Source organism: Mustelus asterias, chromosome 20 (assembly GCF_964213995.1).
Source record: "Mustelus asterias chromosome 20, sMusAst1.hap1.1, whole genome shotgun sequence".
NCBI lineage: Eukaryota > Metazoa > Chordata > Chondrichthyes > Carcharhiniformes > Triakidae > Mustelus > Mustelus asterias.
The window spans coordinates 79,783,061-80,071,418 of NC_135820.1; the positions used below are offsets into that span (position 1 = coordinate 79,783,061).

Here is a 288,358-nt window from a genome sequence, read left to right on the forward strand (position 1 = left end):
CAGAGCAGGAGCCATACCAAGCTGTGATACAACCAGAAAGAATGCTTTCTATGGTGCATCTGTAGAAGTTGGTGAGAGACATAGCTGACATGCAAAAGTTCCATAGTCTTCTGAAAAAGTAGAGGTGTTGGTGGACTTTCTTCACTATAGCGTCGGCATGGGGGGACCAGGATAGGTTGTTGGTGATCTGGACACCGAAAAACTTGAATCTCTCGACCATTTCTACTTCGTCCCAGTTGATGTAGACAGGGGCATGTTCTCCTTTACGCTTCCTGAAGTCAATGACTATCTCCTTCGTTTTGTTGACATTGAGGGAGAGATTATTGTTGCCGCACCAGTTCACCAGATTCTCTATCTCATTCCTGTACTCTGTCTCATCATTGTTTGAGATCCGACCCACTACGGTGGTGTTGTCAGCAAACTTGAAAATCGAGTTGGAGGGGAATTTGGTCGCACAGTCATAGGTGTATAAGGAGTATAGCAGGGGGCTGGAAACACAGCCTTGTGGGGCACCAGTGTTGAGGATGATCGTGGAGGAGGTGTTGTTGCCTATCCTTACTGATTGTGGTCTGTGAGTTAGGAAGTTCAGGATCCAGTCACAGAGGGAGGTGCCGAGGCCCAGGCCACGGAGTTTGGAGATGAGTTTCGTGGGAATAATGGTGTTGAAGGCTGAGCTGTAGTCAATAAATAGGAGTCTGACATGGGTGTCTTTGTTATCTAGGTGTTCCAGGGTTGAGTGCTGGGCCAGGGAGATGGCGTGTGCTGTGGGCCTGTTGCGGCGATAAGCAAAATGTAGTGGATCCAGGTAGTCCCGGAGGCTGGAATTGATTTGTGCCATGACTAGCTTTCGAGGCACTTCATAATGGTGGATGTCAGAGCCACCAGACGATAGTCATTAAGGCTGCTTGGTTTTTCTTAGGTACCGGGATGATGGTCATCTTCTTGAAGCAGATAGGGACCTCAGATTGTTGTAAAGAGAAGTTGAAGATGTCTGTGAATACTCCCGCCAGCTGATCCGCACAGGATTTGAGTGCACATCCGGGTACCCCATCCGGGCCAGTCGCTTTCCGTGGGTTGACCTGCGAGAAAGCTGCTTTGATGTCTGCAATGGTGACTCCAGATACAGGTTCATCCAGGGCTTCCAGGGTGGAGGGCATGCTCTCGCTGACCTCTTGCTCAAAACCGACATAGAATGCATTGAGCTCATCTGGGAGGGGGTGCGTTGGAGCCGGCGATTTTACATAGCTTCATCTTGTAGCCTGTTATGTTTTGTAGATCTTGCCATAGTGGGCGGGAGTCCGTGTGGCTAGCCTGGGACTCTAGCTTGGTCCGGTATTGTCTTTTGGCATCTTTGATGGATCCCCGTAGATTGTATCTGACTTTCTTGTATAGGTCAGGGTCGCCTGACTTGAACGCCTCAGACCTGGACTTCAGCAAGCAGTGGATATCCCTGTTCATCCATGGTTTCCGGTTGGGGAACACACAGATTTGCTTCTTTATCCCTCAACAAACATCAGTAAGGACAAATTACCTGATCATTAGCACCCAGCTAGCTGTGGAAATTTGCCGTGCTTCAACATCTAAAGTACTTCATTAGCTGTGAAGCATTTGGGATGCTCTCAGGTTGTGGAAAGCATTATAAAAGTAGAATAATTGTCATTACAGCACAGAAAGAGGCCATTAGGCCCATAAAGTCTATTCCTGCTCTATGAAGAGCAATCCAGTCCCAGTCCTCACACTAGAACTGTAGCCCTGAAGGTTTGTTTCCCTCAAGTGTCCACCCAATTCCCGTTTCACTTCATTGTCTCCACTTCCACCTCGTAGGCAGCGAGCTCCAGGTCACTACTCACTGCGTAAAAATGTTCTCCCTCCAATTCTCACATCTCTTGCCCAAAGATTTAGATCTGTGTTCCCCGTCAGTGTCGGGTATGTTAATTGAAACAGCTTTTCTTCATGTAGTTTATCCAAACCTATCATAGTCCTTTGCACCTCAATCCAATCTCCTCTCACCTTCCTTCACTCCAGGGAGGACAGTCCCAGATTCTTCAACCTCAAATTTAGAACATAGAACATAGAACAGTACAGCACAGAACAGGCTCTTCGGCCCACGATGTTGTGCCGAGCTTTATCTGAAACCAAGATCAAGCTATCCCACTCCCTATCATCCTGGTGTGCTCCATGTGCCTATCCAATAACCGCTTAAATGTTCCTAAAGTGTCTGACTCCACTATCACTGCAGGCAGTCCATTCCACACCCCAACCACTCTCTGCGTAAAGAACCTACCTCTGATATCCTTCCTGTATCTCCCCCCACAAACCCTATAGTTACGCCCCCTTGTAATAGCTCCATCCACCCGAGGAAATAACTTTGCAAGTGAAATCCCCCCGTCCCTGGAGCCATTCTGGTAAATCTTCCCCCGCAGCCTCTCAATGACCCCCACATCCTTCCTAAAGTGTGGCGACCAGAACTGGACACAACACACTAACTGTGGCCTCACCAGAGCTTTCTAAAGATTCACCACAACTTCACTGATTTTGTGCCCCATACCCCTATTTGTGAAGCCCAATACCCCACATGCATTATATTTCCTGCCACTTGCAGAGATGGATGTCAGGCCCTCTGCACATTCTTTCGAACTGTGTCGTTTGGATTACTGCCTCCCCCTATTCCTCCTGCTAAAATACATCTAACAATTACCTGTCTGTCCATTCAGCTGCCTATCTATGAGCCTGTCTGTCACATCTCCGAGTTTTCAACGATTGACATATTGAAATTATTTTGTTTTCCAATATCAAAGTAATTTTCGCCATCAAAAACTTAAAATGCTGGAAAATCTCGGCAGGTCTGACAGCATCTATCGAGAGAGAATAGAGCCAACGTTTCGACTCTGGATGACCCTTTGTCAGACCTGCTGAGATTTTCAGCGTTTTCTGTTCTTGTTTCGGATTCCAGCATCCACAGCAATTTGCTTTTCTCATTTTTGCCAAGCTCCAGCATAAAAAACAAGCAATTACCACAAGTTGCTCTTTTCTTTCCTAAACCAATTTTTTTCCGAGCTGACACTGACTTTTCTCTTCCCAGTGTCTCAGTTTTGTTAACCAGCCTTTAGTGTGATACTTTGTCAAACGCTTTCTTAAAGTCCATGTAGACAACACCCACCGCACCTCCTTCATCAACGTTCTCTGTCAATTCATCAAAAAGTTCAACTAGGTTAGTCAAGCACAATCTGCCTTCAGCAAAACTTGGTGCTTCTCCTTAATCAATCTCTCCCAAGAACCTGGTATTTTCTTTTCCTGTTTGTTCGCCGAAATCTTGTTGTTATTCGTGCCAGCGAGGACTTACGGTTCTGCTGATGGCGCACCCCGCTATGAGTTTCCTGACAGCGAGGAGTGTGTTCAACGGGAAATCCCATCAACAACAACAGGACCATAAGATCCCGCTTCCAGTGTCTAAAGTTTATTTATTAGTGTCACAAGTAGGCTTACATTAACACTGCAATGAAGTTACTGTGAAAATCCCCTAGTTGCCACACTCCGGCGCCTGTTCGGGTACACTGAGGGAGAATTTAGCACGGCCAATGCACCTAACCAGCACGTCTTTCCGACTGTGGGAGGAAATCGGATCACCCGGAGAAACCCATGCAGACACGGGGAGAATATGCAGGCTTCGCACGGACAGTGACCCAAGCCAGAAATCGAACCCGGGTCCCTGGCGCTGTGAGGCAGCAGTGCTAACCACTGTGCCACCGTACCGCCCAGTGAGTGGCGCACCTCTCCCGCCCCAAAACACCCTGCGGACTAGGAGAAAAATCACACACATAGTTTCTAAAGCCTTACCTACCACTGATGTTAAACTATCCGGCCTGGAGTTACCAGGTCTATTCAAAATCAGGGTCATATTTGCCACTCTCCAGTCCTCTAATGTCATCCCCATGTCTTGGGAAGATTATGGAAAGCCCTACCCCTCTCTACACTCACAATACCCTTGAACAACCTGGGATGCAAGCCATTCGTACAGGGCAACCTCTCCACTCTCAGCATAGCTAGTCTATCCAGCACATCCTTTATCTGCTCTCTCTCAACTGTCATAGAACATAGAACATAGAACAGTACAGCACAGAACAGGCCCTTCGGCCCACGATGTTGTGCCGACCTTCATCTGAAACCAAGATCAAGCTATCCCACTCCCTACCATCCTGGTGTGCTCCATGTGCCTATCCAATAACCGCTTAAATGTTCCTAAAGTGTCTGACTCCACTATCACTGCAGGCAGTCCATTCCACACCCCAACCACTCTCTGCGTGAAGAACCTACCTCTGATATCCTTCCTATATCTCCCACCATGAACCCTATAGTTATGCCCCCTTGTAATAGCTCCATCCACCCGAGGAAATAGTCTTTGAACGTTCACTCTATCTATCCCCTTCATCATTTTATAAACCTCTATTAAGTCTCCCCTCAATCTCCTCCGCTCCAGAGAGAACAGCCCCAGCTCCCTCAACCTTTCCTCATAAGACCGACACTCCAAACCAGGCAGCATCCTGGTAAATCTCCTCTGCACTCTTTCCAGCGCTTCCACATCCTTCTTATAGTGAGGTGACCAGAACTGCACGCAATATTCCAAATGCGGTCTCACCAAGGTCCTGTACAGTTGCAGCATAACCCCACGGCTCTTAAACTCCAACCCCGTGTTAATAAAAGCTAACACACTATATGCCTTCTTCACAGCTCTATCCACTTGAGTGGCAACCTTTAGAGATCTGTGGATATGGACCCCAAGATCTCTCTGTTCCTCCACAGTCTTCAGAACCCTACCTTTGACCCTGTAATCCACATTTAAATTTGTCCGACCAAAATGAATCACCTCACATTTATCAGGGTTAAACTCCATTTGCCATTTTTCAGCCCAGCTTTGCATCCTATCTATGTCTCTTTGCAGCCTACAACACCCCTCCACCTCATCCACTACTCCACCAATCTTGGTGTCATCAGCAAATTTACTGATCCACCCTTCAGCCCCCTCCTCTAAGTCATTAATAAAAATCACAAAGAGCAGAGGACCAAGCACCGATCCCTGCGGCACTCCGCTAGCAACCTGCCTCCAGTCCGAAAATTTTCCATCCACCACCACCCTCTGTCTTCGATCAGATAGCCAGTTACCTATCCAATCGGCCAACTTTCCCTCTATCCCACACCTCCTTACTTTCATCATAAGCCGACCATGGGGGACCTTATCAAACGCCTTACTAAAATCCATGTATATGACATCAACCGCCCTACCTTCATCAACACACCTAGTTACCTCCTCAAAAAATTCTATCAAATTTGTGAGGCACGATTTGCCCTTCACAAATCCGTGCTGACTATCCCGGATTAATCCGCATCTTTCTAAATGGTCGTAAATCCCATCCCTAAGGACCTAAGTCATCTCTGTATCTTTCACAGCTCTGAGGAGTAACTAACCCCTCTCACCTTTTTAATCGCTAAATTTACTCTGGGGAACAGGTGCCTCGGAGTAAGCTATAAGCTAGAATCTCAATGGGTAATATACAAAATGGAGAACAGTGAATTTAATTGAGTGATTAGTCAATTAAAGTAAATAAAGAATACCCAAAAGGGAGTTATAGGTTGTAATCTAAATGAACGGTTCAGGTGATTTTTATATGGAATTATTTATATTTTTATATATGGATTAATGGATATAATGTGTATATAAATAATATTTGGTTTACATATAGAATAATGGATACTCAGGAATCAGTTGATGGTGGCACAGTGGTTGGCACTGCTGCCTCACAGCGCCAGGGACCCGGCTTCGCTTCCTGGCTTGGGTGACTGTCTGTGTGGAGTCTGCACGTTCTCCCCGTGTCTGTGTGGGTTTCCTCCGGGTGCTCCGGCTTCCTCCCACAGTCCAAAGATGTGCTGGTTAGGGTGTATTGGTCGTGCTAAATTCTCCCTCAGTGTTACCCGAACAGACACCGGAGTGTGGCGACTCGGGGATTTTCACAGTAACTTCATTGCAGTGTTAATGTAAACCTACCTTTGACTAATAAATAAACTTAAACTTATAAAAAGTTACAGGCTGCAACCTAATCACATGCTTGGAGTGGCTTAGCTACAGAATAATTGATATGTGGAATAAATGGTTAACTAGAACTGAGTTAAAGCTGAGATTCTGTTGAGAGGCTCAGATGGCTGATATTCAGAATAAAACCAAGCTACAAAATGTTGTTCTTAATTCAATCATTAACGTGATTTCCTGAATAATTCAAGTTCAAATTGCACATAAAAGAACACTTTGTTTTGAGGATGCAACATTTTGGACAAAAGAAGGTGATTTTAGATTATTAGCAATCGACTGTAACAATTAATTTGACCATGCGATCGCCCACCTGATCACTGGAATGAATTGATGCTGTAATGAATTGACGCTGTAATGAATTGACGCTGTAATGAATTGACGCTGTAATGAATTGATGCTGTAATGAATTGACGCTGTAATGAATTGACGCTGTAATGAATTGATGCTGTAATGAATTGACGCTGTAATGAATTGACGCTGTAATGAATTGATGCTGTAATGAATTGACGCTGTAATGAATTGACGCTGTAATTAATTGATTATGTTTCTGGTTGTTTCCCCATTTGCCATTTTTCATTTTCCTGCTGCCTCCAAACCCATAACAAGTTAAGGGCGGCATGGTGGCACAGTGGTTAGCACTGCTGTTTCACAGCGCCAGAGACCCGGATTTGATTCCTGGCTTGGGTCACTGTCTGTGTGGAGTCTGCACATTCTCCCCGTGTCTGTGCGGGTTTCCTCCGGATGCTCCGGTTTCCTCCCGCAGTCTAAAAGACATGCTGGTTAGGTGAATTGACCCGAACAGGCGCCGGAGTGTGGCGACGAGGGGAATTTCAAAGTAACTTCATTGCGGTGTTAATGTAAGCCTTGCTTGTGACTAATAAATCATCTTTTACTTTTAAGTTGAAGGATGAAATCGATAGCAAATGGATGAACAATTGTGTTTGAAAATACACAAGCTTTGCTGAAAGTTGTATTCCATTGTCGCATCTGTTGGAAACAATTCAACCATAAGATCCAGATTCTGCATCTTAACTAAAGGGGAAGAGGAGAAAAGAATAAAAATCTCAGCTCCAAAACATCTGAACCTGGGTCAGGAATATAAATCTCCTCCCAGCAACGTTCAATTTATGAAATGATGTGGAGATGCCGGCGTTGGACTGGAGTGGGCACAATAAGGAGTCTCACAACACCAGGTTAAAGTCCAGCAGGATTATTTGGTATCACTAGCTTTCAGAGCGCTGCTCCTTGACTCACCTGATGAAGGAGCAGCGCTCCGAAAGCTCGTGATTCCAAATAAGCCTGTTGGATTTTAACCGGGTATTGTGAGACTTCTTATAATTTATGAAATACCAAGCCATGATTTTCATTTTTTCGTTATGTGATCTTGATGCAATTTTCTGGTAGGATTTCCAGGTGGGTTTAAAATCTGTGGTCAGTAACATTCCTGAAAATACTTTCAGGTATTTGGAAAGGGAGATACAGTGCAGAATTCTTGATATGACAGGCACTTAAATGTACGCTACAGTGTGACAATTAGTTCTTTGTTTGGTGCTGATGTGGGAGTACAGACACACTGTGGTATTCGGTAGTGCCTGGGGCAACAGAGATGCTCGGTAGGTCCTCAGCTCGCCCTGACTAATTACTGATTAAATTACCTGCCGAGGCAATCACTGTTGGGCTACACTCTTCAACAACCGTAGGTCTCTAATTCCGAGTCACAAGGGGGAATTTTCCCATCCTGCCCGCTACGATTCCCGTGGCGAGCGGAGGGGTGAACCATGCAAAGGTTTGTTGACCTCGGATGGGACTTTCCGGTCTTGGGGCAAGTGCGACTGGAAAATCCCACCCATAATGACCAAATCCTGAGAGCAGATCACAGGGGAGGCGATAGCCTAGTGGTATTATCACTAGACTGTTAATCCAAAAACTCAGCTAATGTTCTGGGGACCTGGGTTCAAATCCCACCATGGCAATGAAAAAAATATCAGGAATTAAAAATCTACTGAAGACCATGAAACCATTGTTGGTTGTCGTAAAAACCCATCTGGTTCACTAATGCCCTTTAGGGAAGGAAATCTGCTAATCCAGAAGTTCATCCAATTTAATTTTATGCTGCTAAAAAGTAGTCGAGTCTGCACAAAGCATTCGATTTCAAAACTATTTGTGAAAGCTGATCTATATTTTATTAGGTTTTGCATTGCCTTTCTCCCCGAGGCTTACCCTATACAACTTGGAAGCTTTTGACACTGGGATTCATTAATGAGAACATAAAATGATTGAAGAGGTGTAAAGCGTGGGACAAAAGGAAGCTCTTTAAAATTCCACCAGCTTGATCCCAGCTTCAGGGAATGCCATTCCATTCATCAAAACCATCATCTCTTCACAAACCAGCTCGCTAACTCCCCATTAATAACTGAGCCTTATCCTTCCTCAAGACCAAGTGAGAGAATTTCAATTAACTTTCAAAATCCCAAGTAAATTATATCAAGCATTGCATTTATATAACACCTTTCCACATCTGTCAGTAACCTCCAGAAGTTCTACACTCAGAATTAATTACTTTGATGGGCTGATGCGAAAAGACATGAGATAATAAATTTATAAATTAATGCGCACCAATAATCCCATGGAAAAAACTGCACTGAAGGACCAACCACACTGTCTCTTCTGGTTGTGAGTGAGGATGTCTCAAACTTGCTCTTTTTGATTTAATTTGATTTGATTTATTATTGCCACATGTATTAGTATACAGTGAAAAGTATTGTTTCTTGCGCGCTAGGCAGACAAAGCATACCGTTCATAGAGAAGGAAAGGAGAGAGTGCAGAATGTAGTGTTACAATCATAGCTAGCGTGTGGAGAAAGATCAAATTAATGCGAGGTAGGTCCATTCAAAAGTCTGATGGCAGCAGGGAAGAAGCTGTTCTTGAGTCGGTTGGTACATGACCTCAGACTTTTGTACCTTTTTCCCATCGGAAGAAGGTGGAAGAGAGAATGTCCGGGGTGAGTGGGGTCCTTAATTATGCTGGCTGCTTTGCCGAGGCAGCGGGAAGTGTAGATAGAGTCAATGGATGGGAGACTGGTTTGCGTGATGGATTGGGCTACATTCACAACCTTTTGTAGTTCCTTGCGGCCTTGGGCAGAGCAGGAGCCATACCAAGCTGTGGTACAACCAGAAGGAATAGAACATAGAACAGTACTGCACAGTACAGGCCCTTCGGCCCTCGATGTTGTGCCGAGCTTTGCCCAAAACCAAGATCAAGCTATCCCACTCCCTATCATTCTGGTGTGCTCCATGTGCCTATCCAATAACCGCTTGAAAGTTCCTAAAGTGTCCGACTCCACTATCACAGCAGGCAGTCCATTCCACACCCCAATCACTCTCTGAGTAAAGAACCTACCTCAGACATCCTCCTATATCTCCCACCATGAACCTTATAGTTATGCCCCCTAGTAACAGCTACATCCACCCGAGGTAGTAGTCTCTGAATGTCCACTCTATCTATCCCCCTCATCATCTTATAATCATACAATCTATACAACTCGGAAGCTTTTGATACTGGGATTCATTCATGAGAACATAAAATGATTGAAGAGGTGCTTTCTATGGTGCATCTGTAAAAGTTGGTGAGAGTCGTAGCTGACATGCCAAATTTCCTTAGTTTTCTGAGAAAGTAGAGGCGTTGGTGGGCTTTCTTTACTCGCTTCCAGGTATTTGATTCCCTGACCAGCAGAAACAATCTCTCAGAGCCGACCCTATCGAGGCCTATCAGAATCTTGTATTTTTCAATGCAATCATCTCTCATTCTTCTAAAAGCCAGAGAACATTGGCCCAATTTATTCAGCCTCTCATCATAGGACGACCTCCTCACCCCACGAGCCAATTTAGTGAACCTTCGCTGCACCACCTCCAATGCAAGGATAACATGCTTTCCACATCATTGCTTAATCAGCTTAACCTGAGCAGAATCAAATGAAATAGCACTAAAGCTTTATGTAGAAACGAGTTGGGCCTGTAATTGCGTTAGACTGAGGTATCTGCCATCTTTTCCGCTGGTTCAGATATCTATTTGGCCAATGTAGTCCATAGTCACAAAACTAGCCACCCCCCGAAAGGCCATAATGGTGGATATCCACCACTTGTGCCTGGTCAAGGGTCTTCATTACACTGAAAATTGAGTGCACGGCACACCCATAGACAAGTGATCCCAGCTGTACCTGCAGTGACCAGCAGCCGACTGAATATCCCAGATCTCTCTTTTCCTGTTGCTGCTGCACTTACATTAAATTCAGCCAATTGCTCTGATCTGCTCAGCTGCAGATCAATGAATCTGAAAAATGGCCAATTTCCTGGCAATCCCACCCCTCTTTATGATGTAGGAGGATGTCCTCTTCCAGCCGCACATCGATTATATCTGATCTTGCTGCTTGATTGCACTGATTCTGGTTTTATGTTGGGGCTTATGCTGATTGGTTCATGCAGAAACTTTACCTCAGCAAATCCCACACAGTGTCCTGTACATTCTGCCTTTCCGATTGCAATCTTAATGGTCTTGGTCCAGAATGACTCTTGGTTGAGATATGATCTGATTACCGCAGAATATAGAACAGTCTTCAGGACCAACTAGTGGCCTCAGGGGAGAAAGAAACCAGACAAGAACAATCAACTGTCATCAATTACTCAGTAATAACTTCGATCCAATTGTCTTAGATTGTTAATTCACCAGGGCCTGAAAAGAATTCTCGATATATTACCATTAAAATAAAGAAACTAACTTTCAATGTTACCACAATCCTCTGACATGGCAAAGTGTGTGAAAGACGATGGTGTACTTTTGAAATTTAGTCACTGCTGTCGGGTAGAAAACAAGGCAGCCAATTTATGCATAAGAACATAAGAACATAAGAAATAGGAGCAGGAGTAGGCCATCTAGCCCCTCGAGCCTGCCCCGCCATTCAATAAGATCATGGCTGATCTGACGTGGATCAGTACCACTTACCCGCCTGATCCCCATAACCCTTAATTCCCTTACCGATCAGGAATCCATCCATCCGCGCTTTAAACATATTCAGCGAGGTAGCCTCCACCACCTCAGTGGGCAGAGAATTCCAGAGATTCACCATCCTCTGGGAGAAGAAGTTCCTCCTCAACTCTGTCTTAAACCGACCCCCCTTTATTTTGAGGCTGTGTCCTCTAGTTTTAACTTCCTTACTAAGTGGCAAGCTCCAATTGTCAGAATTCAGATAATGACAAGGAAAAGCAGCCAGCATAATCAAGGACCCCACGCACCCCAGACATTCACTCTTCCACCTTCTTCTGTTGGGAAAAAGATACTAAAGTCTGAGATCACGCACCAACCAATCAAGAACGGGGTGGCACGGTGGCGCAGTGGGTTAGCACTGCTGCCTCACAGCGCCAGGGACCCGGGTTTGATTCCCAGCCTCGGGTCACTGTCTGTGTGGAGTCAACACATTCTCCCCGTGTCTGCGTGGGTTTCCTCCGGGTGCTCCGGTTTCCTCACACAGCTCGAAAGACGTGCTGGTTAGGGGCATTGTCCATGCTAAATTCTCCCTCAGTGTAACCCGAACAGGCGCCGAAGTGTGGCGACTAGGGGATTTTCACAGTAACTTCATTGCAGTGTTAATGTAAGCCTACTTGTGACACTAATAAATAAACTAAACTAAACTAACCTAAAGAACAGCTTCTTCCCTGCTGCCAACAGACTTTTGAATGGACATACCTCGTATTAATTTGATCTTTCTCTACTCCCTAGCTATGACTACGTGCTGCACCCTCTCATAGAGATATAGAAGATATGAGGAGGCCATTCGGCCCTTCGAGCCTGCTCTGCCATTCATCACGATCACGGCTGATTGTCCAACTCAATCGCCTAATCCTGCTTTCTCCCCATAATCTTTGATCCCATTCACCCCAAGTGCTGTATCCAGCTGCCTCTGGAATACATTCAATGTTTTGGCATCAAGTACTTCCTTTCCTTCTCCCCTATGTACTCTATGAATAGAATGCTTTGTCTGTATAGCGCACAAGAAACAATGCCTTTCATTGTATGTTAATACATGTGACAATAATAAATCAAAGATCATTGGTGAGATCCTCCGGCCTCCCAGCAGTGTGTTTCCCGCCAGTGGGAGGTGGCGTGTTGTTTGCTCGCGATGGGATTCTCTAGTCCCTCTGTTGTCAATGGGAATTCCCATTGACATCAGCGGGAAATCCACGGGTGGGGGTGCTCTGCCGGCAAGACCGGAGTATCCCACCAGCATGAAAGGCCGGAGGATTCCGGCCCATCTGTTTTAGTGATGTTGGATGAGGGATAAAGATTGACCAGGACATTCGAAGGACGAACTTTCTCCTGTTTGAAAGGTGTCCACACGGGTCCGTACAAAGGGGTTGTCAGGGCTCCAGTTTAATGTCTCTGCACAAGGTGATGCCTCTGACAGTGCAGCACTCACCCAGCACAGGGAATTACCTCCTCACAGCCAATTGTATAATCAAATCCTTGCAGCAGAAATTGAAGCCACAATGTTCTGACTCTGAGGCCAGCCACTGAGACACAGCCGACACACATTCACCCTGAAATACAAAGACCAGCACCTGGTCAGGCGAGATGAACACAGTTGACCTCAGTCCCGCACACGGGCTGAGTCTGGCTAGTTGCTAAACAATGTATAACAGCTGACAATAAAATACAGCGAGGAATACTATGATTTGAATTGTGTCTCATCTCCAGAACAACCCCAGTGTGAACTCAGTAGACTGGGCCAAGTGCATTGTGTCTGTCTCGAACCTAAGAAGGAAGTGTGACCACACTCTCAGTGCAATAGATCCATGAATCCACTGTGTGAGGTGTTGTACGAATGTTAACCAACTCCAGCAGATAACCTGCTGTTCTGATGATAGAGAAAAAAAAAGTCGGAGTTTTATACTTTAAAATGGACACAAACCCCGAAGATGGTTGAGAATGTGCAGTCAGCCACTGGCAGGAGTGGCTGCAGGGCATTTCTCTGATGAACAATGGAACCCTTTCCTGTGTTTCCAGGCAAAGTACTTCTAAAGCATCTGAAGACTGATTACTATCTCCGATAAATACAAAGGAACATAATGGCTATCATTTAAAAGACCCTGGGTGTAATTGCCTCGTAAGAAGTCTAACAACACCAGGTTAAACTCCAACAGGTTTATTTGGTAGCAAATGCCACTAGCTTTCGGAGCGCTGCTCCTTCATCAGGTGGAGTGGGAGATGTGCTCACAAACATAGAACATAGAACATAGAACATTACAGCGCAGAACAGGCCCTTCGGCCCACGATGTTGCACCGACCAGTTAAAAAAAAAAACTGTGACCCTCCAACCTAAACCAATTTCTTTTCGTCCATGAACCTATCTACGGATCTCTTAAACGCCCCCAAACTAGGCGCATTTACTACTGATGCTGGCAGGGCATTCCAATCCCTCACCACCCTCTGGGTAAAGAACCTACCCCTGACATCGGTTCTATAACTACCCCCCCTCAATTTAAAGCCATGCCCCCTCGTGCTGGATTTCTCCATCAGAGGAAAAAGGCTATCACTATCCACCCTATCTAAACCTCTAATCATCTTATATGTTTCAATAAGATCCCCTCTTAGCCGCCGCCTTTCCAGCGAAAACAATCCCAAATCCCTCAGCCTCTCCTCATAGGATCTCCCCTCCATACCAGGCAACATCCTGGTAAACCTCCTCTGCACCCTCTCCAAAGCCTCCACATCCTTCCTGTAATGTGGGGACCAGAACTGCACACAGTACTCCAAGTGCGGCCGCACCAGAGTTGTGTACAGTTGCAACATAACGCTACGACTCCTAAATTCAATCCCCCTACCAATAAACGCCAAGACACCATATGCCTTCTTAACAACCTTATCTACTTGATTCCCAACTTTCAGGGATCTATGCACACATACACCTAGATCCCTCTGCTCCTCCACACTATTCAAAGTCCTCCCGTTAGCCCTATACTCAACACATCTGTTATTCCTACCAAAGTGAATTACCTCACACTTCTCCGCATTAAACTCCATCCGCCACCTCTCGGCCCAACTTTGCAACCTGTCTAAGTCTTCCTGCAGACTACGACACCCTTCCTCACTGTCTACCACACCACCGACTTTGGTGTCATCAGCAAATTTGCTAATCCACCCAACTATACCCTCATCCAGATCATTAATAAATATTACAAACAGGGCATACAGAGACACAAACTCAATTTACAGAATAATGGTTGGAATGCGATTTTTTACAGCTAATCAAATCTTAAAGGTACAGACAATGTGAGTGGAGAGAGCATTAAGCACAGGTTAAAGAGATGTGTATTGTCTCCAGACAGGACAGCTAGTGAGATTTTGCAAGTCCAGGCAAGTTGTGGGGGTTACAGATAGTGTGACATGAACCCAAGATCCCGGTTGAGGCCGTCCTCATGTGTGCGGAACTTGGTTATCAGTCTCTGCTCAGCGATTCTGCGTTATCGCGTGTTGTGAAGGCCGCATTGGAGAACGCTTACCCGAAGATCAGAGGCTGAATGCCCGTGACCGCTGAAGTGCTCCCCAACAGGAAGAGAACAGTCTTGCCTGGTGATTGTCGAGCGGTGTTCATTCATCCATTGTCGTAGTGTCTGCATGATTTCCCCAATGTACCATGCCTCGGGACATCCTTTCCTGCAGCGTATCAGGTAGACAATGTTGGGCGAGTTGCAAGAGTATGTACCGTGTACCTGGTGGATGGTGTTCTCAAGTGAGATGATGGCATCCGTGTCGATGATCTGGCACGTCTTGCAGAGGTTGCTGTGGCAGGGTTGTGTGGTGTCGTGGTCACTATTCTCCTGAAGGCTGGGTAATTTGCAGTGGACAATGGTCTGTTTGAGGATGCACGGTTGTTTGAAGGCAAGAAGTGGGGGTGCGGGGGTGGCCTTGGCGAGATGTTCGTCTTCATCAATGACATGTTGAAGGCTCCGGAGGAGATGCCGTAGCTTCTCCACTCCGGGGAAGTACTGGACGACGAAGGGTACTCTGTCCACCATGTCCCATGTTTGTCTTCTGAGGAGGTTGGTGCGGTTTTTCGCTGTGGCGCGTCGGAACTGTCAATCGATGAGTCGAGCGCCATATCCTGTTCTCATGAGGGCATCTTTCAGCGTCTGGAGGTGTCTGTTGTGATCCTCCTCATCCGAGCAGATCCTGTGTATACGGAGGGCTTGTCCGTAGGGGATGGCTTCTTCAACATTTTAGGGTGGAAGCTGGAGAAGTGGAGCATCGTGAGGTTATCCGTGTGCTTGCAGTACAGTGAGGTGCTGAGGTGACCGTCCTTAATGGAGATGCGTGTGTCCAAGAATGCAACCAATTCCGGAGACTAGTCCATGGTGAGTCTGATGGTGGGATGGAACTGGTTGATGTCATCATAGAGTTGTTTCAGTGATTGTTCACCATGAGTCCAAAGGAAGAAAATGTCATCGATGTATCTAGTGTATAGCATCGGTTGAAGGTCCTGTGCGGTGAAGAAGTCTTGTTTGAACCTGTGCATGAAGATGTTGGCATATTGAGGTGTGAATTTGGTCCCCATGGCGGTTCTGTGTGTCTGGATGAAGAACTGGTTGTTGAAGGTGAAGACATTGTGGTCCAGGATGAAGCGGATGAGTTGTAAAATTGCATCTGGAAACTGGCAGTTGTCGGCGTTGAGTACTGAGGCAGTTGCAGCAATGCCATCCTCGTGGGGGATGCTGGTGTAGAGTGCTGAGACATCCATTGTGACGAGGAGTGCTCCTGATTCAATTGCTCCATGTGTGCTGAGTTTCTGTAAGAAGTCCGTAGTGTCGCGACAAAAGCTGGGGGTTCTTTGTACAATGGGTTTCAGGATGCCCTCGACATAGCCGGAGAGGTTCTCGCACAGGGTCCCATTGCCCGATACGATGGGACGGCCAGGTGTGTTTGCCTTGTGTATCTTCAGGAAGCAGTAGAGGCTCCACTTCTGTTCCTGGCTGGAGACAATACACATCTCTTTAACCTGTGCTTAATGCTCTCTCCACTCACATTGTCTGTACCTTTAAGACTTGATTAGCTGTAAAGAATCGCATTCCAATCATTATTCTGTAAATTGAGTTTGTGCCTCTGTATGCCCTGGTTGTGAGCAGACCTCCCACTCCACCTGATGAAGGAGCAGCTCCGAAAGCTAGTGCCGTTTGCTGCCAAATAAACCTGTTGGACTTTAACCTGGTGTTGTTAGACTTCTTACTGTGTTTACCCCAGTCCAACGCCGGCATCTCCACATCATGTAATTGCCTCCACAGACCAACTAGTGGATTCTGGGTCCAGTTGGAACACACAAAGAAAGATATAAAAGGCTAGCTGAGTGAGCTGACCAGGGTCGCCCTGTCTGCCTGTGTCAGTCCTGCCAGTCTTTGCCTGTCCTTGTGCCATGAGGAAAAGCCGCCAGAGGTTTTCCACACTGAAGGTGTGATACAGTATCAGAGGCAGTGCCCGGGAATGGAAACAGCCATCTTTTGCAGAAAAATTGAAAAGCTTTCCCTTTGACTGTGGAAGTAAACTCGTTAGAAAAAAAAAGATTTGCAGTTGGAAAAAAGAACAGCTGTATCTCTACCAAAACACAGAACACCTGAATCACAGACCAAAAGAGAAAATGCTGGAAAATCTCAGCACCTCTGGCAGCATCTCTAAGGATAGGGCGGCACGGTAGCACAGTGGTTAGCACTGCTGCTTCACAGCTCCAGGGTCCCGGGTTCGATTCCCGGCTCGGGTCACTGTCTGTGTGGAGTTTGCACATTCTCCTCGTGTTTGCGTGGGTTTCCTCCGGGTGCTCCGGTTTCCTCCCACAGTCCAAAGATGTGTGGGTTAGGTTGATTGGCCAGGTTAAAAATTGCCCATTAGAGTCCTGAGATGTGTAGGTTAGAGGGATTAGCGGGTAAATATGTGGGGGTAGGGCCTGGGTGGGATTGTGGTCGGTGCAGACTCGATGGGCCGAATGGCCTCCTTCTGCACTGTAGGGTTTCTATGATTCTATGAGAGAAAAGAGCTGACGTTTCAAGTCCAGACGACCCTTTGTCAGAGCTTTGTCAAAGGGTCATCTGGACTCGAAACGTCAGCTCTTTTCTCTCCTTACAGATGCTGCCAGACCTGCTGAGATTTTCCAGCATTTTCTCTTTTGGTTTCAGATTCCAGCATCCGCAGTAATTTGCTTTTAACCTGAATCACAGAATCAAATATTCGTCTGCAGAAGTCAACTATGCTGGAATCAATTAGTAACGGCCGCAACACCTCATCATCTACTCCTCGCAACTCAAGGATGGTTCACTTAACATTTTATTTATATTTACTTACTATTGGACTCGATTCTTACTTCCAATCCATATGAATGAAGATGTATGTTGTTAGGGACTAGTTCAGAAACTCCAAGGTACACAACGAAGTTAGCCTAGACACCAACTCTTTTTGATTTTGGCATTAGTGTGAGCATAAGGTGTTTCACTCCAGGCAGCTCGGTGCCTGCTTATAACTGCAGAGAACATGATTAAAAATATACTTCTCAAAGACACACAATGTCATACTAGGCTTACAGAGGTAAAAACAGACAATTTCTGTTTGGATTTGTAAACAGCAGCAGCACTTCTCTCTCTGTCTCTCTTTCTCTCTCTTTCTCTCTCTTTCTCTGGAGATTGAAGTCTGGACCTGTTAGAAAATAGGTATCTCTATCTGGAGGGGTTCTGGAGGCTGAAGGACCAGTAGCCCGCATAGCAACATGTAAGTCTATTGTGTGCTAACTGATATTGAAGAGGAGTTTATGTCTATAAGGAATACTGCTTAAATTGGAACTAATAGAGATAGGATAGCAGTTAATAGAAGCATAGAACCATAGAAAATTACAGCTCAGAAACAGGCCTTTTGGCCCTTCTTGTCTGTGCCGAACCATTTTATGCCTAGTCCCACTGACCTGCACTTGGACCATATCCCTCCACACCCCTCTCACCCATGAACCCGTCCAAGTTTTTCTTAAACGTTAAACGCATTTACCACTTTATCCGGCAGTTCATTCCACACTCCCACCACTCTCTGCGTGAAGAAGCCCCCCCTAATATTCCCTTTAAACTTTTCTCCTTTCATCCTTAACCCATGCCCTCTGGTTTTTTTCTCCCTGACCAGTCTTTGACTTGTGTGTTTTTGCCGAGTTCCCTTTTTGCCGCCTCTTTTCTGACTCGATGCTCTGCACCCGCCTGGGCACCATCCTTGGCTTTTTGGATAGCTTTCACATTGTTGGCAGCTATTTCCAGTCCCTGAGAATTTTCTGAAGCTTTTCTTGAAAATCAGTGTGGCTTCGCCGCTATACGCTGTCCTCATTAATGTCACAGACTAATCTATCCCAGCGCATGTCCTCCAACACTACCCCAATGATCAGAGAGTCTTAATTCAGCAACAAAAGTTACCTACAGACTGTCCCACTTTATGAAAATGACTATGGAACTTGAAATGCTGGGCAATCACTGAGGGTTTATGATTGTGGTGATTCTTGAACAAGCGCAACTAAATCTGCAAGTGATCCCCCGGTCTCTAGGGTGTTGCTAAATTGCTCACTGGTTTGTGAGTCTTTGCCCCACACACACTCAGGAGAACTGAGTGCTTTTTAGCCTCATTCCAAAAGAAAGTATTCCAACATTTCCGTATTCAGTCCAATCCTCATTCTCTTCCACAAAATCACTGATAGCCCTGAACATTATCATGTTGCTGCTAACGGTCTTTGATTGGAGAACCCACGAATCCGCTGGTCAGAGCCCTTGCCTCCATCACGCTGGCACTGGCTTTTTGTGATTTATGCACGAGGACCCCCAAATCCCTCTGTGCCGCAGCTTTCTGCAGCCTTTCTCCATTTAAATAATACTTTGCTCCTTTATTCTTCCCACCAAAGCATAGAACTTCACATTTTCCTACGTTATATTCCATCTACCAAATTTTTGCCCACTCACCTAACCTGTCTATATCCCTCTGTAGACTCCTCGTGTTATCCTCACCGCTTGCCTTCCCACCTATTTGTGTGTCAAACTTGATAATACAGTGGAGCCCCGATTTTACACGCCCCGATTTAGCGCAAAATCGGATATTACGCAATCGCGTGACGGACCTTTTTTTTACTATTTCCGGTTTAGTGAATTAGCTCAACCCCGATTTAGCGCCAACCCGATAACATTTGCGATCACATTTTATGGACCCCAACTATCACATTAAAATGGGACTCCACTGTAGTACGTTCATTTTCCCGGTCTAAGTCACTAATCTATATTGTAAAGAATTGTGGCCTCAGTACTGATCCCTGTGGCATTAATTCGTGACAGGATGTCATTCTGCAAATGCCCCTCTTACCCCAGCTCTCAGTCTTAAATTAATTAGTCAATGTTTTATCCATGCTAATATACTATTCCAACATCATAGGCTCTTATCTTATTAAGTAGCCTTTTGTGCGGTATCTCATCAAAAGCTTTTTGTAAATCCAAGTATATTACATCGACTGGTTCACCTTTATCGATCATGTTTGTTGGCACAGTGGTTAGCACTGCTGCTTCACAGTGCCAGGGACCCAAGTTCAATTCTGCCCTTGGGTCACTGCCTGTGTGGAGTTTGCACGTTCTCCCCGTGTCTGCGTGGGTTTCCTCCACATGCTCAGGTTTCCTCCCATAGTTCAAAGACATGCAGGTTAAGTTGATTGGCTATGTCCCTTAATGTCAGGGGGACTAGCAGAGCAAATCCTGGGTGGGATTGTTGTCAGTGTATAGATGGGCCTTCTATGGTATTCTATGAAATCAAAGAATTCTAATAACTTTGTCAGGCATGATTTCTCCTTTGTTATGATCCCAGTTGATGTTATTTAATTTGATCTGACTTATTATTGTCACATGTATTAGCATACAGTGAAAAGTATTGTTTCTTGTGTGATACACAGGCAAAGGGCCCAATTTTACCAAAGTTTCACGCCCGTTTTCGGGCACACAATCGCGGTAAAGTTGGGCGACGGGCCTATACCGCGATCTGCACCCGATTCCAAGCAGATCACGGCTTTACCGACACCCGATTCGGGCGTGGGTCCGGTCCGCGCCCGAATCGGGCAGCCCAATGATTTAAATGCATTTAAATGGGGGAGAGGGGGTGTGACTTATCATCCTCTGGGGGGAGTGGGAGGAGAGGGGGTGTGACGCATCATCCTCTTGGAGGGGGAGGGGGGGGCCGCTGCCACTCTGCGGCCGATCGATGGGGAGGGAGGGGGCAGGGGGTTCCGCTGCCATTCTACGGCTGATCCCTCCTCCCCTCAGGAGGAATGAATCCCTCCTCTCCGGAGTGGCCGCATACATCAAACACCACGACTGTCATTATTCACCTCAGCGGAACTCCCTGCCCCCTCCCTCCCCACCGATCGGCCGCAGAGTGGCAGCGGAACCCCCCCCCCCCCAAGAGGATGCTACGTCACACCCCCTCCCCTCCCACCCGCCCCCCCAGGGGATGATCGGTCACACCCCCTCTCCTCCTACCCCCCTCAGGGAATGATCAGTCACACCCCCTCCCCTCCCACCACCAACCCCCCCGCCTCCCCCCCCGTCCCCCCCACCAGATGGTCTCTGTCAGAGAGCCGCTCTCTCTGCTTTTTTCTTTCCCGCCCGGGCGCGCTGCTTCAGATTTTTTTCGAACTGCGCATGCGCAGTTCAGAGCTCCGATCGTTCCGGCAGCGCTAAGCCCCGCCCACAGCGCGGATCGGACTGGAGCCGCAAAACGCGTATGGGCGCGCTGGAAAGAGGATTCCGGGCTCGGCTCCATATTACGCCCGGATCCTGCCCTTCGGCTCCGATTGGTAAAATCGGGACCAAAGCTTACAGTTCATAGTGAAGGAGAGAGTGCAGAATATAGTATTGCAGTTATTGCTGGTGTGTCAAGAAAGATCAACTTAATGTGAGGTGGGCCCATTCAAGTCTGATGGCAGCTGTTCTTGAGTCAGTTGGTACGTGTCTTCAGACTTTTGTATCTTTTTCCCAATGGAAGAAGGTGGAAGAGAGAATGTCCGGGGTGCGTGGTGTCCTTAATTATGCTGCCTGCTTTTCCGAGGCAGCAGGAAATGTAGACGGAGTCAATGGATGGGAGGCTGGTTTGCGTGATGGACTGGGCTTCTTTCATGGCCCTTTGAAGTTTCTTGCGGTTTTAGGCAGAGCAGGAGCCATACCAAGCTGTGATACAACCAGAAAGAATGCTTTCTATGGTGCATCTGTAAAAGTTGGTGAAAGTTGTAGTGGACATACCAAATTTCTTTAGCCTCCTGAGACAGCAGGGGCATTGGTGGGCTTTCTTAATTATAGCATCGGCATGGGGGGGGCCAGGACAGGTTATTACTGATCTGGACACCTAGAAACTAGAGGCTCACGACCATTTCCACTTTGCCCCGTTGATGTAGACAGAGGCATGTTCTCCTTTACACTTCCTGAAATCGATAACAATCTCCTTCATTTTGTTGACATTGAGGGAGAGATTATTGTCAGCGCACCAGTTCACCAGATTCTCTATCTCATTCCTGTACTCTGTCTCATCATTGTTTGAGAGCCGACCCACTACGGTGGTGTCGTCAGCAAACTTGAAAATCAAATTGGAGGGGAATTTGGCCGCACAGTCATAGATGTATGAGTATAGTAGGGGGCTGAGGACACAGCCTTGTGGGGCACCGGTGTTGTGGATAATTGTGGAGGAGGTGTTGTTGCCTATCCTTACTGATTGTGGTCTATGAGTTTGGAAGTTCAGGATCCAGTCACAGAGGGAGGAGCCGAGCCCCAGGCCATGGAATTTGGAGATGAGTTTTGTAGGAATAATGGTGTTGAAGGCTAAGCTGCAGTCGATAAATAGGAGTCTGACATAGGTGTCCTTGTTATCTAGGTGTTCCAGGATTGAGTGCAGGGCCAGGGAGATGGTGTCTGCTGTGGACCTGTTGCGGCGGTAGGCAAACTGTAGTGAATCCAAGCAATCTGGGAGGCTGGAATTGATTTTTGCCATGACTCGCCTTTCAAAACACTCCATAATGATGGATGTCAGAGCCACCGGATGGTAGTCATTAAGGCACGCTGCCTTGGTACAGGGATTACGGTCATCTTCCTGAAGCAGATAGGGACCTCAGATTGGTGCAAAGAGAGGTTAAAGATGCCTGCGAAAACCTCCGCCAGCTGATCCACGCAGGGTCCAAGTGGACAGGAAGTTCTCAGCATGGACCCCTGGATCTAAAATACCCTGGGGGGGCGATCTTACCATTGCGCCCTGCTGGCCGATGGACGGGGCAAGCTGGTAAGATCGTGAGAGAGCCAAGGAATCAGATTCGTGCCTGATTTCTCACCTCTCGCGCTCTCACTGGCACCGGATATCCGGTGGGATCAGCCCCACCTTCTGCAGTACCGATGTCTGTGCCCCATGAACCGAAACCCACTTCTCCCACACCAGTCTTTGAGCCACGTTATTCATCTCTCTAATTTTATGTACCCAATGCCAAATTGCACTCGGGTCAGGTAATAATCCAGAGATTGTACCCTTGGAGGTTCTGTTGTTTAATTCAGTGCTTCGCTCCTCAAACTTTCCATGTAGAATCCCTTTCCTCATTTACCTATAACGTTGATATCTACATGGACCACGGCAATGGGATCCTCCCCCGACCACTGCTCGTTCCTCTCCAGTCCAGAGCAGATGTCCCAAACCCTGGCATCGGGCAGCAACACAGCCACCTAGATTCTGGCACCAGAATTCTACTGCCCTGCCTGGAATCAGAGCGGGCGAGGGGCAGACAGTGGAAATGTCCATTGACCTCGGGTGTGATTTTCCAGTCTCGCTCGACCCTAGGCCGGAAAATCCCATCTTGGATCCTCTTGTTCAGAGAATGTCAATCCCCCTCACTATTCTGTGCCCTACTACCTGAAATGTTAACCGTGTTTCTCTCTCTCCGAAGATTCTCCCCTACCTGCTGAGTATTTCCAGCATTCTGTTTTTGCTTTATAACCATGTATAATTTTTTGTGCTCTTTCAGGTGGCATTTCATTAAAATGATTTAAATCCCTGGGTTCTCAGACAGTCTTTGTGGAGCTGACGCCATGGCATTTTCAGAGTTACTAATGGACTTACTAATAATATTTCCCATTTACTGAAATAATTGAGGACGGGTCCCCCAGTGAAATGTGTTGGGTGATTTCGGCATTTTGTCTGGTCTTTAAATACATACAGCTGTGTTTATCCATTGTACATGGAGACACACAGACGCACACACAGGAACATACACACACAGGAACACAAACACACACACACACAACACACACACTCAGGCAAACACACAAAGACACACACAACAAAGAAATGAAAAGTTAGCACACCTCACTGGTAGGGACAGTGTGCTTGCAAATACTCCAGATGTGAAACAGCTGGCTCTGAGAGTGAGTGTCAGGAGTCAAATTAGCTGAAACAATGTTTGGAGACATGCACAACTGAGCTGACAGATTCAGGACACTTTTAGGTAGTTTTATTTTTTAAACTGTCTCTTTCATTTCTTCTCACAGAGTTTGCATTGATGAGAACTTGTCAAGTGGCAAGGAATTCTCCCAGGAAACCCCCGATGGTTTCACACATGAGGACATTTATCACAGTGAGTACTGACATCACTTTGTCAGGTAACGATTTGGAGTTGGGGTGGAACTTACAAAAAAAACCGAGTACATTTGTTAGCAAGCAGAATCTACTTACTCAACAGAATCTATTTCATACCAGTTTATTTTAACAAAGCAGCGCAGCAAACAGTGCATCAATTATACTTTAACAGAGCTTCTACCAATGACAGCAAGTACAATTCATTACTAAAACTACAGCAGCGTCCCAATAAAGGCAGCATTGATTTTCCATCCTAAACGCAGCGAATGACAGACATGGGCATAATGCAAATTAGTCAGTTAGCAATGCAGAACTTTGCTGAAAAAAAAACAAACTGTCAAAGCTTTTCATCTTGCACTTATCAGGACTGACGCAAGAATGCCAAATTTCAGATGTGATGTGAGTGCGGGAATAGCTGTGGTTACGCAAGCTCTGGCTCTACTCAGCCTGAAATCCTTTTATTTATCGCAATTATACAGCTCGTACTTACCTAACCTCAGAGCGAGAATGTATTATGTCCCTGGAGGATTTCTGGTGAAACGTTGGTGACAAAATGCTGAGAAATATTAAGAAAACCATCGACAGAAGGGAGCAATCGGAAGTAACTCCGTTGGAACTGACTCCTTGTGACGTTAGTGTACCTTTAAGAGATGGATTTTTTTTTAAAATCATGTTCTCTGTCGCTCTCAGCTCTCATCGTTGCTGAGCTGTTTATGAGGAGTCCTTTCGCTCCTCCTTCATTGGCTTAAATGGGGATTGTTTATTTTTATTTGAGAGTTAGTTGTATGGCCCTGCATTGTCAGGAGGAAGAATGTTTGCAGGTCAGGTGACAGGAGCTCCTTAATTTTCAGTTCTGAGCTGCAGGTTTTAGTTTTAGAAGGGACATCAAGCTGAAGAGAAGTGTCTCTCTCTTTCTCTCCCTCCCTGGTTTTGGGAAATTCTGCTGTTTAGCTGAAAACCTTCCTGGAGTAGAAAGTCTGCTGTTTGAGCAGGGAGTCTCCCTGGTGTTCTGGGAAGCTGTTCTGAGTGATTCAAGAGGTTTGCAGCATTCATCCAAAGACTCAGTTCCAGTGTCACATGAGCTATCATAGAATCATAGAATCCCGACAGTGCAGAAGGAGGCCCTTCGGCCCATCGAGTCTGCAGCGACCAATCTCATCCAGGCCCTATGCCCGTAACCCCATGCATTTACCCTCCTAATCCCCCTGACACTAGGGTCAATTTAGCATGGCCAATCAACCTAACCCACACATCTTTGGAGTGTGGGAGGAAGCCGGAGCATCCAGAGGAAACCCACGCAGACGGGGAATGTGCAAACTCCACACAGACAATGACGCAAGGTTGAAATTGAACCCGGGACCCTGGCGCTGTGAGGCAGCAGTGCTAACCACTGTGCCACCGAGCTGCCCTGTTAAACCTGTGGAAGGGTTTTTTGTGTTTATGGGATTGGTTTGATTGGAACAGCTCCGATATATTTGTTAAGGGTTATACATTATTGTGGTTGCTTTGTTTTGTTTGTAATTGATAACAGTTATTGCTCATTGTCTTTCCATACGTGTTAACTATATTCTTAAATGATCCTTGTTTGATGAAAGCTCCCTCGGGAGTCATTTGAATCTTACCTGAGGTGAAACTTCTCATGCTTACCCAAGCCAAATTCAAGAGGCAAAACTTCTGATCCATAAAACACTTTGGAATTTCTAACCTGAACCATAACATTATCAACATGGTGACTTAGTGAGCGAACAGGCTCTTGATCCACACTCTCAAAGGCATTATAACTGATAACTGCTAATACTGGGGACAAACCTGAGCTTACTCTGGCCATCCACAGGAATGCTGACTGGGCTCAAGTTCTGGAAAGCGCAGATCCTGTCGGTGAGATCGTAATTTCGGATCTTCCCGTCCTCTCACTGGTGATACCATAATGGGTGTGAACCTGATTTACACATATTCCAACACATTTCACTATTGGTAACACACCCGCTTGCCAGATATTCACCCACTCCCCCTCATATTTTCAAACTGTGCCAAAGTGATGTCACATCAGTGCGGTTTACAACAGGTTAACCTCGACATGAAGCTGTTGAGGGGTTTCCCCCAGGGGCGCAAAAGTGAGTATAGACCTGGTGGAGAGGCACATGTCCAGGCAGTGGCCTGGCAATGCCCCCTGGCACTGCTTCTTGGCACAGGTAGGCACTCCCAAGTTGGCACCATGCCAACTGGCACTGTCAGGCAAAGGTGGCGGGGGGGGGGGTGAGGCACAATGATTGGGGGGTAGGGGCAGATCGCAGGAGTGGGAAAGGGCTGATAATCAGAAGGGGCGTTGATGATCGAGGGGTGGTCAGAGTTTAATCCTGATTCCAATGGGGGAATGGGGGGAGGTGGGGATGTGGATGGGAGCCCCTGAGACCTCTGCTGGGAGGAGGTTTATTGCTGTTCTGATCATGGCATCCTTTATAAATGGCGCCCCGATCTCAGTGCAGCCAGACTTTGCCGGCGTTTTGTCCCCACCTCCCCTCCCCCACCCACCTCCCCGCCCCCCCCCCTCCCCCACCCACCTCCCCGCATGATAAAGTTAAACACGGGCAGCTGTTTCTCTGTGGCAGAGTGCAGTAAGATCTGAAGAGAAACTTGTCGGTTTTCTCGCTGGAAAGAACACTGCCATTTTGGTAAGATTTCCCCCAGTATTTAGATCAGACTGTTGACATAGAATATCAGTGCTCATATTGGAGAATTCTGGCAAAGGCTTGTTGCAACAGAGGAGAGAATTGTTACTGTCCAAAGTGCAGCTTCCTCTGTACAACACTAGGGCTGTGTGAAAAATATCCTTCTTCCTTTCTTTACATCAGTATTCTGATGATTGTGGTGTATGTTTTATGGTCTCCTTTGCTCTGATCATGATAAACATGAATAACGCCGCTGCTGGGAGGTGGGGCTTGGATTAAGTCTTAATAGGAAGGGTCAGAGTGCAGACAGGGCTTTCTTTACTCGTCCTTTGTGTGACATATCGTGTCTTTTTTTTGGATAAGAAAGACTCCTTGGTGTAATTATGGAAGGTTTGTAGGCGTAGTCCTACAGGGCCTCACATTTGGTGAGTAAAGCCCCCATTAGAACTAACGATTTGCATTTTTATTATTCTGGGGGTAATGAATCATTAATTGGTCCCTGAAAGGATACAGACAAGTCTCATGTCCTGGAAAAAGACTTTATAATGCATCACTGGCACTTCTGGTATAGCTGGAGGTGGGGAAGTATGTTTTGGTGCACCCCGAACGGGGTGGGAACATCTTTGGTGAGTAAGCTATTCTCTTTGTGTCAATATTGATAGTGCCCGAGACCAGAATCCCAAATTACATCAGGGAACCAGACGAGACCCCAACAATTTTATGTGTTGACATAAATGTGAGGATAGGATGCCTCAGTCCAGGAGTCATTCTGCTGACAAATTTAGCATCTTTCATTGTAAAAACAAAATTACTTAATAACACAATTTAACTATAACTCTGGCAAATGAAGCAGCTTAACTATTACCCATTGAACAATATTTACACATGAAAAGCAAACAACTCAAATTCTAACTCATCAGTGTTTCAGTTCCAAATAAACAACATTCTTCCTACAGACTCAAAAAACACTTTAAATATAGTTAGCAACCATAAGTATACTTGCTATAATGAATGTAAACAGCCTTGAAGCTTTCCGATTTTGTGGAGGGAGCAGCTTGCAGACCTCTGTCTTTAAACAAATCCCAACCAGAATTTCAAAAGCTATTTTTGTTGCTACATATCTAACCCCTCCCATTAACCACATTATCACATGACCCTGTCAATCCAAACCCCAGGGGATCTTTCTTTGTGTAAACAAAAGTCCATTAGTTCTCTCCTAAGTAAACACTACATGGCTAAAATGCATAATTATCCTGCTTTCCCAGCATCTCAGCTGTATTTCCATTAGACATACCAACCATCTGTAGAAAAATGCTAAATTCCACTTAAACATAAAATATATTAATAGGACACTATCATCACAATATCCTATACCCTCTCTGGCTGAATAAACATCCTCAACATCGATGCCCCACAAGGCTGTGTTCGCAGCCCCCTACTACACTCCTTATACACCTATGGCTGTGTGGCCAAATTCCCCTCCAATTCAATCTTCACCGTAGTGGGACAGATCTCAAACAATGATGAGACAGAGTATGGTAATGAGATAGAGAATCTGGTGAACTGGTGCGGCAACAATAATCTCTTCCTCAATGCCAACAAAATGAAGGAGATTGTCATTGACTTCAGGAAACGTAAAGGAGAACATGCCCCTGTCTACATCAATGGGGACAAAGTAGAAAGGGTTGAGAGCTTCAAGTTTTTAGATGTCCAGATCACCAACATCCTGTCCTGGTCCCCCCCGATGCCGACACTATAGTTAAGAAAGCCCACCAATGCCTCTACTTTCTCAGAAGACTAAGGAAATTTGGCATGTCAGCTACGACTCTCACCAACTTTTACAGATGCACCATAGAAAGCATTCTTTCTGGTTGTATCACAGCTTGGTATGGCTCCTGCTCTGCCCAAGACCGCAAGGAACTACAAAAGATCATGAATGCAGCCCAATCCATCATGCAAACCAGCCTCCCATCCATTGACTCTGTCTACACTTCCCGCTGCCTCAGCAAAGCAGCCAGTATAATTAAGGACCCCATGCACCCCGGACATTCTCTCTTCCACCTTCTTCCTTCGGGAAAAAGATACAAAAGTCTGAGGCCACGTACCAACCAACTCAAGAACAGCTTCTTCCCTGCTGCTATCAGACTTTTGAATGGACCTATCTTGCATTAAGTCGATCTTTCTCTACACCCTAGCTATGACTGTAACACTATGTTCTGCACTCTCTCCTTTCCTTCTCTATGAACATAGAACATAGAACATTACAGCGCAGAACAGGCCCTTCGGCCCACGATGTTGCACCGACCAGTTAAAAAAAAAACTGTGACCCTCCAACCTAAACCAATTTCTTTTCGTCCATGAACCTATCTACGGATCTCTTAAACGCCCCCAAACTAGGCGCATTTACTACTGATGCTGGCAGGGCATTCCAATCCCTCACCACCCTCTGGGTAAAGAACCTACCCCTGACATCGGTTCTATAACTACCCCCCCTCAATTTAAAGCCATGTCCCCTCGTGCTGGATTTCTCCATCAGAGGAAAAAGGCTATCACTATCCACCCTATCTAAACCTCTAATCATCTTATATGTTTCAATAAGATCCCCTCTTAGCCGCCGCCTTTCCAGCGAAAACAATCCCAAATCCCTCAGCCTCTCCTCATAGGATCTCCCCTCCATACCAGGCAACATCCTGGTAAACCTCCTCTGCACCCTCTCCAAAGCCTCCACATCCTTCCTGTAATGTGGGGACCAGAACTGCACACAGTACTCCAAGTGCGGCCGCACCAGAGTTGTGTACAGTTGCAACATAACGCTACGACTCCTAAATTCAATCCCCCTACCAATAAACGCCAAGACACCATATGCCTTCTTAACAACCTTATCTACTTGATTCCCAACTTTCAGGGATCTATGCACACATACACCTAGATCCCTCTGCTCCTCCACACTATTCAAAGTCCTCCCGTTAGCCCTATACTCAACACATCTGTTATTCCTACCAAAGTGAATTACCTCACACTTCTCCGCATTAAACTCCATCCGCCACCTCTCGGCCCAACTTTGCAACCTGTCTAAGTCTTCCTGCAAACTACGACACCCTTCCTCACTGTCTACCACACCACCGACTTTGGTGTCATCAGCAAATTTGCTAATCCACCCAACTATACCCTCATCCAGATCATTAATAAATATTACAAACAGCAGTGGCCCCAAAACAGATCCCTGAGGTACACCACTTGTAACCGCACTCCATGATGAATATTTACTATCAACCACCACCCTCTGTTTCCTATCCGCTAGCCAATTCCTGATCCAATTTCCTAGATCACCCCCAATCCCATACATCTGCATTTTCTGCAGAAGCCTACCATGGTGAACCTTATCAAACGCCTTACTAAAATCCATATATACCACGTCCACTGCCTTGCCCCCATCCACCTCCTTGGTCACTTTCTCAAAAAACTCAATAAGGTTAGTAAGGCACGACCTACCTGCCACAAAACCATGCTGACTATCACCTATCAATTCATTACTCTCCAAATAACTATAAATCCTATCCCTTATAATTTTTTCCAACATCTTGCCGACAACAGAAGTGAGACTCACCGGTCTATAATTCCCGGGGAAGTCTCTGTTCCCCTTCTTAAACAATGGGACAACATTCGCTAACCTCCAATCTTCTGGTACTATACCAGAGGCCAACGACGACCTGAAGATCAGAGCCAGAGGCTCTGCAATCACTTCTCTTGCCTCCCAGAGAATCCTTGGATAAATCCCATCCGGACCAGGGGATTTATCTATTTTCAGACCCTCCAGAATATCCTGCACATCCTCCTTATCAACTGTAATACTGTCTATTCTACTCCCTTGCAACCCAGTGTCCTCCTCAGCTATATTCATGTCATGAAGGGCATGCTTTGTCTGTATAGGGCGCAAGAAACAATACTTTTCACTGTATGTTAATACATGTGACAATAATAAATCAAATCAAATCAATAGCCGTAGCTACTTTGAAACTTTGCTACTGAGGGGATACATCATCCTATTAACAGAAAAAATATTTTGTCTTTCCTTAAGGAGAAAGTTGATAAAATTTTGTTACAGGAAACTCATTGAGATGACAAGAAGCAGCTGAAATTGCAGCGGACTAGGTGGGGCAGGTGGTTTTTGCCTCATCCTCAATGAGTAGCCAAGGGATTGTGGTTTTAGTTAACAAGAATGTGCCTTTTAGACGGGAGAACTGTGAAAGATAAAGGAGGGGGGGGGGGGGGGGTGGGGGGGGGGGGGGGGGGGGGATATGTGATAGTTAGATTGATGCTCCACAGGGAAACATTTGATAATGAATGTCTATGGCCCCAGATTATTTGTCTAGTTTTGTTATTAAAGTCTTTATAGATTAGCATCAATAAATTCCTCCGTGGATGGGTCTTCAACTGTCATCTTAATCCTTTGGTGGATAAACTTCCCAAAGCTAGAAAACTCAACAGGCTGAGGCATTAGCACCGGTATGTGAGGAAGTGGGCTACTTGGATCTCTGAAGAACGCTGCATCAAGTTCACCTTCTTCTCCACTCCCCACCAATGTAATACTGGAATTGATTATTTTTTAGCTGATAAATGGTGGGGGTTTGACGCCAGGTATAGACCGAAAACATGCATCCTGATATCGGAAAATTAGGTTGTCTTATGAACCAATTAACTTACACCAATTATGTTGTAATTGCATCTTGTCTGCTTACCTGAGAGGTCTGATCTTAACATCTCAACTGAAGACAACACCCCGATAGTGGTGCACTCTGTCAGCCTGGATTTGTGCTCAAGTCCCTGGGGTGACATGTGAAGCCATGATCCACTGATTCCAAGGTCAGAGTGAGACTGAACACCATCAACACGTGCATTAAACACGGCAACCCCAGCAGACACACAGTGCAACTCTCCCGCCAGACAACACCAAACTTCCAGCAACAGAAAATCACTGAGGAGGAATGATAGATTAGGTTACAAACTAATCACAAACACACAGGGAGTTCCACTGGGAACACACAGACACACCAGGATCAGAATCAATTTCATTCCCTTGGCTAGGTAGATTAGCCACGCCACATTGTCCCTTAGTGTCCCAAGTTGAGTAGCTCAGAGGGATTTGTGGGGTAAATGTGTGGTGTTATGGGGATCAGGTAGGGAGTGGGCCTGAGAAAGATGCAGCCTCAATGGGCTGAATCGCCATGTTCTGCACTGTTGGGATTCTATGATATACCGCGCTGCTTATTTCTGGGTCGCTGGTTCGGATAAAGCATTAGCAAAGCAACAGATGAATAATCTCGGCTAGTGGGTGGCCCTCCTTCATCTCCGTGGGCTTGTTCACTAACTGTGACCCCATGAATAAGATTCAATACATTTAATACACGCCAAATACTTCATAACGAGTTATAGAAAATGCTTCATCATTCATATATGAATAGAACTGTGATCACCTTGAGTGGTAAAAACAAAAGAAGTATTGACACGTTGGACACAGAGGGAGTGCATGCTATCAGTCAATGTTGCGGGTGATCAGCACGCGCCTCACTTCACTCGCCCTTGCTTTACGTGTGAATCACTTCAGTCAGACTGGCAGGAAAAAAACTCCACAGACGGAAATCAGCAGAATCTGACAACCCTGCGCTTGGGCAACGGTCAATAACGTCTCATGGCCACACTGAGGACCCAGGTGGGCTGCATGTGGCCCCCGGGCTGCAGGTTGTCCACCGCTGGAGTAGGTGGTATATGAGAAACCACAGAGGAAAGTTCTGAATGTGGCGTGGAGGTTGATATTTGGCGTGTTTCCAGCACAGAAAGTGTCCAAGCAGCTCATCTGTTCACACGCAGAGTGAGGAGTTTACCCCTCGGAACTGCTTTGCTTTTGTTTGGGATCGCTGTGATGTGTGTCAGCAATGTCTAAGAACATAAGAAATAGGAGCAGGAGTAGGCCATCTAGCCCCTCAAGCCTGCTCCGCCATTCAATAAGATCATGGCTGATCTGATAGTGGGTTCAGTTCCACTTACCCGCCCGCTCCCCATAACCCTTAATTCCCTTAATGGTTAGAAATCTATTTATCTGTGACTTAAACACATTGAACGAGGTAGCCTCCACTGCTTCATTGGTCTGAGAATTCCAAAGATCCACTACCCTCTGGGAGAAGAAGTTCCTCCTCAACTCTGTTCTAAATTGACTCCCCCGTATTTTGAGGCTATGCCCCCTAGTTCTTGTTTCCATTGTAAGTGGAAATAACCTCGCTGCTTCTACCCTGTCTAGCCCCTTCATTATCTTATATGTCTCTGTAAGATCTCCCCTCAACCTTCTAAACTCCAATGAGTACAGGCCCAGTCTACTCAATCTTGGTGGAGTTTTTTGAGGAAGTGACAAAAACGGTTGATGAAGGAAGGGCCGTGGATGTCGTCTATATGGATTTCAGTAAGGCATTTGACAAAGTCCCACATGGCAGGTTGGTTAAGAAGGTTAAGGCTCATGGGATACAAGGAGAAGTGGCTATATGGGTGGAGAACTGGCTTGGCCATAGGAGACAGAGGGTAGTGGTCGAAGGGTCTTTTTCCGGCTGGAGGTCTGTGACCAGTGGTGTTCCGCAGGGCTCTGTACTGGGACCTCTGCTATTTGTGATATATATAAATGATTTGGAAGAAGGTGTAACTGGTGTAATCAGCAAGTTTGCGGATGACACGAAGATGGCTGGACTTGCGGATAGCGAAGAGCATTGTCGGGCAATACAGCAGGATATAGATAGGCTGGAAAATTGGGCGGAGAGGTGGCAGATGGAGTTTAATCCGGATAAATGCGAAGTGATGCATTTTGGAAGAAATAATGTAGGGAGGAGTTATACAATAAATGGCAGAGTCATCAGGAGTATAGAAACACAGAGGGACCTAGGTGTGCAAGTCCACAAATCCTTGAAGGTGGCAACACAGGTGGAGAAGGTGGTGAAGAAGGCATATGGTATGCTTGCCTTTACAGGACGGGGTATAGAGTATAAAAGCTGGAGTCTGATGATGCAGCTGTATAGAACACTGGTTAGGCCACATTTGGAGTACTGCGTCCAGTTCTGGTCGCCACACTACCAGAAGGACGTGGAGGCATTGGAGAGAGTGCAGAGAAGGTTTACCAGGATGTTGCCTGGTATGGAGGGTCTTAGCTATGAGGAGAGATTGGGTAGACTGGGGTTGTTCTCCTTGGAAAGACGGAGAATGAGGGGAGATCTAATAGAGGTATACAAGATTATGAAGGGGATAGATAGGGTGAACAGTGGGAAGCTTTTTCCCAGGTCGGAGGTGACGATCACAAGGGGTCACAGGCTCAAGCTGAGAGGGGCGAAGTATAACTCAGACATCAGAGGGACGTTTTTTACACAGAGGGTGGTGGGGGCCTGGAATGCGCTGCCAAGTAGGGTGGTGGAGGCAGGCACGCTGACATCGTTTAAGACTTACCTGGATAGTCACATGAGCAGCCTGGGAATGGAGGGATACAAACGATTGGTCTACTTGGACCAAGGAGCGGCACAGGCTTGGAGGGCCGAAGGGCCTGTTTCCTGTGCTGTACTGTTCTTTGTTCTTTATCTCTCCTCATAAGCTAACCCCCTCATCTCTGGAATCAACCTGGTGAAACTTCTCTGTACCCCCTCCAAAGCTAATATATCCTTTCTTAAATAAGGGGACCAAAACTGCACACAGTACTCTAGGTGCGGCCTCACCAGTACCCTGTACAGTTGCAGCATGACCTCCCTGCTTTTATACTCCATCCCTCTCGCGATAAAGGCCAACATTCCATTTGCCTTCTTGATTACCTGCTGCCCCTGCAAACTGAGTTTTTGTGATTCATGCACAAGGACCCCCAGGTCCCTCTGCACAGTCGCATGTTGTAATTTTTCACCGTTTACATAATTGAACATTTTACTATTATTCCTTCCAAAGTGGATAACCTCACACTTACCAACGTTATACTCCATCTGCCAGATCCTTGCCCACTCACTTAGCCTATCCAAATCTCTCTGCAGACTCTCTGTGTCCTCCACGCAATTTGCTTTCCCATTCATCTTTGTGTCATCCGCAAACTTTGTTACCCTACACTCGGTCCCCTCCTCCAGATCGTCTATGTATATGGTAAATAGTTGAGGCCCCAGCACCGATCCCTGCGGCACGCCACGTCTAAGAGTAACATTCTCACCTCTGAGTCAGTGGCTTCAAGTTTCAGTAAAGGGATTTGAACACAAAATCTGCTTCTGAGACTCTCAGTGTAGTACCAGGGGATTGCAGCATTGTCAGAGATGGTGTCTTATGAACGAGATGTTCATAAGACCGCAATTGTTTACTATTTACATAGATGATTTGGAGTTGGGGACCAAGTGTAGTGTGTCAAAATTCGCAGATGACATCTCATAAGAACGAGATGTCCCCTCCGCTGGTTGTAAAAGATCCCATAGCAAGGTCTTCTGATTTGGTGTAGTCTTCTGTGTTGTACTGTTGGTTTGACAGGTCACATGAGAAGCTAGGAATCGTGAAGTGATAAAAGCCCAGGGTCTATGTAATTCACCTTCTAATATTTTGGTCATCACAGATCATGGGGGGGCTTGCAGAATAATCAGTGATGAATCTCTATCAACGAGTCTACAACAAAGCCAGTGAGGTAACGTCCCAGTGGTGGAGAGGTGTGAGAATCATAGATCCAAAGTCTCTGTAAATCTGAAAGAAGCTGGACTCACATCACGTGTCAAATCACAAGTAACACTGTCCTGCTCATCAACTGCCAAGTAATTGAAGCCAGAGTTACCAACCCTCCAGGATTGGCCTGGAGTCTCCAGAAAGCAAACAGCGGGGGTAAATGGGATTTTTTCTGGTTGGCGATCAGTGACTAGTGGTGTGCCTCAGGGATCAGCGTTGGGACCGCAATTGTTTACGATTTACATAGATGATTTGGAGTTGGGGACCAAGTGTAGTGTGTCAAAATTCGCAGATGACATTAAAATGAGTGGCAGAGCAAAATGCGCAGAGGACACTGAAAGTCGGCAAAGGGATATAGACAGTCTAAGTGAGTGGGCGAGGGTCTGGCAGATGGAGTACAATGTTAATAAATGTGAGGTCATCCATTTTGGTAGGAATAACAGCAAAATAGACAATTATTTAAATGGTAAAAAATTACAGCATGCTGCTGTGCAGAGGGACCTGGGTGTCCTTGTGCAGGAATCTCAAGGAGTTGGTTTGCAGGTGCAGCAGGTAATTAAGAAGGCAAATGGAATTTTGTCCTTCATTGCTAGGGGGATGGAGTTTAAAAACAGCGAGATTATGTTGCAGCTGTATAAGGTGCTGGTGAGGCCACATTTGGAGTACTGTGTACAGTTTTGGTCTCCTTACTTGAGAAAGGATATACTGGCACTGGAGGGGATGCAGAGGAGATTCACTAGCTTGATTCCAGAGTTGAAAGGGTTGACTTATGAGGAGAGACTGAGTAGACTGGGGCTACACTCATTGGAATTCAGAAGAATGAGGGGGATCTTATTGAAACATATAAAATTATGAAGGGAATAGGTAAGATAGAAGCAGGGAGGTTGTTTCCACTGGTGGGTGAAACTAGAACTAGGGGGCAGAGACTCAAAATAAGGGGGAGCAGATTTAGGACTGAGTTGAGGAGGAACTTCTTCACACAAAGGGTTGTGAATCTGTGGAATTCCCTGCCCAGTGAAGCAGTTGAGGCTACCTCATTGAATGTTTTTAAGGCAAGGATAAATTTTTGAACAGTAAAGGATTAAGGGCTATGGTGAGCGGGTGGGTAAGTGGAGCTGAGTCCACAAAAAAATCAGCCATGACTCACTTGATGAAGGAACAGTGTTCTGAAAGCTTGTGCTACCAAATAAACCTTTTGGACTTTAACCTGGTGTTGTGAGACTTCTCACCATGATTTTATTGAATGGCGGAGCAGGGTCAAGGGGCCAGATGGCCTGTTCCTGCTCCTCGTTCTGATGTTCTTATGAATTGAAGATCTATCTTTGGACATTTTTTAAAATTGTAATTTTCTTTGAACTTGTCTCTTTACCAGATTTAAAATATTGAAAACAGGGAGAAAAACGGCTGTTTGGCTGACATTCAAGCATCATCCAACTGGGTAATGAATCTTTTTGTTTTCCAGTTGGTGTTAGAAGGCCGTATGTCACAAGGATGATTTGTTGGCCGAATAACGACTGAAGTGTGAGTGCAAAACGTGATGAAATCTCCAGAGGTACATTTAATCACAGTTGGCAACGCTCGGTGATGCACTGAAGTGAATACCTGTTCTTTTAAAATACGCTTTCCATCACTACCAAGCCATTTTTGGTGATGAACACTAAAGTCCCCCTCCCAGAGTACTTCAGTGCCAAAAAGAGCTTCTGGTCAAAGGAACAAAGAACAGTAATCTGGGGAAAAGGATCTGTTCAGTGAATTGATTTGATTTATTATTGTCACATGTATTAACACACAGTGAAAAGTATTGTTTCTTGCGCGCTATACAGGCAAAGCATACCGTTCATAGAGAAGGAAACGAGAGAGTGCAGAATTTACTATTACAGTCATAGCTAGGGTGTAGGGAAAGATCAACTTAATGCGAGGTAGGTCCATTCAAAAGTCTGACAGCAGCGGGGAAGAAGCTGTTCTTGAGTCGGTTGGTACGTGACCTCAGACTTTTGTATCTTTTTCCCGACGGAAGAAGGTGGAAGAGGGGATGTCCGGGGTGCGTGGGGTCCTTAATTATGCTGGCTGCTTTGCCGAGGCAGCAGGAAATGTAGACAGAGTCAGTGGATGGGAAGCTGGTTTGTGTGATGGATTGGGCTTCATTCACAACCTTTTGTAGTTCCTTGCGGTCTTGGGCAGAGCAGGAGCCATACCAAGCTGTGATACAACCAGGAAGAATGCTTTTTATGGTGCATCTGTAAAAGTTGGTGAGAGTCATATCTGACATGCCACATTTCCTTAGTCTTCTGAGAAAGTAGAGGTGTTGGTGGGCTTTCTTAACTATAGTGTCGGCATTGGGGGGACCAGGACAGGTTATTGGTGATCTGGACGCCTAAAAGCTTGAAGCTCTCGACCCTTTCTACTTTGTCCCCGTTGATGTAGGCAGGGGCATGTTCTCCTCTACGCTTCCTGAAGTCGATGACAATCTCCTTTGTCTTGTTGACATTAAGGGAGAGATTGTCACCGCACCAGTTCACCAGGTTCTCTATCTCATTCCTGTACTCTGCCTGGTGATTTTTTGAGATCCGACCCACTACGGTGGTGTCATCAGCAACCTTGAAAATTAAATTGGAGGGGAATTTGGCCACACAGTCATAGGTGTATAAGGAGTATAGTCGGGGGCAGAGAACACAGCTTTGTGGGGCACTGGTGTTGAGGATGATCGTGGAGGAGGTGTTGTTGCCTATCCTTACTGATTGTGGTCTGTGGGTTAGGAAGTTCAGGATCCAGTCGCAGAGGGAGGTGCCGAGGCCCAGGCCACGGAGTTTGGAGATGAGTTTCGTAGAAATAATAGTGTTGAAGCTGAGCTGTAGTCAATAAATAGGAGTCTGACATAGGCGCCTTTGTTATCTAGGTGTTCCAGGGTTGACTGCAGAGCCAGGGAGATGGCGTCTGCTGTGGACCTGTTGTGGCGGGCGAGTGTGGAGCAGAGAAGAGACTCCAAAAAGACAAAGCTTCAGGAAGCAGGTGGAAAGCAAAGCGGGCTGGCAAGAAACCAGAGATCCAAGGTGACCAGAAGGTTGCTGATTCCAAAATACAAACCTGTAAAGCAGTGATGATCTGTTGGCACAGCAGGATATGAGAGATTGTGTGGCAAGAAAGCTTGAATGAATGTGGTTATCTAGAGCAGTGGAATACCAGATGGAGAGGTTGATACCCTGGAGGTGGATCCTTGATTAAGACATCCGAGAGGAAACGTCATTTGGGAGACGATTCCAAAGCATGTTCGTCGAGAGCGGAGTTGGAAACCCTCATGTGAAAGGCTACATTCTAGTGAGCCAGTTGGTTCACAGTGTGATAAGCATCTGGGGGAATTGAGAAATCCATAGAAATTGTCTTGGGTGGCATCTGCCACTTAGTTTGACAGTGTAACGCGTCTGACCACAGGTTACCTATTGGTTTACATTGTGTATTTACTGTGAACTTTAGAGTGTAAGAAAGATTTTATAACTTGTGTTGTCCTTACAAATCTGTATATAACTGTAATGGTACTTTTGGGATTTTTCTTGTTTAATAAATTTTTTTTGTTAAAAGTACATCAGCTGACTCTTGTGACTGTTCACTTTCCATGGATCTGAACAATAAGTAAACGTTAGGATCGATCAAGCTGGGTTCCACCCTGGGATCGGACTTGTCCAGTGGTAATATCAGCTGGGATAATAACACTACAAATTTTGGGTTCTGTTTTAAATATTTCTTGAGATTCATCCATGACTCCTATAAATGAACCTGTGGCCCCTACAATCAGGAGTGTACTTTTAATCCCCAATATCTAATTATGCAATATGACCTTGATACCATATCAATTAGACTTCTGGACAAATCCCACTTGTCCTCATCCACAGCTCTACAATCTTTTGGAAGGACAACTGAGAATTTGAGTTTCAAGAAAGTCAATTACATATTGACAAATTGTTTCTTTAAATGGGCAAGACATGAAAGACAAGATTATAGTTTTCACAGCAGGTTTATCTATTTCATATTGTTCCTCATAACACCAAAATAATTGTCACAGATCTTACTCTTACTCGCTGACCTTAGTCTGTAAGTTGGAACCACAGAACTGATGGCCCCTAACTCAGGAAGCAAGTTCTCCACATCACAATGTCTATTCATGACTCTAACCTTTTGCAGAAACGTAGGAACATCGAGGAGCGGTAGGTCATTCGGCCCTTCAAGCTTGCTCTGCCATTCAACGATCATGGCTGATCCTCTACCTCAATGCCATACTCAGGTGCTCTCCTCATACCCCTTGATGCTTTTAGAGTCGAGAAATCTATCTATTTTCTTCTTAGATTTGTTCAGTGACTTGACCTCTGTAACCTTCTGAGGTAGAGAATTCCACAGGTTCACCGCCTCTGACTGAAGAGGTTTCTCCTTATAAAAGCAAATTACTGCGGATGCTGGAATCTGAAACCAAAACAGAAAACGCTGGAAAATCTCAGCATGTCTTGCAGCATCTGTAAGGAGAGGAAAGAGCTGATGTTTCAAGTCCAGACGACCCTTTGTCAAAGCTTTTTCCTTATCTCAGTCCTAAATGGTCTACTCGGTATCCTGAGACTGTAACCCCTTGTTTTAGACCCCGAGCCAGCAGAAACAATACCCCTGCATCCAGTCTGTCAGAATTTTATCCGCTCCGATGAGATCCCCTCATCCATTTATACTGTTATATACTTAAGTAGCTGCATAATTGCTTCAAGAGCAGGTCACAGCTTCAGTGTGTACTCTGAAACAGATGGTGTCTGCACTGCACAATAAACCTGTTGTGTGTTACTTTGAATCTACATGTGCAAGCCACATCTTATCTTTTTGTTTAAAACCCACAACCGCTAACATAGTTAGGACATTACATAAATTCCAGTGAATACAGGCCCACTCGGCCCAATCTCTCCTCATATGACAATCCTGTCACCCAGGAATCAGTCCGGTGAACCTTCGTTGCACTACCTCCATGGCAAGTATATGGTTCCATAGAATTCCGACAGTGCAGAAGGAGGCCGTTCAGCCCATCGAGTCTGCACCGACCACAATCCCACCCAGACCCTATTCCCATAACCCTTGATATTTACTCTGCTAATCCCCCTGACACTAAGTTTAATTTAGCATGGCCAATCAACCTAACCCGCACATCTTTGGACTGTGGGAGGAAACCAGAGCACCCGGAGGAAACCCACGCAGACACGGGGTGAACGTGCAAACTCCACACAGACGGTAACCCAAGACCAGAATTGAACCCAGGTCCCTGGCGCTGTGAGGCAGCAGTGCTAACTGTGCCGCCGTGGTCTTCGATAAGGAGACCAAAACTCCTGGGTGGCACGGTGGCACAGTGGTTAGTACTGCTGCCTCACAGCGCCAGGGATCTGGGTTCGATTCCCAGCTTGGGTCACTATTTATGCAGAGTCTGTACATTCACCCCGTGTCTGCGTGGGTTTCCTCCGGGTGCTCCGGTTTCCTCCTACAGTCAGAAAGACGTGCTGGTTAGGTGTATTGGCCGTGCTAAATTCTCCCTCAGTGTACCCGAACAGGACCCGGAGTGTGGCAACTAGGGGATTTTCACAGTAACTTCATTGCAGTGTTAATGTAAGCCTGCTTGTGACACTAATAAATAAACTAAAAACTTTAAGCATCGTCCCTCTCCTCTTCCTTCCCACCTTCTCCCCACTTTTCATCCTCCCCTCATTCTCCCCCTTGTCCTAATCCTCTCCCTCTTTCCCCTCCTCCATGCTGTGTGAAACTCCCCTCCTCTCTGCCCCGCTGTCTCCCACTCTATCACCCGCTTTGTTGCCACTTCCGCTCGCGCTGCCCCGCACTAAGATGGCGGCTGGTCCTTACCGGTCCGCTCCGGTTGCCTTTCCGCGGGGGTGCGGTTCCCGGGTTGTTTGTTCCGGGCTGAGTGTTCCCCCAGGCTGCGCAATGGCCTCCGAGGCGGAGCTGGCCTGCATCTACAGCGCGCTCATCCTGTACGACGACGAGGTGGCCATCACCGTGAGTTAGTCCATCGCTGCCGCCGGGCTGTGGCGCCGGGCTGGGTACCTGAGCCTCCTGTTTGAGAGAGACTCCATGGACAGGCCCCGGGTCAGTGAGGAGACCCGGCCCCACTGTGGGCCCTGCCAGTGGAGCCCGGCCCTGCCAGTGGAGCCCGGCCCTGCCAGTGGAGCCCGGCCCTGCCAGCGGAGCCCGGCCCTGCCAGCGGAACCCGGCACTGCCAGCGGAACCCGGCACTGCCAGCGGGGTGCAGCACTGCCAGCGGAGCCCGGCCCTGCCAGCGGAGCCCGGCACTGCCAGCGGAACCTGGCACTGCCAGTGGAGCCCGGCCCTGCCAGTGGAGCCCGGCCCTGCCAGCGGAACCCGGCCCTGCCAGCGGAACCTGGCCCTGCCAGCGGAACCTGGCACTGCCAGTGGAGCCCGGCCCTGCCAGCGGAGCCCGGCACTGCCAGCGGAGCCCGGCACTGCCAGCGGAGCCCGGCACTGCCAGCAGAGTCCGGCACTGCCAGCGGAGCCCGGCCCTGCCAGCAGAGCCCGGCCCTGCCAGCGGAACCTAGCACTGCCAGTGGAACCTGGCACTGCCGGCAGTGCCAGCGGAACCCGGCGCTGCCAGCGGAGCCCAGCCCTGCCAGCGAAGCCCGGCACTGCCAGCAGAACCCGGCACTGCCAGCGGGGTGCGGCACTGCCAGCGGAGCCCGGCACTGCCAGCGGGGAGTGGCACTGCCAGCGGAGCCCGGCACTTTCAGCGGGGAGTGGCACTGTCAGGGGAGTCTGGCCTTACCAGTGCTGTCCAGAGATTTGGGGGATTGGCTGTGGTACCATGGTAAATTGTGCTTTAGTGTTCCAAGATGTGCCGGTTAAAGTAATTAGTGGATTAGGGGGATAGGGTTGGGGATGGACTTGGGTAGGATGCTCCGTTAGAGAGTCGGTGCATACTCAATGGGCTGAATGGCCTCTTCTGCACAATAGGGATTCTACGGTTCCATGTTGTCATTTCTGTGAGATGTTAAACTGAGGCTCTGCCTTCATTTAAAATTCTTTCATGGGATGTGGGTGTCGCTGGCAAGGCCAGCATTTATTACCCATCCTTGAGGGCAGAGAAGTTAAACTGAGGTGCTGTCTACTCCCTCAAGTGGACCTAAAAGATTCCATGGCACTATTTGAAAAAGACCAATGGAATTTTGAATTGTGGGATCTTGTGTAAATCTTGCTGCGTCCTCTACACCACAAACATGACTGAATTCAGAATTACTTTGAAGTTAAGAGTCAACCACATTGCTGTGGCTCTGAAGTCACATATAGGCCAGATCAGGTAAGGACGGCAGATTTCCTTCCCTAAAGGACATTAGTGAACCAGATGGGTTTTTGCAACAATTTATATTTTCGTCACCAGGGGCGACATGGTGGCACAGTGGTTAGCATTGCTGCCTCACAGCGCCAGGGACCCGGGTTTAGTTCCTGGCCTCAGCTCATTGTCTGTGTGGAGTTTGCACATTCTCTTCGTGTCTGTATAGGTTTCCTCCGGGTGCTCCAGTTTCTTTCCACAGTCCAAAGATGTGTAGCTTAGGTTGATTGGTCATGCTAAATTGCCCCTTAGTGTCACAAGATGTGTAAATTAGGGCGATTAGCGGGGTAAACACATGGGGTTATGAGTAAAACGCTCTACCAGAGTTGGTGCCGATGTGATAGGCCTCCTGCACTGTAGGGATTCGATAATTACTGAGACTAACTTTAAAGCCGAGATTTATGTTAACTGAATTGAAATCAGACCGTGGTGAGATTTGAACCTGTGGCCCCAGAACTTTGACCTGGTCTTTTGCATTATTAGTCCAGTGACATTACCACTGTACCACTATCTCCCCACCATCTGCCCCCTCAGGTTAATATTAATAATAGCATTATTTCGAAGAAGACCTTTTCCTAAACTCACCTGATGAAGGAGCAGCGCTCCGAAAGCTCGTGATACCAGATAAACCTGTTGGACTTTAACCTGGTGTTGTGAGACTTCTTACTGTGCCTACCTCAGTCCAACACCAGCAGTTCCACATCTTTCCTAAGAAGAGCAATGGAATTGTCCCCCGATGTCCCGGCCAATATTTATCCCACAACCAATGTGCTAAAAGCAGAAATAAAAGCAGAAAGTGCTGGAACGACTCAGCTGATTGGACAGAATCTCCAGCGAGAGAGAAACAGAGTTAACGTTTCATGGTGAATCTGACTTTTCTTCAGACAAGATGCTGTGAGGCCTGCAAGGTTTTTCCCGCACTCTCTTTTTATTTCAGGTTTCCAGCCTCCGTAGTGTTTTGCTTTTATCGCTGAAAACAGATTATCTGGTCTGTTGTGGGATCTTGCTGTGCATAGATTGGCAGCCATGTTTCCTCAGTTACAACAGTGGCTGCCCTTCATTGCGCTTGTGACAGGCACTACACTAATGTAATTCTTTTCAGATTCTCCATGTTGTGAGGAGGGATTTGAGATTCTCCGGATTCCTCTTTCTGGAGCAGATAAGGCCGAGGGAAGATTTAATGGAGATTTCTCATGTGATGGTGGATTAGACAGAGTGAATGGTAGAGAAAGAGCTTGTATTTCTACAGCACCTTTCACAACTTCAGCACATTCCAAAGTGATTTACAATTGACAAAGTACTTTTGAATTAACGTCACGTTTGTAGTGTTGAGAATGCAGCAACCAATTTACACAAGGTCCCACAATTGAGAATTCTACTGACCTTTTTCAAAGAGTGCCATGGAATCTTTTAGGTCCACTTGAGAGAGCAGACAGCACCTCCGTTTAACTTACCCAAAAGATGGTACCGCTTTGCTGACAATGCAGCACTTCCTCAGTACTGACCTGGATTGTGAGCTCAAATCTGGTAGAGTTATAGTGTTCTACAGCACAGAAAGAGGCCCTTTGGCCCATCGTATCTGCGCCAGCCATGAAGCACCTAGCCATCCTCATCCCATTTTCCACCACTTGACCCTTGGAGGTGGAACTCAAAACCACAACCCCCTGACTGATAGTCAAGGGTGTTACCACTCAGCCACAGCCGATTTCCCCTGGTTGCAGAGTTGGTGAAGAGCAGGTCATCAGTTTAAGATGATGACAGCGAATCAGGAGAGAATTGGGAAGACAGATCTTTGCACAGAGAGTTATTAGATTATGGAATGCTTTTCCATTGGGAATGGTTGAAGCTTTCACCACTGAAATTGATAGACTTTAGTTAGGTAAGACTGTTAATGGAGATAGAACCAAGGCAGGTGGATGGAGGTTAGAGTACAGAATGGGCATGATCTAATGAATGCTGGAACATACTGGAACAACCTGATTGGCATCCTATTGCAACAGGGAATTTAATTGTTAGTCATCTTTGGCTTTTTTTAATTCGTTCATGGTAGGTGGACGTCGCTGGCTGGACCAGCATTTAATGCCCATTGCTGAGGGCATTTAAGATGCAACTGCGTTGCTGTGGCTGTGGAGTCACATGTAGGTCAGACCAGGTAAGGACGGCAGATTTCCTTCCCTGAAGGACATTAGCACATTGATTTTTACAACAATCAGCAATGGTTTCATGTCATCACTCGACTTTTAATTCCAGATCTGTGTAGTCTCCACCTGTCTGAAGAGGCTCGCTGACTGTGGCTAGGCTTTGCAGATTTGCGCTCCCCAGTCCCGGACCTATTTTTCCGCTATTTTTTTGCTTTTTTTTTGCTGAATTGACGTAGGAAAGATTCTAACGTAATTTACATTCATTGATTTTGTGATTTGACGCAGCTGGGAGAGGAGCCGGTGAGCTCAATGCCTCAGGACTTCCTGTCACTGCTTACCCATTTTTACCCCATGGTAAACGTTGGCAAGCTCAGCCACCGAGTGCCACAGATACGGTGAAGGCACTTGCCAGCCAGCTCCGCCAATCCATGACCTGTTGTACTTTCCAAATAGCTCAAATCTCCATCCAGTTTGTGCAGGGGAATTGCTGTATTGTGCAGGCGGAGTTTCGTTGGGAGCGGGAGACACGTTGAGAGACTCAGTGATTGTTCTGAAGAGTAATTGTTTTTTTGATTTGATTTATTTTTGTCACGTGTATTAACAGACAGTGAAAAGTATTGTTTCTTGCGCGCTATACAGACAAAGCATACCGTTCATAGAGAAGGAAACAAGCGAGTGCAGAATGCAGTGTTACAGTCATAGCTAGGGTGTACAGAAAGATCAACTTAATGGAAGGTAAGTCCATTCAAAAGTCTGACGGCAGCAGGGAAGAAGCTGTTCTTGAGTCGGTCGGTACGTGATCTCAGACTTTTGTATCTTTTTCCCAACGGAAGAAGGTGGAAGAGAGAATGTCCGGGGTGCGTGGGGTCCTTAATTATGCTGGCTGCTTTGCCGAGGCAGCGGGAAGTGTAGACAGAGTCAATGGATGGGAGGCCGGCTTGTGTGATGGATTGGGCTGCATTCACGACCTTTTGTGGTTCCCTGCGGTGTTGGGCAGAGCAGGAGCCCAGACCAAGCTGTGATACAACCAGAAAGAAGGAGGCAGTGTACAAGGGCAGGGATGGAAGACAGAAAGACTTGGCATTTATGTAACACCTCTCATGACCACAGGATTTCCCCAGAAACGTCACAGCCAATGAAGTGCTTTTGAAACTTGTAGTGGATGAGGTGGAGGGCTGTTGTAGGCTGCAAAGAGACATAGATAGGATGCAAAGCTGGGCTGAAAAATGGCAAATGGAGTTTAACCCTGATAAATGTGAGGTGATTCATTTTGGTAGGACAAATTTAAATGTGGATTACAGGGTCAAAGGTAGGGTTCTGAAGACTGTGGAGGAACAGAGAGATCTTGGGGTCCATATCCACAGATCTCTAAAGGTTGCCACTCAAGTGGATAGAGCTGTGAAGAAGGCCTGTAGTGTGTTAGCTTTTATTAACAGGGGGTTGGAGTTTAAGAGCTGTGGGGTTATGCTGCAACTGTACAGGACCTTGGTGAGACCACATTTGGAATATTGTGTGCAGTTCTGGTCACCTCACTATAAGAAGGATGTGGAAGCGCTGGAAGGAGTGCAGAGGAGATTTACCAGGATGCTGCCTGGTTTGGAGGGTAGGTCATATGAGGAAAGGTTGAGGGAGCTAGGGCTATTCTCTCTGGAGCGGAGGAGGCTGAGGGGAGACTTAATAGAGGTGTATAAAATGATGAAGGGGATAGATAGAGTGAACGTTCAAAGACTATTTCCTCGGGTGGATGGAGCTATTACAAGGGGGCATAACTATAGGGTTCGTGGTGGGAGATACAGGACGGATATCAGAGGTAGGTTCTTTACGCAGAGAGTGGTTGGGGTGTGGAATGGACTGCCTGCAGTGATAGTGGAGTCAGACACTTTAGAAACATTTAAGCGGTTATTGGATAGGCACATGGAGCACACCAGGATGATAGGGAGTGGGATAGCTTGATCTTGGTTTCAGATAAAGCTCGGCACAACATCGTGGGCCGAAGGGCCTGTTCTGTGCTGTACTGTTCTATGAAACACAGCAGCCAATTTGTGCACAGCAAGCTCCCACAAACAGCAATATGGTAATGACCAGACAACAGTGCCTTGGTTCTGTACTGGATTTGTGTTCCTAAGTCTGTGGAGTGGGATTTGAATACATAACCTCCTGATTCAGAGGTAAGAGTTCCACCTCTTGAACTACAGCCGACTCTTAATGTTGCACTTCAAGTAACAAAGCACTTAGTTAAAGCAATCACACAATGCCCTGGAAACATATTACACTATTTAGTGAAAGCAGCGAGGCACGCTCACCTTCAGCAGCAGATGTGTAGGTTCCAATTAATGCTGACAGATTGGGGTTTCGAGAAATGGCTCAGAGCTTATCGCTGGGCATGGCTTTGCATTTAACATGTTTTTTTTATAAGTCATTTTGCAGTGACTTCAGCTTGTCCCTGTCTGGATCATTTAAAATATTCATAACCTGCATAATGTCTGAAGCCTTCTCTTGTTTTTTTAATCAGCCCCATCTCTAGGAGTCTTATACCTCAGTCTAAAGCATTAGACGAGGAATAAACTAATAAGGGTTTACTAATGGGACCGTCAGAACAACTCATAACCTGAGTCTGAACTGAATCGATTCAGTAACAATTCTAGTCAGCAGATTAGTTTTAACTCATGGCGGAGGACAATCTTGAGCAGTTCCCTGGCCTGATAATTTAACACAATTAACTGATGGAGTGTCCCACCTTCGAGTGCTTTTTAGAGTTATCGTCCATTAAGTTTCAAACCCCTGACTGATATCAGCAGGTTCTGCACAGATTGCTCAAGCCTGATGCCTTTCTCACCTGTATGGTGTACACATGCCTGTCAAATACTGAGCTCGTGGAGCGGGGGGGCAGGGGCAGGGTGGTTCGACCCAGAGTCAATGAGAAAACCTTTTGTTGCTGATGGGGTATCTTGGGGAAGGAGATGTCACCGTTTGATGAGAGCAAGGTTAGTGAGGAGCAGAGATAAGAAAGGGTGATAGAAGTGTGGAATTGACAAAGAGCAGCTGGTTCGAATTCAATTAACCATTTTAAAATCTGAGATACAGACTGTGGTAAGGGTGCTGGATGGAGTTGAGATACAGCTCAGCCCCAATCTCACTGAATGGCAGGACAGGCTTGAAGGGCAGAATGGCCTCTGTTCCAGACATTGAGCCCACATAAATCTCTTAACACTGCAGATGTTGGAAGTACCCTGCTCAGACAGCACCTGTGGAGAGAGACTCGAGGGTTAACACTCCAGATGGAAGGTCATTAACCTGAAATGTTAACTCTGGGTTGGATTCCTCATTCCCCTCCCTCACCTCCTTCCCCCGCGGCATGCTACCCTGTTGGCTGCCAGCGGGATCTTCCAGTCCCGCCGATCTGTTGCCTGACCTGCTGAGTACTGCCAGCATTTTCTGTTTTTGTTCCATCGACATTCCTGTTCCTCTTCCCACTCCCACGATTCACCCACTGGGTGGCAGTCTATACCACTGGATTATCAATGATTTACCCCACTGGGATAGCAGTCTATACCACTGGATCTTCAGTGCAGATTTGAAGAATTTGTTTAATATTTAGATTGTTGTTTCTAAGTGTAGAATATTGCTCTGTAACAAAATTAGGTACAAGAGGGAATTTGGAAAGTATCACAGCGAGCTCGAATTCTGTTGTTACCGATTTTCCACATTTGTAGATTTTCTGTTGAGAGAGACTGTTCAGAGGCAGAATGTGCAGTGGGGGCAATGGTTCCCTGCCGTAAATAGCCTCAGTGAACAAGATCGGGTTTTACGTCAGTTCAGTGTAACTTTAACCGATACCAGTCATCTTTTTATCCCCATTTCCTTCCAGCCAATTAGAAATTTTCCAAGATTGCGATTTGACGCCCGGGTTTCGGTCCGGTAACCTTTACACTCCCATTACTTGCAACCTCACATTGTGTATTGATCTCGTGTTTCGAGATTCATTGGCTGACAGTAGCATTCCCGACCAGTTTCACCGTTATCTTTGGGCCAAGTGGAGTTTACGGTTCTCAGAATCCAGTTCGCTCACATCGAGGTAAACTTGACTCTCAGATGTTAAAAGCCAGACACGGATTCCCTTTAGAAATGTAGCTGTTTACTCTGCAGTGTCTCACTTGCTGTCTTTCCATTGCTTTTCTTCATGTGGCTGTCACAGCCCATCGAGTCTGATCCGCCATTCACTCACGGTCACACAACCCTGATGACATGTCCTCCTAGTGTTTTTTTCCTCGTTTTTATCCACCTTCCCCTTAAATTAATTACTTCATTTTTCTAGATGGGTGTTACATAAAATCTACAGGCCATTCATCCTGGCAATTCCATGCTGGTGTTTATGCTCCACAAGAACCTCTTCCCATTCCTGTTCTTACCCACCATGTCCTCCTACTGCTTTCTCCCTCGTTTTTATTCACCTTTTTAAATACATCACTTCAACCGCTGCCTGTGGGAGCGAGTTCCACATTCTCACCACTCTCTGGGCACAGCTGTTTCTCTGGAATTGCCTATTGGGTTTGTTAGTGACTATCTTGCTTGGTTCCACGGGTGAGTGAAGTTGGGCAGGTGTCCGATTCGAAGCTCTTTGTATTTTGCAACAGGTGACCAATGGCGCCCAGGTGAAGCTATACTGAGCACCAGTAGCAATTCCTATCCTTGTTGTCGGAGGAGGCTTGGGGAGTTGCTGCAGTGCCATCTTGCAGCTGGTACACATGCTGCCACTGTGTGGAGGGAGTCAGTGTTTAAAGTGATGGATAGGGTGCCAATCAAACAGGCTGCCTTGTCCTGTACAGGGTCCAGTTCATACCCTCCACTCTGCTTGGGATTGAGCTCTGGAAGCTGCTGGAGGGAGACTCCTTCTCATTCTTCCCCCCCAACCCTGATCTTCCTCCCCCGGGAGGAAAGCCCAGTCTGGATTCAAAACCACTGCAGGCTGGTGTGACCAAACTCAGAACCCATCCCCACCAGCAATCTACCACCCATAATACTATAAGATATAGAAGCAGAATGAGGCCATTCAGCCTATCGAGTCTGCTCCACCATTCAATCACACAACCCTGATGACATGTCCTCCTATTGCTTTTTTCCTCGTTTTTATCCACCTTCTCCTTAAATACATTACTTCAACCACTCACTGTGGGAGCGAGTTCCACATTCTCACATGCGGAGTATAAACACCAGCATGGAATTGCTGGGATGAATGGCCTCTAGATTTTATGTAACACCCACCCAGAAAAATGAACTTTTACATGTGGCAGTTTCTCAACTCCATTCTCCCGCCTTCTTCCCCGTAACCCTTTGATCCCCTTACCAATCAAGAACCTATCCATCTCTGTCTTAAAGACACTCAATGACCTGGCCTCTGCAGCCTTCTGCGGCAAAGAGTTCCACAGATTCACCACCCTCTGGCTGAAGAAATTCCTCCTCATCTCGGTTCTAAAGGGTTGTCCCATTATTCTGAGCCTGTGCCCTTGGGTCCTAGTCTGTCCTACTCATGGAAACATCCTCTCCACGTCCACTCTATCCAGGCCTTTCAGTATCCTGTAAGTTTCAATAAGATCCCCCCCCCCTCATCCTTCTAAACTCCAACGAGGACAGACCCAGAGTCCTCAGACGCTCCCCGTACGTTATCCCACATGCTACAGTCAACCACGTTTGAAGTGGACAGCAACAGATCCTGGGACTGATAAACTATAACCCAATTTGCATTAGCAATTATCACAATCATGTTACATATTTCCAAAGGAAGTTAGTCTAGAAACTATTTGTTAACATATGAAAGCTGAACAAAGCTTTCAAATACCAGAGGATTTGTAGTTTCTTCCCCAATCTCTGACAATTATTGTTCTGATTTTCCCAGCATCTGATGTATTCTGAAGAAGCTAGTTTATCGGAATTGCAATTTTTGAACGTTATCTGCTAAAATTAGACTTCCTCGTGTCAGAAGGGTTGCTAAAATCTGTTTCCTCCTGTGCTGAAAGTTCTGATTCCTGTTTGAGCAGTGTTCCACCGCACTTCAACAAGTGACTCACTGTCAGCTGACAGCTCAGTGACTGAGTTTGAACCTGACATCACCCAATACCCACACATAAACACATCTTTCTGGAAGCACACGGCAAGCTAGAATAGAAATGCTGATTTTCTCGCTCTCTCTCACGCTGTCTCTCACTATTCCTTTCTGTCTGTTGGGGCGGCACGGTGGCACAGTGGTTAGCACTGCTGCCTCACAGCTCCAGGGAGCCGGGTTCAATTCCTGGCTCGGGTCGCTGTCTGTGTGGAGTTTGCACGTTCTCCCCGTGTCTGCGTAGGTTTCCTCCGGGCGCTCCGGTTTCCTCCCCCAGTCCAAAGATGTGTGGGTTAGGTGGATTGGCTATGCTAAATTGCCCCTTAGTTGCAGGGGGACTAGTGAGGGTAAATACATGGGGTTATGGGGATGGGGCCTGGGTGGGATTGTGGTCGGTGCAGACTCAGTGGGCTGAATGGCCTCCTTCTGCACTGTAGGATTCTATGTCTGTTTCCTCCCTCTCCCTCTCTCTCTGTCCCTCTCTCCTCTGTCTTCTTCTCCCTTTGGGTCAGGTTGGTAGGCCATGTTAAATTGCCCCTTAGTATCAGGGGGATTAGTGGGGTAAATATGTGGAGTTACGGGAATAGGGCCTGGGTGGGATTGTTGTTGGTGCAGGCTGGATGGGCTGAATGGCCTCCAACTGCACTGTAGGGTTTCTATTCTTTACTTCTGACTCTGCACTACCCACTCCACCACCGCCGCCCCCCCCCCCCCCCCCACCCCAACCGTCCCTCTCCCAATGCCGTCCCTAACCCCGGCCCACCCAAGATCAACTAATGGGATTGACTGAGGCTGAAACCCAGGGTTTTCTTCAGATAAAATCGATAGATTTAAATTTCAGAATGACTTTTAATATCCTCAGGATTCAGGATGCACTTTGCAACCGGTGGCACACTGAGATCCGTCACTGCCGTTACTTAGGCAAACGCAACAGCCAATCCATGCAGAATAAGACCCCTTTTGGTTTATTTTTGGCTGATTTACTCTTCAGTGAAGGATGTTGGGGCTCTTTTTGATGTTAACGGTGTTGTATAAATGCAAGGGGTTATTTTTTAAATTCAGACGAGTCAGTTGATGATAAAAGTGCTGCGTCTGATGGAAGATGGAGGAAGTGATACCCGTATAAGGAGCACACATTGGACAACACAGCTATAACCCCAAGCACATTCACTGAGATGCCTCCCACCTTGGATAATCCAATTTAGTGCTGAGGGAGTGCCACACTGTCAGAGGGTCAGTACTGAGGGGAGTGCCACACTGTCAGAGGGTCAGTACTGAGGGAGTGCCGCACTGTCAGAGGGTCAGTACTGAGGGAGTGCCGCACTGTCAGAGGGTCAGTGCTGAGGGAGTGCCACACTGTCAGAGGGTCAGTACTGAGGGGAGTGCCACACTGTCAGAGGGTCAGTACTGAGGGAGTGCCGCACTGTCAAAGGGTCAGTACTGAGGGAGTGCCGCACTGTCAGAGGGTCAGTGCTGAGGGGAGTGCCGCACTGTCAGAGGGTCAGTACTGAGGGAGTGCCGCACTGTCAGAGGGTCAGTACTGAGGGAGTGCCGCACTGTCAGAGGATCAGTACTGAGGGAGTGCTGCACTGTCAGAGGGTCAGTACTGAGGGAGTGCTGCACTGTCAGAGGGTCAGTACTGAGGGAGTGCTGCATTGTCAGAGGGTCAGTGCTGAGGGGAGTGCCGCACTGTCAGAGGGTCAGTACTGAGGGAGTGCCGCACTGTCAGAGGGTCAGTACTGAGGGAGTGCCACACTGTCAGAGGGTCAGTACTGAGGGGAGTGCCGCACTGTCAAAGGGTCAGTACTGAGGGAGTGCTGCACTGTCAGAGGGTCAGTACTGAGGGAGTGCTGCACTGTCAGAGGGTCAGTACTGAGGGAGTGCCGCACTGTCAGAGGGTCAGTACTGAGGGAATGCCGCACTGTCAGAGGGTCAGTACTGAGGGAGTGCTGCACTGTCAGAGGGTCAGTGCTGAGGGAGTGCTGCACTGTCAGAGGGTCAGTACTGAGGGAGTGCCGCACTGTCAGAGGGTCAGTACTGAGGGAGTGCCGCACTGTCAGAGGGTCAATGCTGAGGGAGTGCCGCACTGTCAGAGGGTCAGTACTGAGGGAGTGCTGCACTGTCAGAGGGTCAGTACTGAGGGAGTGCCGCACTGTCAGAGGGTCAATGCTGAGGGAGTGCCGCACTGTCAGAGGGTCAGTACTGAGGGAGTGCTGCACTGTCAGAGATGCTGTCCTTGGGATGAGGTATTAAACTGAGACCCTGTCAGGTGAACATTCGAGGTGTTTCCAGTATCCTGGCCAATATTTATCCCTCAACCAACCACAGTAAAGAGAAGATTATGTGCCATTTCTTCCTAATTCTTTCTTTTGAGATAACAGATCAATGTCGGAAGATATTCAGAAACTAGTGAGCTTCGCAAAAATAGAAAACAGATAGCTCTCGGACTACTTTTACTTCCTCTTTGAGAAGGCTCTGGTTTGGTTCTCGGAGAAATGGCCTCTGATAAATAAATGCCTAATTCTTTATTTAAATTCGGAATTCTCCATGGCAACATCTTGGTCAATCACAGTGGATGTGCCAACAAATCAACATGCATTATACTTGTATAAATTGTCGCGATTGTTTGAAATTTGGCATTCTTGTGTTTGTCCTTATGAGTCCAGAATTGAAAAGCTTCAACAATACGTCTCATTTCAATAAGTAAGGTATTTTGTTTAGTTACCCTCAGGTCAGAGGCACAGAGAGAGCAGGCATTTTGTATTGGACCCCCCCCCCCCCCCCCCCCCCCCCCCCCCGCTGCTCCAACATGGCATCATATGGTGCCTGCTGCTTCTTTTCATGAGAATCCATCATTATAGAGTCTTGTGGTTATGAAAACAGGTCCCACAGTCCCAGCACATTGCTGCAGGAGTGTCTTGGAATCTTATCCTAGTCTCCCCTCTCACTTCCCACCCTGTGTAATAGCAGCTAACCAATATCGTCACCAGGCAGAGGGACAGGCAGGATGTGTGTGTGTGTCCATGAGTGGCTCTGTTGGATCTGCACTGTAGGGATTCTATGATTCTCTGATGGCTGGGCTGACCATTATCCTGATCAATCGCCCAAACACCCCGAGGGCATGAAGATCCAGAAACGTCACACAAAGGAATCTTTCTCAGAGATTCTCAAGAGTTGCCTTTGTCCAGCGAAAATGGACACAGTGAGGATGGCTTTCAGAGATATGATACGCTTCACTTTCTCGAGATCCCTGGTCCTACCATCAAACAATGATGGAGGAAAAACATCTCCCCTGGAGGAGAAAAATCACCGTTACCGAGTTTACCTCAGTGACAAGTCATCACTATCCAAACACAACAACCAAAACACTCACAGGACTGCCCAAGGTCAGAGAGATGAATCAGAAAGCAACTGGACTTGAGTCACCCGCAGACCGCAGAGACTGGAAGAGATTCTCATTTTTAATAATGTTTTTAATGAGAATTTCCAACTTTATATTCAGTATGATGCACAACAAATTCCCAGGATTCAGCACAGTTTAGAACAATCATTTCATTCAATACATGGAGAAGGTCAGCAGAAATTAATATAAATAATTCAAAGAATCGGATATTGTAATCTCTGCCATTGTCTTCAGCGCCTCCTTTCGCTCGCATGTTGAAGGGATAACAGATAAAGAGTTATCGGGATAAAAGGCAAGATGACATGGGAACAAAGTTCCGGATTAATGATGAACTGCAGGATTATCAGCCGACCACAGAGTTAGAAAAAGCCAGAGCCATGGCCGGAACGTCGAGCATCCAGGAATCATCCAGAATTTCACCAGTCTCCGCACCGCCATCCCAGAGCCCTGGAGAGCTCCTTGATAGATTATAGAGCAATCTACAGATGCCAGTCTATTATTTCATCATCCTTGGTGCCTTTAAGTCAACACTGCAGCCAGTGAAAGCCCATTCTTCTAGACGTGAGCAGAGCACGTTTACTGCATCCTTATCTGGGCCTTCATCAATCAGTGCAGAAGCAACAACTTGCCACAGGTTCATAGAAACATAGGAAATAGGAGCAGGCCATTCAGCCCTTCGAGCCTGCTCCACCATTCATGATCATGGCTGATCATCAAACACAATAGCCTGATCCCACCTTTCCCCCTTTCTGCCATATCCTTTAGCCCCAAGAGCTGTAAGAATCCATACAGTGCAGAAGGAGGCCATTCGGTCCATCAAGTCTGCATCAGCTCTCTTATCGAGTGTCTTTCGCAGGCCCTCTCCCTGCCCTACCCCCATAATCCTGCACTTTTTACCATGGTAAGAAGTCTCACAACACCAGGTTAAAGTCCAACAGGTTTATTTTGCAGTACAAGCTTTCGGAGTCTCAGGCTCCTTCTTCAGGTGAGTGGGAGTTGTGTTCACAAACAGGGCATATACAGACACAAACTCAATTTACAAGATAATGGTTGGAATGTGAGTCTTTACAGGTAATCAAGTCTTAAAGGTACAGACAATGTGAGTGGAGAGAGGGTTAAGCACAGGTTAAAGAGGTGTGTATTGTCTCCAGCCAGGACAGTTAGAGAGATTTTGCAAGCCCAGGCAAGTGGTGGGGGTGACAGATAGTGTGACATGAACCCAAGATCCCGGTTGAGGCCATCCTCATGTGTGCGGAATTTGGCTTTTTACCATGACCAATTCACCTAACCTACACATCTTTGGGGTGTGGGAGGAACCGTTACACCCGGAGGAAACCCATGCAGACACAGGGAGAATGTGCAAACTCCATTCACACACACACACAATCACCCAAGGCCAGAATTGAACCCAGGTCCCTGATGCTGTGAGCTAGTAGTGCTAACCACTTCTTGAAAACATACAATGTTTAGGCCTCAACTACTTTGTGTGGTAGTGAATTCCACAGGCTGACCACTCTCTGGGTGAAGAAATTTATCTTCACCTCAGTTCTAAAAAGGTTTACCCTGTATCCTCAGACTATGACCCTTAGCTGTGGAGACCCCCACCATCAGGAACATCCTTCCTATATCTACCCTGTCTAGTCCTGTTAGAATTTTATAGGTTTCCATGAGACCACCCCCCCCCCCCCCTCATTCTTCTGGGAATATAATCCTAACTGACTCAATCTCTCCTCATAGTCAGTCCTGCTCTCCCAGGAATCAAAGCAAATAAAAGCGGATGCTGGAATCTGAAACCAAAAGAGAAAACGCTGGAAAATCTCAGCAGGTCTGGCAGCATCTGTAAGGAGAGAAAAGAGCTGGCGTTTCAAGACCAGATCACCCTTTGTCAAACCCCAGGAATCAGTCTGGTAAACCTTTGCTGCATTCCCTCAAGAGCAAGAACATTCTTCCTCAGATAAGGAGACCAAAACTGCACATCATATTTTGGTTTCCATCAACTGCCCTCTTGATGACCCTCCCACGCTGTTAGAAACAACTAATCCCTGTCTTACAACAAACCCGCAGGAGCTGACGGTATCCCATTGAAGTCCTCAAGACTGGACGTCAATGCCTGGTAAAGAAGCTCATTGAACTTGGTCGACGTGAGAGCAAAGAAGCAGACCTCGAGAGTACAAAAATTACAAACAGATTCAACAGTTACTTTCAAAAGGGAATTAGATGAATGTTTGAGAAGGGAAACAAAATGCAGCACTCTGGGGAAAGCACAGGGGGCGTGGGAGGCACAGGGGGCGTGGGAGGCACAGGGGGAGCGGGAGGCACAGGGGGAGCGGGAGGCACAGGGGGAGCGGGAGGCACAGGGGGAGCGGGAGGCACAGGGGGAGCGGGAGGCACAGGGGGCGTGGGAGGCACAGGGGGAGCGGGAGGCAATGGCCTCGTCATATTATCACGAGACTATTAATCCAGAAACTCAGCTAATGAGCTGGGGACCCGCATTCGAATCCCACCACAGCAGATGGTGGAATTTGAATTCAATAAAAAAAAAGCTGGAATTAAAAATCTACTGATGACCATGAAACCATTGTCAATTGTCAAAACCCATCTGGTTCATTAATGTCCTTTAGGGAAGGAAATCCTTACCTGGTCTGGCCTACATGTGACTCCAGAGCCACAGCAATGTGGTTGACTCTCAACTGTCTTCCAAGGGCAACTAGGGATGGGCAATAAATGCTGGCCAGTCAGTGACGCCCATGTCCCACGCATGAATGAAAAAAGGATAGCTCTTTTAAAGAGCCAGCACAGGCACGATGGCTGAATGACCACCTGTGTTGCATGATTCAATAACAAAATACTGAAGCTCACTGTGGTTTAATTAGGTTTTAATGTCTCTAATGGATACTTTCCAAAAGATGCACTGCATGGACAATCTGGGCAGTAGAGCCATTGGGTGGCCAAAACTACCATACAAGGATTCATACAAGTGGGACATCATTTGTTCTTTAAACTGGTATAAAACACAGGTATTAAACACTGGTTTGGCCTCAACTGCAGTATTTAGGAAGGATGTGAGGGCATTGGATAGAATGCTGAAGAGATTCATGAGACTGTTTCCTGGGATGAGGGACTTCAGTATTGTAGAAAGATTGGAGAAGTGGGGACTGTCTTCCTTGGAAAAAGGAAGGTTGAGAGGAGATTTGATCAGAATGTTCAAAATCATGAGGGGTCTGGACAGAGCAGATAGAGACAAGCAATTCCCATTGATGGAAGGATCAAGAATCAGAGGATTTAAGATAATTGGCAAAAGTAATGGCAACATGACAAAAACTTCCATCCAGCAAGTGGTTAGGATCTGGAATGCACTGTCTGAGAGTGTGGTGGAGACAGATTCACACAGTGAGTGGTTAGGATCTGGAATGTACTGTCTGAGAGTGTGGTGGAGACAGATTCACACAGTGAAGGAGCATAGCATGCAGGAATGTATTAGTGAATGATAACCCCACTGCATCTGACAATGTCTTGCTCGAATTGGACTGTACTCTGGTTAGGTGCATTGTCCATGCTAAATTCTCCTTCAGTGTACCCAAACCGGCGGTTGCAGAGTGTGTTAACTGGGGGATTTTCACAGTAACTTCATTGCAGTGTTAATGTAAGCCTACTTGTGACACGAATAAATAAACTTTAACTTTACTCTCACCTGAAGCCAGATGAGCACCAGATGTGAATTGGCTGGAGCAGGAGCCACACAACTCAGGAGGCTGGGGGGATAAATGGGTCTTGATGCCAGTTAGGATTTGAACAGCAGAATTTTGGATGAGCGTCAGTTTCTGGAGGTGGGGACCAGACAAGTGTGTGTTGGAAGAGTCGAGACTGGAGTTAACAAAGACGTGTTTGAGGGTTACAACAGCACGAAAGTGGAGTTTGGGATAGAGTTGGGGCTATTAGAATGCAGCACCTTTCAGTTCCAGGGCACTGTGCCGATTGCATTTTTTGCTGCAAACATGATGTCAGTTTTCTCTTTGTTCCTTTGACAGGAGGATAAACTCAATGCATTGATGAAAGCAGCAGGTGTGACAGTGGAGCCATTCTGGCCTGGCTTGTTTGCAAAGGTATCGCACTCAATAATTTAAAACTTATTTATCAATGTGTGGAGGTTTGCACCATTTAAACCTAACTCAGGCTGGGGAATCCATTCCCATCAACTAAATTCACTGCCAATAAATACTAAGAATTATTATGTCAGTAAAGTAGTTTGGAAGGTTCATCATTTGCCAAAGCATTTATCTGTGAACTGTTTCCTCTGCCTGTCGAAGCCTTGCTACTTCTATTAAACCTCACAATCACTAATACAACCACCACTAAATTACACACATTCTGAAAAATAAATGAGCAGCATATTTACCAAAAAACAGTCACACCCGTTTGTTTCCCTGTGAGATCACAGTTTGTATTTTTCTCAGGTTGTGGCCAGTCCTCACACTGAGACCCCGACAGCGGCCTTTGAAGCTGCTCATCACTCACTGCGCTTTCAGAAACTCAAAGTTATGGCCGTTACTTAAGTGAAAAGCAACTCCCCCAAACTTATCCCCCCCCCCCCCCCACCCCCACCCACTCGCAGAATTCCTCCACCAACTCGCCAAACTCCCCCCACTCGCCAAACTTCCCCCCCCACCCGTCAAACTCCCCCCCCACTCGCCAAACTCCCCCCCCTCGCCAAACTTCCCCCCCACCCGCAAAACTCCCCCCCCCCCACTCGCCAAACTCCCCCCACTCGCCAAACTCTCCCCACTCGCCAAACTCTCCCCACCCACCAAACTCCCCCCCACTCGTCAAACTTCCCCCCCCCCACCCGCCAAACCCCGCATTCGCCAAACTCCACCTGCTCACCCACCAAACTCCCCCTGCACCCCCCAACTCCTCCCTGCCAAACTCTCCCCCACCCCCCCAAAATCCTCCCCCACCCTCCAAATTCCCCCCACCCCCCAAAATCCCCCCCCACCCCCCCAAAATCCCCCCATCCCCCAAAGCTCCTCAAACACCCCCACTCCCACAAACGCCCCCCACCCCCCAAACGCCCCCCACCCCCCAAACGCCCCCCACCCCCCAAACGCCCCCCACCCCCCAAACTCCCCCCACCCCCCAAACTCCCCCCCCCCAGCCGCCAATCTCTTCCCCCCCCACCCGCCAATCTCTTCCCCCCCCCCACCCGCCAATCTCTTCCCCCCCCACCCGCCAATCTCTTCCCCCCCACCCGCCAATCTCTTCCCCCCCCCACACGCCAATCTCTTCCCCCCCCACACGCCAATCTCTTCCCCCCCCCCCACCCGCCAATCTCTTCCCCCCCACACGCCAATCTCTTCCCCCCCCCACCCGCCAATCTCTTCCCCCCCCCCCACACGCCAATCTCTTCCCCCCCACCCGCCAATCTCTTCCCCCCCCCACCCGCCAATCTCTTCCCCCCCCCCACCCGCCAATCTCTTCCCCCCCCCACCCGCCAATCTCTTCCCCCCCCCACCCGCCAATCTCTTCCCCCCCCCACCCGCCAATCTCTTCCCCCCCCACCCGCCAATCCCTTCCCCCCCCCACCCGCCAATCTCTTCCCCCCCCCCACCCGCCAATCTCTTCCCCCCCCCCCCACCCGCCAATCTCTTCCCCCCCCCCACCCGCCAATCTCTCGCCCCCCCCCACCCGCCAATCTCTTCCCCCCCCACCCGCCAATCTCTTCCCCCCCCCACCCGCCAATCTCTTCCCCCCCCCACCCGCCAATCTCTTCCCCCCCCCACCCGCCAATCTCTTCCCCCCCCCACCCGCCAATCTCTTCCCCCCCCCACCCGCCAATCTCTTCCCCCCCCCACCCGCCAATCTCTTCCCCCCCCCACCCGCCAATCTCTTCCCCCCCCACCCGCCAATCTCTTCCCCCCCCCCCACCCGCCAATCTCTTCCCCCCCCCACCCGCCAATCTCTTCCCCCCCCCCACCCGCCAATCTCTTCCCCCCCCCACCCGCCAATCTCTTCCCCCCCCCACCCGCCAATCTCTTCCCCCCCCACCCGCCAATCTCTTCCCCCCCCCACCCGCCAATCTCTTCCCCCCCCCCCACCCGCCAATCTCTTCCCCCCCCACCCGCCAATCTCTCCCCCCCCCACCCGCCAATCTCTTCCCCCCCCCACCCGCCAATCTCTTCCCCCCCCCACCCGCCAATCTCTTCCCCCCCCCCACCCGCCAATCTCTTCCCCCCCCCACCCGCCAATCTCTTCCCCCCCCCACCCGCCAATCTCTTCCCCCCCCCCACCCGCCAATCTCTTCCCCCCCCCCACCCGCCAATCTCTTCCCCCCCCCACCCGCCAATCTCTTCCCCCCCCACCCGCCAATCTCTTCCCCCCCCCCACCCGCCAATCTCTTCCCCCCCCCCACCCGCCAATCTCTTCCCCCCCCCCACCCGCCAATCTCTTCCCCCCCCCACCCGCCAATCTCTTCCCCCCTCCCCCCCGCCAAACTCTTTCCCCCCCCCCGCCAAACTCCCACCAACCCCCTCATCCCCTGCCAAACTCCCAAGTTCAAACCATGTGCCCAGTTGCGCTCGGCGGCGAGGCGCTGTCCGTGTGCTGAGCAATCCCACCCCTGTTTACTCTGGCTGACACTGAGACAGCTGAGTCAAATTAAATTAGCCATCTAATTAACTAACTGCAGCTGCCTCTGCGGGAGGGTGCTTGTTTATCCCTGACTAAGGCTGAAAGAGAATTAACTTTAACAGTAAATTATTCGAAATGCAAACTAGACTGGATTTCAGGAGGAGATTAAACCCTGAAAATTAACCTTTCACTCACCAGGTTCCTCAGCTCTCGCTCTGTGGCGAGGGGGTACTCGGTGACCAGCTGCTGTCTTCATGCTTGCTTACTTCACGTCAGAGTTGACCTTATAGGCGCAGGTGACATTGCCAAAGGGCCGCAGGGGGATGTGGTAGAGGAGTACAGATCCTGGAGGAGGGGGGGCCCAGACGTGTCGGGTGCAGAAAGAGGAACCATTGAAGGCAATGTTGTGGCTACGATTGGACAGGTAAGAGTAGAGTCAAGCAAGGCCAGCCCATCTGAATTGGACAACAGAAGAAGTGTCGGAGGAGGTGTTGTGGTCATCCATCTCAAGCACTGATGTTGACCAGAGGCCAAGGACAAATATTCTAAAATCCTAAAATGGTTCTTTGGAAAAAATAACTTCCAGGAGGCTGCCTCATGAGTTGTTCACAGTTTGGAGGTGGGGGTAACAGTTTCTGCCACCAAGTTCCAAACAGGATATAAAGATGCTGGAGAAGGTGCAGGATACCAGAGCCAAGAGCTTATAACTCCCGGGTAAGACTCAGTCAGCTGGGGTTCTGTTCTGTCAAAAGAGAAGTCTGGGTATTAGCCCTGATAGACATTTTTCGAGATTTGAAGAGAATGGGAGGAGACATATTGAGGATGTTTCCACTTGTGAGGGAGAAGAGAACTAGGAACTAGCAGCATAAAGTAATCGCACATAAAACCAGGAGGAATCCAGGAGTACTTTGCTCAGAGAGAGTTGAGAATGTGGAACTTACTACTACAAGGAATGGTTGAGGTGAATAGCATGAAAACCTTCAAGGTGCATAAACACAAGTGAGAAAGGAACAGAAGGATATGTGAAAGAGTGAGATGAAGAGGGGGGGAAGGAGGCTCCTCAGGAGGATGAGGGCTAGCATGGACAATTTGGGCTGAATAGCCAGCACTTGTGCTATCGATTTCTTGGAAGACTTCAAATGTTCCTGGAAGGAGTGCCACATGGGCGCTCCTTGATCCAAGGTGGAATTCCGTCTGTTCAGAATTGATTTAATTGAGTCTTATTCTTCCGTCTAACTCACAGGCCCTGAGCAATGTGAATATTGGCAGCCTGATCTGTAACATCGGTGCAGGGGGTGCTTTACCGCTGGGTGCAACCACTCCTGGTGGAACAGCTGCAGCCGGGGGAGCTGCTGCAGCTGCTGATGGTAAGTCAAGGGCAATTAGGGATGGGCAACAAATGCTGAGCTTAGCAGCAGTTGGGAGGTCAGGAGTTCAAGGCTCACTCCAGAGACGTGACCACAAAATCCAATATACACTGAGGGAGTGCCGCACAGTCAGAGGGTCAGTACTGAGGAAGCGCTGCACTGTCAGAGGGTCAGTACTGAGGGAGTGCCGCACTGTCAGAGGGTCAGTACTGAGGGAGTGCTGCACTGTCAGAGGGTCAGTACTGAGGGAGTGCTGCACTGTCAGAGGGTCAGTACTGAGGGAGTGCCGCACTGTCAGAGAGTCAGTACTGAGGGAGCGCCACACTGTCAGAGGGTCAGTACTGAGGGAGTGCCGCACTGTCAGAGGGTCAGTACTGAGGGAGTGCTGCTCTGTCAGAGGGTCAGTACTGAGGGAGTGCCGCACTGTCAGAGGGTCAGTACTGAGGGAGTGCCGCACTGTCAGAGGGTCAGTACTGAGGGAGTGCTGCTCTGTCAGAGGGTCAGTACTGAGGGAGTGCCGCACTGTCAGAGGGTCAGTACTGAGGGAGTGCTGCACTGTCAGAGGGTCAGTACTGAGGGAGTGCTGCACTGTCAGAGGGTCAGTACTGAGGGAGTGCCGCACTGTCAGAGGGTCAGTACTGAGGGAGTGCTGCACTGTCAGAGGGTCAGTACTGAGGGAGTGCTGCACTGTCAGAGGGTCAGTACTGAGGGAGTGCCGCACTGTCAGAGGGTCAGTGCTGAGGGAGTGCCGCACTGTCAGAGGGTCAGTACTGAGGGAGTGCCGCACTGTCAGAGGGTCAGGACTGAGGGAGTGCCGCACTGTCAGAGGGTCAGTACTGAGGGAGTGCTGCAATTTCAGAGGTCCCGTCTTTCAGATGAGACTGCAAATCGAGGTCCTGTCTGTCCTTTCAGGTGGATATAAAAGATCCTCAGCACTCTTCAGAGATTAGGAGAGTTCTGAACAATGTTTATCTCCAAACCAACCTCAGTAAAAAAGTTTTTCTGGTTCTTACCATATGATGTTTGTGGGAAGTGAGCGTGTACAAATTAGCTGCTGCATTTTCTGGCATTTCAGCAGTGGTGATGTTTAGAACTCCATTGGTTATAAAGTGCTTTGGGATATTCAGAATTTATGAAAGGTATAATTTCAATGCAATTTCTTTTTTTACAATAACCATTTGTTCAATCCTCCCTGTGAAACAGCGCACGTTGAAATATCCTCTTCCATCAGGCAATAAATCATGCAAATAAGGCTCCAGGTTAAAGTCCAACAGGTTTATTTTTTTATTTTTTTTATACTTTTCCAATTCAATCAAATCAAATCCAATTCAGAGTCTCAACAAGTTGAGACATTTCAGATCCAGGCTGACAAGACAGGGTGAGCGACCAAACCACCCTGTCCTGGGCCTGATTTACATGAGCCAAGCTGATTGGAGAAGGGGGAGGTTCCTCCTCCAAGACTTGAGCTCATTTGCATCTTAGCCAAAAGGCCGTTGGTAGCACGAGTTTTCGGAGCACAGCTCCTTCATCAGGTGAGCAGCGCTCCGAAAGCTCGTGCTACCAAATAAACCTGTTGGACTTAAACCTGGTGTTGTGAGACTTCTTACTGTGCCTACCCCAGTCCAACGCCGGCATCTCCACATCAATGAGATTCCAGCCGTGTTCGTTCAGTAATGGATGGGGTGCTTTTAATTTATTTACATATTTGGGTGTCGCTGGCTGGCCAGCATTTATTGAACACTAAAGCATTAAGGGATTATGCCCACAGCTTGCCTGGACTTGCAGAGTCTCACTGGGCTGTCCTGTCTGGAGACAATACACATCTCTTTAACCTGTCTTAATGTTCTCTCCACTCACATTGTTTGTACCTTTAAGACTTGATTAGCTGTAAGTATTCGCATTCCAACCATTATTCTGTAAATTGAGTTTGTGTCTTTATATGCCCTGTTTGTGAACAGAATTTCCACTCACCTGAAGAAGGAGCTTAAGGCTCCAAAAGCTTGTGGCTTTTGCTACCAAATAAACCTGTTGGACTTTAACCTGGTGTTGTTAAACTTCTTACAGCATTTATTGCCCATCCCTAGTTCCCCTTGAGAAGGTAGTGGTGAGCTGCCTTCTTGAATCGGCGCCAGGTGTAGGTACACCATGCATTCCAATTAGTTCCAGCTAATAATCCAGATGAGCAGGAACCCTGGCATCAGCAACCAACGGGCCAGGAGGAATTGAAGTGTCTCTACTAGATGCAGATGTTGCACTTGGGGTTTCCCTATCACCCCCAGACGTACCGTTTTCTGGTCAACCTAGCTGCTTTATGGTGGCTGTTTCTCCCTCTGCAACGTCTGGTGATGAGGTCGCAGCCCCTCTGCGTTATCAACATATGCTGCCAACTAGTCACAATCCAAATCTGTCCCTTGGTGAGCTTGTTCTGGAGGCAGTCAGTTCAAACATCGTCGTCACCAGTGACCAAAGGGAATAGTTAGCAGTAGAAGCAGTGGTGGCTGCTATTTCTCGGTTTTCAAAAAGGAGCTGGACTCATTCCTGACGGGAGCAGAGATTGGATCGTACATAATAAAAGGTAAAAACATATATAAAAACATGTGAATTTGGGGCTGGAAGAGGCCATTCAGCCCTTTGAACCTGTGCTGTTCAACAAGATCATAGTGAATCTACACCAACTCCAATTTCCTACACTATCCCCACATCCCTTCATGCTTTAGTGTTCAAAAATCTATCAATCTCAGTCTTAAATATATTCAACTTTTGACCATTCACAGCCCTCTGGGTTAAAAATTCCAAAGGTTCATAATCTTCTGAGTGAAAAGTTGTCCCCCTCATCTCAGTCCCACAGCATCTTTCCCGTTAGCACGTTGAATTTCCAGGACTACTTTCAGATGCCTGAGGGGGCCAGTTAGGAATTTTCTCCCTTATTAGCTCTGAGCTTTTTGCCTCTCTAAGGGAATCAGGTGTCTGACAGGAAGTGGGTGGCACAAGAGTCTAGTCGCAATGCTGCTGCATTCGAGAGACATGGAGCAGACACAATGGCCCAGCTGCCTGTCAGTTATTGCAAACTAGTGTGGAACATGACTCAGCAGCCTTGCTACTGCTGCCAAAGATAGCCTTTGTTTAATTCTTAGATAACTCTCTTTAATCTCAAAGATAAACCTGGTTATTGTAAAATTTCATTCACAGCTGAAGAGAAGAAAGCTGAGGTTAAGGAGGAATCGGATGAATCCGATGAAGACATGGGCTTTGGACTGTTCGATGATTAGTCTGTGCAGTCCTAGCAAGAAGGTTTGTTGAAGAGCTTCCTATCAACACCAAGAATGATCCCCCCAAACCCAGGCCAACACAAAGCTCACAAAATGGATGGAAAAGATGGCAGAAAACACATTCAGTTCCTTCTTGGATACCTCAATATTTGTTTGGGTTTTAATGCTTCATGTAACCACATTCCTTTGTATCAGGTTGCCTATGTTTCCAATTGTGACCCAGCGTAAATTTGACTAGACCCTGTACTGGCAACACTGAGCATGATCCCTGTGGCAATCACACCATGGACCAACACTGGCCCGAGTTAGTTTTGGCTGAGATTTGGGGGGACTGGATCTTCCTGCTCCTGCATGCATCCTTTGCACTTTTGACCTGCTGTCCTCTGTGTATCCTCTAACATGGGCTTCCTCAGAACCAGTGAGATTTTAGATTCAGGGTAGGATGGGGGGTGGAGACAGCTTCCTGCAACCTCCACCCTGAGCCCTGAAATGCACTATTCAGAAGTAGGAGACGTTAGGGCAGTATAAACTTGCACCAATTTATTATAAATTACGCTTAAATATAGTTTTATTTTTAAGATCTTAAATTAATTCAAAATATTGATATAAAATGGCTGTTAGAAAATAGTCCCCAGTGGGTCCAATAGTCCCCAGTGGGTCCATTCCGAATTGTTGCACTGATGATGCTTCTTCTGTGCATCATATTAAACTGTATACTTGCAAGTTAAGAGAGCGAGGGAGAGTGGATTGAACATGATAGAGAGATGGAGCTTTGCATTCCTTTACTGGATGTTGCACTCACTAGCATAAATTCTCTGTGTTGTGAACTTTCTTTCCAAAAGGGCATTGCCGCTTGCTTAGGCATCTTGCAGGAAACTTTGCCAGATTAGCTCCCTCTCTTTGCAACACATGCTCCAAACTTTGCTGCACTTTATCCCCAACCCAAGGTCCAAGAGTTGAGTCCTCTTAAAAAAAAACTCCATGAAATAATTAATGTCCTCTCTTTAAAGAGGGGAAATTATTATTTCCAAACATCAGGAACTAAGATTTTAATATATTGGTTAAAGAAATTACTGTAACATTTTTAGTTGTTTTTGTAGCCTCCTGCATGTAGCAGTTACGTCCAAACGATCATTCCAATAATGTGGTTGAAAATGTTTGTTGTCCTCTAATACAGCTGAGTGTGGAAATAAAGGCTGCAATGACTTCAGACGAGTCTGTTGGTCTCAGTGAAAGGTGGTTTCCCCTATCTGCCCTCTGCAATGACCTAGCAATTCACTCAGTTGTATCCAATGGACAGACCATCTGGCATCAAAATCGGCACCAGAAAGAACAACTGCAGAGCCAGCATTGGCGACCTTGCAAAGCCCCCCTTGCTAACATCTGGGGGCTAGTGCCAAAATTGGGAGAGCTTTTTCACAGACTAGTCAAACAACACCCTGACATTGACATAGTCATTCTCACGGAATCATACCTTACAGATAATGTGCCAGACACCGCCATCACCATTCCTAGGTATGTCGTATCCCACCGGCAGGACAAACCCAGCAGAGGTGACAGTGGCACAGTGGTATAGGGTAAGGAGGATTTGACCTGAGTGCTCAACATTGAGTCCGACCCCATGATATCTCATGGCACCAGATCAAACATGGACAAGGGAACCTAGAGTCATAGAGGTTTACAGCATGGAAACAGGCCCTTCGGCCCAACTTGTCCATGCCGCCCTTTTTTTGAAAAAAACCCTCAGCTAATCCCAATTGCCTGCATTTGGCCCATATCCCTCTATACCCATCGTACCCATGTAACTGTCTAAATGCTTTTTAAAAGACAAAATTGTACCCGCCTCTACTACTGCCTCTGGCAGCTTGTTCCAGACACCACCCTCTGTAGAAAAAATTGCCCCTCTGGACACTTTTGTATCTCTCCCCTCTCACCTTAAACCTATGCCCTCTAGTTTTAGACTCCCCTGCCTTTGGGAAAAGATATTGACTATCTACCTTGTCTATGCCCCTCATTATTTTATAGACCTCTATAAGGTCACCCCTCAACCTTCTACGCTCCAGAGAAAAAAGTCCCAGTCTATTCAGTCTCTTCTCATAACTCAATCCATCAAGTCCCGATAGCATCCTAGTAAATCTTTTTTGCACTCTTTCTAGTTTAATAATATCCTTTCTATAATAGGGTGACCAGAATTGCACACGGTATTCCAAGTGTGGCCTTACCAATGTCTTGCACAACTTCAACAAGACGTCCCAACTCCTGTATTCAATGTTCTGACCGATGAAACCAAGCATGCCGAATGCCTTCTTCACCACTCTGTCCACTCTGAACCTCCTGCTGATTACCACATACTGTCCCACTAAGCTGATGAATCAGTACTCCTCCATCTTGAACACCACTTGGAGGAAGCACTGAGGGGGGGCGGGCACAGAATGTACCCTGGGTGGGGACTTCAATGTCCATCACCAAGGATGGCTCGATAGCGCCAGCACAGCTCGAGCTGGCCGGATGCTAAAGGACATCGCTGCGAGACTGGGACTGTGGCAGGGGCTGAGGGAACCAAAGAGAGGAAACCAAACTGGACCCCATCCTCACCAACCTGCCGGCTGCAGATACATCTGTCCATGACAGTATCGGTAGGATCGACCACCACACTGTCCTTGAGGAGACAAAGTCCCATCTTCCATCGCGTTGTGTGGCACTACCAATGTGGGACAGGCTTCAACCAGATCTAGAAACTCAAGATTGGGCAACTATCGGTCGCCGTGGGCCATCAGCAGCAGCAGAATCAACCTCACAGCCTGGCATATCCAAGTACCATCAAGCCAGGGGATCAATCCCTGGTTGCAGAGTGCAGGAGGGCACGCCAGGAGCAGCAACAGGCATACCTGGAAATGAGGTGTCAACCTGGTGAAGCTACAACACAGGACTACTTGCTGCAAAACAGCAAAAGCAATAAGCGACAGAGCTAAGCGAATCCACAACCACCAGATCAGATCAAAGCTCTGCAGTCCTGCCACATCCAACCGTGAATGGTTGTGGACAATTGAACAACTCACTGGAGGAGGAGGCTCCACAAATATTCCCATCCTCAATGATGGAGGAGCCCAGCACGTCAGTGCAAAGCGTAAGGCTGACGTATTCAGAACAATCTTCAGCCAGAAGTGCCGAGTGGATGATCCCTCTCGGCCTCCTCCAGTGGTCCCCAGCATCTCAGATGCCAGTCTCCAGCCACTCCACATGATATCAAAACACGGTGAAAGCACTGGATATGGCAAAGGCAATGTGCCCTAAGAATATCCAGGCGAAAGTATGGAAGACTTGTGCTCCAGAACTTACCCTGCCCCTTGCCAAGCTGTTCCAGTCCAGCTACAATACTTATCTTAATGACTATTGTCCGGTGGCTCTGACATCCATCATTATGAAGTGCTTCAAAAGGCTAGACATGACACAAATCAATTCCAGCCGCCTGGACTGCCTGGATCCACTACAGTTTGCCTACCACCACAACAGGTCCACAGCAGACGCCATTTCCCTGACCCTGCACTCAACCCTGGAAGACCTGGATAACAAAGACACCTATGTCAGACTCCTATTTATTGACTACAGCTCAGCCTTCAACACCATTATTCTGATGAAACTCGTCTCCAAATTCCATGGCCTGGACCTCGGCACCTCCCTCTGCGACTGGATCACGAACTTCCTAACTCACAGACCACAATCAGTAAGGATAGGCAACAACACTGGAAGTGTTGCGTTTGATAAGGTCCCCCATGGTCGGCTTATGATGAAAGTGAGGAGGTGTGGGATAGAGGGAAAGTTGGCCGATTGGATAGGTAACTGGCTGTCTGATCGAAGACAGAGGGTGGTGGTCGATGGAAAATTTTCGGATTGGAGGCAGGTTGCTAGCGGAGTGTCGCAGGGATCAGTGCTTGGTCCTCTGCTCTTTGTGATTTTTATTAATGACTTAGAGGAGGGGACTGAAGGGTGGATCAGTAAATTTGCTGATGACACCAAGATTGGTGGAGTAGTGGATGAGGTGGAGGGCTGTTGTAGGCTGCAAAGAGACATAGATAGGATGCAAAGCTGGGCTGAAAAATGGCAAATGGAGTTTAATCCTGATAAATGTGAGGTGATTCATTTTGGTAGGACTAATTTAAATGTGGATTACAGGGTCAAAGGTAGGGTTCTGAAGACTGTGGAGGAACAGAGAGATCTTGGGGTCCATATCCACAGATCTCTAAAGGTTGCCACTCAAGTGGATAGAGCTGTGAAGAAGGCCTATAGTGCGTTAGCTTTTATTAACAGAGGGTTGGAGTTTAAGAGCCGTGGGGTTATGCTGCAACTGTACAGGACCTTGGTGAGACCACATTTGGAATATTGTGTGCAGTTCTGGACACCTCACTATAAGAAGGATGTGGAAGCGCTGGAAAGAGTGCAGAGGAGATTTACCAGGATGCTGCCTGGTTTGGAGGGTAGGTCTTATGAGGAAAGGTTGAGGGAGCTAGGGCTGTTCTCTCTGGAGCGGAGGAGGCTGAGGGGAGACTTAATAGAGGTTTATAAAATGATGAAGGGGATAGATAGAGTGAACGTTCAAAGACTATTTCCTCGGGTGGATGGAGCTATTACAAGGGGCATAACTATAGGGTTCGTGGTGGGAGATACAGGAAGGATATCAGAGGTAGGTTCTTTACGCAGAAAGTGGTTGGGGTGTGGAATGGAGTGCCTGCAGTGATAGTGGAGTCAGACACTTTAGGAACATTTAAGTGGTTATTGGATAGGCACATGGAGCACACCAGGATGATAGGGAGTGAGATAGCTTGATCTTGGTTTCAGATAAAGCTCGGCACAACATCGTGGGCCGAAGGGCCTGTTCTGTGCTGTACTGTTCTATGTTCTATAACACCTCCACGATCAGCCTCAATACCGGTGCCCCACAAGGCTGTGCTCTCAACCCCCGACTATACTCCTTATATACCTGACTGTGTGGCCAAATTCCCCTCCAATTCAATTTTCAAGTTTGCTGACGACCCACCATAATGGGTCAGATCTCAAACAATGATGAGGCAGAGTACAGGAATGAGATAGAGAATCTGGTGAACTGGTGTGGCAACAATAATCTCTCCCTCAATGTCAACAAAATGAAGGAGATTGTCATCGACTTCAGGAAGAGTAAAGGAAAACATGCCCCTGTCTACATCAACTGGGACGAAGTAGAAAGGGTCGAGAGCTTCAAGTTTTTAGGTGACAAGATCACCAACAACCTGTCCTGGTCCCCCCATGCCGAATCTATAGTTAGGAAAGCCCACCAACGCCTCTACTTTCTCAGAAGACTAAGGAAATTTGGCATGTCAGCTACAACTCTGACCAACTTTTACAGATGCACCATAGAAAGCATTCTTTCTGGTTGTATCACAGCTTGGTATTGGCTCCTGCTCTGCCCAAGACCGCAAGGAACTACGAAAGGTGGTGAATGTAGCCCAATCCATCACGCACACCAGCCTCCCATCCATTGACTCTGTCTACACTTCCCGCTGCCTTGGCAAAGCAGCCAGCATAATTAAGGACCCCACGCACCCCGGACATTCTCTCTTCCACCTTCTTCCGTCAGGAAAAAGATACAAAAGTCTGAGGTCACATACTAACAAACTCAAGAACAGCTTCTTCCCTGCTGCTGTCAGACTTTTGAATGGACTTACCTTGCATTAAGTTGATTGTTCTCTACACCCTAGCCATGACTGTAACACTACATTCTCCACTCTCTCATTTGCTTCTCTATGAACGGTATGCTTTGTATAGCATGCAACAAACAATATTTTTCACTGTATGCTAATGCATGTGACAAAAATAAATCAAATCAAATCAAATCATTGATCCGACAATGTGGAAAATTGCCCAGGTATGTCCTGTGTACGAGAAACAACAAATCCAACGTGGCCAATTATCACCCCATCAGTCTACTCTTGATCATCAGTAAAGTGATGGAAGGGGTCATCAACAGTGCTATCAAGCAGCACCTGCTCAGCAATAACCTGCTCAGTGACGCCCAGTTTGGGTTTCGCCAGGGTCACTCAGCTCCTGACCTCATTACAGCCTTGGTTCAAACATGGACAAAAGAGCTGAATTCCAGAGGTGAGGCAAGAGTGACTTCCTTGACATCAAAGCCGCATTCGACCAAGTGTGGCATCAAGGAGCCCCAGTGAAACTGGAATCAATGGGAATCAGGGGGAAACTCTCTGCTGGTTGGGCTCATATCTGGCACATAGGAAGATGGTTGTGGTTGTTGGATGTCAATCATCTCAGCTCCAGGACATCACTGCAGGAGTCCCTCAGGGTTAGTGTCCTCGGCCCAACCATCTTCAGCTGCTTCATCAGTGACTTTTCTTTCATTATATGGTCAAATGTGGGGGTGTACACTGATGATTGCACAATGTACAGCATTATTCTCAACTCCTCAGATACTGAAGCAGTCAGTTGAAAACATTATTTCCTGTTTTCGTCAATATTTTTCAACCGGGTTTTGAAAGACTGTTAATCAACTGGTTTTAGCAGTCTTTTCAACAACCACCCGCATTTATATATTTTCTTTAAACTGATAAAATGTCCCGTGGCATTTCACCAGAGCGATGATTGGACAACGATTGAAATTGAGCCACCTGTTAGATTACCAGATCAGAAACCCCAAGGTCTATTATGAAGCCAGACGAGCTCCAGGACATCTCTGCAGGAGTCCCTCAGGGTTAGTGTCCGAGACCCAACCATTTCCAGCTGCTTCATCAGTGACTTTCTTTCATTATGAAGCCAGACTAGGCCCCAGCTATTTTCTATTTTGGCATTAGCGTGAGGATAGGGTGGTTCACTCCAGCTCTTATTCTACTGACACACGAGGGAGCTTTTATCAAAACAAACTTTATTTAACAACACAATTTAACTCTTAACAAATGAATTAGCTTAACATTTAACAATTGTATGATACTTAAACATGGTAAGATACAATTCTTAACCACTAATCCGTCGCGATGAGTTCCAATTCAAGCAATAGTCCTCTTACAGACTTAAACCCATCTTCAATATCAGTTGGTAAAAGACTGGCTTACTTGCTTGTACTTAGTTTGCCAGCCCTGGAGCTCCCAGGCAATCTCCAGAGAGAGAGGGAGACGGTGACACATCTTGCTTCTTTAGAACCAGCCAGTAACTGCTTGTTTTAAAATGAAAGAGAAATTGTTTTACCCTGCAACTTATCTCTTTCCATTAAGCACATGACTGGATCCTTGTTAGTCAACCTAGTCAAAAGTCTACCCTGAAACTCCAGGGGAAACCTAAGTAAACACAAATGCATTAACTCAGTTTAAAACAAATACCCCAGGTACTTGTTCTGTTCCCCCAGCTACCAATTAAAAAGATTTCTTGGACAGGCCAGCACCCTGCAAAGCACAGCAAAATTTTAAACATACCCCGTACAAAAAACATGATGTAAATATATCTCTTCAAGGCACAGTATCGTCACACACCTTAGAAAATAATAGCCCAGATTTTGATCAGGGACAAAGAAATGAGATTTGTTGTTGTCTGCTAAGAAAGCTGTCCACAAATATGCAACAATCTCAGTGGCATGGTCCAGATACGGTTTAAATATGGCAACACGTCAAGGGAAATAGAGATTGTATTTCAGGTAACACACTGACAGAACATAAAAACATAAGAACTAGGAGCAGGAATAGGCCATCTGGCCCCTCGAGCCTGCTCCGCCATTCAATAAGATCATGGCTGATCTTTTTGTGGACTCAGCTCCACTTACCCGCCCACTCACCATAACCCTTAATTCCTTTACTGTTCAAAAATTTATCTATCCTTGCCTTAAAAACATTCAATGAGGTAGCCTCAACTGCTTCAGTGGGCAGGGAATTCCACAGATTCACAACTCTTTGTGTGAAGAAGTTCCTCTTCAACTCAGTCCTAAATCTGCTTCCCATTATTTTGAGGCTATGTCCCCTAGTTCTAGTTTCACCCGCCAGTGGAAACAACTTCCCTGCTTCTATCTTATCTATTCCCTTCATAATCTTATATGTTTCTATAAGATCTCCCCTCATTCTTCTGAATTCCAATGAGTATAGCCCCAGTCTACCCAGTCTCTCCTCATAAGCCAATCCCCTGAACTCTGGAATCAACCTACTGAATCTCCTCTGCACCCCCTCCAGTGCCAGTATATCCTTTCTCAAGTAAGGAGACCAAAACTGTACACAGTACTCCAGGTGTGGCCTCACCAGCACTTTATACAGCGGCAATATAACCTCACTGTTTTTGAACTCCATCCCTCTAGCAATGAAGGACAAAATTCTATTTGCCTTCTTAATTACCTGCTGCACCTTTCAAACCAACTCCTTGAAATTCCTGCACAAGGACATCCAGGTCCCTCTACACTGCAGCATGCTGCAAGTTTTTACCATTTAAATAATTGTCCATTTTGCTGTTATTCCTCCCAAAATGGATGACCTCACATTTACCAACATTGTACTCCATCTGCCAGACCTTCGCCCATTCACTTAGATTATCTATATCCCTTTGCAGACTTTCAGCATCCTCCGCACACTTTGCTCTGCCACCCATCTTAGTGTCATTTGCAACTTTTGACACACTACACTTGGTCCCCAACTCCAAATCATCTATGTAAATCATAAACAATTGCGGTCCCAACACTGATCCCTGAGGCACACCACTAGTCACTGATCGCCAACCGGAAAAACATCCATTTACCCCCACTCTTTGCTTTCTGTTAGTTAACCAATCCTCTATCCATACTAATACATTACCCGTAACACCGTGCACCTTTATCTTATGCAACAGTCTTTGGTGCGGCACCTTGTCAAATGCCTTCTGGAAATCCAGATACACCACATCCACAGGTTCCCCATTGTCCACTGCACATGTAATGTTCTCAAAGAATTCCACCAAATTAGTCAAACATGACCTTCCCTTCATGAACCCATGCTGCGTCTTCCCAATGGGACAATTTATATCCAGATAGGGTCTCGCTATTTCTTCCTTGGTCATAGATTCAAACATTTTCCCTACTACAGAAGTTAAGCTAACCGGCCTATAGTTACCTGCCTTTTGTCTACCTCCTTTTTTAAACAGTGGTGTCACATTTGCTGTTTTCCAATCTGCGGGAACCACCCCAGAGTCCAGCGAATTTTGGTAAATTACCACTAGTGCATTTGCTATTTCTCCCACCATCTCTTTTAGTACCCTGGGATGTATTCCATCAGGACCAGGAGACTTGTCTACCTTTAGCCCCATTAGCTTGCCCAACACTACCGCTCTCATGATAATGATAGTTTCTAGGTTCTCACCTGCCATAGCCTTCCTGTCATCAATTTTTGACATGTTATTTGTGTCTTCCACTGTGAAGACCGACACAAAATACCTGTTCAATGCCTCAGCCATTTTCTCATTTCCAGTTATTACATCCCCTTTCTCATCCTCTAAAGGATCAATGTTTTTATATTCTGAGCTAGTTTACTCTCATAATCTATCTTACTTTTCTTTATAGCTTTTTTAGTGGCTTTCTGCTGACCTTTAAAGATTTTCCAATCCTCTCGGTTCCCACTAATCTTTGCGGGAATGAAAATTGGAAAGCAATGGAATCAAGACGAGGGTGACAAGGAGCCCAACTGGGAGGGAAGACTAAGTTGTAGAGTCATTGTGGCACAGAAGGGAGGCATGTAACCCTTCAAATATTTGCCATCTCTGGGGGACAATGCTGTCAGTCCCATTTTCCCACTCTGAGTTGAGGGGGTTTTGAGCAAAAGATGCAGGTGTAACTCTAAGTTTATTTCCCTCAGGTGTCCATCCAATTTCCTGTTGAAATTATTCATATTCGTATCTTCACCACCTTCATAAACAGCGAGTTCTAGGTCACAGCAGAAAGCTCTCCCTCACAATTCCCCCCACATCCCTTCCTCAAAATTTTAAATCTGTGATTCCTCGACTGTACACAGCTCAAGGAAGCAGCTTTTCTTTATCTGAACCTGTCACCATCTTGTAAATCTCTCTCAAATCTCTTTCGTTCCTTGGAGAAGACTCCCAGCTTCTCCAACCCTAACCTTGAAGCTGAAATCCCTCCATCCCTGGAACCGTTCTGGTCAATCTCCTCTCACTCTCCCAAGGTCTCTCACAACCTGACTGAAGTTTGGTCACCAGAACTAAACATGATACTCCAGTTGTGGCCTAATCAGAGCTTTATAAAGGTTGACCATAGCTTCCCTGCTTTTGTACTCAATGCCTCTGCTTATGAAATCCAAGATAAAATTTACTTTGTAAACTAGTCCCAATATGTCCTACCATCTTCATAGATTTATGTGCATGAAGCCCAAGTCCTTATGTCCCTGTACACTTTTTACAATTATACCATTTAGTCTATATTGCCTCTTCCAATCACTTCTATCAGAATGCAACACCTCACACTTCTCTGTATCGAATTCTGTCTGCAACTTTTCTACTCATTCTACCAGTTGATCTATGTCCTGCCGCAGTTAATCACTATAATTCTCACTGTCAGACAAACAGAAGTAGAAAAGGTCGAGAGCTTCAGGTTTTTAGGTGTCCAGATCACCAACAACCTGTCCTGGTCCCCCCAAGCCGACACTATAGTTAAGAAAGCCCACCAACGCCTCTACTTTCTCAGAAGACTAAGGAAATTTGGCATGTCAGCTACGACTCTCACCAACTTTTACAGATGCACCATGGAAAGCATTCTTTCTGGTTGTATCACAGCTTGGTATTGGCTCCTGCTCTGCCCAAGACCATCAGGGACGGATGCGTTGGAGCCGGCGATTTTACATATTTTCATCTTGCAGCCTGTAATGTCTTGCAGACCTTGCCATAGCTGGCAGGGGTCGATGTGGCCAGCCTGGGACTCTAGCTTGGTCTGGTACTGTCCTTTGGCATCTTTGATGGATCTCAAGGCGGGCAGGACAGGAGAATGCCCCCCAGCATCTCTGGAGAGAGAAACACAGTTAACGTTTTGAATACGTATGACTCTTTTTCAGAGCCATTCCTATGTACCATCGGGGGCAGCATGGTGGCACAGTGGTTAGCACTGCTGCCTCATAGTGCCAGAGACCCGGGGTTCAATTCTGGTCACTGTCTGTGAGGTGTCTGCACGTTCTCCCCGGGTCTGCATGGGTTTCCTCCAGGTGCTCCGGTTTCCTCCCACACTCCAAACATGTGCAGGTTCGGTGGATTGGCCGTGCTAAATTTTCCCTTAGTGTCAGGGGGACTAACAGGGTAAATGCATGGGGTTACGGGGATAGGGCCTGGGTGGGATTGTGGTCGGTTCTGCACTGTAGGGATTCTATGATCCTCCATTCGGAAAATCATCATTTACCACAGCTTGCTGTGTCTGTGCTTCAGTCAATTTTTTTCATCCGAACTGACAATGAGCTTCCTATTCTGCAAGCCTTAAGCGTGGATGAATTGGAGAGAGTGAAAGCGGGGAGGTGAGAGCGGGGAGGCGAGAGCGGGGAGGTGAGAGCGAGGGAAGTACTTACCATTAAGAGATTGGAAAGGGATTATTTATTAGAGAGAAAGGGAGTCGATTATATTGAAGTAAAGAATGGAACTGAGTGAATGTTGCCAAGATAAAGCGATGCTGATCTTAATGGAGCATTGACAACTCCAGATTTACTGATAGCAAATAAAAACTGACATGAGAAATAGGAGGAACAGTCACAATTCAGCCTCTCAAACCACAGCCCATGTGGTGCATGTGACCATCCCAATTGCTGTTATAATTGGAGGAGAAGATTCCAGAATGGAACCCTGGCTCACCAGCCCTTGGGGGTGATTCTCCAAGCTGGGATACTCAAGCGGAGGCTGTTTATCCGGCTTTCCTCTGGGTGTCATGGCCTCCGCAAGTCTCCAGCCGGTAGATTTCTGGCACAGAGCTGCATAAAATCATCATCATAGAAACCCTACAGTACAGAAAGAGGCCATTCGGCCCATCGAGTCTGCACCGACCACAATCCCACCCAGGCCCTACCCCCATATCCCTACATATTTACCCACTAATCCCTCTAACCTACGCATCTCAGGACACTAAGGGCAATTTTTAGCATGGCCAATCAACCTAACCCGCACATCTTTGGAGTGTGGGAGAAAACCAGAGCACCCGGAGGAAACCCACGCAGACACGAGGAGAATGTGCAAACTCCACACAGACAGTGACCCAAGCCGGGAATCGAACCCAGGTCCCTGGAGCTGTGAAGCAGCAGTGCTAACCACTGTGCTACCGTGCCGCCCACCGCTACTTTGCCCCTGGCACTGCCCAAGGGGCAAAGTAATAATGCCCACCAGGTATCGGGCAGTGCAAAGAGGGTGGGGCCAGAGGGGGCAGGACCTATTGCGGAGGTGGGGCCTATGACGGGAGAATCGGTGTTGGTGAAGGGGTCCCGCTGCCACTCTGCAGAGGGGTCAGTGTCAGAGGGAGGGAGGCCAGCGATCAGGCTGGGCATCGGGCCAGAGGGGGTGGGGTTTGGGGCTGCGGTGGCGGTGGGGCGGTGGGGGCGGGTGGGTGGGTGTCGGAACTGGAGAGTGTCGGGACTGCCAGTGGCAGGGTTGGGGAGGGAGATCAGGTCTCTGGGCCAGGGGTGGGAGGTGAGAGGGGGCTTCGAGGCTGGCCCATACATCATCATGGCGGCCATACATGGGGGGCCAGCAATTGGGCCGTGGGGGGTGAGGGGGCTGGGAGGGCCGACATTGCAGGGTCGCGGGGCTTACCAGCGATCATGAGGCCAGCGGTGTGGGGCTACAGACAGATCGGCGCAGTGGCGCACTCAGCGCTATGCTGCTGCCTCTCCAGCAGGAATCGCCCCCCCCCCCCGCACTGAATTTCAGCGTGATTCACGCTGAGGAACTCTGCAGTGCACAGAGTGCGGGAGATTCATTTTGAAACTCCCGCTGAAAAACCAGCGGGATTTACTCCGGTTTTTACACAAATTCAACTCTTAGAATTGTTTGGAAGAATCGCCCCTGTTAACATTTATCTTTTCTCATAAAATGTGGAGGAACAAAATTACACTAATTCGCTTTAACAACAAGAATATTTATTAAATATGAAAAAAAAAATGTATTCATTGGACACGGGCGTCGCTGGCTGGACCGGCGTTTATTGCCCACCCCTAGTTACCCTTGGAGGGTAGTTGAGGGTTAACCACATTGCTGTGGCTCTGGAGTCACATGTGGGCCAGACCGGGTAAGGATGGCAGATTTCCTTCCCTCAAGGTCCTTGAGGGAAGGAAATTTCTGACCACTAATTTCCGACAATCGGCAATGGTTTCATGGTCATCAGGAGATTCTTAATTCCAGATATATTTTATTGAATTCAAATTCCACCATCTGCCGTGGCGGGATTTGAACCCGGGTTCCCAGAACATTAGCTGAGTTTCTGGATTAATAGTTGACTGACGATACCATTCAGCCATTGCCTCCCCAGAACCCCACCTTAGCTTAACATGTGGTGTAGGTACACCCATCATGCTGTTAGGGAGGGAGTTCCAGGATTTTGACCCAGTGACAGTGAAGGAATGGGGACATATTTCCAAAACAGGATGGTGAGGACTTGGAGGGGAACTTGCAGGTGGTGGTGTTCCCCGGTATCTGCTGCCCTTGTCCTTCTCGATGGTCGAGATCACAGGGTTTGGAAAGTGTTGCCGAAGGAGCCTCGGTGAGTCCCTGCAGTGCATCTTGGAGATCAGGGATTCTCAAACTGGATTCTGTACCAATATAAGAAGTTGGAATTCCAGCAGCTCAGACAAAGGGCCACCAAAGCCTCTACTTTCTCAGAAGACTTACAGTTACATGGGTACGATGGGTATAGAGGGATATGCGCCAAATGCGGGCAATTGGGATTAGCTTAGGGGTTTTAAAAAAAAGGGCAGCATGGACAAGTTGGGCCGAAGGGCCTACTTCCATGCTGTAAACTTCTATGACTCTATGACTAAGGAAATTTGGCATGTTAGCTACGACTTTCATTAACTTTTACAGATGAACCACAGAAAGCGTTCTTTCTGGTTGTATCACAGCTAAGTATGGCTCCTGCTCTGCCCAACACCGCAAGAAACTACAAAGGGTCGCAAACAAAGTCCAGTCCATCACGCAAATCAGCCTCCCATACATTGACACTCTCTACACTTCCCGCTGCCTCGGCAAAGCAGCCAGCATAATCAAGGACCCCACGCACCCCGGACATTCTCTCTTCCACCTTCTTCCATTGGGAAAAAGATACAAAAGTCTGAGTCATGTATTAACCGACTCAAGAACAGCTTCTTCCCTGCTGCCATCAGACTTTTGAATGGACCCACCTTGCATTAAGTTGATCTTTCTCTACACCCTAGCTATGGCTGTGACACTACATTCTGCACACTCACCTTTCCTTCTCTATGAACAGTATGCTCTGTATGGCGTGCAAGAAACAATACTTTTCACTGCATAGTAATACATGTGACAATAATAAATCAAATCAAATCAAAATTCTGACTCGAAACGTTGGCTCTATTCTCTCTCCACAGATGCTGTCAGATCTGCTGAGATTTTCCAGCATTTTCTGTTTATTTTCCAGCAGTAATCTTCCTACTGAACTAAAGGAGCTGCAAATTTCCACCCATTAAGAATAATGGAGGCAAGACTCAAGTAGATTTTTTAATTAGAGTAACGATATACATAGAAGAAATAGAAAAGACTTCCAGAAATTAGGGTTTTTGTAAGTTTGAACCCATTTTGCAAAGTCTTTTTGTGATTTAACTCTGCAACATATTAAATATGTTTTTCTGTCAATAATACTGGGAGGTCAAAAGGGTTGGGAAAGTTTGGGAAACCCTGTTGTAGATCGTACACACACTGTGTGTGTTGATGATGGAGGGAGTGAATGTTTGTGGAAGGGGCAGCAATTAAGTTGGGGCTGTTTTGTCCTGGATGGTGTCGAGCTTCTTGAGTGTTGTTGGAGCTGCACCCATCCAGGCAAGTGGAGAGTATTCCATCACACTCCTGACTTGTGCGCTGTGGATGGTGAATGGGCTTTGGGGGGGGGGGGGGGGGGTGTTCGGAAGTGAGTTACTCATTGAAGGACTTCTGGCTTCTCTATCTTTCGAACCCCAACAAAGCACCTTTTCTTTTAGCGTATCTTCACACAGACACTGCTTGCCCTTTCGGGAATGGTGGGGGGGCAGGTGGGGGTGGGAGGATGCCTGAGCTGTTTATTAGCCCATTGAACTGCGTTATGGCTGCTCCTTCCATCACCAACAAGTCCTGGCATTGGACTTGAACCTGGGGCTTCTAGTCCAGAGGTAGGAATGCTACCACTGTGCCACAAGGCCTCCTTTTTAGACACCTTAATTTGCATACCTCCAAGGTACATGTTACAATAAGACCTCATGGTGTATCTTCCTGAGCCTTTAAAATACAATCAATTTAAATTAACAGCTATCGTTATTTATTTAAAGACACTTCGCTCAGACAAGATTTCCCGACTGAACTATTCTTGAATCATTGTGTTTGTTTTATTAAGCACTGACATTCCTATATTTAATAATCTCACCAAGGTCAGTCTTCTGACACCACACCTTTAAGAGTTTTAACAACACTAGGTTAAAGTCCAACAGGTTTATTTGGTAGCAAATAAACCTGTTGGACTTTAACCTGGTGTTGTTAAAACTCTTACTGTGTTTACCCCAGTCCAATGCCGGCATCTCCACATCATGACCATAGCTTTAAACAGGGAAGGCCACAACTGCAGCTTACAGCACTCAGGTCCAAGCCCAGGGACGGGTTAAAGATGCGGGGGTTTCAAGCTCACACAGCTCGTTTTCTATTGGGTCAGTTCCCGCTCACTCAATGGGAAGCTCACACTCCACTGAACCCAGATTTATTGATGATTCCCGTGTCCTTCGTGGTCATCGTAACACCATACATCATTCATTGACCCTTCTGCCGAGGTTTATTATACTACTGTTATGGTTCAGGTCAGGAACTCCAAAGTGTTTTATGGAGCCCGCCTGGAAGTTTTGCATCTTAAATTTGGCCAGGATAAGCATGAGATGATTCACCTCAGGTATGATTCAGATGACCCACTAGGGAGCTTTTATCAAACAAAGTTTATTTAAGAATAGAATATACGGAATGAAAATTAGCAAGAACTTTTATCAGTTACAAGCAGAAACAAAACAACCACAATAATGTATAACCCTTAACCAATATGCATCAGATGTTCCAATCAACACTAATATCCAATAAACAAAACCCTTTAAACAGATTTATCACTGCACAGACCAATGCTCACATTCCAGAATCCAGTTCCCTGGGCTGAATGCTGATTTCAAATGATCTTGAAAACTCAGAGCAGTTTGTGTTCAGATCAGCTTCCCAAAGCACCAATTCTTTAATGCAGCGTGCCAACAAGCCTTTCTTTCTGCTAACTGGTTAAATTTTCAAAGCCACACAGAAAGAGGAAGAGACTTCTTTTCCAGTTGGCTTCTAAGACCTCCTCTAACCCTCCAGCCAAAATGAAACTGAAAGCTGAAAAGCTTTGGTCACCTGACCTGCCCACAGTTTATTTTTCCTCCTTCCAGCAATGGCATCACCAAGGCTGTGACCATGATTTAAAAAAACCTCTTAAAGGTACACTCACACCACACTACCCATTAAAGTTATAAGGAGATCACAGTTTAAAACTATTTAACATAGGCCAGAGAGCAGGGCAGGAAAGAGAAGGATTGTTTTCCCAGCTGCCTGGCAGCAGGTGCTGAAATGTTATTCCTGCTTTTCTCAGACTTTAATCACTCTGCTTGGGGTTCTTTCAGCTGTTTATTTCCTTGCACAGGCATGTTTTGTCGATTATACGCAGTCACTAAAAGCTGAAGACAAGCTGTGCTTTCTCAGGGCGCTCTGCTCTGACCCTGTTTTGGCAATTCTGTAGCTCTGGGAGAGAAGTTTGATTATAAATGCCTAACTCCGCAGGCTGTACAACACTCTGCACTGTTGGAGGTACCGACTTACAGATGAGACAATAAATCAAGGCTCCTGTCCCTCTGCCCTCTTAGGAGGATATAAATGATCTCATGGTCACTCTTACAAAGAGCAAAGATAGGTCCCGGCCAACACTCAATCTCTGGAGGGTAGCTTCCAAGTTTCAACAAAGAGCAAAGAACAAAGAAAAGTACAGCGCAGGAAATGTACAGCCCTCCAAGCCTGCACCAATCATGATGCCTGCCGAAACTAAAACCGTCTGCACTTACAGAGTCCGTATCCTTCCATTCCCATCCTACTCATGGATTCGTCTAGTCACTATTGTAACTATCACTATTGTACCCGCTCCCACCACCTCCCCGGGCAGCGCGTTCCAGACATTCACCACCCTCTGTGTGAATAGAAAAATTGCCTCACACATCTCCTCTAAACTTTTCCCCACGCACCTTAAACCTATGTCCCCGAGTACTTGACTTTTCTACCCTAGGAAAGAGCATCTGACTTTCCACTCTGTCCATGCCCCTCACAATCATAATAAACCTCTATCCGGTCATCCCTCAACCTCTGTCATTCCAGTGAGAACAAACCGAGTTTCTTCAACCTCTCTTCATAGCTAATACCCTCGAGACCAGGCAACATCCTGATAAACCTCTTCTGTACCCTCTTCAAAGCATCCACATCCTTCTGATAGTGTGGCGACCAGAATTGTACACATTGAACTCATGTTCCTCTTTGTCTCCTCCAGTGACTAGGATGTCATCCAGATAGCACTGGACCCATTCAGTCCACTCAGGGTCTGATCCATTGCCCTTCGAGCCAAGGCAGGGCTCGATGTGATACCAAACGGCAACCTTCAGTAGCAGAACAAGACTTCGTGTGTCACAATTGTCAGAAGTTGACAATTGATCCTAGTGTCAGGGGATTAGCAGGGTAAATGTGTGGGGTTACAAGAATATGATGCGATTAGGCAAGAATTAGGGGGCATAAGATGGGAACAGAAACTGTCAGGGAAAGGCACTAATGAAAAGCGGAACTTTTTCAAGGAACAAATACTGGGTGTCCTTGATAGGTATGTCCCTGTCAGGCAGGGAGGAAATGGCCGAGTGAGGGAACCATGGTTCACGAAAGAGGTGGAATGTCTTGTGAAAAGGAAGAGGGAAGCTTATGTAGGGATGAGGAAACAAGGTTCAGATGGCTCGATTGAGGGTTACAAGTTAGCAAGGAATGAGCTGAAAAAGGGGCTTAGGAGAGCTAGGAGGGGACATGAGAAGTCCTTGGCGGGTCGGATCAAGGAAAACCCCAAGGCTTTTTACTCTTATGTGAGGAATAAAAGAATGACCAGGGTGAGGTTAGGGCCGGTCAAGGACAGTAGTGGGAACTTGTGTATGGAGTCAGTAGAGATAGACTGGAGGAAATAGATGTTCGGAGGGAGGATGTACTGGCAGTTTTGAATAAACTGAAGGTTGATAAGTCCCCTGGGCCTGATGAAATATATCCTAGGATTCTTTGGGAGGCAAGGGATGAGATTGCAGAGCCTTTGGCTTTGATCTTTGGGTCCTCACTGTCCACGGGGATGGTGCCAGAGGACTGGAGAGTGGCGAATGTTGTTCCTCTGTTTAAGAAAGGGAATAGAAATGACCCTGGTAATTATAGACCGGTTAGTCTTACTTCGGTGGTTGGTAAATTGATGGAAAAGGTCCTGAGGGATGGGATTTACGACCATTTAGAAAGAGGCGGATTAATCCGGGATAGTCAGCACGGATTCGTGAAGGGCAAGTCGTGCCTCACAAATTTGATAGAATTTTTTGAGGAGGTAACTAAGTGTGTTGATGAAGGTAGGGCAGTTGATGTCATATACATGGATTTTAGTAAGGCGTTTGATAAGGTCCCCCATGGTCGGCTTATGATGAAAGTAAGGAGGTGTGGTATAGAGGTAAAGTTGGCCGATTGGATAGGTAACTGGCTATCTGATCGAAGACAGAGGGTGGTAGTGGATGGAAAATTTTCGGACTGGAGGCAGGTTGCTAGCGGAGTGCCACACGGATCAGTGCTTGGTCCTCTGCTCTTTGTGATTTTTATTAATGACTTAGAGGAGGGGGCTGAAGGGTGGATCAGTAAATTTGCTGATGGCACCAAGATTGGTGGAGTAGTGGATGAGGTGGAGGGCTGTTGTAGGCTGCAAAGAGACATAGATAGGATGCAAAGCTGGGCTGAAAAATGGCAAATGGAGTTTAATCCTGATAAATGTGAGGTGATTCATTTTGGTAGGACTAATTTAAATGTGGATTACAGGGTCAAAGGTAGGGTTCTGAAGACTGTGGAGGAACAGAGAGATCTTGGGGTCCATATCCACAGATCTCTAAAGGTTGCACTCAAGTGGATAGAGCTGTGAAGAAGGCCTATAGTGTGTTAGCTTTTATTAACAGGGGGTTGGAGTTTAAGAGCCGTGGGGTTATGCTGCAACTGTACAGGACCTTGGTGAGACCACATTTGGAATATTGTGTGCAGTTCTGGTCACCTCACTATAAGAAGGATGTGGAAGCGCTGGAAAGAGTGCAGAGGAGATTTACCAGGATGCTGCCTGGTTTGGAGGGTAGGTCTTATGAGGAAAGGTTGAGGGAGCTAGGGCTGTTCTCTCTGGAGCAGAGGAGGCCGAGGGGAGACTTAATAGAGGTTTATAAAATGATGAAGGGGATAGATCGAGTGAACGTTCAAAGACTATTTCCTCGGGTGGATGGAGCTATTACAAGGGGGCATAACTATAGGGTTCATGGTGGGAGATATAGGAAGGATATCAGAGGTAGGTTCTTTACGCAGAGAGTGGTTGGGGTGTGGAATGGACTGCCTGCAGTGATAGTGGAGTCAGACACTATTGGAATCCCATCCTTGGATTGCCACCTTGCCGTGGTGGAGAGGCTTGAATGTTCCGTTGATGTCATGATTCAATCATAGATGATGAAGTGTTTGAAGAAATCCCCCAACTTCCCATCAAAGATGATTTTGGTCTCCCGCCAAGCATGGACGAGGTTAAGAATGGAAAAGCCGGAGGGGTGGACTGGATTTCAGCTGAGGTTTTCAAACGTGGAGGAGAAGAAATCAACTCCATCAGCTGTTCTTGAAAATCTGGGACAGGGAAGAAATTCCTGCCAACTTCAGGGATGCCGTCATTGCCACCATCTTCAAGAAAGGTGACAAAGCAGAATGTGGGAACTAAGAACATAAGAACATAAGAAATAGGTTATTGGATAGGCACATGGAGCACACCAGGATGATAGGGAGTGGGATAGCTTGATCTTGGTTTCAGATAAAGCTCGGCACAACATCGTGGGCCAAAGGGCCTGTTCTGTGCTGTACTGTTCTATGTTCTAATAGGGTGGGATTGTGATCAGTACAAACTCGATGGGCCAAATGGCCTCCTTCTGCACTGTAGGGAGTCTATGATTCTATGTTCCTGTGACTTCTCCACATTCATGTGTAAGAAGGCCTGGCTCAGGTGGACTTTGCTGAAATGTTGACCCCACGTCTTCAATGTGAGGTAATGGGCACTGTTCAGCACATAACACTGGATTTATGGTGATGTTAAAGCCCGTGCAAACCCTTACAGATCCATCTTTCTTGATGACTGGAACAATAGGCATTGTCCATTCACTGATGTTGACAGGTTTCAGATCTCCAGCCTTCACCAGTCGCTCCAAATCAGCCTCCACCTTCAGACTAATCGCACATGATATAGACCTTGCATTCAAACATGTCACTTGGCTTCCGTTTTTTATTTTCAGTTTGACTGTAATGTCTTTTATACTCCCTAATTCTCCATCGAAAACAACAGCTTATTTCTTTAAAATTTTTATGAGACCTAATTTTCCATTGGTCATCATGTTGACTTCAGCCCTCTTACCCAAGCCCATCCCTTCCCCTATCCCCGTAACCCCTGTGAATTTAGCACGGCCAATCCACCCAACCCGCGCATCTTTGGAGTGTGGGAGGAAACCGGAGCACCCGGAGGAAACCCACACAGACATGGGGAGAACGTGTAAACCCCACACAGGCAGACACCCAAGGCCAGGATCAAACCCGGTTCCTGGCGCTGTGAGGCAGCAATACTAACAATTGTGCCACTGTACCACCCTCCTGTTCCTATTTCATACGGTCTTATGGTCTTATAGTAAGATTACTCTCAGTTAACAGATTTTTTTGTGTCGCTTCAGAGCGTAGACCACAAACAAATCTGTCCTGGATAGCGTCATTCAGCACATCTCCAAACACACAATATTCTGGAAGTCTTTTAAGCACAGCCACGAATTGTGCGATTGACTCCCCGTCCTCTTGAACTCTTTTATGGAATCTAAAGCACTCTGCAATCACCAGCGGTTTCTGTGAAAAATGTGCTTGCAGAATGTCCACAATCTGTTTGTATGTTTTAGTGCCAGGTTTGTCAGGTTGCACTAAACTACGGAGGAGATTAAACATCCCCCCCCCCCACCACTCCACCCCCCCCCCCCCACCGCCCCCTCCCCCCCCCCCCTCCTCCACACATCTCCCACCCCCCCCCACCCCCCTGCCTGCCCCCGCCCCCCCCAATCACACTCTGACACCATAATATCTTCGGCTATTTTGTTTGGCTGTGCAAAATAGTCAAACTGCTCCGAATTGGGTCCCCATTGCTCCCCGTTTCATCACAGGATCCCACGATGCCGAAAACTCCCAGCAATTTTAAGCAGGTTTACCGTACGCGCTTCGCAACTGTATTTCCAGCGGTTACCTCGATTTTCTTACACACAAGGTACTTAATCAAGTTTAGGACTCTTATTTATCACAGCCAGTTCTATAATCTGCTTGCAGAGTGTCGTTCACTTGAGTCCACCTAGCCCGTTAGTCTCCTTAACACGTGTGGAAGTTTTAACATAGAAACATAGAAGATAGGAGCAGGAGGAGGCCATTCGGCCCTTCAAGCCTGCTCCACCATTTAAATGCGATCATGGCTGATCCTGTGTTTCAGGGTAACTGATAAGCTCTTGTGGATATGTCTATCGGCTTTCTTTTTATTCCGACCTTTCCTTAGTTAATTTATTCTTTCTGGGTGGTTAGCAAATGCACGTCCCTAGTCCTTGTCGCCAGTTTTGTTGTGTAATGGAGACGTGATGTGCAGCACAGACTTTGGTTACAATTGAATGGAGCTTCATTAATGAATTGTGATCCCTTCCATGGCTGTCTGTTCCCTATACCAGGTATATTACATCATTTCTGGTGCACACATTGACACAGCATAGCTCTGCAAGCCAATAGGAATAAATACAAATACACAACAGGATGTAAAGAGAAACTAATTCTCCTGGTTAGGGAGTCAACGACTTGGCATATCGTCAGACATTCAGCAATGAAATCAGGGAACACGTCCACACTAAGGATAGTAGAAGGTTGGAACTCTTTGCAAATGGCAACTGATTCCAGATCCATCATCAACTTTGAATCCGAGATGAATAGATTTTGTGAGCCAAAGCTATTAAGGAACATGAAGGCAAAGGTGAGTATACATTAGGTCACAGGTCAGCTGTGATTTCATTGAATGGCAGAACAGGCTCAAGGGGCCAAATGGCCTCCTCTCGTTCCTGTGTTTCAGGGTAACTGATAACCTCTTGTGGATATGCCGATAGGTTTGTGTGTGATGAAAATGAAATCCGCTGGAAAATGTTACTGACCACGAATAGTCACCCAGTTAGTGAACACATGAGTCAGATACATCTGTGAGCAGAGTGTGGGATTTGAACATTAAGAGGTACATTAAAACAGTAACCACGTTTCTAAAATATGTCACTGAGTGTGAGGAACTTTGTCACAGCCTGAAGCTATGAAATGCTCTAAAAATGCAAATTCTTTCCTTTCAGATTCTGACTGAGTCGGAACACTCGATTAGCAAATTTGGGGGAAAGTTGCCTTGCTGAAAGTATTTGTTCACTGCTAACCGTGGAGTCTGAATCAGGCAGGGGAATGAACAGGGGGTTATTAAACTGTTAAACTTTGGCCAGAAAGGAAGTTCTGCGGAATGATCTGCCCAGCTGCCACTGTCTGATGTTCACAGAGGCAGGACTGGAAAGTTATGTCATTTCTTTACTCTGCTGAAAAAGGGAAGTATGATTAATTAATTAGAACTGGTGAACAGTTAGACAGGAACTGAATTCTCCAACTGTACACTGACTGACTGCCTTCCCGGAAGAGTCAGTGCTGTTGATCAGATAGCCTAAGATTAAAACACTCTTGTTACTGTCCCAGCTCTGAGGTTGTGAGCGCCCCATGGATTAACATTGGACCCAGGGTAGAAATTGATTCATGTTCCAAGCTGCCAGAAGGCTGAGTCTGACTGGAGGATCTCAGAGCTGTATGCAATGAGGATTATTGAAGATCTGTAGTCACTGGGCTGTCTCCACTATTCAGGTAATGGAAGGTTTAAAAATGAAAGTTGTTCCAGGAAAGTGAAAGTTTGGAATTTAAAGTTGGCAGAAAGCCTGTGCTCCCCCTGAGCTGTGTTTTCTCAAGATTTTTGTCAGTACGCTTCTACGTATGTATCATTGAGCAAATTGTATCAGTGTGTACACGTGTGTGTTTGTGTGTGTATTTGTGTGAGTGTGTGTATGTTGCATGTATTTGTATATATGCATGTGTTTACATGAGTATGCGTATGTGTGTGTTGTGTTTGTGTGTGTTTGTATCTGTGTGATTGTGTGTGTGTGTTTGTGAGTCTGCATGTGTCTGTGTGTTTGCATGCGTGTATGTGTGTGTGTGTGTGAGGTGATGCATTTGGTAGATCCAATTCAGGTGGGAGCTATAAAATAAATGGCAGAACCATCAGGAGCATCGACACACAGAGAGTACAGGTCCTCAGGTCCTTAAAAGTGGCAGCACAGGTGGGAAAGGTGATGAAGAAAGCAATCGGCACGCTCGCCTTCATCGGACGGAGCATCGAGTTTAAAAGTTGGCGAATTATGTTACAGTTGTATAAAACGTTTGGAATACTGGGTCCAATTCTGGTCCCCACACTACCAGAAGGACGTGGAGGCTTTGGAGGGAGTACAGAAAAGGTTTACCAGGATGTTGCCTGGGATGGAGGGTATTCGCTATGAGGAGAGATTGAATAAACTGGGATTGTTCTCCCTGGAAAGACGGAGGCTGACGGGCGACCTGATAGAAGTTTATAAAATTATGAGGGGTATGGATAGGGTGAACAGTTGGAAGCTTTTTCCCAGGACAGAAATTACAATTACAAGAGGGCACAAGTTCAAGGTAAGGGGGGAAAGGTTCAGTGGAGATGTGCAGGAGAAGTTTTTTACACAGAGGGTGGTGGGGGCCTGGAATGCACGGCCAAGTGAGGTGGTTGAGGCAGATACATTAGACACATTTAAGCCTTATCTGGATAGACACATGAACAGATGGGGAACAGAAGGATACAGGCGGTTCGTTTAGATAGGACAACATGATCGGCGAAGGGCCTGTTCCTGTGCTGTACTGTTATTTGTTGGTCAGTGCTGGACCCATTGCTGTTTGTTATCTATATCAACAATTTGGATGAGAATGTACAAGGCATGATCAGTAAGTTTGCAGATGACACTAAAATAGGTGGTATTGTAGACAGTGAGGAAGGTTATCAAACATTGCAGCAGGATCTTGATCAGCTGGGGAAGTGGGCCGAGAAATGGCAAATGGAGTTCAATTAAGATAAGTGTGAGGTGTTGCATTTTGGAAAGTCAAATCAAGGTAGGACTTTCACGCTGAATGGTAGGACCTTCGGGAGTATCGTGGAACAGAGGGACCTGAGAGTTCAGGTGCACAGTTCTCTAAAGGTGGAGTCACAGGTAGATAGGGCAGTGAAGAAGGCTTTTGGTATGCTAGCCTTCATCAGCCAGGGTATTGAGTATAGAAGTTGGGAAGTTATGTTGCAGTTATACAGGACGTTGGTGAGGCCGCACCTGGAGTATTGTGTTCAGTTTTGGTCACCTTGTTATAGGAAAGATGGAGTTAAACTGGAGAGAGTGCAGAAGAGATTTACAAAGATGTTGCCAGGACTCAAGGGACTGAATTATAGGGGGGGATTGGACAGGTTAGAACTTTTTTCTTTGGGGTGTAGGAGACTGAGGGGTGATCTTATAGAGGTGTATAAGATCATGAGAGGCATGGATAGGGTGAATGCACTCAGCCTTTTTCCCAGGGTTGGGGAATCGAGAACTAGAGGGCAGAGGTTTAAATTAAGAGAGAAAAGAATTAATGGGAACCTGAGGAGCAACTTTTACACAGAGGGTGGTGCGTGTGTGGAATGAGCTGCCGGAGGAAGTGGCTGAGGCAGGGACATTGACAACATTTAATAGGCATTTGGACAGATACATGGATAGGAAAGGTTTAGAGGGATATGGGCCGAATGGAGGTAGATGGGGTTAGTTTAGATGGGCACTTTGGTCGGCATGGACCAGTTTGGGCCGAAGGGCCTGTCTCCGTGCTGTAGATTCTATGATTTTATGATAGTCACACGTTCAATACATGCTCTGTGACGTCCATTGCTCTCAGGGAGCAGGAGCATGGATTGGCCTCAGTAACCTTGGGCCAGGATAGGGGTTCATCTCCTCCTCACTATCTCATGATTACTGTGGAGGAAGGTGTATCAGTGAGGACATGAGCCATGAATAAGTTCAGTGGTAGCCACTGAATCCAAAATTAGATGGAAACAAAATAGCCACAAGAAAGGGTTAATCAAATGGGATTGCAATTGGTTTATCTTTATATTAATTTAACAGTGCCCAGTAACTTTTCAATTGATACTGATCTGATTCCCAGCTGATCCATCCCTGTGGTACAGACATACCCTGGAATGAGGCCTGGGAAGGTTTGTCAGCGTTGCCACGGACAGAACAGTTGTGTTCTCTTTTGCTGCCCATGATCAGTAAGTTCAATTGTAATAGGTGTGTGTTTTCTTACCCCTGGAGTTTGTCCCAATTAAGTAATTCAGCAGCAAGCTTTTATGAGTTTAATAAGAAAGAAGGTAATTTGTTATCAGACATATCCCAAAATGACGCATTGCTGCACTCACTCATCTCACACTCTCACACACAATGATTAGGTACTGATTAGGGTAATATACGTTTATTTATTAGTGTCACAAGTAGGCTTACATTAACACTGCAATGAAGTTACTGTGAAAAGCTGTTACAGCTTGTTTTTATCTCAGTCAGTTTTGTGGCGGGCCTGTAGTTTCTTTGATACATTTGATGCTCCATAGTTGAAGTGAAGCTCTTGTAAAGCAAAAGATTATCGGCAGGCTGTGAGGTATATTGTAGTCGAATTTCAAGGAGGTTTGTTTTTCAGGTGAACTTTACCTGGAACTGGTTGGGGGAGTCCTCCCTCTGTTGAAATGTCCTATTTGCAAGATATTTGCAATGAATTACCTTGGCAGATTGATGGTTGACAGATAATTCAATATCTTTTGGTGGAAGTCTCTCTCTGTCAACTTCCTGCTGATTTAAGCAAACAACCAAAACGGTTTCCTCGTCATGTGACTTGCACAAGTCTAAAGTTCTTTTTCAAAACAAGAGGTGGCTTTTTGGTTACATGTCCCCTGTTCTTTTTAACACCTTGAGGCTTCGGGGCAGCTGGTATCTCTGTGTTTGAATGGCCCATTCAGTTGATAACAACCTGGCCAGCACATTGATTTAACACTAGTTTGAAAGTTACTTTAGTTCCCTCCTGAGGCGGGGGATTAGTTTCGATCCACAACAGGGGTCAGGTGTCCCTCAGAGGGTCATCCTTCACAGCCTTATGGTCAGTTTATAAATACTAAAGTATGGAGTGAAAGTCCGTAATATACTGAAAGATAACAGTGGGAACGTGTGTGAAAGCAGAGTAGTGCCCGGTTAATTATTGGTCTTATTTTCTCCATGAAGAAACAGGAAATGTGTGGCAGAACCATCATTGTGGGTTCTGTGTCTGTCACAGCTCAGGCCTGATGGGGAATGGTATTCATTGGGTGACTAGATGTCCTGTCCTGCCAGGACTGTCCCAGATTCTCATCAAAGGTTCCGATGTCTCCAAATTGTTCAAATATTCTGGATTTCAGCTTTTCCCTAAATGAAGCATTTCGGATATTTCCATCTGCACTTCACTCTTCCTTTCACATGGGGCAGCAGCGCCCCTTCACTCCCTCACAAGAATGCCCTCCCCTTTAACCTGCCCTCACGTTCCATTTACTGGTGGAAAACGCAAGGAATCCTCTCTCGCTGCCTTGTTAGAACCAGAATTCCGCCCACTCGCCATCCATTAAGCGGCTCTGCTGGGTATTCCTGCGCGCGCACAAACCCTTCCCTCCGGCATCCGGAGCTGGGAAGGAATTGGCCATTGATTGGCAGTGGTGTCCACCGACTGCAGGCCGCACTCGGAGAGGCCACTGAGTCACGACACTCGGAGAGGTCACTGAGTCACGGCGCGGAAACAGACACCAAACCAGAAACTGGAGACCTACCGATTCCCCTGGTATAAAACACGATCCACGATCACCGGGAGACCAGAGTCAGAAATTATTGACTAGAACAGAGAAGGACAGCTGAGATAGTTTAGGGAAATTTAAGGATTGAGGTGACATTCCCAATCACTCGATCGTGGCAGTTTCCGAATGACAAGTCTTGGTGGAACACTAGTTGTGGTTTTGTGATTGCCAGCTCACACCCACTCCCTCACAGAATAAAGTCACACTAACTGTTTATTGTTTTCCACTCCCTGTGCCAACCTGTCCTTTGCCAGGCCCAGATCTGGCGCACAGATCCACTGGCTCAACCTGTGCCTCCCCACGCCCGCACTTTGCTCATTGGTGTGAGATAGTGGGTGCTGGCAAGATTACTTGGCTGGTGTGAGAGACATTCTGGGAGAAGAGTGGGGCCCCTCATGAGAGCCTGGTGCTGTAATGGCCTGACCACTAATCAGATGGCAGCCTGGTGCCAGTTGGTAAACCACCAATCAGGGGACAGGTCGGTTCAGTTGAGCCAGGACACATTCACCCAAAGGTCTCAGTGAAATACTCTGTCCCTTCCCGCTCGCCGCTCTGGGGACAAACTAAAACTCGCACACTTGGGGAATGTTTGTGAATTTAAGATGCAGCCTCTGGCCGAGGGCCTCTATTGGTGGAACCCAGTGCATAAATGTAAAGAAATGAAGCTTTGAGATGGAGATTGATCTTCCTATTGTTCATTGAGAGCAAAGTTAGAGCAGAGTAGAGGATTCTGGGACCCTGTGACACAGCCTTGATTCTGTTATTTTAAGAAAATGAGACAGAAATGGGCGGCACGGTGGCACAGTGGTTAGCACTGCTGCCTCATAGCGCCAGGGACACGGGTTCAATTCTGGCCTTGGGTCACTGTCTGTGTGGAGTCTGCACGTTCTCCCCGTGTCTGCGTGGATTTCCTCCGGGTGCTCCGGTTTCCTGCCTCAGTCCAAAGATGTGCGGGTAAGGTTGAGTGACCATGCTAAATTGTCTCTTAGTGTCCCAGGTGGTGTATGTTAGAGGGATTAGCAGGGTAAATATGTGGGGTTTCGGGGATAGAGCCTGGGTGGCATTGTGATTGGTGTAGACTCGATGGACCGAATGGCCTCCTTCTGCATTGTCGGAATCTATGATTCTATTCTATGAAATGTCTCTGAAACAGAAATCTGTGTTTCGTAACTGCTGACTTCAATAACTGGGAGTCTGGCTGGACACGGTCTGGGAGATGTCATCACATGACCGCCTACTATCAACTGCCCCTCCACCAGGCTCCTGCCATTGGCCACCCAACATGTCAATCATCACAGAGCCCCACCTCCCAAAGCTTTTTCAATCTGTCCTCGTTTGGACTCAGGAAAGTTTGGTCATTCTATGCTGCAAAAGACTCCTCTTGCTGAAAGAAATCGGATGAGTGTGGTGTAAAAACACACACAGAGAGGGTTAACACATTCCTGCACACTCATCAATTTCTGTCTTCACTCAGAGAATCTGTCAAGCTCAGTGAGGATGTATCAAGTTATTGATAAGGTGGTGTGAAGGGAAGATGAAGGGTGGCACGGTGGCACAGTGGTTAGCACTGCTGCCTCACAGCGCCAGGGACCCCGGTTCAATTCCCAGTATGGGTCACTGTCTGCGTGGAGTCTGCACATTCTCCCCGTGTCTGCGTGGGTTACCCACAATGATAATGATGAAGCATATTTTAAAAATTAACAACAGCTAATGTGCTGAAATATTGATAATCCAGTGATTTCCATTGATCAGAAACTGAACTGGACTCGCCATATAAATACTGCAGCTGCCAGAACAGGTCAGAGGCTGAGAATTCTGTGGTCAGTAACTCACCTCCTGACTCCCCAAAGCCTGTTCACAAAAATACAGAAGCAGGAGTAGGCCATTTGGCCCTTCGAGCCTGCTCCGCCATTCATTACAATCCCACCTTTCCACCATATCCCTTGATCCCTTTAGCCCCATTGAGTTTCTTCTTGAAATCAGACAATGTTTTGGCCTCAATAATTTTCTGTGGTGTTGAATTCCACACATTCACCACTCTCTGGGTGAAGACATTTCTAGATGTTCGCCATCGACAAGGCACAAGTCAGGAGTGTGATAGAACAGTCTCCAGCAACACTCAAGAAGCTCAACGCCATCCAGCTTGGCACCCCATCCACCGCCGATACATATATACCATCTACAAGATTCATTGCAACAACTCACCAAAGCTCCTGTGACAGCACCTTCCAATCTCACGCCCACTACCGTCTGTGGGGAGAGAAAGAGAGTTAACATTTTATATCAATGGTCTTTCATCAGTGCTGGGAGAATGAAACAGAGTACAGAGTCAGGGAAAGAGCGCAGCGGGGAAAGAACAAAAGGGTAGGTTAGTGATAGGAGAGAAGGCAGGAGAATTTAATCATAGAATCCCTACAGTACAGGAGGTTGTTTGGCCCATCGAGTCTGCACCGACCACAATTCCACCCAGGCTTTATCCCCGTAACCCCACATATTTACCCCACTAATCCACCAACACTATGTGGCAATTCATCATGGCCAATCCATCGAACCTGCACAAAAGGGATGATGGTGCAGGGTAAAAGGGGATGAAGGATAATGTGGAGGGGGCAGGAACATGGAGATGAGGTCAAACTGAGATCAGCCATGATTGTATTGAATGGCAGAGCAGGTTTGAGGGCTGAATGGCCTACCCCTGCTCCTAATTCTTATGCTTTATAAAGGAATAAGTAAATGACCAAAGCTGAGTATAGAGGAGGAATAAATGACAACAGCAGAATTATCACCAACAACTGCTGTCCAAAAATGGGGGTGGAATTTATGATCTAACATTGTTGAATTGAGAAGTCTGCAAAGTGCCTCATTGAAAGATGCGGCACTGTTCCTCGAACTCGTTGAGGTTTTTTGATCTCAGCAGGAAGGCGAGAATTTAGTTAGAATTTAGCACGGACAATGCACCTAACCAGCACGCCTTTCAGACTGTGGGAGGAAACCGGAGCACCCGGAGGAAACCCACACAGACACGGGGAGAACATGCAGACTCTGCATGGACAGTGACCCAAGCCAGGAATCGAACCTGAGTCCCTGGCGTTGTGAGGCAGCTGTGCTAACTACTGTGCCACCGTGCCACCCTAACCTCGAGAGGACCCAATGTGCCTTACAGAGAATGAAATCCTTTTGAAATGTAATCACTGTTGTTACGTAAGAGACACAGTTGCTAATTTGTGCACAGCAAGCTCCCACAGACAGCAATGTGATCGTGATCAGATAATCTCTTGTAGTGATTGAGGGATATGTATTGGCCAGGACACAGAAGAGAACTCAATAGTTTGATGCATTCTTTCACAACCAACTGAGGGAGAAGCTGAAAGGCTGAACTCGCTGCAAACGGCACTGGGACTTTCTGGATAGACAGATAGACCCAGGTGTACAGAGTGACGAATAGGGTTCACATCCCCCGACTCAGACGCTGCTGTGCCCCCCCATTGAGCTCCAGCTGCTAGCCAATAGCGAAAGCAGTCCAAAGGGGATGTGCGATTTAAGGCCATGTTAACACACATTGCAGTGAACAGTTCCATTGAGGAGAGGGGTTCAAACCGATAATACTGGGGAGCATTGTATTGTGACATTCTGGAGCAAGCCATATCATACCCACTCAAGTACCAAGATGAAGGGCTTTCAAGAAATTACTTGGATCAAAAACTGCATTATAAAAGAGGGAATTACTACAGAGAAAACTGCACAGAACAGAAAAGATAATTGGACATTCCGTGAAAGCCTTTCCTTTTCTGTTAATTAATGAATGCTATTGACATAATTGCAGATTTGAATATTTTCTGCAACAACTCAAATGTTCACAAATACTGCTTTACAATAGGGACAATGCTCTCTGTGTCTGGAAACTACTTGAGGGATTGTCTCTGCAGCCAGGATAGAATTCAATAACCCAGTGATCATGCACCCAGCGTGTTGCAATGACATTGGCCAGAATTCTCCAGCTGTGCGCGCCCCGCTCCAGCAGCGATGAAGAACTTGGCGCTCAGCCAAATCTTCGTTCACGCAGTGGGACCGGAGAATCCGGGCTGCGAGTAAGGTCGGAGAATCTGGCCCAATGGAATTGACTGAGGAAGCCTGACTGAATAGGAACATAGTTTATTACAGAAGGCAAAGTAAAACCATCACCATGGTGTACAAACACTAGTCCCTGCCTGGGGTTCCAGTTCAGCAGGCCCAGTCCTGGGCATGCCTTATAAAAGGCTCAGGTAATGAGGTGAGGCAGGCCACTGCCTGTTACCAGGGGAACTCATACTCAATGTGCCCCACAGGGAGAACAATCAGTGATTCCCCATGGACCTCATGGGGTGTGTCACAGACATCTTAATCTTCAAATATAACCATGTGACATACTGGTATTTTCACTTTGATATCTTTCACAGTGATGTGTGAACACACTGATATCTCCACTGTGCAGTCTTTTGATTATGTCCTTTCTGGTGGGTGTAAAGAAGGAGCATGGCAGATTCCCCCAGGGCTGTGACCAGGAGTTATCGCTGAGCCAATAGCACCGAAACAGATTACCTGGTCATTTATCTCATTGTTGTTCATGGGATCTTGCTGTGCACAATTTGCACTGAGCACTTAAGGAGCTACATTTCACCCATCAGCCCGTTCTTCATGGCATTGCTGCAGATCTAGAATCGGAGAATTTGCCTGAAGATGACACACTGTCTCTTTCTCATTGAAAATGTCACACAATCAGAAACACTGACAGTACAAAGTTAGGGGAAAAAAAGGAGAAGGAATTTGAGAATAGAATCTCCCCAAAATAACCCAGATAAATGAACTGAATGAGGAACTGGACACCACAAGGAGTGTTCAAGGCAACGAGCGCTGACGTTTTAGAGGAAGATAGATTAACGCATGAGGGAAGAGGAACAGAATGAAATGTTCATCCTGGAATAAAATTAAACTGCTGGAAATACCCATCAGATCAGGTAGTTTCTGTAGAGAGAGAGATACAGAGTTCATGGCTGGAATTACAAAGACAGGCTGGATAGACTGGGACTATTATCACTGGAGCGTTGGAGGCTTAGGGGTGATCTTATAGAGGTCTATAAAATAATGAGGGGCACAGATCAGCTAGATAGTCAATATCTTTTCCCAAAGGTAGGGGAGTCTAAAACTAGAGGGCATAGGTTTAAGGTGAGAGGGGAGAGATACAAAAGGATCCAGAGGGGCAATTTTTTTACACAGAGGGTGGTGAGTGTCTGGAACGAGCTGCCAGAGATAGTAGTAGAGGCGGGTACAATTTTGTCTTTTAAAAAGCATTTAGACAGTGACATGAGTAAGATGGGTGTAGAGGGATATGGGCCAAATGCGGGCAATTAGGACTAGCTTAGTGATAAAAACTGGGTGGCATGGACAAGTTGGGCCGAAGGGTCTGGTTCCATGCTGTAAACCTCTATGACTTTAATCTTGCGGTCTGGAGTCTGAGCTTAGGCCTCGCACCAGGTTCAGTCCTGCCCACCACTGCTGGTGGGGCCAGAAGATTCTGCCACTCTGTTTCAGGCTGAGGTGAACTTTCATCAGAACATGTTCACCTTGTCTTTGTTGAATCCATTAAATCCCACCATGGACTCCCCCATCCCCCAGCCCTGGCCGGAATTTTACCGCCACGCACGCCCCGGAATCCGGGAGGGAGCGGCTCGCAGGACAGAATTCTCTGTTGGCCTCGGGCGAGATTTTACAAGCCCGAGCGAGGCTGTAGAATACCGGCCCTTATCTCTGAAACCTGATCCAAACCTTTAAAGCTATCAATGCTTATTTCACTCTGATGTTTTGAGGATTCCTGGTTTCAATCTTTCCATAGTTGAGTGGCCGTGTTTTCAAACTCGAGAGTGGAGTAAGAACAGAAAAATGCTGCAAACATTCAGCAGGTCAGTCAGCATCTGTGCAGAGAGAAACAGAGCTCTGGAATCTCAGGAATTCCCTCGCCACCTCTCCGTCTCCCAGTGCTCCCTTGAAATGTTCCTTAAAACCCAACTCTTTGACCAAGCTTTTGGTCACCTGCTCTAACGTCCCCTCACGTGACTCAGATTTTGTGTCATGGCGCCCCTGTGAAGCACAAGGTGCCATTAAGGCACTATAGAAATATATAGACCGGGATTTTCCAGCCTTGCCGTGGCAGGTTTTCCCACAGATGATCCGATGAGGCATTCAAATGTCCGCTGGGCTTTGCGGCATCCGAGATCACATGATGAAAAGCTTGATGTGTGAGGAGCGTCTGAGGAGACTGGGTCCGTACTCGATGAAGATGACACAAGAACTAGGAGCAGGAGGAGGCCGTCTGGCCCCTTGAGCCTGCTCTGCCATTCAGTAAGATCATGGCTGATCTTTTCATGGACTAAAGGATGAGGGGGGATCGCATTGAAACTTAGAGAGTACTGAAAGGCCTAGATTGAGTGGACGTCGGGAAGATGTTTCTGTTAGTAGGAGAGACTCGGATCTGAGGGCACAGCCTCAGAGTAAAGGGACGACCCCTTTGAACTGAGATGAGGAGGAGTTTCTTCAGCCAGAGGGTGGTGAATCTGGGGAATTCATTGCCACAGAAGGCTGTGGAGGCCAGGTCATTGAATGTCTTTAAGACAGAGATAGATAGGTTCTTGATTGGTAAAGGGATGAAGGGTTATGGGGAGAAAGCGGAAAAATGGGGTTGAGAAACTTATCGGCCATGATTGAATGGCAGAGCAGACTCAATGGGCCGAATGGCCCTAATTCTGTTCCTATGTCTTATGGTCTTTTGGACCTGGAGATCCCCCCAGTGGGAGGGTGCAGAAAGTTCCGACCATAAAATGTTGATGTGTCAATAGGGTAATATGGGAGGAGGCTCATGTGGAATATAAACACTGGCATGAACCGGTTGGGCCGAATGGCCTGTTTCTGCAACGTGCAAGCAGTGTCATTTCTATATAATCATCCACAGGATGGTTTCATTTCTTCGTGTCTTTTGGCAGAATTTTCAGATGTTTTCGCCCTGATCTATGAGTATCTCGGTTCAGCTCCCTTTGGGAGGAAGTTATGAGCAAGTCTGGACCAGGTTTTACAGTCAAGATTCAACATTAATTGTTGCCACAACTATTGGAATGTAAAGTGAAACCTTTGGGGCCTCCTTCACCGCACTGTTCAGCAGCAGAAAGAAAATGTTTGCAGAACAAAGCAGGGTTACGTTGAAGCAATGACAAACTTATTTCTCATTTTTGATTAAAGCTAAAACTATAACTGCGAGTTTTTAAAAACCATTATTTGTCTTGGAGGAACCTGCATCTGTCTAATTTTACCCGACAGACACAGCTGGATGGGATCTTACTGTGTGAGAAACACTCTTCTAAGGGCGTAATGCTTTGAACAGTGATGTCATCAGTGATAGGAAGGAACTTGCATTTACATGGCGCCTTTCACACTTCAGGACATTCCGAGCTCTTTGCAGCCACTGCTGTATTACTGAACTGTTGTAACATACAAACGCAGCAGCGAGACTGTGCAGCAAGATCTCAGAAAGAACATTGAGACAAACACATCAATATGAAATAGGAGCAGGAGTTAGCCAATCCGCCCCTTGGGCCTGCTCCACCATTCAATAAAATCACCAACCCCGATAACCTTTGATTCCTTTGCCTAACAAGTATCTACCAACCTCGCCCCATCGAGCCTGCTCTGCCAATCATAATGATCATGGCTGATCATCGAATTCAATATCCTGACCCCTCCTTCCCCCCATGTACCTTGATCCCTTTAGCCCCAAGAGCCAGATCTAATTTATTCTTGAAATACACAACTTTTTGGCCTCAACTATTTGCTGCGGAGTGAATTCCACACATTCGCCACCCTCTGGTGAAGAGATTTCTCCTCACCTCAGTCCTAAAAGGTTTACCTTATCTGATAGGAGTGCCATTACTGAGCAGTTATACAATGCCGATATCTGTTTGGGGCGGCACGGTGGCACAGTGGTTAGCACTGCTGTCTCACAGCGCCAGAGACCCGGGTTCAATTCCAGCCTCAGGTGACTGTCTGTGCGAAGTTTGCACGTTCCCCCCGTGTCTGCGTGGGTTTCCTCCGGGCGCTCTGGTTTCCCCCACAGTCTAAAGATGTGCGGGTTAGGTTGATTGGCCATGCAAAATTGACCCTAATGTCAGGGGGATAGCAGGGTAAATGAGGGTTACGGGAATAGGGCCTGGGTGGGTTGTGGTCAGTACAGACTCGATGGGCCGAATGGCCTCCTTCTGCACAGCAGGGATTCCATGATTTTATTCTGTGATTTTATTACTGAGCAGTTATACAATGCTGGTGTCTGATTGGGACTCCATCACTGAGCAGATAAAGACTTCAGGCATAGTTTCCTTGACCCTCTGGTGAATTCATTTACCACTCTGTATGAACTAAAGTCTGGAGGACCCCTTGTCCTATCTCAGGCACAGCGAAGAGATTCCCCCCATTTGCCTCCCCTTCCCCCCCCCCTCCCCCCCGCCACCCCACCCATTAGCCTCCACTCTGAACTAGAAACAGAGATAGATAGCGGGCATTACTGCATGAGACACCAACCCAGGAAAGGGGTAGAAAGTGCGTGACTGGACAGAGGTTCAAGATGGCACCAGACTCGCTGTGACGAGTTCTCTCACCGTCACACAGACCCGCCACAACCCGTCTCCTTCCCGTGGTCCTGGAGAGCTGATGTCTGAGTATCAGAAACCGAACAGGTTCCCATTCCCTTCAGGAGGAGAGGGAATGCAAAGAATGTTTTGATTCACAAGTGAGCCACTTTGTCGATATTGATCATACCCAAGGTTTGGGATTTTTTTTTCTTCGTTCTTGGGTGTGAGTGTCAGATTAAGTCTTGAGAACGCGATGGTGTGCGTCACTTTCTTGAACCACTGCAGCCTGTGCGAGGTAGATACAGCCACACTGCTTTATTCTGTAGTAACTTGATACAGTGGCTGACTAGGCCGTATCAGAGGGCAACTAAGAGTCAACCAGACCCAAATCTCTGCTGCCCATGTCCTAACTTACATCCATCACCCTGTGCAAACCCTTTATTCCTTTCTCATTCACGTGTTTGTCCAGTTTCCCCTCGCTAACCCATCATAGTTCCAAATCCGACAATGCCTCAATTTTAAAATTCTCATCCTTGTTTTTAAACCCTCCCATGACCTTGCCACTCCCGATCCTGGTCATTTCCTCCAGCTCCACAGTTTGCTGGGGTCTCTGCATTCCTTCAACTTTAGCCTCTTGATGGTGCCCAATTATAATTGTGCAACCATTGGCGATCATGTCTGCTGCTGTCTGGACCCCAGGCTCTGGAATTCCCTCCCTAAACCTCTCCAAACTCCCCTAATCTCTCTCCCCAGTTAAGACACTCATTCGAACCAAACTCTTTGACCAAATGTTTGATCATTTGACCAACGTATCTTATGTTGTTCAGTATCAATTTTACTTTGATTTGATTTGATTTATTATTGTCACATGTATTAACATACAGTGAAAAGTATTGTTTCTTGCGCGCTATACAGACAAAGCATACCATTCATAGAGAAGGAAACAAGAGGGTGCAGAATGTAGTGTTACAGTCATAGCTAGTGTGTACAGAAAGATCAACTTAATGCAAGGTAGGTCCATTCAAAAGTCTGACGGCAGCAGGGAAGAAGCTGTTCTTGAGTCGGTTGGTACGTGACCTCAGACTTTTGTATCTTTTTCCCGATGGAAGAAGGTAGAAGAGAGAATGTCCAGGGTGCGTGGAGTCCTTAATTATGCTGGCTGCTTTGTCGAGGCAGCGGGAAGCGTAGACAGAGTCAATGGATGGGAGGCTGGTTTGCGTGATGGATTGGGCTACATTCACGACCTTTTGTAGTTTATTGCGATGTTGGGCAGAGCAGGAGCCATACCAAGCTGTGATACAACCAGAAAGAATGCTTTCTATGGTGCATCTGTAAACGTTGGTGAGAGTAGGCTCAATGGGCCAAATGGTCTCCTTCTGCACTGGAGGGATTCTAGAGGGATTCTATGAATGAGAAAGGAATAAGGGTTTCGCTGACATAGTGAGATGGAAAGGGATGGGCGGAGGCTTGAGTGGAGGATAAAGGCTACAATGGACTGGTTGGGCCAATGGTTCATTTCATGGAAGCCTCTGAGGAAGTTTTACCCTGTTAAAGGCACTATATAAATGAAATTTAACATTGTAATTTCTGTGCTATTGCAAAACTTAATCCCATGGGATTCTAATTGGATTCCATTCGTTCCAGCTCTTGTTGATGGATTGGTTTTAACTGGCGATGGCTGTTGATTGGAGTAGGGAAAGGGTTAGATATTATAGCCTGGAGGTTTCTCCTTGGATGAAACCCAGAAATTGCTTCATAAGCTGTGCATATTTCAGTCATTCAAGTTACACCCAATCTCATCAGCAAAGCTCCAACTTCAGATGGGTATAAAGCGAGAGAGCTCACTGCAAACACAGGACTACATTGGATCTACTGAAACAGGCCATTGGACCAACCAGTCCATTGTAGCCTTTATCCTCCACTCAAGTCTCCGTCCCTCCCTCTCCATCTCACTGTGTCAGCGAAACCCTTAATCCTTTCTCATTCATAGAATCCGTCCAATGCAGGAGGAGGCCATTTGACCCATTGAGCCTGCGCCGACTCTCCAAAAGAGCATCTTACCCAGTCCCACCCCTGCCCTATCCCTGTAACCCTGCACATCTACCATGGCCAATCTGCCTAACCTACACGCCTTTGTGACTGTGAGATTCAAGTGTTTATCCAGCTTCCCCTTCAATACTATTCACCTCAACCACTCACTGTGGGAGCGAGTTCCACATTCTCACCACGTTCTGGCTAAAGTGGTTTCTCCTGAATCCCTGATTGGATTTATTAGTGGCGATCTTATATTCTTGGCCTCCAGTTATGACCTTCTCCACAAGTGGAAACACTGGGCGGGATTTTACGCTTCGCCTCCCTTGTCCCGAAACTGTAAAATCCCACCCGAGGCCAATGGACCTTCCCATGGTCCGCCCCTCACCCGCTCCGATTCCCGTGGCGGGCGGGACGGTACAATTCCAGCCATTCTCTCTGTATCCACAATATCAAAACCTTTCATTATTTTAAAGGTCTCTACTAGATCACCCTTCAACTTTCTATTTTCGAGAGAAAAGACACACAGCCTCTTCATCCTGTCCTGAGAACTCTGGCCTCATCCTTGGAAATTTTCACTGCATCCTCTCCAGTGTCGTGATCTTTTTATAGGATAAAGATCAAAACTGTCCACTGTTCCAGCTGTGATCTAACCAGTCAGTGATAGCAGCTGAACATCATTTCTCTGCTTGTCGATCATATTCCTCCAGCAACAAACCCTATTGCAGGTTCGCTTTTTAACTTAGTCACAAACATTTGGTGATTTACACTCCCAGATCCCTTTGCTCCTCCACTCCCATTAGCTCCTGATTTCCTTACCGGAATATAATTCCCCACATTTATTAGCTATGTTAAAATTGATTTACCAATTATATGTCTGGAAGATTATTAATGTCTTGTTGCAATTTGTTGCAGTTCTTCTCAGTATTAACTCCCCCACAAAAGTTGGCATTGCCTTTAATTTAGAAATTGTGTTTTTGATGCAAGTTTTAAACAGCAGTTCATAGAATCATAGAATCTGTACAGTACAGAAAGAGGCCATTTGGCCCATCAAGCCTACACTGACAACAATCCCACCCGGGTCCTATCCCCGTAACCCCTCGAATTTACCCTGCTCATCCCCCTGACACTAGGGTCAATTTAGCATGGCCAATCAACCTAACCCGCACATCTTTGGAACGTGGGAGGAAACCGGAGCGCCTGGAGGGAACCCACGCAGACACAGGGAGAAAGTGCAAACTCCACACAGTCAGCTAAGGCTGGAATTGAACCCAGGTCCCTGGCGCTGTGAGGCAGCAGTGCTAACCCACTGTGCCAGTACTGCCCCTTGTGGGACACTCATGGTACACTGCATAAATCACTGTAACCCCTGTACTTTACCACCAACTCTCCACATTCTGTCTTGCAAGCAGCTTGCAATCCATTCTGCTCATTGTCCTTTGACTCCACATTCCTCCACTTTCGTCATGAGTTGAGTGTCAGCGAGAGGCTGAGAAAATGCTGATTCACACCAGGATATTTCCACATGGAGTCTAAGGTTTCATCTCACTGGAGAATCGTTCAGCCAATCAGGAACGGCCCATTCCGCAAAACACTGCGGATGCTGTAGATTGGAGATAAAAGTGGAAAAACACAGTGGGCCTGGCTGTGTCCAAGGAGAGGGAAACAGAGTTAGCGTTTCACTCTGTATGGGTATCCTTCCAGATGTTTAAGATGCTGCTATCAGGGAAGCTTTTACATTTTAAATAAGATTTATATTGATCCCATAAAAATTCATTCAGGAAAACAGATAACACAAGATTGAGGGGCACAGATCAGCTAGATAGTCAACGTCTTTCCCCAAAGGTAGGGGAGTCTCAAACTAGAGGGTAGTTCATAGTTCCAAATCCGACAATGCCTCAATTTTAAAATTCTCATCCTTGTTTTTAAACCCTCCCATGACCTTGCCACTCCCGATCCTGGTCATTTCCTCCAGCTCCACAGTTTGCTGGGGTCTCTGCATTCCTTCAACTTTAGCCTCTTGATGGTGCCCAATTATAATTGTGCAACCATTGGCGATCATGTCTGCTGCTGTCTGGACCCCAGGCTCTGGAATTCCCTCCCTAAACCTCTCCAAACTCCCCTAATCTCTCTCCCCAGTTAAGACACTCATTCGAACCAAACTCTTTGACCAAATGTTTGATCATTTGACCAACGTATCTTATGTTGTTCAGTATCAATTTTACTTTGATTTGATTTGATTTATTATTGTCACATGTATTAACATACAGTGAAAAGTATTGTTTCTTGCGCGCTATACAGACAAAGCATACCATTCATAGAGAAGGAAACAAGAGGGTGCAGAATGTAGTGTTACAGTCATAGCTAGTGTGTACAGAAAGATCAACTTAATGCAAGGTAGGTCCATTCAAAAGTCTGACGGCAGCAGGGAAGAAGCTGTTCTTGAGTCGGTTGGTACGTGACCTCAGACTTTTGTATCTTTTTCCCGATGGAAGAAGGTAGAAGAGAGAATGTCCAGGGTGCGTGGAGTCCTTAATTATGCTGGCTGCTTTGTCGAGGCAGCGGGAAGCGTAGACAGAGTCAATGGATGGGAGGCTGGTTTGCGTGATGGATTGGGCTACATTCACGACCTTTTGTAGTTTATTGCGATGTTGGGCAGAGCAGGAGCCATACCAAGCTGTGATACAACCAGAAAGAATGCTTTCTATGGTGCATCTGTAAACGTTGGTGAGAGTAGGCTCAATGGGCCAAATGGTCTCCTTCTGCACTGGAGGGATTCTAGAGGGATTCTATGAATGAGAAAGGAATAAGGGTTTCGCTGACATAGTGAGATGGAAAGGGATGGGCGGAGGCTTGAGTGGAGGATAAAGGCTACAATGGACTGGTTGGGCCAATGGTTCATTTCATGGAAGCCTCTGAGGAAGTTTTACCCTGTTAAAGGCACTATATAAATGAAATTTAACATTGTAATTTCTGTGCTATTGCAAAACTTAATCCCATGGGATTCTAATTGGATTCCATTCGTTCCAGCTCTTGTTGATGGATTGGTTTTAACTGGCGATGGCTGTTGATTGGAGTAGGGAAAGGGTTAGATATTATAGCCTGGAGGTTTCTCCTTGGATGAAACCCAGAAATTGCTTCATAAGCTGTGCATATTTCAGTCATTCAAGTTACACCCAATCTCATCAGCAAAGCTCCAACTTCAGATGGGTATAAAGCGAGAGAGCTCACTGCAAACACAGGACTACATTGGATCTACTGAAACAGGCCATTGGACCAACCAGTCCATTGTAGCCTTTATCCTCCACTCAAGTCTCCGTCCCTCCCTCTCCATCTCACTGTGTCAGCGAAACCCTTAATCCTTTCTCATTCATAGAATCCGTCCAATGCAGGAGGAGGCCATTTGACCCATTGAGCCTGCGCCGACTCTCCAAAAGAGCATCTTACCCAGTCCCACCCCTGCCCTATCCCTGTAACCCTGCACATCTACCATGGCCAATCTGCCTAACCTACACGCCTTTGTGACTGTGAGATTCAAGTGTTTATCCAGCTTCCCCTTCAATACTATTCACCTCAACCACTCACTGTGGGAGCGAGTTCCACATTCTCACCACGTTCTGGCTAAAGTGGTTTCTCCTGAATCCCTGATTGGATTTATTAGTGGCGATCTTATATTCTTGGCCTCCAGTTATGACCTTCTCCACAAGTGGAAACACTGGGCGGGATTTTACGCTTCGCCTCCCTTGTCCCGAAACTGTAAAATCCCACCCGAGGCCAATGGACCTTCCCATGGTCCGCCCCTCACCCGCTCCGATTCCCGTGGCGGGCGGGACGGTACAATTCCAGCCATTCTCTCTGTATCCACAATATCAAAACCTTTCATTATTTTAAAGGTCTCTACTAGATCACCCTTCAACTTTCTATTTTCGAGAGAAAAGACACACAGCCTCTTCATCCTGTCCTGAGAACTCTGGCCTCATCCTTGGAAATTTTCACTGCATCCTCTCCAGTGTCGTGATCTTTTTATAGGATAAAGATCAAAACTGTCCACTGTTCCAGCTGTGATCTAACCAGTCAGTGATAGCAGCTGAACATCATTTCTCTGCTTGTCGATCATATTCCTCCAGCAACAAACCCTATTGCAGGTTCGCTTTTTAACTTAGTCACAAACATTTGGTGATTTACACTCCCAGATCCCTTTGCTCCTCCACTCCCATTAGCTCCTGATTTCCTTACCGGAATATAATTCCCCACATTTATTAGCTATGTTAAAATTGATTTACCAATTATATGTCTGGAAGATTATTAATGTCTTGTTGCAATTTGTTGCAGTTCTTCTCAGTATTAACTCCCCCACAAAAGTTGGCATTGCCTTTAATTTAGAAATTGTGTTTTTGATGCAAGTTTTAAACAGCAGTTCATAGAATCATAGAATCTGTACAGTACAGAAAGAGGCCATTTGGCCCATCAAGCCTACACTGACAACAATCCCACCCGGGTCCTATCCCCGTAACCCCTCGAATTTACCCTGCTCATCCCCCTGACACTAGGGTCAATTTAGCATGGCCAATCAACCTAACCCGCACATCTTTGGAACGTGGGAGGAAACCGGAGCGCCTGGAGGGAACCCACGCAGACACAGGGAGAAAGTGCAAACTCCACACAGTCAGCTAAGGCTGGAATTGAACCCAGGTCCCTGGCGCTGTGAGGCAGCAGTGCTAACCCACTGTGCCAGTACTGCCCCTTGTGGGACACTCATGGTACACTGCATAAATCACTGTAACCCCTGTACTTTACCACCAACTCTCCACATTCTGTCTTGCAAGCAGCTTGCAATCCATTCTGCTCATTGTCCTTTGACTCCACATTCCTCCACTTTCGTCATGAGTTGAGTGTCAGCGAGAGGCTGAGAAAATGCTGATTCACACCAGGATATTTCCACATGGAGTCTAAGGTTTCATCTCACTGGAGAATCGTTCAGCCAATCAGGAACGGCCCATTCCGCAAAACACTGCGGATGCTGTAGATTGGAGATAAAAGTGGAAAAACACAGTGGGCCTGGCTGTGTCCAAGGAGAGGGAAACAGAGTTAGCGTTTCACTCTGTATGGGTATCCTTCCAGATGTTTAAGATGCTGCTATCAGGGAAGCTTTTACATTTTAAATAAGATTTATATTGATCCCATAAAAATTCATTCAGGAAAACAGATAACACAAGATTGAGGGGCACAGATCAGCTAGATAGTCAACGTCTTTCCCCAAAGGTAGGGGAGTCTCAAACTAGAGGGTATAAGTTTAAAGTGAGAGGGGAGACTTACAAAAAGGCCCAGAGGGACAATTTTTTCACTCAGAAGGTGGTGAGTGTCTAGAACAAGCTCTGATGTGGAGATGCCGGCGTTGGACTGGGGTAAGCACAGTAAGAAGTCTCACAACACCAGGTTAAAGTCCAACAGGTTTATTTGGTAGCAAATACCATAAGCTCCATCTGACGAAGGGGCAGCGCTCCGAAAGCTTATGGTATTTGCTACCAAATAAACCTGTTGGACTTTAACCTGGTGTTGTGAGACTTCTTACTAGAACAAGCTGCCAGAGGCAGTATTAGAGGCGGGTACAATTTTGTCTTTTAAAAAGCATTTATGACACCAGGTTAAAGTCCAACAGGTTTATTTGGCACCACGAGCTTTCGGAGCTCTGCTCCTTCATCAGGTAACACTCACCCATTGAAAGAGCAGCGCTCCGAAAGCTCGTGGTGCCAAATAAACCTGTTGGACTTTAACCTGGTGTTGTGAGACTTCTTACTGTGCCCACCCCAGTCCAACACCGGCATCTCCACATCAAAAAACATTTACATGGGTAAGAAGGGTAGAGAGATTTGGGCCAAATGCAGGCAATTGGGACTAGCTTAGTGATTAAAAAATAGGGGCAGCATGGACAAGTTGGGCCGAAGGGCCTGTTTCCATGCTGTAAACCTCTATGACTCTGTGACAAGAATATCTCTCAGTGAGCTGCAGTTAAAATAAAGATGCTCAAAGCGTTGCAAGGAAAGGATGAGAATAATGATTTTGTTTTGTACTGTGTCTGAAAATCCAATTGTCTGTTTGCGACACTCTTCGAACACCCGTAACTGGAGAATATTCATGTTTGGAGTATTTCCTGTGGCATTTCACCGCAGCAGAGTTAAAACAGGATGTGACACCAAGTCAGCAGAGATGTTCAGTCAGGTGACCCAAAGCTTAGTCAAAGAGGTCAATTTTTAAAGAGGCAGAGAGAATTAGGGAGGAAATTCCAGAGCTTAGCTCGTGGCAACTGAAAGTATGGTCACCATATAAAATGAGGGACAAACAGGTTGGAATTAGAGGATGTATTGAGCCGGAGACAAGAGCAGCATCAACTGAACCATAGCATTAGATGGTGGCAGGGAGGAACAGGGCGAGGGTGAGAAATAGGAGAGAGCCAAGGATCGATTCTTTGGGGGGGGGTGCTACCAGAGATCGTGGTACGGGAGCAGGAAGAGAACCCATTGTCGGTAATTCTTTGGCTATGATTAGATAGGTAGGAATGGAACCGGGGAGATGCGCCCCATCCAGCTGGGCGGCAGTGGAGAGGGTGGGAGGAGGATGGGGTGGTCACAAAGGCTGCAAACAGCTCGAGAAGGACAGGAGGGAAAGGTCTCTCTTGTGACAGTCACACAGTATGATTTTGGTAAGAGCTGTTTTAATACTATAGTGGGGGGAGGCGGAGGGGGGATCTGATTGGAGAGATTCAAGCACAGAGGCTGGAACTTTCCGGATGTTCATGCCGGCAGCATCTTCCAGCCCCACCAACCGCACTCCCTCGTCACGGGTTTCACAGCAGCGGGGGGTGCATATCAACGGGAAACCTCGTTGACAGCAGCGGGACCAGTAGATCCTGCCGTCAGCCAATAGCGGGCCACCTCCACCACTGTGAAAGACGTGAGGGGTTAGACGGTAAATCCCGCCCAGAGTTCCCAGAAAAACGGGCACGGATTTTGGAGGTGGCCACACATTAAAGGCCCTTGGAGAGGAAAGGGTTGAAGATGGGAGTGGTTTGCAAGAATGGTGCAGGTAAAGGTTGATTTTTTTGAGGAGAGGGTTGCGGATACCAGGTGTAAAGGAGAGAGGGGCATCACCTGAACAGAGGGAATCATTTACAATATTGGCTAAAATGGGGGCAAGGGGAGAAATTGTGTGGCCAGCAGTTTAGTGAGAATAGAATTGAGGTGACAGGGGATGGGTCTGATGGACAAGATTTGGGACAGGACATGATGGAAGATAGCAGAGAAACGAGGGAAAGATATAAGTTCAGGGAAAGCGTGCATGTGGAGTCGGTGGGGTGGGGGGGGGGGAAGTTTGACCTGCTGGCCTAGGAGAGGGAGGGAAGCAGCAGAGGCAACTGATTGGATTGCCTCAATCCTAGTGTCAGAAATCCATGAGCTCCTCACATCTGTTGTTGGAGGTGAGGGTGAAAGGAACTTGGGGAGGGGTTTATGGAGGAGGGTTTGATTTGATTTATTATTGTCACATGTATTAACAAACAGTGAAAAGTATTGTTTCTTGCGCGCTGTACAGACAAAGCATATCATTCATAGAGAAGGAAAGGAGAGAGTGCAGAATGTAGTGTTACAGTCATAGCTAGGGTTTAGAGAAAGATCAACTTAGTGCGAGGTGGGTCCATTCAGAAGTCTGACAGCAGCAGGGAAGAAGCTGTTCTTGAGTTGGTTGGTACGTGACCTCAGACTTTTGTATCTTTTTCCCGACAGAAGAAGGTGGGAGAGAGAATGTCCGGGGTGTGTGGGCTCCTTAATTATGCTGGCTGCTTTTCCGAGGCAGCGGGAAGTGTAGACAGAGTCAATGGATGGGAGGCTGGTTTGCGTGATGGATTGGGCATCATTCACGACCTTTTGTAGTTCCTTGCGGTCTTGGACAGAGCAGGAGCCATACCAAGCTGTGATACAACCAGAAAGAATGCTTTCTATGGTTTTCTGAACAGGTTTGCTGTTGGGAAAAGAAGCCAGGATTATTTCTGCATTCCCGGATGAGCAACTTTAGCAGATGTGAGCAGGACCCAATGTGGTTCAGCGAGACCTGGCAGTGGATAACTAAACTGACTCTCCATCATATCCTTCCAAGTCTGTGTCCCTCGGACTTTAGGGAACAGAGATGAGGATGGTAGCAGATGGAAGAGGCAGCGTGGGAGAGAGTATTGGTTTTATTGGGGAAGAGAGCATTGTTGGCAGAGGCACGGGTGCAATTGTGCAAATCAGTAGCTAAGCAGAATGGGACCATTTATTTTGTAAGGGACAAAATATTTTTTAGCACAATTTCACAATTGCTAACTTCCACCACACAATAAGAAAACTTCAGGTGAAATAAAGGCAAAACACTGAGGATGCTGGAAATCTGAAACAAAAATAAAAATGCTGGAAAAACTCAGCAGGTCTGGCAGCATCTGTGGAGAGAAACAAAGTTAACCAGTCATTCGCGCCCCGCTGCCGCTACAAGCGAGGATGGAGAATTGGGGCACGGTGGCGCAGTGGTTAGCACTGCTGCCTCACAGCGCCAGGGACCTGGGTTCGATTCCCAGCTCGGGTCACTGTCTGTGTGGAGTTTGCACATTCTCCCCGTGTCTGCGTGGGTTTCCTCCGGGTGCTCCGGTTCCCTCCCACAGTCAGAAAGACGTGCTGGTTAGGGTGCATTGGCCGTGCTAAATTCTCCCTCAGTGTACCCGAACAGGCGCCGGAGTGTGGCGACTAGGGGATTTTCACAGTAACTTCATTGCAGTGTTAATGTAAGCCTTACTTGTGATTAATAAATAAGCTTTTAAATCTCCGTTCACTGCAGCGGGACCGGAGAATCCCACTGGCGTGAACGGTTGGAAAATCCCAGGCAACATTTCGAACCCGTCTGATTCTCCTTCAGAGCATAAACCTCCAGAACAATTCAGGCTAAAAGCAGCTGGAGAATGTTTTGATCGAAGTGTGCAACTGTAAATGTAAGTTTGTGAGGGCAGCATTCAGTGAATGGAAATCTAACAGTCAAACCACTTCCTGATCAAGCATCCATTGTTTATCTTTGGTTAGTGAGCCGCCTACACACTGGTGTGATATAAGACTGGCCAGGTGTTCTCTACTTTCCACTGGTTGTAAAGACATTCGAACTGTACCAAAGAAATCTTTATCATTTAACTGAATGCATTGTCAGATGAACTGGGATGTTAAGTTGGTAAAAATAGCATGAGTAAATGGACTCAGGAGATGCCTGACTTGAGTAAGCCACGACTGGTGTTTTCTGAGTCAATGTCCCTCCCTATCTGTCCCAAATAGATCCAGTCCTCTGGAATAATCCAGTTCCATCCCTCCTTGAACCGAAAGGTTTGGACATCATGAGCTGGACTTCACAACCCCACTCTGTTGGACGTGTTTTCAAGGTGGGCAGCCCACCAGCTCCCTGCCCACCTCCCACCCATTCCACATAAAACGGGTGGTGGGAAGGCTTTGAAACCAGCCTTCCGTTTTTAAAAAAGAACGAGCAGGCCTATTGGCCCGATTATTACCCTGTCCACGTCATCATGCGTTTGGTATGGGCAGGCAGATTGGAGTGGAATGGCCAGTTTTGATTTAAAATGGGGAAGGAAGCAGGAGGGGGAGGCGGTTACATCATTCTGGGTGTGCCCTTTGTACACAGGACATCACCCCACCCTCCCCCCTGAGTCCCAGTGCTGCTGGGATTCCTGGAGCTACAGGCCAATCAGATTGGCCAGAGCCGTTCATGGTGGGACCTCTTCCTGCTGACGGGGAGAAGACCACCCGGAATGTCTGATAGCTGCTGTCGACAGCACTTAACATCAGTCAGTGTGGGACAGACAGTTATTCCAGGCAGCGAGTGGTACAGTGCCAAGCCCATCTTTACACTAACTCTGTGATAGGTGGTAACTATTTTCGGAGTAAAATTGTTTTGGTGAAACTAAGTGAACATGAAAACAGAAACTGTGGCAAATGTAGGAATGTGGGGGGAGAGCAGGAGGTAATTCAGCCCCCGTTGTGTCTGTGCTTCCCGGAAAAGAGGTTTCAGCTGAATCAAACCTTATTCCTAGGGTCTGTATCCCTCTGGGGATCTCTGGACACACCTCCTCATCCCCCTGTTCCTCCACATTTCTCAATATCCTTCCATGTTTTGAGAATGTCCTTTGCTTCGTTTACCCTCCCTGAATACTTTATCACACATCTCTGGATCGATTTCCATTTGCCACTTTTCTGCCCACCTGCGTTATCTTCCTGTAGCCTACAGCTCACCGTCACCCACACGGCCAACCTCTGTACCATCTGCAAACTTGTTAATCATGCCCCTGGCATTGAAGTCTGATGCGCGATTAATTCACTCGAGAGGCTAGATCGTACTCGGGAAATAAAGGCTTTTATTCGCAACAAGAATAGAGCATACTGCTTAACAATACTATCCCAGACTAAAGGGTCACTAGGAAGTGCAGTGACCTTTATACTCCTATAGGAAGGCGGAGCCAAACGGAGTGTACCACAGAACAATGCTAACAGGTGGAACACCCCAACCCTAACCCCAACAGTAACAAGAGTAACATATGTACAAGTACCCATAGTGATAACCATCTATGGTTCAGTACCCATAGTGGTAACCATCTATGGTTCACCACATTCACCCCTCCTTTAAAAACAAAGGCCGGTGGGGCAAAAAAAACAGTACGAACTGTCCATATATTCACAAGTTCAGTCGTATCGGAGGTCCGCACCGTCTCTGCGACCTCCGCAGCACGGGCTCCAGTGCCGGTTCTGGTGACCATGGTGTCCCTCTCTCCAAGGTGGTGTCCAGTGACTCCTCCAGTTCCTCACGCATGGATGGACCTCGAGGTGGCGACAATCTCCTGGACTCAGGCAAGCTCTATGTCCATCATGGACTTGTCGAGTCTGTGAGGCTTGGCCTGGTCCAGGATGATTGACGCCACTGTTGGATCCCGAGTGCAACTGCAGGCAGCTGAGATGGCCGACGACGAGGACCCCTGCTGGTCGTCTGCGGCCGGTGCCGACCAAAATGGCTGCGCCCATGGATCGCACATGGTCGATGGCGTTGAAAGTGGCGGCACCCGCAGGTCACACGTGTCTTGCGTCGTCGTCATCAGGAATGGCGGCGCCCGTGAATCGCACGTGGTTGAAGACATCGACGAAGCTGGAGACGAGGAGACGGATCCTGGGGAGTCACACGCAGCACTGCTTGGCTTCGAAGGGGGCTTTGCTCGGCACACTTTTGCATAGTGCCCTTTCTTCCCACAAGCGGAGCAAAATACCGTCCTGGCCGGACATCTCTGGCGAGGGTGCTTCGCCAATCCACAGAAATAGCACCGTGGGCCTCCTGGAGCTGCCGCCGCCGTCTGGTCCGAGGTTGAAAGCACGATCGCGCAGTTCCTAGGAGCCGCCGGGTAGAGCTGAGTCGGTGGCTGTACTTGCCACGATGTTCCCACGTGGTCGGTGGGGTAAGTTTCAAGACTTCTGGAGGCCGTTTCCATCACATCAGCCAATTCTACCGTCTTAGCTAGGTCCAAGTTACCCTGCTCTAGCAGCCGCAGGCGAATATAGGATGAGCCGATTCCCGCCACGAACGCATCTCGGATCAGATCGTTAGTATATTGAGTAGCCGACACTGACTTGCAATTGCAGGCTCTGGCTAGCTGCTGAAGTTCGCGCAGGTACTGTCCCGTCGTTTCGCCGGGCTGCCGCCGTCGAGTGGCTAATAGGTGACGAGCATGGATTTCGTTTGGCGGTTTATGGTACAGCTTCTTGTGTAATTCGATGGCCTCTTTGTAGTCTTGGGAATCACGGATTGTTGCATACACAGTGTTGCTCACCCTTGCGTGGAGGACCCGCAATCTGTCGGCGTCATTTTGGACTGCTGTCGAGGCGTCGATATAATCCTGGAAACACTTCAACCAATGGTCGAAAGTGTTCGACGCTCCAGCGGCACGCGGATCCAAGGTTAGCCAATCGGGTTTCAGCATCTGCTCCATTTTTTTTTCAGAACAAAATTTGTTGCGAATAAAATTGATGCGCGATTAATTCACTCGGGAGGCTAGATCGTACCCGGGAATAAAGGCTTTTATTCGCAACAAGAATAGAGCATACTGCTTAACAATACTATCCCAGACTAAAGGGTCACTAGGAAGTGCAGTGACCTTTATACTCCTATAGGAAGGCGGAGCCAAACGGAGTGTACCACAGAACAATGCTAACAGGTGGAACACCCCAACCCTAACCCCAACAGTAACAAGAGTAACATATGTACAAGTACCCATAGTGATACCCATCTATGGTTCAGTACCCATAGTGCTAACCATCTATGGTTCACCACAAAGTCTACATCACTAATGTTCACCACCGAGTGACTCACACAGTCATCCAATCACAGAAACAACCATCCACCTTCGTTTCCTGCCATGAAAGCAATACAGAGATCACCTCAGTCCTGGGACATCTCTGCAGCAGTCCCTCAGGGTAGTGTCCTAGGCCCAACAATCTTCAGCTGCTTCATCAATGACCTTCCCTCCATCATAAGGTCAGAAGTGGGGATGTTCACCAATGATTGCGCAATGTTCAGCACCATTCGCGACTCCTCAGATACTGAAGCAGTCCATGTTCAAATGCAGCAAGATCTGGACAGTATCCAGGCTTGGGCTAACAAGTGGCAAGTAACATTCGTGCCACACAAATGCCAGGTAATGATCATCTCCCACAAGATAGGATCTAACCATCTCCCCTTGACATTCAATTTTTGCAGAAACTCCCACTCTCAATATCCTGGGGTTTACCATTGACCACAAACTGAACTGGACCAACCACACAAACACAGTGGCTACAAGAGCAGGTCAGAGGCTGGGAATACTGCGGCGAGTAACTCACCTCCTGACTCCCCAAAGCCTGTCCACCATCTACAAGGCACAAGTCAGGAGTGTGATGGAATACTCCCCACTTGCCTGGATGGGGGCAGCTCCAATAAAACTCAAGAAGCTCAACACCATCCAGGACAAAGCATCCCCGCTTGATTGGCACCCCATTCACCACCTTAAACATTCAATCCCTCCACCACCAAATGGCAGCAGTGTGTACTGCAGAAATTCACCAAGGCTCCTTCGACAGCACCTTCCAAACACACAGCCTCTACCACCCAGAAGGACAAGAGCAGCAAATACCTGGAAACATCACCACCTGGGAGCTCCCGTCCAAGTCACTCACCATTCTGACTTGAAAATATATCGCCGTTCCTTCAGTGTTACAGGGTCAAAATCCTGGAACTCCCACCCTAACAGCATGGTGGGTGTACTTAGGTGAACAGCAGGTGAAACTAGAACTAGGGGCCATGGCCTCAAAATAAGGGGGAGCAGATTTAGGACTGAGTTGAGGAGGAATTTCTTCACACAAAGGGTTTGTGAATCTGTGGCATTCCCTGCCCAGTGAAGCAGTTGAGGCTACCTCATTGAATGTTTTTAAGGCAAGGATAGATAGATTTTTGAACAGTAAAGGAATTAAGGGTTATGGTGAGCGGGCGGGTAAGTGAAGCTGAGTCCACAAAAAGATCAGCCATGATCGTATTGAATGGCGGAGCAGGCTCGAGGGGCCAGATGGCCTCCTCCTGCTCCTAGTTGTTATGTTCTTATGTTCTTACACCGCATAGACATGACCAGCAAACTGCTGTGTGCCTCCAGCTCTGTGATTTGCACTCACGCTCACTCACTCACAGACTCAGTCACACACACACTCACTCACTCAGTCACACACACACACACACTCACTCACTCAGTCACACACACACACACTCACTCACTCATTCACTCACTCACACACTCAGTCACACACTCAGTCACACACACACTCACTCACTCACAGACTCACTCACTCACTCACAGACTCAGTCACACACACACTCACTCACTCACAGACTCACTCACTCACACTCACTCACTCACAGACTCAGTCACACACACACTCACTCACTCATTCACTCACACACACACTCACTCACAGACTCAGTCACACACACACTCGCTCACTCACAGACTCACTCACTCACAGACTCAGTCACACACACACTCACTCACTCATTCACTCACACACACACTCACTCACTCAGTCACACACTCACTCACTCACAGACTCAGTCACACACTCACTCACTCATTCACTCACACACACACACACTCACTCACTCACAGACTCACTCACTCACTCACTCACACACTCACTCACTCAGTCACACACTCACTCACTCACAGACTCAGTCACACACACACTCACTCACTCATTCACTCACACACACTCACTCACTCATTCACTCACACACACACTCACTCACTCACTCACAGACTCAGTCACACACACACTCATTCACTCACACACACACTCACTCACTCATTCACTCACACACACACTCACTCACTCACAGACTCAGTCACACACACACTCACTCACTCATTCACTCACACACACACTCACTCACTCATTCACTCACTCATTCACTCACACACACACACTCACTCACTCACAGACTCAGTCACACACACACTCATTCACTCAGTCACACACTCACTCACTCACTCACAGACTCAGTCACACACACACTCACTCACTCACTCACACACACACTCACTCACTCACACACACACACACTCACTCACTCACTCACAGACTCAGTCACACACACACTCATTCACTCACACACACACTCACTCACTCAGTCACACACTCACTCACTCACTCACAGACTCAGTCACACACACACTCACTCACTCATTCACTCACTCATTCACTCACACACACACTCACTCACAGACTCAGTCACACACACACTCATTCACTCACACACACACTCACTCACAGACTCAGTCACACACACACTCATTCACTCACACACACACTCACTCACTCATTCACATCTTCACTCACACTCACTCACACTCACTCACTCACACACTCACTCACTCACTCACTCACACACTCACTCACTCACTCACTCACTCACTCACTCACTCACTCACTCACTCACTCACTCACTCACTCACTCACTCACTCACTCACTCACTCACTCACACCCTCACTCATTCACATCTTCACTCACTCACTCTCACTGATATACTCACACATTGTCCTTTGTTTCCCAGTAAAGGGTGCTGTTGGGGCTGGGGTTTGGGAGGATGACTGCGGTGATACGGTCTGTTTACAGTTGGCTGGATGGCTTTTATTTGCCAATCAGCCGAGGTCTGATTGAATGTTGGAACATTGGAGAGGTGAAGGGCTGCCCCCCTTTACCAATGACACAAAACGTACAGCTATCGCCGCACAGAATCATTCCAACTCACGCACCAAACAACATGCCAGATTTCCCACACACTGTGAGCCGTGTTTCGCACTCGCACTGGGCTGGAGTGGGATGGGGGTATGGGTGATGTCTCCCTGAGGCCCTGCCTCCCTCAGTCACAGCTCAGTGGAGTGAACTCGCTGGAACAGGATCTGTGCTGGAACAGGAGGAGGCCATTCAGCCCATCGAGCCTGCTCTGCCATTCAATTGGACCATGGCTGAGGTTCTTCATAAGCTGCTTTGTCCATAACCCTGGACACTGTCAGCAACTCAAATCTCTCAAACACAGCTTGCACGATGTCAGCTTGTCAAAGTTCCACTCCCCGCGGTGTGAAGGAAAATTCCTCAACCCTGAACCGGCACTGATTTCAATATTCACCCCTCCCCAAACCCCGCACCCCCCCCCACCCACGCAAACCCTCTCCCCACCCCCCCAAACCCTCTCCCCACCCCCCCAATGCCCCCAAACCTCCCCCCACCCCCCAAACCCTCCCCCATCCCCCCTACCCCCCAATCCCTCCCCCCACCCCCAACCCTCCCAAACCCTCCCCCATCCCTCCCCAAACCCTCTCCCCACCCCCCCAATGCCCCCAAACCTCCCCCCCACCCCCCAAACCCTCCCCATCCCCCCTACCCCCCAATCCCTCCCCCCCACCCCCAACCCTCCCAAATCCTCCCCCATCTCCCCAAACCCTCCCCCCGACCCTCCCAAACCCTCCCCCACCCCCCCAAACCTTCCCCCCACCCCACAAACCCTCCCCCCACCCCCAAACCCTCCCCCCCACCCCACAAACACTCCCCCAAACCCTCCCCCCACACCCAAACCCTCCCCCCGCTCCCCTTCCTCCAGACTCCCCCACCCCAGGGGAAATTGTTTCTCTCTCTTGACGCTATTGAATCCTTTCTGTCACTGCAGTCTCCCCCAATAATTAATTTAACCCTTTCAGAGCTTCTCGGCTTTTGGCGAAGAGGGAGTGTCAGATCGAGCGTGGGGTGGGGCGCAGTGCCTCACCCTGTCAGCTTGGATCTTGTTTGTCTCTCTGTTGGGGGACAATGAAGCGGATTCAATTGGAATTTGAATTTGGTTTTCGGAGCCAGCAAGGATTGGTTGTGGGTTTGCCCACACTCCACTCTGAGCGCTGGCTTTGGAACTTTAAGAATGGAAAAATCTAAAAATTAAAAAAATGAAACTTCAGCGCAGGTGTCAATCTGGTGAAGCTTCGCTCTCCCTCCCCGACCGACACATCCTTCCCAAGCTCCAGCGTTCCTGACCCTCGCTCACAAGCTGCTGAACTCAACTCCCCCACCCCCTCCCACCACCCCTCCCCGACACACACACACACACTCACAGATACAGAGACACACACACACTCAGAGACACACAGAGACACAGACTCACACACAGACACACAGATACACAGAGACACACACACACTCAGAGACACACAGAGACACACACTCACACACTCAAACACACACACACACACACACACACACTCACAGATACAGAGACACACACACACTCAGAGACACACAGAGACACAGACTCACACACAGACACACAGATACACAGAGACACACACACTCAGAGACACACAGAGGCACACACTCACACACACACATACAGCAAACACACACACACTCACAGACACACAGACACACACATACAGCAAACAAACATACACACACTCACAGACACACAGAGAGACACACACACTCACACTCACACACATACAGCAAACACACACACACACACTCACACAGCAAACACACACACACTCACAGATACACACACAGACACACACACATACAAACACACACACACACACTCACTGACACACAGAGACACACACACACATACTCTCTCACAAACCCACACACACACAGCACTCACTCTCAGACACACACACACAAACACATACATACACACAGACACACACACACACACATATACAGCACACACACTCACACTCACAGACACACACACCCACCAACCCCCCCACCCCCCAGCTCACTCCAAGATGCCAGCTTCAGGTCAGAGCCGTGTCATGATGCCTCTCAGATTAGTCAGTCTGCTCTCACTCACTTGTCCGAGCTCACACTTGAAGGATTTAATTTTGAACAACAAATTTGTGTCCCTCAGTGAGAGTCAGCATTTTCCGGAGGGGAGGGGGGGTAGAAAGGTTGGGACACGGTTGGGGGTGGGGGTGGGGGGGGGTGGGGGGTGGCAGCGGAGAGTGTTGTCAGGGCTGTGTGTAAGTGATACAGAGAGAAGGTTCCCGAGGACAGGATTCGCTCTGTCAATCGGAGTCATGTTACGTGAAGCTTTGTGAATGGAAACTGTCTCGACTGGCCTGAGCTACAGATTAATGTTTTATGAAAATTTGGCCTGGCAATCTAGTTCAGGAGGAACCGGGAGTGATGGAGTCGACAGCAGCCTCTCTGGCTACCTGTGGAGAAGGATAGGAGGCGGGGGTTGTAGGGGGTGGCAGGAAGGAAGGACGTTGCCTCACATCTGCCGCAGCAGACTGCAACTTTCATTTCTCCAAACGGTACAGCCACCGTGCAGTGTCCTCCCTGCGCCGGCTCTCAGTCTGCTCCCAAAGAGGGTAAGAGTGAAGCTACCAATCATTGCCTGTACCGTGCTGTCTGTACACGACCCAGCAGCGTAAGGGTTACGTGAGGAGCTGTGAGTTAGTATTTGGATCCAGCTCCTCGGGGCTTGTGTGAATTCGGAATGATTTTAATGCCGTTGTTTGATTTTTCTTTTGGTTTCTGCTTCTTTTCAATTTCCTGTTTCCCCCGCAAGGTTAACTTTTCTCTCGGACTCCATTCCTGCCTCCCCCACCCCCACCCCCACCCCCAGGGCTATTGCTCTGTCGCCTATGCCCACCTCCCACAGGAGTGTGGTGGCAGTCAGGGAGGGTATAGAGGTGGGGAGGGTATAAAATCCTGTGGGTGGCTGCTGTGCCCACCATCGACCTGTCCCCACTGATATCGAGTCAACTGTGGCCCTTAACTGGCCAATTAATGGTTACTTAAAGACCTCCTCCCACTGCAGCTGTACCCAATGGTGAGTCACCAAGTGGACGGACCGCCCCTGCCTGAACTCCCCCCTGGCCACCCAAACACAGGCCCCTTCCCGTCGCCAGGCCCTGTCCACCTGGCCCCAGCAAGGATGCCCCACTCACCTTCCAGTTTGATCTTCTCCATGCCTCCTCATTGGGGACTGACTGCAGTATCAACAATGGCCAAGGTTTTCGGTGGCACTCTAGGACATGGCGGTCTTCCAGCTCTGATTGGCTGGCAGGTCTTTGCGACAGGTCATCCTTTCCCCAGCAAGAGATATTGTTTCTCAGGTATTTCTCCAATTCCCATTTTTTGAACGATTGGTTCCACTGTTATCACCCTATCAGGCAGCGCGTTCCAGATCATAACTCATTGTCAAAACACTCTCTCATCTGCTTCTTTTGTCAATCTCCTTCTCTCTGTGCCCTCTGGTTACCTATCCTCCTGACAGTTGAGAGACTATCACCCAATCCACTTAATCAAAACCCCTCCTCATTTTGAATGCCTCGATTCATTTCCCCCCTGAGACTTCTCTGCTCCAAAGAGAAGCTGGGGTTCTGGGTGGGAATCTCAGTGTGGGGAAAGTGGGGATTAGACCAGTATTGGTGAAGCAGGCGAAGGGGAAACGGGGGAGAGAAGATCAGGGGGAGGGTGTGAAGGAGTGGGTCGGTGGAAGAGAAGCAGGATGGGGGGTGAGCGGGTGACAGAGAGTCCAGATTTGGACCAGGGGTGGGAGGAGACTGGGTGAAAAAGAAAGGGGGGATGTTGTAGGGGATGTTGGAGGGTCAGAGAGGGTGGAAAAGGGACCCCAAGGGAATGGACTGAGGGATAGAGGTGTGAAGAGTTGGAGGGGTAAGGGAGATGGGGGGGATGGGTGGGTGGGAGGTTTGGTTCTAAGTCCTCACGGTGACACAGCTGATATCTATCAGTGTGGAATCTGTCACCGTAACCCTAGCAACGGAACATCACAAATCAGATCCACTTACATTCGAATGTGGACAACACTCCTTTGCAGTTACTCCCTGACTGACTGAGGAAGGAGAGGGGAGGGGATGGGGGGGCGCCCTCTGTGGCCTCAGGACGTTTATCAAGAGAGATTTGTGATGTGAAGAGCAACTCAGAACCATCTGTCCCACAGCCCAGCAAATGCCTTCCCTGTGAGACCTGCCCAAACACTGCTGCAGGTAATCACCCAGAGGAAAGGATTATCGCCAAGTTTTGTTTCGATTTGATGAGTTCCCCAAGACAAGGATTATCATTCTCTGAGGACACACTCACCAATAACTGGTCACGTTTCCCTTTGTCTGACATGGAGTTGGGTCACAGGTCAGTTAGTGGTAGTTATTGTCGGTACAGACTCGATGGGCCAAAAGGCCTTTTCTGCGCTGTGTGACTCTATGGCCGGAGTTTTACCAGCACGTCCACCCCGATTCCGGGAGTGGGCGAGGCTCGGAGAACGGCATTCTCCGTTGGCCTCGGGTGGGATCGTATGGACCTTGGGCGGACGTGCCAGTAACAGTCCGCCCTGTGGGTGGAATTTTCCAGTCCCACTCACCGCAGGAATCGGATGGGACGGGACACGGACCATGCAAAGGTCTGTTGACCTCGGGTGGGATTTTCCGACCTTGCGGCGAGCATGGCAGGAAAATCCCGCCCTATGACTCTATCAACCATGACATCATTCTGGTACTTTTTAAAGGATGTGAGGCATCCCGCCTCCACCACCCTCCCAGGCAGCACATTCCAGACCCTCACCACCCTCTGGGTAAAGAAGTTTTTCCTCACATCCCCCTAAATCTCCTGCCCCTCAGCAGTAAGAGGGGAAAGTGTAACTTTAATAATTAAACAAAATCTCACCACATTCCTCACACCAGGACCTGAAGTGACATGTCTAAAAACATGAATAACATGTAAAACCAGCATCCCTCAACACCACCCTCTACCCATGGCTTTCACTCCACATCTCTCTACATCTCTCTCTACCAACAGAGCTTCCTCAGATCCTTTGTTTATATCTTAAAGATGTTGAATGTCCACCTTAGTCAATTGTTTGAAAATAGCCAATTAGTCTAAACTTGTCAATAATGAAATAAGAGTTAGCCAATTGGTTTTTAGCTAATTACACATGCTGTCTCAACTTTAAGACTACATGTGTGACACACTTCTTCTTGAGTGATATCTCCTATCTTGAGTTAGCCTGAGCATCGACCTATAATCTTCAATTTATTCTTTCAGTTGTGTTACTTTTTTTCCTGTCCGTCTGGGGAGGGTACATTTTAGAATTCTCACAGCATTTTAAAAATATGTTTTAATTATCAGCTGTTAATAATGTGTTTATAATTATAAACGTTATAAATGTTTTGTGTTACAGATTGAGTACGTTATCATACTCACCTTCCTACCATATCCATTAATGAATTATTCTTTAATTTAATTCGATTTAATTAATCCAGCTGGTTTCCAGGTCCCATTTTTGGCTTTTGTCTATTTAGCACAAAATATTGAATAACATGTTAATTGAGACAACAAAATGATAGTCACACTAACACTATTGATTTTGAAACTATCATTGAATCTGGAGTCTTCTTCCATCCCCTTCATAGGATCGCTACAGTGCAAAAGAGGCCATTTGGCCCATCGGGTCTGCGCCCACTCTCTGGCAGAGTATCTTAGCCAGGCCCTTTCCCCTGCCCTATCCCTGTAACCCCACACATTTCACATGGCTAATCCATCTAAACTACACATCTTTGGACTGTGGGAGGAACCCGGAGCACCCGGAGGAAACCCACGCAGACACGGGGAGAACGTGCAGATTTCACACAGACAGTGACCCGAGGCCGGAATTGAACCCGGGTCTCCGGCGCAGTGTAGCAGAAGTGCTACCCACTGTGCCACCGTGCCGCCCTTCCAGTAAACAATGTAATATCCCTTTGACATCCTTGGTTTTTTGAGTTTTTAATACAGCCCTGTCTGGGACCAGCTTTCCTTCCCTCGATCTTCCCTCTGCCTTTCGTTCTTCATTATCTTCATCCACCTCCTTGTCCCCCTGACTGCCATCGTGAGCCTTCGTCTTCATCATTCGCATCACAGCACAACATTTTCGCAGCATTGCTGAATAGTGGAGTGTAGGTTCCAGGATGATTTTACTGCGGGGACAATGAAGACTTTTCAATGAAAAGGCTTTTGATCCAAAAGAGAAAACTGAGGAGAGTCAACCATTGGACACCTTGGATCTGGGAGAGAACTCAGAATGTTCTGAGAAACTCACTGCTCCATTAAAGAACTCTGGGAAGAAGTTTCAGAAGAGGAAATGAGCAAGAACTGCAGGAAATACGATTTTCAGCTGCATCACCCATTTCAATAAACGGAGACGAAACTGGAAAAAATTACCAACTTCCTCTAAGATTGTCAGGAAAATCTAGAATCTACGGCACGGAGCAGGCCCTTCGGCCCAAACTGATCCATGCCAAACAAAGTGCCCATCTAAGCTAACCCCATTTACCTCCATTTGGCCCATATCCCTCTAAACCTTTCCTATCCATGTATCTGTCCCAATGCCTTTTAAATGTTGTCAATGTCGCTGCCTCAACCACTCCCCCCGGCAGCTCATTCCACACACGCACCGCCCTCCGTGTAAAAAAGTTGCTCCTCAGGTTCCCATCAATTCTTTCCCCTCTTCCCCAACCCTTGGAAAAAAACTGAGTGCATTCACCCTATCCATGCCTCTATAAGATCACCCCTCAGTCTCTTACGCTCCAAAGAAAAAAGTCCTAACCTGTCCAATCTCTCCCTATAACTAGTCCCTTGAGTCCTGGCAACATCCTTGTAAATCTCTTCTGCACTCTCTCCAATTTAATAACATCTTTCCCATAGCAAGGTGACCAAAACTGAACACAATACTCCAGGTGCGGCCTCACCAACATCCTGTACAGCTGCAACATAACTTCCCAACTTCTATACTCAATGCCCTGGCTGATGAAGGCCAGCATACCAAAAGCCTTCTTCACTGCCCTATCTACCTGTGACTCCATCTTTAGAGAACTGTGCACCTGAACTCTCAGGTCCCTCTGTTCCACGATACTCCCTAAGCTCCTACCATTCACCGTGAAAGTCCTACCTTGATTTGACTTTCCAAAATGCAACACCTCACACTTATCTGTATTGAACTCCATTTGCCAGTTCTCGGCCCACTTCCCCAGCTGATCAAGATCCTGCTGCAATTTTTGATAACCTTCCTCACTGTCTACAATACCACCTATTTTAGTGTCATCTGCAAACTTACGGATCATGCCTTGTCCATTCTCATCCAAATCGTTGATATAGATAACAAACAGCAACAGGCCCCGCACTGACCCCTGAGGCACACTATTAGTCACAGGCCTCCAGTCTGACAAGCATCCTTCCACCATTACCCTCTGCTTCCGACCATCAAGCCAACTGTATATCCAATTTTCCGGCTCTCCCTCGATTCCATGTGATCTAACCTTCCAGAGCAGCCTACCATGTGAAACTTTATCAAAGGCCTTACTGAAGTCCATGTCTACTGCCCTGCCCTCATCAACCTTCCTGGTCACTTCACCAAAGAACTCTAACAGATTTGTAAGGCATGATCTCCCATGCATGAAGCCATGCTGACTACTCCTAATCAAACCCTGTCTTTCCAAATGCCTATATATCTTACCCCTCAGAATTCTCTCAAGTAACTTACCCACGGATGTTAGGCTTACCAGTCTATAATTCCCAGGTTTTTCTTTGCAGCCCTTCTTAAATAAGGGCACAGCATTTGCGACCCTCGAGTTTTCTGGTACTTCATTCCTGGCTAACGATGATGCAAATATCTCAGCCAGGGCTCCCACAATTTCTTTTCTAGCCTCACGTAGTGCTTTTGGATATACCTGGTCAGGATCAGGAGATTTATCCACCTTCATACATTTTAACATGTCCATCACCTCCTCTGCTGTAATGTGAACTGTCCCCAGTATATCGCCACTAACTTTCCCAGGTTCCCAAGTCTTCATGTCTTTCTCCACAGCAAACACAGAGGAGAAATATTCATTGAGAACATAGAACATAGAACATAGAACATTACAGCGCAGAACAGGCCCTTCGGCCCACGATGTTGCACCGACCAGTTAAAAAAAAAACTGTGACCCTCCAACCTAAACCAATTTCTTTTCGTCCATGAACCTATCTACGGATCTCTTAAACGCCCCCAAACTAGGCGCATTTACTACTGATGCTGGCAGGGCATTCCAATCCCTCACCACCCTCTGGGTAAAGAACCTACCCCTGACATCGGTTCTATAACTACCCCCCCTCAATTTAAAGCCATGCCCCCTCGTGCTGGATTTCTCCATCAGAGGAAAAAGGCTATCACTATCCACCCTATCTAAACCTCTAATCATCTTATATGTTTCAATAAGATCCCCTCTTAGCCGCCGCCTTTCCAGCGAAAACAATCCCAAATCCCTCAGCCTCTCCTCATAGGATCTCCCCTCCATACCAGGCAACATCCTGGTAAACCTCCTCTGCACCCTCTCCAAAGCCTCCACATCCTTCCTGTAATGTGGGGACCAGAACTGCACACAGTACTCCAAGTGCGGCCGCACCAGAGTTGTGTACAGTTGCAACATAACGCTACGACTCCTAAATTCAATCCCCCTACCAATAAACGCCAAGACACCATATGCCTTCTTAACAACCTTATCTACTTGATTCCCAACTTTCAGGGATCTATGCACACATATACCTAGATCCCTCTGCTCCTCCACACTATTCAAAGTCCTCCCGTTAGCCCTATACTCAACACATCTGTTATTCCTACCAAAGTGAATTACCTCACACTTCTCCGCATTAAACTCCATCCGCCACCTCTCGGCCCAACTTTGCAACCTGTCTAAGTCTTCCTGCAAACTACGACACCCTTCCTCACTGTCTACCACACCACCGACTTTGGTGTCATCAGCAAATTTGCTAATCCACCCAACTATACCCTCATCCAGATCATTAATAAATATTACAAACAGCAGTGGCCCCAAAACAGATCCCTGAGGTACACCACTTGTAACCGCACTCCATGATGAATATTTACTATCAACCACCACCCTCTGTTTCCTATCCGCTAGCCAATTCCTGATCCAATTTCCTAGATCACCCCCAATCCCATACATCTGCATTTTCTGCAGAAGCCTACCATGGTGAACCTTATCAAACGCCTTACTAAAATCCATATATACCACGTCCACTGCCCTGCCCCCATCCACCTCCTTGGTCACTTTCTCAAAAAACTCAATAAGGTTAGTAAGGCACGACCTACCTGCCACAAAACCATGCTGACTATCACCTATCAATTCATTACTCTCCAAATAACTATAAATCCTATCCCTTATAATTTTTTCCAACATCTTGCCGACAACAGAAGTGAGACTCACCGGTCTATAATTCCCGGGGAAGTCTCTGTTCCCCTTCTTAAACAATGGGACAACATTCGCTAACCTCCAATCTTCTGGTACTATACCAGAGGCCAACGACGACCTGAAGATCAGAGCCAGAGGCTCTGCAATCACTTCTCTTGCCTCCCAGAGAATCCTTGGATAAATCCCATCCGGACCAGGGGATTTATCTATTTTCAGACCCTCCAGAATATCCTGCACATCCTCCTTATCAACTGTAATACTGTCTATTCTACTCCCCTGCAACCCAGTGTCCTCCTCAGCTATATTCATGTCCCCTTGCGTGAACACCGAAGAGAAATATTGGTTCAATGCTTCACCAATCTCCTCCGGTTCCACACATAACTTCCCTCTGCCATCTATAACTGGCCCTAAACTTGCCCTAACCAACCTTCTGTTCTTGACATACCTATAGAACGCCTTAGGATTCTCTTTAACCCTATCCGCCAAAGTCTTCTCATGTCCCCTTTTAGCCCTTCTAAGCTCGCTCTTCAACTCCCTCTTAGCCAATCTAAAGCTTTCTAGTGCACTACCCGAGTGCTCACGTCTCATCCGAACATAAGCCTCCTTTTTCTTTTTAACCAACAAAGAAACTTTTTTGGTGCACCACGGTTCCCTAGCCCTACCAATTCCTCCTTGCCTGACAGGGACATACCTATCACAGGCTCGCAGTAGCTGCTCCTTGAAAAAACTCCACATGTCGGACGTTCCCAGTCCCTGTAATCTCCTAGTCCAACCTATGTTTCCTAATTCTCTCCTAATAGCCTCATAATTACCCTTCCCCCAGCTAAAACCACTGGCCCGAGGTTCATGCCTATCCCTTTCCATCACTAAGGTGAACGTAACCGAATTGTGGTCACTATCACCAAAATGCACACCAACTTCCAAGTCTAGCACCTGGTCTGGCTCATTTCCCAGCACCAGATCCAATATAGCCTCACCTCTAGTTGGCCTGTCTACATACTGAGTCAAAAAACCTTCCTGCACGCTTTGAACAAAAACTGACCCCTCTAACGAGCTAGAGCTATAACAATTCCAGTCAATATTAGTCAAGTTAAAATCCCCCATAACAATTGCCCTATTACTATCACTCCTAAGCAGGATTGACTCCGCAATCCTTTCCTCAACCTCTCTAGAACTTTTAGGAGGTCTATAAAAGACTCCCAACAGGGTGACCTCTCCTCTCCTATTTCTAATCTCCGCCCATACTACCTCAACAGATAAGTCCTCATCAAACCTCCTCTCTGACACTGTGATACAATCTCTGACCAATAATGCTACCCCTCCCCCTCTTCTACCTCCTTCCCTACTTCGACTAAAACATTTGAACCCCGGGACCTGCAGCATCCATTCCTGCCCCTGCTCTATCCATGTCTCTGAAATAGCCACAACATCGAAGTCCCAGGTACTGATCCACGCTGCAAGTTCACCCACTTTATTGCGAATACTCCTGGCATTGAAGTATACACATTTCAAACCCTGCTCCACCCCACCTCTGCAATGCCGTGCATTGCAGTCCCCATCCATGCATCCCTCACTTTCAGCCCCACTACTCAGGATCCCTCCCCCCCCCCCGAATCAGTTTAAACCTCCCTGCATGGCCTTAGCAAATTTACCCCCCAGGATATTGGTCCCCTTCTGATTAAGGTGTAGACCATCCTTCTCATAGAGGTTACACCTTCCCCAGTACGAGCCCCAATTGCTTAAGTACCTGAACCCCTCCCTCCTGCACCATCCCCTCAGCCATGAATTCAAACCTTCCCTCTCCCTATTCCTCTCTAAACTATCCCGTGGTACAGGCAAGAGTCCAGAGATAACCACTCTGTCAGTCTTGGCCTTTAGTTTCCACCCCAACTCCATAAATCCCTGCCTAATATCCCCTTCCCCTATCCTCCCTATGTCGTGTGTCCCCACATGTACAATAACTTGTGGTTTATCTCCCTCCCCCCTAAGAGTCCTGAATACCCTGTCAGACACATCCCGGACCCCAGCCCCTGGTAGGCAACACACCAACCCTGAGTCCCTACCTTTAGTTCCGACCCTCCTATCTGTCCCCTTAATTGTGGAGTCCCCAATCACAAGGCCCAGTCTTTTACAGCCCCTAACCACCTGAGCTTTCTCACTCGGCTCACCCCCAGAGATCTGCTCTCTATGCTCAGTTGATTCCTCCTCAACTGTAGCCTCCAGCACCGAAAACCTATTATGGAGGGGAACCGCCCCAGGGGATTGTCTTCCCGATTGCTTCTTACCCCTCCTCCTGGCATTGACCCAAGCCTCATTTCTAGGAGTTACTATTTCTCTATAACTCCTATCAACTTCCACCTCCGCCTCCCGAATTATGCGGAGTTCCTCTACCTCCCCCTCCAGCTCCTTTACACGCTCCTCCAGAAGCTGCAATCTAATGCACTTCTTACAACTAAAACCTTTCCCATCTTGACCAATCTCCACCATGGTGAAATGATTTCCTCATGGTATTTCAGGAGTCTTCTGTAGGCTATGGTAAGAGTGCCAAACTTCACTCAGTATACCTACTCACTCCCTCCAGTTTCTCACACATGCCCTGGTCCCTCCAAACCATATCCCCAAATGTCAGACTGTCGTGGCTTTACAGAGCCATCTTCTTCCTTCAGACTGCTGATCACAGAGCTCTCACTGTGCACCTTTTGGAAGAAGAAACGTGAGCACGTCTCACCCTGCTCCTTGGAGCGGACCCTGGGCCGGAAGATGTTCTTGGAAACCTCCTTGGCAAAGAGCGAGGCTTACTGGCCCTTCACCTCTCAGAGAGCCTCATTGATATCGACTGCAGGCAGAGCAGAGTCTGCTTCTCTTCTGGAGTCACCATGTTGTGAGGTGGGTTCTTCCACCTTGAACTCTCAGCAGGGGTCTTGGTTCTCATTCAGATTGTGGACTCATTCTGGTACATGTTGAACACTGGCTCATTAGGGCTATCTCTAAACCAGGTACAGAATAGGCAGGTTGTACCTTGGAATGATTCTGAGAGAGAGAGAGAGCCTAACTGATGTCAGTTGTACATCATTTATATCATTCATTAGCATATCCCTTCTGCTAATCCTTTGTACCCCATTCTCCACCCTAAACATTCACTCCCTCTACCCCCGACGCACAGTGGCAGCCAAGTGCACCATCTGCAAATTCACTGCAGCAACTCATCAAGGCTCCTTCGACAGCACCTTCCAGACCCATGACCTCTACCATCTAGAAGGACAAGGGCAGAGGATACATGGCAACACCATCATCGGCAAGTTCTCCTCCGAGCCACACACAAAATCCTGATTGGAAATATCTCACCACTTTTTCACTGTCACTGGATGAAAGTGGTGGAACTCCCTCCCTAACAGCACTGTGGGTGTACCTACACCACATGGGCTGCAAAAGTTCAAGAAGGAGGCTCGCCACCGCCTTCTCAAGGGCAATTAGAGAAGGGCAATAAAAGCGAGCTTAGCCAGTAACATGCATATCCTGTGAATAAAAAACCTCCATCTCTCATTCTTCTAAACTCCAGTGAAAATTGACCCATTCTTCTCAGCACCAGACTGCTCTAGGCGCGACTTTAGCTCCAGGTCCCGATCTAGGATGTGAATTGGGAGCTGATTCCCTGCTCCTGCTGAAATCCCACCCCTCCAGTCCAGCAGCGTTTGGAAGTGATGAAGAATCAGGTGGCTGCTATCAGGAGCCAGGGCCTTGCTATGAGAACCTCGAGATCCTGGCCGGGAGGGGAGGGGCTCATTACTTGGGAGGAGATTGTGCTACGGTGAGAGCTGGTGTGAGATCGTCCGGAAATCTGTGGGTGGACATGTCCTGAGGGTGGACATGTCCTTATCCTGGTTCCCACAGAGGAAGCAGGGAAAGACACAATCACTGCACAACCATAGCTTTCAGCTCCCTTGCCACTTAACTCACTGAACCTATTCTCAAAGAAGCACGGGGAGGGTATCTCTAGTTTCCTGGCCAACATTCATCCCTCAATCAACATCACAAAACACAGTTTATCTGATCATTATCGCAATGTTAACCACACTGATAAATGTTGGTGGATTAGATAAAAGTCTCCGACGCCAACGCAACCCTTGAAGCAGAAATCATTTTCTTTCCAAAGAAAGAAACCAGTAACAATCACCTTTCATTCCTCAATCCTTCAGATTTGACAGGAAGCCAGTTACACGTCAAACCTGCACTCTCCCTCAGGGTAAAGACCAAAGAAGAGAGTTCACACACTCGCTCCCTCTCCACTCAAACTGATCTCTGCACCAGAAAACTGTCACTTATCATTTCTCCTCTTACACAATAGGCCAGTTGTCACGTGACACAATTAGCCAATCAGAGGGAGGCTAATCACACCGCTTTCTGTGATCAAATTGATGAAGGTGCCTCTAGACAGCTGAAAGCTGCTTTTGACAGGACTCCAAATGAAAGCAGCATTAGGCACTGCACCCATCTTCATCCCAGGGATGTGCTGAGTGAGTTATCTCAACAAATGTGGCACTCGACTGAGAAGAACAGAATCAGTCAGGGTTCCTGCCTCGGATTACTGGCCAGTGGAAAGTATGTGTATGAGGCGCCGGGTGAGAACAGGGGCACTGACTGGCTGTGCCAACCCTCTCCTCACTCTCTCTCTTCCTCCTAACCCTCGCCACACTCCCCGCCGCCCCCCTCCCCTGCCCCCCCCGCCCCCCCCACCCACCCCCCACCCCCCCCCACCCCCCACCCCCCCCACCCCCCACCCCCCCCACCCCCCACCCCCCCCACCCACCCCCCCCACCCAGCCCCCCCACCCCCCCCACCCCCCCCCACCCCCCCCCCACCCCCCCCCACCCCCCCCCCACCCCCCACCCCCCACCCCCCACCCACCACCCACCCCCCACCCCCCACCCCCCCCCCACCCCACCACCCTCTTGCCTCTCTGGATCTCCTGAATCATAGAAACCCTACAGTGCAGAAAGAGGCCATCTGGCCCATCGAGTCTGCACCGACCACAATCCCACCCAGACCCTACCCCCATATCCCTACACATTTACCCGTTAATCCCTCTAACCTACACATCTCAGGACACTAAGGGGCAATTTTAGCACGGCCAATCAACCTAACCCGCACATCTTTGGACTGTGGGAAGAAACCGGAGAACCCGGAGGAAACCCACGCAGACACGAGGAGAATGTGCAAACTCCACACAGGCAGTGACCCAAGCCGGGAATCAAACCCAGGTCCCTGGAGCTGTGAAGCAGCAGTGCTAACCACTGTGCTACCGTGCCACCCTGACTAGATGAGTAGACTGGAGCCAATGTTCTGAATCTGGATGACCCTCACAAAGGGTCAGAAACATTGGGTGCGATCTTCCCTGCCATTCACTGCACATTCCCGCTGCAGCAAGGTCGGCGAATTTGGCAGTCAGCTGAATCTCCATTCACAGCGGCAGGATGGGAAAATCCCACCGGAGCGAATGCTGATAAGATTCCAGTCTCTAGCTCTCTTCTCTCTCCACAGAGGCTGTCAGACCTGCTGAGATTTTCCAGTTTGTGTTTCAGATTCCAGCATCCGCAGTATTTTGCTTTTAGATTAATCGACTGCTTATCCGACCGACATCCAATATGAGCAGAAATATTCTCCCATTAAATATTGGGAAGATTGAAGCCATTGCTTTTAGTCGCTGCTCCAAACTCCGCTCCCTAGCGACTGACTACAGCCCTCTTGCCGGGCACAGGTCTGAGATGAAGCCAGTCTCTTCTCAAACTGAACGTCACGTTTGGCTCCGAGATGAACTTCCCACATCACGTTTATGCCATCACTGAGATTGCCACCTCTGTGACATCGCTCGATTTGCCCCCCTCAACGCCAGCTCACTCTTGTCTTTGTTACCTCCAGCTCGAGTGTTCCAATGTGTTCCTGGCTCCTCTCCAACAATGAGCACAGGATTCAGGCCCATGATTAAATCCCTGCTCTGACGCTTGGACAAAGGGCTATTCAGACTCGAAACGTTGGCTCTATTCTCTCTCCACAGATGCTGTCAGACCTGCCGAGATTTTCCAGCATTTTCTGTTTTTGTTTTGAATCTCTACAATTACTTTCTGGCCCTGTCACTAAACACTAAAACAATGTTAGTAAAGACAAAAATGACACCCTGTGCCCCAAAACTGTGGTAAGCAATTCCCTCTCACTTGACCAGCCTGCAAACTCTCACACAGTTGGCCATACTTCCCAGCTGGGTTGGGTTGTACTCAGTTGGTTCCCTCTTGTCTACCTAGAACCAGCCAGAGAGGCACCGGCAATGGCTTCTCTTCCCTCTCCCACACCGTTACCTCTGGTGTCTCCCGAGATCTATCCTTGGCTCCCTCCTCATTCTCACTTGCATGCTTCCCTGTGGTGACATCATCTGACAAAGTTGACATCAAGTTGCACAAGGGTGCTGACAGCAGTGTCCACCTTCACCTCCCCATTGCCAGACTGCGTCAACGCCCAATTCCTAGCCTCCAAATCCAACCCCGCCCTGCTCAAAGACTGATTCAAACTGCGAATAGCCGTGGCTTCCTCATTAACCTAAGCTAAGCTTCAAACCCCACATCCTCTCCATTGCTAAGACCCACTACCCAACTCCGTAATATCATCCAACTCCACCTCCACCTCCACCTCCACCCGTCCATTATTGTAGTCTTCACCCTGTTACCTGCAGACCATTCTTTTCCTCACAGACACTGAAGCTGGCCTGAAACATGTCCCATGACTGGGATGATCACATTCAGAATGATGACAACTTGTCCATCAAGCTGCTTCAAGCTTTGAGTCCCAATAACCTAATCATACAATCCCTACAGTGCAGAAGGAGGCCATTCAGCCCATCGAGTCTGCACCGACTACAATCCCAGTTAGGCCTTATCCCCATAACCCCATGCATTTACCCTAGCTAATCCCCCTGACATCAAATGGTCAAATTAGCCTGGCCAATCCACATAACCCGCACATCTTTGGACTGTGGGAGGAAACCGGAGCACTTGGAGGGAAACCCACACAGACACGGGGACAATGTACAAACTCCACACAGACAGTGACCCAAGCCAGGAATCGAACCCGGGTCCCTGTTGCTGTGAGGCAGCAGTGCTAAGCACTGCGCCACCGTGCCGCTAATGATGAGGCAGAAAACAGCACAGAAGGAAAGAACAAAAAGCAAATCCTGCACCTCAGATCCCACTTCCTCATGGGACATCCTGCCCCTTGTGTCTGATGGTCTGTGTACAGGCTGCTTCAGTCACATGAAGATCCACCACAGAAAGCCGTGATCCTGAGTAGGGTCTTGAGGAACAGTGCATGATGCCAATGACTTCTCAAATTGATTATTCCAAAGCTGCCCTGTCTACCTTCCACCTTGCACCCTCCCTAAGATTCAATTCATCCAACACTGTGCTGCCAGATCCGAACTCTCACCAAGTCCAACGCTAATCAATGTACATCAGCTCCCAGGGCCAGCAACTAAGATTCTCATCCTGGTGATCAAATTCCTCACCCTTCCCTATCTCTAAAATCTCCTCCAGCCCCACAACCCTCCGTCATCTCTGCATTCCTCCAATGCTAGCCCCCTGTGCATACCCCTTCCCCCTCTCTCCACCACTGGCGGCCGCGCCTTCAGCTGCCTGGGCCCCAAGCTCTGGAATTCCCTCCCTGGAGCTCTCACTCCTTCAGGATGTTCCTTTAAACTTCAAGTTAAAGTTTATTTATTATTGTCACAAGGCTTACATTAACACTGCAAAGAAGTTACTGTGAAAATCCCCTAGTCACCACACTCTGGTGCCTATTCGGGTACACTGAGGGAGAATTTAGCACGGCCAATAGACCTAACTTACCTCCTTCACCACGTGTTTTGATCATCCATTCTAATATTGCATCATGTGGTTCCGTATCAATGGGTGGAATTTTCCGGCCTTCCTGCCGGTGGGAACGTTCACTGCTGCTGAAGTCAGTGGAGTTTTGAAAGACTCGCCACGTTTTCCAACCCTGGTCCTCTGGGAATGTGGCAACATTTACATTGACCACAATTTATTTCTTTTCCTCCTCCAGCCGCTGGCCTTAACCTTCAGGACAATGACCGAAGCAAGCGAAATGATAGCAGGCAATGCAGAGGTTGGATTGCGGAGTCACAGGCTGCTGGAGATGTGCCTCATTGTTGCAGCCCCTCCCAAAACCCTGAGGCAAATGATACAGGTACATGTGCAGAACGATTCATTCAATCCATCCGACGGAAAGGTTCCTCTTCCCCTCATCAAGCTAGCCTGGGGCACACTGCTTCCCACATGTCCCGCTGCCTCGCAGCACTCAAACACCTTCCCATAGTAAATGGTTAGGAGAGTGGGCAAAGAAGTGGCAGATGGAATACAATGTGGAAAAGTGTGAGGTTATGCACTTTGAAAGGAGGAATGGAGGTTGTGCAGAGGGACCTGGGTGTCCTTATGCAAGAATCTCAAGGAGTTGGTTTGCAGGTGCAGCAGGTAATTAAGGCGGCAAATGGAATTTTGTCCTTCATTGCTGGGGGATGGAGTTGAAAAACAGCGAGGTTATGTTGCAGCTGTATAAGGTGCTGGTGAGGCCACACCTGGAGTACTGTGTACAGTTTTGGTCTCCTTACTTGAGAAAGGATATACTGGCACTGGAGGGGGTGCAGAGGAGATTCACTAGGTTGATTCTGGAGTTGAGAGGGTTGGCTTATGAGGAGAGACTGAGTAGACTGGGGCTATACTCATTGTAATTCAGAAGAATGAGGGGAAATCTTATAGAAACATATAAGATTATGAAGGGAATAGATAAGATAAAAGTAGGGAGGTTGTTTCCAATGGTGGGTGAAACTAGAACTAGGGGGCTTGGCCTCAAAATAAGAGGGAGCAGATTTAGGACTGAGTTGAGGAGGAACTTCTTCACATAAAGGGTTGTGAATCTGTGGAATTCCCTGCCCAGTGAAGCAGTTGAGGCTACCTCATTGAATGTTTTTAAGGCAAGGATAGATAAATTTTTGAACAGTAAAGGAATTAAGGGTTATGGTGAGCGGGCGGGTAAGTGGAGCTGAGTCCACAAAAAGATCAGCCATGATCTTATTGAATGACGGAGCAGGCTCGAGGGGCCAGATGGCCTACTCCTGCTCCTAGTTCTTATGTTCTTATGTCCTTATGTAGACTATTTTCTAAATGGGGAAATGCTTAGGAAATCAGCAGCACAAAGGGACTTGGGAGTCATTGTTCAAGATTCTCTTAAGGTTAACGTGTATATTCAGTTGGCAGTTAGGAAGGCAAATGCAATGTTAGCATTCATGTCGAAAGGGCTAGAATACAAGAGCGGGGATGTACTTCTGTGGCTGTATAAGGCTCTAGTCAGACCCCATTTGGAGTATTGTGAGCAGTTTTGGGTCCATATCTAAGGAAGGATGTGCTGGCCTTGGAAAGGGTCCAGAGAAGGTTCACAAGAATGATCCCTGGAATGAAGAGCTTGTAACATGAGGAACGGTTGAGGACTCTGGGTCTGTACTCGATGGAGTTTGGAAGGATGAGGGGGGATTTTATTGAAACTTACAGGATACTGCGAGGCCTGGATAGAGTGGATGAGGAGAGGATGTTTCCACTGGTAGGAAAAACTAGAACCAGAGGGCACAACCTCAGGCTAAAGGGACGATCCTTTAAAACAGAGATGAGCAGGAATTTCTTTAGCCAGAGAGTGGTGAATCTGTGGAACTCTTTGCCGCAGAAGGCTGTAGAGGCCAGGTTATGCTGCAGCTGTACAGAGCCTTAGTTAGGCCTCATTTAGAATATTGTGTACAATTCTGATCGCCACACTACCAGAAGGATGTGGAGGCTTTGGAGAGGGTACAGAAAAGATTTACCAGGATGTTGCCTGGTATGGAGGGCATTAGCTATGAGGAGAGGTTGGATAAACTCGGTTTGTTCTCACTGGAGCGACGGAGGTTGAGGGGAGACCTGATAGAAGTCCACAAGATTATGAGAGGCATGGACAGAGTGGATAGTCAGAAGCTTTGTCCCAGGGTGGAAGAGTCAAGTACTAGGGGACACAGGTTTAAGATGCGTTGGGGAAAAGGTTAAATAAGAACATAAGAACTAGGAGCAGGAGTAGGCCATCTGGCCCCTCGAGCCTGCTCCGCCATCCAATAAGATCATGGCTGATCTTTTTGTGGACTCAGCTCCACTTACCCGCCCGCTCACCAGAACCCTTAATTCCTTTACTGTTCAAACATTTTATCAATCCTTGCCTTAAAAACATTCAATGAGGTAGCCTCAACTGCTTCACTGGGCAGAGAATTCCACAGATTCACAACCCTTTGTGTGAAGAAGTTCCTCTTCAACTCAGTCCTAAATCTGCTTCCTCTTATTTTGAGGCCATGCCCCCTAGTTCTAGTTTCACCCGCCAGTGGAACAACTTCCCTGCTTCTATCTTATCTATTCCCTTCATAATCTTATATGTTTCTATAAGATCTCCCCTCATTCTTCGGAATTCCAATGAGTATAGCCCCAGTCTACTCAGAGGAGATGTGTGAGGCAAGTTTTTTTACACAGAGGGTGGTGAATGTCTGGAACATGCTGCCCGGGGAGGTGGTGGGAGCAGGTACGATGGTGATTTTTAAGGGCAACTAGACGAATCCATGAATAGGATGGGAATGGAAGGATACGGACTCTGTAAGTGCATATAGTTTTAGTTTAGACAGGCATCATGATGGAGGGCCGCAGGGCCTGTTCCTGTGTTGTACTGTTCTTTGTTCATTCCCATTCCACTTTCAACAAAGAGTCATATTGGACTCGACACGTTAGCTCTGTTTGTCTCACTGCCAACGCTGCCAAATCAGCTGAGCTTTTCCAGCATTTTCTTTTTTTATTTTAGAATTCCAGCATCCACAGTGTTTTGTTTTCAATCTTACTCCTTTTGCCTGCTCACATTAACTGGTGGTCGAAAGGACTAGGAGGCACAGATTTAAGGTTCTGGGTAAGTGATGCACTCACGGGCAATGGGAGGCAATGACCTGGAACTCAGTGCCCCTCAGAGTGCTGGAAGGAGGGATGAAAAATGATTTCAAAAGGAAATTGGACAAGCACAAGGTAAATAAACTTGCAGGGTTATGGGGATCATAGAATCATAGAATTCCTGCAGTGCAGAAGGAGGCCATTCGGCCCATTGAGTCTGCACTGACCCTACGACAGAGCATCCCACACAGGCTCTATCCCCGTATCTCCATGTACTTACCAGACTAATCCCCTGAACCTATACATCTTGGGACACGTAGGGGCAATTTGCCATGGCCAACCCCCCTAACCCGCACATCTTTGGAGTGTGGGAGGAAATTGGAGCACCCGGAGGAAACCCACGCAGACACGGGGAGAACATGCAGACTCCACACAGACAGTGACTCAAGGGCCGAATTGAACCTGGGTCCCTGACCACTGTGCCACCGTGCTGCCCCTAGAACAGGAAAATGGGACTGATTAGTTTGCTCTATAGAGAGTTAGCATGGATCTGATGGGCTGAATGGCCTCCTTTAGTTTTATAATGACTTTGACTCTTATCCTGCAAGCTGAATTCTTGATCATGGATAAATGCTTGAGAGAAGGAATGTGCTTTATCAAACTGAGGTTCAATTCTAGCTTTAACTGATTGAATACAAGCAGGTCAGGCCACGATAATATTTAACTAACCTGCTGGAGTTTTTGAGGAGGTAACAGAGAGGGTTGATGAGGGTAATGCAGTTGGTGTGGTGCACATGGACTTTCAGACGGTATTTTATACAGTGCCACACAATAGACTTGTGAGCAAAGTTAGAGATTGCACAACAAAAGCAACAGCAGCGACGCGGATACAGAATTGGCAGAGTGACAGGAAGCAGAGAGTAATGGTGACTGGTTATTTTTGTGCTGGGGGAAGGTTTGTCGTGGGGTTCCCCAGGGGTCTGTGATGGGACCCTTGCTTTTCCTGATATAAATGGATCTTGGTGTACAGAGCACAATTTCAAAATTTGCAGATGATACAAAACTTGGAACTTTTATAAACTGTGAGGAGGGCAGTGCAGAATTTCAAAAGGACATGGACAGGTTAGTGGATTGGGTGGACAGTCGGCAGATAACGTTCAATGCGGAGAAATGTGAGGTGATGCATTTTGGTGAGAAGAACATGGAGCCACAACACAAAATAAAGTGTCCAATTGTACAGTGGCTGCAGAAGCAGGGGGAGCTGGGGGTATACTTGCATAAGTCATTAAAGTTGGCAGGACAGGCTGAGAAAGTGGTTAATAAAACATATAATATTTAGGGCTTCATTAGTCGGGGCATACTGTGCAAAAACTTGGTCATGCTGAATTTGAATATGTCACTAATTGGACCTCAACACCACACTTTCACAAGGATTTGAAGGCATTGGAGAGAGTGCGAAAAGATTCACGAGAATGCGTTCCTGGGACGAGGATCTTCAGTTATGAAGATAGATTGGAGAGGCTGGGACTGTTCTCCTTGGAGAAGAAGAATGGTTAAGAGGAGATTTGATCAAAACATGAGTAGGCTGGACACAGTAGATAGGGAGAAATTGTTCCCACGAATCAAACTGGGCCATCGGGGCGGGCTGTAATATCTCTGGACACTGGGGACCATTCGAAATACAGATCAGCCATGGTCTAACTGAATGATGGAACAGCCTCAAGGTGCTGAATGGGCCCTTTTTGTTTCATCGTAAGTAGTCAACTCTCAGATTAGGGGACCTTCTCTGAGTGGGACAGTCTGTGCAGTGACTGCTTAACCTGGAAGACTTCTTCTTTGCAGAGTCAGAACTCACGGCAGCAAAGGTTTTAAAGACAAATAAAAGAGGGCTGCAGGACGGAGCCTGAGAGAGGGGCATGAAAGGGCTCGACAGAGACAGGATTCCCACTTGTGGGAAAGATCAGAGCTGAGGGATTATAAATATGCGATAAATCCAGTTGGGAATTCAGGAGAAACCTCCTTACCCAGAAATTGGAACTCGCTGCCACATGGAATGATTGAGGTGGACAGCATTGATACATTTAAAAGGAATCTAGATAAACGTGTTAGAGAGAAAGGGAAAGCTGAGAGGGTGGCTGAGTGAGAGGGGGTTTATGTGGGGTTTATTACACGATTGTTTTGTGTTATATTATCTTATTCAAATGAACCTACTCTGCAGTTCCGTCGACTTGTTCTGGCCCCATCTCCTCGGCACTCACAGTGTATGGTCCTCTCGCAGTGCAATGGTTCACTCACTTCCCTTTTCATCTATTGACACCCATGACCTCATTATAACCACCTCATTCTGCTCTTCCGCCTGACCTCAACTGGAACTTCCACATTTCCCCCATCACTAAAGATTCCCTGTTTTCGACCAAACACTTCTCTCCATCAGAGATGAGAATCTTTCTCCCCGATCTGGGTGTGTGGAGGGGGAGCCTCTCCCAGTGCCTGTCTCACACACTCTGAAAGCTGGCCATCCGTTCAACCCTCTCTGACCTTCGGCCTTTGAACTCTCTCAGGCGCAGGTCTCTCGAAGGATCTCAAATCTCAACCTTCCCTTCTTCACCCAGAGCTGCCGACAAGCACTCACGGGTTTTCAAAATTAATGCAGCACCAGCCTCGTCGTGACTGTCAGCTTTCCTCACCTTATCCCCTGCTGTACCCGGAGCTGTGAACAAAATGGAAACACTGCCCTGCAGGATGGGATATTCTTGAGCTCTCTATTGTGCTATATTGTTTACTTCAATGACATTCCTTCTGCAGGACCTACAGAACGGTATCGCCGATGCTACAGATTACACCCCAGAGATTTTATCCATTCACGCGCCACCATTTATTGGGCCTCAAGCAAATCCTCATGCCCATTCCCAGAGCCCATTGAGAAAGCCAGAGGAGATCACTGGCCCAACAGTCCCTGCGGGACAGCTATTTGGAAGCATGGAAATATTTAAGGAGCACATCAACGTTCCAAGAGGAATTGAGCTGTGTGGACTGCCAGAGCTGTGTTTCCCAGGTCAGATTTGATTTGATTTGATTTATTATTGTCACATGTATCAACACACAGTGAAAAGTATTGTTTCTTGCGTGCTATACAGGCAAAGCATACCATTCATAGAGAAGGAAAGGAGAGAGTGCAGAATGTAGTGTTATAGTCAGAACTAGGATGTAGAGAAAGATCAACTTAATGCAAGGTAGGTCCATTCAAAAGTCTGACGGCAGCAGGAAAGAAGCTGTTCTTGAGTCGGTTGGCACGTGACCTCAGACTTTTATATCTTTTTCCCGATGGAAGAAGGTGGAAGAGAGAATGCCCGGGGTGCGTGGGGTCCTTAATTATGCTGGCTGCTTTGCCGAGGCAACGGGAAGTGTAGACAGAGTCAATGGATGGGAGGCTAGTTTGTGTGATGGACTGGGCTTCATTCACAGTCCTTTGTAGTTCCTTGCGGTCTTGGGCAGAGCAGGAGCCATACCAAACCGTGATACAACCAGAAAGAATGCTTTCTATGGAGCATCTGTAAACGTTGGTGAGAGTCGTAGCTGACATGCCAAATTTCCTTAGCCTTCTGAGAAAGTAGAGGCGTTGGTGGGCTTTCTTAACTATAGTGTTGACATGGGGGGACCAGGACAGGTTGTTGGTGATCTGGACACCTAGAAACGTGAAGCTCTCGACCATTTCTACTTCACCCCTGTTGATGTCGACAGGGGCATGTTCTCCACGATGCTTCCTGAAGTCAATGACAATCTCCTTCGTTTTACTGACACTGAGGGAGAGATTATTGTCATCGCACCAGTTCACCAGATTCTCTATCTCATTCCTATACCCCGGCTCATCATTGTTTGAGATCATTCTGAGATCTCTACTCCAAATGAATGTGATGTGGTTATGGGGCAGCCCAGCTGTTCACCATTGAATGTGGCTGTGGTTTCTCCAGGTTGCATTGCTTCCTGCTGGCATGTCAGGTGAGTGGTTTGACCGTTGAACCATGCCTCAGTTCACAGGACTGATGAACAATCCGGAAGTTGGCTCAGTGCTGGGTTTCCCATTGGTGGTGGCGAAGGTTTAGGTGGAAACCGGGGATTGATCTCACCGCCAGCATCCCAATTCCTGCCGTAAGGCCTGGGTGAGGCCCTGAATCCACCCAGCCAGCACATTCAACAATAACTGTCAAATAAGAATTGAATAATTACTTGAAGCAGAAGCACTTACAGAGCTGGGAGAAAGAGCAGCAGGAGAGAGACTGATTGGATAGCTTATGATGAAGCATGATGGGACATGATGGGACGTGATAGAGCGTGATGGAGCATGATGGGGTGTGATGGAGCATGATGAAGCGTGATGAGGCATGATAGAGCATGATGGGGCATGATAGAACATGATAGAGCATGATGATGAATGTTGGGGCGTGATGGTTCTGTATCATTCTATGATTCTATCGAATAATATTCGGAGCCCTTGGTTTCACTTTGACTTTTATCCTGTTGATCCTGATGGAAGATGTCTCAGTGGCCGTTCCTTATTGCTGCGTGTGTTGAGACGGCTCTCTGCCAGTGGCTGTATATCGATGTCTGGCTGCTGATTGAGTCTTCATCATTCATGATGCTGATTTTAACTCCGAGTGGATTCTGGGTGCTGAGGTAACCAGATGCTGACTTGCTGCTGCAGAAACAGAGTGGCACTGAGCTCCACACTCTCACCATCTGCCCATTTATTCAATAAAATCATGGCTGATCTTCTATCTCATTCCACTTTTCCCTCCTATCTCTATATCCCTTGATTCCCGCAAAAGTCTACCTTGAATCTACTCAGCGACAGAACATCCACAGCTTTCTGGGCTGAAGATTTCCAAAGATTCACAACCCACCGACGGGAAACATTTCTCCTCATCTCTATCCAAAATGGCCGCCCCCTTATCCGGAGACTGTGACAATCTAGAATCCACAGCCAATGGGGGGGACTCTCCCGTCAGTCCCTCTCAGAATGTTATAATTTTCAAATCAGACCAGGGTCCCATTAATGTTCTTCCAATCCTCTTGCCACCCAGAGCAAGAGATGGCGAGAGGATCACTCTCAGTTACCTACTGTTATAGAGACATGTGGGGGAAATGGCATCTCCTAGGAGGAGGGTGGTGTATTCATGGGCAGGTAGAGGCACCAGGCTTTCCCTTGTGGGGCACAGAACTACTTGCCAGGACTGTCTTCATGTCCCAATCCTCTCAGACCTGCTTCAGCCAGGACCTGGACCTCTCCTCGCCCCTCTTCCTCGGTTCTCTCCCCCACCCCGCCCCTCTCTCTCTTTCTCTCCGTCTCTCCCTCTCTCTCACATGACTTTATTCCAACATTGGAAAGTATAGTAAACGTCCCATGACTCCAATGTGGAGATGATGATTTCTGCTCTTCTATCTCTCACTGAATCAGGTAAAGGAGGGCCTAGCTTGGACCTTCGTTACTTACCACCCACTAAACAACATCATTCAGCATGATGGGCACAGGATGCCCCCTGGAGCAACTGATCAATCCCAGGAGGGCCAGAGGAGCCATGGTGATCGAGCAGAATGACACTGGAACTGCAAAGGCAATGGCCCTAATAGCACTCCTGACAATAATATTAAAGACTTGTGCTCCACAAATAGCTGTGTCTCTAGCCAAGCTCTTCCATACAGTTCCAACACTCGCATTTACCCGATAATGTGGAAAATTGCCCAGGTATGTCCTGTACACAAGAACAGGACAAATCCAACCCGGCCAATTACCACCCAATCAGGGTAAAATTAGGAAGACAGATTGCGTAGACAAGGCTAGTACAGGAGACTGCGTGGTGCGCTAAAGGGATTAAAATCATTATTTTTCTTTTCATGGGATGTGGGTGTCGCTGGCTAGACCAGCATTTATTGCCCATCCCTAATTGCCCTCGAGAAGGTGGTGGTGAGCTGCCTTCTTGAACCGTTGCAGTCCCTGTGGTGTAGGTGCACCCACAGTGCTGTTAGGGAGGGAGTTCCAGGATTTTGCCCAGAGACAGTGAAGGAATGGCGATATGTTTCCAAGGCAGGATGGTGAGTGACTTAGAGGGGAACCTCCAAATGGTGGTGTTCCCAGGTATCTGCTGCCCTTGTCCTTCTAGCTAGTAGAGATCATGGTTTGGAAGGTGCTGTCGAAGGAGCCTTGGTGAACTGCTGCAGTGAATCTTGTAGATGGTACACACGGCTGCTACTGTGCGTCAGTGGTGGAGGAAGTGAATGTTGAAGATGGTGGATGTGGTGCCAATCAAGCGGGCTGTTTTGTCCTGGATCGTGTTGAGCTTCTGGAATGTTGTTGGAGTTGCACTCATCCAGGCAAGTGGAGGGTATTCCACCACACTGCTGACTTGTGCCTTGTAGATGGTGGACAGGCTTTGTGGGGGTCAGGAGGTGAGTTACTCGCTAGATTCAGAGATGGCAATGTCATTGAATGTCAAGCAGAGATGGCTGAATTCTCTCTTGTTGCAGATGGTCATTGCCGGACATTTGTGTGGTGCGAAGTCACTTGCCATTTGTCAGCCCGAGCCTGGGTATTGTCCAGATCTTTCTGCATTTGGACATGGACTGCTTCAGTATCTGAGGAGTCGCGAATGGTGCTGAACATTGTGCAATCATCGGCAAACATCTCCACTTCTGACCTTATGATGGAGGGAAGGTCATTGATGAAGCAGCTGAAGGTGGTTGAGCCTAGGACACTATCCTGAGGGACTCCTACAGAGATGTCCTGGAGCTGAGATGACTGACCCTCCACAACCACAACCATCTTCCTATGTATCAGGTATGACTCCAACCAGCGGAGAATTTGCCCCCTGATACCCATTGATTCCAGTTTCACTCGGGCTCCTTGATGCCACACTCGGTCGAATGCGGCCTTGATGTCAAGGACTGTCACTCTCACCTCACCTCTGGAATTCAGCTCTTTTGTCCATGTTTGAACCAAGGCTGTAATGAGATCAGGAGCAGAGCGACCCTGGCGGAATCCAAACTGGGCGTCACTGAGCAGGTTATTGCTGAGCAGCTGCTGCTTGATAGCACTGTCGATGACCCCTTCCATCACTTTCCTGATGATCGAGAGTAGACTGATTGGGCGGTAATTAGCCGGGTTGGATTTGTCCTGCTTTTTGTGTACAGGACACACCTGGGCAATTTTCCACATTGTTGGGTAGATGCCAGTGTTGTAACTGTACTGAAAGAGCTTGGCTAGGGGAGCGGTAAGTTCTGAAGCACAAGTCTTTAATATTATTGTAGGAATGTTATCAGAGCTCATTGCCTTTGCAGCATCCAGGGCCTTCAGCCGTTTCTTGATATCACGTGGAGTGAATCGAATTGGCTGGAGGCTAACATCTGAGATGCTGGGGACCTCCGGAGGAGGCCGAGATGGATCATCCACTTGGCACTTCTGGCTGAAGATTGCTGCGAATACTTCAGCCTTATCTTTTGCACTGTTGTGCTGGGCTCCTCCATCATTGAGGATGGGGATATTTGTGGAGCCTCCTCCTGCAGTGAGTTGGTTAATTGTCCATCACCATTCATGACTGGATGTGGCAGGACTGCAGAGCTTAGATCTGATCTGTTGGTTGTGGGATCGCTTAGCTCTGTCTATCACTTGCTGCTTTTGCCGTTTGGCATGCACATAGACCTGTTTGGTAGCTTCACCAGGTTGACACCTCATTTCCAGGTGCGCCTGGTGCTACTCCTGGCATGCCCTCCTGCACCCTCCATTGAACCAGAGTTCAATGGTGCTAATGGTAGAGTGAGGGATATGCCGGGCCATGAGGTTACAGATTGTGGCTGTGTACAATTCTGCTGCTGCTGATGGCCCACAGAGCCCAGTCATGGACACCCAGGCTTGGGTTGCTAGATCTTTTTGAATTCTGTCCCATTTGGCACAGTGATAGTGCCACACAACATGATGGAGGGTATCCTCAATGTGAAGGCTGGACTTTGTCTCCACAAAGACTGTGTGATGGTCGCTCCTGCCGGTACTGTCATGGACAGATGTATCTGCAGCCGGCAGGTTGGTGAGGATGAGGTTACATAGAACATAGAACATAGAAAGCCACAGCACAAACAGGCCCTTCGGCCCACAAGTTGCGCTGATCATATCCCTACCTCTAGGCCTATCTATAGCCCTCAATCCCATTAAATCCCATGTACTCATCCAGAAGTCTCTTAAAAGACCCCAACGAGTTTGCCTCCACCACCACCGACGTCAGCCGATTCCACTCACCCACCACCCTCTGAGTGAAAAACTTACCCCTGACATCTCCTCTGTACCTACCCCCCAGCACCTTAAACCTGTGTCCTCTCGTAGCAACCATTTCAGCCCTTGGAAATAGCCTCTGAGAGTCTACCCTATCCAGACCTCTCAACATCTTGTAAACCTCTATCAGGTCACCTCTCATCCTTCGTCTCTCCAGGGAGAAGAGACCAAGCTCCCTCAACCTATCCTCATAAGGCATGCCCCCCAATCCAGGCAACATCCTTGTAAATGTCCTCTGCACCCTTTCAATGGCTTCAACATCTTTCCTGTAATGAGGTGACCAGAACTGCGCGCAGTACTCCAAGTGGGGTCTAACCAGGGTCCTATAAAGCTGCAGCATTATCTCCCGACTCCTAAACTCAATCCCTCGATTAATGAAGGCTAGTACGCCGTATGCCTTCTTGACCGCATCCTCCACCTGCGAGGCCGATTTAAGAGTCCTATGGACCCGGACCCCAAGGTCCTTCTGATCCTCTACACTGCTAAGAATGGTACCCTTCATATTATACTGCTGCTTCATCCCATTGGATCTGCCAAAATGGATCACTACACACTTATCCGGGTTGAGGTCCATCTGCCACTTCTCCGCCCAGTCTTGCATTCTATCTATGTCTCGCTGCAACTTCTGACATCCCTCCAAACTATCCACAACACCACCTACCTTGGTGACGTCAGCAAACTTACCAACCCATCCCTCCACTTCCTCATCCAGGTCATTTATGAAAATGACAAACAGCAAGGGTCCCAGAACAGATCCCTGGGGCACTCCACTGGTCACTGACCTCCATGCAGAGAAAGACCCCTCCACAGCCACTCTCTGCCTTCTGCAGGCAAGCCAGTTCTGGATCCACAAGGCAACAGCCCCTTGGATCCCATGCCCTCTCACTTTCTCAAGAAGTCTTGCATGGGGGACCTTATCGAACGCCTTGCTGAAGTCCATATAGACCACATCCACCGCTCTTCCTTCGTCAATGTGTTTGGTCACATTTTCAAAGAACTCAACCAGGCTCGTAAGGCACGACCTGCCCTTGACAAAGCCGTGCTGACTACTTTTGATCATACTAAACTTCTCTAGATGATCATAAATCCTGTCTCTCAGGATCCTCTCCATCAACTTACCAACCACTGAGGTTAGACTCACCGGTCGGTAATTTCCCGGGCTGTCCCTGTTCCCTTTCTTGAATATAGGGACCACATCTGCAATCCTCCAATCCTCCGGCACCTCTCCCGTCTCCATTGATGATGCAAAGATCATCGCCAAAGGCTCCGCAATCTCCTCCCTCGCCTCCCACAGTAACCTGGGGTACATCCCATCCGGTCCTGGCGACTTACCAACCTTGATGCCATTCAATAGTTCCAACACATCCTCTTTCTTTATGTCCACATGCTCGATCATTTCTGTCCACCGCAAACCAGCAGTACAACCACCCAGATCCCTTTCCACCGTGAATACCGAGGTAAAGTATTCATTAAGCACCTCCGCCATTTCTAACGGTTCCGCACAAACTTTTCCCCCTTCACCTTTTAAGGGTCCTATGCCTTCACATCTCATCCTTTTACTCTTGACATATTTGTAGAAAGCCTTGGGATTCTCCTTAATCTTACCCGCCAAGGTCTTCTCATGACCCCTTCTCGCTCTCCTAATTTCCTTCTTAAGCTCCTTCCTACATCGCGTATACTCCTCTAAATCCTTAACACCTCCTAGCTCTCTGAACCTTCTGTACGCCTCTCTTTTCTTATTCACCAGGTTCATCACAACCTTCGTGCACCACGGTTCCCGTACCCTACCAACACCCCCCTGTCTCATCAGAACGTTGTCATGCAGAGCTCCAGACAAACATTCCTTGAAAATCCTCCACTTTCCTTCGGTACTTTTCCCCAAGAATGCCTCCTTCCAATTTACCCGTCTAATTTCCTCCCTGATGACACTGTATTTCCCTTTACTCCAGAGAAACACTTTCCTAGCCTGCCTGATCCTATCTCTTTCCAATGCTATCGTGAAGGTTAGGTATGTTTCTCCCTCTTGTTGGTTCCCTCACCACCTGCCGCAGTCCCAGTCTAGTAACTGTCTCGTAATCTTCAGGACACAAAAACAGAAAATGCTGGAAAACCTCAGCAGGTGCGACAGAATCTGTGGAAGGAGAACAGAACCAATGTTTCAAATCTAGATGACCCTTTGTCGGAGCTTTCTTTAGGACTTGGCCAACTCGGTCTGTGGTGATGCTACTGAGCCAATCTTGGTGATGGACATTGAAGTCCCCACCCAGAGTACATTCTCCACCTGCCCCCTCAATTGTTGTTCAACATGGAGGAGTACTAATTCATCAGCCAAAGGAGGACGGTGCATGGTACCCAACAGGAGGTTTCCTTGCCCATGTTTAATCTGAAGCCATGAGGCTTCATGGGGTACAGAGTTGGTGTTAAGGACTCCCAGGGCAATTCCCTCCTGACTGTATACCACTGTGCTGCCACCTCTGCTGGGTCTGCCATGCTGGTGAGACAGGACATATCCAGGGATGGTAATGGTGGTGTCTCGGGTGTTATCTGTAAGGTATAATTCTGCGAGTATGACTATGTCAGGCAGTTGCTTGATTAAATTGTGATACAGCTCTCCCAATCTTGGCACAAGCCCCCGGATATTAGTAACTGGGTCTTTGCAGAGTCGGCAGGGCTGAGTTTGATGTTGTTGTTTTCGATGCCTCGGTCAGTGCTGACTGATCTGTCTGGTTTCATTCCTTTTATTAGACTTCATAGCGGTTTTATACAACTGAGGAACTTGCTAGGCCATTTCAGACTCAACCACATTGCTGTGAGTCTGGAGTCACATGTAGGCCAGACCGGGTAAGGATGGCAGATTTCCTTCCAAAATAGGGATTGGTGAATCAGATGGGCTTTTACAACAATTGATGATAGTTTCATGGTCATTATAACAGACTAGCTTTCAATTCCAGATTTTATTAATTGAAGTTAAATTCCACCAGCTGCCATGGTGGGATTTGAACCCAGGTCCCCAGAGCATTAACCTGAGCCTCTGAATTATTGTGCATTGACAATACCACTATGCCACCACCATCTGATGAAAGGATTTGATCGAGTGACAGAGAGGAACCATTTCTATAGGAGGCAGGCTCCAAAACAAGGGGAAGAAGTTTAAAATTAGTGACCCAGGAGCCCTTTAAAAATCCCAATCTGGAACGCTCTCCTAACTCTGGGTGGTGGGGGGAGGTGGGAGTTGGATGAACTGGAAAGACTGGGATCGATGGACATTGAGTAAGGGATCCAGGGAAATGCAATCAAGGCAAGTAGAGAGTTAAGATAAAGATTAGCCATGCTCTAACTGAGTAATGCAACCAACTCCCCCTGCTGCTATTCTTTCAGATGCTGCTTCCCTTGTTCCATTTCCTGCACAAGCACCAAGCAGTTAAACACTTCATTTCTGGAGAGTAAAGTTCAAAACAAACAAGGACAGTTAGTGATGTAGCTACAGGCATTCCCCATAGACTTCATTCATTACAAGAACAGGAACCCCCTCCCTCGCACCCCCTCCCATCTCCCCATGCCCTTTGCCCCTGTGGAACTGATAATAATTGACGAGCGGCTGAGTCTTTGTCTAATGATAATTCCACCAACCATTAAATTTAAGATGTTACCAACATTTCTACCCCCAAGACCGTACAGTTTTGTTCTGACATGTTTATTGCTGCAGGTTTGTTCCTCTCAATTAAATTCTCAGATAATCAGATCCAGAATAATTTGATTTTGATGTTTTGACTTTTTTTTCTTATTCCCCACCGTCCTGATGTTGCTCATTCCTCTCGCTCTCTTTCTCCGTCGCTCTCTCTCCACTTGCCTCCTATGCTCTCTCTCTCTCCAATTCTATTTCTCTCTATATCTCTGAATCTCGGTGTGTATTCCTCTCTCTCCTTCTCCATCTCTCTTTCTCCCTCTCTCCTTCCTGATCTTTCTGTTGCTCTATATTTTCCGCCCTGGTCTATCTGTCTTCTTCTCTCTCTCTCTCTCTGTATCTTTCCCTCCATCTCTCCTTGTATTCTGTTATCATTCTCACTCTCTCTTCTTCCAAGCTATCGTTTGCCCTTTGTCTTTCCATTTCCATTTCTATCTGTTACTTTCGTTCTCTGTATCCCTTTCTCTCTCTCTCTCTCTATCCATTTGCACCATCAATGTGTCTGTCCTTCTATCCTTCTATTTTGCTCCCAATATCCCTTATTCCCTTGTCAATATGTTTCACCTTCTTTTCCTCCTGTTCTTTCGTTCTTCCCCTCCCTGTCCGTTTCTCACTCTCGCTGCCCCTAACCCTGTCCTCCTCCCCCTTGTCTCTCTGTCTCTGTGTGTGTCTCTCTGTCTCTGTGTGTGTCTCTCTCTCTGTGTGTCTCTCTCTCTCTGCGTTGCACTTTCCCAGATGGATATAAGCTTCAAGTGGAAGAGCAGGATGAGTCTTTCCATTTCCTGGTTCTTACGGATATCCTGGGGAATAGACAGCAGGGAGTGGTGCTTCATGTACACAGGGAGGTAAAGGTGAGGATTTGAGAGACTGTGATAAGTTTCCTGTGCAGAGTTCGAGTTGGAATTGAGTTCTTTCCTGTGGGATTAAGGGCAAGGGGTATCTGGAATAACTACAGATACTAGACAATAGTCAGAAAGATCCAAGTCAGTTCCACTGTTCCATTTATAAACCTCAATACCTCACTTAGAAATTTTAGAAACATTGAAACCCGACAGTGCAGAAGGAGGCCATTCGGCCCATCGAGTCTGCACCGACCACAATCCCACCCAAATACCAAATAATTGGTATTTTAAGCTATTAAAAAAATCCTTTTTATTCGTGTCACAAGTAGGCTTACATTAACACTGCAATGAAGTTACTGTGAAAATCCTCTAGTCGCCACACTCCGGCGCCTGTTCGGGTACACTGAGGGAGAATTTAGCATGGCCAATGCACCTAATCAGCACATCTTCCGGACTGTGGGAGGAAACCGGAGCACCCCCACGCAGACACGGGAAGAAAGTGAAAACTCCACACAGACAGTGACCCAACCTGGGAATCAAACCCAGGTTCCTGGCACTGTGAGGCAGCTTTGCTAACCACTGTGCCATCGTGCCAGCCTGTATTTGGGACTATGTAGCCAGGGAGGATAGATTGAGTTAAGATTCAGGTCAACTATAATCTAATAGCATGGTAGAACAAGCCTAAGGGGCTGAATGGCCTCCTCCTGTTCCTATGATACTGAATGAAGTAACAGGGCCAGAACAGTGGCACAGTGGTTAGCACTGCGCCAGGGACCCGGGTTCGATTCCTGGCTTGGGTCACTGTCTGTGTGGAGTTTGCACATTCTCCCCGTGTCTGTGTGGGTTTCCTCCGGGTGCTCCGGTTTCCTCCCACACTCCAAAGAGGTGCGGGTTAGGTTGATTGGCCATGCTAAATTGCCCTTTACTGTCAGGAGGGACTAGCTAGGGTAAATGCATGGGATTATGGGGATAGGGGCTGGGTGGGATTGTGGTCAGTGCTGGCTCGATGGGCTGAATGGCCTCCTGCACTGTAGGATTCTATGAACTCGAGGACTATAGCTGATGTTATTTTCCCTGGCGTAGGGCAGGGGAAAGGCACCAGGCTACCTGTGCTGGGCTGTGAGACACCGTCCCTGATGGAGGCTAGACTGAGGGTGGGATTGGATTTGACAGCAATGACCCACCCCCTTGGGGCAATTGCCTTTGATTAGCGCCCGTGGATAACCATGAAGACTGTGTGTGCGTGCTGAGGTTAATTGCACTCTCTAATTCAGCAGGAGGGGTGGGGGGGAAGTTGAAAGGTGTCTGATGTGATGGTTTTGTTTTTCTAGGAGAGCGATCTCTATCAGGCTCCCCCAGAGGGTTCCGAGTTGGCGACAGACCCCGCAGAATCGTTCCAGGTCCTCGTTCCCTACGGAATCTGTGTCATCACCAAATTTTCATATTACACTGTGCTGAAGGATTGTCTTTCCTGGTAAGAGCCTGATACGGTGAGGGGGGATTCACCGGCCCCCTTCACCAATGGCGGAATCCTGGTTGCCCGCGGATTTGGGCGTCAGGACTAAAAGCAGGAATCCCGTTGGTCACGAAGGTGGGTGGGATTTTCCCAGCCTGCCCCGCCTCCCCCACCGAGTCCTTGCCCAAAGTGGGCGGGAACTCGATGATTCTGTTATACCCCTCGCTGACATGTCATTAGGGGCTGGGCAGCCCATCCAGCTGCCTCCCACTGTTCGCCCACCTCCCCAGTGGGAGCTGCACCCAGCGGTCTTTGCTGCTAGTCAGGACCAACGTGGACCGGGCATGTTGGACCCTGAGGGGGGTGAATGTGATAGGTCCAGTGCCCATGTGCCCCTCTGCCACTGCCAGGGGGAGGGTTCCCCGAGGGTTCCCCGTGGGTTGGGTGGGCTCAGGCTGGGGGCACTGGGTTAATCTCAGCACTCTTCCCCAGGATGCGGGTCCCGCGGCTGATCTGCCCCTTCCATACCTGGGAAAGGTGTTGTTCAGCGTTAAGGCGGTGAATTCAGACACTATCCTGGGCTAAAATCCTCATTATTGTCTCTGTGCTCCAAAAGTTTGGAAGTTCCCTGGACACTTTAATCTCCATGTCCCCTGGACAGCTGGAAGGATTCCAAATCACTGGATCACTCCATTCAGCAAAAGGCATTCCCCTTTCTCTCTCTAAGAAGCTGCAGCTGTGAGAAGATCCCTTTCAAGTCCTCAGACTGTCAGGAGAATTCACTTTCACTGGGGGGACATTCCCATCTCCGCAGCTGTTCACTCAGCCCTGTTGTTTTAACACAGCGTTTATTTAATTCTCTGAGCCTTCATAGAAAACGTCAAATCCTTCAAACCCTCTCAAAAACCTTGTTTCCATTCACGTTGCTATTGGAGGAAAGGATTCTCCACCATGGCAAAGGCTGTGGAAGGTTCAGCACAGTCACAATCACAAAGGACGCCCGGAATTTTCCAGCCGGCAGGATTCCCCGGTCCCGCTGCAGTGAATGGAAATTATGCTGAGTGTCCAATTCCCCGTCCTCACTTGCAGTGGTATGAACATCTTTTATATTTGATAAAGACCTCACCGTTTCAGTGATGATGTGGAGATGCCGGCGTTGGACTGGGGTGGGCACAGTAAGAAGTCTCACAACACCAGGTTAAAGTCCAACAGGTTTATTTGTAATCACGAGCTGCCCCTTCATCAGGTGAGTCACGAAGGATGCACTCCGAAAGCTCGTGATTCCAAATAAACCTGTTGGACTTTAATCTGGTGTGAGACTTCTTACATTACTGTGACAGGCCTGCAGTCTGTCCTGGGGAAAATTAGACAGGAATCTGAGACACAAAGTCAAGGACTTTGGAAAGGAAAAGGAGGTTGGAGATGGAGTCATGGTGTGACTCCATGAACAACTGTATCAAAGAAGTTGGTTGCAAGTTGAAAGTTCTGAAGGGAGGATTGGAAATGTCAATATAAATTGCAAGATCATTGTGATATTCAAGGGCTCACAGCTCAACCCCTCAAAGTCAGGGGAACTTAAATTTGTCTCTGTTTGGGGGGTTTTCTGAATTAATCATCCCCCACAGACAGTCAGGAAACAAAATTTGTATCACAGTGAAAAACGTGGATAATTTCCTGACTGAAACATTATCATTTCAGAGTGCCAAATGTTAATTATATTAAAGTGTGAAAAAAACGTTAAAGAGGAAAAAGACCCCACGGACTCACCCTGCCTGTCCTGCACAACTGTGCTGCCTCATGCAGTCAAATAGCCACACTCCCCAAACTGCCTAGAAATCTGCTGAAACGATTGAAATGTCAGAAAACACAGGGCCGTAAGAGAGAAAAATCTGGAAAATGACACTCCAAAAGCGTTTAACTTGTTCCAAGGGAACAGTTGGCTTTTGGGGATTCAAGCCTGAATCAGAAAGTTTCAATACCCTTCCTGGAAAGAGGTGCTTTTCGACTTCAATCCTGGATATTTCCAGCTCTGAGTTTATTCCCCTTGCTCGCGATTCTCCGCATTACAGGAACTAGTTCCTCCCTAACTGCCTGCAATCAGACCTGTAACTGTTAAATAAGAACAAAGAACAAAGAAAATTACAGCACAGGAACAGGCCCTTCGGCCCTCCAAGCCTGCACCGACCATGCTGCCCGACTTAACTAAAACCCCCTACCCTTCCGGGGACCATATCCCCCTATTCCCATCCTATTTGTACTTGTCAAGATGCCCCTTAAAAGTCACTACCGTATCGGCTTCCACTACCTCCCCCGGCAACGAGTTCCAGGCACCCACTACTCTCTGTGTAAAAAGTCTGCCTCGTACATCTCCTTTAAACCTTGCCCCTCGCACCTCAAACCTGTGCCCCCGAGTAATTGACTCTTCCACCCTGGGAAAAAGCTTCTGACTATCCACTCTGTCCATGCCTCTCATCATCTTGTAGACTTCTATCAGGTCTCCCCTCAACCTCGGTCGTTCCAGTGAGAACAAACCAAGTTTCTCCAACCTCTCCTCATAGCTAATGCCCTCCATGCCAGGCAACATCCTGGTAAATCTTTTCTGTACCCTCTTCAAAGCCTCCACATCCTTCTGGTAGTGTGGCGACCAGAATTGAACGCTATATTCCAAGTGCAGCCTAACTAAGGTTCTATAAAGCTGCAACATGGTTTGCCAATTTTTAAACTCAATACCCCGGCCGATGAAGGCAAGCATGCCGTATGCCTTCTTGACTACCTTCTCCACTTGCATTGCCACTTTCAGTGACCTGTGTACCTGTACACCCAGATCCCTCTGCCTATCAATACTCTTAAGGGCCCTGCCATATACTGTATATTTCCTATCTGTATTAGACCTACCAAAATGCATTACCTCACATTTGTCCGGAGCTGGATATAAAAAATAGCTGGAAAAGATCAGCCCTCTGTGTCAGAATCTGGAGACAATAAATGGAATTCAGGACATGTGACTGACTTGAGATGATTCTCAGAAAACAAAGGGAAATATTTTTCTCAACCTTTCACCAACACGACACTTTGCAACCATTGAAAATATTGAGCAGCTCTCCAGGGGGAACTCCCCTGCTGCTCAGAAAACATCTCCTGCTCGTCCATAAAACACACAGTAAATGGGCGGTACACTTGTGTTTTTACACAATGGTGTGTTTCTGCACTAGTGTGTGTGTGTGTGTTTGTGAGTATGTGTGAGTGTGTGAGTGTGTGTGTGTTTGTGAGTGAGTGTGAGTGTGTGTTTGTGAGTGAGTGTGTGTGTTTGTATGTGTGAGTGTGTGCTTGTGAGTGAGTGTGAGTGTGTGTTTGTGAGTGAGTGTGTGTGTGTGTTTGTGAGTATGTGTGAGTGTGTGTGTGTTTGTGAGTGAGTGTGTGTGTTTGTGAGTGAGTGAGTGTGTGTGTGTGTGCGTGCATAAATATCTTTGAGGTTTATACGTAGCACAATTCACGTGGACTATGGGAGCATGAGTAGGATATTCTGTCTCCTGAGCAAGTTCCGTTGTGCTAAATCTCTATCTCTTTCTCCTGAATTTATCTCTTTGGTCAAATCTTTGGTCGCCGGTGCTAATATCTCCCTCTGTTGCTCCAGGTGCAGTGTCTGACATCACATCTGTACAATGCTTTGGGATATTTTGCTGTGTTAAAGGTGCTGTAGGTTTAACTCGTTCTGGACCTTCAGCATTACTGATGCTTGCATTGTCTTTGCCAGCTCCTGGCTGCCACTAACCCCTCCACCTTCTCCCCCTCAGCCTGCTGCTGGAGCTCAAGTCCTGCGGAGACAGAGAGTTTGAGATGAAGGTGAAAGAATTTGCTGCCCAGCTGGCTCTCGTGCCCTGTCCCCCGCCTGGCTCCCTCCAGTTGGTAAGATGTCTGTTCCAGAAATGCAGCATCGTTGGGGTTTGGGTGGTACAGAGGGTCTTAATCATTCAGGGGCTGTGACTATTGCTGGCAAGAGCCAACGTTTATTACCCAGCCATGACTTCCCTTCAGAAGCTGGTTTTGAATAAATCTGAGTGACTGACTGCTCCGCCTCAGATAGCGTCAACCAGAGGATGTGAGTCACACATCATCCAGAATGAGGAAGAACGATAGATTTCCTTCCAGATAGGGCATTAGTGAACCAGGTGGGTTTTCACACCAATCTGATAGTTTCATGGTTACTGAGGCGGCACGGTGGCACGATGGTTAGCACTGCTGCCTCACAGTGCCAGGGATCCAGGTTCAATTCCCAGCTTGGGTCACTGTCTATGCGGAGTCTGCACATTCTCCCCGTGTCTGCGTGGGTTTCCTTCGGGTGCCCTGGTTTCCTCCCACGGTCTGAAAGACGTGCTGGTTAGGGTGCATTGGCCATGCTAAATTCTCCCTCGGTGTTACCCGAACGGGTGCCGGAGTGTGGCGACTAGGGGATTTTCACAGTACCTTCATTGCAGTGTTAATGTAAGCCTACTTGTGACACTAATAAATAAACTTAAACTAGCTTTTCAACTGTCGATTTATTTAATAAATTCCCCCAGCTGTCACAGTGGGATTTGAATTCATGGTGAGAATTTTACATTCTGCCCACCACAGGAATTGGAGCGGGCGAGGGGCGGACAGTGGGAAGGTCTGTTGACCTCAGGTGGGATTTTACGGTTTTGGGACAAGCAAGGCCGTAAAACCCCACCCCATGTCTCCGGATCACTAGTCTGGGTTTCTGCATTACCAGACCCAGTAATTTAACCGTTGCTCTACCTGTGTGTACACATGTGTTCCTGTTTGTGTCACAGAATTATTTAAGACACCCTTGGATGTAGGATGGAGTCCACTGGTCAGGGTTAGCTTGCGACGTTTGACAGGGAATCTTGTCTCCTGCCTTGGATCCTCTCTCCATATCACACAGCCTCTCCGCCCAAGGGGTCAGTTTGGGTGGTTTTGGTCAGTGCAGGAGCTGGATGCTTCAGGAGAGGAATGAAGGGGCAAAAATATAAAGGCTGTCGAGATATTCGAAGGTGCAACCCTAGAAAGGTCAGTTAGCTGAATCACACCAACAGCTTGGGCTCAATCCCTGGATTGGCTGAGGCTGTTTTTGGGGTCTGCCACTTCATGCTGCCTCAGGACAAGAGTCATGATTAAAAGCTCTGAGTGAATAAGGAGTCAATGTACAGAGGAAGGATGTAGGACAAAGGCTGATGTATGAAGTAAAGTTGTATCATAAGCCACGATCTCACTAATTGGTGGAACAGGCTCAAGGAGTCCCTTTGAAGTAGGGAGCCTCGATGCTCAGAGGATTGAGAAGGCTGGAAGGGAGAAACCTCAGCCTTTGCAATTTTCCAAAAGGTTTGAGGTTCTAGCAGCTTTTATGAATGAGGGTGGGCTTCAGATTGGACATGGCACCATGGTACAGGAAACCAATGAAGCAAGGGGAATGTACTGGTAGCCGGAGTCAGTAGGATCAGGGGGATAGTTCACTGCGACCAAGAGTCCAAATGACTGTGTTGTCCGCCCGGTGCCAGGGTTCAGCATACCTGCTCCCAGTTGGAGAGGAAGTTACTGTGGGAGAGGGAGGATCCAGTTGCTGTGGTCCATGTAAGTGCCTATGACATAAGACGTCCAAAGGGGTCCAGGTTTCATTGTTCATAAGTTACTGAAAACTAACGGTGCAGCAAGCAATTAGGATGGTAAATGGAATGTTGGTTGTTCTGAAAGAGGATTTGAATGCAAGAGTTAGCAAGTCCTGTTTAGAGCCTTGGTGAGACCGCACCTGGAGGATTGTACAGTTTTAGTCTTCTAACCAAAGGAAAGATATACTTGTCATAAAGAGAGTACAGCGAAGGTTCACCAGACTGATTCCTGGGATAGTGGGATTGTCCTGTCAGGAGATATTGAGAAGAATGAGAGGTGATCTCATTCAAACATACAAAATTCTTCTTGGGTGTGACAGAGGAGATGCAGGGAGGATGATCCCCCCTGGCTGGGGGGTCTGGAACTGGAGGTCTCGGTTTCAGAATCAGTGACAGGCCATTTTGGACTGGGATGAAGAGGAATTTCCTCATTTGAGAGCTTGGTGAATTTTTGGAATTCTCTCCCTCAGAGGCTGTGGGGGGCTCAGTCACTGAATATGTTCAAGACAAATAATCTGACGATAGATTTCTGGATACAAATAACACCGGCGGAAATAAGGAGAGTGTGAGAAAGTGGGGTTGAGATAGATGGTCAACCATAATCTCGGTGAATGATGGAACAAGATCGAGGGGCCAAATGGCCTTTGTTGCTGCCACAGGGAGAATGTCCAGGATTGCAGCAGAGAACCATCCCAACACGATTCCCTACTCAGGGGCCAGGGACTCCCCGGCCAAAGTGTTTAATCTTTGTGTGTTTCATTGCTTTATCAAGTGGATCACTGATGTCTGCCTCTTTCCTCTTGTCCTGTCCCACTTGCTGGTGCTCAGTGTTTTGAGCTGGGGCCTCTCAGCATTGTGCTGTCACCTCCAGAAGACATCGACAGCCCAGTTATAGATATCGGACTGCACATTCCATTCCTCTGCTTCAAATCAGAAACTATCCTGCAGGTAAACGCTTCTTTCATTCACGAGACATGGGCGTCGCTGACTGGCCAGCGTTTATTGCCCATCGCATGCGTGCGTGCGTGTGGTGAGACAGGCTTATCGAATTTCCTGCGCAGAAACAGGCCATTTAGCTTCTCTGATCCATGATTGAGTTTGTGTTTCTGATGAGCTTGTTCCCACGCCTCTTATCGCACCCAAACAGCACATCCTTCTATTCCTCTCCCTCCCTCGTCTGGTTATCCAGGCTCCCATTAACTATGTCTATACCATCCACTTCAACCCACTCCCTGTGGGAATGTGTTCCACATTCTCACCACTCTCTGGACAAAGACGTTTCTTCCGAATTCCCGATTGAATTTATTAGTGCTGATCTTATATTTGTAACACTAAGGTCTGATCTCTATGTCTGCCTTATCAAACCCGCCATAAGACCTCAGTGCAGTCACTGCTCCATTTTCTCAGACTGTCTAGCCTTTCCTAAGAATCCCTGGCCACTCATCTTTGGTATCAACCTCGTGAACCTTGCCTGCTCCTTATAGAGTTGTCAGACGATGATAGGGATTGGCTATGGGATGTTTGGATGTGTTTTCACAATGTCCCCATCATGCTGTTAACCTGCTGTTCCAACCTCTGCTGCAGATTCTGACGTACATTCTGACAGAACGAAGAGTGGTCTTTTTCTCCACCAACTGGCCTCTGCTGACACTGGTGACCGAGTGTTTTGTACATTACCTGCACCCTCTCCAATGGCGGCACCCCTACATCCCGGTGCTGGCCAATCAGATGCTGGACTTGGTGATGGCACCCACCATCTTCCTGATGGGCTGCCACTCCAGACACTTTGAAACCATCAACGAGGTGAGTGTTGCCACTCAATGTTGTCCAATCTCAGTGACTGCAACCGGCTGAACATTACAAAGCGCTGGAGTAGAGGAGGGTATTTCAGAGTGTGCAGAATAATTTCCTGCCGAGAAACATGTTCCTAATTGCGTAGAACCAGAATTACGTCTTGGAAACCACCCCCCCCCACCCACTCGACATTAATCATTCCCAGGTGAATTCTCGAGGCAGCCAGGAGATTAACCATTACTGAGGCATTGCCAATGGCAGGAGGCTCAATACCCTGCTTTTCCTTCCGTTTGTGCCATGGAATCGTCATCTAAATCGCCAAAACAGAACAATCACAGCTCAGCTCAATACCTCTGAAGCGCAATGTTTCCAACACAGTGCAGCACTCCCTCAGTACTGACCCTCTGACAGTGCAGCACTCCCTCAGTACTGACCCTCTGACAGTGCGGCACTCCCTCAGTGCTGACCCTCTGACAGTGCGGCACTCCCTCAGTACTGACCCTCTGACAGTGCGGCACTCCCTCAGCACTGACCCTCTGACAGTGCGGCACTCCCTCAGTACTGACCCTCTGACAGTGCGGCACTCCCTCAGTACTGACCCTCTGACAGTGCGGCACTCCCTCAGCACTGACCCTCTGACAGTGCGGCACTCCCTCAGCACTAACCCTCTGACAGTGCAGCACTCCCTCAGTGCTGACCCTCTGACAGTGCGGCACTCCCTCAGCACTGACCCTCTGACAGTGCGGCACTCCCTCACTACCCACCCTCTGACAGTGCGGCACTCCCTCAGCACTGACCCTCTGACAGTGCGGCACTCCCTCACTACCCACCCTCTGACAGTGCAGCACTCCCTCACTACCCACCCGCTGACAGTCGGCACTCCCTCAGTACTGACCCTCTGACAGTGCGGCACTCCCTCAGCACTGACCCTCTGACAGTGAGGTACTCCCTCAATACTGACCCTCTGACAGTGCGGCACTCCCTCAGTACTGACCCTCTGACAGTGCGGCACTCCCTCAGCACTGACCCTCTGACTTTGCTGCACTGCCTCAGTACTGACCCTCTGACAGTGCAGCACTCCCTCAGTACTGACCCTCTGACAGTGCGGCACTCCCTCAGTACTGACCCTCTGACAGTGCGGCACTCCCTCAGTACTGACCCTCTGACAGTGCAGCACTCCCTCAATACTGACCCTCTGACAGTGCAGCACTCCCTCAGTACTGACCCTCTGACAGTGCAGCACTCCCTCAGTACTGACTCTCTGACAGTGCGGCACTCCCTCAGTACTGACCCTCTGACAGTGCAGCACTGCCTGAGTACTGACCCTCTGACAGTGCGGCACTCCCTCAGCACTGACCCTCTGACAGTGCAGCACTCCCTCAGCACTGACCCTCTGACAGTGCGGCACTCCCTCAGCACTAACCCTCTGACAGTGCAGCACTCCCTCAGTGCTGACCCTCTGACAGTGCGGCACTCCCTCAGCACTGACCCTCTGACAGTGCGGCACTCCCTCACTACCCACCCTCTGACAGTGCGGCACTCCCTCAGCACTGACCCTCTGACAGTGCGGCACTCACTCACTACCCACCCTCTGACAGTGCGGCACTCCCTCAGTACTGACCCTCTGACAGTACAGCACTCCCTCACTACCCACCCTCTGACAGTGCAGCACTCCCTCAGTACTGACCCTCTGACAGTGCAGCACTCCCTCACTACCCACCCTCTGACAGTGCGGCACTCCCTCAATACTGACCCTCTGACAGTGCGGCACTCCCTCAGTACTGACCCTCTGACAGTGCGGCACTCCCTCAGTACTGACCCTCTGACAGTGCGGCACTCCCTCAGTACTGACCCTCTGACAGTGCGGCACTCCCTCAGTACTGACCCTCTGACAGTGCGGCACTCCCTCAGTACTGACCCTCTGACAGTGCAGCACTCCCTCAGTACTGACCCTCTGACAGTGCGGCACTCCCTCAGTACTGACCCTCTGACAGTGCAGCACTCCCTCAGTACTGACCCTCTGACAGTGTAGCACTCCCTCAGTACTGACCCTCTGACAGTGCGGCACTCCCTCAGTACTGACCCTCTGACCGTGCGGCACTCCCTCAGTACTGACCCTCTGACAGTGCGGCACTCCCTCAGCACTGACCCTCTGACAGTGCGGCACTCCCTCAGCACTGACCCTCTGACAGTGCGGCACTCGCTCAGTACTGACCCTCTGACAGTGCGGCACTGCCTCAGCACTGACCCTCTGACAGTGCGGCACTCCCTCAGCACTGACCCTCTGACAGTGCGGCACTCCCTCAGTACTGACCCTCTGACAGTGCGGCACTCCCTCAGCACTGACCCTCTGACAGTGCGGCACTCCCTCAGCACTGACCCTCTGACAGTGCGGCACTCCCTCAGTACTGACCCTCTGACAGTGTGGCACTCCCTCAGTACTGACCCTCTGACAGTGCGGCACTCCCTCAGTACTGACCCTCTCACAGTGCGGCACTCCCTCAGCACTGACCCTCTGACAGTGCGGCACTCCCTCAGCGCTGACCCTCTGACAGTGCGGCACTCCCTCAGTACTGACCCTCTGACAGTGTGGCACTCCCTCAGTACTGACCCTCTGACAGTGCGGCACTCCCTCAGTACTGACCCTCTGACCGTGCGGCACTCCCTCAGTACTGACCCTCTGACAGTGCGGCACTCCCTCAGTACTGACCCTCTGACCGTGCGGCACTCCCTCAGTACTGACCCTCTGACAGTGCGGCACTCCCTCAGCACTGACCCTCTGACAGTGCGGCACTCCCTCAGCACTGACCCTCTGACAGCGCGGCACTCCCTCAGTACTGACCCTCTGACAGTGCGGCACTCCCTCAGCACTGACCCTCTGACAGTGCGGCACTCCCTCAGCACTGACCCTCTGACAGTGCGGCACTCCCTCAGTACTGACCCTCTGACAGTGCGGCACTCCCTCAGTACTGACCCTCTGACAGTGCAGCACTCCCTCAGTACTGACCCTCTGACAGTGTAGCACTCCCTCAGTACTGACCCTCTGACAGTGCGGCACTCCCTCAGTACTGACCCTCTGACCGTGCGGCACTCCCTCAGTACTGACCCTCTGACAGTGCGGCACTCCCTCAGTACTGACCCTCTGACCTTGCGGCACTCCCTCAGTACTGACCCTCTGACAGTGCGGCACTCCCTCAGCACTGACCCTCTGACAGTGCGGCACTCCCTCAGCACTGACCCTCTGACAGTGCGGCACTCCCTCAGTACTGACCCTCTGACAGTGCGGCACTCCCTCAGCATTGACCCTCTGACAGTGCGGCACTCCCTCAGCACTGACCCTCTGACAGTGCGGCACTCCCTCAGCACTGACCCTCTGACTGTGCGGCACTCCCTCAGTACTGACCCTCTGACAGTGTGGCACTCCCTCAGTACTGACCCTCTGACAGTGCGGCACTCCCTCAGTACTGACCCTCTGACTGTGCGGCACTCCCTCAGTACTGACCCTCTGACAGTGCGGCACTCCCTCAGTACTGACCCTCTGACCGTGCGGCACTCCCTCAGTACTGACCCTCTGACAGTGCGGCACTCCCTCAGCACTGACCCTCTGACAGTGCGGCACTCCCTCAGCACTGACCCTCTGACAGTGCGGCACTCGCTCAGTACTGACCCTCTGACAGTGCGGCACTGCCTCAGCACAGACCCTCTGACAGTGCGGCACTCCCTCAGCACTGACCCTCTGACTGTGCGGCTCTCCCTCAGTACTGACCCTCTGACAGTGCGGCACTCCCTCAGCACTGACCCTCTGACAGTGCGGCACTCCCTCAGCACTGACCCTCTGACAGTGCGGCACTCCCTCAGTACTGACCCTCTGACAGTGTGGCACTCCCTCAGTACTGACCCTCTGACAGTGCGGCACTCCCTCAGTACTGACCCTCTCACAGTGCGGCACTCCCTCAGCACTGACCCTCTGACAGTGCGGCACTCCCTCAGCACTGACCCTCTGACAGTGCGGCACTCCCTCAGTACTGACCCTCTGACAGTGTGGCACTCCCTCAGTACTGACCCTCTGACAGTGGCTTGTTGACCTACACTGACTTCCGGTCTGGCAAAGTGTTGAATTTAAAGCGCTCATTGTTATTTTCAGATCCTCCCGTCGTCTTGCCCCTCACTATCTCTGCAATCCCTGACAACCCCATATCTCCCTCAGATATATTCTCTCCTCCTCTCAATCCGACATCTCAATGTTCCCCAATTTTAATCACCCCACCATTGGTGTGCCTGGCTCACTGGGACTCAAACTCTGGAATTCTCTCCTTGAACTTCTCCACCTCCCTCTCCTCCCAGCCCACCCGCTTCTTCTCTGTGTTGTGCGGTGTGTTATAATTCAGGTCAGAAACGCCAAAGTATTTTATGGAGCCCGCTTGGATCGTAAATTTTGCATCTTGAATTTAGCTAGGATAAACATGAGATGTTTCACCTCAGGTAAGATTCAAATGACCCACTAGGGAGCTTTTATCAAACAAAGTTTATTATAAAATATAGTTAACATGTATGGAAAGAAAATTAGAAATAACTTTTACCAATTATAAACAAGAAAAAACACCATATTGTAAAAACCGTAACAATGATACAAAATGTTCCAACCAAACAAACTTTCCTCTAAACCTGCCACAGGTTTAACACAGAAAATACAAATGCTCACGTGATGTTGGAACTTAGTCCTTTGATTGGGTGCTGCAGTTCTCTTGATACACACACAGACAAGGATTGACGTCAGAAAAGCTTCCCAAAACAGCAGGGAGAGAGAAAGGCTCCAGGTACTAACTAGCAAACCACCAACAGCAGAATTCTCACTCCAGGAAGGCCAGGAGACCTGCTTCAAAGTAGCCAGCAGAATTTCCAATACCAGGGAGAGAGAAACACTGCTTTCAGTCTGATGTCCACATCCCTTCTAAACTAAAACCGCAGCTCAAACCGAAAATGAAAGCGTTCCTCTCACCTGACCTGTCAATCATTCTTACCCCTAACAATGCAGAGTCATAAAACATCCCAGAACGTACCTGAGGCCCCGAGTAAAAATAAACAAAACCCCATTTAAACCATTGAAGCTGCAATAAAAGGACTTCAAGCAGATAGCCCAGCAACAATGAAATAAAACCTGCTTACAAACTGCAGAGAATATGATTTTAAAAAGACACATTTCTTTAAGGTACACTAACGTCACAGGAATGCAGTGTGTATGTGTTTCTCGTGTCAACACAGCAATCACTCTGGATGTTCACCTTTACAGGTGGAAGAGTTAGTTCTCGTGGACGTTGACAATGGCACAGTCCTCACCACACAACATAAGGGGCTTGAGACCCCCCACCTGCCCACAGCCGCTGTGGAAGAATTCTTAACCAGGTAAGGAGCCCCGTGAGCTGCAGCAAAGTGGCTCCCAGAGGCGCCATTGGTGGAACCTTCACCTCCTGGAGATATATTGGTACGTTCTTTCCAAAGGGCGGCACGGTGGCACAGTGGTTAGCACTGCTGCCTCACAGCTCCAGGGACCTAGGTTTGATTCTCGGCTTGGGTCACTGTCTATGTGGAGTTTGCACATTCTCCTCGTGTCTGCGTGAGTTTCCTCCGGCTGCTCTGGTTTCCTCCCACAGTCCAAAGGTGTGCGGGTTAGGTTGATTGGCCATGCTGAATTGCCCCTTAGCATCAGTTAGAGGGATTAGCGGGGCAAATATGTGGGGTTATGGGGATAGGGCCTGGGTGGGATTGTGGTGGGTGCAGGCTCGATGGGCCAAATGGCCTCCTTTTGCACTGTAGGATTCTATGATTCTTTGATCACCCGATCAAAACCCCAAAGGGTCCTCATACAACTGGGCAGTGGAATGTATAAAAATCTCTTTAGGTATGTGAACAGGAAAAGGAGGACAAATGTGAGTCCATTCCAGGCAGAGACGGGAGAATTTACAATGCAGAATAGGAAAATGGCAGAGAAACTAAACAAATAATTGAAATCTTTGTTCAAGGAGAAAGATACAAAAAATCTCCCAGAAAAACCAGGGAACCAAGGGACCTGTGAAAATGAGGAACTGAGAGAAATCAGTATTAACAAAGAAGTAGTATTCAAAAAATTAATTAGATTGATGGTTGATAAATCCCTTGACATGATGAGTTATATCCCAGAGTACTGAAGAAGGTGTATCGATGGTTACCTTTCAGAATTGTATAGACTCTGGAATGGTTCCTGCAGACTGGAAAGTAGACAATATTAGGGTAGTGGTCGAAGGGTCTTTTTCCGGCTGGAGGTCTGTGACCAGTGGTGTTCCGCAGGGCTCTGTACTGGGACCTCTGCTATTTGTGATATATATAAATGATTTGGAAGAAGGTGTAACTGGTGTAATCAGCAAGTTTGCGGATGACACGAAGATGGCTGGACTTGCGGATAGCGAAGAGCATTGTCGGGCAATACAGCAGGATATAGATAGGCTGGAAAATTGGGCGGAGAGGTGGCAGATGGAGTTTAATCCGGATAAATGCGAAGTGATGCATTTTGGAAGAAATAATGTAGTGAGGAGTTATACAATAAATGGCAGAGTCATCAGGAGTATAGACACACAGAGGTGTGCAAGTCCACAAATCCTTGAAGGTGGCAACACAGGTGGAGAAGGTGGTGAAGAAGGCATATGGTATGCTTGCCTTTATAGGACGGGGTATAGAGTATAAAAGCTGGAGTCTGATGATGCAGCTGTATAGAACGCTGGTTAGGCCACATTTGGAGTACTGCGTCCAGTTCTGGTCGCCGCACTACCGGAAGGACGTGGAGGCATTAGAGAGAGTGCAGAGAAGGTTTACCAGGATGTTGCCTGGTATGGAGGGTCTCAGCTATGAGGAGAGATTGGGTAGACTGGGGTTGTTCTCCTTGGAAAGACGGAGAATGAGGGGAGATCTAATAGAGGTGTACAAGATTATGAAGGGGATAGATAGGGTGAACAGTGGGAAGCTTTTTCCCAGGTCGGAGGTGACGATCACGAGGGGTCACGGGCTCAAGCTGAGAGGGGCGAAGTATAACTCGGATATCAGAGGGACGTTTTTTACACAGAGGGTGGTGGGGGCCTGGAATGCGCTGCCAAGTAGGGTGGTGGAGGCAGGCACGCTGACATCGTTTAAGACTTACCTGGATAGTCACATGAGCAGCCTGGGAATGGAGGGATACAAACGATTGGTCTAGTTGGACCAAGGAGCGGCACAGGCTTGGAGGGCCGAAGGGCCTGTTTCCTGTGCTGTACTGTTCTTTGTTCTTTGTTCTAGCCCTGCTGTTTAAGAAGGGAGGGAGAGAACTACAGACCCGTTAGTTTGAAGTCAGTAGTAGGGAAAATATAAGAATCTATTATATAGATTGTGATAACTGGATCCTCCGAAATAGTGATATGATTGGGCAGTGCCAACATGGATTTATGACCGGTATATCATGTTTGCCAAACCTGTTGGAGCTTTTTGAGATTGTTAGTTGAAGCATAGATAAAGGGCAACCAGTAGATGTGGTGTATATGGCACAGGAAGTTAGTAAACAGAATTGGAGCAGATGGGGGTGGTGTAATATGGATTGAGAATTGGTTAACAGGCAGGAAGCAGAGAGTGGGAATAAACGGGTCATTCTCATGATGCCGTTCCTCGTGGGGTTCCACAAGGATCCACACTGGGCCAACAGCTGCTCAGAATCTATGCAAATGATTTGGCTGTGGGAACCAAATGTAATATGTCCAAATTTTCAGATAACACAAAAGCAGGTGGGAATATGAGTTATGAGGAGGATACGAGGAAGCTTCAATGGGGTTTGGCCAGACTAGGTGAGTAGCCAAGAACATGGCAGCTGGAATATTATGTGAATGAGGATGAAGTGATCCGTTTTGGTAGGAACAACAGAAATTCAGAGTATTTTTAAATGGGAACCAGGCTGGGAAGTGCTGATGTGCGAATAGACCTTGGTGTCATTGTTCATGAGTGATTGAAATCTCGCAGACAGGTGCAGCAAGCAGTTCCGAAGGCAAAGGGTCTGTTAGCCTCCATTGCAAGAGGAGTTGAGCACAGGATCTGAGTTCAACAACTTTAGATAGCAAACTCCCCTCCATCTTAATGTCTTGTTGCAATTGCATAGAATCTTGGAGTATTGTATACAGTTTTAATCTCCATATCTAAGGAAGGTTGTGCTTGCCTTCGAGGGAATACAATGGAAGCTCACCAAACTACTACATAGGATGGTGGGATTGTCTTGTGTGGAGAGATTGAGGAGACTGGGCCTGTATTCTCTAGAGTTGTGAAAAAAAGAGGTGATCTTATTGAAATGTGCAAAGTTCTTACAGGACGTGACAGCGTTGATGCAGGAGGCATGTTTCATAGAACTTAGAACATAGAACAGTACAGCACAGAACAGGCCCTTCGGCCCACGATGTTCTGCCGAGCTTTATCTGAAACCAAGATCGAGCTATCCCACTCCCTATCACAAACAGAATTCCCACTCACCTGAAGAAGGGGCTTAAGGCTCCGAAAGCTTGTGGCTTTTGCTACCAAATAAACCTGTTGGACTTTAACCTGGTGTTGTTAAACTTCTTACTGTGTTTACCCCAGTCCAACGCCGGCATCTCCACATCATGGGAGTCTAAAACCAGGTGGCACAGTCCCAGAGTAAAGGGTAGGCCATTTAGTTACGTAATGAATGAAAGGAAATTTACACTGCTCCCTGCCTGAACCAATAAATACACGATATAGTCACAAACAGATCCAATCAGGAATTCAGCAGAAATCACTTTACCTCGAGTGTGGAAACTCATTGGAGTTTAGAAGAATGAGAGATGGTCTTGTTGAAACAGGTACGATTCTGAGGTGGGTTGACAGGGTCGATGCTGAGAGGATGTTTCCCATGCTGAGGGAATCTAAAACTAGTTCAAAAATAATGAAGCCAAAGAGAAATTTCCACTTTTGCATCAACAATAAAGTTCTATTCCATTCTATTCTGTTATGTTGGCCAGAATTCGACCGCCCGCCCGCCATGGGAATCGGAATGGGCGAGGGGCGGACAATGGGAAGGTCTGTTGACCTCAGGCGGGATTTTACGGTCTGGGGATGAGCGAGTCCGCCCATTCTATTCTATATTCTATTCCATTCAATTCTGTTCTATTCTGTTCCATACTCTGTTCTATCTCATTCTATATTCTATTATTTATTCTATTCTATTCTATATTCACCCTAGGTCACCCTATTATAGAAAGGATATTATTAAGCTAGAAAGAGTGCAGAAAAGATTTAGTAGGATGCTACCGGGACTTGATGGATTGAGTTATAAGGAGAGGCTGGATAGACTGGGACTGTTTTCTCTGGAGCGTAGGAGGCTGAGGGGTGATCTTAGAGATGTCTATAAAATAATGAGGGGCATAGATCAGCTAGATAGTCAATATCTTTTCCCAAAGGTAGGGGAGTCTAAAACTAGACGGCATAGGTTTAAGGTGAGAGGGGAGAGATACAAAAGTGTCCAAAGCGGCATTTTTTCACACAGAGGGTGGTGAGTGTCTGGAACAAGCTGCCAGAGGTAGTAGTAGAGGCGGGTACAATTTTGTCTTTTAAAGAGCATTTAGACAGTTACATGGGTAAGATTGGTATAGAGGGATATGGGCCAAATGCGGGCAATTGGGATTAGCTTAGGGTTTTTTAAAAAAGGGTGGCATGGACAAGTTGGGCCGAAGGGCCTGTTTCCATGCTGTAAACTTCTATCACTCTATATTCTATTAATATTTTATTTTCTATTCTATTGAACTCTAAGCTTTTATTTTGTAGACAAGCAGGAAGGGTCAATTAGTTTCTGTGACAACCAGGTCACATGCACACAATTATCAATGTTGCTCCTGCGTGTAAATGGAGTTGAGCCTTCTGAAATCTGTGATCTGATGGAGTGGCACAATGTGCTTGAGGGGCTGAATGGCCTCTTCCACTCCTTTGTCATGTTCCACCGTTGTCTTAGCATTGTTTCTTGGAAGCAAAGCAAATCTTTTCATGAAGATGTTTCTTCCTTAACTGGTTAACCAATATAATCATGTACAATTAACCTCTGCTTGTTTTCTTGACGTTTGCACTCTGACATCCGGCACCTGAACCTTCCTTTTTGTCCGTTCACCTGTGATGCCACCTGTCCCCATGACCCTGCCCTCCAGTCACTCATTGCCCCCTCTGTTGTGTTCCAGTACCCAGCAGCTCAGGGCAAACACCGAGCTGGCTTCTGCCCACCTGGCTTCACATACAAACCTGGCAGCTGCTCGAGAGAAGAAGCGCTCTCAGAGGCAACAAATGAACAGACAAGTCCGACAAATCTTCCTGCAACTCATCGGGAATCTCCTCAGGTCAGCACGAACCTCTGTAAAATACACAGGACAAATGGTCTGTGGATGTGGCATGTGGGTGGGCGGAGGGGAAACTGTGGAGGGAAAACTGCGGAGGGAAAACTGCGGAGGGGAGTGTCATTTCCTTGCAGTTCAGGTCTTCAGTGGGGTCTTCACAGAGCACATCACAGCCACAGTGAGTTGGAAGAAAGACCCCATTCTGCCAAACACTGTCAACTGTAAATTGGAAAGTGAGTTCTTGCCAGGACTGATGATACAATGGTGGCAGATTCACAGAGATCGATTGTGTACTGAATTGTGTTTTTACCCAACAACTTCAACTGTACAGTAACATCTCTGCCGCACCTGTACACTAACCTCACTGCCACGCCTGTACACTAGCCTCACTGTCACACCTGTACACTAACCTCACTGTCACACCTGTACACTAACCTCACTGCCACACCTGTACACTAATCTCACTGCCACACCTGTACACTAACCTCACTGCCACACCTGTACACTAACCTCACTGCCACACCTGTACACTAACCTCACTGCCACACCTGTACACTAACCTCACTGCCACACCTGTACACTAACCTCACTGCCACACCTGTACACTAACCTCACTGCCACACCTGTACACTAACCTCACTGCCACACCTGTACACTAATCTCACTGCCACACCTGTACACTAATCTCACTGCCACACCTGTACACTAACCTCACTGCCGCACCTGTACACTAACCTCACTGCCACACCTGTACACTAACCTCACTGCCATACCTGTACACTAACCTCACTGCCACACCTGTACACTAACCTCACTGTCACACCTGTACACTAACCTCACTGCCACACCTGTACACTAACCTCACTGTCACACCTGTACACTAGCCTCACTGTCACACCTGTACACTAACCTCACTGTCACACCTGTACACTAACCTCACTGTCACACCTGTACACTAACCTCACTCACACCTGTACACTAACCTCACTGTCACACCTGTACACTAGCCTCACTGTCACACCTGTACACTAACCTCACTGTCACACCTGTACACTAACCTCACTGTCACACCTGTACACTAACCTCACTGTCACACCTGTACACTAGCCTCACTGTCACACCTGTACACTAGCCTCACTGTCACACCTGTACACTAATCTCACTGCCGCACCTGTACACTAGCCTCACTGTCACACCTGTACACTAACCTCACTGCCACACCTGTACACTAACCTCACTGTCACACCTGTACACTAACCTCACTGCCGCACCTGTACACTAGCCTCACTGCCGCACCTGTACACTAGCCTCACTGTCACACCTGTACACTAACCTCACTGTCACACCTGTACACTAACCTCACTGTCACACCTGTACACTAACCTCACTGTCACACCTGTACACTAAGCTCATTACTTCACCCGTGTACAATCTATCTTAATAACTAGGATGCAAGGGGATAGTAGGTGCCGTAACTAAGTTTGCAGATGACATTAAACTAGTTGGGATAGTGAGTTGTGATAATGAAAGCAGCAAATGGATATGGATAGATTAAGTGAATGCGGTAAAATTTGGCAGGTGAAGTTTAACATGGATAAGTGTGAGGTTATCTACTTTGGTTGGAAAAATACAAAGACTAATAATTATCTAAATGGAGAGAATCTTCGAAGTGCTTTGGTGCAGAGGGACCTGGGTGTCCTCTTGTCTGAATCACTGAAAGCTAGTACGCAGGTGCAGCAGGGAATAGGGAAGGGAACTGGAATCTTGACATCTATTGCTAAAGGAATAGAATATAAAAGTAAAGTGTTGCTGCTACTGTACAAAGCATTAGTGAGACCTCACTTAGAATATTGTGTACAGTTTTGTTCCCCTTACTTGAGGAGGGATTTGGTTGTATTGGAGATGGTTCAGAGGGGATTCACTCGATTGATTCCAGAGATGAGGGGTTTGTCTAATGAAGAGAGATTGGGCAGTTTAGGCCAATACTCTCTGGAGTTTAGAAGAATGAGAGGAGATCTGATTGAGGTATGCAAGATGATAATGGGGATTGACAAAGTAGACACGGAGAGGATGTTTCCTCTTAGACTCATAGAGGTTTACAGCATGGAAACAGGTCCTTCGCCCAACTTGTCCATGCCGCCCTTTTTTTTAAACTCCTAAGATAATCCCAATTGCCCGCATTTGGCCCATATCCCTCCATACACATCTTACCCATGTAACTATCTAAATGCTTTTTAAAAGACAAAATTGTACCTGCCTCTACTACTACCTCTGGCAGCTTGTTCCAGACACTCACCACCCTGTGTGTGAAGAAATTGCCCCTCTGGACACTTTTGTATCTCTCCCCTCTCACCTTATACCTATGCCGTCTAGTTTTAGGCTCCCCTACCTTTGGGAAAAGATGTTGACTATCCAGCTGATCTATGCCCCTCATTATTTTATAGACCTCTATAAGGTCACCCCTCAGCCTCCTACGCTCCAGAGAAAAAAGTCCCACTCTATCCAGCCTCTCCTTATAATTCAAACCATCAAGTCCCGGTAGCATCCTAGTAAATCTTTTCTGCACGCTTTCTAGTTTAATAATATCCTTTCTATAATAGGGTGACCAGAATTGCACACAGTATTCCAAGTGTGGCCTTACCAATGTCTTGTACAACTTCAACAAGACATTCCAACTCCTGTATTCAATGTTCTGACCAATGAAACCAAGCACGCTGAATGCCTTCTTCACCACTCTGTCCACCTGTGACTCCACTTTCAAGGAGCTATGAACATGTACCCCTAGATCTCTTTGTCCTGTAACTCTCCCCAATGCCCTACCATTAACTGAGTAAGTCCTGCCCTGGCTCAATCTACCAAAATGCATCACCTCGCATTTGTCTAAATTAAACTCCATCTGCCATTCGTCAGCCCACTGGCCCAATTGATCAAGATCCCGCTGCAATTGGAGATAACCTTCCTCACTGTCTACTATGCCACCAATCTTGGTGTCATCTGCAAACTTACTAACCATGCCCCCTATAATCTCATCCAAATCATTAATATAAATGACAAATAACAGTGGACCCAGCACTGATCCCTGAGGCACACCGCTGGTCACAGGTCTCCAGTTTGAAAAATAACCCTCTACAACCACCTTCTGGCCTCTGTCAAGAAGCCAATTTTGTATTCATTTAGCTGCCTCACCCTGGGGTAATGCCCCACTTGTGGGGCAAACTGGAACAAGAGGTCAGAGTTTTAGGATAAGGGGCGGCAGATTCAAAACAGAGCTGAGGGGAAATTACTTCACTCAAAGGGGGGTGAATCTGTGGAATTCACTGTCCCAGAGAGTGGTGGATGCTGGGACATTGAATAATTTTAAGGAGGAGATAGACAGATTTTTCATTAGCAATGGGGCTGAAGGGCTGTGGTAAATGGGCAGGAAAGTGGAGCTGAGGCTGAGATGAGATCAGCCAGGATTGTATTGAATCACAGAGCGGACTCGAGGGGCTGAATGGCCTCCTCCTGCTCCTAGTTCCTATGTTCTTATGGTCTTGTCTGAATGGGATGATTTTGGGTTCAAACTTCAGCCACCACTTTAAGCAGCAAGATTGAGACCGACACTCCCAGTGTAGCACTGAGGGAGTGCCTCCTGGTCAGACGTGTCACCGTTTGGATGAGAAGGTGAGATAAGGCCCTGTTATCCCCATTGTCCTGTCCAATCCCTCAATCAGCATTACAATCTGGTGGTTATCATAGAACATACATAGAACATAGAAAGCCACAGCACAAACAGGCCCTTCGGCCCACAAGTTGCGCCGATCACATCCCCACCTCTAGGCCTATCTATAGCCCTCAATCCCATTAAATCCCATGTACTCATCCAGAAGTCTCTTAAAAGACCCCAACGAGTTTGCCTCCACCACCACCGACGTCAGCCGATTCCACTCACCCACCACCCTCTGAGTGAAAAACTTACCCCTGACATCCCCCCTGTACCTACCCCCCAGCACCTTAAACCTGTGTCCTCTCGTAGCAACCATTTCAGCCCTTGGAAATAGCCTCTGAGAGTCCACCCTATCCAGACCCCTCAACATCTTGTAAACCTCTATCAGGTCACCTCTCATCCTTCGTCTCTCCAGGGAGAAGAGACCAAGCTCCCTCAACCTATCCTCATAAGGCATGCCCCCCAATCCAGGCAACATCCTTGTAAATCTCCTCTGCACCCTTTCAATGGCTTCAACATCTTTCCTGTAATGAGGTGGCTGTGGGATCTTGCTGTGCATGGATTAGCTGTTGTGATTCCTACATTGCACCATTGGCTGTACTGGGCTTTAAGGTCACTTGGCCATGAATAGGTGCCATAGAAATGCAAGCCCTTCTTTCTTTGACACTTCCAACACGCCCCAAGGTGCTGACACATTCCATGGAAGGACATGGGTTGCTTTCCTGATGTGTTTTCTCTCTACCCAGGGATGTGTCCAAACATTTGAATCTTAAGCATCGTGTGTTCATCAAGAAGGAGTTTTTGGATTCCCGCCAGCCCGCCTCACAGCCATTTTACAGCAGCGTGAGTAACTGCCTCTCTGTGTGTGTGTGTGTGTGACTCTGTTATCTAAAGCGGGCACAGCTCAGCACAGTGGAGATTTAACAATACACACCAGACTCAGAGTGTGTGTGAGTGTGTGAGTGTGAGTGTGTGTGTGTGAGTGTGTGTGTGAGTGTGTGTGTGTGTGTATGAGTGTGTGTGTGTGTGTGTGTGTGTGTGAGTGAATGTGTGTGTGTGTGTGTATGAGTGTGTGTGTGTGTGTGTGAATGTGTGTGTGAGTGTGTGTGAGTGTGTGTGAGTGTGTGTGTGTGTGTGAGTGTATGTGAGTGTGTGTGCAAGTGTGAGTGTGTGTGAGAGTGTGTGTGTGAGAGGGTGTGTGAGTGTGAGAGAGTGTGTGTGAGTGTGTGCGTGTGTGAGTGTGTGTGCAAGTGTGAGTGTGTGTGAGTGTGTGTGCAAGTGTGAGTGTGTGTGAGTGTGTGTGAGAGTGTGAGAGTGTGTGTGTGAGAGGGTGTGTGAGTGTGAGAGAGTGTGTGTGAGTGTGTGCGTGTGTGAGTGTGTGTATGAGTGTGTGTGTGAGTATGTGTGAGTGTGTCCCACCCCCCCACGGGAATTGGAGCAGGTGAGGGGCGGACAATGGGAGATCCATTGGCCTCAGGTGGGATTTTAGCGTGAGCAAGTCCGTAAAATCCCAGCCATGGTGAGGATTTGAGCTGATTAAAGCCAAGTTCTTTCTTGTTTCTTGCACAGTTCCTGAAGACCGACCTCTTCCATTGCTTCCTGAAGTCCCGACTCAATAAGAAAGTGGATGCATTCACCCGCTGGGAGAGGGCTGACTCTAACAGGTAACAGCAGCTGCTGGGATTGGTGGGGCCGCCCTGACCAACAATCTGACTCATTGGACCAGCTCCATGTCCAACAGCTGCAGGGAGATCCGTCCCTGGACAGAGCAGCTCCAAGGGGCTGCTGTGTCACACCTGGTCCCACCGCATCAAGAAATAGACCATCGTGACTACATTCCGAGAGCATCCTTCATGACTGGTTTCAATGATGTTGGTTTAGAGATAAATATTGACAAGCAGACAACTCCTCCTCATTTGTAATGGGTCAAAGGGCGATGGAGAATGGGCAGGGAAGTGGAACTGGAGTCGAGACAAGGTCGGCCATATTGTATTGAATGGTGGAGCGGGCTCGAGGGGCTGAATGGCCTCCTCCTGCTCCTATGTTCTTCAAAATATTGGCCATGGAATCTTTTACACCCACTTGGTAAGGCAGGCAGGACTTCAACTTAACATCTCATCTGACAGACAGCACCTCCAACAGTGTGGCATTCCCTCACCACAACACTGGAATGTCAGCCTGGACTAAGGGCCCAAATCTCTTAGCGTGAACTGTGACGAGGATGCAGAGATCCTTTAGAATGATCTGGACAGGTTGCGTGAGTGGGCTAATCAATGGCAGATGCAGTATAATTTGGATAAATGTGAGGTTATTCACTTTGGAAGCAAAAACAAGGCGGCAGATTACTACCTGAATGGCTGTAAATTGGGAGAGGGGAGTGTGCAGTGGGACCTGGGTGTCCTTGTGCACCAGTCGCTGAAGGTAAGCATGCAGGTGCAGCAGGCGGTAAAGAAGGCAAATGGTATGTTGGCCTTCATTACAAGAGGTTTCGAGTACAGGAGCAGGGATGTGTTGTTGCAATTATACAGGGCCTTGGTGAGGCCACACCTAGAGTATTATGTGCAGTTTTGGTCTCCTTTTCTGAGGAAATGTTCTTGCTCTCGAGGGAGTGCAGCGAAGGTTTACCAGGCTGATTCCGGGAATGGTGGGGCTGATGTATGAGGAGAGATTGACGAGGTTAGGACTGTTTTCGCTGGAGTTCAGACAAAGGAGGGGGGATTTCATAGAGACTTATAAAATTCTAACAGGATGAGACAGGGTAGATGCAGGGAGGATGTTCCCGATGGTGGGGGAGCCCAGAACCAGGGGTCACAGCCTGAGGCTCAGGGTAGATCACGGAGGTGAGGAGACATTTTAGATAGCGCTGTGACTCTGAGCGTGATCCAGTGCCCCCTTGGCTGAAAGGTGTGAGGGTGGGGTTTTCCAGCCTCGCTCACCCCAAAACCGGAAAATTCCACCCGAGGTCAATGGACCTTTCCACGGTCCGCCCCTCAGCCGCTCCGATTCCCTTGGTGGGTGGAATGGCAAAATTTGTCCCTGTGAGTGTGGAGATTGGGTGAGGACATTGTGACTGTGATATCCTCACTAACCCTCACGAAATCCGGACACCTCACTCTGCCATCCAGCATGGAAATGTGTCACAAAGGTTGGAAGATGGAGGGAGAAGAGAAGGGAAGGAACTTTATTTGGAATAAGTTAGTATTTGAATTGTTTTTTTAATACATTCATTCCCAGGAGGTGACATCACTGGCTGGGCCGGCATTTATTAGTTGTCTTGAGGAGGTAGTGATGGGCTTTCTACTTGAGCCTCACTTGGTCACTTCAGAGTCACCCACGTTGCTTTGAGACTGGAGTCACATAAAAGCAGAGAGTGTGCAGGGACTTCCTGAAAGGAGGTGAATGAAGCAGCTAGGGTTTCAATGAGAAACCAATAGCTTCACCGTCACTTACCCCACACCAGTATTTCCAGTTGTATTTTTAACTCCATTCAGATTTGCAAACGGCCACAGAGGGATTTGAACCTGCGTTCTGTGGATTATTATTCAAGTAACTAGAATCACTTCCACTAACTGTAGCCCACCTTGAATCGTTTCAGGATGAACTGGGACCAGAACATTACCACTCGCTCAGCGATCACCCTCACGTCAGACACTGCGAGGAAGAGAAAGGATGTAACTCTAAAATCTCGCCAGGCGTCGACGACAAGTACATGCATTAGCGATGATATAGCATCCCTAGAATCAGTAACACCACGAAACACAGGCAAACTCAACAAAGCGTCAGGTAACGCGCACTGTGGAGTCCAAACAAATGCTCTTCAAATGTCAATGCCAATAACAGTTGACACGCAGGACAGGTACAGCACGGGGTTAGATACAGAATAAAGCTCCCTCTACACTGTCCCCCATCAAACACTCCCAGGACAGGTACAGCACAGGGTTAGATACAGAGTAAAGCTCCCTCTACACTGTCCCCATCAAACACTCCCAGGACAGGTACCGCACGGGGTTAGATACAGAGTAAAGCTCCCTCTACACTGTCCCCATCAAACACTCCCAGGACAGGTACAGCACGGGGTTAGATACAGAGTAAAGCTCCCTCTACACTGTCCCCCATCAAACACTCCCAGGACAGGTACAGCACGGGGTTAGATACAGAGTAAAGCTCCCTCTACACTGTCCCCCATCAAACACTCCCAGGACAGGTACAGCACAGGGTTAGATACAGACTAAAGCTCCCTCTACACTGTCCCCATCAAACACTCCCAGGACAGGTACCGCACGGGGTTAGATACAGAGTAAAGCTCCCTCTACACTGTCCCCATCAAACACTCCCAGGACAGGTACAGCACGGGGTTAGATACAGAGTAAAGCTCCCTCTACACTGTCCCCATCAAACACTCCCAGGACAGGTACAGCATGGGGTTAGATACAGAGTAAAGCTCCCTCTGCACTGTCCCCCATCAAACACTCCCAGGACAGGTACAGCACGGGGTTAGATACAGAGTAAAGCTCCCTCTACACTGTCCCCATCAAACACTCCCAGGACAGGTACAGCACGGGGTTAGATACAGAGTAAAGCTCCCTCTACACTGTCCCCATCAAACATTCCCAGGACAGGTACAGCACAGGGTTAGATACAGAGTAAAGCTCCATCTACACTGTCCCCCATCAAACACTCCCAGGACACATACCGCACGGGGTTACATACAGAGTAAACCTCCCTCTACACTGTCCCCATCAAACACTCCCAGGACAGGTACCGCACGGGGTTAGATACAGAGTAAAGCTCCCTCTACACTGTCCCCAGCAAACACTCCCAGGACAGGTACAGCACGGGGTTAGATACAGAGTAAAGCTCCCTCTACACTGTCCCCATCAAACACCCCCAGGACAGGTACAGCACAGGGTTAGATACAGAGTAAAGCTCCCTCTACACTGTCCCCATCAAACACTCCCAGGACAGGTACAGCACGGGGTTAGATACAGAGTAAAGCTCCCTCTACACTGTCCCCATCAAACACCCCCAGGACAGGTACAGCACGGGGTTAGATACAGAGTAAAGCTCCATCTATACTGTCCCATCAAACACTCCCAGGACAGGTACAGCACGGGGTTAGATACAGAGTAAAGCTCCCTCTACACTGTCCCTATCAAACACTCCCAGGACAGGTACAGCACGGGGTTAGATACAGAGTAAAGCTCCCTCTACACTGTCCCCATCAAACACTCCCAGGACAGGTACAGCACGGGGTTAGATACAGAGTAAAGCTCCCTCTACACTGTCCCTATCAAACACTCCCAGGACAGGTACAGGACGGGGTTAGATACAGAGTAAAACTCCCTCTGCAGTGCACTGTACTAAATTCATGATCTTCTCTCTGCTGCCCCCGTGTGATTTTTTAAAAATCCAATTCAATCAAATCAAGTCCAATTCAGAGTCTCAACAAAATGAGACATTCCCGATCCAAGCTGACAAGACAGGGCTCTCACCTCCTGTCTTGGGCCTGATCTACATGATCCAAGCTGATTGGAGCAGGCATTGCACCTCCTCCAAGGTTTGATCTCATTTGCATCTTAACCAAAAGGCCGAGATGCCACTTTTAAAAATTGCTTCAAATGAAGCTAAAATGTAACCTAATGACTTCAACCAAGCGCAGCATGTCGATACTACACTTGATCTTAGCCAAAAGGCCGAGAAGCGATATTTTTCCATTTTGCGCACTAGCCCTCAGTCTGGTTGAGACCTGATGGAGGGGAGTCTGAGAGGCTAGCCAGCCCGAGCTTGACCCTTTAATGTGGATATTAGGGGAATTCCCCTCCGAAATCTGCTCTGACTCTGAGGGGCTCCCCACAGGAATCTGGATTCACGTGATGCAGTTTCGATTGTCCAGGACACTGAGTGTAACTTTGAAGTCATGTGATCTCGGATCTTTTACAAGCACTATCGAGGGCAGCAAAGATTAGACTTAACATCCTGTCCAAAAGACAGTCCCTCGGTGTTGGGACTGGGCACATCAGCCTGGATTATGGGGTCAAGCCTCTCAAATGGAGATTCAGGTGATTTTGTCTTGATTCTTTCAGGAGGTGTGGGTGTCACTAATCGCCCCTGAACCGATGGGTTTCTCAGACCATTTCAAATGGACAAAAAGACAGACAAAGGGAAAAGGAAAAGGTTCTGGAGTTACATTGCTGGTTAAAGAGGAAATTACTACAATTCTGAGGAAGGATATTACCTCCAACAATGTGGAGAAACGCCAAGGGGCAGGAAATGCTGGATATTGACCCCAAACTGTAGTGGTGATGTTGGGAATGGCATTAAACAGGAGATTAGAGATGCGTGTGATAAAAGAACATCTGTAATCATGGGTGACTTTAATCTGCAGATAGATTGGGCAAATCAAATGAGCCACACTATCGTAGAGGAGGAATTTTTGGAGTGTATACGGGATGATTTTCTAATTCAATACATTTAGGAATAAACTCGAGAACAGGCCATCCCAGACTGGGTATTGTGTAATGGGAAAGGGATAATTGGCAATAGGAATATAGGAATTAGGAGCAGAAGTAGGTCCTTCAGCCCTTCGAGCTGCTCCGCCATTCAATCAGATCATGGCTCATCTCTCCCTGCTCTCAAATCCATCTTCCCACCTGTTCCCCATATCCCTTCAACCTGTTTTTTATCAGAAATATATCTATCTCTTGAAACCATTCAATGTCTCAGACTCCACTGCGCGATGGGACAGCCAGTTCCACAAATCCACCACCCTCTGCGAGAAGTAGTTCCTCCTCATCTCAGTTTTAAATCTACCGCCTCTCATCCTATACCCGTGACCTCTTGTTCTCGATTGCCCCACAAGAGGAAACATTTGATCCACATTTACTTTATCAATCCCTTTGAGTATTTTAGTCGTTGAGGCCAAAATATTGTATGTTTTCAAGAAGGAGTTAGTGCAGCTGTTGGGGCTAAAGGGATCAAAGGATATGGGGGCAAAGTGGGAACAGGTTACTGAGTCGGATGATCAGCCATTGTCATAATGAATGGCAAAGTAGACTTGAAGGGCCGAATGGCCTACTCTTGCTCCTATTTTCTAAAGGCAGCTGAGAGTCAGTTACATTGCTGGGGCCAAAGTCACATGTAGGCCAGAGTAGGGAAGGACAGCAGATTTTCGTGAACAACAATGGATAATGGTGTCATGGTCATCATTACTGAGACTAGTTTTCAATTCCAGGTTTTATTAATTCAATTCCACCAGTTGCTGGGGTGGGATTTGAACCCAGTGCACAGAGCTGGATCTCAGGGTTATTGGTGCAGTGTCATTACCACTCAGCCACCATGGAGTCAGACTAACAGGGGAGGATCTGAGTGAGATTCCTACAAACAGGAGGAGTGATATGTGGCTGAGTCAGTTATAATTAGATGCTGTGAAGCTACATTAAATCCAGCCACCAATTGTGCACTCACCTCCTTTCCCTGCGATTATTAAGAATTTGGTCAACATTCAAACATTCCTTATCCTAGTTATAAACTACAACATAATTTATAACCATCAAGAAAGATTGTAAAGGCTGGGCACGTTTTTCTAGAAAAGAGAAGACTGAGAGTTGACCTGACAAAGATCTTTCAAATGATGGAACAGTTTGGTAGAATAGACATGGAGACCAGAACCAGGGACCAAATATATAAAATCATCACAAATAAAACCAGCCAGGAATTCAGGAGAAACTTCTTTCCCCAGAGAGTGGGACTCTTTCTCACAGGGAATGGCCAAAGTGAATGGCATCGATACATTTAAGGGGAAGCTGGATAAACACGAGAGAGGAGTGGAAGGATAGGGTGAAAGGGTGAGATGAAGAGGGTGGGAGGTTAGCATGGTGTCTGTTGGGCCGAAAGGCCTGTTTCGATGCTGCAAAGTCAAAGGAGTTTGCAATCAGGTTCCACAATGTTGTTTATGGTAGTCTAATCTGCACATGAAATGTTGTATTCTTCCTGTAAACTCTGCATCCTTCTTTAACAGGAAGAATTGGTAAGATACAACTCAGAACACTACACCTTCCTTCATTCCCCTGTGACCCTTTGGACTCTCTCAGTGTCTCACTGTATTACACCAAGCTGATTGTCCAGATCAGCAGAGCCATTGACCAGACAGGGTCAGATGACTCCGAGGCCTTGGCTGTGTGCTTCTACCTGCGTGGGATCGTCCGCCTAGCCCAGGGACAGTCGCTGCAGGCTCTATTGGACTTCCAAAACCTGGAGAAGACAAACATGAACTTCTTCCCTTGGGACTTGGTCAAGCACACGCTGGAATCAATGACCCCTGAACAGCTGTGCAACGTGCAGGAGACTGAGGAGTTGAAGGGCCTCTTCTATGGAATCATGGAGAAACACTGGGACACAGTCAGACCGGAGGAGAGTGTGAAGAACTATGAGCTGCCCAAAATGCCCCTCGACAAGCAGGAGTTTGGAATCCACATCCAGGCCGCAGGGATAGTCAATGATCCCAACAGCACGGACCGGCTGTTTGACATCCTTGCAGGAGGTGAGTTCTGTCTGTATTTTTGTTGTCTACTGGTGAAGGTTCAGTCTGAGCAGGATTGGGTAATACACATCTCCCTCTCTCTCTGTAAAAATCTGAGGATACCAGGCTACAACAGGACTTCTTGAGACTGACATCAATAGATCTTTCTTGGGTAAGGATATCAAAGGATATGGGGCAATGATTGCCAAAAGAGAAAATGCTGGAAAATCTCAGCAGGTCTGGCAGCATCTGTAAGGAGAGAAAAGAGCTGACGTTTCGAGTCCAGATAACCCTTTGTCAAAGCTAAAAGGCAGAGAAAGTGGGAGATATTTATACTGCAGGGGGAGGGAATGAAAGATGAGTCATAGCCACAGAAACCAGGGGAAAGGCTGCTAATGGCAGCCCACAGAGAGAATGGACGGTGTGAATGGCCAAACAATCTGGGCTCGAAATGTCAGCTCTTTTCTCTCCTCACAGATACGGCCAGATCTGCTGAGATTTTCCAGCATTTTCTCTTTTTGTTTCAGATTCCAGCATCCGCAGTAATTTGCTTTTATTCGCGGCTAAGAGTAAATGGAGTTGGGAGTCGAGATACAATAACCAAAATTTAATCCATTGATGAAGTAGGTTCAAAGGGCTTCAGCAGCAGTAAGGCCTCTCCCTGTTCCTAAGTAACAGGCTGAGGGGCTGAATGGCCTCCTCCTGTTCCTGCATAACAGGCTTGAGGGGCTGAATGGCCTCCTCCTGTTCCTGCATAACAGGCCCGAGGGGCTGAATGGCCTCCTCCTGTGCCTATCATTGGGTGGGTTAGTGAGCCTCCAACCACAGAGTCTGGGGTTGAATTCAATCTCTGCTCGCTGGAAGGGAGATACCTACTAATCTCAGCACCGTCACTGACCGCGGACACAGAGATCCTGCATCATCTCTCCCGCACTTTCACAGACATTAGCCAGAATTCTCCGATCTCGTTCGCAACACCACCGCTGCTAGCGAGAGTTTGGCGCTGAACCAAAACTCCATTCACTGCAGCGCGACCGGAGAATCCCAGCCGCGGGGCGAGGTCGGAGAATCCCAGCCCCGGGCAAGGTTAGAGTCCCAGTTGCGGGTCAAGGTCGGAAAATCCCAGCCCGGGGAAAGGTCGGAGAATCCCAGCCCGGGGCAAGGTCAGAGAATCCCAGCCCGGGGCAAGGTCGGAGAATCCCAGCCCAGGGGAAGTCGGAGAATCCCAGCCACGGGCAAGGTCGGAGAATCCCAGCCCAGGGCGGAGAATCCCAGCCGCGGGCAAGGTCGGAGAATCCCAGCCCCGGGCAAGGTCGGAGAATCCCAGCCACGGGCAAGGTCGGAGAATCCCAGCCCCGGGCAAGGTCAGAGAATCCCAGCCTCGGGCAAGGTCGGAGAATCCCAGCCCGGGGCGGAGAATCCCAGCCCAGGGCAAGGTCGGAGAATCCCAGCCCGGGGCAAGGTCGGAGAATCCCAGCCCAGGGCGGAGAATCCCAGCCCAGGGCAAGGTCGGAGAATCCCAGCCCCGGGGCAAGGTCAGAGATGTGCAGAGATGGGGACCCAGTAATAATTCCACGCAACAATCTCACTCCATGTCTTTTCCATCCTGAATTGGCCATTCTAACCCTCTCCTCCTCCCTCTGTACAGTCAAACCCACTCGAAACTCTGCTGTCCAGCTTGCAATAAGTCCTGTTTCTCGATCACGTCCTGTGCTCACTGACCAACATTAGCTCCTGGTCCAGCATTTTCTTAGTTTAAGAATTCCCAACCTTGTTTTCAAATCCCTCCCTGGCCTTAACCCTCCCTATCTCTGCAATCCCTAATCAGTACAAACACACTCTGGGGTCTAATTTTCGTTTCGGCCTACTAAACCAGTCCCAAGCCTGGTCCTAAAGTGAATCGATGCAGCTCTTTAAGCCTCTCAGAGTAGCTCTGGATATATTTAAATTGGGAATCGACGGTGTGACTCTCATCCAAGCCTCTGGAGCAGCTCCCATGTCCCTAAACCAGACACAGTGTCCGGGATTAGCCTGCTGCAGGCTAATTGGTAACGGGCCCACTTAATCATGGGGGAGGCCACGCAGCCATTCCCACTGGCAAGAAAACTGACCTCCATTTAGTCAGCAGGAGGAATGGGCTGACATGGGAGACCCCAACACCAACAGGCTCATCTTGAGTCACATATGGGCCATTATCCCTGAGGAAATTAATGGTGGCTCAGGGATTTTTCCAGATTCACACAGCCCAGAAAACCTCCCATTGTCTGGCAGATCTCGGGGCGGGGACTGAGGGAGGCCCCATTTAAATGGTGTCGGGCAACCCTTGGAAAGTTGACACGGGTTTTCCCATCAGTTCTCCTGCCAATGGGCTGAAGACACATCACTGACGCTGAACTCTGTCCATGTGGAACTGGCTGGGCCGTCACAGAATGATACAGAGTCACAGGAACAAACTTTGTCGATTGTTCAGACAGCAAAGGAACTTTCCAAAGTCGTGTACTTGAAGAGGACATTTTGCTGGATTATGGGGAGAACACTGGTGTGCGAAACTAAATGGACTGTTCCTGGCTAGACCCAGCACAGGTAACAATGGCCTATTCCATTCTATCATTTTGTGTCACTTTGGTCCAGCTCTGCACACATCAGTTAGGGCTTTGCTGGGTGAACAGGGGTCTGCCATTTCTCAGAAACTGCCCTTTGAAGCCAAAATGTTGCCTGATTTCAGGAAGAATTTAACTATATCTCTTGGGGCTAAAGGGATCAAGGGATATGGGGGGGAAGGGGGGGATCAGGATATAGAATTTGATGATCAGCCATGATCAAAATGAATAGCGGAGCAAGCTCGAAGGGCCGAATGGCCTCCTCCTGCTTCTAATTTCAATGTTTCAATTACCCACCACCAGCCATCCTCATGAGGATCCTAGTGAAGCCCCACCCACCAGGAAGTACTGGCCAATCAAAGGCCATTATGCCATCAAGCCATTAGCGCCACTGGGAGTGGTGGCTACTCCTGGTATTGCACCCAGCCAAGGCCTGGATCATCACGGGACCCCTGGCCTCAGGACACGGTCAGTCAACCTAATCACAAACCCCAGGGGAGATGATAACTCAATAAAGGTTAGTCAGAAACAAGTTGCTTTAATCAAATAAATGCTGCAGCAAGCTAAAGAGCGATTCATTGCAAATTCTTAAAGGTGATGGAAAGCTGGAAGGATGTTGGTTGCTTCAAGCAAAGGTCCCCCTCTGGCCCAGAAGGTAGAGGGTTCAAACCCTCTTCCAGACTGGTCTGGAAAGGTCCATGCTGTGTAAATGGAACAGCAGCTTCTGGGGATTTGGGTATCTCTCAGTTTCCAGAATTTGAAGATTTGTGTCTGAATAATGGAGAGTCTCAGGGACGAATTATTTGACTCAATGGTAACAGATCCCCCTCTGACCCGGAGGGTTCAAACCCCCTTCCAGACTGTTCCTGGAATTGTTCTGGGACTAAGGCAACTCAGGCCGGGCAATAAATGCTGGCCAGCCAATGACGCCCATGTCCCACAAATGAATATAAAAGAAAGAATATAAGACTGTAAAGTGGAACAGACTCGAATTGTTGTTAGGCTCAAAACCTTGGGCCCTATTTTCCCATTTTGATTCTAAGTGCTGGGCGGAGTTGAATCTGGGAGTGTTTCAGATCCGACTTTTAGACCCGTTCTCAGACGCCCCCATACGCACTCAGCCTGAAAAAATAGCAGCGATTCCGAATCGCGCTGCAGAAGCCTGTGGGCGGGGCTTAACGCGCCCAAAACATTGCAGCTCCGATCGGAGCCTCCAGCTGCGCATGCGCAGTAAAGAAAATAGAAAAATGCTCCCCTGCCACATCGCTCCCGGGCCGGAAAACGCCTCCCCGCCCCCTCCCCCCCCCCCTCCCCCCCATAGACATTGCCCAACCCCCACAACATGACTGACCTCCTTATCTCCCCACCCAACCCCCCCCCCCCCCCCGCCCCACTACCCAGACCGATCGCGGCCCCCTGCCCCCCTTCCACCCCACTGATCACATGCAGAGTGGCAGTGGAGCCCCTTGCGCCCCCCCCCCCCCCCCACCACCAGAGAGCCATCTGATCCGCCTCCCCCCCCCCACCCCCCACCCCCCCCTCCCCACCACCAGAGAGCCATCTGACCCGCCTCTCAGCCCCCACCGATCTGAGTCAGAGAGCTGTTGGAAGCTCTGAACTTACCCCCTCAGAAGCTGGAGCACCCAATTTGAGCGTGTCTGTTTCACGCCGAAGACGGACGGGCGAATGCGGTGGTAAAGGGGGGAGTGCCAGTAAGTTTGGGCGTGCAGCCATTGTCAATTTAAACGCATTCAAATGCATTTAAATGGCAGTCGCGCCCGTTTCGGACGCGGTCCAGATGGTGGCCATTTTCGGCGATTGGTAAAGGGGGAACGGGTGCGAAGGCGGGCGCAGATCGTGCTAATCACCTCACGCCCGACTTTACCAAGTTTTCAAGCCCGAAAACGGGCTCAACACGATGGTAGAATCAGGCCCGTTAACTCCGTTTCTCTTTCCACAGGGGCTGCTCTGTTTTCCCGGCATTTTCTGTTTTGAATTTGTTTCACTTTGTGTTTTTACACTGCACACACAGACCAGGATCAGCCCTCAGCATTGTCTCTTAGCCAGGAAGGACCCACTGTGTCAGGAATAACGTTCCTTCAACTGAGTAAGAGGGGGAGTGGTCCCAAACAGATTGTCCCGGAGACTGGGACAGCATCATAGAATCATAGAATCCCTACAGTACAGAAAGAGGCCATTCGGCCCATCGAGTCTGCACCGACCACAATCCCACCCAGGCCCTACCCCCATATCCACCCACTAATCCCTCTAACCTACACATCTCAGGACACTAAGGGCAATTTTTATCATGGCCAATCAACCTAACCTGCACATCTTTGGACTGTGGGAGGAAACCGGAGCACCCGGAGGAAACCCACGCAGACACGAGGAGAATGTGCAAACTCCACACAGACAGTGACCCGAGCCGGGAACCGAACCCAGGTTCCTGGCGCTGTGAGGCAGCAGTGCTAACCACTGTGCTACCGTGCCGCTCCTTCTGGGAATATTGGTTTCAGGGGGTGGTGGGGACTGGGTGAGACGGGGTGGGGGGGTGGTGAGGTGGGGTGGGGGAGATGGTGGGGGAGATGGTGGGGGAGATGGTGGGGGTCCTCGGCCTTGGTCATAGACCAGCTCAGACAAGGGAAACGTAACGAGTAAACGCTCAGGTGTAAGTTTGGACACGCCCTGGGGGCAGAACGGAGAGATTTTCAGATGTGACAGATTCTGGCACTGACCCGAATCCTATTCTTTTTTTAATTTATGCAGGGCCGCCTAAAAAGGAAAATTCCAAGAAGAGAAAGACTAAAAGAAAATAAAATCTCAGCAAGCTCCTTAAAACACAAACTTGCTCAACCTCTTGTGATTTTATTCTTCATAACTTAGATGCTTAGATTCTCTTAGTTAGTTCTCAGTTTAAGCATACAGGCTCCGAACCCCCCCCCACCCCGCCCAAATCCGGCCTCCCACTCATTAACGGGTCTACCCAGTCCCCCGCATGGCCGCTGCCAGGGAAAGCTTTGACACATTGGCAAAAGAACAACAGCCATTCAGAGTCCATACCCCAATCAGGCAGCCTGCTCCCTCCAAACACCTCCTAATGAGAGGCCCACTGCCTATCTGAGGCCCTGACTGCAAGGATGGGTTGCCCCAGAATAGCCCAAAAATCAGGCCTGGAGGTAACCTGGTATCAATGTGGGAATTATTGCAAAAATACTCGTGTGAGCAGGGAGAGAAAGAGATCCATCTAAACCTGGCCACTCCCTCCTCCCCACAGCCCACATACATCAAACCATACATACATTCCGGGGATAATGATGCAGCTATATAAGACCCTCGTCAGACCCCACTTGGAGTGCTGTGCTCAGTTCTGGTCGCCTCATTACAGGAAGGATGTGGAAAAGATTGAAAGGGTGCAGAGGAGATTTACAAGGATGTTGCCTGGATTGAGTGGCATGCCTTATGAGGATAGGCTGTGGGAGCTCGGTCTTTTCTCCTTGGAGAGACGTAGGATGAGAGGAGACCTAATAGAGGTATATAAGATGTTGAGAGGCATAGATCGGGTGGACTCGCAGAGGCTTTTTCCCAGGGTGGAAATGGCTGCTACGAGAGGACACAGGTTTAAGGTGAGGGGGTAGATACAGAGGAAATGTGAGGGGGAAGTTTTTCACACAGAGGGTGGTGGGCGAGTGGAATTGGCTGCCGTCAGTGGTGGTGGAGGCAAACTCAATAGGGACTTTTAAGAGACTCCTGGATGAGTACATGGGACTTAACAGGATGGAGGGTTATAGGTAGGCCTAAAAGGTAGGGATGTGTTCGGCACAACTTGTGGGGCCGAAGTGCCTGTTTTTGTGCTGTAGTTTTTCTATGTTTCTATGTTTCTAAAATCCCCAAAATGCTAGGCTCCAGAAACACAGTCAGGTGTCAACACGGCTGCCCAGTGCGGAAGGGAATGCTGCACTGTCCAAGGTTCCGACTGCCTGTATGAGGCCACAGGTCAGATGTTAAAGATGCTTCAGGGCTATTGAAAGGAGAACAGAACTTTCCAGATGTCTCCAGCTGACAATCTGATCATTCAATTCAGTTTTCCTGGTACACAATATACAATGGTTTGTACATTGTGTACCAGGAAAACTGTGCCCACTGGCAGAAGGGTTGAAAACAGGGAACACTTATTTAAGGGGATTGGCAAAAGGAGCAATGGCAACATGAGGAAAAATTATTTTCCACAGTGAGTGGTTAGGATCTGGATTGTACTGTCTGAGAGTGTGGTGGAGACAGATTCACACAGTGAGTGGTTAGGATCTGGAATGTACTGTCTGAGAGTGTGGTGGAGACAGATTCACACAGTGAGTGGTTAGGATCTGGAATGTACTGTCTGAGAGTGTGGTGGAGACAGATTCACACAGTGAGTGGTTAGGATCTGGAATGCACTGTCTGAGAGTGTGGTGGAGACAGATTCACACAGTGAGTGGTTAGGATCTGGATTGCACTGTCTGAGAGTGTGGTAAGGAGGATGTGCAGGATATTCTGGAGGGTCTGAAAATAGATAAATCCCCTGGTCCGGATGGGATTTATCCAAGGATTCTCTGGGAGGCAAGAGAAGTGATTGCAGAGCCTCTGGCTCTGATCTTCAGGTCGTCGTTGGCCTCTGGTATAGTACCAGAAGATTGGAGGTTAGCGAATGTTGTCCCATTGTTTAAGAAGGGGAACAGAGACTTCCCCGGGAATTATAGACCGGTGAGTCTCACTTCTGTTGTCGGCAAGATGTTGGAAAAAATTATAAGGGATAGGATTTATAGTTATTTGGAGAGTAATGAATTGATAGGTGATAGTCAGCATGGTTTTGTGGCAGGTAGGTCGTGCCTTACTAACCTTATTGAGTTTTTTGAGAAAGTGACCAAGGAGGTGGATGGGGGCAAGGCAGTGGACGTGGTATATATGGATTTTAGTAAGGCGTTTGATAAGGTTCACCATGGTAGGCTTCTGCAGAAAATGCAGATGTATGGGATTGGGGGTGATCTAGGAAATTGGATCAGGAATTGGCTAGCGGATAGGAAACAGAGGGTGGTGGTTGATAGTAAATATTCATCATGGAGTGCGGTTACAAGTGGTGTACCTCAGGGATCTGTTTTGGGGCCACTGCTGTTTGTAATATTTATTAATGATCTGGATGAGGGTATAGTTGGGTGGATTAGCAAATTTGCTGATGACACCAAAGTCGGTGGTGTGGTAGACAGTGAGGAAGGGTGTCGTAGTCTGCAGGAAGACTTAGACAGGTTGCAAAGTTGGGCCGAGAGGTGGCGGATGGAGTTTAATGCGGAGAAGTGTGAGGTAATTCACTTTGGTAGGAATAACAGATGTGTTGAGTATAGGGCTAACGGGAGGACTTTGAATAGTGTGGAGGAGCAGAGGGATCTAGGTGTATGTGTGCATAGATCCCTGAAAGTTGGGAATCAAGTAGATAAGGTTGTTAAGAAGGCATATGGTGTCTTGGCGTTTATTGGTAGGGGGATTGAATTTAGGAGTCGTAGCGTTATGTTGCAACTGTACACAACTCTGGTGCGGCCGCACTTGGAGTACTGTGTGCAGTTCTGGTCCCCACATTACAGGAAGGATGTGGAGGCTTTGGAGAGGGTGCAGAGGAGGTTTACCAGGATGTTGCCTGGTATGGAGGGGAGATCCTATGAGGAGAGGCTGAGGGATTTGGGATTGTTTTCGCTGGAAAGGCGGCGGCTAAGAGGGGATCTTATTGAAACATATAAGATGATTAGAGGTTTAGATAGGGTGGATAGTGATAGCCTTTTTCCTCTGATGGAGAAATCCAGCACGAGGGGGCATGGCTTTAAATTGAGGGGGGGTAGTTATAGAACCGATGTCAGGGGTAGGTTCTTTACCCAGAGGGTGGTGAGGGATTGGAATGCCCTGCCAGCATCAGTAGTAAATGCGCCTAGTTTGGGGGCGTTTAAGAGATCCGTAGATAGGTTCATGGACGAAAAGAAATTGGTTTAGGTTGGAGGGTCACAGTTTTTTTTTTTAACTGGTCGGTGCAACATCGTGGGCCGAAGGGCCTGTTCTGCGCTGTAATGTTCTATGTTCTATGTTCTATGTCTGAGAGTGTGGTGGAGACAGAATCAATCATGTTTCTCAAAAGGGGAATTGGATATTTATCTGAAAAGTGAACATTTGCGGAGTTCTGGAGAAAAAGTGGGGAGTTTTTTTTTACATTTGTGGGAAATGGGTGTCGCTGGCTGGGCCAGCTTTTATTGCCCATCCCTCGTTGCCCTTGGAGGGCAGTTGAGAGTCAATCACATTGCTGTGGCTCTGGAGTCACATGTAGTCCAGACCGGGTAAGGACGGCAGATTTCCTTTCCTAAAGGACATTAGTGAACCAGATGGGTTTTTATGACAATCAACAATGGTTTCATGGTCATCAGTAGATTCTTAATTCCAGATATTTTTTATTGAATTTAAATTCCACCAACTGTTGTGGCGGGATTCGAACTCAGCTGAGTTTCTGGATTAATAATGTAGCAAAAATACCACTTGGCCATCGCCTCCCCTGATGGCACAGTGTGGCAAACAGGACTGCAGATTGATGGTTTGAAGCCTCTCTGCCAAGATTAGGGAGGGCACATCTTGGAGCAATGTAGATATTATAATTCAAACAGGAATTGTAAAACTCCCGCTCCAGAGAGGTGTGCATTATGGTTTAGGTTTAACAGTTAACTGTGCAGTTTCTGACATCACCCACACACCAGCCCCGTGATCAGGTGAGCTAAGAAGCAAAGACATGTGGGAGAAAGGCAGGGGCAAGAGAATTAAGATGATGTACTGTTGTTTCCTATTGTTTGATGACCCTGCACAATTTGTTACTGGAACCATCTTTATGCTTTGGAACTGGGTTAGGAACCCCATGGTTGGAGGTCTCGCACTCATCCACCCATCCAGAGTTAGCAGCTTAGGGCAAGGGGTCCACAGTGAAGGGTTTGGTGCAATTTACCCAAGTTTGGGTTGTGGGTTTGTGTCCATTGGGATGAGGGTGGGTTTATTATCCCCATTTCCAATACAGTGAAGCATAAATAAAGGCGAGAGACTGTGGAGAAGCAACGGTACAGAAATTGCTCAAAGCCCATGAACTTAATAAAATATATTCAATCTAACCAATGACATGTTGCCTTTTATCTGAAGAAAGTTGGAGTACAAAGAGGAAAGAGTGTGCTTCAATTATAGAGAGACTCGGTCAAACGCCATCACGAGTAACTCGTCAGCTCCAAGTACTGAATCTCAGGGAAAATATATTGGATTTGGAGAGAGTGCAGGTTCAGTGCAATGATACCAGGACAAAGAGGGTTAGATGATGAGGACAGCTTGCTTCGACTAGACTGGGAATCCTATAGGTCAGAAAATTGGGGTGATCTAATTGAGGGGTGTAAGATGACGAAAGATTTGATTGGATGGATAGAGAAGAACTGTTTCCTACATTCGAGCTGTCCAGAACAATCTTGGAGTTAGAGCGAGGTTGTTCAGGATTGAAATCAGGAAGCAATGTTTCACACAACCGGGAGTGAAAACCTGGAACTCTGTCCTGCGAAAATATCTTGAAATTTCCAAACTGAGATTGGTAGATTTTTGTTGGTTTCAATCATTTGTTGGCCATGTCTTAGCTCACACCCAGTCCGGTTCCCCACCACCCGCTGCGCGCACTGACTGACTTCACTTCCCAGTCAAGCAACACTCTGATTTTAAAATTCCCATCCTTGTTTACAAGTTCCTCTATAGCCATACTCCTTCCCTATTCCTGGAATCTCCTTCAACCTCACAACTCACCAAGATATCTGCGCTCCTCCAACCTCACAACCGTCCGAGATCTCTGCATTCCTCCAACCTCGCAACCCTCCGAGATATCTGCGCTCTTCCAATCTCACAACCCTCCGAGATATCTGCATTCCTCCAACCTCTCAACCCTCCAAGATATCTACGCTCCTCCAACCTCACAACTTTCCGAGATATCTGCACTCCTCCAACCTCACAACCCTCCGAGATATCTGCGTTCCTCCAACCTCACAACCCTCCGAGATATCTGCGCTCCTCCAACCTCACAACCCTCCGAGATATCTGCACTCCTCCAATTCTGGCCTTTTGCCCACCTCTGATTCTTAACCTCCCCAGCGTTTGTAAATGTGCCTCCAGCTGTCTGGGCCCAAAACTTTGGAATTCCCTCCATAACCCTCCCTCTTTGACCAAGCTTTTGATCACCTGTCTTAGTATCTCCTGATGTGGCCCAGTGCCTAAGGCTGATTGATCATCACCGCTGTGAAGCACCTTGAAGTGTTTCACTATGTGGAAGGTGGTAGAGCAATGCAGGTTGTTGTTGTATAGTTATTAAAGGATGTGTCGTGAAGGCAGGTAACTAGGGATAAGACTTAGATCACCCAGGATCCACCTGAATGGTGAATCTGGTCAGAGGGGCTGATTTCCCCTCCAGTCCCTTACATTTCTCAGAAACACATTTTCTTTGTCACTCTTGTCTCCTTTCAGGGCAGCAGAAGTTGATTGAGCCAAAGATGTTCAATGAGCTCTACTCCCACTGGAACGAGATTAAATCGGAGCTGGACAGGATCACACTGGCACCAGAGGTCATGAAGAACCTTCTGGAAAATGAGCGTATCTCCAAGGTGTCGAACTCGGTGAAGACCAGCTATGGACTGGGCCGCGTGGTGATGAGTCAGAAGCGTCTGTTTCTTCTGATGGAGGCGCACCCATACTGCAAGGAGATCGCTCGCTTCAGAGACATCGAGGTAGGGTTTGAGGGCAATCGTGGAATTGGTATCTATGGCCAACATCCACTGACTTACCTGCTGCCCCTCAGCTCTGCATTCTCCAAAGCTTCTTTCTACCTTTCTGTATCTCACCCGATTAATAGATCCATCTTCCCCTTCTTCCCTCTTGTTCTCTCTCCCTTCCCAGAAATGTATTTGCCTGACCTGGTTCCACATTCTCACCGCTCTCTGAGTAAAGCGGTTTCTCCTGAATGATGTTGGATTTATTATTGAGGAGAGTTCTGGCCTGTTCCTGATCTCTCCTGATCGATATAACCTCACACTTCTGGGATTAACTTTATAAATTTTCATCTCTCCCATTGACTGTCATCAGAACTGTTCACAATTCTCCAACTGTGGCCTTGTGAAGATTTGATAAAAATATATATAACTGCTGTGCTTTTCAACTCTATCCTTCTGAAAATAAACTCTAGTGCTCAGTCTGTTTCATCAGACAGACAGAGAGAGTCAGAGAGGAGAGAGACAGAGAGGAGAGAGACAGAGAGGTAGAGAGATCGAGAGACTGATACAGAGAGGCCGAGAGACCGAGAGAGACAGAGAGGAGAGAGACAGAGAGGTGGAGAGATCGAGAGACTGATACAGAGAGGCCGAGAGACAGAGAGAGACAGAGAGGAGAGAGATCGAGAGACTGATACAGAGAGGCCGAGAGACAGAGAGAGACAGAGAGGAGAGAGACAGAGAGGTAGAGAGATCGAGAGACTGATACAGAGAGGCCGAGAGACAGAGAGAGACAGAGAGGTGGAGAGATCGAGAGACTGATACAGAGAGGCCGAGAGACAGAGAGAGACAGAGAGGTGGAGAGAGGTAAAGAGATAGAGACACAGAAAGTTAAAAGTAATGTTTATTTATTAGTCACAAGTAGGCTTACATTAACACTGCAATGAAATTACTGTGAAAATCCCCTAGTCGCCACACTCTGGCGCCTGTTCGGGGACACTGAAGGAGAATTTAGCACAGCCAATGCACCCTAACCTAATCAGAGGTAGAGAGACAGAGAGGTAGAGAGAGAGAGACAGAGAAATGGAGAGATAGGGAGACATAATGACAGAGAGATTTAGGGAAGGAGTTCCCGAGGATGGGGCCCAGGCAGCTGAAGGCACGGCCACCATTGGTGGAGAGTTTAAAATTGAAGGAGATAGCTTTCTCAGAGGGATGGATTGCTGGAGGTGAAGAGAGAGGGATGGGGGAGGCCATGGAGGGATTTGAGAACAAGTTTCAGGATTTTGATACTGAAGCATTGTTTGATCAGGAACCAGTGCAACTGAGTGAGTTCAGGGGTCAGAGGGACCTGGTGTAGGTTTCTAAAGTGGAAAGTGGGGGTCATCTGGAGGAGATGATTGTGGCAACACGGTCAGGGAAAGGGAGCACCGGGGATGCTGGGTGAAAGGGAGTTGGTGTGAATTCAAACACATGCAGCAAAGTTCAGAATGAGCTGAATTTTATGGAAGTTAGAAGATGCGAGACCAGCCAGGCGTGCTTTGGAACAGTCCGGTTCAGAGATAACTCACAGAGCAGAGGCAGAAGGAGAATGTCTGCTCCTCACTCCCAGCCAACATCCATGTTCTACATCAGACCCACCTGACACTGTGGCTTTGTGACCCTCAGGAGGTGGAATCTTGCTTACCCGTGTCCATCTTCCCACTGAAGATCCTGGCTCTGAAGATCAAGGTCCGGGATAAGAAGGAGCCTTTCATTGCCAATCTCAAATCAGAGCGGGACCTGTGGAAGGTGATTATCCGGGAGATGTGTGCCGGAAAGTTCCTGGCGGAGAGGCACAAGGTGAGACTAGCGGCAGATAAGAATTGTAATCTCTGCCCAATCAGTGGGACAAACTCTGACCGTGACTTTCTTGTGTATACTCTGCACTTTAGCAGAATGAGAGGTGAACTCATTAAAACTTATAAAACTCTTAAGAAGTCTTAACAGGAAAGATGCTGAGAGGCTGTTTACCCCAGCGGAACAGTCTAGAACACGGGGTCACAGTCTCAGGATAAAGGGTCAGTCAATTAAGTTAAAGTTCATTTATTAGTGTCGCAAGTAATTACATTAACACTGCAATGAAGTTACTGTGAAAATCCCCTAGTCGCCACACTCCGGCGCCTGTTCGGGTCAATGCACCTAACTAGCACATCTTTCAGGCTGTGGGAGGAAACCGGAGCATCTGGAGGAAACCCACGCAGACACGGGGAGAACATGCAAACTCCACACAGACAGTGACCCAAACTGGGAATCGAACCTGGGTCCCCGGCGCTGTGAGGCAGCAGTGCTAATCACTGTGTCGTCCCCGAGAGGAAGGTGGAGCAGGCTCGAGGGGCTGAACGGTCCATTCCTGCCCCTCTGTAGACACACGTTAAGTGAGGCCCCAGGGCCGGTTATTTCTATTTTGTTTGAGGCCCCATTTCCATTTTTCAATGCACTGTCAGAGCTCAGGGTCGGGTGGGAGTTTGGCTGGGGTGGTATGGGGAGGTGGTGTGGGTGGGGTAATGGGGGAGTTGGGGGTGATGGAGGAGGACTGGGGGGTGATGTTGGGGGTTTGGGGGGTGATGTGGGCAGGGTGGTGTGGGTGGGATAGTGGGGGGGGGTTAGGTGTAGGGGGTGTTGAGGGGGTGATGTGGGGGAGTGGGTGGGTGATGCACACATACACACATACGCTGCACCTCCCCCATTTTCTCAGGGGGAGGTGAATGGCCCCGGTGTGGGGAGAGGCACTAACTGCTCATTGAGGTAGCGATGGTGTCCAGGAACTGCCAGCTTCCCACATTCTGGTAAACTATTAAACTGGATGACAGTACCAACCTCGATCATCGAAATGTCTGAGAGGGAGAGAATAACAGCTCCGAATTTCCAATTCACTCTCAGATCTTTATTCACAGTTTCCCCTCTGATGGTGTGGGTCTGCGCTGGGAGCCTTCCTCCAAAACTCTCCACTCCTAACAGAGGAATATCACGGATTGTTCGGCAATGGAGTGGCGCTCCACAGGGCTGTACCTACACCAGGCCCCAGGAGCATCTTCCAATCGGTGTCATTGGCATGACACCCCTGCCCCCCTCCCCTGGTCATTCGGCCCCAAACCAGCACTGAGCGAGGCTCCCCCTATCTTTATGACTCCATCGTTCCCCAGCCTCGGCGGTGCCCAGCGGTGCGAGATAGATGTGGGGATTGAGATACAGAGATTGGTTTGATGGGGCAAGTGTTGGGTCTACTGCCTGCGTGGGACCTTCACTCCGCTTTCTCCCTACTCTCTCTGCAGGATCCTCAATACATTCAGCAAGCAGTCAACAACATCCAGCTCATTAACGCTGTGGCCAAGTGCAGCCTTCACCAGCGATCAATGAGCATCGCCTCCAAGCTGGCGTACCTGGACCACACCGCCGGGGAAGGTAAGCTCAAACCCAGACAGCAGTCACTCCTTGTCTGTTTGCAGTTGCTAATTCGGGGAGGAGGTACAAAGCTCGGAATTGTGTTTATGTTGCACTTCTCACGATCATTTCAACATCCACTCCCCACCATTGGCCTTCAGTGGTTTGTCTGCCAGCCATTGGAAAAAAAGACTTTCATTTCTATAGTCTTCGGAGGCAGAAATCCTTTCACCCGAATCCCTTTATTTACAAACTTGAACAGCGATACACAGAGTGCTCGCAGTCAGCAGTCTACCTCCGGCGGTGCCAGAGGAACTGACACTCCCGGTTAGGTGCAAGGCAAAGACTTCTTGATTGGCCCATCAATTGGATCCTTAATCAGGGAGCTCATACTCCAGTAGGCCAAACACAATGGCCTGATTGAAGTCATTACATATCACACTTTCCAAACCAGCGACCCTCCCAGAGTGCCTTGCTGTCAATGAGGTATGGTCACTATTGCTATGCAGGAACGCAGCAGTAAATTTGCACACAGCAAGATCCCAGAAACAGTGATGTGATCATGACCAGATAATCTGTTTTATCGATGGTGATTGAGGAATAATTTACTGACCGGGAGACCTGGGGAGAACCTCTTGTTCTTCCTCACAGCAGTGGGGGGAATCTTGAGCCTGTGTTAGCGTGAACAACACAGGCCCAAAATCCTGCGGGAATCGGGAAATGACATCCTTGCCGGAGAGATCTCGTTTCCAGATTTTCCACACTCCTCACCCATGATGTAATGAGGTTCCCACCCAAAATGGGCGGAGACCTCATTTCAATGAATTTCAATACTTTTACATCTCATTACAGGAATCGCCTCACTGAACATTAACTCCTCACTGACGTGACGTGACTGACGTCAGCAAGGTTCACAACAGGTTCACAAACATTGGGGCAAATTTGTATTTAGAGTAGATCAGGGCACCTGTGCTCTGTGGAGACAGCTTTACCAGCTCTCTCAGCCCCCTCCCTTCCAGAGTGAGGCTGAAAACCACCCCCCACCACCCATAACCCCCTACCACCCCCCCACCACCACCCCACCACTCGGCTGGAGAGCTGCGTGCCGGGTTTCGCGCCTCAGGCAGCATTCTGTGCACGGAGGGGAAGATTTCATCCATTGTCATTGAATCGTACACATCCACCGGAGACACAGGACGGTGCTGAGTTAACGGCTGGAACACTCCGAATGTCGTACTCCACTGCTGCTAGAGAGAATGGAGAATTTGGCACTCAGCCAAATCCCCATTCACTGCAGCGGGACTGGAGAATCCCAGTCACAGGCGAGGTTAGAGAATTCCCGACCACATCTCAAGTAAAAGGCAGCACAAGCAGGGCTGCACTCCCCCCCATACTGACCCTCTGACAGTGCAGCACTCCCTCAGCACTGACCCTCTGACAGTGCGGCACTCCCTCAGCACTGACCCTCTGACAGTGCGGCACTCCCTGAGTACTGACCCTCTGACAGTGCGGCACTCCCTCAGTACTGACCCTCTGACAGTGCGGCACTCCCTCAGCACTGACCCTCTGACAGTGCAGCACTCCCTCAGTACTGACCCTCTGACAGTGTGGCACTCCCTCAGTACTGACCCTCTGACAGTGCGGCACTCCCTCAGTACTGTCCCTCTGACAGTGCGGCACTCCCTCAGTACTGACCCTCTGACAGTGCGGCACTCCCTCAGTACTGTCCCTCTGACAGTGCGGCACTCCCTCAGCACTCAGCCTGATTTCTGACGAGAGGCTTGAAGTCTGTCACTCAGCGAGTAGACATTCCATGCGTTGACACCATTTTGGACACAATCTGAGATGTATGGATTGTTCCAGAACTGTTGGCTTTGTGGTCGTTAACCAGAAAGATTAAACTTTATCTCAAGGGACAGAGAGCGCCACTGACCTGGACATCATCTGTCATCCTTAATGTGGCTCCACACTCCATTCCACCTTCACACGGAGCAGGTGGACTGTTGAGTGACAGAGTTTGGGTGGAGGGATGAGTGGTCCTCGAGGCAATATATTTTTATTGATTCCATTCATTCTCCACCTCAGAGCCGCCCACTGTGCCAAAGATGACATCGGATGCTCTGAAGCACACCCTTCACCTCTCGGATTCCAATTCTACTCCCTATGCAGTTGATGTCCTCCTCTATGTTCCTGGTAAGTTACTGACTGCATTTCTCCTGGTGTCCACCCGAGCGGCACATCTCGCTTTGCTCTCACTATCATTCCAAGGTGATCCTGTTTGGCCTTCCCAGACAAACTCCCTCCTCACTTGCCAGAATCTTTTTTGCACAAGTGTAAGGGCTGTTTGATTTTCCCCAGGTGATGGCTTTGGGAGTAGAATTCACTGAATGTCTTTGCACTCCTCTAACTCTGGATTCTTTAGCATTCCTGATTTTAATCACTTTCCCAGTAGTAGCCACACCTTCAACTGCTTGAACCCTGAACTCTGGAACTCCCTCTACCTCTCCGACCTCTTTGACCAATTTTTGGTCACCTGTCCTCATGTGATCCTGTGCGATTTGGTGTGAAAGTTCTTTGCTGATGCTCCTGTGAGATGCCTTGGGATGTTTTGCAGTGTTGAAAAGTGCTATACAAATGAACATTGCCGTTGTTTTGTTAATGGTGGAGAGATAAGACTGTGACCTCCTTGTTGCCAGGTAACCTGGACCCATGTGAGTGCACAGACACACACCCGAAGCTATGGTGTGCGTTGAGTGATGGGAGGGTGATGATGTACAACGCAGCCACTTGGATTATGGAGCAGCCACCAATCCAGGCCGGGCGCTCAAAACTGGTGAGTGAGTGGGCGGGGTGAGTGTGTCAACTCCCAGGGAATAACCAGGCCATGTGACCCCCCCACTCTACCCAGTCTCAAAGCCGCTGTCATGCGCCATGTACCATTAGTGAACTGCAATGCCAGAGGGATGAAGTCGAGCTATCACTGCGGCACTTCACAGCTACCTATCCTCGGGAACACACCTGGTCTCCAGTAAACAAGTGCAAGAACCTCGAGGCCCAACTCGCAAATAGAATTGGTCAGCATTTCAATAGAATTAAAGAATCCAACACAGACGGAGGACGTGCATTCAGCAAGGCAGCACTCGCTCTTTCAAAGAATTATCCACACCACACACTCCTGTCCAATGCCCCCGTGTCAGCTTTATCCTTCAGGTATTTATCCAATTGCATTTTGAAACCAATATCGAACCTGTATCCATCCTGATTATCCAGAAACTTTCCCTCATGTCCTCTCGCGCTCCTTCGTCAGTCATTGTAACTCTGTTCCCTTTGGTCAAACTCTCCTGTCATTTCCTTTATTTACTCCATCTCAACATTTGATAACTCTGAAACTTTCTCTGTTCAAAGAGGGACAACTCCAACATCGCCAATAGCCAAGCCTCCAGAGGCGTCGCGGAGGAGATAGCTGCTTTCAAACATCCGCCTCACTCACTCACGCCCCTTCCAACTCCCTAGGACTGAAGAAACATAGAAACATAAGAGAGGGAGGAGGCCATTCAGCCCTTCAAGCCTGCTCTGATTTCATTAAGATCATGTCTGATCATCCAACTCAATAGCCTGATCCCACCTTACCCCATATTCTTTGATCCCTTCAGCCCCAAGTGCTATACCTAATTCCTTTTTGAAAACATACAATGTTTCGGCCTCAACTACTTTCTGTGGTAGTGAATTCCACACATTCACCACTCACTGGGTGAAGAAATTTCACTTCACCTCTGATCTAAACGGGCTGCCCTGTGTCCTCAGACTGTGACCCCTGGTTCTGGACTCCCCCCACCATCGGGAACATCCTTCTTGCATCTACCCCGTCTAGTCCTGTTAGAATGTTACAGGTTTCTCTGAGATCCCCCTTCATTCATCTGAACTCTAGCAAATATAATCCTAACCGGCTCAATCTCCCCTCGTACATCAGTTCAGCCATCCCAGGAAACGACCTGGTAAACTTCTCTGCATTCCCTCAAGAGCAAGAACATCCTTCCTCAGATAAGGAGACCAAAACTGCACACAGTATTCCAGATGTGGCCTCACCAAGGCTCTGTATAATTGCAGCAAGACATCCCTGCTCCTGTACTCAAATCCTCTCGCTATGAAGGTTGTCAGGGTCCTGGACTCAGACCCGCAGGTATATTAAGAAGCCAGACGGACCCCAATATTTTTTCTATTTTAGCATAAATGTGAGCATAGGATATTTCATTCCAGAAGTAATTCCACTGACAAATTCGGGATCTTTATTTGTTACACAATTTAAATAAAGCTTTAACTCTAATTCTAAATGAAGCAGCTGAGCCATTAACAATTAAACAATTAAAAAATGAAAGGAAACAACTCTAATTTCTAACTTATCACCAATTCAGTTCCAAATAAGCAACATTCTCTTACAGACTTAAAGTTCCACTTTAATACAGTTAGCAACCATAAATATACTTGTTATAAGGGGTACAATCTGTCTCGTGACTCTCAGATAGAGATTTCACAGCAGCTTGCAGGTGTCTGTCTTTAAACAAACCTGAACTAGAACTGAAAGCTATTTATCTGCTACAAGTCTAGCTCCTTCTGTTGACTACATTATCACATGACCCTGTCAATCAACCTAATCAAAGCCCCAGGGGAAATCTCCATCAATAAGCAAAAATCCATTAGCTCTCTCCTAACTCAACACTACATGGTTCAGATGAGTAATTATCCTGCTCTCCCAGCATCTGAGCTGCATTTCCACTCAACATACCGACTGCCTGTAAAAAAAAACTGAATCTTAAAATGTTCTCCTGGAACATGAAATATATCAATAGTGCAGTATCATCACAAGGCCAACGTACCATTTGCCTTCTCTACCGCCTGCTGCACCTGCGTGCTTACCTTCAATGACCGGTGCACCAGGACACCCGGGTCTCTCTGCGCATTCCCCTCTCTCAATTTGCACCCATTCGAATAATGAAGTGCCTTCCTATTTTTGCTACCAAAGTGGATAATCTCACATTTATCCATGTTATGCTGCATCTGCCATGCAGATACCCACTCACTTGTCCAAATCACCACTGAAACATCTCTATATTCTCTTCACAGCTCACCCATCCACCCAGCTTTGTTTCATCTGCAAATTTGGAGATATTACATTTAGTTCCCTCATCTAAATCATTAATATATATATACTGAATAGCTGGGGCCCCAGCACTGATCCATGTGGTAGCCCATTAGTCACTGCCTATCATTTGGAAAATCATCCGTTTATTCCTACTCTTCGTTTCCTCTCTGCCAACCAGTTCTCTATACATCTCAATGCACTTCCCCCAATCCCATGCGCTTTAATTTTACACACTATTCTCTGACGTGGGACTTTGTCCAAAGCCTTCTGGGTGTCCGAAAAACCACATCCATTGGCTCCCCCTCATCAACTCTACTAGTTACACCCTCAAAGATTTCCAGTAGATTTAAAGTTTATAGTTTATTGATTAGTGTCACAAGTAGACTTACATTAACACTGCAATGAAGTTACTGTGAAAATCCCCTAGTTGTCAAGCATGATTTCCCTTTCGTAAATCCATGCTGCCTCTGTCCAATCCTGCCAGTGTTTTCCAAATGCTCTGCTATTAAAATCTTTGATAATGGACTCTAGAATTTTCCCCACTACCGACATCAGGCTGACTGGTCTATAATTCCCTGTTTTCTCTCCATCTCCCTTTTTAACTGCATTACATTACATTAGAAATAGTGTCAGAATATACAACACTGAAGCAGGCCATTGGCCCATCTGCTCTGTGTTAATGTGTACGCTCCATATGAACCTGCTCCCATCCTTCTCCATCCCAAACATCTCAATATATCCTTCTTTTCCTCTTTCTCTTGTGTGTTCATCCAACTTCCTCTGAAATACATCTCTGTTGTTCACCTCAGGGGTACACACTCCCTGTGGGAGCAAATTCCACATTCTCCCCACCCTCTGGGTAAAGATGTTTCTCCTGAATTCTAGATTGGATTTATTCGCGACTATCTTATTTTATAGCCCTGGTTTTGGTGTCCCCAGAAGTAGAAATATCTTCTCTCTGTCTACCCTAACAACCTTTTCATGACGTAAATACTGTGATGATACTGAGCTATTGATATATTTTATGTTTATGGGGACTGTTTTAAAATTCAGTTTTATCTACAGCAGTCAGTATGTCTGGTGGGAATGCAACTCAGATGCTGGGAAAGCAGGATGATTACTCATTGTAGCCATGTTGTGTTTATTCAGGATAGAGCTCATGAACTTTTGTTTTACAAATGGAGATTCCTCCTGGGGTTTAGTTTTATTTAAGGAAATGGCAGTTGGGTTTTGTTTTGGTATACAGGGTCAAGTGATAATTTGGTTCATGGGTGGAGCTAGGTATGTACCAGAGAGTGAAGCAGCTTTCGGTTTCAGTTGCCGGCTGAAGCTGTTTAAAGACAGAAATCTGTAAGCTGCTCTCTCTGCAAAGTCTCTCTGTTAGCTCCAAGGTTTTCTACACTAATTTATAACAAATATGCCTGAGATTGCTAACTGTATTTAAAGTGGGTTTTAATTCTACAGGAATAACGTTGCTTATTTGGAACTGAAACAGTGATACGTTAGAGATTAGAGTTGTTTCTTTCATGTTTAAAGATTGTTCGACAGTTAAGAGTTAAACTGCTTCATTTTGTCAGAGTTATATTTAAACTGTGTTAGGAATAAAACTTGTTTTGATAAAAAGATGCCAAATTTCTCAGCGGAATTACCCCTGGACTGGAACAACCTTTTCTCACATTTCTGCCAAAATGGAATCATTGTTGAGGTCTAGTCTGGCTTCATTATCTACCTTAGGGTTCTGGTCCGGGATCTTAACCATAACTCCAATAGGTAGAAAAAAGAAATACTTAGCAAAAATGCCAGAAACCTTCAAAGGTATAAATTTACCCGGTTTGTGCCCCACACCCACCCAGGCAGTGATCCATCATAACCCCAGAGAGATGCCCAAAGCTGGTACATGAGGGAAGAGATAAAGGCCCAATCCCCGGTGCCCAATACTCATGTGATCTCTTTCTCTCTCTCCCGGTGTAGAACTGTATGATTGGGGTCGGGCGTGAGCAGGTGTGGCTTGGATCGGAGGATTCCTTCATTTATATCATCGATGCACTTAACATGACCTGCAACAAGAGGCTGGTGGGACATCGGAATCAGGTGTCGGACATGGTACAGGAGGAGACGGAGGAAAGCGGGGACAAAACCAGGTGATCCAAACAAACCCCCAATACCTGACCCCCAGCTCTCCCCCACCCCGCACCCCGCTTCGCCAACCCTCCCACCGCCACCCCCATCCGCCTCCCGTAAAGTCAACTCAGAATTCTCATTCACTAAAGTGAACGTTGAAACGAACAGAGAGTCCTCACAGTGTCCAGAATGTTAACCATGAAACCATTAGATTGTTGTAAAAGCCCATCTGGTTCATTAATGTCCTTTGGGGAAGGAAATCTGCCGTCCTTACCTGGTCTGACCTACATGTGACTCCAGAGCCACAGCAATGTGGTTGACACTTAACTGCCCTCTGAAATTCACAGTAAGTCTCACAACACTAGGTTAAAGTCCAACAAGTTTATTTGGAATCACGAGCTTTCGGAGCGCTGCTCCTTCATCAGGTGAGTCACCTGATCACTCACCTGATGAAAGGGCAGTGCTCCGAAAGCTCGTGATTCCAAATAAACCTGTTGGACTTTAACCTGGTGTTGTGAGACTTCTTACTGTGCCCCACCCCAGTCCAACGCCGGCATCTCCACATCTCTGAAATTCAGTTGAAGGAAATTGGGGAGTCTACAACTAGAGGGCATAGGTTTAAGGTGAGAGGGGAGACATACAAAAGGGTCCGGAGGGACAAATTGTTTCACCCAGAAGGTGGTGAATGTCTCGAACAAGCTGCCAGAGGTAGTAGTAGAGGCGGGTATAATGTTGTCTTTTGAAAAGTGTTTAGATAGGTTCATGGGTACGATGGGTATAGAGGGATATGGGCCAAATGTGGGCAACTGGGACTAGCTTAGGGGTTAAAAAAGGAGGCAGCATGGACAAGTTGGGCCGAAGGGCCTGTTTCCATGCTGTAAACCTCCATGAGTCTAATACGGGATGGGGAGTAACTGCTGACCCAGCCAGTGAGTTCCAGGTTCCGAAGATCAGAAGAATGCAGTTTATGTGAACAATATTTGGATATTTTAACAGTTTTCTGTTTTCACCCCAGTCAGATCTACTCCTGTAGCCTGGATGGGTCCGTTCTTCTGTGGGACCCGGAAGTGATGGAGATGAAGAGTCAGTTCCAGTTACCCCAGTGTTGGAGGCTGACATCCATTGCACTCCACAATGACCAGATCTGGTGCTGTGAGTATGTTTAGAACCTCAGTCTGCGGAGGTGGGGATTGTGTGAAGAGGGCATGTCGAGATTCTATAGGGAGAAGAGCCCATTGACAGGTCCATAGAACGCCCAGTGTGAGTGCAGCTGCTTCCTCCCTGTCCATAATGTTTTATAGACATGTCAGGAACAAGAAGCTGCTGTTTTATTAACAGTTTTGTTTCACAATGGCACCCCCCATGATCTGGAAAGGACTGCCTCTTCCTGGAGCAGAGTTGCACAGGTGGTCGCTGCCCTCTGGTGGGCATTCCTCATGTTTATGCTTCGACAGTGGCCCTGGGCAGGTCCAGTAAGCATCATCACTGCAGTTAGCACCATTCACGCCTGTCACAGGACAGTGATCAGAAACATAGCTTCATGTTGCTTACACCAAGCTAACCCCTGCGACACGGAGCGTCTCGGATAGATCATTCACTCTGGGTGGGCAGATAGCACTCACATGTCTTCAGTCGAAAGGGTGTGGATTGAAGTCCCATTCCAGAACCTTCCCTACACAAAATCCAGACTTCACTCACAGTGAGGAATGAGGGAGTGCTGCACTGTCAGAGGGTCAGTACTGAGGGAGTGCGGCACTGTCAGAGGGTCAGTACTGAGGGAGTGCCGCACTGTTAGAGGGTCAGTACTGAGGGAGTGCTGCACTGTCAGAGGGTCAGTACTGAGGGAGTGCTGCACTGTCAGAGGGTCAGTGCTGAGGGAGTGCCGCACTGTCAGAGGGTCAGTGCTGAGGGAGTGCCGCACTGTCAGAGGGTCAGTGCTGAGGGAGTGCTGCACTGTCAGAGGGTCAGTGCTGAGAGAGTGCTGCACTGTCAGAGGGTCAGTACTGAGGGAGTGCCGCACTGTCAGAGGGTCAGTACTGAGGGAGTGCCGCACTGTCAGAGGGTCAGTACTGAGGGAGTGCCGCACTGTCAGAAGGTCAGTACTGAGGGAGTGCCGCACTGTCAGAGGGTCAGTACTGAGGGAGTGCTGCACTGTCAGAGGGTCAGTACTGAGGGAGTGCCGCACTGTCAGAGGGTCAGTACTGAGGGAGTGCCGCACTGTCAGAGGGTCAGTACTGAGGGAGTGCCGCACTGTCAGAGGGTCAGTACTGAGGGAGTGCCGCACTGTCAGAGGGTCAGTACTGAGGGAGTGCCGCACTGTCAGAGGGTCAGTACTGAGGGAGTGCCGCACTGTCAGAGGGTCAGTACTGAGGGAGTGCCGCACTGTCAGAGGGTCAGTACTGAGGGAGTGCCGCACTGTCAGAAGGTCGCCTCTCATTCTCCTAAACTCCAATGAGCACAGGCCCAACCTACTCAACCTCTCCTCGTAAGAAAACCCCTCCCTACCCAGCATCAAACTAGTGAATCTTCTCTGGACTGCCTCTTGAGGTTTGATCAATGCAGACCTGGTCCAGACCCCGTGTGCCTCTGGCTCACTCCTGGGTGCAGTGTCTGTATCATCCTGGGAGATGTACCTCCTCTCACAGCCATTGGGAAAGTTTATATTAATATCTGATGTATGAAATGCATTTCAATTTAATTCCATCTCTGTATCTTTTTCTTTTCTTTCAATATCTCCTCCTACCTCACTTTTCATTTCCTCACTCTCCCTCCTTCATTCTCTTGCCTGCTTACCTTTCTCCTTTTTTAATCTTCCACTTCTATTCCCACTTTTCTCTCACACTTTCTCTATTGTTCCCACTTTCTTTCAATCTCCTCCCTCTTTGCTTCTCTTTTTCTGTCTTCTTTCTCCCTTTCCTCTTGCTGTCCATTCCCAGGTGTTATGTACAGCCTGTTGGTCCTGGCTCGGGATGGGACACAGATCCAGGAGATCACCCTCACACCCAGGCCCAACAGCGGATCCATCCTCATGACCTACTTTCTCATCATCCCTCAGGTATCTTCATGCCAAGTTCACAGATCGAGGTCAGGGAATGATTACCTGTCAGGGGTTGAAGTTGTGTCATTTAGTCAGGGATTGGAGGGTTTAGGCTGTGGGGGGTTAAGGGGTAAAGGTCACAGTTAGGAGTTGAAAGCTGGGACATTGCGGTTAGGGAAGTTAGGAGCTGAGGGTTAGGGTTGGAGCTGAGGGTTCAGGATTGACGGTTGCAGAGGTTAGGTGTTGCAATGTGAAGGATTGAGGTCAGGGATTAAGGGTTGATGGTTGGGCAGTTGAGGTTGAAATGGGTTAAGGTCAGGGGTTGAGGAGTTGAGGTCAGGTGGGTTGGGGTCAAAGGTTGAAGTCATTGACAAGTGATTGTCATCCTGCCCTTCCCCTGAATCATTTGTTGGGAAATCACTGTTCCTGTTTTTATCCATTAGGCCCGAGGTTACCATCAATTTCTGATGTGAAACTTGTGTCTTCTGTTCGAGAGACAGACGCACAATATTTATCCAACGCCTCTCCTATTTCCGTTTTCCCCACAATACTTCCTCCTGTCCCTGCTTGTCAGCGGTGAACGTTTGCATTTTCTGTTTTTGTTACTAGAATTATTAAAGCTCTGAATCATTTTGTCGATTTAGAGTTATAGAGGTTTACAGCATGGAAACAGGCCCTTCGGCCCAACTTGTCCACGCCGCTCTTTTTTTTTGAAACCCCTAAACTAATCCCAATTGCCCGCATTTGGCCCATATCCCTCTATACCCATCGTACCCAAGTAACTATCTAAATGCTTTTTAAAACACAAAATTGTACCCGCCTTTACTATTACCTCTGGCAGCTTGTTCCAGACACTCACCACTCTTTGTGTGAAAAAATTGCCCCTCTGGACACTTTTGTATCTCTCCCCTCTCACCTTAAATCTATGCCCTCTAGTTTTAGACTCCCCTACCTTTGGGAAAAGATATTGACTATCTACATTGTCGATGCCTCTCATTATTTTATAGACCTCCATAAGGTCACCCCTCAGCCTCCTACGCTCCAGAGAAAAAAGTCCCAGTCTATTCAGTCTCTCCTTATATCTCAATCCATCAAGTCCCGGTCGCATCCTAGTAAATCTTTTCTGCACTCTTTCTAGTTTAATAATATCCTTTCTATAATAGGGTGACCAGAATTGCACACAGTATTCCTAGTGTGGCCTTATCAATGTCTTGTACAACTTCAACAAGACGTCCCAACTCCTGTATTCAATGTCCTGACCAATGAAACCAAACATGCCGAATGCCTTCTTCACCACTCTGTCCACCTGTGACTCCACTTTCAAGGAGGTATGAACATGTACCCCTAGATCTCTTTGTTCTGTAACTCTCCCCAACGCCCTACCATTAACAGAATAAGTCCTGCCCTGGTTCAATCTACCAAAATGGTAGATTTCAGGCTGGTTTATTCTCATTTACATTTTACCCGTTTCTTGGTTGCCCTCTGCTGGTTACTAAATATTTCCAATCCTCAGGCTGGCTGCTCAAGCCTTTTTGTTTAATCTAATAATATCCGTAACTCCCTGAGTGAGCCACGGGTGGGACTTTCTCACTGAGGTTTTGTTTCTCAGTGGAACGTATTTTTGTTGAATATTTTGAATAATTCTTTAAATGTTTCTCACTGCTCATTTACTGCCATACCTTTTAGTCTATTTACCCCAATTAACCTTCCCCAGTTCTCCCCTCATACCTCTGGAATTGGCTTTGCCGATTCAAGATTCTTCTTTGTGATTGGAGAGTGTCATCTTCATACTCAACATGGAATTCAACAGTGTTATGTTCACTATTTCCCAGAGGATCTCTTACTATGACGTTACTAATGAACCCTGCTGCATTGCACAATACTAGATTGAAGATAGCTTATCCCAGGATGGCTCCGCAATACTTTACTCCAAGGAACTGACACCAGACTTTCTACAAACTCACCTTCTAGACCCATTTTGCCAATTTGATTGTTCCAGATTTTTGAAGATTAACGTCCCACACAATGATTACAATGCCTTTGGAACAAGCAACAATAATTTATTGTTGAACGCGCTGCCAAATGGCATCACTACTGTTCGGGGAACAAATCATTACTGAGGGAGTGCCGCACTGTCAGAGGGTTAGTGCTGAGGGAGTGCCTCATTGTCAGAGGGTCAGTGCTGAGGGAGTGCCGCACTGTCAGAGGGTCAGTGCTGAGGGAGTGCCGCACTGTCAGAGGGTCAATACTGAGGGAGTGCCGCACTGTCAAAGGGTCCGTACTGAGGAAATGACACACTGTCAGAGAGTCAGTACTGAGGGAGTGCTGCACTGTCAGAGGGTCAGTACTGAGGGAGTGCCGTGCTGTCAGAGGGTCAGTACTGAGGGAGTGCTGCACTGTCAGAGGGTCAGTACTGAGGGAGTGCTGCACTGTCAGAGGGTCAGTACTGAGGGAGCGCCGCACTGTCAGAGGGGCAGTACTGAGGGAGTGCCGCACTGTCAGACGGTCAGTGCTGAGGGAGTGCCGCACTGTCAGAGGGTCAGTACTGAGGGAGTGCCGCACTGTCAGACGGTCAGTGCTGAGGGAGTGCCGCACTGTCAGAGGGTCAGTACTGAGGGAGTGCCGCACTGTCAGACGGTCAGTGCTGAGGGAGTGCCGCACTGTCAGACGGTCAGTACTGAGGGAGTGCCACACTGGCAGCGAGTCAATGCCGAGGGAATGCTGCACTGTCAGAGGGTCAGTACTGAGGGAGTGTTGCACTGTCAGAGGGTCAGTACTGAGGGAGTGCCACACTGTCAGAGGGTCAGTACCGAGGGAGTGCTGCACAGAGGGTCAGTACTGAGGGAGTGCCGCACTGTCAGAGGGTCAGTGCTGAGGGAGTGCTGCACTGGCAGAGGGTTAGTTCTGAGGGAGCGCCGCATTGTCAGAGGGTCAGTGCTGAGGGAGTGCCGCACTGTCAGAGGGTCAGTACTGAGCGAGTGCCGCACTGTCAGAGGGTCAGTACTGAGGGAGTGCCGCACTGCCAGAGGGTCAGTACTGAGCGAGTGCCGCACTGTCAGAGGGTCAGTGCTGAGGGAGTGCCGCACTGTCAGAAGGTCAGTACTGAGGGAGTGCCACACTGTCAGAGGGTCAGTGCTGAGGGAGTGCCGCACTGTCAGAGATGCATTGTTTGGATGAGACATTGAATCAAGGTCCTGTCTGCGCTCTCAGGTAGACTGGAGAAATTCCGCTGGGACTTTTTGAAGAGGAACAGGGGTTTGATGTTCTTGTGTTCTGGCCGGAACTTGTCCCTCAACTTGACCTCACTAAAACAGATTATTTAATCGTGACCTTGCTGTGTTTGGATCTTGCTGTGCTCCATTGGTTGTCATGTTTCCAACATCACAGAGTGGCTCCATGTTAAAAACATGTCATTGGCTGCAAAGCGATACTCACTGTCTTTGGTTTGGGATGTCCTCAGTTGTGAAAGTTGATGCAGAAGTTCCGGTTCTTGCACAGACTAACTCCCCGCTCCCTATCGCAATGACATTGTCAATGTGCTGAATGGTTTTACTGGTATCCTCCCCCCACCACCCCTCACCCTCCACTCGCTCCCCACCTCACCCCACCGCCGCCCCCCCCCCCCCCCCCCTCCCCACCATAGTCTGCCCATTGGGGGATAGCCGGTGTTTAAAGCCAGTCTGATTTGCTGTTGTAGAGAGAGGAACTGTGGGTGGTCTGCAGTCGGCAAGCGAATCTATACATCTGGAAAACTGACAACCTCAACAATCCAATCAAAATCATTCCACTGCCCGACTGCACCGAGAATGTCTGCATGATCCACGTCAAAAACCAGGTGGGTGAATAACATCGACCACGATGTGGTATCTGAGCCCTAATCGCAAACTCAAAATACTAACCCAGAATCACAGAATTATTACAGTGCAGAGAAAGGCCATTCGACCCAACATGTCTGCCCTGATCACAATCTCACCCAGGCCCCATTCCTATAACCCCACAAATTTTCCCTACTAATCCCCCTAGCAGTATAGTCAATTTGGCCTGGCCAATCCACCTAACCCGCACATCTTTGGACAGTGTATGAATCTGTCTCCACCACACTCTCAGACAGTACATTCAATCTTCAGCTGCTTCTTCAATGACCTTCCTCCCACCACATGTCAGAAGTGGGGATGTCCACTAACACTCAATGGCATTACCGTCTCTGAATCCCCCGACCATCAACATCCTGGGGGTTACCACTGACCAGAAACTGAACTGGACCCAGCCAGATAAACACAGTGGCTCCCAGAGCAGGTCAGAGGCTGGGAATTCTGAAGGAAGTAACTCACCTCCTGACTCCCCAAAGCCTGTCCGCCATCTACAAGGCACAGGTCAGGAGTGTGATGGAACACTCCCCACTTGCCTGGATGGGTGCAGCTCCAATAATATTTGAGAAGCGCGATGCCATGCAGAAGCAGCTGTTTGATCAACACCCCATCCAGCACCTTTAACGTTCGCTCACTCTATCACTGCTGCACTGTGACAGCCGAGTGCACCATCTACATGATTCACCGCAGCAATCACCAAGGCTCCTTCGACAGCACCTTCCAAACCCGTGACCGCTACCATCTGGAAGGAGAAGGTCAGCAGGTGTGTGGGGATTGGAGCACGCACGAGGGACCAAATGGCCGACTCCTGCTCCGGGTTTGTTCGTTTGTATTAACACCTCATCCTGCAGTTCCCTCCAATCAGGATGGGGTGCAGTTTGGTGGGGGACCTGCAGGTGGCAGCATTTCCCATCCTCTCACTGCCCTTTCTCTCCAGTGGAGGCGGTTGGGGGATTGCCTTCATTCTGTGCAATGTCGCTCATTGGTTAACTCATCCCCATAAATACCTGCTGCACTATTTTTTTTTAATACTTTTCCAATTCAATCAAATCAAATCCAATTCAGAGTCTCAACAAGTTGAGACATTTCAGATCCAGGCTGACAAGACAGGGCAAGCGACCAAACCACCCTGTCCTGGGCCCGATCTACATGAGCCAAGCTGATTGGAGAAGGGGGAGGTTCCTCCTCCAAGACTTGGGCTCATTTGCATCTTAGCCAAAAGGCCGAGATGCCGCTTTTAAAAATTGCTTCATATGAAACATATGAAGCTTCAATGTAACCTAATGACCTCAACCAAGTGCAGCATCCAATCCATACTACACTTGATCTTAGCCAGAAGGCCGACTATTTTATTGGAATTAAATCTCTGACCTGGTTCGCGCACACACTCCACGCACCAGCTGGTGATGTTATAAACGGTTTGTCAATAGTTGCTGTGTGTATTGTGTTTGTCTCTGCTCCGCAGTAAAGAGCAGTGTTGCCTCTCTGCTGTCCATGAACTACAACCCGAACTAACCCTGACCTTTGTCTGTCCCACCCCCCCAGGTCTGGGTCGGAGGGGGAGTGACAACTGACAAGACCAAGGGTCGGATTTACATTGTCAACTCGGAGAGGTACTCGCTGGAGAAGGAATTGGAGGCTCCGTGTGGTGCCATTGGAGCTCTGTGCTCAGCTGAGGACCGGTACGTGTTGACTGGAACACAGGACAGCAAGGCTGTGATCTGGAAGGTGGACTGAGTGGACAAAGCCACCGCGTTGCTGCCTCGCTGCCTTGGATGATTTGTTTTTGTCACACTGCTTTGGGTCAGTGTGCGAGGGGTTTCGGTGATCCAGCCTTTGCCCCTCTGCTTTTGGCCAGGGGTGGAGGGTGATTGGTGGAACAACAGTAACTGAGCTATTTACCCTTGCAGCAGCACGCCACCCCCACCCACTGCCCCCCCTTATCCACATCCCCAGGAGATCCTCAACGCTGCCATTTCCCATCCCTCCCTCCCCCAGAATACTTGGACCACACATCATGGGATCAAAGCAGCTGTTTGTTAACTGAGCCCTGACCCTGGCGAGGTAAGTGGCCACAGATCTCCAGTTGCCAGAACGAAGCATCAGGATGATCATTGCAAGAAGGGGGAGAAACTGGGAATAAAAACAGTCACCGAACATTCCTCTGTATTTAATCTTATTTAAACAATGACTTAACTGCACAACAAAACCTGTGTCCTGTGTTGATGGTTCGAGAGATCGACAGTGCCGCTATTACCTGACCCCATCCACCTATCAATGCCATGACAAACTTTCTCCTATACCTTCACCTTACTGCACACACGGTGTGGGACAGGGAGTCTGAGTGAGAGCCTGAGGGATAAAATGTGTGTGAAATCTTCCAGTTACAGCCAATCACCAGAAAGGCTCCAATCTCAAAGTCCTCCTTTCAGACACTCAATATTATAAAGGGTGAGAGGTTTTACTGACAGGTCCCCACGTGGTGAGGAGCGACAGTGACAGCCGAGAGACAGGAAACAAAGTGGATAAGTCTTTCCAATAGAAACATTTCACAGACATGTGTAAAGGTCAGGGAGGCAACTCTTTATATCATCAAGTCTTTCTCTTCAATCAGGGGTTAAGAGCAAGGGGACAGGGATAGAAGATTCCTCACAAAGAGAGGCCATGGGATTCACTTCAGGGGGAGTGGTTAAGGGAGAAAATCATCATCCAGCATGTGACTGGATGGGAGATTTTGAAGGAGAAAGGGTTGGAGAGTATTTTGGGAAGGGTAAGTAAATTCAAGGGGAGGCGTTGGTGTTATTGCTAGACTATTAATCCAGAAACTCAGCTAATGTGTGTGATGGTGGAATTTGAATTCAATTTTACAAAAATCTGGAATTAAGAATCTACTGATGACCATGAAACCATTGTCGATTGTCGGAAAAACCCAAATGATTCACTAATGTCCTTTAGGGAAGGAAATCTGCCATCCTCACCTGGTCTGGCCTACATGTGACTCCAGAGCCACAGCTCTCCTTAACTGCCCTCCAAGGGCAACTAGGGATGGGCAATAAACACTGGCCAGCCAGTGACGCCCATGTCCCATGAATGAATTTAAAAATGTGATTCAAATAAGTTGCTTGGTGTGGAGGACAAGGAATGACTGAGATGAGTTGGGCCAAATCTTATAGAGACATATAGAGACATATAAGGTAATGAAGGGGCTCGACAGGGTAGAGGCAGAGAGATTCTTTCCACTTAGAAAGGAAACAAGAACTAGAGGACACAGCCTCAAAATAAGGGGGAGTCAGTTTAGAACAGAGTTGAGCAGGAACCTCTTCTCTCAGAGGGTAGTGAATCTCTGGAATTCTCTGCCCATTGAAGCAGTGGAGGCTACCTCGTTAAATATGTTTAAGTCACAGGTAGATAGATTTCTGATCAATAAGGGAATTAAGGGTTATGGGGAGCGGGCGGGTAAGTGGAACTAAACCACTATCAGAACAGCCATGATCTTATTGAATGGCGGGGCAGGCTCGAGGGGCTAGATGGCCTACTCCTGCTCCTATTTCTTATGTTCTTATGTTCAAATGGCCTCTGTCTGTGTTGCAACTTCCATTTGATTAGGTAACTCTTTCAGAGAAGAGGCACATATGGGATGGGCCAAATGGCCTCTGTCTGTTCTGTAAAATATTCTAATTTCAGGAGGACGTTGTCTACCTGATACGCTGCAGGAAAGGATGTCCCGAGGCATGGTACATTGGGGAGATCATGCAGACGCTATGACAATGGATGAATGAACACCGCTCGACGATCACCAGGCAAGAGTGTTCTCTTCCTGTTGGGGAACACTTCAGCAGTCACGGGCATTCGGCCTTTGATCTTCGGGTAAGCATTCTCCAAGGCGGCCTTCACGACATACAACAACGCAGAGTCGCTGAGCAGAGACTGATAGCCAAGTTCCGCACACGTGAGGACGGCCTCAACCAGGGTCTTTGGTTCATGTCGCATTATCTGTAACCCCCATGACTTACCTGGGCTTGCAAAATCTCACTAACTGTCCTGTCTGGAGACAATACACATCTCTTTAACCTGTGCTTAACCCTCTCTCCACACACATTGTCTGTACCTTTAAGACTTGATTACCTGTAAAGATCCGCATTCCAACCATTATTTTGTAAATTGAGTTTGTGTCTTTATATGCCCTGTTTGTGGACAGGACTCCCACTTACCTGACGAAGGAGCAGCGCTCCGAAGGCTAGTGGCTTTTGCTACCAAATAAACCTGTTGGACTTTAACCTGGTGTTGTGAGACTTCTTACTGTGTTTACCCCAGTCCAACGCCAGCATCTCCACATCAGTGTTTGATAGGACAGTGTAGAGGGAGCTTTACTCTGTATCTAACTCCGTGCTGTACCTGTCCTGGGACTGTTTGATGGGGACAGTGTAGAGGGAGCTTTACTCTGTATCTAACCCCGTGCTGTAGCTGTCCTGGGGGTGTTTGATGGGGGAGAGTGTAGATGGAACTGTACTCTGTATCTAACCCTGTGCTGTACCTGTCCTGGGAGTGTTTGATGGGGGACAGTGTAGAGGGAGCTTTACTCTGTATCTAACCCCGTGCTGTACCTGTCCTGGGGCTGTTTGATGGGGGCAGTGTAGAGGGAGCTTTACTCTGTATCTAACTCCGTGCTGTACCTGTCCTGGGAGTGTTTGATCGGGACAGTGTAGAGGGAGCTTTACTCTGTCTAACCCCGTGCTGTACCTGTCCTGGGGGTGTTTGATGGGGGTGGTGTAGAGGGAGCTTTACTCTGTATCTAACCCCATGCTGTCCCTGTCCTGGGAGTGTTTGATGGGGACAGTGTAGAGGGAGCTTTACTCTGTCTAACCCCGTGCTGTGTACCTGTCCTGGGGGTGTTTGATGGGGGTGGTGTAGAGGGAGCTTTACTCTGTATCTAACCCCATGCTGTCCCTGTCCTGGGAGTGTTTGATGGGGACAGTGTAGAGGGAGCTTTACTCTGTATCTAACCCCGTGCTGTACCTGTCCTGGGAATGTTTGATGGGGGAGAGTGTAGATGGAACTGTACTCTGTATCTAACCCTGTGCTGTACCTGTCCTGGGAGTGTTTGATGGGGACAGTGTAGAGGGAGCTTTACTCTGTATCTAACCCCGTGCTGTACCTGTCCTGGGAGTGTTTGATGGGGACAGTGCAGAGGGAGCTTTACTCTGTATCTAACCCCGTGCTGTACCTGGCCTGGGAGTGTTTGATGGGGGCAGTATAGAGGGAGCCTAGCTCTGTACCTAACCCCGTGCTGTACCTGGCCTGGGAGTGTTTAATGGGGACAGTGCAGAGGGAGCTTTACTCTGTATCTAACCCCATGCTGTACCTGTCCTGGGAGTGTTTGATGGGGGACAGTGTAGAGGGAGCTTTACTCTGTCTAACCCCGTGCTGTACCTGTCCTGGGGTGTTTGATGGGGGTGGTGTAGAGGGAGCTTTACTCTGTATCTAACCCCATGCTGTCCCTGTCCTGGGAGTGTTTGATGGGGACAGTGTAGAGGGAGCTTTACTCTGTATCTAACCCCGTGCTGTACCTGGCCTGGGGGTGTTTGATGGGGGCAGTGTAGAGGGAGCTTTACTCTGTATCTAACCCCATGCTGTACCTGTCCTGGGAGTGTTTGATGGGGGCAGTGTAGGGGGAGCCTAACTCTGTATCTAACCCCGTGCTGTCCCTGTCCTGGGAGTGTTTGATGGGGACAGTGCAGCTGGAGTTTTACTCTGTATCTAACCCCGTGCTGTACCTGTCCTGGGAGTGTTTGATGGGGGACAGTGTAGAGGGAGCTTTACTCTGTATCTAACACCATGCTGTACTTGTCCTGGGAATGTTTGATGGGGGACAGTGTAGAGGGAGCTTTACTCTGTATCTAACCCCGTGCTGTACCTGTCCTGGGGCTGTTTGATGGGGGCAGTGTAGAGGGAGCTTTACTCTGTATCTAACTCCGTGCTGTACCTGTCCTGGGAGTGTTTGATCGGGACAGTGTAGAGGGAGCTTTACTCTGTCTAACCCCGTGCTGTACCTGTCCTGGGGGTGTTTGATGGGGGTGGTGTAGAGGGAGCTTTACTCTGTATCTAACCCCATGCTGTCCCTGTCCTGGGAGTGTTTGATGGGGACAGTGTAGAGGGAGCTTTACTCTGTCTAACCCCGTGCTGTGTACCTGTCCTGGGGGTGTTTGATGGGGGTGGTGTAGAGGGAGCTTTACTCTGTATCTAACCCCATGCTGTCCCTGTCCTGGGAGTGTTTGATGGGGACAGTGTAGAGGGAGCTTTACTCTGTATCTAACCCCGTGCTGTACCTGTCCTGGGAATGTTTGATGGGGGAGAGTGTAGATGGAACTGTACTCTGTATCTAACCCTGTGCTGTACCTGTCCTGGGAGTGTTTGATGGGGACAGTGTAGAGGGAGCTTTACTCTGTATCTAACCCCGTGCTGTACCTGTCCTGGGAGTGTTTGATGGGGACAGTGCAGAGGGAGCTTTACTCTGTATCTAACCCCGTGCTGTACCTGGCCTGGGAGTGTTTGATGGGGGCAGTATAGAGGGAGCCTAGCTCTGTACCTAACCCCGTGCTGTACCTGGCCTGGGAGTGTTTAATGGGGACAGTGCAGAGGGAGCTTTACTCTGTATCTAACCCCATGCTGTACCTGTCCTGGGAGTGTTTGATGGGGGACAGTGTAGAGAGAGCTTTACTCTGTATCTAACACCATGCTGTACTTGTCCTGGGAATGTTTGATGGGGGACAGTGTAGAGGGAGCTTTACTCTGTATCTAACTCCGTGCTGTACCTGTCCTGGGAGTGTTTGATCGGGACAGTGTAGAGGGAGCTTTACTCTGTCTAACCCCGTGCTGTACCTGTCCTGGGGTGTTTGATGGGGGTGGTGTAGAGGGAGCTTTACTCTGTATCTAACCCCATGCTGTCCCTGTCCTGGGAGTGTTTGATGGGGACAGTGTAGAGGGAGCTTTACTCTGTATCTAACCCCGTGCTGTACCTGGCCTGGGGGTGTTTGATGGGGGCAGTGTAGAGGGAGCTTTACTCTGTATCTAACCCCATGCTGTACCTGTCCTGGGAGTGTTTGATGGGGGCAGTGTAGGGGGAGCCTAACTCTGTATCTAACCCCGTGCTGTCCCTGTCCTGGGAGTGTTTGATGGGGACAGTGCAGCTGGAGTTTTACTCTGTATCTAACCCCGTGCTGTACCTGTCCTGGGAGTGTTTGATGGGGGACAGTGTAGAGGGAGCTTTACTCTGTATCTAACCCCGTGCTGTACCTGTCCTGGGAGTGTTTGATGGGGGACAGTGTAGAGAGAGCTTTACTCTGTATCTAACCCCGTGCTGTTCCTGTCCTGGAAGTGTTTAATGGGGACAGTGTAGAGGGAGCCTTACTCTGTATCTAACCCCGTGCTGTACCTGTCCTGGGAGTGTTTGATGGGGGCAGTGTAGCGGGAGCCTAACTCTGTATCTAACCCCGTGCTGTCCCTGTCCTGGGAGTGTTTGATGGGGACAGTGCAGCTGGAGTTTTACTCTGTATCTAACCCCGTGCTGTACCTGTCCTGGGAGTGTTTGATGGGGGACAGTGTAGAGGGAGCTTTACTCTGTATCTAACCCCGTGCTGTACCTGTCCTGGGAGTGTTTGATGGGGGACAGTGTAGAGGGAGCTTTACTCTGTATCTAACCCCGTGCTGTACCTGTCCTGGGAGTGTTTGATGGGGGACAGTGTAGAGGGAGCTTTACTCTGTATCTAACCCCGTGCTGTACCTGTCCTGGGAATGTTTGATGGGGACAGTGCAGAGGGAGCTTTACTCTGTATCTAACCCCGTGCTGTACCTGTCCTGGGAGTGTTTGATGGGGGACAGTGCAGAGGGAGCTTTACTCTGTATCTAACCCCGTGCTGTACCTGTCCTGGGAGTGTTTGATGGGGACAGTGTAGAGGGAACTTGTCCAACCCTTTCGTTCTGGAGGCCACATTTACATATTCTTAGTCAAGGATGGATAAGCAAATTTTGGAAAGAAAAACAGAAAATGCTGGAAATCTCAGCAGATCTGACAGCCGGAGCGTGTGGGTGGGAGTGAGTGGGTGGGAGCGAGTGGGTGGGAGTGAGTGGGCGGGAGCTTGTGGGTGGGAGCGTGTGGGCGGGAGCGTGTGGGTGGGAGCGTGTGGGTGGGAGTGAGTGGGTGGGAGCGGGTGGGTGGGAGTGAGTGGGTGGGAGTGAGTGGGTGGGAGCGTGTGGGTGGGAGCGTGTGGGTGGGAGCGTGTGGGTGGGAGCGTGTGGGTGGGAGCGTGTGGGTGGGAGTGAGTGGGTGGGAGCGGGTGGGTGGGAGTGAGTGGGTGGGAGCGTGTGGGTGGGAGCGTGTGGGTGGGAGTGAGTGGGTGGGAGCGTGTGGGTGGGAGCGTGTGGGCGGGAGCGTGTGGGTGGGAGTGAGTGGGTGGGAGCGTGTGGGTGGGAGCGTGTGGGTGGGAGCGTGTGGGTGGGAGCGTGTGGGTGGGAGCGTGTGGGTGGGAGCGTGTGGGTGGGAGTGAGTGGGTGGGAGCGTGTGGGTGGGAGCGTGTGGGTGGGAGTGTGAATTTGCGTTGCCGTGTGGCGCTGAGAGTAAGAAAATGGAGATTGGGGGTAAGTCAGACTCACACTCACTCAGTCACTCACGCACTCCTCACCCACTCACCCAGGCGCTCAGCACCCCCACCCAATCACTCCTACCCCCACCCACAAACTCAGCTGCTCACACTCTCTCCCCCACACACTCTCACTCCCCCAACACACACTCACGCACTCCCCCCACACACTCACCCACACACTCACCCACACACACGCTCACGCACTCCCCCCCCCACACACTCACGCACTCCCCCCACACACTCACCCACACACTCACCCACACACTCCCCCAACACACACACTCACGCACCCCCTCACACGCTCACGCACCCCCCCACACATACTCACACACCCCCCACACATACTCACACACCCCCCACACATACACACTCCCCCACACATACTCACACACTCCCCCACACATACTCACACACTCCCCCACACATTCTCACACACTCCCCCACACATTCTCACACACTCCCCCACACACACTCAGTCACTTACTCCCAGTTGTAATGCTCTCATCCTGATCTTGCCAATCCTCCAGATCCTCTTTCAGAATTAATGTCCTGAAAATTGCTGAATATTGAACAGGACATGTGCTGACGGTGCGTCACGCTAACTCCACTCGGAAAGGTATCCAGATCCCGAATGGATGCAGAATGAAATGGTTATTCAGACTCATACAGTTTCTGTAAAACCATGGACAGAGCGGGTTCTGGGTGCCAAGGGTTTGGGGTATTGTAGCAGTGTCATAGTCACATTCTCACTGGGCGGGTAATCCCGAGACCTCGGATAATGCTCTGGGGAATCACGGTTCGAATCCCACCTTGGCAGGTGGTGACATTTGAATTGACTAAAGTCGACTGATGACCATAAAACCCATTGTCAAAAAAACCCATCTGGTTCACTACTGTCCTTTAGGGAAGGAAATCTGCCATCCTTACCCGGTCTGGCCTACATGTGACTCCAGACTCACAGCAACAAATGCTGGCCCAGCCAGCAATGCCCACACAACCCAGGAATAAATTTTAATCGACTGATTGCTATATGGGGGGGACATTAGTTGGATTTAGTGAAAGGATCTCAGTAAAAATAATCATTGAAGCTGTTGGATTGTGAGAAAAACTCCTGCTGTCTTTGCCCTTTTGTGGAGCCAACATTCAGACACCGGCACAGACACAGGCACAGGCACAGTCACAGTCACCGGCACCGGCACCGGCACAGGCACAGGCACAGGCACCGGCACAGGCACAGGCACAGGCACCGGCACCGGCACAGTCACCGGCACAGGCACAGGCACAGGCACAGGCACCGGCACCGGCACCGGCACAGGCACAGGCACAGGCACAGGCACCGGCACAGGCACAGGCACAGGCACAGGCACCGGCACCGGCACCGGCACAGGCACAGGCACCGGCACCGGCACAGTCACCGGCACAGGCACAGGCACAGGCACCGGCACAGGCACAGGCACAGGCACAGGCACCGGCACAGGCACAGGCACAGGCACAGGCACAGGCACCGGCACCGGCACCGGCACAGGCACAGGCACAGGCACAGGCACCGGCACAGTCACCGGCACAGGCACAGTCACCGGCACAGGCACAGGCACAGGCACCGGCACCGGCACCGGCACAGGCACAGGCACAGGCACAGGCACAGGCACAGGCACCGGCACCGGCACCGGCACAGGCACAGGCACAGGCACCGGCACAGTCACCGGCACAGGCACAGTCACCGGCACAGGCACAGGCACAGGCACCGGCACCGGCACCGGCACAGGCACAGGCACAGGCACAGGCACCGGCACCGGCACAGGCACAGGCACAGGCACCGGCACCGGCACAGGCACAGGCACAGGCACCGGCACAGGCACAGGCACCGGCACCGGCACCGGCACAGGCACAGGCACAGGCACAGGCACCGGCACAGGCACCGGCACCGGCACAGGCACCGGCACAGGCACCGGCACAGGCACAGGCACAGGCACCGGCACAGGCACCGGCACCGGCACCGGCACCGGCACCGGCACAGGCACAGTCACCGGCACAGGCACAGGCACCGGCACCGGCACAGGCACAGGCACCGGCACAGGCACCGGCACCGGCACCGGCACAGGCACAGGCACCGGCACCGGCACAGGCACCGGCACAGGCACCGGCACAGGCACAGGCACCGGCACAGGCACAGGCACAGGCACCGGCACAGGCACAGGCACCGGCACAGGCACAGGCACAGGCACAGGCACCGGCACAGGCACCGGCACCGGCACCGGCACCGGCACAGGCACAGGCACCGGCACCGGCACCGGCACCGGCACCGGCACCGTCACAGGCACAGGCACAGGCACCGGCACCGGCACCGGCACCGGCACAGGCACAGGCACAGGCACCGGCACAGGCACAGGCACAGGCACCGGCACCGGCACCGGCACCGGCACAGGCACCGGCACAGGCACAGGCACAGGCACAGGCACCGGCACAGGCACAGGCACAGGCACCGGCACAGGCACAGACACAGGCACAGGCACAGACACAGGCACAGGCACAGACACAGGCACCGGCACAGTCACCGGCACAGGCACAGGCACCGGCACCGGCACAGGCACCGGCACCGGCACAGGCACAGGCACAGGCACAGGCACAGGCACAGTCACCGGCACAGGCACAGTCACCGGCACAGACACAGGCACAGGCACAGTCACCGGCACAGACACAGGCACAGGCACAGGGCACCTGAATCCTCCCAACCCCTGTTCATCTCACCCAATCAGCACATCCTTCTACTCCTTTCCCTCTCATGAGTTTATCGAGCTTCCCTGTGTCTGCCTTCATCACTCCCTGTGGGAGGAAGTTCCATCTTCACCCACCCCCCCCTCCCCATTGTATAACAATCCTGTCGTTTAGTGCCCACTTGCACTGAGACCAGGGGTGGAATTTTCCTGTCCCGCCCGCCACAGGAATCGTAGCGGGCAGGGGGCGGATCACGCAAAGGTCCGTTGACCTCAGGTGGGATTTTCCAGTCTTGGGGTGAACATGGCTGGAAAATCCCGCCCCAGATTTTCATTTTAGAATTCTTTTTTTTTTATCAACTGATTTCAAATTTCTCACGTTGCACGGGTGACCTTTAACCTCTCCGCTTTCTGGATTCTGAGTAACAAAGAAAGCGATCCTCGATGTCATGTCACAAGTGCAGCGAGTCTCAAGAAAGCACACCGGGAGGCTGTGGGTTTCGTGTGGCTGCAATGTTTATTGATAAAACTAATTGGGTTCCTCACAATTGCCGAGACATGCTTTTCCTCTTAAAAAACTTCCATTGGACTTTAATAGTTAACATCCAGTCGTTGACCAATGAGCTTTGAGTAGCAGACGTACAGAAGTGCCCTTTGGGGGCAGGGTGGAGTTTGAGGGGTGTTGCCTTCCTGGCCTTGGGGCATCCGATTCATTTGCCCTGAGCTTTCTGAGCCTTCTGGGCAGACTTGGTGATCTTACCGGCACTCACAGCTTTCTTCTCCACATTCTTAATGACGCCCACAGCAACTGTCTGCCTCATGTCACGGACAGCAAAACGTCCTGGAAATCCAGACAGAGAGGCAGGTTAATAGCGGGGGGGGGGGGGGGGGGGAATGAGAGGGGGGCAGCAATGCCAGATACACCCACAGTAGCTCAGTGAGTAACCCGCTCGCCCCTTACACAGAAAGGTAAAGGTTCATCAAACTGCTCCAGGTGACTTGAGAGCATCATCCAGACAGTCCCAAAGCAGCACTGAGGGAGCGCCGCACTGTTAGAGGGTCAGTGCTGAGGGAGTGCCGCACTGTCAGAGGGTCAGTACTGAGGGAGTGCCGCACTGTCAGAGGGTCAGTACTGAGGGAGTGCCGCACTGTCAGAGGGTCAGTGCTGAGGGAGTGCCGCACTGTCTGTGGGTCAGTACTGAGGGAGTGCCGCGCTGTCAGAGGGTCAGTACTGAGGGAGTGTCGCACTGTCAGAGGGTCAGTACTGAGGGAGTGTCGCACTGTCAGAGGGTCGGTACTGAGGGAGTGCCGCACTGTCAGAGGGTCAGTGCTGGGGGAGTGCCGCACTGTCAGAGGGTCAGTACTGAGGGAGTCCCGCACTGTCAGAGGGTCAGTACTGAGGGAGTGCCGCACTGTCAGAGGGTCAGTACTGAGGGAGTGCCGCACTGTCAGAGAGTCAGTGCTGAGGGAGTGTCGCACTGTTAGAGGGTCAGTACTGAGGGAGTGCTGCACTGTCAGAGGGTCAGTGCTGAGGGAGTGCCACACTGTCAGAGGGTCAGTGTTGAGGGAATTTTGCGTTGTCGAAGGTGCATTCTGTTGGCGGAGATGTCAGTCTGAGGTCCCCCTTCTACCTTTTCGGGTCAGTGTAAAGGATCCTGCCGCACCCACAATGAGTTCCCTCAGTGTTGTGTTCAAACTGCATGCTGGGTTATTATCCTATTGCTGTTTGCGGGAGCTTGCTGTGCACAAACTGGTTGCCATCCTTCCTACACATTGACTTTGTTTATATTTTAGAAGTACATCATTGGGTGAAAACCACTTTGGGAATCCGGGTGTCTCTATAGCCGCCCACTGATACTCACCCAGAGGGGGATACTTGGAAAAGCTCTCCACACACATTGGTTTCCCTGGAGACATCTCCACGATGGCGGCATCACCAGACTTTAAGGTTTTGGGATTGTCTTCCAGCTTCTTGCCTGAGCGACGGTCGATCTTTTCCTTCAGCTCTGCAAATTTGCAGGCGATGTGGGCGGTGTGGCAGTCAATGACAGGGGAGTAACCAGCACTGATTTGCCCGGGATGGTTCAGAATAATCACCTGGGGACACACACACCGATATCACTACCTCGCCACTCACAACTCAGTTATACAACATGCTCAGCACAGAAAGAGGCCACTCAGCCCAACCGGTCCATGCTGGTGTGTTTCTGCTCCCCACAAACCTCCTCCCACCCTATCAAAATCTCCTTCTATTCCTTAATAAACATAGAACGGACATAGAATCAACAGTGCAGAAGGAGGCCATTCAGCCCAGAGTCTGCACTGACCACAATCCCACCCAGGCCTCATTCCCGTAACTCCGCGTATTTACCCTGCTAATCCCCCTGACACTACAGGGCAATTTAGCATGGCCAATCCACCTAACCGGCACATCTTTGGTCTGTGGGAGGAAACCGGAGCACCCGGAGGAAACCCACACGGACACGGGGAGAATGTGCAGACTCCACACAGACAGTGACCCGAGGCCGGAATTGAACCCGGGTCCCTGACGCTGTGAAGCAGCAGTGCTAACCACTGTGCCACCGTGCCACCCTTAATACAAAAGCAAAATACTGCGGACGCTGGAATCTGAAACAAAAACAGAAAGTGTTGAAAAATCTCAGCAGGTCTGACAGCCTCTGTGGGGAGAGACTAGAGCCAACGTTTCGCGTCTGGGTGACCCTTCGTCAGAGCTCTGACTCGAAACATTAGCTCTGTCCTCTCTCCACAGATGCTGTCCAGACCTGCTGAGATTTTCCAGCATTCCCTGTTTGTCCTATTTCCTTTCTCCCTCGTGTGTTTATCCAGCTTCCCCCTGAAATGTCTCCATATTACTCCCCTGAGACACTACCCACCTGGGCGGTGAAGGTGCAGGCCTCTGTGGGTGGATCATTCTTGCTGTCTCCACACACATTGCCACGGCGAACGTCCTTGACCGACACGTTCTTCACGTTGAAGCCGACATTGTCGCCAGGCAGGGCCTCAGACAAGGCCTCGTGGTGCATCTCCACCGATTTCACCTCCGTGGTGATGTTGACTGGGGCAAAGGTCACCACCATGCCAGGTTTCAGCACCCCCGTCTCCACCCGGCCCACAGGGACTGTACCGATACCTGGCAACAAATCACAACAACTGTACCGATACCTGGCAACAAATCACAACAACTGTACCGATACCTGGCAACAAATCACAACAACTGTACCGATACCTGGCAACAAATCACAAATAGCCAATTACATCACCACACACTTAGAGCCAACATTACTGCAGAGAAGAATTTGGGTGGAGATTTGGGTGCGAGTTCTGATTGGGAATAGGGTTCGGGATAATGTTGGGAATAGGGTTTAGGATATGGTTGGGAATAGGGTTTGGGATAATGTTGGGAATAGGGTTCGGGATAATGTTGGGAATAGGGTCCGGGATAAAGTTAGGAATAGGGTTTGGGATATGGTTAGGAATAGGGTTGGGAACAGGGTTCGGGATATGGTTGGGAATAGGATTCGGGATATGGTTGGGAATAGGATTCGGGATATGGCTGGGAACAAGGTTCGGGATACGGTTGGGAACAGGGTTCGGGATATGGTCGGGAACAGGATTCGGGATATGGTCGGGAACAGGATTCGGGATATGGTCGGGAACAGGATTCGGGATATGATTGGGAATAGAGTCCAGGATATGATTGGGAATAGAGTTCGGGATAAGGTTGGGAATAGAGTTCGGGATAAGGTTGGGAATAGGGTTCGGGATATGGTTGGGATCAGGGTTTGATGATAACTGCGGACAGGATTAGGATGAGTGCTCCATGTTTTTGGAGGCTCAGTGCAGGGCTCCACATTGGGGGGGGGCTCACATTAGGAGGGGCTGTGATGCGTGGGGGACAGCTTTGCAATTGGGGTGCCCAGTGTTGTGGGCTCAGATTTCTCTCTCATGGACATGCATTTCTATAGCACCACAATCCACAGCCACTCATTCCTAAACACATGGGCCAATGGAATTGCTGGCTTTTCCACTATGGGGGCCATCACGATCAAAGCTCATTGCTTGCCCACCTCATGCCTGATGTTCAGCCATGGAATCCCTTTCAGTAAGGATCAACCAATCATGATTCAGAACAAAGTGACCGAGCTCATCCCTCCTCTCCTTAGCCCATGGATCCAATATCTGCACCCACCCCCCCATGCCTACTCATACCCTCCATGCCACATCCAGAGCCACTCACCCAGTATGCACCACAGGCAGACCTCAGGAGCCACGTGGAGATGTAAAAGATAAGTGTCTAATAATCTACTACAGCTCTCAGTCCTACAAGCTTGTCAGTGAAAAAAACATTCCATTCATAAAACACATTCAAAGCTTTAAAATCAAACGTACTTCATCTTTTATAAAACAAACATCTGTTTAACTCTGACACAGGGTCATCCAGACTCAGCATCAGCCCTGTTCTCTCTCCACAAATGCTGTCAGACCTGCTGCGATTTTCCAGCATTCTCTGTTTTTGTGGTTAGTTAACATCGAAGACAACTAATACTTTAATGGTTTCTCTAAGCTATCAGGCAAACTATGAACTCTGCCACCTGCCCCCCTCCCGCCAACTCCCCAACCCCCCCACAAGATTATTGAAGCTCTTGGTGAAAGTCGGTCAAGCACTCAAAGGCATAAAATAGTCCGTGGGAAAATGTGAACAAAGAACAGTATTGAAACTGCATGAACAGGTTTTTTTTTCCTGACCTTTAAATTTATTTATTCGTCACAAGTAAAGCTAACATTAACACTGCAATGAAGTTACTGTGAAATTTCCCTAGGCGCCACACTCTGGCGCCTGTTCGGGGTCAATGCACCCTAACCACGTCTTTCAGGATGACCTCCACCAGATAGCCTGACAATTGAAACAATCCAGCAGAGGGTTTTTTTGTAATTTTCACTGAAAGCTGCAGCCTTTTATATTTTAAAAAAGCAGGAAACTTTAAAACACTTCAGATCGGACAGCGAAGAAAGTTATCTCCAATTGCAACGGGGTCTTGATCAATTGGGCCAGTGGGCTGACGAATGGCAGATGGAGTTTAATTTAGACAAATGTGAGGTGATGCATTTTGGTAGATTGAACCAGGGCAGGACTTATTCAGTTAATGGTAGGGCATTGGGGAGAGTTAGAGAACAAAGAGATCTAGGGGTACATGTTCATAGTTCCTTGAAAGTGGAGTCACAGGTGGACAGAGTGGTGAAGAAGGCATTCAGCACGCTTGGTTTCATCGGTCGGAACATTGAATACAGGAGTTGGGACGTCTTGTTGAAGTTGTACAAGACATTGGCAAGGCCTCACTTGGAATACAGTGTGCAATTCTGGTCACCCTATTATAGAAAGGATATTATTAAACTAGAAAGAGTGCAGAAAAGATTTACTAGGATGCTACCGGGACTTGATGGTTTGAGTTATAAGGAGAGGCTGAATAGACTGGGCCTTTTTTCTCTGGAGCATAGGAGGCTGAGGGGTGACCTTATAGAGGTCTATAAAATAATGAGGGGCACAGATCAGATAGATAGTCAATATCTTTTCCCAAAGGTAGGGGAGTCTAAAACTTAGAGGGCAGAGATTTAAGGTGAGAGGGGAGAGATACAAAAGTGTCCAGAGGGGCAATTCTTCCACACAGAGGGTGGTGAGTGTCTGGAACAAGCTGCCAGAGGTAGTAGTAGAGGCGGGTACAATTTTATCTTTTAAAAAGCATTTAGATAGTTACATGGGTACGATGGGTATAGAGGGATAATGGCCAAATGCGGGCAATTGGGATTAGTTTAGGGGTTTTTAAAAAAAACGGCGGCGTGGACAAGTTGGGCCGAAGGGCCTGTTTCCATGCTGTAAACCTCTATGACTCTATACTGACAGTTAGAGAAAACTGCAAGTGCTTTAAGTCTGTTCCTTCAACCTGTGACCCCCATATGTCGGGTTGAGCCAATATCAACTTCCAACTGATGTGAAATGGACCACCAAATTTGTGAAGTCAATCCCCTTTCCCCCATTGGCGAGAATCTTGCCAGAAATAGGTGGCATATCCAAATATCCAAATCCGGGTCATAGGAATATAGGATACAGGAGCAGGAGGAGATCATTCGGCCCTTTGTGCTCTGCAATTTCTTTCCATTTGAATAGTGTGCCATTTTTCTATTGGACAAGTTAATATTTTTCCACATTGTACTGCATCTGTTAAATGTTGCTCACTCGTGTAGCCAATCCATATCCCTTTACAGACTCTGTCTCTTCTTGAAACCTTATCTTCCTTGGCAGGGCCGGGATTGATGGCCGAGGGCGAGTGTTTGCTCGTGTGGTTGGGGAGGGTTTAAATTAGAAAGGCAGGGAGATAGAAAACTAAGCAGGGTGACAGGGGACAGAGAAACAAGGACAGTCATAAAAGAGAGAGAACAGTAAAATGTAAAATCAGTGGACAGGGTAATCAAAGGTGAGAGGCGAATAGGGCCACAGAACAGAGAAAAGTTAGGATAATTATAAATGGCAAAAAGACAAGCCCAAAGGTTTTGTATCTTAATGCACAAAGCATTCAGAATGAGATTGCTGAACTGACAGCGCAAATCGAGGTAAATGGATATGATCTCACAGCCGTTACAGACATATGTTTACAGGAAGATCAAAACTGGGAATTTAATATCCAGAGATATTTGACCTTTTGGAAAGACAGGAGGAAAAGACAAAACACAGAAAGCTAGCACACAGGTACAGCAGGTAATCAGGCAGGGTAATGGAATATTGGCCCTTATTTCAAGGGGGTTGGAGTGTAAGGGTAGGGAAATCTTGCTGCAGCTGTACAAGGTACTGGAGAGACCACATCTGGAGCATTGAGAGCAGTTTTGGTCCCTTATTTAAGGAAAGATATTATTTCATTGGAGGCAGCACAGAGAAGGTTCACTGGGATAATCCCCGGTATGGAGGGATTGTCTTATAGAGTCACAGAGGTTTACAGAATGGAAACAGGCCCTTCGGCCCAACTTGTCCATGCCGCCCTTTTTTTTTTAAACTCCTAAGCTAATCCCAATTGCCCGCATTTGGCCCATATCCCTCTATATCCATCGTACCCATGTAACTGTCTAAATGCTTTTTAAAAGACAAAATTGTACCCGCCTCTACTACTACCTCTGGCAGCTTGTTCCAGACACTCACCACCCTCAGTGTGAAAAAATTGCCCCTCTGGACACTTTTGTATCTCTCCCCTCTCACCTTAAACCTATGCCCTCTAGTTTTAGACACCCCTACCTTTGGGAAAAGATATTGACTATCTACCTTGTCTATGCCCTTCATTATTTTATAGACCTCTATAAGGTCACCCCTCAGCCTCCTACGCTCCAGAGAGAAAAGTCCCAGTCTAATCAGCCGCTCCTTATAACTCAATCCATCAAGTCCCAGTAACATCCTAGTAAATCTTTTCTGTACTCTTTCTAGTTTAATAATATCCTTTCTATAATAGGGTGACCAGAATTGCACACAGTATTCCAAGTGTGGCCTTACCAATGTCTTGTACAACTTCAACAAGATGTCCCAACTCCTGTATTCAATGTTCTGAACGAAGAAACCAAGCATGCCGAATGCCTTCTTCACCACTCTGTCCACCTGTGACTCCACTTTCAAGGAGCTATGAACATGTACTCCTAGATCTCTTTGTTCTGTAACTCTCCCCAACGCCCTACCATTAACTGAGTAAGTCCTGCCCTGGTTTAATCTACCAAAATTCATTACCTCGCATTTGTCTAAATTAAGCTCCATCTGCCATTCGTCAGCCCACTGGCCCAATTGATCAAGATCCCGTTGCAATCGGAGATAACTTTCTTCACTGTCCACTTTGCCACCAATCTTGGTGTCATCTGCAAACTTACGAACCATGCCTCCTATATTCTCATCCAAATCATTAATACAAATGACAAATAACAGTGGACCCAGCACTGATCCCTGAGGCACACCACTGGTCACAGGCCTCCAGTTTGAAAACAACCCTCTACAACCACCCTCTGGCTTCTGTCAAGAACAGGTTAAAGTCCAACAGGTTTATTTGGTAGCAAAAGCCATTAGCTTTCGGAGCGCTGCTCTTTCATCAGGTGAGTGGGATTTCAGTTCACAAACAGAGCATATAAAGACACAAACTCAATTTACAAAATAATGATTGGAATGCAAGTCTTTACAGGTAATCAAGTCTTAAAGGTACAGACAATGTGAGTGGAGAGAGAGTTAAGCACAGGTTGAAGAGATGTGTATTGTCTCCAGCCAGGACAGTTAGTGAGATTTTGCAAGCCCAGGCAAGTCTTGGGGGTTACAGATAGTGTGACATGAACCCAAGATCCCAGTTGAGGCCGTCCTCATGTGTGCGGAACTTGGCTATCAGTCTCTGCTCAGCAAAATCTCTTGCAAAATGCTGTGGGGAGCAGAGTCCTTGTATATATTTAAGGCTGAGATAGATTTTTGATCAGTAAGGGATTCGAGGGTTACGGGGAAGGGGCAGGAAAGTGAGGAATGTCGGATCAGCCATGATCCTATTGAATGGCGGAGCAGGCTCGAGGGGCTGAACGGCCTCCTCCTATTTCTTACAGTTTTATGGTTAACCTATCTCAGCGTCATTGGCAGATTTAGCTTCCGTATATTCAGTCCTTCCATTCCATTCATTGGTAAATACCCCAGAATTCCACTAGTCATGGCTGTTGAGAAAATCATAATTCATAAAGTGTAAATTCACCTTTGAACTGAGAGCAGCGACGCCTTTTCCAAGAAATCACCTGACCAACATGGTACTTGACAGTGGAGCAGTTAGTGTGAGTGTGAGTGTGTGTGTCAGAGAGTATGAGTGTGTGTGTGTGTGAGTGTGAGTGTGTGTGTTGAGTGTGTGTGTGTGTGTTGAGTGTGTGTGTGTGTGTGTGTTGAGTGTGTGTGTGTGTGTTGAGTGTGTGTGTGTGTGTGTGTGTTGAGTGTGTGTGTGTGTTGAGTGTGTGTGTGTGTGTGTGTGTGTTGAGTGTGTGTGTGTGTGTTGAGTGTGTGTGTGTGTTGAGTGTGTGTGTGTGTGTGTTGAGTGTGTGTGTGTGTGTGTGTTGAGTGTGTGTGTGTGTGTGTGTTGAGTGTGTGTGTGTGTGTGTGTTGAGTGTGTGTGTGTGTGTTGAGTGTGTGTGTGTGTGTTGAGTGTGTGTGTGTGTTGAGTGTGTGTGTGTGTTGAGTGTGTGTGTGTTGAGTGTGTGTGTGTGTGTTGAGTGTGTGTGTGTGTGTTGAGTGTGTGTGTGTGTGTTGAGTGTGTGTGTGTGTGTTGAGTGTGTGTGTGTGTTGAGTGTGTGTGTGTGTTGAGTGTGTGTGTGTGCGTGTTGAGTGTGTGTGCGTGTTGTGTGTGTGTGTGTTGAGTGTGTGTGTGTGTGTGTTGAGTGTGTGTGCGTGTTGTGTGTGTGTGTGTTGAGTGTGTGTGTGTGTTGAGTGTGTGTGTGTTGAGTGTGTGTGTGTGTTGAGTGTGTGTGTGTGTGTTGAGTGTGTGTGTGTTGAGTGTGCGTGTGCGTGTTGAGTGTGCGTGTGCGTGTTGAGTGTGCGTGTGCGTGTTGAGTGTGCGTGTGCGTGTTGAGTGTGCGTGTGCGTGTTGAGTGTGCGTGTGCGTGTTGAGTGTGCGTGTGCGTGTTGAGTGTGCGTGTGCGTGTTGAGTGTGCGTGTGCGTGTTGAGTGTGCGTGTGCGTGTTGAGTGTGCGTGTGCGTGTTGAGTGTGCGTGCGCGTGTTGAGTGTGCGTGCGTGTGTTGAGTGTGCGTGTGCGTGTTGAGTGTGCGTGTGCGTGTTGAGTGTGCGTGTGCGTGTTGAGTGTGCGTGTTGAGTGTGCGTGTGCGTGTTGAGTGTGCGTGTGCGTGTTGAGTGTGCGTGTGCGTGTGCGTGTGCGTGTGCGTGTTGAGTGTGCGTGTTGAGTGTGCGTGTGCGTGTTGAGTGTGCGTGTGCGTGTTGAGTATGCGTGTGCGTGTTGAGTGTGCGTGTGCGTGTTGAGTGTGCGTGTTGAGTGTGCGTGTGCGTGTTGAGTGTGCGCGTGCGTGTTGAGTATGCGTGTGCGTGTTGAGTGTGCGTGTGCGTGTTGAGTGTGCGTGTTGAGTGTGCGTGTGCGTGTTGAGTGTGCGTGTGCGTGTTGAGTGTGCGTGTTGAGTGTGCGTGTTGAGTGTGCGTGTGCGTGTTGAGTATGCGTGTGCGTGTTGAGTATGCGTGTGCGTGTTGAGTGTGCGTGTGCGTGTTGAGTGTGCGTGTGCGTGTTGAGTGTGCGTGTGCGTGTTGAGTGTGCGTGTGCGTGTTGAGTGTGCGTGTGCGTGTTGAGTGTGCGTGTGCATGTTGAGTGTGCGTGTGCGTGTGCGTGTTGAGTATGCGTGTGCGTGTTGAGTGTGCGTGTGCGTGTTGAGTGTGCGTGTGCGTGTTGAGTGTGCGTGTGCGTGTGCGTGTTGAGTGTGCGTGTGCGTGTTGAGTGTGCGTGTGCGTGTTGAGTGTGCGTGTTGAGTGTGCGTGTGCGTGTTGAGTGTGCGTGTGCGTGTTGAGTGTGCGTGTGCGTGTGCGTGTTGAGTGTGCGTGTTGAGTGTGCGTGTGCGTGTTGAGTGTGCGTGTGCGTGTTGAGTATGCGTGTGCGTGTTGAGTGTGCGTGTGCGTGTTGAGTGTGCGTGTTGAGTGTGCGTGTGCGTGTTGAGTGTGCGCGTGCGTGTTGAGTATGCGTGTGCGTGTTGAGTGTGCGTGTGCGTGTTGAGTGTGCGTGTGCGTGTTGAGTGTGCGTGTGCGTGTTGAGTGTGCGTGTTGAGTGTGCGTGTGCGTGTTGAGTGTGCGTGTGCGTGTTGAGTATGCGTGTGCGTGTTGAGTGTGCGTGTGCGTGTTGAGTGTGCGTGTGCGTGTTGAGTGTGCGTGTGCGTGTGCGTGTTGAGTGTGCGTGTGCGTGTTGAGTGTGCGTGTGCGTGTTGAGTGTGCGTGTGCGTGTTGAGTGTGCGTGTGCATGTTGAGTGTGCGTGTGCATGTGCGTGTTGAGTATGCGTGTGCGTGTTGAGTGTGCGTGTGCGTGTTGAGTGTGCGTGTGCGTGTGCGTGTTGAGTGTGCGTGTGCGTGTTGAGTGTGCGTGTTGAGTGTGCGTTGAGTGTGTGTGTTGAGTGTGTGTGTGTGTTGAGTGTGTGTGTGTGTTGAGTGTGTGTGTGTGTTGAGTGTGTGTGTGTGTTGAGTGTGTGTGTTGAGTGTGTGTGTGTGTTGAGTGTGTGTGTGTTGAGTGTGTGTGTGTGTGTTGAGTGTGTGTGTGTGTGTTGAGTGTGTGTGTGTGTGTGTTGAGTGTGTGTGTGTGTTGAGTGTGTGCGTGTGCGTGTTGAGTGTGCGTGTTGAGTGTGCGTGTTGAGTGTGCGTGTGCGTGTTGAGAGTGCGTGTGCGTGTTGAGTGTGCGTGTGCGTGTGCGTGTTGAGTGTGCGTGTGCGTGTTGAGTGTGCGTGTGCGTGTTGAGTGTGCGTGTGCATGTTGAGTGTGCGTGTGCGTGTTGAGTGTGCGTGTGCGTGTTGAGTGTGCGTGTGCGTGTTGACTGTGCATGTGCGTGTTGAGTGTGCGTGTTGAGTGTGCGTTGAGTGTGTGTGTTGAGTGTGTGTGTGTGTTGAGTGTGTGTGTTGAGTGTGTGCGTGTTGAGCGTGCGTGTGCGTGTTGAGCGTGCGTGTGCGTGTTGAGTGTGCGTGTGCGTGTTGAGTGTGCGTGTGCGTGTTGAGTGTGCGTGTGCGTGTTGAGTGTGCGTGTGCGTGTTGAGTGTGCGTGTGCGTGTTGAGTGTGCGTGTGCGTGTTGAGTGTGCGTGTGCGTGTTGTGTGCGTGTGCGTGTTGAGTGTGCGTGTGCATGTTGAGTGTGCGTGTGCGTGTGCGTGTTGAGTATGCGTGTGCGTGTTGAGTGTGCGTGTGCGTGTTGAGTGTGCGTGTGCGTGTGCGTGTTGAGTGTGCGTGTGCGTGTTGAGTGTGCGTGTTGAGTGTGCGTTGAGTGTGTGTGTTGAGTGTGTGTGTGTGTTGAGTGTGTGTGTGTGTTGAGTGTGTGTGTGTGTTGAGTGTGTGTGTGTGTTGAGTGTGTGTGTTGAGTGTGTGTGTGTGTTGAGTGTGTGTGTGTTGAGTGTGTGTGTGTGTGTTGAGTGTGTGTGTGTGTGTTGAGTGTGTGTGTGTGTGTTGAGTGTGTGTGTGTGTGTGTTGAGTGTGTGCGTGTGCGTGTTGAGTGTGCGTGTTGAGTGTGCGTGTGCGTGTTGAGAGTGCGTGTGCGTGTTGAGTGTGCGTGTGCGTGTGCGTGTTGAGTGTGCGTGTGCGTGTTGAGTGTGCGTGTGCGTGTTGAGTGTGCGTGTGCATGTTGAGTGTGCGTGTGCGTGTTGAGTGTGCGTGTGCGTGTTGAGTGTGCGTGTGCGTGTTGACTGTGCATGTGCGTGTTGAGTGTGCGTGTTGAGTGTGCGTTGAGTGTGTGTGTTGAGTGTGTGTGTGTGTTGAGTGTGTGTGTTGAGTGTGTGTGCGTGTTGAGCGTGCGTGTGCGTGTTGAGCGTGCGTGTGCGTGTTGAGTGTGCGTGTGCGTGTTGAGTGTGCGTGTGCGTGTGCGTGTTGAGTGTGCGTGTGCGTGTTGAGTGTGCGTGTGCGTGTTGAGTGTGCGTGTGCGTGTTGAGTGTGCGTGTGCGTGTTGAGTGTGCGTGTGCGTGTTGAGTGTGCGTGTGCGTGTTGAGTGTGCGTGTGCGTGTTGACTGTGCGTGTGCGTGTTGAGTGTGCGTGTGCGTGTTGAGTGTGCGTGTGCGTGTTGACTGTGCATGTGCGTGTTGAGTGTGCGTGTGCGTGTTGAGTGTGCGTGTGCGTGTTGAGTGTGCGTGTTGAGTGTGCGTTGAGTGTGTGTGTTGAGTGTGTGTGTGTGTTGAGTGTGTGTGTGTGTTGAGTGTGTGTGTGTGTTGAGTGTGTGTGTGTGTTGAGTGTGTGTGTTGAGTGTGTGTGTGTGTTGAGTGTGTGTGTGTGTGTTGAGTGTGTGTGTGTGTGTTGAGTGTGTGTGTGTGTGTTGAGTGTGTGTGTGTGTGTTGAGTGTGTGTGTGTGTGTGTTGAGTGTGTGCGTGTTGAGTGTGCGTGTTGAGTGTGCGTGTGCGTGTTGAGAGTGCGTGTGCGTGTTGAGTGTGCGTGTGCGTGTGCGTGTTGAGTGTGCGTGTGCGTGTTGAGTGTGCGTGTGCGTGTTGAGTGTGCGTGTGCATGTTGAGTGTGCGTGTGCGTGTTGAGTGTGCGTGTGCGTGTTGACTGTGCATGTGCGTGTTGAGTGTGCGTGTTGAGTGTGCGTTGAGTGTGTGTGTTGAGTGTGTGTGTGTGTTGAGTGTGTGTGTGTGTTGAGTGTGTGCGTGTTGAGCGTGCGTGTGCGTGTTGAGTGTGCGTGTGCGTGTTGAGTGTGCGTGTGCGTGTTGAGTGTGCGTGTGCGTGTTGAGTGTGCGTGTGCGTGTTGAGTGTGCGTGTGCGTGTTGAGTGTGCGTGTGCGTGTTGAGTGTGCGTGTGCGTGTTGACTGTGCGTGTGCGTGTTGAGTGTGCGTGTGCGTGTTGAGTGTGCGTGTGCGTGTTGAGTGTGCGTGTGCGTGTTGACTGTGCATGTGCGTGTTGAGTGTGCGTGTGCGTGTTGAGTGTGCGTGTGCGTGTTGAGTGTGCGTGTGCGTGTTGAGTGTGCGTGTGCGTGTTGAGTGTGCGTGTGCGTGTTGAGTGTGCGTGTGCGTGTTGACTGTGCGTGTGCGTGTTGAGTGTGCGTGTGCGTGTTGACTGTGCGTGTGCGTGTTGAGTGTGCGTGTGCGTGTTGAGTGTGCGTGTGCGTGTTGACTGTGCGTGTGCGTGTGCGTGTGCGTGTTGAGTGTGCGTGTGCGTGTTGAGTGTGCGTGTGCGTGTTGACTGTGCATGTGCGTGTTGAGTGTGCGTGTTGAGTGTGCGTTGAGTGTGTGTGTTGAGTGTGTGTGTGTGTTGAGTGTGTGTGTGTGTGTTGAGTGTGTGCGTGTTGAGCGTGCGTGTGCGTGTTGAGTGTGCGTGTGTGTGTTGAGTGTGTGTGCGTGTTGAGTGTGTGTGCGTGTTGAGTGTGTGTGCGTGTTGAGTGTGTGTGCGTGTTGAGTGTGTGTGCGTGTTGAGTGCGTGTGCGTGTTGAGTGTGCGTGTGCGTGTTGACTGTGCGTGTGCGTGTTGAGTGTGCGTGTGCGTGTTGAGTGTGCGTGTGCGTGTTGACTGTGCGTGTGCGTGTGCGTGTGCGTGTTGAGTGTGCGTGTGCGTGTTGAGTGTGCGTGTGCGTGTTGACTGTGCATGTGCGTGTTGAGTGTGCGTGTTGAGTGTGCGTTGAGTGTGTGTGTTGAGTGTGTGTGTGTGTTGAGTGTGTGTGTGTGTGTTGAGTGTGTGCGTGTTGAGCGTGCGTGTGCGTGTTGAGTGTGTGTGCGTGTTGAGTGTGTGTGCGTGTTGAGTGTGTGTGCGTGTTGAGTGTGTGTGCGTGTTGAGTGTGTGTGCGTGTTGAGTGTGTGTGTGTGTTGAGTGTGTGTGTGTGTTGAGTGTGTGTGTGTGTGTGTTGAGTGTGTGTGTGTGTGTTGAGTGTGTGTGTGTGTTGAGTGTGTGTGTGTGTTGAGTGTGTGTGTGTGTTGAGTGTGTGCGTGTTGAGTGTGCGTGTGCGTGTGCGTGTTGAGTGTGCGTGTGCGTGTTGAGTGTGCGTGTGCGTGTTGAGTGTGCGTGTGCGTGTTGAGTGTGCGTGTGCGTGTTGAGTGCGTGTTGAGTGTGCGTGTGCGTGTTGAGTGTGCGTGTGCGTGTTGAGTGTGCGTGTGCGTGTTGAGTGTGCGTGTGCGTGTTGAGTGTGCGTGTGCGTGTGCGTGTTGAGTGTGCGTGTGCGTGTTGAGTGTGCGTGTTGAGTGTGCGTTGAGTGTGTGTGTTGAGTGTGTGTGTGAGTTGAGTGTGTGTGTGTGTTGAGTGTGTGTGTGTGTTGAGTGTGTGTGTGTGTTGAGTGTGTGTGTGTGTTGAGTGTGTGTGTGTGTGTTGAGTGTGTGTGTGTGTTGAGTGTGTGTGTGTGTTGAGTGTGTGTGTTGAGTGTGTGTGTGTGTTGAGTGTGTGTGTGTGTGTTGAGTGTGTGTGTGTGTGTTGAGTGTGTGTGTGTGTGTTGAGTGTGTGTGTGTGTGTTGAGTGTGTGTGTGTGTGTGTTGAGTGTGTGTGTGTGTGTGTTGAGTGTGTGCATGTGCGTGTTGAGTGTGCGTGTTGAGTGTGCGTGTGCGTGTTGAGTGTGCGTGTGCGTGTTGAGTGTGCGTGTGCGTGTTGAGTGTGCGTGTGCGTGTTGAGTGTGCGTGTTGAGTGTGCGTGTGCGTGTTGAGTGTGCGTGTTGAGTGTGCGTGTGCGTGTTGAGTGTGCGTGTGAGTGTTGAGTGTGCGTGTGCGTGTTGAGTGTGCGTGTTGAGTGTGCGTGTTGAGTGTGTGTGTTGAGTGTGTGTGTGTGTTGAGTGTGTGTGTGTGTGTGTTGAGTGTGTGCGTGTTGAGCGTGCGTGTGCGTGTTGAGTGTGCGTGTGCGTGTTGAGTGTGCGTGTGCGTGTTGACTGTGCATGTGCGTGTTGAGTGTGCGTGTGCGTGTTGAGTGTGCGTGTGCGTGTTGACTGTGCATGTGTGTGTTGAGTGTGCGTGTTGAGTGTGCGTTGAGTGTGTGTGTTGAGTGTGTGTGTGTGTTGAGTGTGTGTGTGTGTGTTGAGTGTGTGCGTGTTGAGCGTGCGTGTGCGTGTTGAGTGTGCGTGTGTGTGTTGAGTGTGTGTGCGTGTTGAGTGTGTGTGCGTGTTGAGTGTGTGTGCGTGTTGAGTGTGTGTGCGTGTTGAGTGTGTGTGCGTGTTGAGTGTGTGTGCGTGTTGAGTGTGTGTGTGTGTTGAGTGTGTGTGTGTGTTGAGTGTGTGTGTGTGTTGAGTGTGTGTGTGTGTGTGTGTTGAGTGTGTGTGTGTGTGTTGAGTGTGTGTGTGTGTTGAGTGTGTGTGTGTGTTGAGTGTGTGCGTGTGTTGAGTGTGTGTGTGTGTTGAGTGTGTGTGTGTGTTGAGTGTGTGTGTGTTGAGTGTGTGTGTTGAGTGTGTGTGTGTGTTGAGTGTGTGTGTGTGTGTGTGTGTGTTGAGTGTGTGTGTGTGTGTTGAGTGTGTGTGTGTGTTGTGTGTGTGTGTGTGTTGAGTGTGTGTGTGTGTGTTGAGTGTGTGTGTGTGTTGAGTGTGTGTGTGTGTTGAGTGTGTGCGTGTGCGTGTTGAGTGTGCGTGTGCGTGTTGAGTGTGCGTGTGCGTGTTGAGTGTGCGTGTGCGTGTTGAGTGTGCGTGTGCGTGTTGAGTGTGCGTGTGCGTGTTGAGTGTGCGTGTGCGTGTTGAGTGTGCGTGTGCGTGTTGAGTGTGCGTGTGCGTGTGCGTGTGCGTGTGCGTGTGCGTGTTGAGTGTGCGTGTGCGTGTTGAGTGTGCGTGTGCGTGTTGAGTGTGCGTGTGCGTGTTGAGTGTGCGTGTGCGTGTTGAGTGTGCGTGTGCGTGTTGAGTGTGCGTGTGCGTGTTGAGTGTGCGTGTGCGTGTTGAGTGTGCGTGTGCGTGTTGAGTGTGCGTGTGCGTGTGCGTGTTGAGTGTGCGTGTGCGTGTTGAGTGTGCGTGTTGAGTGTGCGTTGAGTGTGTGTGTTGAGTGTGTGTGTGAGTTGAGTGTGTGTGTGTGTTGAGTGTGTGTGTGTGTTGAGTGTGTGTGTGTGTTGAGTGTGTGTGTGTGTTGAGTGTGTGTGTGTGTTGAGTGTGTGTGTGTGTTGAGTGTGTGTGTGTGTTGAGTGTGTGTGTGTGTTGAGTGTGTGTGTTGAGTGTGTGTGTGTGTTGAGTGTGTGTGTGTGTGTTGAGTGTGTGTGTGTGTGTTGAGTGTGTGTGTGTGTGTTGAGTGTGTGTGTGTGTGTTGAGTGTGTGTGTGTGTGTTGAGTGTGTGTGTGTGTGTGTTGAGTGTGTGCATGTGCGTGTTGAGTGTGCGTGTTGAGTGTGCGTGTGCGTGTTGAGTGTGCGTGTGCGTGTTGAGTGTGCGTGTGCGTGTTGAGTGTGCGTGTGCGTGTTGAGTGTGCGTGTTGAGTGTGCGTGTTGAGTGTGCGTGTTGAGTGTGTGTGTTGAGTGTGTGTGTGTGTTGAGTGTGTGTGTGTGTGTGTTGAGTGTGTGCGTGTTGAGCGTGCGTGTGCGTGTTGAGCGTGCGTGTGCGTGTTGAGTGTGCGTGTGCGTGTTGAGTGTGCGTGTGCGTGTTGAGTGTGCGTGTGCGTGTTGAGTGTGCGTGTTGAGTGTGCGTGTTGAGTGTGCGTGTTGAGTGTGTGTGTTGAGTGTGTGTGTGTGTTGAGTGTGTGTGTGTGTGTGTTGAGTGTGTGCGTGTTGAGCGTGCGTGTGCGTGTTGAGCGTGCGTGTGCGTGTTGAGTGTGCGTGTGCGTGTTGAGTGTGCGTGTGCGTGTTGAGTGTGCGTGTGCGTGTTGAGTGTGCGTGTGCGTGTTGACTGTGCGTGTGCGTGTTGAGTGTGCGTGTGCGTGTTGAGTGTGCGTGTGCGTGTTGACTGTGCATGTGCGTGTTGAGTGTGCGTGTGCGTGTTGAGTGTGCGTGTGCGTGTTGACTGTGCATGTGCGTGTTGAGTGTGCGTGTTGAGTGTGCGTTGAGTGTGTGTGTTGAGTGTGTGTGTGTGTTGAGTGTGTGTGTGTGTGTTGAGTGTGTGCGTGTTGAGCGTGCGTGTGCGTGTTGAGTGTGCGTGTGTGTGTTGAGTGTGTGTGCGTGTTGAGTGTGTGTGCGTGTTGAGTGTGTGTGCGTGTTGAGTGTGTGTGCGTGTTGAGTGTGTGTGCGTGTTGAGTGTGTGTGCGTGTTGAGTGTGTGTGCGTGTTGAGTGTGTGTGTGTGTTGAGTGTGTGTGTGTGTTGAGTGTGTGTGTGTGTGTGTTGAGTGTGTGTGTGTGTGTGTTGAGTGTGTGTGCGTGTTGAGTGTGTGTGCGTGTTGAGTGTGTGTGCGTGTTGAGTGTGCGTGTGTGTGTTGAGTGTGTGTGCGTGTTGAGTGTGTGTGCGTGTTGAGTGTGTGTGCGTGTTGAGTGTGTGTGCGTGTTGAGTGTGTGTGCGTGTTGAGTGTGTGTGCGTGTTGAGTGTGTGTGCGTGTTGAGTGTGTGTGTGTGTTGAGTGTGTGTGTGTGTTGAGTGTGTGTGTGTGTGTGTTGAGTGTGTGTGTGTGTGTGTTGAGTGTGTATGTGTGTTGAGTGTGTGTGTGTGTTGAGTGTGTGTGTGTGCGTGTTGAGTGTGTGTGTGTGTGTGTTGAGTGTGTGTGTTGAGTGTGTGCGTGTGCGTGTTGAGTGTGCGTGTGCGTGTTGAGTGTGCGTGTGCGTGTTGAGTGTGCGTGTGCGTGTTGAGTGTGCGTGTGCGTGTTGAGTGTGCGTGTGCGTGTTGAGTGTGCGTGTGCGTGTTGAGTGTGCGTGTGCGTGTTGAGTGTGCGTGTTGAGTGTGCGTGTGCGTGTTGAGTGTGCGTGTGCGTGTTTAGTGTGCGTGTGCGTGTGCGTGTTGAGTGTGCGTGTGCGTGTTGAGTGTGCGTGTTGAGTGTGTGTGCGTGTTGAGTGTGTGTGCGTGTTGAGTGTGTGTGCGTGTTGAGTGTGTGTGTGTGTTGAGTGTGTGTGTGTGTTGAGTGTGTGTGTGTGCGTGTTGAGTGTGTGTGTGTGTGTTGAGTGTGTGTGTGTGTGTTGAGTGTGTGTGTGTGCGTGTTGAGTGTGTGCGTGTGCGTGTTGAGTGTGCGTGTGCGTGTTGAGTGTGCGTGTGCGTTTTGAGTGTGCGTGTGCGTGTTGAGTGTGCGTGTGCGTGTGCGTGTTGAGTGTGCGTGTGCGTGTTGAGTGTGCGTGTGCGTGTTGAGTGTGCGTGTGCGTGTTGAGTGTGCGTGTGCGTGTTGAGTGTGCGTGTGCGTGTTGAGTGTGCGTGTTGAGTGTGCGTGTTGAGTGTGCGTGTGCGTGTTGAGTGTGCGTGTGCGTGTTTAGTGTGCGTGTGCGTGTGCGTGTTGAGTGTGCGTGTGCGTGTTGAGTGTGCGTGTTGAGTGTGCGTGTGCGTGTTGAGTGTGCGTGTGCGTGTTGAGTGTGCGTGTGCGTGTTGAGTGTGCGTGTGCGTGTTGAGTGTGCGTGTGCGTGTTGAGTGTGCGTGTGCGTGTTGAGTGTGCGTGTGCGTGTTGAGTGTGCGTGTGCGTGTTGAGTGTGCGTGTGCGTGTTGAGTGTGCGTGTGCGTGTTGAGTGTGCGTGTGCGTGTTGACTGTGCGTGTGCGTGTGCGTGTGCGTGTTGAGTGTGCGTGTGCGTGTTGAGTGTGCGTGTGCGTGTTGACTGTGCATGTGCGTGTTGAGTGTGCGTGTTGAGTGTGCGTTGAGTGTGTGTGTTGAGTGTGTGTGTGTGTTGAGTGTGTGTGTTGAGTGTGTGCGTGTTGAGCGTGCGTGTGCGTGTTGAGCGTGCGTGTGCGTGTTGAGTGTGCGTGTGCGTGTTGAGTGTGCGTGTGCGTGTTGAGTGTGCGTGTGCGTGTTGAGTGTGCGTGTGCGTGTTGAGTGCGTGTGCGTGTTGAGTGTGCGTGTGCGTGTTGAGTGTGCGTGTGCGTGTTGTGTGCGTGTGCGTGTTGAGTGTGCGTGTGCATGTTGAGTGTGCGTGTGCGTGTGCGTGTTGAGTATGCGTGTGCGTGTTGAGTGTGCGTGTGCGTGTTGAGTGTGCGTGTGCGTGTGCGTGTTGAGTGTGCGTGTGCGTGTTGAGTGTGCGTGTTGAGTGTGCGTTGAGTGTGTGTGTTGAGTGTGTGTGTGTGTTGAGTGTGTGTGTGTGTTGAGTGTGTGTGTGTGTTGAGTGTGTGTGTGTGTTGAGTGTGTGTGTTGAGTGTGTGTGTGTGTTGAGTGTGTGTGTGTTGAGTGTGTGTGTGTGTGTTGAGTGTGTGTGTGTGTGTTGAGTGTGTGTGTGTGTGTTGAGTGTGTGTGTGTGTGTGTTGAGTGTGTGCGTGTGCGTGTTGAGTGTGCGTGTTGAGTGTGCGTGTGCGTGTTGAGAGTGCGTGTGCGTGTTGAGTGTGCGTGTGCGTGTGCGTGTTGAGTGTGCGTGTGCGTGTTGAGTGTGCGTGTGCGTGTTGAGTGTGCGTGTGCATGTTGAGTGTGCGTGTGCGTGTTGAGTGTGCGTGTGCGTGTTGAGTGTGCGTGTGCGTGTTGACTGTGCATGTGCGTGTTGAGTGTGCGTGTTGAGTGTGCGTTGAGTGTGTGTGTTGAGTGTGTGTGTGTGTTGAGTGTGTGTGTTGAGTGTGTGTGCGTGTTGAGCGTGCGTGTGCGTGTTGAGCGTGCGTGTGCGTGTTGAGTGTGCGTGTGCGTGTTGAGTGTGCGTGTGCGTGTGCGTGTTGAGTGTGCGTGTGCGTGTTGAGTGTGCGTGTGCGTGTTGAGTGTGCGTGTGCGTGTTGAGTGTGCGTGTGCGTGTTGAGTGTGCGTGTGCGTGTTGAGTGTGCGTGTGCGTGTTGAGTGTGCGTGTGCGTGTTGACTGTGCGTGTGCGTGTTGAGTGTGCGTGTGCGTGTTGAGTGTGCGTGTGCGTGTTGACTGTGCATGTGCGTGTTGAGTGTGCGTGTGCGTGTTGAGTGTGCGTGTGCGTGTTGAGTGTGCGTGTTGAGTGTGCGTTGAGTGTGTGTGTTGAGTGTGTGTGTGTGTTGAGTGTGTGTGTGTGTTGAGTGTGTGTGTGTGTTGAGTGTGTGTGTGTGTTGAGTGTGTGTGTTGAGTGTGTGTGTGTGTTGAGTGTGTGTGTGTGTGTTGAGTGTGTGTGTGTGTGTTGAGTGTGTGTGTGTGTGTTGAGTGTGTGTGTGTGTGTTGAGTGTGTGTGTGTGTGTGTTGAGTGTGTGCGTGTTGAGTGTGCGTGTTGAGTGTGCGTGTGCGTGTTGAGAGTGCGTGTGCGTGTTGAGTGTGCGTGTGCGTGTGCGTGTTGAGTGTGCGTGTGCGTGTTGAGTGTGCGTGTGCGTGTTGAGTGTGCGTGTGCATGTTGAGTGTGCGTGTGCGTGTTGAGTGTGCGTGTGCGTGTTGACTGTGCATGTGCGTGTTGAGTGTGCGTGTTGAGTGTGCGTTGAGTGTGTGTGTTGAGTGTGTGTGTGTGTTGAGTGTGTGTGTGTGTTGAGTGTGTGCGTGTTGAGCGTGCGTGTGCGTGTTGAGTGTGCGTGTGCGTGTTGAGTGTGCGTGTGCGTGTTGAGTGTGCGTGTGCGTGTTGAGTGTGCGTGTGCGTGTTGAGTGTGCGTGTGCGTGTTGAGTGTGCGTGTGCGTGTTGAGTGTGCGTGTGCGTGTTGACTGTGCGTGTGCGTGTTGAGTGTGCGTGTGCGTGTTGAGTGTGCGTGTGCGTGTTGAGTGTGCGTGTGCGTGTTGACTGTGCATGTGCGTGTTGAGTGTGCGTGTGCGTGTTGAGTGTGCGTGTGCGTGTTGAGTGTGCGTGTGCGTGTTGAGTGTGCGTGTGCGTGTTGAGTGTGCGTGTGCGTGTTGAGTGTGCGTGTGCGTGTTGACTGTGCGTGTGCGTGTTGAGTGTGCGTGTGCGTGTTGAGTGTGCGTGTGCGTGTTGACTGTGCGTGTGCGTGTGCGTGTTGAGTGTGCGTGTGCGTGTTGAGTGTGCGTGTGCGTGTTGACTGTGCATGTGCGTGTTGAGTGTGCGTGTTGAGTGTGCGTTGAGTGTGTGTGTTGAGTGTGTGTGTGTGTTGAGTGTGTGTGTGTGTGTTGAGTGTGTGCGTGTTGAGCGTGCGTGTGCGTGTTGAGTGTGCGTGTGTGTGTTGAGTGTGTGTGCGTGTTGAGTGTGTGTGCGTGTTGAGTGTGTGTGCGTGTTGAGTGTGTGTGCGTGTTGAGTGTGTGTGCGTGTTGAGTGCGTGTGCGTGTTGAGTGTGCGTGTGCGTGTTGACTGTGCGTGTGCGTGTTGAGTGTGCGTGTGCGTGTTGAGTGTGCGTGTGCGTGTTGACTGTGCGTGTGCGTGTGCGTGTGCGTGTTGAGTGTGCGTGTGCGTGTTGAGTGTGCGTGTGCGTGTTGACTGTGCATGTGCGTGTTGAGTGTGCGTGTTGAGTGTGCGTTGAGTGTGTGTGTTGAGTGTGTGTGTGTGTTGAGTGTGTGTGTGTGTGTTGAGTGTGTGCGTGTTGAGCGTGCGTGTGCGTGTTGAGTGTGCGTGTGTGTGTTGAGTGTGTGTGCGTGTTGAGTGTGTGTGCGTGTTGAGTGTGTGTGCGTGTTGAGTGTGTGTGCGTGTTGAGTGTGTGTGCGTGTTGAGTGTGTGTGCGTGTTGAGTGTGTGTGTGTGTTGAGTGTGTGTGTGTGTTGAGTGTGTGTGTGTGTGTGTTGAGTGTGTGTGTGTGTGTTGAGTGTGTGTGTGTGTTGAGTGTGTGTGTGTGTTGAGTGTGTGTGTGTGTTGAGTGTGTGCGTGTTGAGTGTGCGTGTGCGTGTGCGTGTTGAGTGTGCGTGTGCGTGTTGAGTGTGCGTGTGCGTGTTGAGTGTGCGTGTGCGTGTTGAGTGTGCGTGTGCGTGTTGAGTGTGCGTGTTGAGTGTGCGTGTGCGTGTTGAGTGTGCGTGTGCGTGTTGAGTGTGCGTGTGCGTGTTGAGTGTGCGTGTGCGTGTTGAGTGTGCGTGTGCGTGTGCGTGTTGAGTGTGCGTGTGCGTGTTGAGTGTGCGTGTTGAGTGTGCGTTGAGTGTGTGTGTTGAGTGTGTGTGTGAGTTGAGTGTGTGTGTGTGTTGAGTGTGTGTGTGTGTTGAGTGTGTGTGTGTGTTGAGTGTGTGTGTGTGTTGAGTGTGTGTGTGTGTGTTGAGTGTGTGTGTGTGTTGAGTGTGTGTGTGTGTTGAGTGTGTGTGTGTGTTGAGTGTGTGTGTGTGTTGAGTGTGTGTGTGTGTGTTGAGTGTGTGTGTGTGTGTTGAGTGTGTGTGTGTGTGTTGAGTGTGTGTGTGTGTGTTGAGTGTGTGTGTGTGTGTGTTGAGTGTGTGTGTGTGTGTGTTGAGTGTGTGCATGTGCGTGTTGAGTGTGCGTGTTGAGTGTGCGTGTGCGTGTTGAGTGTGCGTGTGCGTGTTGAGTGTGCGTGTGCGTGTTGAGTGTGCGTGTGCGTGTTGAGTGTGCGTGTTGAGTGTGCGTGTGCGTGTTGAGTGTGCGTGTTGAGTGTGCGTGTGCGTGTTGAGTGTGCGTGTGAGTGTTGAGTGTGCGTGTGCGTGTTGAGTGTGCGTGTTGAGTGTGCGTGTTGAGTGTGTGTGTTGAGTGTGTGTGTGTGTTGAGTGTGTGTGTGTGTGTGTTGAGTGTGTGCGTGTTGAGCGTGCGTGTGCGTGTTGAGTGTGCGTGTGCGTGTTGAGTGTGCGTGTGCGTGTTGACTGTGCATGTGCGTGTTGAGTGTGCGTGTGCGTGTTGAGTGTGCGTGTGCGTGTTGACTGTGCATGTGTGTGTTGAGTGTGCGTGTTGAGTGTGCGTTGAGTGTGTGTGTTGAGTGTGTGTGTGTGTTGAGTGTGTGTGTGTGTGTTGAGTGTGTGCGTGTTGAGCGTGCGTGTGCGTGTTGAGTGTGCGTGTGTGTGTTGAGTGTGTGTGCGTGTTGAGTGTGTGTGCGTGTTGAGTGTGTGTGCGTGTTGAGTGTGTGTGCGTGTTGAGTGTGTGTGCGTGTTGAGTGTGTGTGCGTGTTGAGTGTGTGTGCGTGTTGAGTGTGTGTGTGTGTTGAGTGTGTGTGTGTGTTGAGTGTGTGTGTGTGTTGAGTGTGTGTGTGTGTGTGTGTTGAGTGTGTGTGTGTGTGTTGAGTGTGTGTGTGTGTTGAGTGTGTGTGTGTGTTGAGTGTGTGCGTGTGTTGAGTGTGTGTGTGTGTTGAGTGTGTGTGTGTGTTGAGTGTGTGTGTGTTGAGTGTGTGTGTTGAGTGTGTGTGTGTGTTGAGTGTGTGTGTGTGTGTGTGTGTGTTGAGTGTGTGTGTGTGTGTTGAGTGTGTGTGTGTGTTGTGTGTGTGTGTGTGTTGAGTGTGTGTGTGTGTGTTGAGTGTGTGTGTGTGTTGAGTGTGTGTGTGTGTTGAGTGTGTGCGTGTGCGTGTTGAGTGTGCGTGTGCGTGTTGAGTGTGCGTGTGCGTGTTGAGTGTGCGTGTGCGTGTTGAGTGTGCGTGTGCGTGTTGAGTGTGCGTGTGCGTGTTGAGTGTGCGTGTGCGTGTGCGTGTTGAGTGTGCGTGTGCGTGTTGAGTGTGCGTGTGCGTGTGCGTGTGCGTGTGCGTGTTGAGTGTGCGTGTGCGTGTTGAGTGTGCGTGTGCGTGTTGAGTGTGCGTGTGCGTGTTGAGTGTGCGTGTGCGTGTTGAGTGTGCGTGTGCGTGTTGAGTGTGCGTGTGCGTGTTGAGTGTGCGTGTGCGTGTTGAGTGTGCGTGTGCGTGTTGAGTGTGCGTGTGCGTGTTGAGTGTGCGTGTGCGTGTGCGTGTTGAGTGTGCGTGTGCGTGTTGAGTGTGCGTGTTGAGTGTGCGTTGAGTGTGTGTGTTGAGTGTGTGTGTTGAGTGTGTGTGTGAGTTGAGTGTGTGTGTGTGTTGAGTGTGTGTGTGTGTTGAGTGTGTGTGTGTGTTGAGTGTGTGTGTGTGTTGAGTGTGTGTGTGTGTTGAGTGTGTGTGTGTGTTGAGTGTGTGTGTGTGTTGAGTGTGTGTGTGTGTTGAGTGTGTGTGTTGAGTGTGTGTGTGTGTTGAGTGTGTGTGTGTGTGTTGAGTGTGTGTGTGTGTGTTGAGTGTGTGTGTGTGTGTTGAGTGTGTGTGTGTGTGTTGAGTGTGTGTGTGTGTGTTGAGTGTGTGTGTGTGTGTGTTGAGTGTGTGCATGTGCGTGTTGAGTGTGCGTGTTGAGTGTGCGTGTGCGTGTTGAGTGTGCGTGTGCGTGTTGAGTGTGCGTGTGCGTGTTGAGTGTGCGTGTGCGTGTTGAGTGTGCGTGTTGAGTGTGCGTGTTGAGTGTGCGTGTTGAGTGTGTGTGTTGAGTGTGTGTGTGTGTTGAGTGTGTGTGTGTGTGTGTTGAGTGTGTGCGTGTTGAGCGTGCGTGTGCGTGTTGAGCGTGCGTGTGCGTGTTGAGTGTGCGTGTGCGTGTTGAGTGTGCGTGTGCGTGTTGAGTGTGCGTGTGCGTGTTGAGTGTGCGTGTTGAGTGTGCGTGTTGAGTGTGCGTGTTGAGTGTGTGTGTTGAGTGTGTGTGTGTGTTGAGTGTGTGTGTGTGTGTGTTGAGTGTGTGCGTGTTGAGCGTGCGTGTGCGTGTTGAGCGTGCGTGTGCGTGTTGAGTGTGCGTGTGCGTGTTGAGTGTGCGTGTGCGTGTTGAGTGTGCGTGTGCGTGTTGAGTGTGCGTGTGCGTGTTGACTGTGCGTGTGCGTGTTGAGTGTGCGTGTGCGTGTTGAGTGTGCGTGTGCGTGTTGACTGTGCATGTGCGTGTTGAGTGTGCGTGTGCGTGTTGAGTGTGCGTGTGCGTGTTGACTGTGCATGTGCGTGTTGAGTGTGCGTGTTGAGTGTGCGTTGAGTGTGTGTGTTGAGTGTGTGTGTGTGTTGAGTGTGTGTGTGTGTGTTGAGTGTGTGCGTGTTGAGCGTGCGTGTGCGTGTTGAGTGTGCGTGTGTGTGTTGAGTGTGTGTGCGTGTTGAGTGTGTGTGCGTGTTGAGTGTGTGTGCGTGTTGAGTGTGTGTGCGTGTTGAGTGTGTGTGCGTGTTGAGTGTGTGTGCGTGTTGAGTGTGTGTGCGTGTTGAGTGTGTGTGTGTGTTGAGTGTGTGTGTGTGTTGAGTGTGTGTGTGTGTGTGTTGAGTGTGTGTGTGTGTGTGTTGAGTGTGTGTGCGTGTTGAGTGTGTGTGCGTGTTGAGTGTGTGTGCGTGTTGAGTGTGCGTGTGTGTGTTGAGTGTGTGTGCGTGTTGAGTGTGTGTGCGTGTTGAGTGTGTGTGCGTGTTGAGTGTGTGTGCGTGTTGAGTGTGTGTGCGTGTTGAGTGTGTGTGCGTGTTGAGTGTGTGTGCGTGTTGAGTGTGTGTGTGTGTTGAGTGTGTGTGTGTGTTGAGTGTGTGTGTGTGTGTGTTGAGTGTGTGTGTGTGTGTGTTGAGTGTGTATGTGTGTTGAGTGTGTGTGTGTGTTGAGTGTGTGTGTGTGCGTGTTGAGTGTGTGTGTGTGTGTGTTGAGTGTGTGTGTTGAGTGTGTGCGTGTGCGTGTTGAGTGTGCGTGTGCGTGTTGAGTGTGCGTGTGCGTGTTGAGTGTGCGTGTGCGTGTTGAGTGTGCGTGTGCGTGTTGAGTGTGCGTGTGCGTGTTGAGTGTGCGTGTGCGTGTTGAGTGTGCGTGTGCGTGTTGAGTGTGCGTGTTGAGTGTGCGTGTGCGTGTTGAGTGTGCGTGTGCGTGTTTAGTGTGCGTGTGCGTGTGCGTGTTGAGTGTGCGTGTGCGTGTTGAGTGTGCGTGTTGAGTGTGTGTGCGTGTTGAGTGTGTGTGCGTGTTGAGTGTGTGTGCGTGTTGAGTGTGTGTGTGTGTTGAGTGTGTGTGTGTGTTGAGTGTGTGTGTGTGCGTGTTGAGTGTGTGTGTGTGTGTTGAGTGTGTGTGTGTGTGTTGAGTGTGTGTGTGTGCGTGTTGAGTGTGTGCGTGTGCGTGTTGAGTGTGCGTGTGCGTGTTGAGTGTGCGTGTGCGTTTTGAGTGTGCGTGTGCGTGTTGAGTGTGCGTGTGCGTGTGCGTGTTGAGTGTGCGTGTGCGTGTTGAGTGTGCGTGTGCGTGTTGAGTGTGCGTGTGCGTGTTGAGTGTGCGTGTGCGTGTTGAGTGTGCGTGTGCGTGTTGAGTGTGCGTGTTGAGTGTGCGTGTGCGTGTTGAGTGTGCGTGTGCGTGTTTAGTGTGCGTGTGCGTGTGCGTGTTGAGTGTGCGTGTGCGTGTTGAGTGTGCGTGTTGAGTGTGCGTGTGCGTGTTGAGTGTGCGTGTGCGTGTTGAGTGTGCGTGTGCGTGTTGAGTGTGCGTGTGCGTGTTGAGTGTGCGTGTGCGTGTTGAGTGTGCGTGTGCGTGTTGAGTGTGCGTGTGCGTGTTGAGTGTGCGTGTGCGTGTTGAGTGTGCGTGTGCGTGTTGAGTGTGCGTGTGCGTGTTGAGTGTGCGTGTTGAGTGTGCGTGTGCGTGTTGAGTGTGCGTGTGCGTGTTGAGTGTGCGTGTGCGTGTTGAGTGTGCGTGTGCGTGAGTGTGCGTGTGCGTGTTGAGTGTGCGTGTTGAGTGTGCGTGTGCGTGTTGAGTGTGCGTGTTGAGTGTGCGTGTTGAGTGTGCGTGTTGAGTGTGCGTGTGCGTGTTGAGTGTGCGTGTGTGTGTTGAGTGCGTGTGCGTGTTGAGTGTGCGTGTGCGTGTTGAGTGTGCGTGTGCGTGTTGAGTGTGCGTGTTGAGTGTGCGTGTGCGTGTTGAGTGTGCGTGTGCGTGTTGAGTGTGCGTGTTGAGTGTGCGTGTGCGTGTTGAGTGTGCGTGTGCGTGTTGAGTGTGCGTGTGCGTGTTGAGTGTGTGTGCGTGTTGAGTGTGTGTGCGTGTTGAGTGTGCGTGTGCGTGTTGAGTGTGCGTGTGTGTGTTGAGTGTGTGTGCGTGTTGAGTGTGTGTGCGTGTTGAGTGTGTGTGCGTGTTGAGTGTGTGTGCGTGTTGAGTGTGTGTGCGTGTTGAGTGTGTATGTGTGTTGAGTGTGTGTGTGTGTTGAGTGTGTGTGTGTGCGTGTTGAGTGTGTGTGTGTGTGTGTTGAGTGTGTGTGTTGAGTGTGTGCGTGTGCGTGTTGAGTGTGCGTGTGCGTGTTGAGTGTGCGTGTGCGTGTTGAGTGTGCGTGTGCGTGTTGAGTGTGCGTGTGCGTGTTGAGTGTGCGTGTTGAGTGTGCGTGTTGAGTGTGCGTGTTGAGTGTGCGTGTTGAGTGTGCGTGTTGAGTGTGCGTGTTGAGTGTGCGTGTTGAGTGTGCGTGTTGAGTGTGCGTGTTGAGTGTGCGTGTTGAGTGTGCGTGTTGAGTGTGCGTGTTGAGTGTGCGTGTTGAGTGTGCGTGTTGAGTGTGCGTGTTGAGTGTGCGTGTTGAGTGTGCGTGTTGAGTGTGCGTGTTGAGTGTGCGTGTTGAGTGTGCGTGTTGAGTGTGCGTGTTGAGTGTGCGTGTTGAGTGTGCGTGTTGAGTGTGCGTGTGCGTGTGCGTGTTGAGTGTGCGTGTGTGTGTTGAGTGTGTGTGCGTGTTGAGTGTGTGTGCGTGTTGAGTGTGTGTGCGTGTTGAGTGTGTGTGCGTGTTGAGTGTGTGTGCGTGTTGAGTGTGTATGTGTGTTGAGTGTGTGTGTGTGTTGAGTGTGTGTGTGTGCGTGTTGAGTGTGTGTGTGTGTGTGTTGAGTGTGTGTGTTGAGTGTGTGCGTGTGCGTGTTGAGTGTGCGTGTGCGTGTTGAGTGTGCGTGTGCGTGTTGAGTGTGCGTGTGCGTGTTGAGTGTGCGTGTGCGTGTTGAGTGTGCGTGTGCGTGTTGAGTGTGCGTGTTGAGTGTGCGTGTTGAGTGTGCGTGTTGAGTGTGCGTGTTGAGTGTGCGTGTTGAGTGTGCGTGTTGAGTGTGCGTGTTGAGTGTGCGTGTTGAGTGTGCGTGTTGAGTGTGCGTGTTGAGTGTGCGTGTTGAGTGTGCGTGTTGAGTGTGCGTGTTGAGTGTGCGTGTTGAGTGTGCGTGTTGAGTGTGCGTGTTGAGTGTGCGTGTTGAGTGTGCGTGTTGAGTGTGCGTGTTGAGTGTGCGTGTTGAGTGTGCGTGTTGAGTGTGCGTGTTGAGTGTGCGTGTTGAGTGTGCGTGTTGAGTGTGCGTGTTGAGTGTGCGTGTTGAGTGTGCGTGTTGAGTGTGCGTGTTGAGTGTGCGTGTTGAGTGTGCGTGTGCGTGTTGAGTGTGCGTGTGCGTGTTGAGTGTGCGTGTGCGTGTTGAGTGTGCGTGTTGAGTGTGCGTGTTGAGTGTGCGTGTTGAGTGTGCGTGTTGAGTGTGCGTGTTGAGTGTGCGTGTTGAGTGTGCGTGTTGAGTGTGCGTGTTGAGTGTGCGTGTTGAGTGTGCGTGTTGAGTGTGCGTGTTGAGTGTGCGTGTTGAGTGTGCGTGTTGAGTGTGCGTGTTGAGTGTGCGTTGAGTGTGTGTGTTGAGTGTGTGTGTTGAGTGTGTGTGTTGAGTGTGTGTGTTGAGTGTGTGTGTTGAGTGTGTGTGTTGAGTGTGTGTTGAGTGTGTTGAGTGCGTGTGTGTGTGTGTGTGTGAGTGTGTGTGTGAGTGTGTGAGTGTGTGTGAATATGTGTGTGTGTTGAGTGTGAGAGTGTGTGTGTGTGTGTGAGTGTGTGAGAGTGTGTGTGAGTGTGTGAGAGTGTGTGAGAGTGTGTGAGAGTGTGTGAGAGTGTGTGAGAGTGTGTGAGAGTGTGTGAGAGTGTGAGAGAGTGTGAGAGTGTGTGTTGAGTGTGTGTGTTGAGTGTGTGTGTTGAGTGTGTGTGTTGAGTGTGTGTGTTGAGTGTGTGTGTTGAGTGTGCGTGTTGAGTGTGTGTTGAGTGTGCGTGTTGAGTGTGTGTTGAGTGTGTGTTGAGTGTGTGTTGAGTGTGTGTTGAGTGTGTGTTGAGTGTGTGTTGAGTGTGTGAGTGTGTGTGTTGAGTGTGAGAGTGTGTGTTGAGTGTGTGTTGAGTGTGTGTTGAGTGTGTGTTGAGTGTGTGTTGAGTGTGTGAGAGAGTGTGTGAGAGAGTGTGTGTGAGAGTGTGTGAGAGTGTGTGAGAGTGTGTGAGAGTGTGAGAGTGTGTGTTGAGTGTGTGTTGAGTGTGTGTTGAGTGTGTGTTGAGTGTGTGTGTTGAGTGTGTGTGTTGAGTGTGTGTGTTGAGTGTGTGTGTTGAGTGTGTGTGTTGAGTGTGTGTGTTGAGTGTGTGTGTTGAGTGTGTGTGTTGAGTGTGTGTGTTGAGTGTGCGTGTTGAGTGTGCGTGTTGAGTGTGCGTGTTGAGTGTGTGTTGAGTGTGCGTGTTGAGTGTGTGTTGAGTGTGTGTTGAGTGTGTGTTGAGTGTGTGTTGAGTGTGTGTTGAGTGTGTGTTGAGTGTGTGAGTGTGTGTGTTGAGTGTGAGAGTGTGTGTTGAGTGTGAGAGTGTGTGTTGAGTGTGTGTTGAGTGTGTGTTGAGTGTGTGTTGAGTGTGTGTTGAGTGTGTGTTGAGTGTGTGTTGAGTGTGTGAGAGAGTGTGTGAGAGAGTGTGTGAGAGAGTGTGTGAGAGAGTGTGTGAGAGAGTGTGTGAGAGAGTGTGTGAGAGAGTGTGTGAGTGTGAGTGTGAGTGTGTGAGTGAGAGTGTGAGTGTGTGAGTGTGTGAGTGTGTGAGTGTGTGTGTGTGTGTGCGTGTGTGTGCGTGTGTGTGCGTGTGTGTGCATGTGAGTGCGTGTGAGTGTGTGTGAGTGTGTGTGAGTGTGTGTGAGTGTGCGTGTGAGGTTGTTTTCACCATTCCCGACTCTGCAAAAATCTGGCCCCAGATCTCCTATCCCACGCACTCCTGTTCTTCATGTTGTTGTCCCTGCTCCTAACCCCAAATCCGGCCGCTTACCTCCAATCTTGTAAACATCCTGGAGAGGCAGGCGCAGAGCTTTGGAGATGGGGCGAGTGGGGGGGAGGATAGTATCCAGAGCTTCCAGCAGTGTCACCCCATTGGCATTGCCCTCTTTCCGTTCGACCTTCCAACCTTTGAACCATGGCATCTGTTGGCAAAAAGAACCGGGGTCAGGCCAATGGAATGGCAGCAACATTTGATGCATTTTTACCGCAAGCTGTTCTGAATATGTTCCATCTCTCGCTACACCTTCTAAATAACTTCTGACTTCCATCTTCTGAGTCTCCGTCCCCCTGTTCTCCCAAAGCCCCACTCCTTCACTGCACTCAATTGGCCATTCCACACACATCAGCACAGATAGTGAGTGTCCATTCATAAAGTGAATCACCCAACCAAGGCCATTTGCATTTTATCCGATAGTCACACATTGCGTCTTCCCAGCAGGTATTTACTCGGGTATTTACCAGACGTATATATCCTCCCCTCACTTCCCACTGCTTTGAGCATGTTTTAAGTGTCTGTTCTTACTGCTACAGGTCGGACCAGGTAACCAGGCAGAGTACACCAGACACAAATTGGTTATTTCAATGGTCTGTTGGTTGCAGAGTCTGAGGCCAGACAGAGAGCCGAATGCCCACGTCCTCGAGACTAAGCAGAGGAAATGACCCCATTCATGCCTTCCCACTGCTACCTCCCAAACACAACTTGGCTGAGAGCAGGTGAGGTGAGAGAGACTTCCCTTGACATCAAGGCTGCATTTTACTGAGCGTGGCATCAAAGAGCCCTGGCAAAACTGGAATCAATGGATATCAAGGGGAACACTCTCCGCTGGTTGGAGTCACATTTGGTACAAAAGAAGATGGTTGTGGTGGTTGGAGGTCAATCATCTCAGCTCCAGGACATCTTTGCAGGAGTCCCTCAGGGTCAGTGTCCGAGACCCAACCATCTTCAGCTGCTTCATCAATGACCTTCCCCCCGTCATATGACCATGATGTGGAGTTGCCGGTGTTGGACTGGGGAGGGCACAGTAAGAAGTCTCACACCAGGTTAAAGTCCAACAGGTTTATTTGGAATCACGAGCTTTCGGAGCGCCTTCATCAGGTGAGTGCTAAATGCACCTGTTGACTTTAACCTGGTGTTGTGAGGTTTCTCACTGTGTCCCATCAGAAGGGAATGTGGGGATGTTCACTGATGATGACACAATGTTCAGCACCATTCACGACTCCTCAGATACTGAAGCAGTTCATGTCCAAACGCAGCACAGTCTGGACAATATCCAGGCTTGGGCTGACAAGTAACATTCACACCACATAAGTGCCAGGCAATGACCAACTCCCACAAGAGAGAATCTAACCATTGCCCCTTGATAATCAATGGCATTACCATCTCTGAATGCCACACTATCAACATCCTGGGTGTTACCATTGACCAGAAACTGAACAGGACCCAGCTATATAAATACTGTGGCTCCAAGAGCAGGTCAGAGGCTGGGAATCCTGCCGTGAGTAACTCACCTCCTGACTAATCTTGGTTTCTGGGTTCAGTTCAGCCTCACTTTCGATGCCTTCAGCGTATCGCCCAGACTGACCACTGCAGTACCAAGGGAATGCTACACTGTCATACTGTGCCTTTCAGATAAGACCGGTGAACTGTAGCCTTGCCTGTGCTCTGAGGCCAACACCAAAGGAGCATGCAGTTTAGGAATCGCACTGTGGGGTGCTCCCCCCAGGGTCCTGCCAGCATCTGCTACCAGGATGTGAATCCAATTTCTGATGTTTAAATTTTCTGCAGATGGGAATGAATGAAGACCAAATTGAGGGAGGTCTCAACACATCATGGGTGGCACAGTGGTTACCACTGCTGCCTCATAGCACCAGGGATCCGGGTTCGATTCCCAGCCTCGGGTCACTGTCTGTGTGGAGTTTGCACCTTCTCCCCGCAGGAAGTGAACTCAATTCCAGCTCCTTGAAGACCGGATTAGGGATCTGGAGCTGGAACTGGATGAACTCAGGATCATTCAGGAGGCAGAGGCAGCTATAGATAGAAGCTACAGGGAGGGAGCTACTCCGAGAAATTGTGATACGTGGTGATGGCTAGAAGGGGTAAGAAGCAGTCAGAGCAGCGATCCCCTGGATCCCCTGTTCCTCTGTATAACAAGTATACCGTTTTGGATACTGTTGAGGGGGGACGACTTACCAGGGGTAAGCCATGGGGTACAGGTCTCTTGGACAGAGTCTGTCCTTGTTGCTCAGAAGGGAAGGGGGGAGAGGAGTAGGGCATTAGTTATTTGGGACTCCATAGTTAGGGGGATAGATAGGAGATTCTGTGGGAACGAGAGGGACTCGCGGTCGGTGTGTTGCCTCCCAGATGCCAGAGTCCGTGATGTCTCGGATCGTGTTTTCGGGATCCTTAAGGGGGAGGGGGACCAGCCCCAAGTCGTGGTTCACATAGGTACCCAAGACATAGGTAGGAAAAGGGATGGGGATGTAAGGCAGAAATTCAGGGAGTTAGTGTGGAAGCTTAGGGCTAGAACAAACAGAGTTGTTATCTCTGGTTCGTTGCCCGTGCCACGTGATAGTGAGGAGAGGAATAGGGAGAGAGAGCAGTTGAACACGTGGTTACAGGGATGGTGCAGGAGGGAGGGATTCAGATACCTGGACAATTGGGGCTCATTCTGGGGTAGGTGGGACCTCTACAAACGGGATGGTCTACACCTGAACCAGAGGGGTACCAATATCCTGGGGGGGGAAATTTGCTAATGCTCTTCGGGAGGGTTTAAACTAATTCAGCAGGGGGATGGGAACCTGAATTGTAGCTCCAGTGTACAGGAGGTTGAGAGTAGTGAGGTCATAGATAAGGTTTCAGCGTCGCAGGAGTGTACTGGCAGGCAGGAAGGTGGTTTGAAGTGTGTATACTTCAACGCCAGGAGCATCCGGAATAAGGTGGGTGAACTTGCAGCATGGGTTGGTACCTGGGACTTCAATGTTGTGGCCATCTCGGAGACATGGATAGAGCAGGGACAGGAATGGTTGTTGCAGGTTCCAGGGTTTAGATGTTTCAGTAAGAGCAGGGAAAGTGGTAAAAGAGGTGGAGGTGTGACATTGTTAGTCAAGGACAGTATTACGGTGGCAGAAAGGACTTTTGATGAGGGCTCGTCTACTGAGGTAGTTTGGGCTGAGGTTAGAAACAGGAAAGGAGAGGTCACTCTGTTGGGGGTTTTCTATAGGCCTCCGAAAAGTTGCAGAGATGTAGAGGAAAGGATTGCAAAGATGATTCTGGATAGGAGCGAAAGTAACAGGGTAGTTGTTATGGGGGACTTTAATTTTGCAAATATCGAATGGAAAAGCTATTGTTCGAGTACTTTAGATGGGTCAGTTTTTGTCCAATGTGTGCAGGAGGGTTTCCTGACACAGTATGTAGATAGACCAACAAGAGGCGAGGCCACATTGGATTTGGTACTGGGTAATGAACCAGGCCAGGTGTTAGATTTGGAGGTAGGGGAGCACTTTGGTGACAGTGACCACAATTCGATTACGTTTACCTTAGCAATGGAAAAGGATAGGTATATACCGAAGGGCAAGAGTTATAGCTGGGGGAAAGGAAATTATGATGCGATTAGGCGAGATTTAGGATGCATAGGTTGGGGAAGGAAACTGCAGGGGATGGGCACAATTGAAATGTGGAGCTTGTTCTAGGAACAACTACTGGGTGTCCTTGATAAGTATGTACCTGTCAGGCAGGGAGGAAGTGGTCGAGTGAGGGAACCGTGGTTGACGAAAGAAGTTGAAACTCTTGTGAAGAGGAAGAAGGAGACTTATGTAAAGATGAGACGTGAAGGCTCAGTTAGGGCGCTTGAGAGTTACGAGTTAGCCAGGAAGGACCTAAAGAGAGAGTTAAGAAGAGCCAGGAGGGGACATGAGAAGTCTTTGGCAGGTAGGATCAAGGAAAACCCTAAAGTTTTCAATAGGTATGTCAGGAATAAAAGAATGACTAGGGTAAGATTAGGGCCAGTCAAGGACAGTAGTGGGAAGTTGTGCGTGGAGCCTGAAGAGATAGGAGATGCGCTAAATGAATATTTTTCGTCAGTATTCACGCAGGAAAAAGACAATGTTATCGAGGAGAATACTGAGATACAGGCTATTGGACTAGATGGGATTGAGGTTAATAAGGAGGAGGTGTTAGCAATTCTGGAAAGTGTGAAAATAGATAAATCCCCTGGGCCGGATGGGATTTATCCCAGGATTCTGTGGGAGGCTAGGGAAGAGATTGCAGAGCCTTTGGCTTTGATCTTTATGTCGTCATTGTCTACAGGAATAGTGCCAGAAGACTGGAGGATAGCAAATGTTGTCCCCTTGTTCAAGAAGGGGAGTAGAGACAACCCTGGTAATTATAGACCGGTGAGCCTTACTTCTGTTGTGGGCAAAGTTTTGGAAAGGATTATAAGAGATAGGATTTATAATCATCTAGAAAGGAATAATTTGATTAGGGATAGTCAACACGGGTTTTGTGAAGGGTAGGTCGTGCCTCACAAATCTTATTGAGTTCTTTGAGAAGGTGACCAAAGAGGTGGATGAGGGTAAAGCAGTTGATGTGGTGTATATGGATTTCAGCAAAGCGTTTGATAAGGTTCCCCACGGTAAGCTATTGCAGAAGATACGGAGGCATGGGATTGAGGGTGATTTAGTGGTTTGGATCAGAAATTGGCTAGCTGTAAGAAGACAGAGGGTGGTGGTTGATGGGAAATGTTCATCCTGGAGTTCAGTTACTAGTGGTGTACCGCAAGGATCTGTTTTGGGGCCCCTGCTGTTTGTCATTTTTATAAATGACCTGGATGAGGGCGTAGAAGGATGGGTTAGTAAATTTGCGGATGACACTAAAGTCGGTGGAGTTGTGGACAGTGCGGAAGGTTGTTGCAGGTTACAGAGGGACATAGATAAGCTGCAAAGCTGGGCTGAGAGGTGGCAAATGGAGTTTAATACGGAAAAGTGTGAGGTGATTCACTTTGGAAGGAGTAACAGGAATACAGAGTACTGGGCTAATGGTAAGATACTTGGTAGTGTGGATGAACAGAGAGACCTCGGTGTCCATGTGCATAGATCCTTGAAAGTTGGCACCCAGGTTGATAGAGTTGTTAAGAAGGCGTACGGAGTGTTAGCTTTTATTGGTAGAGGGATTGAGTTTTAGAGCCAGGAGGTCATGTTGCAGCTGTACAAAACCCTGGTGCGTCCGCACTTGGAGTATTGCGTACAGTTCTGGTCACCGCATTATAGGAAGGATGTGGAAGCATTGGAAAGGGTGCAGAGGAGATTTACTAGGATGTTGCCTGGTATGGTGGGAAGGTCTTATGAGGAAAGGCTGAGGGACTTGAGGTTGTTTTCGTTAGAGAGAAGGTTAAGAGGTGACTTAATAGAGGCATACAAGATGATCAGAGGATTACATAGAGTGGATAGTGAGAGCCTTTTTCCTCGGATGGTGATGGCTAGCATGAGGGGACATAGCTTTAAATTGAGGGGTTGATAGATATAGGACAGATGTCAGAGATAGGTTCTTCACTCAGAAAGTAGTAAGGGCGTGGAATGCCCTGCCTGCAGCAGTAGTGGACTCGCCAACATTAAGGGCATTTAAATGGTCATTGGATAAACATATGGATGATATTGGAATAGTGTAGGTTAGATGGGCTTTAGATTGGTTTCACTGGTCGGCGCAACATCGAGGGCCGAAGGGCCTGTACTGCGCTGTAATGGTCTATGTTCCATATTCTATGTGTCTGCGTGAGTTTCCTCCGGGTGCTCCGGTTTCCTCCCCCAGTCCAAGGATGTGCAGGCTAGGTGGATTGGCTGTGCTAAATTGCCCCTTGGTGTCAGGGGGATTAGCTAGGGTAAATGCATGGAATTATGGGGATAGGGCCTGGTTGGGATTGTGATTGGTGCAGACTCGATGGGCCGAATGGCCTCCTTCTGCACTGTAGCGTTCTATGATTCTATGATCAGTGGGATACACATAGAGACAAGAAAACTTCTCTTTAACCCTGACTCTGGTTTATGCTGAAATTTCCGGACGCCTTACTGAAAGCCAAGTTAGTTTAAAAATGGATGGGTGGTTACATTAACCGTCTGAAATCAGAGCAAATAGTTTCACCATCTCACACGGGGATGAGCCACAGGATGCTTTTAGCACCTTCCTTTCAGCACTGGAATATCTTACTGACAGGCTGATATCACACACCCACGATCTGATCTCTCATTTCCCTTTGAGTTTGACAGTGTGAGGGGGATGGGTGACTCAATGGAATTGAAAGGTGTCACGTACGAGCGACCATTTTGAACAGGCTGCTTATCGAGTGGAGGTAAAATGGCCTCTCTCTCTCTCTCTCTCTCTCTCTCTTACACACAGAGCAGTCCTGGCACTGAGTGAACGGCAGACACTCGACAACAGCCAATAATCCCCTAGCAACTGACCGTCAGCTCTGAGCGAGAGGATGACATCGCATTCTAATTAATTAAACTCTCCTTCACTCCCACTATAGAGAGTAAGAGAGTCATTTGCACAGCTAATTATAGCCCGGGTGATTCAATGTCAGGAACACTTCATTCCACATCAACAAAGTCTTTTTTCCAGCTCAGTCCCGGCCTCTGGAATTGCGAAAGGGCCTTTCCTCTCGATTCTCAAAGACAGCCTGACAGCTTTCAAAGATGGCTGCAGCTTTTGGATTTAGAACTTTCCCTCTCTGCTCCAACTCTGGGTCCAGACTGTGGGAACGATTATCTCCCGAAAGAGACGATAATGCCCTCAGAATGGGGGGGCCCCGCCACTAACACCGGCACCAGTTGTACAGGACCAATACTACTGTGCCCTGTCTGTTCCAGGCAATAATATGACAGAACAGAGGGAGCTATTCCAGGTCATAGCAGGTCACAGCATTGAAAAAGCTTCCTCACCCCTCTCTTTTTTGTCAGTTATCCTAAATGTGTGACTTTACCAACCTGTCAGCCAGCCTCTCCTTACTTACTCTCTCAAAATCCTTCACATTGTCAGTGAGCACTGCTCTGAGGCAGAAGGTCACGGCTTAATGTCACCATACTGATGGCTGGCACTCCCAGTGCAGTGCTGAGGGAGTGCCGCACCGTGGAAGATACCAACAATAAGATGAGACATTAACCGAGGCCCCATCTGCTCTCTCTCTCTCTCTTTCTCTCAGGCGGACGTTAAAAAAATCCCACGGCACTACAGCAAAGAAAAACAGGAGAGATTTCCCCGGTGTCTTGGCAAATATTTATTCCTCAGCCCACATCGCTAAACCAGATTGTCATTATTTCATCACCATTTGTGGGATCTTGCTGTGCAGAAATTGGCCACCTGTGTTTCCTGCACCACAGCAGTGACCACACTTCAAAACTACGTCACTGGCTATTGAGGCGGGTTAAGACTGTGAAAGGCGCTATAGAAATGTAGTTCTTCCTTTGGAAGAGCATCGGCTGACATTTTCACAGAAAAGAAACTGATCGGGTGACAGATTGGCCCAGGAGCCAAGATTCTGGAATGTTCCCTCTGGTTGGCCTGACTGATCATCTTTTTATAACCAGCACCTGACAGCAGGCATCCATTTCAGACAGCGAGCTGGAGGGGTGGAGGATAAAGGCTGAGTAATGTCCTGGCTTTGCTCCTTAATCCACCACCACTCCCACCATCAGTGTTTGAGAACTTTCCAGCCAGCGGAAAGCTGGTCTCAGATGTCACCAGCTGACTGACAACGTTTGTGAGATTCCTCAGGTGATAAAAATAAAGATAGTCACGCTTCGCTCCATCTATGGGCACTTGGCTCAGCTTTACACACAGCCAGTGCCTGTGACGCACCCTCTACATGTGTAAAAATACACGGCTCGGACAACTCCTCCGCTCTCAGTGAGTGAAAACATGCCACCCAATGCCAGCTTCCATCTCCGATTCTGTGTGAGGAACAGCAGGGGGGCATTCAGCCCCTTGAAGCAGTTCTACCATTTCATTCAGATCATGGCAGATCTGTACGCCAGCTACAATCATCCACCTTTGCTCCATATCCCTTACCCAACACGGATCAAACAATCCCAATCCTGAAAGACCCAATTGATGCCAAGTATCCAACAGATTTTGGGGGGTGGTTCTAGTTTGCCACCACCCTGTTTGGAAAGAATTGCTTTCCTCGCATCACCCTAGTACATCCTGGCTCTAACTCTGCCGCATTGCCCCCCTCGCCTAGATTCTCCCGCCATCAGAAAACAAGTTCCCTCTATCGACCCAATCAAATCCTTTTAAATATTTTACATACCTCCCCTCCCATTCTCCCCAATCTCCAACACTTCAGGCAATACAAGTCCACTCAATGCAATCTGCCTGCATCATTTAGCCCTTTAATCCTCAGGAACATTCAGGTGGATCTGTGCAGCTTCCCCACACAAGGTATGACACCCAAAACCAGATATAATTATTCTAAATGGGGTCTGACAGATCTCTCTATCGCTTTCCACCCTTTGTATCCAGACCCCTCGAAATAAAGGACATTACATTATTATTTTGTGTTATTTTTGTATCCTTATGCTCAGGACAGGAAGCCTGGGGAATTGAGGTAATTGGAGGGGACCCGGGATTATACACATTGCTGTGTTGAGCTGTGAAAGGTATTGAATAGAATGGAAAAGAGTGAGGAAAAATCCAATGTGTAAAGATGCAGGCAACTTTCAGCAAGTTGGGAAGGGTGAAGGTAGATTTGAATCGAGAAGAGTTAATGGACAATGGGAGGCCTTCAAAGAAGGGATAGTTGGAGAACAGGCACAGGGTCAAAGGGTATCCAAAGCTGGAGCTTTTTGGAATATTAAAGATAGAGAGATTGCAATGAAACAGGAAACACAGCCTGTCATTAATGTCCGTTCAACATTCGGTGGAAAAAGAAGCTAAATGCAGAAAGTGTAGGTAATACAGAAACGGGGGTAAAAGGATGGTGTTCGAGGATAGATTAACAGGCAGTAACTCACTTTGATGGCAAAACAAACTAAATAGCACAGTTTTAAAGGGGGCCCAGGAGCAGGGAGAACTGTGGGTGTTTGTGTACAAGTTGAAGGTGACAGGACAAGTTGAGACTTATTTTGAAAGATGCATTTGGGATCCCAGGAGTCCCTCAGGGTAGTGACCCAGACCCAGCCATCCTCAGCTGCTTCATCAATGACTCTTCCTTCCATGATAATGTCAGAGTGGGGATGTCCAGCACCATTCACGACTGCCCCGATACTGAAGCAGTCCATGTCCAAATGTAGCAAGACCTGGACAGTATCCAAGCTTGGGCTGACAAGTGGAAAGTAACATTTATGCCACACGTGCGCCAGGCAATGAACATCTCCAACAAGAGAGAACCTACCCATCTCCCCATGACTCACCATGGCATTACCATTCCCCCACTATCAACATCTTGGGGGTTACTACTATTGACCAGAAACTGAACTGGTGTAGCCATATAATAGATTTAATAGAAATATTTAAAATCTCGAAGTATTTTGAGAGAATATATAAGGAGAAACTGTTTCCAAAAACAGAAAGGTTGATACTCTGGAACAGTTTTGGTCTCCATGTTTAAGGAAAGATGCACGAACATTAGAGACAGTACAGCGAAGGTTCACCTGGTTGGTTCTTGGGATGAGGGAGTGTCCAATGATGAGAGGCTGAGTAAATTGGGCTTAATTTCCCTGGAATTTAGAAGAATTAATTTAGAAGAGGCGATCTCTTTGAAACCTCCAAGATTCTGAAGGGTTCTGACAGGACAGAGATTGAGAGATTGATTTTCAAATAGGAGGTAAAAGACAGTGCAGGGATCATGGATATGTACTCTAATTGGCAGGATGTGATTCAGGATGTTCCCATGGGATAGACACTGGGACCACAGCTTTTCACTACATTAATAAATGACAGATGAATGAAAGATGAACCGTATATCAGACTTGCTGACGGGACTATGATAGGTGGCCCATTAAGTTGTGCAGCATGGGAGCAGAACATTGCAAAGGGGCACTGACTGTTTAAGCGAATAGGCAAGACTTTGAGGGTTGCAGTATAATCATTCATAGAAATCATTGAAACCCTACAGTACAGAAAGAGGCCATTCGGCCCATCGAGTCTGCACCAACCACAATCCCACCCAGGCCCTACCCCCATATCCCTACATATTTTACCCACTAATCCCTCTAACCTACGCATCTCAGGACACTAAGGGTCAATTTAGCATGGCCAATCAACCTAACTCGCACATCTTTGGACTGTGGGAGGAAACCCACGCAGACACGAGGAGAATGTGCAAACTCCACACAGACAGTGACCCAAGCCGGGAATCGAACCCAGGTCCCTGAAGCTGTGAAGCAGCAGTGCTAACCACTGTGCTACCGTGCCACCCAGGAGGAATAATGTAGGAAAGTGAGATATCGTCCACTCTCCACCCAAGAAAGATGGATCAGAATACTTTCTAAATGATGAGGAGCTCGGAGTTATGGATTGAAGGGCCCAAACACAGGAATGACTGAAAGCAAGGGGGCAGATACAAAAATAACACAAAATAATAATGTAATGTCCTTTATTTCGAGGGGTCTGGATACAAAGGGTGGAAAGCGATAGAGAGATCTGTCAGACCCCATTTAGAATAATTAAGGAGAGAGATTGCAACAAGAAAGCTCCTGGAAAAGGTTCACACCAACCCAAGCCTGTCGCTACACAAGGACCTTACCGACCCTGCCTCTGCCCGCCTCCCATCACACCAGCCTGCGTGACTAAGACCGCATGCCAAGGAATAACAGTGCTGACCCCATGGCAGCAGGAATGGAACCAACACCCCACCATTAAAAACCACTTCCCCTCAACACAGATCCCACTGCCCGTCCACCCAGCTTCAACCTACCCCTGCCAACACTGGGCTCTCCTCAACTGTTTCCGCACCGGCCAAGGCCTTTGTGCAGCAAATCAGCGCAACTGGGGCCTTGCCGGACTGCAGCTATGGTGCGTCCCAGTCAATGATTCACATCATTGAAGACTGACTGAGCGGAGAGCTCAGAGAGCTCGGAGTCACTATGGAAGCCAGTTCCGGGCTTGGTAATCACGGCACACGCTAAAAGAAAAACTGCAATTGATGGAATTGAATGCAAGTGATTGATCTGGTTAGGGAACTGGCGGGGTGAATCAGGGAGCAGGGATAATGAGCAGGCAGTCCAATTGGCAGGATGTTGTTCCACACGGATCTTTGCTGGAGCCTCAGCTATTCACTGCATCCATTAATGACTAAACTGATGGAGTAGGAGTCTATATCGCCAAATCTGAAGATGATGCAATTAGAGTGGTGTGGTAAGCTGAATATCACATCACAATCTAATGGAGTTGCCAATTTTATTATGGAAGGATAGAGAATATTACACAGAGAGATTGATAGGTTCAAGGAATGAGCAAAACTGTGGCAAATAAATTTTAATTTAGGCAAAAGTGAAATCATCCACTTTGGATCTAGAAATGCCAGAACAGGGAACTTTCTAGATGGTGGAAAACAGAAATGTGATAGTCCAAGAACACTTGGTGGGGTGGGGCCCAGATACAGAAGAGAATCTGATGAATCAAATGTTGCCCTTTATATCTGGAGGACTAGAATTCAAGGGAGAGATATTATGCTACAGATGGACAAAGCCCGAGTTAGATTTAGAGTTAGTGTGAGCTGTTCTGGGCACCAGAACGATATACCAGCCTTGGAGGGAGTGCAGCGTAGATTTATCAAAATGTTAAATAGATTCTGAGGCGTGAACTATAAAGAGCGATTGCAGAATTTACAATTGTATTCCCTGGAATTTAAAAGGTTAAGAGGTCATTTAATTGCAAGTTTCAAGATATTAAGGGGAACTATCTATGTGAGATAGAGAAAAACTCTTTCCTCTGGTTGGAGAGCCCAAGACTGAGAGGTTTAAAATTTAAATTGAAGTGAAATTAGGAAACATTTCTACACACACAGGGTGGCAGGAGTTTAGAATCTTCTTCCACAAATGGCTACTGATGTATTGTGAGTTTGAGACTTATTGTGGGGCAAAGGAGGATATGTGGAATGGGGGCAGATCAGCCATGACCTCACTGAAAATTGGAACAGGGTCAAGGGGCTGAATGGGCTCCTCCTGTTCCTATGTATCCAATTATATTCTGGTCTGTTGGAGCCCGTTGAAGGTTCCAGGGTAGGTTGAGAAAGTGGTTGATAAGGCATGTGGAATGCAGAGCTTTATAGATAGAAGCAGAAGGGTTAACAAGTAAGGAAGCTATTGATGACTGTTACAAACTGGCTTGGCCTCAATGGAGTATTGTGTCCAATTCTAGACACTTGCCTTAGCTTGACAAGAATAGTTCCCAGAATGAGTTGCTTCAGTTAGATTGGAGAAGTTGGGACTGTTCTCCATAGAGAAGAGAAGATTAAGAGCTGATTTGATTGAGGTATTCAAAATCATGAGGGCACCAAACAGGATAGCTAAAGAGGGGCTGGTGGGAGTGACGAGAATCAACAACGACACGAGGAGTTGGATAAGCAGCTGAAGAGAAAATATTGGCGTGGCTCCAGGGAAGGACAGGGGAGAGAGATTAGTCAAACTGCTCTCGCAGGGAGTCTGCATGGATCCAACAACCCAAATGGCCCCGTTACGTGATGAAACCAATCCAAGATTCAAATACTTTGTAAAAGTTCATTCCTCCCCTGCGTTGAGTCAGGTATCTGTTATTGTAATTATATCATAATCCCATGTGACTACCTGTGCCAGCAGTTCACCAGCCTTATTTACCACACTCCGAGTATTTACACAGATGCATTCTAAACCCACATCAGTCTGTTTTCATTGGCACCCCACCATCAAACGCTCAGATAAATAAGCACAAAAGTGCCGGTAGAACTGTAACACAACATGGTCACAGTTATAGAAATGTACACCAGCGCAAGTCAATGTTCAGAGAACCCTAGCCCAGCACAAGTCAGTCTCTTCAGGAGATGAGGACATTAGGGAGAAAAATCCTGACTTGATTCAGGAATTTCAGGTCTAGCAGAGAAATTTTTAAACTAAATGTGAACACTGCGCGGCAACAGGTAGGTCTTACTCACGTTGGGGGAGGCCTCAAGCATGTTGTCACCATGCCAACCAGACACTGGCACAAAGGGGACAGTGCCCGGATTGTAGCCGATCTTTTTAATGTAGGCGCTGACTTCTTTCACAATTTCATCGTAGCGTTTCTCGCTGTAAGGGGGCTCGGTGGAGTCCATTTTGTTGATGCCCACGATGAGTTGTTTCACACCCAGGGTGTAGGCCAGGAGGGCGTGTTCACGGGTCTGACCATTCTTGGAGATGCCAGCTTCAAACTCACCAACACCAGCCGCTACAATCAGCACAGCGCAGTCAGCCTGGACAGAGAGAGAGAGACACAGTCAACAACCATCATTCCATGCTACCGCAACTCTGTGCTCACTGACCTCTGCCCTCTGTGCTCACTGACCTCTGCCCTCTGTGCTCACTGACCTCTGCCCTCTGTGCTCTGTGCTCACTGACCTCTGCCCTCTGTGCTCACTGACCTCTGTGCTTGCCAGCCGCCATACCCTCAGACCCTTGCCCACTGAGTCATGTGCTTCCTGATCCATGTGCTCACTAACTGCTGACCTTTGCACTCTCTCTCACCCCCATTGGGTCCCAGCCCACCAATGTCTCAAATTTTAAAATTCTTATTGTTTTCAAATCATTCCATGGTCTCAATGCCTCCCACTCTTTGTTACCTCCTCCAGCTCCATAACCCTCTCAGATCTCTGTGCTCCTCCAATTCTGGTTTCCTATCCATCTGCCTGTCCAGTCACCCTATCACTAGTGGCCATGCGTTCAGTTTCCTGATCCCTAAGCTCTGCAACTCCCTCCCTGTGCCTCTGTGCCTCTCTAACTCACTCACTCTGTGCCTCTCTAACTCACTCACTCAGTGCCCATCCAACTCACTCACCTCCCTAATGTCTGCCTAATGTTCTGCTGTTTGATCCTCATAGCTCCTTCATTGCTATTATTTAGGTCCCATGCCAGTTTCTCAAACTCTTCATCTCACCCTTATTAACATTTATTTCCATTCCTTTCTCCTTCATCCAACTTCCTATTAAATGTATCATAGAAACATAGAAGATAGGAGCAGGAGGAGGCCATTTGGCCCCTCGAGCTTCCTCTGCCATTCATCACGATCATGGCTGATCTTCCAACTCAATAGCCTAATCCTGTTTTCTCCCTATAACAGTTGATCTCATCCATCCCAAGTGCTATATCCAGCCGCCTCTTGAATACATTCAATGTTTTGGCAATAACTATTGATACTATCGATACTATTCATCCGGACCGCTCAATTGCCCCGACATTCCCACCACTCTGAATTTTCAATTTTAAATTTATTAGTGACCATAGTTGATCTTTCCTGAAGGAATTTCTCTTCATTCTTGGGATGTGGGCAAACCCCTCAATTTCTTACAACCTTTCAAAAAACTGAGGGAATTACTGAGCCATTTCAAGAGTCACCCATGTTGATATAGGACTGGAGTCACAAAGCCCCGGAAGGGTAAGGACAACAGCATTGCTTTCCTGAAGGATATTAATGAACCAGTTTCTTTACAACAACCTGACAGCTTTTGTCAAGGACTATTTTTATTAGATTTTGATCTTTTTTAAACTTAATTGAGACTTTTCAAACTACCATGGTGGGACTTAAACTCAAATTCTACTGGATTACTAGCCCAGGCCTCTAGATTACCAGCCCAGCATCATAATGGGGATAAGGCGGAAAAATGAAGTTGTGGATTATCACATCAGTCATGATCTCATTGAACGACAGAGCAGACTCGATGGGCCGAATGGCCTAGTTCTGCTCCTACATCTTATGGTCTTATAACCAATATACCGTTGCTATACCAACGTACAACAAACAAGGATCAATAATTTGATGCAGCATCACTGGGTTAGGAATTGAGAAAGATCAGCCAAAGTTCACTCCCAGTTGCAATTCAGTGATGCCCGCGGGAGACTGTGGGAACGTGTCTGTCACAAGATAGAATTGGACTTGTTTGTGATGCCCTCGACAAACCATTAGCCTGTTTGCACTCATCATCTACACTTACACAGAGAATAGTCACTTTGGTGAGAAAAACTACACCCAAAATCCTCCAGAAACAACACGTTCCTCCAACTCTAACCTCTTGCAATCCCCTATTCCTTCGTGCAACCATTGGTGGCCATGCTTTCACTTATCTACTCTCTTTCCTCTTTTAATCTACTTCTTAAAATCATCCTCTTTGACCAAGCTTTTAATCACCTTTCCTCAAGTCTCCTTCTTTCGATAATTGGTCTGATTATGCCCCTATGAAGTGCCTTGGAATGGCCTATTCTATTCTGAATGCTCCTGGGAGGGGGGGTGGAAATATAATATTTCCAATGCCAGGCTTGGAAATCTCCATGTACATTATCCTCTGACTGACCTGAGAGGTTCCGGTGATCATGTTTTTAATGAAGTCCCTGTGTCCTGGAGCATCAATGATGGTGATGTAGTATTTTGGTGTCTCAAATTTCCACAGAGAGATGTCAATGGTGATCCCTCGCTCTCGTTCAGCCTTCAGTTTGTCAAGGACCCAGGCATACTTAAAGGAACCTTTACCCATCTGAGCAAGAAGACAGAGATGAGAAAGGCTATCAATGTGAACGCTCTGTGACAATTAGATGATTCCACTCTGAGGAGCATCATTAATCCATTAGAGTCCAGAACTAAATTACCACCTTTCAGATCTCAAAATCAACCTGTTGGAAGGAAGAAACGTACGAGCTTATTGAAGTTCAACCAAACACTGTTAAAGTAGAAAACACAGAAGGAGTCCATTCGGCCCATTATGTCCATGCTGGCTCCTTCAAGGCGTTATCCAATCTGTCCCACTTCCCCATAGCCCTGCATTTCTTTCAGTTTCAGATATTTCCCCAATTCTCTTTGTGTGTTTCTATTGGATCTGTTTCCACCACCCATTCAGGCAGCACACTGGAGACAGTAAAGTGAAGAATGAGGCAGAATGGGGCCATTAATTGATAGTAAAATTCGGACAGTGTGTCTTACTGAACAGACTGCCTGATCTAAGTCAACAGTCACAATGTTGTGTCCAATTTTGCCAAGACATTCCCTCAGTGCACCAACTTCAAATTGATTCTGTTGCAGATTCTATCACTCCCACACTGCACAGAGAAGCATTCACTCCTCACCGAGCCCCTCACCTCAGCTCAATGCAACTGGCTCCCTCCACATAGTCTGAGGTTTCACTCCAATGCTACACAAATGTCACATGGTCTTTTCCTGTGCTAAACGTACGTTAAGAGGTGATTTAATTGGAGTTTAAGACATGAAGGAGACAGAAAGGGATAATAGAGAGAGACTAGGGCCAAGGACCACTGTTTAAAAATTCAGGGGTGAAATTCGGAAACATTTCCACACACAAGGGGTGGTAGAAGTTTGGAACTTGTTTCGACAAATGGAAATTGTTGCTGGATCAATTGTTAACTTTAAATCGGTGATTGATAGAGTTTTGTTTACCAAGGATATCAAGCAAGATGGGAAAAGGGCAGAGTTAGATCACAAATTAACCACAATCTCTTAAAACAAGCTCAGGATTCCTATAGCTATCAAGTATGTTAGATATAGTTAGCTAATAACGTGAAATCCTTTCATCTCAACCATTAGCAGCGGCACAGTGGCACAGTGGTTAGCACTGCTGCCTCACAGTGCCAGGGACCGGTGTTCGATTGCCAGGTTGGGTCACTGTCTGTGTGGAGTTTGCACATTCTCCCCATGTCTGCGTGGGTTTCCTCCGGGTGCTCTGGTTTCCTCCCACAGTCAGAAAGACGTGCTGGTTAGGTGCATTGGCCATGCTAAATTCTCCCTCAGTGTTACCTGAACAGGCGCCGGAGTGTGGTGACCAGGGGATTTTCACCGCAACTTCATTGCAGTGTTAATGCCTACTTGTGACTAATAAATAAATTTTAACTTTTAGTGTGAATTCCATTAGCCTACTTTGAATATTCCCCTCTAACAAATAGGTCCTTCTGTAGAACTTGTCAGAATCCAACTCTCCAAAGGAATAGCCCCCATCCTGAGCATTCTTTGTCCAGCACGGAGTTTGAATGGCACCAGGCCTTCAGAACCCAAGCCTATTTTCACAATCTCCAATTCTAGTGTCTAAAGTTATTGGAATTCCAAACTTCCAGTGGATCCGATCCTGACAAAACATGCAACTAGGGATCACATATTGGCCCAACCTTCCCAATCTCAAGTTGCTATTGGTCAGTGGGTAGCACTCTGACCTCTGAGTTGGAAGGTTGTTGGCTTCAATCCCACCCCAGAGATTTAAGCAGGTGTAACCTAACAGTTCAATGTGGCACTGAGGGAGTGCCGCTCTGCCAAAGGTGCTGCCTTTCCAGCAAGATATTAAACTATAAACCAATATTTATCATTTAACCAACATCACTCTAACTGATTATCATTGAGTCATTCTAGTTGCTGCTTCAGGGAGCTGGTGTGAAAATTGATTTTTTTTCCCTATGTGACACACTGCTGCACTGTGCTATAGAGCAGCCTGAGATTCTGCTTTCTGAATCCCAATCTTTATTTTTCTTGTAAATAAGTACAGGGAATATGAACTGTACTTGTGCTCCCTGTGACTTGAAGTTTATATTTTTGTTTGATCACATTCCGGGGACATTTCCCACATTCAAGGTGCTACAGAAATGCAATTTGTTGCTGTTGGCTACAGGAGAGCAACAACAATTTGTAAAACTCATAGTTCCCAGAGCGGGTTGCCAACCCTGGCAGGATTTATTCCTGGAGATTTTATCACATGAACTCACGCCTCTAATCCCACACCAATCGAACGTGCTAACCTTTTCTTCATCTCCAGTAAGTAAGAAACGTACATCTATTCAAAGAAAATAATAAAGGATGCAGACATTTGTTTGGATGTCCCTCTGATTGGATTTTCTCCTGGGGCGCTCGCAGTAGGATCTTTAATTCCCAGAGACTCCAGGGTAATCTTGGAGAATTGGCAACCGCAACAACAGCACCTGACATTTACTGGCCAACCCTAATGGCCTCTGAAAATGGCGCTGATTGCCACTGAGTGGCTTGCTCGACCATATCAGAGGGCAGTTAAAAATCAACTCCATCGCTGTGGCTCAGGAGCCGTGTGTAGATCAGGCTGAGTAAGATTTCCTTCTCTAAACGCCATTCGCAAATTAGTTGTGCTTTTATGATAATCCATTAGTTTGATGGTCACCATTTCCGAGAACAGCACTTTATTCATTTAGATAATTGAATTTAAAATTCCCAGCCAGCAGGATTCAAACTCATAAACCCCTGGGATCATGACTCCAGTCTGCGGGATGAATTTTCAGCAACAGAACAAGTATGTATCAATGCCAGAGGATTAAAACGTAAAATCCCTACAGTGCAGAAGGAGGCCATTCGGCCCATCGAGTCTGTACCAGCCACAATCCCACCCAAGCCCTATTCCTGTAACCCCACACATTTACCCTGCTATCCCCCTGACACTCGGGTCAATTTGCCATGGTCAATCAACCTAACCAGCACATCTTTGGACTGTGGGAGGAAACCAGAGCACCCAGAGGAAACCCCCGCAGACACGGGGAGAATGTGCAGACTCCACACAGACAGTGACCGAGGCCAGAATTGAACCCAGGTCCCTGGTGCTGTGAGGTGGCAGTGCTAACCACTGTGCCACCATGTTGCCCTAGGTTTTGGAAGGGATCAGAGAGAGAGGGAGGGGATAAACCAAAGAAAACATGCATGGGAGATTCTGAACTAGAGACAAATCAACAAGCCTTGCCTTGACTATTTCTTTTGTAGATCATGTCTGGTCTGTCCATTTCCATGGACACCTGGCAACCAACATCGTGTGACCAATCAGATCAGTTAGAAAAACCACCAGTTGCTATCCAGTTTGTTGAGTGGGCGGAATTCCAATTATAGTACAAGAAAAGCTTCCGATTGGACAAATTCCTGCGTTAAAGGTGCTATATAAATGCAAGTTGTTGTTGCCTTTGGTTTCCATAGTGACCCATTATTTAACCTCCTAATTCTAACCCAATCAAACTTTCCAGCTTCAATCATTTTAGAATAAATGAAGAGATTAGAAAAAAACCTTCTCTGATTTTTCTCCCAGCTTCTCTCCTGAAAATTAATCTTCAATTCCTGAAGACTCCAGGGACCCAGGCCAGCACGGTGGCACAGTGGTTAGCACTGCTGCCTCACAGCGCCAGGGACCCAGGGCAGCACGGTGGCACAGTGGTTAGCACTGCTGCCTCACAGCGCCAGGGACCCAGGGCAGCACGGTGGCACAGTGGTTAGCACTGCTGCCTCACAGCGCCAGGGACCCGGGGCGGCACGGTGGCACAGTGGTTAGCACTGCTGCCTCACAGCGCCAGGGACCCAGGGCGGCACGGTGGCACAGTGGTTAGCACTGCTGCCTCACAGCGCCAGGGACCCAGGGCGGCACGGTGGCACAGTGGTTAGCACTGCTGCCTCACAGCGCCACAGACCCAGGGCGGCACGGTGGCTCAGTGGTTAGCACTGCTGCCTCACAGCGCCAGGGACCCAGGGCGGCACGGTGGCACAGTGGTTAGCACTGCTGCCTCACAGCGCCAGGCACCCGGGTTCGATTCCCAGCTTGGGTCACTGTCTGTGTGGAGTTTGCGCGTTCTCCCCATGTCTGCGTGGGTTTCCTCCGGGTGCTCCGGTTTCCTCCCACAATCCAAAGATGTGCGGGTTAGGTGGATTGGCCATGCTAAATTGCCCCTTAGTGTCAGGGGGGCTAGCTAGGCTAAAATACTTGGATTAAGGGATAGGACCTGGGTGGGTTTGTGGTCAGTGCAGACTCGATGGGCCAAATGGCCTCCTTCTGCACTGTAGGGTTTATGAATTGGTAACACGAGACAAACACCAAAATGGCAGGGCACATCGCTGGCTTTTTAAAAAATGAATAAGTTTCATACGGACTCAGAACTTTAACTCTGTTTCTCTCTCCACAGACGCTGCCGGACCTGCTGAGATTTTCCAGCATTTTCTGTTTTTATTTCAGGTTTCCAGCATCTGCAGTATTTTGCTTTTATTTTTAAAAAAGGGTGTTTGCATTCCGTCTGGAATCAAATCCTACTTCATAAAATGGAGGCCTGAAATATATAAATATATTGTAAACCACTGGGAACTGCTTTCTCAATAATTCAAAAAACTTCCATATTCAAAGGTGCCGGCACCATGACTGGGACAGAATTCTGCTGGGAGTGAGGTTAGGACCACGCTGCAAACGTGTTGGGATTGGGGCTGTACTCAGGCAATGCTGATCAGATATGCAGCAGGAACACTCCCGGGATACAGGTGGGACTCTGCAGGGAGGCTGTGCTGATTATGGTGGGAATCTGTTGGAATTCTGTTGGGAAGGTGCTGGGAATGTGATGGGAAATTGCTCAGAAGCTGCTGGGATTGTGTTGGGTACCTGGTGGGAATGTGATGGGAATCTGGTGGGAAATTGCTGGGATTAAGTTGGGGAAAATGCTGTTTTTTTAATTCATTCATGGGACATGGGTATCACTGGCTGCCCATCCCTAGTTGTCCGATGGCAGCTGAGGGTCAACCACATTGCTGTGGGTCTGGAGTCACATGTAGGCCAGACCGGGTAAGGACAGCAGATTTCCTTCCCTAAAGGACATTAGTGACCCAGATGGGTTTTTCCAACAATCGACAATGGTTTCACGGCCATCAGTAGATTCTTAATTCCAGATATTTTTTATTGAATTCAAATTCCATCATCTGCTGGGGCAGGATTCGAACCCGGGTCCCCAGAACATTAGCTGCGTTTCTGGATTAATAATCTAGCAATAATACCACTCGGCCATTGCCACCCCATTGAGATGAGGAAGATGCTGGGATTGCGTTGGGAAATCGCTGGGAATGAGTTGGGAAATCGATGGGATCGAGTTGGAAAACTGCTGGGTTTGGGTGAGGTGGAGGGCTGCTGGAATTTAGTTGGAGGGCTGCTGGGTTTGGGTGTGGTGGGGAGGTGCTGGGTGGGGGTGGGGGACTGCTGGGTGGGGGTGAGGGCTGCTGGATGGGTTGGGAAGGTGCTGGGATTGAGTTGAGGGCTGCTGGGTGGTTTGGAGTGGGGGATGCTGGGTAGTTTGGAGTGGAGGGCTGCTGGGTGGGGGATGGGGCTGCTGGGTGGTGGCTGCTGGGTGGGTGGGTGGATGGGTGGTGGCTGCTGGGTGGGTGGGTGGATGGGGGGTGGGGGTTGCTGGGATTGAGTTGGGGCTGCTGGGTGGAGGCTGCTGGCTGGTTTGGGGGGGTGGGGGCTATTGGGATTGGGGGGGCTGTTGGGTGGGTGGGGGACTTCTGGGTGGGTGGATGGGGGCGGTGGGAGCTCCTGGGTGGGGTGGGGGCTGCTGGTTGGTTTGGGGGGAGCTGCTGGCTGATTTGGGGGGGGCTGGTTGGTTTGGGGGAGGCTTCTGGCTGGTTTGGGGGGGTGGGGGCTGGCTGGCTTGGGGGGCTGCTGGTGGGTTTGGGGGGACTGCTATGTGGTTTGGGGTGAGGCTTCTGCCTGGTTTGGGGGGTGTGGGGGCTGCTGGCTGGTTGGGGGGGGCTGCTGGTTGGTTTGGGGGGGCTGCTGGTTGGTCTGGGGGCTGCTGGTTGGTCTGGGGGGGGCTGCTGGCTGGTTTGGGGGGGCCTGCTGGCTGGTTTGGGGGGGGTTGGTTTGGGGGGGGGGGGGTGTTGCTGGAATCTGCGTTACCTCTGCCGCCTCCTTCTCGAACTTCTCGATGGTCCTCTTGTCGATGCCGCCGCATTTATAGATCAGGTGGCCGGTGGTGGTGGACTTGCCGGAATCGACATGGCCAATCACCACGATGTTGATGTGGATCTTCTCTTTGCCCATTGGTGCCGGGGGGAGGAAAAAGCTGCCAAATAGTCAGAGAAAATCAAGCAACAAATCTCCCAGTCTTCCCAGCCAGGGACAAGGTTAAAAGGTCAAAGCATTTCACACCAAATCTATTCACAATTACAACCCCGAAATGATGGATAAAGTCTCCCAGCCTTTATTCTAACAGAATATTCATATAATTTAACCACAATCTGCAGATCCAGACAATATCCAGAAGGAGCCGGTGTCAATGCAGTTGGATTCTTGTTCTAAATATAACTCCAGTCTCTCTCACTAATGGGAATTATTCCCTCTGCCCAATGTTCACTCTGGAAAATCCCCCCTCCCCTAGAATTACAGATTAAATCCCCGCTATTTTCAGCTCCGCTGAATAATCTCTGCGTTAATTCCCGGAGTTATTCATTGTATTCAGCGCCCGAACTCTGTATATTTTTCTCTGCCTCTCTCCCCTGTCTTTCTCTGGTGATTTATTCCCGTCTCACCCTCTGTATTCCTGTCATTCTCTCTCTCCTATTTATCTATCTTTCTCTCTCCATCCCTCTCTCCCTGGGCTAGCAGTCCTGTTTATTGACCGGCACCCTGTATAACTGCTGGAAACCCCCCCTCCTCCTGCCCCCTCTCCCCGGGCTTTGCCCCCTTTTTCTCTGCAGCCCCAGCCTGGCTGCCCTCTCTTACCTGCCGCTGCTGCCAGGGAGCCGCTGCTGCCTGTCGCTGCTTTTTATTGTGGCTGGAGGGCGGTGTCTTGGATGAAGTTGGCGCTGCGCAATGCAGCCTCCCCCCTCTCCCTCCCTCCCCCCTCCCTCTCTCCCCTCCTACAGCAATGCGGTAAAGGAGCCTGCAAACAGAATAACACACTGCAGAGAGAGAGACAGAGGCTGTACTGGGGACAGAGAGACAGACAGACAGACAGAGAGAGAGAGACAGAGAGAGACGCACAGAGAGAAACAGAGGTTGCACTGGAGACAGAGAGAGAGGCACAGAGAGAGACAGAGACAAACAGACAGAGAGACAGAGACGCTGCACAGAGGGAGACAGAGAGAGAGGCAGACAGAGGGGTTGCACTGGGGGAGAGAGAGAGATGGGAGGAGGTGAATGAGCAGAATGCGAGGTGAGCAGAAGGGGACAGAATAATTCACCAAATAACAACCCTTGTACGCGCTGGACGCAATGACAGCTCCAATCTATACAGTGGTAAACAGCAACCACTGCCTATCGAGTAGAGAAAAGCAATGCCCGTGTCCATTGTAGAATATAGAGGGGCCTTGTGAATATTATAAACACAAGCCTGTGACAGTATTATTGCCATTAGCAGTTAACGTGAATGTTCAAAGGAATAACTGCTCCTGAACAGATGAAGCCATTGTGGATGTTATAAAGAATAGCAATCTCCATATTATAGTGAATTGGAGTGTCTGTATTTATTATAGAGAATAGCAGCTGCTGTACCTTCTGGAAAATAGCATTTCCCTTGTATATTTATTGGAGGGGACATCAGCCCCTCTGTATGTTATAGAGAATAGTAGCCCCTGTGTATATTATAGAGAATAGCAGCCCCTGTGTATATTATAGAGAATAGTAGCCCCTGTGTATATTATAGAGAATAGCAGCCCCTGTGTATATTATAGAGAATAGCAGTCCCTGTGTATATTATAGAGAATAGCAGTCCCTGTGTATATTATAGAGAATAGCAGCCCCTGTGTATATTATAGAGAATAGTAGCCCCTGTGTATATTATAGAGAATAGCAGTCCCTGTGTATATTATAGAGAATAGCAGCCCCTGTGTATATTATAGAGAATAGTAGCCCCTGTGTATATTATAGAGAATAGCAGTCCCTGTGTATATTATAGAGAATAGCAGTCCCTGTGTATATTATAGAGAATAGCAGTCCCTGTGTATATTATAGAGAATAGCAGCCCCTGTGTATATTATAGAGAATAGCATCGCCTGTGTATATTATAGAGAATAGTAGCCCCTGTGTATATTATAGAGAATAGCAGTCCCTGTGTATATTATAGAGAATAGCAGTCCCTGTGTATATTATAGAGAATAGCAGTCCCTGTGTATATTATAGAGAATAGCAGCCCCTGTGTATATTATAGAGAATAGCAGCCCCTGTGTATATTATAGAGAATAGTAGCCCCTGTGTATATTATAGAGAATAGCAGTCCCTGTGTATATTATAGAGAATAGCAGTCCCTGTGTATATTATAGAGAATAGCAGCCCCTGTGTATATTATAGAGAATAGTAGCCCCTGTGTATATTATAGAGAATAGCAGTCCCTGTGTATATTATAGAGAATAGCAGCCCCTGTGTATATTATAGAGAATAGTAGCCCCTGTGTATATTATAGAGAATAGCAACCCCTTGTATGTTATCGAGAATAGCAGCCACTGTGTATATTATAGAGAATAGTAGCCCCTGTGTATATTATAGAGAATATATTATAGAGAGTAGCAGTCCCTGTGTATATTATAGAGAATAGTAGCCCCTGTGTATATTATAGAGAATAGCAACCCCTTGTATGTTATCGAGAATAGCAGCCACTGTGTATATTATAGAGAATATATTATAGAGAGTAGCAGTCCCTGTGTATATTATAGTGAATTACTGCCCCTGTGTATATTGACGGGAATAGCAACAACTTTCTATATTATAGACAGGAGCAGCCTCTGTGAATATTACAGAGAATAGCAGCCCCTGAGGGAGCTAACACCATACTGAGGAAGGACATTAGCTCTGACAATGTAGAATTTGTATAGATAGAGTCAAGAAACACCAAGGGGTAAAAACATTAGTGGGGACCCCCAAACTGGAGTGTTGGTGTCTGGAATGACATTAAACAGGAAATTAGAGATGCATTTGAGAAAGGGAACATCTGTAATTATGGGTTACTTTAATCTGCATTTCGATTGGGCAAATCAAATTAGTCACAGTACCGGAGAGGAGGAATTCCTGGAGTGTCCACGGGATGGTTTTCTGGAGGAATACATTGAGGAACCAAATAGAGAACAGGCCATTCTAGACTGGGTATTGTGTAATGGGAAAGGAATGATTGGACATCTAGTTGTACGAGATCTCTTGGGGATGAGCGACCATAATATGATAGAATTCTTCATCAAGATGGAAAGTTGTGTGGTTAAATCTGAGACCAGCGTCCTGAATCTTAATAAAGGCATCTACAATAGCATGAGATGCGATTTGGCTATGATTGATTGGGAAACATTACCAATCAATCATAGCCAAATTGAAAGGGATGACAGTGAATGGCAGGACTGACGTATGAGGAAAGATTGAGTCGGGTTCGGATTGTATTCGCTGGAGTTCAGAAGGATGAGGGGGAATCTCATAGAAACCTATAAAATTCCACCAAGACTAGACAGGGTAGATGCAGAGAGGCTGTTCCCAACGGTGGGGGAGTCCAGAAGCAGGGGTCACAGTCTGAGGATTCAGGGGAGACCATTTAGGACAGAAATGAGGCGAAATGTCTTCATCCAGAGAGCGGTGAATCTGTGGAATTCACTACCACAGAAAGTAGTTGAGGCCAAAATGTTGTGTGATTTCAAGAAGAAATTAGATGTCGCTCTTGGGGCTAAAGGGATCAAGGGATATGGGGGGACTGGGGGAGGGGTTCAGGATATTGAATTTGATGATCAGCCATGATCAAAATGAATAGTGGGGCAATGTCAAAGGGCCAATTGGCCGACTCCTGCTTCTAGTTTCTATGTTTCTACCTGTGTATATTGTATAGAATAACAGACTTTTTGTATATTAGAGGGAATAGCAATCCTGGTGTATATTGACGAGATTAACAGCCAGCTGTACAAACTCCAGGCTCCAACACCAGAATGAAACAGCAGCAAATTGTCATACTCACCAGTGAGCAGTACAATACTTTATTTAAGCACCATTAATCCCCACAATGAGGGTTTAAAATAACAAAACACAATGGGTGGAATTTTCCAACCTCGTTCATCCCAAAACCGTAAAATCCTGCCCGAGGTCAGTGGACCTTTCCATGCTCCATCCCTCACCCTCTCCGATTCCCGTGGCGGGCGGGGCGCTAAAACTCCGACCGTAAACTTTCCGAACAATAGAATGTGCAACACTCACTACGTGCACACTACTCTAACCAGGATGATCAGTCTTCGACTAACCTTATTCCCTCTGAATCTCTGACTCGGGGCTCTTTGTTCGAGTGTTGCTCCCAAGTTCTCGTTCTGAGCACTCAGAGTGCTCGCTATTTATACCCCGTTCTTCCGTGGTGAACTACATATTCCTCAGACTAGTCTCAGACTGGCGGCACAGTGGTTAGCACCGCTGCCTCACTGCGCCAGAGACCCGGGTTTGATTCCCGGCTTGGGTCACTGTCTGTGTGGAGTTTGCACATTCTCCCCGTGTCTGTGTGGGTTTCCTCCGGGTGCTCCAGTTTCCTCCCACAGTCCAAAGATGTGCAGGTTAGGTGGATTGGCCATGCTAAATTGCCCCTTATTGTCAGGGGAACTAACTAAGGTAAATGCATGGGGTTATGGGGATAAGGCCTGGGTGGGACTGTGGTCAGTGCAGACTTAAGAACATAAGAACTAGGAGCAGGAGTGGGCCATCTGACCCCTCGAGCCTGCTCCGCCACTCAGTAAGATCATGGCTGATCTTTTCGTGGACTCAGCTCCACTTACCCGCCCACTCACCATAACCCTTAATTCTTTTACTGTTCAAAAACATTCAATGAGGTAGCCTCAACTGCTTCACTGGGCAGGGAATTCCACAGATTCACAACCCTTTGTGTGAAGAAGTTCCTCCTCAACTTAGTCCTAAATCTGCTTTCCCTTATTTTGAGGCCATGCCCCCCAGTTCTAGTTTCACCTGCCAGTGGAAACAACTTCCCTGCTTCTATCTTATCTATTCCCTTCATAATCTTATATGTTTCTATAAGATCTCCCCTCATTCTCCTGAATTCCAATGAGTATAGCCCCTGTCTACTCAGTCTCTCCTCATAAGCCAACCCTCTCAACTCCGGAATCAACCTCGTGAATCTCCTCTGCACCCCCTCCAGTGCCAGTATATCCTTTCTCAAGTAAGGAGACCAAAACTGTACACAGTACTCCAGGTGTGGCCTCACCAGCACCTTATACAGCTGTAACATAACTTCACTTTTTATAAACTCCATCCCTCCAGCAATGAAGGACAAAATTCCATTTGTCTTCTTAATCACCTGCTGCACCTTTCAAACCAACTCCTTGAGATTCCTGCACAAGGACACCCAGGTCCTTCTGCACAACAGCATGCTGCTGTTTTTTACCATTTAAATAATAGTCCATTTTGCTGTTATTCCTACCAAAATGGATGACCTCACATTTACCAACATTGTACTCCATCTGCCAGACCCTCGCCCACTCACTTAGATTATCTATATCCCTTTGCAGACTTTCAGCGTCCTCTGCACACTTTGCTCTTCCTCCCATCTTCGTGTCATCTGCGAATTTTGACACACGACACTTGGTCCCCAACTCCAAATCATCTATGCCAATCGTAAACAATTGCAGTCCCAACACTGATCCCTGAGGCACACCACTAGTCACTGATCGCCAACCAGAAAAACACCCATTTACCCCCACTCTTTGCTTTCTGTTAGTTAACCAACCCTCTATCCATGCTAATACATTACCCGTAACACCGTGCGCCTTTATCTTATGCAGCAGTCTTTGGTACGGCACTTTGTCAAATGCCTTCTGGAAATCCAGATACACCACATCCACAGGTTCCCCATTGTCCACTGCGCATGTAATGTTCTCAAAGAATTCCACCAAATTAGTCAAACATGACCTTCCCTTCATGAACCCATGCTGCGTCTTTCCAATGGGACTATTTATATCCAGATGTCTCGCTATTTCTTCCTTGATGATAGATTCAAACATTTTCCCTACTACAGAAGTTAAGCTAACCGGCCTATAGTTATCCACCTTTTGTCTACCTCCTTTTTTAAACAGTGGCGTCACATTTGCTGTTTTCCAATCTGCGGGAACCACCCCAGAGTCCAGTGAATTTTGGTAAATTACCACTAGTGCATTTGCTATTTCTCCCTCCATCTCTTTTAGTACCCTGGGATGCATTCCATCAGGATCAGGAGATTTGTCTACTTTTAGCCCCATTAACTTGCCCAACACTACCTCTTTTGTGATAATGATAGTTTCTAGGTCCTCACCTGCCATAGCCTTCCTGTCATCAATTTTTGACATGTTATTTGTGTCTTCCACTGTGAAGACCGACACAAAATACCTGTTCAATGCCTCAGCCATTTTCTCATTTCCAGTTATTACATCCCCCTTCTCATCCTCGAGAGGACCAATGTTTACTTTAGCCACTCTTTTTCATTTTATATATTTGTAGAAACTTTTGTTTTTATATTCTGAGCTAGTTTACTCTCATAATCCATCTTACTTTTCTTTATAGCTTTTTTCGTGGCTTTCTGCTGACCTTTAAAGATTTCCCAATCCTCTAGTTTCCCACTAATCTTTGCCACTTTGTATGCATTTTCTTTCAATTTGATACCCTCCTTTATTTCCTTAGATATCCATGGCTGATTTATCTCTTTTTCTACAGTCCTCCCTTATCACTGGTATATACTTTTGCTGAGCACTGTGAAAGATCGCTTTGAAAGTCCTCCATTGTTCCTCAATTGTCCCACCATAAAGTTTTTGCTTCCAGTCTACCTTAACCAATGCCTCCCTCATCCCTTTATAGTCTCCTTTGTTTAAGCACAAGACACTGGTATTGGATTTTACCTTCTCACGTTCCAACTGTATTTTAAATTCAACCATACTGTGATCGCTTCTTCCGAGAGGATCCCTAACTGCAATATCATTAATTATTCCAGTCTCATTACACAGGACCAGATCTAGGATAGCTTGCTCCCTCGTAGGTTCCATTACATACTGTTCAAGGAAGCTATCGCGGATACATTCTATGAACTCCTCCTCAAGGCTGCCTTGACTGACCTGGTTTGACCAATTGATATATAGATTAAAATTGATATATAGATTAAAATCCCCCATGATAATTGCTGTACCATTTTTAAATGCATCAGTTACTTCTTTGTTTATTTCTCGCCCCACCATGATATTATTATTTGGTGGCTATAGACTACGCCTATCAGTGACTTTTTCTCTTTACTATTTCTAATTTCCACCCAAATGGATTCGACCTTTTTTTCCATAGAACCGATATCATCTCTCACTACCGCCCTGATGTCATTCTTAAATATCAGAGCTACACCACCTCCCTTACCTTCCTGTTGGTCCCTCCAAACAGTCTGATACCCCTGGATATTTAACTCCCAGTCATGACCATCCTGCAACCATGTCTCTGTAATGGCCACCAAATCATACTCGTTCGCAATGATTTATGCTGTCAACAGGACGGTAAACTTGATGGGTTGAATGGCCTCCTTCTGCACTGTAGGACTCTAAGAACTAATTAATTCCAGGTCAAATGGGATGAAGGAGTACAATATAAAGGGAAAGACTCTTAGTACGGTAGAGGATCAGAAGGACCTTGGGGTCCGGGTCCACAGGACTCTAAAATTGGCCCCGCAGGTGGAGGAGGTGGTTAAGAAGGCGTATGGTGTGCTGGCCTTTATCAATCGAGGGATTGAGTTTAGGAATCCGGGGATAATGATGCAGCTATATAAGACCCTCGTCAGACCCCACTTGGAGTACTGTGCTCAGTTCTGGTCGCCTCATTACAGGAAGGATGTGGAAAAGATTGAAAGGGTGCAGAGGAGATTTACAAAGATGTTGCCTGGATTGAGTGGCATGCCTTATGAGGATGGGCTGAGGGAGCTCGGTCTTTTCTCCTTGGAAAGACGTAGGATGATAGGAGACCTAATAGAGGTATATAAGATGTTGAGAGGCATAGATCGGGTGGACTCTCAGAGGCTTTTTCCCAGGGTGGAAATGGCTGCTACGAGACGACACAGGTTTAAGGCGCTGAGGGGTAGGTACAGGGGAAATGTTAGGGGGAAGTTTTTCACACAGAGGGTGGTGGGCGAGTGGAATCGGCTGCCGTCAGTGGTGGTGGAGGCAAACTCAATAGGGTCTTTTAAGAGACTCCTGGATGAGTACATGGGACTTAATAGGATGGAGGGTTATAGGTAGGCCTAAAAGGTAGGGATATGTTCGGCACAACTTGTGGGGCCGAAGGGCCTGTTTTGTGCTGTAGTTTTCTATGTTTCTATGTTCTATAACCTTCCCTCAACTAATTGATTCTATTATAATCTTATATCTCTTACATCAACTAACTTTGCGTCCTCTTCTGCTAAAACCTTGTGTTATATATCCCACTACCGCCGCCATCTATAGTTACACATCCCGCCGAATTAACCAATTTCCCATCATTCAGCATGTGAGCTTGGCTATAGTTAACTATTAACTAACAGACACCTTTGTATATTATAGAGAATAGCAGCCCCCGTGTATATTATAGAGAATAGCAGCTCCAGTGAATATTATAGAGAATAGCAGTCCCTGTGTATATTATAGAGAATAGCAGTCCCTATGTATATTATAGAGAATAGCAGTCCCTATGTATATTATAGAGAATAGCAGCTCCTGTGTATATTATAGAGAATAGCAGCTCCAGTGAATATTATAGAGAATAGCAGCCCCTGTGTATATTATAGAGGATAGCAGCCCCTGTGTATATTATAGAGAATAGCAGTCCCTATGTATATTATAGAGAATAGCAGTCCTGTGTATATTATAGAGAATAGCAGTCCCTATGTATATTATAGAGAATAGCAGTCCTGTGTATATTATAGAGAATAGCACTCCCTATGTATATTATAGAGAATAGCAGTCCCTGTGTATATTATAGAGAATAGCAAACCCTGTGTATATTATAGAGAATAGCATCGCCTGTGTATATTATAGAGAATAGCAGCCCCTGTGTATATTATAGAGAATAGCAGCCCCTGTGTATATTATAGAGAATAGCAGCCCTTGTGTATATTGTAGAGGATAGCAGCCCCTGTGTATATTATAGAGAATAGCGCCCCCTGTGTATATTATAGAGAATAGCAGCCCCTGTGTATATTATAGAGAATAGCAGCCCCTGTGTATATTATAGAGGATAGCAGCCCCTGTGTATATTATAGAGAATAGCAGTCCCTATGTATATTATAGAGAATAGCATCCCCTGTGTATATTATAGAGAATAGCAGTCCCTATGTATATTATAGAGAATAGCAGTCCTGTGTATATTATAGAGAATAGCAGTCCCTATGTATATTATAGAGAATAGCAGTCCCTGTGTATATTATAGAGAATAGCAAACCCTGTGTATATTATAGAGAATAGCATCGCCTGTGTATATTATAGAGAATAGCAGCCCCTGTGTATATTATAGAGAATAGCAGCCCCTGTGTATATTATAGAGAATAGCAGCCCTTGTGTATATTGTAGAGGATAGCAGCCCCTGTGTATATTATAGAGAATAGCGCCCCCTGTGTATATTATAGAGAATAGCAGCCCCTGTGTATATTACAGAGAATAGCAGCCCCTGTGTATATTATAGAGAATAGCAGCCCCTGTGTATATTATAGAGAATAGCAGTCCTGTGTATATTATAGAGAATAGCAGTCTCTATGTATATTATAGAGAATAGCAGTCCCTGTGTATATTATAGAGAATAGCAAACCCTGTGTATATTATAGAGAATAGCATCGCCTGTGTATATTATAGAGAATAGCAGCCCCTGTGTATATTACAGAGAATAGCAAACCCTGTGTATATTACAGAGAATAGCAGTCCCTGTGTATATTATAGAGAATAGCAGCCCCTGTGTATATTATAGAGAATAGCAGTCCCTGTGTATATTATAGAGAATAGCAGTCCCTATGTATATTATAGAGAATAGCAGTCCCTGTGTATATTATAGAGAATAGCAAACCCTGTGTATATTATAGAGAATAGCATCGCCTGTGTATATTATAGAGAATAGCAGCCCCTGTGTATATTATAGAGAATAGCAAACCCTGTGTATATTACAGTGAATAGCAGTCCCTGTGTACATTATAGAGAATAGCAGCCCCTGTGTATATTATAGAGAATAGCAGTCCCTGTGTACATTATAGAGAATAGCAGCCCCTGTGTATATTATAGAGAATAGCAAACCCTGTGTATATTACAGAGAATAGCAGTCCCTATGTATATTATAGAGAATAGCAAACCCTGTGTATATTATAGAGAATAGCATCGCCTGTGTATATTATAGAGAATAGCAGCCCCTGTGTATATTATAGAGAATAGAGGCCCTGTGTATATTATAGAGAATAGCAGCTCCTGTGTATATTACAGAGAATAGCAGCCCCTGTGTATATTATAGAGAATAGCAGTCCCTGTGTATATTACAGAGAATAGCAGCCCCTGTGTATATTATAGAGAATAGCAGTCCCTGTGTATATTATAGAGAATAGCAGCCCCTGTGTATATTATAGAGAATAGCAGTCCCTGTGTATATTATAGAGAATAGCAGCCCCTGTGTATATTATAGAGAATAGCAGTCCCTGTGTATATTACAGAGAATAGCAGTCCTGTGTATATTATAGAGAATAGCAGCCCCTGTGTATATTATAGAGAATAGCGCCCCCTGTGTATATTATAGAGAATAGCAGCTCCTGTGTATATTACAGAGAATAGCAGACCCTGTGGATATTATAGAGAATAGCAGTCCCTGTGTATATTACAGAGAATAGCAGCCCCTGTGTATATTATAGAGAATAGCAGTCCCTGTGTATATTATAGAGAATAGCAGTCCCTGTGTATATTATAGAGAATAGCAGTCCCTGTGTATATTACAGAGAATAGCAGTCCTGTGTATGTTATAGAGAATAGCAGTCCCTATGTATATTATAGAGAATAGCAGCCCCTGTGTATATTATAGAGAATAGCAGCTCCTGTGTATATTATAGAGAATAGCAGCTCCAGTGAATATTATAGAGAATAGCAGCCCCTGTGTATATTATAGAGGATAGCAGCCCCTGTGTATATTATAGAGAATAGCAGTCCCTATGTATATTATAGAGAATAGCAGTCCTGTGTATATTATAGAGAATAGCAGTCCCTATGTATATTATAGAGAATAGCAGTCCCTGTGTATATTATAGAGAATAGCAAACCCTGTGTATATTATAGAGAATAGCATCGCCTGTGTATATTATAGAGAATAGCAGCCCCTGTGTATATTATAGAGAATAGCAGCCCCTGTGTATATTATAGAGAATAGCAGCCCTTGTGTATATTGTAGAGAATAGCAGTCCCTGTGTATATTATAGAGAATAGCAGTCCCTGTGTATATTATAGAGAATAGCAGCTCCTGTGTATATTACAGAGAATAGCAGCCCCTGTGTATATTATAGAGAATAGCAGTCCCTGTGTATATTATAGAGAATAGCAGTCCCTGTGTATATTACAGAGAATAGCAGTCCTGTGTATATTATAGAGAATAGCAGTCCCTATGTATATTATAGAGAATAGCAGCCCCTGTGTATATTATAGAGAATAGCAGCTCCTGTGTATATTATAGAGAATAGCAGCTCCAGTGAATATTATAGAGAATAGCAGCCCCTGTGTATATTATAGAGGATAGCAGCCCCTGTGTATATTATAGAGAATAGCAGTCCCTATGTATATTATAGAGAATAGCAGTCCTGTGTATATTATAGAGAATAGCAGTCCCTATGTA

At 48.3% G+C, this 288,358-nt stretch overlaps 3 protein-coding genes and 1 pseudogene across 6 annotated transcripts; 2 read left to right on the forward strand and 2 right to left on the reverse strand.

The window, feature by feature from the left end:
• The first annotated feature begins 41,073 nt into the window (after positions 1–41,073).
• On the forward strand, positions 41,074–66,638 carry LOC144508676 (large ribosomal subunit protein P1-like). 2 transcript variants are annotated; one of them, XM_078236920.1, is made up of 4 exons: positions 41,074–41,181; positions 58,196–58,270; positions 62,035–62,158; positions 65,348–66,638. In XM_078236920.1, exons 1-4 carry the CDS (start codon positions 41,110–41,112, stop codon positions 65,425–65,427), a joined length of 351 nt encoding a protein of 116 aa, XP_078093046.1. In that variant the 5' UTR covers positions 41,074–41,109; the 3' UTR covers positions 65,428–66,638. The 2 variants fall into 2 exon arrangements, with proteins under 2 accessions (XP_078093046.1, XP_078093047.1); XM_078236921.1 differs by lacking the exon at positions 41,074–41,181 and adding an exon at positions 44,577–44,678.
• Positions 66,639–88,667: 22,029 nt separating this feature from the next.
• Positions 88,668–217,103, forward strand: LOC144508677 (DENN domain-containing protein 3-like). 3 transcript variants are annotated; one of them, XM_078236923.1, is made up of 24 exons: positions 88,668–88,878; positions 136,623–136,766; positions 142,325–142,574; positions 152,257–152,372; positions 153,695–153,837; positions 157,614–157,725; positions 160,293–160,412; positions 161,049–161,267; positions 166,549–166,661; positions 171,485–171,640; positions 176,090–176,186; positions 176,913–177,007; positions 178,939–179,126; positions 183,361–183,882; positions 195,000–195,259; positions 196,907–197,080; positions 198,553–198,682; positions 200,747–200,854; positions 201,358–201,494; positions 205,773–205,942; positions 206,938–207,074; positions 208,859–208,977; positions 212,657–212,794; positions 214,374–217,103. In XM_078236923.1, the coding sequence occupies exons 2-24, from the start codon at positions 136,647–136,649 to the stop codon at positions 214,563–214,565; spliced, it is 3,816 nt and encodes a 1,271-aa protein (XP_078093049.1). In that variant the 5' UTR covers positions 88,668–88,878; positions 136,623–136,646; the 3' UTR covers positions 214,566–217,103. The 3 variants fall into 3 exon arrangements, with proteins under 3 accessions (XP_078093049.1, XP_078093048.1, XP_078093050.1); XM_078236922.1 differs by lacking the exon at positions 88,668–88,878 and adding an exon at positions 121,235–121,646; XM_078236924.1 differs by lacking the exon at positions 88,668–88,878 and adding an exon at positions 123,248–123,290.
• LOC144508801 (U2 spliceosomal RNA) lies at positions 180,897–181,048 on the reverse strand (annotated as a pseudogene).
• A 7,576-nt stretch (positions 217,104–224,679) lies between the features above and the next one.
• On the reverse strand, positions 224,680–277,735 carry LOC144508679 (elongation factor 1-alpha 2). The gene is made up of 8 exons (XM_078236925.1): positions 277,295–277,735; positions 276,470–276,635; positions 270,119–270,298; positions 267,731–268,027; positions 254,602–254,752; positions 227,076–227,332; positions 226,044–226,278; positions 224,680–225,022 (listed from the first exon to the last, which is right to left on the reverse strand). The coding sequence occupies exons 2-8, from the start codon at positions 276,611–276,613 to the stop codon at positions 224,892–224,894; spliced, it is 1,395 nt and encodes a 464-aa protein (XP_078093051.1). The 5' UTR covers positions 276,614–276,635; positions 277,295–277,735; the 3' UTR covers positions 224,680–224,891.
• Positions 277,736–288,358: the final 10,623 nt, after the last annotated feature.

Excerpts from the sequence above, each read along its gene's own strand:
- LOC144508676 (XM_078236920.1), top strand. The coding sequence starts at position 41,110 with ATGGCCTCCGAGGCGGAGCTGGCCTGCATCTACAGCGCGCTCATCCTG. Across the intron at positions 58,271-62,034 it reads GGCCTGGCTTGTTTGCAAAG|GCCCTGAGCAATGTGAATAT; the intron begins GTATCGCACTCA and ends TCTAACTCACAG. Across the intron at positions 62,159-65,347 it reads AGCTGCTGCAGCTGCTGATG|CTGAAGAGAAGAAAGCTGAG; the intron begins GTAAGTCAAGGG and ends TTTCATTCACAG.
- LOC144508677 (XM_078236922.1), top strand. The coding sequence starts at position 121,371 with ATGGAAACTGTCTCGACTGGCCTGAGCTACAGATTAATGTTTTATGAA. Across the intron at positions 171,641-176,089 it reads CTCATCGGGAATCTCCTCAG|GGATGTGTCCAAACATTTGA; the intron begins GTCAGCACGAAC and ends CTCTCTACCCAG. Across the intron at positions 176,187-176,912 it reads CACAGCCATTTTACAGCAGC|TTCCTGAAGACCGACCTCTT; the intron begins GTGAGTAACTGC and ends TTTCTTGCACAG.
- LOC144508679 (XM_078236925.1), bottom strand. The coding sequence starts at position 276,613 with ATGGGCAAAGAGAAGATCCACATCAACATCGTGGTGATTGGCCATGTC. Across the intron at positions 254,753-267,730 it reads TGCTTGAGGCCTCCCCCAAC|ATGCCATGGTTCAAAGGTTG; the intron begins GTGAGTAAGACC and ends TTTTGCCAACAG. Across the intron at positions 225,023-226,043 it reads TTCCAAGTATCCCCCTCTGG|GACGTTTTGCTGTCCGTGAC; the intron begins GTGAGTATCAGT and ends CTGGATTTCCAG.